We start from the raw sequence: 272,827 nt of genomic DNA on the forward strand, positions 1-272,827 counted from the left end.
TTATTGACAAGTGTCACTTTCTTTATACGTTACATAAACACAATACATATTACTTTTATCCTTAGGTATATACCTTTTCTTTTGTTTTACGAGATGAATACGAGTTCCCGTCATTTGGAGGTTGGTTAACTTCTTGAACGAGTGCCTGTGTCTGTGTCTGTGTCTGTGTTTGTGTCTGTGCTTGTGCTTGTGGTGGTTGGGGTTTTACCGCGGAGAACGTCACGTCATGCTCTGTAGGATTTGTAGACTGTGGGTTGGAACTTGGCGGAAAGAGGGCTGTCGGTCTTTGATCAGTTAGCTCCTCAGATTTTTCTGACCTTGGATCGAATTTTTCTTGTAGGTTAGGAACTCTTGACAATTTTGTGAAACGTACAGAGTTCTGGTTACAAATAGTAATTGCTGGAAAATCAAGATCACTCGAAGAATGTAAGTCAAATTTCACGCTAGTTGGATGCCCAAGGAACTTACTAAACTGGAACCCAAACTGATAGAGAAACATCCCTACAGCAACGAAGAATAAAACTCCCCAAATAAAACGTCCGAGGTTAGATTTCGCCTTCCCCATGTTTGGTATTCCATGAGCTGTGGAGTTTTCCATCATGTTTACAAATATTCTCTTGACGGTTTTCTCTTTCGACGACTTCGAACTCGCCCTGTCCGCCATGTTGTGTGTGACTTTGGTGGTGGGTGACGTCTCCTGGTCAAAAAATGTTGATTGGGGAAATATGTCCAGGAACCTGCGTGTCAACTGAATGTAAAAGTGTCAATAAGACTGTCTTGCTAATAATAATGCTTCCTTGCAACCCCGCCTGGGATTGAGTGTGATACAGCAGCACTGTCAATCTCACTCAGACTGACGAATAAAAACAAGGTGGTTCTCCGTATGGCCGACACTACTTGACATCATTAGACATATTAACTCTCATCGAAGGCTCGGTGTATGGGTCTCTTGAGACAGATGTAACAGTAAACACCTGAACAGTGACCTCACGGTCTCTTTGAGTAATTACCATATCAAACAACGTTACACCATGGAGGGTTTATGGTTACACCGACAATCGAATAGAGGTGATCATTTGTGATTGTTCGTCCCGCTGCCTAAGGTTTACTGTAAGAAACCCCTTAGCATCCTTTCAATATAGTGTTACGTCACCATGTTCGGCATTGACAAATATTGCTTTACGTACGAGTGTGTGTACAAAACAAAAAAGTGGATAATGTCACACATGACCACCAAGTAAACATGACGTATCTCTTGACCTTCTCATCGTACGGATACATACAGAGTGGATTTGTGATATATTGTGTATACATTGTGTATATACAATTTGAAATGAAGATAAAATGAATGCACAAGGTGAATATTTTGGAATGAAAAGTGAAAAGTTATGCACCTATCTCCATACATGTGTCAACTTTACCGATACCTCATATTCAGTGCACATGTGTAGTACCTGATAAAGCCTAAAAAATTATTTGGTTCCTGTTACCCGACCCCTCATAGTTTTCACTACCGGCCCTCAACTTTTTTTTGACGTATTCGAGAAAAAATATAATAAAATAGCGAAAATTGTGAAGTCTAGGGAGAAATAGTGGAAGCGAAAACTGTCATCAACTTAAAAAGACAATTTAAAACTTTCCTTCCAATCTGTAATGGTTGTATATCTGATAGGAAGAAACCAATAACACGGAGATCATTTTGAAAACAATGGACAACATAACTACCTGAACTAGACAGTCACACATGAAAAAATCTACCTACCCATCTATTATAAATTGAGCGTAATCGGAACCACGTAATTTTTTTAGGTCTACTGAATCCCCAAAGCAACTTGCAGAGATCATTTTTTTCTAAATTGGACTAGATGCAGCCAAAATATAAGTTAGTAATCATATAAACATTTAGTCTAGTTCCTATACAGTATCATTACGATTTACACCTCTACTCAATTTAGTTGGGCACCACGTTGGTATCCAGACTAATGGACATAGTCCGAGTTGATTCCTTGGTAGTGAGGGAAAGTTTTCAATAACACGTTTAAGTAGAAGGACAAGTTCCATTTAAAAAACATTTAAGAGGACAACACGTACTTCAAGAGAATAGGAAGTTAGATATTGCTAACTGTTCACATATAAAGATCACACTTTTGAAATGGGGGTGGAAGATTGTTTCATTATTTGAACATATTTGCCCATGGAAAGCACGGTGATGGTGATGTTGTTGGAAGCATGTAGTAGTTACATGTAAATGTATACAGGACTCGTTATAGCAATTGATCAACTTGTATAGTCAGGAAGAGCTTTCTCTTTTCTCTCATAAAACCGCAGAATGATCTGTTTTCAGCATCGATACACCAACGCCATGGGGCGTTGCGGGGAAATATACCCTGGCTTGCCAGAATGCATTCGTTTTTTGCTTTCAATGAAGTTTTACAATGGAATAAGTAAAAATAGATCCTGTGTTACATACAACGTTGTTGGTAACGTCTGTAAAGTGGACCGTTTGCTGCACCTGTAAAACACGTCAACTTCTATGAATGAATGAATGAATGAATGAATGAATGAATGAATGAATGAATGAATGAATGAATGAATGATACCGTATCATTACCAACCCCCTTTCAAAATATACGCCATCTTGCAATACCTAAAATGAGGAGCACCCAGTTCACGAATCTCTGTAGCCCTGAAATCCAAACAACTGTGTTTTTTTTTACAAATAACACGTATTAGGTAACATTTATCTGTAAACGCATTAATTAGGGCGTGCAATTAACTACGCAGTCTCAGACCCATTAATTAGGGCGTGCAATTAACTACGCAGTCTCAGACCCATTAATTAGGGCGTGCAATTAACTACGCAGTCTCAGACCCATTAATTAGGGCGTGCAATTAACTACGCAGTCTCAGACCCATTAATTGGGAAGTAGATGGATACACAAAAGCCTGAGATAAAACGAAAAACATCAGAGAGATCGATATATTATCAAACTAGTATTTTAATACATCTTTTGTTTAGTGTATTTCAAAGATGTCATCACTTTTTCTCATGTGTCCAGGAAACTAATCTTATTGTAATCTTATTACCTACACTGAGGCAATTATAATCGTAGTCAGAGTACTAATCATGTATTGTTATTAAACAGTAGACCCATACTGACAGCTCACTCTCAAATTAGTATTGGATTATTGAAAACAAAATTACATTCATTACCTGACCCTGGGATTCTTCTTAGTTATGAACAAGATAAAGGTTGACTTTTAAACGAAAGTATCTTTAGTCACATTTGAGATAACGCTTCACTAATGGCAGATAATTCAAACAGAAAGAGATACATGACGAAAGAGTTTCTGATAAAATCACCAGGTCACTTTATTTCGTACTTCAAGGTCATTAGTCTCTAGTCTATAGCACAATGATAATTTTTGAAGACACAAAAAATCTTTTGCTGGACACCGTGTAGTCAACATCATGTCAAATACGCTCTTGACATAATCTCTTGGTTTACCTTCATTTTCACTTCTTTTCTATAAAACCTACTTCTTCCTTTAGGGAAACGTTTTCTTGTATGCCTCTGTTAGGTTGGGTCGTGGGTTTTCACGAGTTGGTCGTGATATTTCAGGTTTCTTGGGTTGTGCCGTAGTCTAGAGACGCTGGCATTGGCCAAGGTGTCTGTACTCAATTTTATAGTGTATGTTCTGCCATACACAAGGTCAAATCGAACAGCTTGGTGTGACGGAGCGCTTATCGAAGGCTTGCTAACGCTACCACTTATTAGCTTTCGTAGGCAATCTATTCTAGTGTTTTATTAGGTGTTAAATATCAGAGTTTTTCGTTTACTTTCCACGAATTCGTCACAACTTTGATAAAACAGGTCACTAGTCCATTACGAAATATTTTTTAAATGAATAAACCAGCATGAAGTTTCATTCATTTTGTATTTATTTAAGGGGTGCGCAAAGATTGATATACATGTTCTCTCCAAGCTTTACATTTCATAATCCATCAATAGGAAATAGTCATTTTTCCATACATTGTGTGTTTTTGTCTACATAATGTGATTAAAGATTACATTGTCATTATTCACGCATAGCACGTCATATTAGTATCAATACATTTGCTATGTGTCTAGTTACAAACGTATTATGTTGCATTGACAGGGACAGGCATTAGCATATTAAAGTTTCATTTTTTCCAAAATGGTCGTTTTTCTGTTAAAGTACGTGGTGCCATTGTTAACATCCATAGAGTATATGCGGTTATTTTTGTTATCATGATTCAGGTGTTAAAGCGAACGTCTTTTAAAAGGAACATATTTTAATATATCCTTCGGGGTCAAATATTTCATTTTTTCCAAAATGGTTGTTTTTCTGTTAAATTACTGATGCCATGGTTAACATTCATATGCCGTCAGTTTTGTTATCATAAAGCGAAAGTCCTTTAAAAGGAACATATTTTTAATATATCCTCCAGGGTCAAATATTTCATTTTTTCCAAAATGGTAGTTTTTCTGTTAAAGTACGTGGTGCCATCGTTAACATTCATAGAGTATATGCGGTTATTTTTGTTATCATGATTCAGGTGTCAAGGCGAACGTCCTTTAAAAGGAACATAATTATTTTTAATTTATCCTTCAGGGTCAAATGCCATATCATATTTACTACTACAAAATAGTTCTTGAAGTTATACATACATACAGACAGACAGGCAGACAGACAGAGACAGACAGACAGACAGACAGACAGACAGACAGACAGACAGACAGACAGACAGACAGACAGACAGACAGACAGACAGACAGACAGACAGACAGACAGACCGACCGACCGACCGACCGACGCACGCACGCACGCACGCACGCACGCACGTACGCACGCACGCACGCACACACACACACACACACACACACACACACACACACACACACATACTGAGAGAGTCTGATTTATAAAAAAAACAACCACTATGACAGCTTTACAAATCACCAGCTCTGATCATGTGTCATGTAGTGTTCTGACAAATGCTTTCTGTCTTAGATGTGTGCCTTTCCGTTATTCGGTGGCTAAATTTATTAAACTCTATTCTAAACTAGAATTTATCAAAGACAGTTTAACTTTATTGGGACACAAACTATCACGTCCCTTGCATTTTGTGTCTTGTTCAATTGCATATTGTAAGCTGTTGCTATCGTGTGTAAGGTAACCAATGGAGCGGTCAGCCACAAATTTAATCACCAGTATTTGCTAGTTACTCATTAGTTAATTACTAATTAATATTGCTCTCATATTTCACCTGCGTCTTGCAAATGTCTATTCAGCTCAATTTGATTGTCCGTTTTGTGAGAACCGAGTTTCGATTCAGTTCATTGCAAGACTGGTGATAGTCACAGTCTGTTGAATGTCTTAAGTGTTTGCCTGCCCATTTCAAAATGAAAACAATGTATATTTAGATTATATGCTCTTCACTGACACCATGTTCTATCATTGTCCTGCAATGACGTGTATGTGATAGGGGCCAAAATCATTTGCACTTTCTTTTACGAATTGTGTTCTCATAAACATTCATATTACAACATACCTGACCGATCGGTGGTCCTTCAAGAGACTCGTTTGACGTCTCTCGACGTCTTCGTATGTTAGAACGTTTTTTCCGTTCCTGTCCTGTTGATACGGTCGTCGTATCGAGTCTGCCAACATCATCCGTATTATTGGCGGGGGTACTCTGTGAAGTTAGCGAGCTATGAATGTTACTATCATCGGTACTCGAGTCATTTCGATCATTTTGATTATCTGTTATATTCTGCTCACGTGGTGGTGCTTGAAGAGGTGGAGATGGCATAAAAATGTTCTTTATGTACTCGTTATCATCCAACTTACTTTTGCGTATTGCATTCTCGTTACACACCGTCACTGCTGGAAACGGCAGATACGAACCAACTTTGACATCTACGTTTACACTGACTGGAAATGTGCTATAACGTGTTATAAGAACAGAGAATTGCCCAATAAAACAACCGACAGCCACCACAAAGAGAAGGGACCATGCAAAGCGACGTGTTGATGTCGTAGACCGAGCAGCGTGAGGAATTCCGTGTGCCGAAGTGTTGTTTAGAAGTTCACGAAATAGTTTCCGGAATGCCTTCCTATTCGATTCCACCTGTCGCACGTTCTCCACATTTTCTGTCATCATATTCGATTCAAAGTAACGGTATTGATGTGAATTGACGTGAATACAGTGAATAGGGTAGGTCAGCTTGCACTAATACCGTCTTGACTACAACGTTACTGTGCATAAAGTGACACGACCCTCGGCACAATTTATTCCGTGACTGTAGATCTGCACACGAAAGCCATGTTTACTTTATACTGGAGTAACCCTTCGAGAGAATAATATTCAATGATATGATGTGACCTTTAAAAGGTCGATATTTACATAACAATAAACACATGTCAACCTTTACCTCAAACGTTTACTTCAGACGAACGACCATATGGGACGAAATCGATAGACAATAACACATACCAGCTTTTTTTTAAAAATGCAACTGGTTAATATACTCAATTGTATTAAAAGATATTTTTAGTTCGTAATTTATATTTCATTTCAGTTTTGTTTACTGCATGGTGCTTTAAACCACAGATTGTCTGCATGTGAAGATCACATTACACCGCTGTTAAAATACATGTAATATCACGTGTAATATCTACCTTTGTATTTTTCATGGCATAACAATATAGAGTTCGCCGGTTTGCATTTCAGGGAAGTGGTTACAGATAATGTGAAATATTAATTTATTTTGATTTTATTATTCCAACAGTTGCCATCGTTACAGAATGGTTTCGTCCAAAGTGAATATGCATATGCTGTGTCAAAACATAACCAAATATAGACTATAAACCCAATATTACGAAATGAAATTAACACAATATTTATTAACAAATAACAAAAAGCAAAAACATGTCTACGTTTGCTAACAGCTACTAGCTCTACATGTTTACAATGCCATATGTCATGAAAAGTTGCTCCCATATTGCACCCATAGGAGTATAAATATCCTGAGCACGAATTTGGTCTCAAAGTGGACGTCTCCGATGTCGTAAATATCCCAGATGTTACAGGTAACCTGTCCCACGGTTCGCTGCACAAATTTTCACTAAAATTTGTCGATGGGAATTATTTTTTCAGACAGCCAGTCTCTAAAATTTCTGAAACTCAACTCATGATACCTACACTTCATTTCAGTCAGATACTAAAATTGTGATATGCCCGCACTGATGACACTACTGAAGGTCATTAGTGGGAGAGCTGACTTGTATCACCTAGGAGAGCTGAGAGATTTAGGGAAGCGTGAATTTTACTTGAAAAAATTTAGCGGGTGGGGGGTGGGGTGGGGGCAAAACGCTCATGTGTTATGGGAGAGGGGGCATGAAAATACCTGGCGACCCCAATACCTTTACTTGTACTGAAATCTTAAGCTGCACATCTCAATAATGTTCACCTCGTAGTACAAAAGATTTACAGACATGTGATGCTTTCACTAAAGGTCAGGTTCTACCAGTGTCACCCCTGTCAATATAGTAATTTATATAGTCAAATATTTCTGTATATCACAATCATATAACCCCACCCCTACCCCCACCCTCCGTACAAATAGTCACGCCATTACAAATGTTGGGTATGACGTAAAAGAATGACAATTCGTATGGGTTTTTTATGAGGGTTTAAAAAAATTCTATGACAAGTAAGAAATATACAACAAACACCACATTTTATGTTTGATTCCGTTTTATTCAGAGAACATATAAAGTATTTTGAAAATGTAAATACTAATTAAAGAGGCATACTTGAAAATATAAGATACGTCATACTACTCAGATACCAACATTTCAACTTATCAACCATCCCGACCACGCGGTTCACTGCAATCAGCCTAGTGGTTGTTGTCTTTTATAATACATTAGAGAGAGAGAGAGAGAGAGAGAGAGAGAGAGAGAGAGAGAGAGAGAGAGAGAGAGAGAGAGAGAGAGAGAGACAGACAGACAGACAGACAGACAGACAGACAGACAGACAGACAGACAGTCAGAGACAGAAAGACTGTATGCCTGTCTCTGTGTGTATCGAAAGTCAAAAACCGCTGGACTGATTGCAATGAAACTTGGTGGTGATATTACCTTTTGATGTCTAGTTTGGGAAATTGGTCAAAAATTATTGCACTACATGTGGGTGATTTGGTAGAAAAATGTGATTTTTTGGTAAAAATAATTTTAAACTCAATAGCGACTTGACAGAATGGTCTGCAAGTTAGTGGAATGCTTTAAGGGATGTGTAGATGAAAAAAATATTGATGACATGATACAATCAGTGATACGCCAATTAATTCTAAAAATGTGCCTTTTGGTAAAAAAAAAAAACCTAAATAATTCCGAAAGTACTAAGTAGATCTGGCAGAAATTTTGTTGGGATATTTCTAGGAGTGTGAAAATGAAATATTATTCGTAACACAATGATTCCATCAGTGATATGCAAATTCCGTCTAAAATGTAATTTTTGGTCAAGAAACTTATATCTCAAAAAGTATTCAGTGGATAAGGCTAAGATTCAGTGGAGATATTTTGCTATTCTGTGTTATTCTGCTGTTCTTGTTCAAGACATTGACAAAACTGGCCTTAGCAAGTGTGCACATGCCCTTAGTAACAGTGAAATGTCAGTGTATATTGCGAAGATAACAGCATTATTGGATAGGCAAGTGAATAAACATTCACACCCATAGCAACAGTCACATGATGGTGTATTTCAAAGATAACAACAGGAATGGGTAGGTATTGAGAAAAACATTCAAACAAATATTTACATGACATGTATGCTTAATAGCAACAAGACTACTACCATAGCAATATGCGGATAAACATTTTTTTTAAATCGCATAAACTTTAAAGTTGTGCTACAACGCCATTGACGCTATTTTTTTAGAGTAACATAAGAAATTACAAACCCTTCGTATTTTTTTTCTTTTTGGTGCTAAAAATGAAGCCTGGGACCTCAAAATTGTGCAATTAACAATAAAAGGTTCTCCAAATAATGCAATAACGATTACTAGTATTATTAAAGACTAAAAAGTTCATTTAAACGCTAAGGGATTAATACTTAATTACATGCATAATTACACCTTTTGTCAATTAACTAGCTATTACTATCCTATAAATTGTTATTATAGAATCCATTGTTTATATTAGAAACTCATTCAGCACATTTGTACGCATGGTGTGATTTAAATTACGTACATGTTGAAAAATTAACAATTGTCTTCAATATTATCATCTCAAAGAAGTATAATTTCGAATAGAGACGTGGTGGGGGCGCTATACGGGCCGTGATTCTACATAGTAAGGCACTGGTGAAACGAATAACATTATCGAGGTGAACCGTTTGAAATGGTAATTTCACAATTCTTTTCTTTCTTTCTTTCTTTCTTTCTTTCTTTCTTTCTTCAGATTGGGGACATTTTTACATGTTTACATTTATTGACCTTTACACCAAGTTTGATATTGTGAGTTTTCACTCGCATGCTGTTTCTTTTGTCAAAACGTATGTGCTACTTCCATTCTTATATGATCCCCACCAAACACCAATCAGGAAACGACTTTGAACATTCCCTTTCAAATATTTTATGACATACAAATATCTAAAAATGACTTGTCTCAAAATTATGTATAAAAATCCGTCATTTAGAGTAGCTGATCTTTCTAGTAATAAATTACATATTAGGAATTGGGGGGGGGGACCATTCATTATTGGTCAGCCACTGATATGCTGTGTTGACTGCACTCAAGTTCTAAAAGACGGTGATGTCAAGTGGCTGTCAAATTCTCGCTGGTGTAACATGTTGTCAACATCAGTATGATGTACACTCTCCGACGATTTCTTATGTCGTAAACAGGAACGCACTAAGAGACGTAAAACTGCATAGACGAATTCTATCAGTTCGGCCAATGTGAGTATAGATAAACCAATCCATAGACCAAGTTGACCACCTATGTCACTCATCAAATCAGCTACCTGAAGAAATGAAAATGTTATTTTCATACAAATATGTTAATTTAATTATATCGCTGAATACTAATTACACATACCAATCAATTAACCAATTAAACAACAATAATAAAATTAAGACCACAGGCCCAAAGAGAAAAAAATCAGTTCATAGAGGGAGACTTTACTCTATTTTTCTGTTATTGCAAAAATAAATAAATGAAGCTAATACAAATATCGATGTTATATATTTGTAGTTATAGTTGTGATGGAGAAACGATAAAATATATTTAAAGGACCCCCCTGTTGAAGATTGCGCCTTTAATAATTCATTGAATGATATTATCGTTGTAGAGCATGGGATAATTCAAAACGTAAACGTACATTGTACATATAACACATAATTTGAACATAGTGTGATAAACATATTAATGTTCAGTGACCAATTTCCATGGATTCGAAATCAAAATTATTTAAAATCTCTAAAAAAAAATTATATTAAAGTTTGTTTCTGGTCCTTTTGAAATTAGAAATATGTTGGGGTTCACCGTCTTCGATAAATCGATAATCTTTGAATTTTCAATATCAAGTTTTGTGAGTTAACACTATACAGCAGCCACATTGGACTCTTAATTGTTATCATTTTACCTTGATCTGTATTTCAAAACTGTGAAAGGGTGACCCTGATATCATTGGGTTTGAGTTTTCTTAAAGAAAGTAAAGGCTGCAACAATTGAAGACTTTTTATTATTGAAATACAATGGGAAAACATTATGAAAGACATAATGGCAGTTCAAGATCTAAATACGCAGTACACAAAACTAACAAACATACTATCAAACACCATTCGCGATAGCTTACCCTATAGTCAGCGGAGTGTGTAACTATTTGGTAATTCAGATCTTGGTAGTATATACGCAGCTTCACCATATTGTGTCTGTATGTAGGTGTGTAAGAAATAACATCAATACAAAATATAGATATCTATAGGTTCTATTTACAGTATCGGTAGTGTCTATACATTTTTGTTGTATATAACTAACACAGGAGTCACATAGTGTTTGGAGAGCCGTAACCCTGGGGTTTTATGCTTCACAGAGATATCTATATAATATACCCCCTGTATATACTTATCCCCCTCTCGTGACGGTGTATTACCTGACTAAATCTTCTCCCGTTGCAGTCGCCATTTCAACCATTTCATGGAGTCTATAATTTCTCTTGCTCAACATTGCGTTCAAATAGTCCTGGGGAAAAAAGGAATAATTGCATTTTATAAGCTCGTGAAAGCTTGAGGTTGTGAAATCCAATTAATCTTTCTATAGTGTATCTTCTATAGTCCTACTCAAATATGTCCTTAGTACTCACATACGCAAAGTAGTTTGACGATGGTGGTGGAATGCGTACAAAACTTTGTGCATGTCTCTCTCTCTCTCTCTCTCTCTCTCTCTCTCTCTCTCTCTCTCTCTCTCTCTCTCTCTCTCTCTCTCTCTCTCTCTCTCTCTCTCTCTCTCTCTCCCTCCCTCCCTCCCTCCCTCCGTCCGTCCGTCCGTCCGTCCGTCCGTCCGTCCGTCTGTCTGTCTGACTGACTGACTGACTGACTGACTGACTGACTGACTGACTGTCTCTCTGTCTCTCTGTCTCTGTCTCTGTCTCTCTATATCTATTTATTTATCTCTCTCTATATATATCAGCATATATAACGTAAAGTTCGGCAGTATATTTCTTACGACTGTATTATCTGTAGGCCACAGTGCCGATGAATATTCAGTCCTGTAGGATACAGAGCTGAAAAGAAAAAAAATAGTTTGTGTTCAATAAATATACGCAATCAGGAATTCAACCCATTACTCTACTCCTAGCATGGCATTTATGAGTTTGTATGTGACTGGTATGTGATATCATTGGTAATTATGTAAATATGTACATTAACCATGTATACTTACTGACAAGGATGAGGACAGTCACATTTCATTGAAGGACTTTGCGTTTGATATTCCAAATCAATTCTCTCCTTGCATTTGACTGAAATGACAGAGTTCATCTTTTAATATTTTAACCTAGATCTTGGAGATGTCATTTGAAAAGATCCATGTTTCAACAAAACCTCCGGATACAATCGATGTATGTATGTATGTATGTATGTATGTATGTATGTATGTATGTATGTATGTATGTATGTATGTATGTATGTATGTATGTATGTATGTGCATTGTATGTATGTATGTATGTATGTATGTATGTATGTATGTATGTATGTATGTATGTATGTATGTACGTACGTACGTACGTACGTACGTACGTATGTATGTATGTATGTATGTATGTATGTATGTATGTATGTATGTATGTATGTATGTGGGTGGGTGGGTGGGTGGGTGGGTGGGTGGGTGGGTAGGTAGGTATGTGTGTGTGTATGTATGTGTACGTACGTGCGCATGTGTAGGTAGGTAGGTAGCCTAGGTGCGTAGGTAACTAGGTAGGTGTGCATGGTATGCATGTGTAATGCTCTATCCATTTTATGAAAGTACTTGTCTTTCTCAAACAAACCGATCATATAAAAAAAAGTTAGCATAATACTTACAATCCGTCATATTGTCATATCTACACACACTTAGATTGACGTCTTCACTAGGGGATGGGTATAATCCATCTATACAGCCGCACTCTTCTACAACACGGTTTATATAGCAGGATTTCATGCAAGACTATACACATCAAAAGTATATTAGTTGAACGACAGACTATACACATCAAAAGTATATTAGTTGAACGACAGACTATACACATCAAAAGTATATTAGTTGAACGACAGACTATACACATCAAAAGTATATTAGTTGAACGACAGACTATACACATCAAAAGTATATTAGTTGAACGACAGACTATACACATCAAAAGTATATAAGTTGAACGACAGACTATACACATCAAAAGTATATTAGTTGAACGACAGACTATACACATCAAAATTATATTAGTTGAACGACAGACTATACACATCAAAAGTATATTAAACAACAGACTATACACATCAAAAGTATATTAGTTGAACGACAGACTATACACATCAAAAGTATATTAAACAACAGACTATACACATCAAAAGTATATTATTAGTTGAACAACAAGAATGTTCAAATAGTTTAGGAATTAGCTGACTTCTTTTATCTAATGACAATTTATAGAAAATCAGAATTGTGTCAAAGTTTGGTCTGGTACTCTTCAGTTCCGATTGATGTCAGAAAATAAAAAAAAATCACAATTAAAATGAATCGAGCTGCATAAAAATAGAATTGACACAACCTTGTTTACAGAAATAGAGACTTCACGCCTCTTAAAACAATGCTGAGAACATAAAGCTCCTGACACTGTTTATTTCCCATAATGCCTCACCCAGTGTACAGAATACCTCTTCAAAGCCAGAATTGCTAATTTTTGTAACTTAGTTCGCGCGAAGAGTTGTTGAAAATGCTGGGTCCCCAAAGCATAAAAAAATACATCTAAACCTAGCCTCTATGCCCCTTCAAATGTCATACAACTTTAAAAAAGAAAGGGGTTTAATTTACTGAAGGTTTACTTCACCTCAAGGGTATAGTTGGTGCCAAAGATCTTTGTGAACACATTTGCATACGCCTCCAATGTATCACTTGAGAGCACGCAGTTTGAATAGGGCCATGGTTCTCTTGTAATCTCCTCCTGCAAGAAAGTATAACGTATAAAGGAAATCAATTAAGCTGCAAAGGGAAAAGAAAGCAGTAATGTTTTTACAGAATATATAGACATTGTTGATAAGGAATTCCTGTAAAATAGTGGCCGAGGGATTTAACTGTGCAGAATCATATCGCATAGCATGAACAATTACAAATTGTAGTGAGATCTAATATCAATGATTGATTGAACGACAAAGTTTTCGTTGACCTTGGGACTGAACGAATGTACTGCCATGATAAACAATAACTTTGTACCGCAGTGAACTTCATTTCAAAAGCTAAGTTCACGTTTTTTTTTCATAAGTTGAACCAAAAGAACTTTATACAAATCAAGCTGGAAGGGAAATGAATACCAGGAAATTGTGTCGAAAGGAACAATTATATAGTATGATTCAAATTAACGCCTGTGCAGTTCCTTCTAAATGTTTTATTTGAGGTCAATAAAATAATGAATAAAATAACGTATAGGAAAATATTTCAAGCTTAAAGGCGGTGGTATACAAGCCTATAATACAGGAGTTCTCTTAGTGACAAAGATAATTTGGTGTAATGTTTAAGTAAGTAGTAAATCATAAGTGATTTTTTTTCAAAAGTACCGACCCTTCGAACGCCAATCGAGACTGATTTGCCAGGTTCTACATCAAAACCGTTGTCTTCAGGGAAAGGAATGACGTTTTGATCATGTACTACAATACGTACACCGGCTGTGTCAGAAAACTCCTCTAAGTATTGATCCTGTTCAATAAACATGGTGAGTCCGAGTCCTGTATTAAATATAACATGGCTATATAACTAATGTGTTGATTCAAGTTCAATAATAATGAGACAGTAGATACTTTCAGCTTAGATCAGCTAACTGAGATAGACACAAACTAGATGATGGTGGTAGTGGTGGTGGTGGTGGTGGTGGTGGTGGTGGTGGTGATGGTGGTGGTGGTGGTGGTAGTGATGATGATGATGATGATGATGATGATGATGATGATGATGATGATGATGATGATGATGATGATGATGATGATGATGATGATGATGATGATATGTGTTGTCATGTTTTGTTATGTAATTCATTGTCAGTTTTAGTGATAATACTAAAGAACGACATAATACATTACTTACCGTAATGGGGTCCAGCGTAGTTAGTTGAAGAGATCTTAGAGTTATTCCTTCCAGAGTTGAATGTGAAGCAGTTACCGTACATTGAGCTCAAAAATGAAGTGAAGTTACTTTTTGAAGAAAAGAAAACATCATCATGAGAATCAAATCAAGCCTGGGGTAAATTATTTGAACGAACTATTATAGTTTATCAGTTGTTGTATCACGGCGTGCGCGTCAGATACATTTTTGTTTGTTTTTGAATATATACCATTTACTCAATGATGAAACACAGACAGGTACACACACAGAGCGAGAGAGGGGGAGAGAGAGAGAGGGGGGGGGGGCAGACATGTACATGTTCTGTAGCGAGAGACAGCAAATACACATTTGATCCAGGGTAATTTCACTTCCATTGCTATTGATGACAAATATTTGATATACACATGTATCTACGATCGCAATCATTTTACTTGCAATTGAGAGGGGTAATAATTTACTCGCAATTGAGAGGGCTAATCATTTTACTCGCAATTGAGAGGGGTAATCATTTTACTTGGAATTGAGAGGGGTAATCATTTTACTCGCAATTGAGAGGGGTAATCATTTTACTCGCAATTGAGAGGGTTAATCATTTTACTCGCAAACTAAACATGACTATGTAATATTTGTAACGTGTCTGTGCTTTTCATTAATTTGTCAAACAGAATCGTCGTGTAAAAAAACTCTCAGGATACTTACGAAGGTGAACATTTAACACCATTCCATTGGCAATTGACAAGCAGGTCCTTCAGCTGATGACCCATCTGCTCTTTATCACGTGTAGGCAGATCAGAAAAAAGTTGAATGAACTCAGCGGTCATATTCCAGTCGTAGGATTGTTCACTGTAAAGGTCTTCCAGAGATTCATCCATATCCCAATCCCAGTAAGTCTCGTCGTCTTGGGGAGGAGGCTAGTAATATAAGGGTAAATACACAGAACATATACTTCAATTCAAAATCCGTCTTTAGGTATTCAATTCCGTCTATAACAGTGCCAAGATCACATGGGGCTCAGGTTTAGTTAGTTATCTTTACGACAACAAAAACAAACAAACAAACAAACAAACAAACAAACAAACACATAAACACCGACAAACATGATCGACAGAGTAATTACGTAACTATCAATATCAACGATGTTTTTATACAAGAATCTAGGGGTATCTCCATAGCGACCGTTTCACATATAGGAAGACATGTTGTAATTCTTGTTGCATAGAAATATTGTTGGTATTGATATGAATTACTCTGTTGTTCATGTTTGTTAGAGTTTATATGTTGTTGCTGTTGTTGTTGTTGTTGTTGTTGTTGTTGTTGTTGTTGTTGTTAGCTAGTTAGGTAGTTAGTTAGTTAGTTAGTTAGTTAGTTAGTTAGTTAGTTAGCTAGTTAGTTAGTTAGTTAGTTAGTTTATTTATTTTTCGCAAATATAACTAACCTGAGCCCCTGTGCCAAGATTAGCTTATGACTCTGTTACACCCGTTCACTATCCTCCAAATGGACACATGGTATAGTGAACGAGGAGTATAGCAGAGTGTCACAGGTCCAGCTATCGAATAATGAGACACTCGGGCTATACCAAGATCAGCAAACGAATACAGCACTATAACATTTGATAAAATTATAATTTCTATAAAATACTATAAATAAGTTAATTCTGGCATTTGAAGGTAACTGGCAAAGTCAGCCTCAATCAAAGCTTTTATAGCATTGCTAACTGTACACAAAATGGTTCTGGTATTGACAAGTAGGTACAAATAAACACACCATAACACTGTTATTATAGTCTGTTTATTTGTACCTGCTTGTTAACAGGGGTGGAAACTTAACATTTCGGGACAAGCCAACTATCGTTAAACACATAAAATTATAGATAAAAAAAAATAATTATTATACATGCATATCCTTAGGTTGATGTTTCTGCAACATATCTCTAGGACCCAAAGTAGAGTTTAACTCAGTATCGTTTTTCATCATCTTCCATTTCTCTGCAGGCTCCAAAGTTGAATTTAACTCCGTTTTCCCAGTCACCGGATTCGAGGTAATGGATCGCGTGGGATAGGTTCCACGTCTATGTACAGGTCTAACCGTAGCCCTCTTTAGAGTGTTTGGTTCATTTGTTGTCATAGACTATTACATTGATGGTAAGAACGCACAAACAATTGTTAGCAATCTGATTCGATCGGATGTACTTCAAGCTAGGAACGCAGTAATAAATACATTTACTTTCGGTGGATGGGGTAAACTGAAATATTCGTCGTTGGTGGCGCCCCTGTTAATGTAAACCATAGCTAAACACGTTCCTATTAATGATGAAACTCAGTGTAATAAAAACCGCTGAATCATAAGTGTATGGATAGGGTACCGGTACAACCAACTCAAGAAGTATTTGCCGAAAGAGATCAAAATAGACAATACCGCCAAAATAAATAAACTGCCGACATTTGCAATATGTTTACTGGACAACAGTTGTAAGAATTACCGACAATTGTAATAAATTTCAACAAAAAATAAAGCATCGTTGTAAAATCTCTAGCCTCTTCGTGGCGATACTCGACAGACGTCCCCTCCCCCCCCCCCCACTCACTTATCTATTTATTCTCAAGCTATTAAAAGCATATCTCCTTGCTAATGCAACGCGGCGTGTCTTGTACAATTACCGTAAAGAGGTATGCTTGCCTTGTACAATTACCGTAAAGAGGTTTGCTTGCCTTGTACAATTACCGTAAAGAGGTCTGCTTGCCTTGTACAACTACCGTAAAGAGGTCTGCTTGCCTTGTACAACTACCGTAAAGAGGTCTGCTTGCCTTGTACAACTACCGTAAAGAGGTATGCTGTTTTACGACGATGCATCTCTGCTTAAAGGTAAACGCCACTCCAGGCAGTAAAGGTTCCGGAGATAGAGTTGCTTTTGATTTCACATCACATACATTTCGCACTGTATTTCACCTTCTATTTCACCTATATTGTTCTCATAGTGGTCTACTGTTGCATCATGGGAGTTAGCAAACATGCATATGTATTATATGAACACTGAATATTTTTGAATTATACGTTTTTATCACCTTCAGATGAATAAGATATGAATATTCAGTGTTCGTCTAATACATGTCTGCTAAATCCCATGATGCAACGGTGGAGCACTATGAGAACAAATTTGTTGACTCTCCAAAGTTACTGAAAATACCTCTATTTCCTACAGCAGGTGTTCCCCTTTAATTATTTACATCATTTGACAAGCCGAATCAATCTACCCTTGGAAGTATCATGCTATCCATGATCAATTAGATACATGTAATAGGTAGTTGATCATGATCCATGATTAATATAATGGAACACCATGTTGCCTAGGAAACAATAGTGTCAAGACCTATTTTTTTTCAATTTCATAATTACATTAATAAGTACAAGGTCATTGACAATTCATGTTTACGGTCAATAATAGATATCTGAATTTTCGGATAATTTTCTGCCATTTTTCAAGTTGAGTGAATAAACAACATTTTGGCAGCAATCATGCACAACGATTTGACAGTAAATGACCTTTATTTTGCGTTAAATTTAATGTTGTTTTCGTCTCAAAATGACCGAAACGAAATTTATAATGGTCGATTTCATTGAACTGTGACATTCCGCTACAATGAATAGGACTTTAGTAGAGTCAACATCCAGATAAGATGAAACGTACAGAAAACAGAAAGGACAAAGTAAATATTTATAATCAGAAATGTGGACTTTCATCCAAATATAAGCTTGCTTATATTAGTACTGTATCTTTCTCCTTTTTTGAGTGCGACCGATCCTCTGTTATTTTCCCTGTTCCTGTCAGTTTCCTGTTTTGGATTATTTTTTCTCGTTCGCATATTTAAAATAAAATATAAAATTTCTTCATTCTTTTAAAAAATGAATTTGACTTTAACAATTTGCTTAGTTCTGTCAGACGATGGGATAAGTCACAAATCCTGATGATGCAAAAATATTATTGTATATCTTTATATCTTTGTATCAATTTTTTCAGTCGTGTGACGTCATCAAGAGTCGCCCATTCTCGTACAACAGCATATTTTTTTAAAACTCAGTGGAAGCGTTATTTAGTTCTGCTGTAAAGGGAACAGTAATTTCAGACCAAGGAGGTATTACCGTAACGTTATCTATCATTACCAAATCGATTAGATCCCCTACACCAAGAGTCACAGTGAAAAGTACAAAATTTGATATTCGCAACGTCACATACCAGATATGACAGTATTTTTTTTCTTTCAATTCGTACAGGTAATACTTATCAAAAAAGTAGTGAAAACAAAAACAAAACGTCGTTTATCAGGAAAATTTGAAATGGAAACCATTTTGAAGAAAACTACCTTTGAGGGACATCGAATTTAACGTCAATTAATGTATTTTTAATGATTGTGTATCCTTGTATTGTTGTGCTATTTTTAGCGGGAAAAATACGACAAGTAGTTTGACCAGTACATATAAAGCTTATTGATTCCGTATATGTCAGTGAAGAACATAGCATGTATTTTATCCTTGGGGGGTCCACATATAGAATAATACCATCTGGCTACAATTTTATTTTACGTATCAACTTTTAAGAAAAAAAGGCGGGTTGTATTCTTATTCTAAGACCATGTACTGTCGTCAGTTAATCTGTGACTTTCAAATGATGGAAAAACTAACTACAAAATGTAAATGTAGCTACGATAACAAGGTTAAAAGAGTAGAGAAATAAAAGTATGAATTTTAACGGAGTTGGGAAAGGGTGTACGAATAAAGGTGATTTGTAGCAAGCAATCAGGTAAAACCACGCCTAACATCTGGCACGGTTTACAGAGTTGTCTGACATAAAAGTGGTGGCTACTCTAAAAATTCAACTTATATTTAAATATTGGTCAAATCGTAGATGCTGATGAAAAGTTCGATACGGTGGTTTTATTATAGCTGATACATATTTCGTCCGTGTATAGTATTGTCACTTGATCATGACACGCCAAATCCCCCCTCCTGCCACTATAAATGTGTGTGACTTGCAGAAATTGTCACGGTGTTCGCTGTGTGCGGACTAACAGACTGATTGTGAGGATGGGGTGAGGATTTGCTACATATTTAAATGCATGAATAGTGATATTGTAGTTCATATTTAATATACCTAGATTCTTTTAGTGCAATATCCTATCTTGAACTGGATAATATCAGCTGCATGTAATCTCTGAAGAAACATATACCAGATGTACGGTTTGTTGGGTTGCTACTTGTACAGATCATAAATTTTTTTATGTTTTAATAGAAGCACAAATGCTGTCTACAACGTGAATTTGAGGTAAAATGGTGATATGTCACAATGATCTCATATTAAATGGAAATTTTTACCTTAGTAGATGTGAAGTCATTAAAATTGCCATATTCATCAGTTTGAATTTCCGAAACATTCTCACTAATCGAATTCTGGTTAACATCTCGTCGAGCTCTGTCGTTGGCACTTGTTGTCTGTTGGTGTTGTTGTTCTCCATTCGGTGCCGACTGCATTGTCCAATTACTGGATTGTGGTGGTGCATAGTTCTTATCGAACGCTTTACGAAATTCGTCGTTTTCACTCGCCTCAAGTTTCGACTTCCTTAAAGGATTCAAGTTACATATCGTAATAGCAGGGAAAACCAAATTACGACTAAACTCTATGCTCATGTCGACTTTTACATCGTAATCCAAAAGTCGATTAACGAGGGAGGTGGAAATAATGATGAAAACTACTACGGCTGCTAAAAACAACACAAACCACACCAGACGCTGTGGGATTGTGCTTGCTCGAACGATGTTCGGCAGTCCATGAGCTGAAGAGTTTTGTAGAAGAGCAAATAAAAGGGCTCCATACGTCTCATCATTTCGGCGTTCTTTTACAGCAGAAGATCGTCGTCGAAAAAGCCGACCGACTGATGATGCTCGGTGTTCCATCTCCATGTTTAATGTGTTAAAACTTGCAACATCTTGATAGAGTTGCTTCCTTTACTTCATTTTCCTAAGAAATACTACGCAGGTCGATATTTTGCTCCCTAGTTTACTGGTAATTCCAAAGCTTACAATCGTTCTTGATAATGATAATTATTATATCTATAATTCATGATAAATGTCGATAAATTGGATTAAGAAGCCTGATTATTCGGGCATGACGTTATTTTTCTGCGTTATTTTCGTTTTTATTTCCAACCAACAAGACTTGTCTTTGAAAACTTAGTGGTGCGTTTTTATAGGAAAATAAGGATATATTTGCACGTTGGTCGTTGGTTTGCAGTGGCATAGCATGATTTTTTTATGTTGCCTAAGATTCATCGAACGAACACAAAGCAAGTCTTCGTCGAAGTTCAAACCCGCCAACATTGTTTGATGATCTGACGTCAAAGGCATAATTCCCACAATTAGTACAATATTTTTCAGACAAATATGATCGTCGTTCAGTCAAATATGTAATCATATAGAAATAGATCACAATTAAAGGCCACAGGTCATCCGATACATGTTCGGATGACGTCATTATTGTTTGTTGATAAAAACTACGCATTGCGTCACAGTCACTGTGTTGAAACTCTTACCTACCCAAAGTTCTGCATACCAGACTGAATTTAGGTTATTTGCATAACGCTAGGAGATCATTTGAGGAAAACGTCTTGTGCAACTATGTCGATTTCTGCTGAGAAACATGGTTTTGTTTGAGCATCCGTAAAATTACTTCTAGACTTTCTCACGTCGTGTCCACACTCGTATTGCACCTTTATGCCAAGTTTGAATGAGCTTGGCCTGTGCGTGCCAGCATGGCTTGCCACAGGCACTCGCATGCACTTACAGTCGGACGGACGGACGAAACCCATTCCTATATCCTCCAAACTTTCTGAGTGGTTAAAGTCCTTGGGCAAGATTTGAACCATGACTGTGCCTTAGTCAACTCAGCTGTATAACTGGGGACCTGGTAGGATAGAGGTTGCAATGTGAATGCTTTAATCACGTGCGCTTTAAAGGCTGCAATGGACTGTATGCTCTCCAGGGAGTTGAAAAAGTATAAACGGCCGTTGTGTCGCTATAGATCCGTGCCAGGGGTAATAATTGTAAAGCGCTTTGAGCACAACATTGTACATGCACGAACACCTTCGAACAGTCTTTCTACCATCCTGGTCCAGGGATCATAATAGTAGACATAATAGCTAACTCTATATTTTCAACACTTTTCAATTCAATTCAAAATTACAATTTAAAGTGCCGGTTCTTTCTACCATCCCGGCCCCTAAATCGTGACAACTATGTCCAGAATAAAGGCAAAACTGATGGCTATGCATATGAAAAATACTAATCGATCATATTTGTCAGATCATTGATTTTAAAACGCTATAAATTTAATGAATTCTCAGCAAATGAAAATGATGCAACAGAGAAAAACACGTTTTACGTTTAATTCCGTTTTATCCAGAGAACATAAATGAAGCCTTTTGAAAATGTAAATAACATATAGTTACACTTTAAAACGAGAGTTGAAGGTACATCACACAACACTGTGTTCAAATGAAAAACATTCAGATACACAGTTTCTCCATACTATCAAATCGTTAGTATAATCATTAGGGGTTTATTTAGTTTCTTTGGGGTCATAGACTCAATAGAACTATAGTAATTGGAAACCAAGTGAATGAGCATTCTAAAACTGAACACAAATATGCCTAGCAAACAAGATCACTTCCTTAGCAACAGCCAAACAGTAGCGTCGCTTTTCAAAGATAACAAACAGTAATGGGTAACCAAGTCACAAGAGTATGAATATTTCAAAATGAAAACAAATATACCTAGTAACCCTTATAACAGTAACAATAGTGTTTTTTATTCCAGTAAAGTGGGCATTCCAAAATTCAACACTATATCAACAAAAAACATATTCTTATTCTTGATATTAGTACTTTATTGGTTGGACACGGTCAGATGCCCGTGGCGCTACCTGCAATGTTTCTACGTGTCTCTGGTGTCAACGCCTCTAATGATACCATTTAAATCTCAATATGTTTTTTTTTTACAGAATAGCATTAGAAATTACAAACGGTAATAATGTGTCTTCACCTTTCCTCGATAAACAAATTATTCTAAAGAAGGTGTATGCGTGACATGTCCATGTATACATAAAACGTCCAGTACAATCCTAATGTTCTTCGTCACATTCAATTCTTAAACGATTTCTTCAAATCGACAATTTTCCTGTCCTAAATGTTAACCGAACATTCCCATCCACCGTTAATGACGTTGACAACGAATATTTAGCCAGGTTTACCAGTGAAGGCTCGACTTTGTCCTCCAAGAGTCACAGTCGGCCGATCATTAGTATAGGCTAACACACTTTCCTCTAGGCAATCTCAGAAAGTAGACATTCATTCATGTCTTGGTCACTGTCCTCTTCCTAATGGTAACACAGATCCAATTTATCAAGAAAAATTGTGTTTTCGTGTGAATTATTCCATTTTTTAAGTTTTCAAATACATAAAAACAAAATAGATTTCTGCAATGAACACTAGACGGCGCTGTGCTACATGAAATGAAAGAGACTATGAAAACTACACCTGACAAACATACCAATGATTCTGTAAGACGTTTACATTTGTCGGAGTATTATAACCATTCTTCTAGGCCCAAGATATAACGAGATCATCTTAAAATTTCAGACGTTACAGTGTCTCGTTTGTCGGTTTTCAAATTACCAAGACCGAAATCGTTTTTCTTCGAGGTACAGTATTTACACTACGCTCACGCATCACTAGGCAACGATACGACCGCCAAAAACTCATTGAGAAAATAGTTTAATTTTGCAAAATATGCTCGTTTTTTGTCTCCAAAAAGTTCTTAACATTCGTGGTTGAGTCTATCATGGTTTGGTGTATAACAACGCCCGGATGAGAAAGTTGAAGATGTAGTCTGCAATGCAGAATCATTGGTATGGGGTACGACAGGCGACGAACATGCCAAATCCGTAAACAATCAGTCCAAATGCTACAATCGAAGATGACAGTGGACTATAAAGTGATTTCTTTCCAACAGAACTAACAAAGTTGTGCCTGTGGTGGGTCTCATTCCATATCAATATCCTCGGGAAAGGTCATCGGATAGACGACTGAAGGCTAAACTGTCGGAGTCTCCGAAATGGGTCGGCAACTTTTGCGTCGAACTTATATAAATAAGTCTTTGCTTAGAGAACGTTTATATCATCATTAATCTTAGAAGTAATGTTAATATAATAGGAGGCTATTTCCATCATGTGACTTTCCTCGTTTTAGCGGGGCTAAATGTTTAGTGACACCATCTGAACTTATTTATAGTTCTTTTATCTCGCCGCACAAGCAATTTGCAAGTGTCAAAACGTCTCTTTCTTAATAGGTACTTCACATTGAAAATTGGGTCTAACTAATATGTATTGGGATATAAATACAGTGGAGTTTCTACTTTTATCTAAGAATGACTAATTGGTCAGTAACATGCCGTCTTAAAGACGACTGTATTACACTCTTGGTCTGTGAGTGTTAGCCCACAGTCTATTAGCTAATGCCGCCATCATCTATCTATATGGTGCAAAATACTATCGGCCGGCCGTCCCTGTCTGTCTGTCTGTCTGTCTGTCTGTCTGTCTGTCTGTCTGTCTGTCTGTCTGTCTGTCTGTCTGTCTGTCTGTCTGTCTGTCTGTCTGTCCGTCTGTCCATCCGTCCGTCCGTCCGTCCATCCGTCCGTCCGTCCGTCCGGTCGACTGTCTCAGTATCCCACTTTAATTATAAATTAAACTTCAGATCCTTGCATCCACACAAAAAAATGTATCATCTCTCGTAAAACAAATGATGGCGACCTGATTTCCCCTGCATTAAATGCAAATAAGATAATGCAGATAAGATGTTATACACGTGGATAATGTTCTAAAACAAATAACAATGCACATAACACCAGAATGAAAACACTACAAACCACTAAAAGGTGCCAAAATGATAACAAGTTTGAAAACTGTGAAAAATACGTGACGGCGATGCAGGCCATGAATTTATTAATGACATGTCTCGAAAACAATGCAATGTAATGAAATTACAATAAATTATTAAAAGATCTTTGTATAATCAATTGCTAAATAATTTTACATAATTGAATAATAAATTTATTTGAATACTTCTCTATTGGTGATATATTTATTAAGCGGTGATTTTGAGAAATTTTAACTACATGTGGTTATCGTTCTACCACAACCTGTACAAGTGTAATATCTGATATTATCACCATGGCAACGAATTCTTACCAAGGGTTGATCGATTTATGGAAATCAGAGCCGTGTCTCATATAACAATCACATAGTGTTTGAAGATTCAAGGTCATTATCAAGGCTTCTTTGTGAACACTCGTCGAAAAAATGTTGAAAATTGGGCTACACTGAATGCATCCATAGTTGAACTTGTCTGTTAACTTTTATCAACTGTTCCCTTATGGGTAAAATGTTTTGAGGTGACAAGCGTAGTGGAACAATGACTTTTATGTCAATACCTCACAATAATACATCCGGTGAAAAAGTGAATTCACTCATTTTGATAAACCCTGAGAAAATTGTGTTTTCTTAAAAAATACTTCAAAGTTCATGACAACCCTGCAACGCTTTATGTCACTACAAGTACGTAGATATGATACAAAATGAACAAGTACAACCGTGTTATATTAACATTTATTTATTTATTCACAATTGTTTATTTCAATAAAGCACCTTTTCTATTTTTGTATATTCGAAAGCGCTGCACGTACAATATACAAAAAGTCAAATCAAAAAAGTATTTTTAAAAAGCACACTGCTTAAAATTGTGACACAAATCATAGCTGAAATGACTGCATAGTAAAACACATTTTGTAATGAAATCAATACAGTTCATTATTGTATTATATCATTTTTCGCTACACAGGGGAAAATGAGTCTGGCTTGCGAGAGTGACGTCTTGGAGGGTGCCGTAAAGTGGCATGTGACGAGAATGACGTCTTGACGGTGCCGTAAAGTGGCATGTGACGAGAATGACGTCTTGGACGGCGCCGTAAAGTGGCATGTGACGAGAATGACGTCTTGGACGGTGCCGTAAAGTGGCATGTGACGAGAATGACGTCTTGACGGTGCCGTAAAGTGGCATATGAGTTACGACGATGATACAATTTCTAAATTGATGTTTTAACTTTAACGCTTAAAAAGTTCAAAGTCGTCAATGTACTTCTTCAGGGATAGCGTTCCAAAGTCTAGGTCTGGAGATGGTAAGGTCTCTGTCATTACTTTTGTTAAATCATAGACCCTACTAGTCTTGCTTGCAGACGTCGCACGCGTTTCGCTCAACACCAAGAAGAAGGGACGACGTACTCCGTATGCAAGCAGGACTAAGACCTTACATGAAAGTGTGGTCTATAGTTATATATGTATATATGTGGTGTAGGTCATGTACTTACAGGAGTAACACATCGGGATGATGTTTAAGTACGACACGTTGAATAAGTAATGTGAAATGGAAGTATACGGTTCTCATCATTAGATCTCATTACCACATGTTTAGTGATCTTATCAATTTGATCGTAAAGTCCATTCACTGACAGATAAGAGAGGACTAGGGTTTACTATAAAGGGGTGGGATTGACGAGGGAGTAGGTAGGACCGGGTATAATGACTTCCATTATTCAATGATCGCTTATTTGTACATGTCTTCCACACCTCCATACCCTAGCTAGGTCAATACGCACAAACTTCCTATACAAACCCACCTATTAAAGGAAATGAGAAAAGTACGTGTCAAAAACGACATTGTTGGAATTCGGAACTACTACTGGTTCTTCTGAATACGTTTGACATTGGCTAGACAGTGCAATATACAATTGTTCACTTTTACACAATAATTCAGAACTGCTGCTGGTTTCTTGGAATACGTTGGCGTTGGGTTAGACAGTGCAATAAACAACTTTCTTTATTTTTACACAATCAATTTGCAGTTGTCTACTCATTTCCTCAATTCAAGCTGTGGCACTTGTGATAGAGTATTTTGAATTCACTGAAAAATCAATCAATCAATCAATCAATCAATCAATCAATCAATCAATCAATCAATCAATCAATCAATCAACCAATCAATCAATCAATCAATCAATCAATCAATCAACCAACCAACCAACCAATCAATCAATCAATCAATCAATCAATCAATCAACTAACCAACCAACCAACCAACCTACCAACCAACCAACCAACCAACCAACCAACCAACCAAATAACCAAATAACCAACCAACCAACCAACCAACCAACCAACCAACCAACCAACCAACCAATCAATCGATCGCGCAATGAGTCATTCACTGAGGTAAGACGCAGTGCTCAGAGCTATCGATAAGTCGTATCTTAAATTAATAAAGGTGTTGAAATTTGAGCCACACTGGAAACACCGTTATCAACCAAATGTAATACAAAATAACTTCGATCATCAAATCGTAGCACCACTAGGCACCAATTAGTGTAGAATACACCCCATCCTGCCTCACGAGAATGTAAAAGACAACTATTAAAGTATCGAAGTAGTATACTGAGTATAAGAAATGACACTATGAAGGTATATAGACACAAATATCACATTATGTGAGTAGTTACATGTATATCCCAACATGATGAGATGTAAATACATGTACAAATGGAAGTGGCCGCTTTGCACTTTGCAAACATCTGAAACCGTTTCATACAAATTTATTACTAGCCACCGCGGGGAAAGTTGTTATTTATATATGCATACCCCTAGAGCGTCGTGCACCAATACACGTTAGCCACTACTGTTTTAATATGAAACCCACAACGTGTATGAAATGTATATACATCAGAACACAATATAGAGGCACTTCGGTAAGATATATATTCTCGGTCCAAGAAGGTTGCTAAAAAGCTAACTAGTCTTTCAGAACTTAAGACCCACTGTGACACTTTTGAAAGCAAGCAGTGTCGAAGGTATTGAACACGTGGGACAAAGTCAATGATCTTTAAAACGTGAAACATTCGCGCAAACAGGATTCTAAACGAACTCTAAATTTTTTTTGGGGAAAAAAAGCCTGTTTGTTGTCAAGTTACATGTGGAGCCACGATGTAGTTAGCTAGGTTAGCTTGGAAAGTGCAAGTTGCTGGTTCGAGCCTCACCGCTGCCGCTTTTCGAGAATGGTTGACATCACTGGGCAAGACTTGAACTACCACGGCGCCTCTGCAGTCAACCAAGCTGTATAAATGGAACCTGGTAGGACAGAGGACAACTTTAGTCCACTTCTAAGCACCTCATCACTGGCTACACTTGGATGGTATATTCCAGCACTGCACCGTCTACACAGTGGGTAATAAATAATGATTGTACATCTGCGCCCAGGGTTTGGCTTTGTAGATAATACGCGGATTATGAACACCATATGTATGCTGTCATTATTTTTACTCTAGCCTCATATTCATGTAAATACGTATGCCCACACGTACAGAGTCTTCGGTTGAATGAGACCATTGAATTAAAGAAATTATAACTTTTTCTCGGCAAAGTATATATGCATATCTGTCCTTTTATGTAGATCAAGCACAGGATAGGCCTTTAATTCAATAATTGTAATCTAGCAAGATGAAAACATCGCATCGTAAACTATCAGCGTACCGAAATCGCAGCTCCTGAAAACACTTGAAAAAGTACAGAAATTGTTTCACATGTCGGAATATACCACAAGAGGGCGCCCTTCCGAGTGCGTCATCATTAATTTACGTTCACTGCAGAGACCAGAATCTGTTATCAGTTTACATCATTTGTACATTGTCTCCCCCCCCCCCCCAAATAATGACAAATTTCGTTATAAATCAGGATTTGCTATAAAAAATAAATAAGAATTGAAAATATATGTATGCCAACTGAAATAAAGAAAATCATACATCGCAAGTCTGGCTGCGTGGATGGTGGGAAAGCATCGTGTTGCACACATCTGTACAATATAATAAATTAGGTGATGTATGCCAACAGCAAGTAAATCCTCACCAAATTAAGACAATATTTGCAAACAATTGCAAGAGTTTCGGCTTAATTTATTACTGGTTGGGTAGCCCTTCTTATTTATTATACAGTATGGCCCTGACGAGTTAAATGCTGCAAGCCAGCAACTTACTCCGAGTCAGTGTGAATAGTAAGTTTATGCATACACGGTGAAAACCATTTTGAAATGTCTCAAATCTTCTATGCAAAACTCAAATTCTAAATGTAGCGTGAATTCTGTTAGCCAGACAAATAATGACTCTGTGTTTCTGTTGTGATAGGAATTATATATCCATCCTTTTTATCGGTTCACTATCCCTGGATTTGTGTGGATATATTAATTGTATTTAAATATTTTTGCGCATGCGCTCAGCATTAATTTTAGCTGGTTGGGGAGAACCTTTCTTAAACGAACTGTGAATGAATATCGTGTCTGCAGATGTCTTGAATTACACGTACGTGAGATGTGTCAACTCATATTGTTTCATCTATACATGTAGGCTTAGTACGTACATTTCACTCAACCCAGAAAATATATCCCAAGCAAGGCCGTACAACTGAATCAGTTAATAATCAGTGAACGTTCGGTGATCTTTCTTATAGTGGTCCGAGTTTTTGGTAAATACAGCAAAACTGCTCTATGGTGAGTCTATCATATCCGTACTGTAACAGACATATACAGATATATCATTAGCCCAGCAAAACTCCGGACAACCAGCCCAACACTATACATCTCAGATTGTCGTCGGAGAGGAGATGGGTGGGGGGGGGGGTATTTTTTATCTTCTAAGACTTGTAAATAAAAAAGTATACATTTTATATGTTTAAAAAAGTTTTCATTGAGATGTCAACAAAATTTGTATAAAAAATGTGCGTTTTTGGTTCAAAGTATTTGAGAGTCTCAATAAACAGATCGGGACTGGTTACTGACAATGAGAGAAAGCGAACACTTCTAAGTGACTCATACACCCCACCCCACCACTATTATATCCCCAAGTCTGTCCAATCCCAAAAGAATACCTCTAACTCTCGACATGGTAGGTACAGTGTGACGATCATAGTTAAACCAGCTGAATTACTACCAAACCAGAGTGACTATAGATTTTCAATTGGACAACAGTGTTTTTGAGTGTCTCACATTTTTGTTACAAATTACCTAATTTAAAAGCAAATAGACACTCATAGCGCCCAAGAATATATGCCCTAGTATGATTATTGTGTTCACAGTGAGACAAAACGTGCCTTTTCACTGCGTGCGCAGTCAGTGCATACATTTTGTTTGTGCAATTCATATCAAAACACAGTGTGAAATATAAAAAACATCATGCCACCTAAATGAAAATCTTTCTGGTTTGGTAGTACCATGAACTAAGTCGCTAGCATTAGCCGATCACTCACATCCTATGTACAATGTAAGGGGTGTTTTTGGAATGGAGGGAGAGAACTAGGGTGGGCCACTCTTAAAGGGATTATTTACGTCGGGCTGCTACTAATTCACAAGACGGACGACCTGTAATTTCTTCAGGCCCACCCCTATTAATTACTGAAAGCTCCCCTGTGTATTGCGAAGGACTGTTGATTGTTATTCGAACGGTACTTTTTGTCGTGCAAATACATAACTAGCATAGACCGTGGGTTTACGTCGACTTGATAGGATTACATTGCCAAGGATATACCTTCATCGACAAAGTGAATCAATCGGCTTTCCACCTTTAACAAGAATGGCTTTAATCAAGATGAGATCTGAGAGACTTATCCCCCTACCTCTCACGTTTGAGTAATCCAGTGATGTAATAAAACACGGTACAGAGGGGATGAAGAAAGTGTCTTTTGAATTCAACAAATCATAAATAAAACAAATATTTTGACGAGGGCTATGCTCTTTCATCAAATTCATGAGTCACTACGGTGTATTCTTTTATCAGTGCTGTGGTGCCATGTTGTACTGTAACATGACAACGGGTGCGCGATGAGGCATCGGGTGACAGGTACGACCAACCGGGGGCCCTAGTACCCGGGCCCCGGATGACAAGCATTGCCTAGGAATACGTTTGTTAAAGGAACACATGGCAATGACAACTTCGATTTCCCTCACTGAACTGTTCGCACTAGATGTAAGAGTTACATTCAACCAAGCTAGACAGTGTTTTCTTGTGCATGTGACACCGGGATATGACATCGGCAGGCAATTTTACATGAAACGTTATCGTTGTGGTGCGTACGGAAACAAACTATGAAGAATGTCATATAAAGTAACGCTATTTAGGTACAAGGTAGTGCTGCCAACATACTTCTGTCACTTCATGTAAAATAGGTAATGTTTCAGTACAAGTAAAATGAGTATTGTTACAACGGCAATTTGAACAGAAGATCAAATTCCAAGAAATTTAAAATGGTGACTTGGAAAGGTGTGCATGAAAAACACAACCCCCCCCCCACACACACACTTCTAGTGTGAGCGAGTACGAATACTTCCTTTCGGGTATCATAAATTTGAAAATACGATCGTATAACCGGCGACCACGGGTGTTTCCGTTCGGCAGCATAAGGCCATGTTGTCGTCAAGGTAACAGTATGCATTAGAACAGGAAGTTGGTAATGGCAAGAAACCTCACCCCATCTTGGGAAAAGTCGGGTAAAGTAATTCCCTTGGGGTAAGTCGTAATGGGTAAACTTTGATTTTTATTTGCTGAACGGAATAAACTGTTGATTCGTCGTGCGATCCCATGGAATCCAATTTCCAAAATGGGCGTGGCAGTGAAAGGGACAACACAAGAACTTGAAGAGTTTCGGAAACAAATATTGAAGAAAAGTGGCTGTGAATTGTGACATTAGGATAAAGCTAAAGAATCTCTTTAAAAGTCAGGAACTGAATGACAGGGTTTTTGCAAAGGCGTGTTTCCTATAGTACAGTCTCCTGGTTTAACGCATCTATTTTTAAACCAGCCACGTGCGCACTCGAAAAGGAAAAATGTGAAATAGTTGCATTCCGAAGAGCCTGATTTCCTTCGATTGACGACAAAAAGGCATGTCTTTCAAGCAGCGGCCTGAAGAATACCGCAGCTATCACATAAACGGTACGACTAAATTTGCCATGGCAATGTTTGCGTTCTTCGCGCCTCACTGCAAAAATATTGTCACGCTTCGCACGTGTAAGGCTTTGAATTTAGTCGGGGGAACCTTTGCGGCGAGAGATACATGCAAAGAAATATGTAAAATCACTCCACTAGAACGTACCAAGAATGTATTGGAACTGAAAGGCGGATTGAAAATGAAGTTGGTAAACTAGGCGGTGAAACTCATATAAACTGTATGCATAGATATTTAGATTCAAGCAAGAACATTTGCACGAACTGAGTCTGAGTTTGGCAGAATCGGCCAGTGTTCAAGCGGATACAATAACATCAGGCGTTGAACCATCAATTAGTTGTCAACCGGCCACTCGCTCTCCCGATAACAACCACCCGAAGATTGACAATTTTTAGAGGGAGGGACAGCTAGCACTCAATTCGTGACGTCATCAGCTTTCTGAAGTTCTAATTGTCCGATTCGGACCTAACGAGATCTGATTGGACATCGACTGACAGTTAAGTTTTGCAATTAATGACCCTGATTCGTCGATATATTTTCGATTTGTTTCCCTTTGATTCTAGTCATATTTTCATCGTTCCTGACCAGTGTAACACTTTTGCTTTACTCGTGAACACGGTCCGACCGTTCAGCCTATATGCGTACATAAGCGTGCACATTCATGGAGAATTGAAGTCAGGTTGCACCGGATAACTGTTTCATATCTACTTAGTACATGGGGATAACCGTGGCTATCTTGTACACAGATAGATATTGAACTATATATATTGCAGCAGTACAAGTTAGCCGATTTATAACCGCACTGTTGAGCCTCCCACCACGTGTACGCGTAATAACGCAAAATACTCGTTTACTCATTGATAATGGATCGTACGACTCAACTAGTCACCGTCCTCTATGCGGCCATCGTACTGTTAGCACAGCTTGCAACATGTCAGGATAAGGGTAAACTTGACGATTTGAACTGCCCTCCGTGTGAACGCATACACTGCAAACCGAAAAAGGCAAATAGACTAATTCGGAATAAGGTATGTAAAGGCAGCATAACTACCGGTATTTGCGACTGCTGTCCGGTTTGCGCCAAGGTTGCAGGTGAAAGTTGCGGTGGCAAGTGGGGATCGTCGGGTAAATGTGACGCGGGACTAGAGTGCGTGAAGCCAGTGAACCCTAATATTCAGCCTGCCTACTACAATCCCCAAGTGGGAGTGTGTCGACCAAGTAAGTATAGATTACCTTCTTAGTTTATACAATATATTTACTATAACCAATTCTATATTATTTGAAATTGGATAAATATTACATGCAGTTGTATCTATTAAATTCAGTAGTGAAATAAAAAAAAATGCTACTTCTGTTTAAATGTTGTTTGCTAGTATGTACGTATTGAAGTTCAATTTACTTATCTACTTCGTCATCATGGACAAACACCGCTTCCCGGTTACACTTTAGATATCGTACGATAAAAATATGCCGACTTGCGCAACCAAAGGTGATACAGACCAAAAACAACTCAAAACACTGTCCCAGATTGAGTTACAAACGAGCGTTCGTGAAAATTGCGTAATCAAAACCAAGGCCGACTATCGTTCTGTCTTTCGCACCTATTTTCTCAGCGCAACAGGAGCCGACAAGAAAAAAGAACAATAGGTGGTGGAAAAAAATAAGAAAAAGAAAAATCTATTGTGCGCACGGCAAGTGGTCGATGTCCATAAAAACGTGCTAATTGTCCAATGATTGCTGAATGATTTTTGTTTCCTAATTATCGCCTCATTTATCGAAGCCATACGTGTTGTAGCACAGCGGTAGCCTTTGTCACGCATCGCCCCAGCTCGTTGTCAAAATACGATAGGAGATCTTTGGTAGCTTAGCAAGATTTACATAGTGATCCCATGAGAACCAAACAACGTAGCGTGTTAAAATACACTTTGCGACACGGTGTGAAGTGACATTGCTTTCTGTTTATTTAGACTGTTTGATGAGTGTTAAAGTTATTTCTGATCCTAATGCAGTCTTCTCAGCATACCTGAGCATCCCACACGACAATTTAAACAAAATTAAATTAAATTAAAAAGGTAGTTTTGTGTTCACGCATTGCCTTCTTTTTTTTTACTTCGTAGGAACGGACATCGTATCAGACGACCCCAGTTTGTGTAAACCGAAATGTACTCCGGAATTCTGCCAAAAGAACCCCCGGGCGATATGTTCAGCCATGTGAGTCAAACAATCTAATTTTGTTAATAAATAGCGATAAATAGTTCCCCTCCCTTCAACGCCCATCTCGGTTTATATGTAGTAATTGCTAGACTTGTGTAAATTGTTCTCGCAGCCAGTCACTCGGGACGCAATTTCATGGTCACTGAGAAGGCAGATGTACTGAATTCCAGCGTGTTATTTTCTCGGACGACACATTTAATAAAGTGTGCTATTCACGCGACAAGAAGACCAACATCTCTCCCAATAGGCGTAACTTGCTCTACTTTGATTTGCATCATGAACAACACGAAGAATGACAAAATATAAGGACATATCTATCTATTTATGGTTGTCTAAATATTCAACCTGTATTCAAAAAGAATGAATTCAGGTGCATGGGTGTTGGTGAGATGGGAGTGGGGATGTGGGATGGCAAAGGGTGTAATGGCAATGTTATACTTTTGTGGTTAGACGTTAGGAAAATGATTTAGTATTTTTATATTTTCAACATAAAATGACCCAATTTGTTTATTTGAGGGATTCTTTAGCTAGACTACATTTGTGTCAAGCAAGGCCACCTATTCCAAAGTACAGTCACACCAGAAGTCCTGCATATATTGAGTTAAACCTCACTTCTGAGTGGGTAAAGTTGAAGTGGTTGTGATTTATGCAACTTGTGGAAATAAAACTCACAAAACAAAGCAGTGTAGACTGTTTTAATAGCCATTGAAACGATACTTGAATTATTTACAACTATTTGAGTTCATATATTTGGCCTATTTGACAATATAACCCTCATGTTGAAGTACATAGTGTTCACTAGTAAATTTATACCTTGTCAATGACTTGGGCCTAAAGAAAAAAAATCTTTGGTTCGGTTACCCGACCTCACCTAGTTTTTCACTGCCGACCCTAAACATTTTTTTACATACTTGAGAAAAAAATGATAAATCAAGAAAATTGTGAAATCTCACCAGAAATGGTGGATGCAGAAACTTCCATTCTGTAATGGCTATACATCTGATGGGAAGAAACCAATAACACAGAGACCATATGGAAAACAATAGAAAACATAACTATCAGAACTAGACATTCACACAATGAAAAAAATGAAATAAAATAAAATAAAAAATCCACCTAACCACCCCCCACCCCCACCTATTCTAAAATTGAGCGTAATCGGAACCACACAATATTTTTTTATTAGACCTTATATATAGTGCAGTGCATTAAGTTGTAATGTGATTCAAAATGGTGTTTACTTTGTAAACTTGACTGTACACCAACTTTTTCTAATAATTGTAATGTTGTCATTAACAGATGAAAGGAGCTGGGTATATGGGATACATAAATAAAACTAATTCCTTCTCTTGACATTTCATTTATTATTGGTATACAAATAACAATAACATAACAAGTTGACACATATCACTCATTTCAATGTCACCCCTATCTTTGCCTAATATTAATTTAGTATATTCCAGGGAGCTTATAAGCAGTTCTGTATATGCATATAAGGTTAATGTTGATGCACGCCTTGATGTCATCACTTTTTGTGTTGTTAGCACAGTTGATGATATAAGAGGGGTGTCCTTGACATTTTTTTCTGCATGTACACTAATTTTATCCACATACAGGTTATAGTTCGGCCAATAGCAAGGGATGGTTAGGTATGGGCCTGTCTGTCTGTCTGTCTGTCTGTCTCTGTCTGTCTGTCTGTCTGTCTGTCTGTCTGTCTGTCTGTCTGTCTGTCTGTCTATGTATGTATGTATGTATGTATGTCTATGTATATATATATGTATGTATGTATGTATGTATGTATGTATGTATGTACGTATGTACGTATGTATGGATGCATGTATGTACATATGTATGTATGTATGTTTGTATGTATGTATGTATGTATGTATGTATGTATGTATGTATGTACGTATGTACGTATGTATGGATGCATGTATGTACATATGTATGTATGTATGTATGTATGTATGTATGTATGTATGTATGTATGTATGTATGTATGTATGTATGTATGTATGTACGTATGTACGTATGTATGGATGCATGTATGTACATATGTATGTATGTATGTTTGTATGTATGTATGTATGTATGTATGTATGTATGTATGTATGTATGTATGTATGTATGTACGTACGTACGTACATATGTATGGATGCATGTATGTACATATGTATGTACATACGTATGTGCGTATGAATGCATGTGTACATACAATACTGCATGTAATATTGAATATGCAGGAAAAAATACCCCAAAACATATAAAATCATTGTTTCCTATTTTACCAAGTATTTCAGTTAAAACCAGAATAAACATAGAAACGCTTTTAATTTTAGAATTCTAAGCATTCCAGGAATATATTTTCATAAAAATCCTATCTTCTCCTTGCTTTTTCAAAAAACAGATACTTTAATTATTTGAAATTAACAGTATCATTATTGAAATGATTGTTATTATTTTACTCAAAAAACAAATGTAAAGATGGTGGGTGTCTTTAATTAAAATAATTAAGTTTGCTATTGTGCCTGGTATGAACACTCCCATTTCCTGTATGTATGTATGTATGTATTAGTGGATGTACAAATTGAAAAAAAGTTTAAACTTACTTAAAATTAGATGAGAAGGCCATGTTTTTTTAAGGTGTCATGTAGAGCAAAACTCAAGTGTTGGTTATGATGACAACATGACGTTAGTTGTTTTTTGTTTTTTGAACTTTTCACATGGTTACTGTGTAACCAAAAACCTAAGCACCACTTGAAAAGTCAGACCCCAATTTACATTTCTTTTTTCAAAAATGTATGCCTTATTTAGGAGGGAAATAGGGTAGACTGTGCTAACATAGGGGTGTGGTACTCTTTAAGAACCTTGGTAAAAGACATGCAAGGCTGTAGGTGGACCAGTACATATCGGCATATCATAAAAGGCACAGTTTATTGGTTTGTAGTCCTATGTGTACCTAAAGCCTGTTGGTAATTAAATACCATGAAAACACTCAATTAACTAAATAATGCTTGATATAGTCAACTAAAGTGCCATGTAGTGGGTTAGCACAGTTTGCATACCACCACGACAAACACTCGATAAAGACTTCTTTTTTCTGTGATTACATGGTATGTCATCAGTTTGAAAAGAGATAAAAAATTCTAAAACCGGAAAAATATTTCAAGCAGGGTGCAGAGTTTCTTTTAAAAAAATCAAAACTTTGTAAATATTTAGCTTAGCTTGGGTAGGAATTTGATGCACTAACAATAGCTACATAGCAGTCATATGAAAGGAGCGAATGAACCGAACGGGAGTTGGGTGGAAGCTATGCTGAAAACGACCACATTTTGTTCTCGCTTTCAGCCTGTGAAATGGCGGTCACCTCATGTACACCTAAATAATGTGAAAGCATTGTAAGGGGGGATATGAAAGGCAAAGAAATTGTTAAGGTAGTCTCTCTCTAAACTACTACAAGGCTATTCAGTTAAAATACCCAAATACTAGAATCGTGTACAGTCTTTTGCCTACAGGCTCAAATTACATATAAGTATGTAATCGATTCCAGAGTCTTTCTTCAGTGTAAACCTTTTATTTGAAGTTTCCAGCCTGCCTAAAGTGTATGGAAAAGTTGAAAGACGCACTAGCACTGGCCAGTACTCAAGAATGAGTACTTTTTGGGCGAATAAGTATGTTTTGAGCATTTCATATATTATTGTAGTTTTTTTGACATTGATATAATGTTATTAGAAGAATAAAATATAATGTCATGCAGAGATCTTGGGAGACAATTGTTTTTTTTAATATGAAGTTTAACCCTTTCATGACTAGAGACGAGTTTTAAATAATATGGGGACTCAATTTATATGAATATTTTCATAATTACAATAATATTACTTTATTAGGAAGTAACATTTCTTTAATTCCAGTCTAAAATGAAGTTGATATATGCCAACAACTTACATAAAACAAGAATTTTGTCCAAACAATTTTGGCGGGAATGTTTTCAGTATTGAAGGGGTTAATGATCCATAGCGATAAACACATCAACCATTTCTCACACACGTTATATCTATAGATACTTTGCCTATCTTTCACAGTGGCCAATAGAATTCATAGGAGATATCAAAAAGTTTATGTTGAACAGATGTTCTATTCTTCTCTTCACCAAAGCATTATTTTTGGTTTTTATTCATGTTTATAGTTGTTCTGTGTGACAGCACACTGTATATAAAAGTTACCAAACTTAAGCAAGGTGTCACTCAAAAATGTGACTTTCAAATCTAAAGTACAACAAGAACTATGAAAAATATGGCCATGGTACAGTTTGTACAGGCATTTTGTGTAGAATTTGTACTCACATGTTTCATAGAACACAAACCTTTTAAAATATGGCTTCATAGAATTTGATTCTTCGTGATCATGGAGTGGTAATGCGTGTATTTCCAGGCAATTACTATTTGAAGTTAAAAGCTAAATATACAGGCGGGGAAAAAAAAGGAAAAAAGCCTTCTTGGTTTTCAGTAATTCCCTCAGAAATACAAAAGGGTAAGGGAGGGGTCCCTATATGATCAAACTGTGCAGAGAAAGCCCTTTGAGGAAAAGGACATGTGTTTAGGAGACACGCCTGGATTCTGATAAATGGTTGCCATGGAAAAAGTGAAAACACGGTTGTAATGACTTTGAGAAAAATAATTCAGGTGAAAGATATTATTACACTTAATGGTTTTGAATAAAGATAATTGTTATGGCTGTAAACTACAAAACACTGTGTATCAATTGAATTACACCCAGGAGGTTGTAGTGATAGGTCACATCAGATAGCTGTACTGCAGGAGTGGGGCAAGTGTCGATGACGTTAAAATCACCAACTGTAGTATAACTGAACAAGCAACGATGTACAACAACTAGGGAAGGGTTGCTTTGTAGGTCACATGTCAGGAGTGGGGCAAGTGTCAGTGACATTAAAGTGACCACTGTGGAAATTAAACAAGTACTGACAAACACAACTAGGGAAGAGTGTATGGTGTTTGTGGGTCTGTTCCGAAGTACGTTGTTGTAGTTGTTTGAGATGATATCACAGTAATACATGTATGTATACACTGATAAATGTCCAAACAACACAAATGTGTAACATGTGCCAACAAAGACAGTGTATGGGATAGTGTACTGGGTTGAATTGCCTGTTCTATAAGTCTAGGAATTTAGAATCTTTTTTGTGTGAATATTGTCAATCGAAATGTGGGCATGTGTGTAGACAAGGTCATTGTAGGGAATAGTGTACCACATTGAACTAGGTTTCCTTGTAAGTCCAGGAGTTCTGAATCTCCAAAGTTTTTTTTAAAAATTTTAAATATGCAAAGTATGGAATGATGTGAAATTCTGTGAGCGACTGCTTCATGAAATTGATACCAATAAGGGAAATCAAATTCGTAAACCAATTTATGCAAACAAAATTTGATCATGATTCTCAAAATATAAATACAAATATTTTTTTACTATTATGTTTGTTAAAACATGTAAAAAATCAGATTCATGTTAAACTTGGTGTGTGTCAAGTATAGCATTTGGTTGTCAGTACTTTTAACAAGTGAGTGAGCTTGAACCGAAATGATATTGGTGTGTTGTCAGTTCTGTGAACTTTTGAACTTATACCCTTGTATTGCAATATGTACTATCTGTCATCTCAGGTGACAGTGACAATGAGATGGTCCAAATGTCCTGGGTCCCATCCATCACCGACAGCAAGTTATCAAGGCTCTCTGAAGCCTGACATCGAACAAAACTTGTAGAAATGCCAGGTGGTTATACACATTCAACTTTACAATAATTTGATTATCCAGAATTAGTGGTCACATCAGTTGAAATAATAGGATTATTACTACTATAGTCAGTTTTACTACAGTACTAAACACTCACACTGTGCTTTGTGTTTCAAAAATCCTATTTTACTTTCCAAGCTTAAAGATAATGGCAAAGATAACTTTCCAATATACTGCTGTCTGTATGGGGGGGGGGGGGGGGGGGGACGACGACAGATTTACAACCTTTCTCACCGAACTGTTACAATTATTAGAAACAAATTATTGCTTGAAAGATTCAGTGTCTATTGAATCAAAGTGGAAATATATAGACTGATTAAGTCATGTTGATAATAGTTGAGAATTGCCAATGAATTTTTAATTTGATAAAAATATGTACAGGTGACATGATGTTTAGCAAAGTTTAATGTATATTAGTTGTCAGCACAGTGGCAGGTACACTGACAGGTTGAGTTGTCACAGTTCACAGAGAAAGGTTATAATTCTGCAGTTGGACTACTTGTCACAGTTCAATGAAAAGAGTTGTAATGATATGGTTGGACTTCTCACTGAGTTGTCACAGTTTTGTGAGAAAGGCTGTACTTCTGTGGGTGGGATCACTGATCGAGTTGTAACAGTTCAGAGGGAAGGGTTGTATGTCTGTGGTTAAACCATTCACCGAGTTGCAACAGTTGAGTGAAATTTTTATAATTCTGTGGTTAGACCGCCAAAGTTGTCACAGTTGAGTGAAAAGGGTTGTACTTGTGTGGTTGGCCCATTCACTGAGTTGCAACAGTTCAGTGAGAAGGGTTGTAATTCATTCTGTGGTTAGACCTCTCACTGAGTTGCAACAGTTTAGTGAAAAGGGTTGTACTGGTATGGTTGGACCATTCACTGAGTTGCATCAGTTCAGTGAATTCTGTGGTTAGACCACCAAGGTTGTCACAGTTGAGTGAAAAGGGTTGTACTTGTGTGGTTAGACCACTGAGTTGCAACAGTGTAGTGAAAAGGCTTATACTTCTGTGGTTGGCCCTTTTACTGAGTTGCAACAGTTCAGTGAAATTTTTTGAATTCTGTGGTTTGACCGCCAAGGTTGTCACAGTTGAGTGAAAAGGGTTGTACTTCTGTGATTAGACCACTCACTGAGTTGCAACAATTTAGAGAAAAGGATTGTACTTCTGTGGTTGGCCCATTCACTGAGCTGCAGTAGTTTAGTGAGAGACGAACTAATTCTGACAAAACCCTGAGTGTATTGTTACAGTTGAGTAGAGCTGTAAAAGAACATTGCCATAAAAAACTTGTATACTGAGAAAAAGTTGCTGACAGTTGCATTTATTGCTGATTAAAGTGTTTCATTGAGTTTATAAACTGTTGAAAAGTTTGAAGTACAAATCATCTCGGCAACCCTATTAACAAGAGCTGAAAAGCATAAAACATGAGTTATAGGCTAAAAATAAACACTTCTCTGAAATTTACAGAGGTGACACGTTTATTGAACGTAGTGTACAAGGACAGTGTGAACTTTACTATAAAAAGAAACAGATTGACCAAAATAAAGCCAAAAATACAATAAATCTGCTATTAGATTTTATTACATGTTACATGGTCAACAAAGGAAGCATGAGTACATGAGGTATTTAAGTGGGCAGTTCTATAAAAAGACTTTTTTAAATCATGATTTGTTGTCACAGCCTAGCGAGTGTATTATTGGATTGGTATTCCAGAGGGACATGACGTGCAGACTTTCTAATTTTGTTGTCATTATTACAGTTACTAATTCTGTACGTTGTTTGCTCTCTGGAGTATTCCCATTTTAGTAACATTCCCAAGTGTTTAGTTTGTAGTAGTTTTAGAATTTATTGGTGAAAGCCTGGACGAGGTGAAAAGTGACAGCTGTGCTCTAACCCTTGTTCATTGTGTCATTCATTTGATGTTTTTACTACTGACTTCTGAGACAAAGTGCTGACTTTTTCTTAAGAGATCTTTTCTTCGCATTGTTAATTTTGATTTAATACCGAGTGAGAACTTGAGTGAATCAATTCTGTAAGCTATAGAAACCGTTTGTCTTTATTGGAACAAGAATTTGAAGGAATAGAGAGTATGTGAAGTACATAACAAGTTAACATCATGGGGGGGGGGGGGATTTTTTGTTGACAGAACTGTTCTTTAAGGCAACAGTGTTCTACTTTTCCACCCAACTGTTTAAGTAATTTTTTCTTTAAAGCAACAGTGTTCTAAACTTTTTTCCAAAGATTTTCGAATAGTGATTCTATTTTTATTTTTTTTATTTTTTTTTTTTACAAATGTTTAAGTAATTTGTTTCTTTGTGATGGATTGCCTTTTGACTTGGTATATACAAATTATATGTCATTGCCCAGTGATTTGCCATAATCAACCTACTGATGTTAGTTTAATATGAAGATAATTTTAGGTATGTCCTTGAAATTCAACATTGATGTGGAATAAGATTAAACTGTGAACATTTCTATGCTATCCACTTTATAACCATTTCGAAGTATTAAACAGTTTTTTGTCAAGTTTTATTGCTTTTTTCCACCAGTACAAATATCTGATAGTTCTATTACAAGCTACTGTGTCCCTTTAATGATAGTTATAAAACTACTGTGTCCCTTTGAAGGCTTACTTCAGATTAGGATTAATCTATGAGTGAAAATTAGTTGTTTGCAGAGATGTAGAAAAAGCTTGACCAGAACAAAAGAGTAACCCCATGTAATCCTTATTAAGATAACACTAAAGTGATGACCTGGGATTGAAACATGGCCCTTTAATCCATACATCTGTATGTTTTTTTCAATAGAAACATTGAGTAGAATACAACAAGCAGACACGCACCTAACTTTATTTCCACTAGTAAAATTTGTTACATATATAGTGACTATATGCCTGCAGTACATAAATTTGTGGATTTTGTCAGCTTTAAATATGAATAAAATACAACAAGCAGACTTAAACCTAACTTGATATCCTACCATAAATATCTCTGTTATAGCTACAGTGACTTCTACCAAAAATAGCTCAGTTATAGCTACAGTGCCTTCTACCATAAATATCTCAGTTATAGCTACAGTGCCTTCTACCATAAATATCTCAGTTATAGCTACAGTGCCTTCTACCAAAAATAGCTCAGTTATAGCTACAGTACCTTCTACCAAAAATAGCTCAGTTATAGCTACAGTGACTTCTACCAAAAATAGCTCAGTTATAGCTACAGTACCTTCTACCATAAATATCTCAGTTATAGCTACATTGCCTTCTACCATAAATATCTCAGTTATAGCTACAGTGCCTTCTACCATAAATATCTCAGTTATAGCTACAGTGCCTTCTACCATAAATATCTCAGTTATAGCTACAGTGCCTTCTACCAAAAATAGCTCAGTTATAGCTACAGTACCTTCTACCAAAAATAGCTCAGTTATAGCTACAGTGCCTTCTACCAAAAATAGCTCAGTTATAGCTACAGTGCCTTCTACCATAAATATCTCAGTTATAGCTACAGTGCCTTCTACCATAAATATCTCAGTTATAGCTACAGTGCCTTCTACCATAAATATCTCAGTTATAGCTACAGTGCCTTCTACCATAAATATCTCAGTTATAGCTACAGTGCCTTCTACCATAAATATCTCAGTTATAGCTACAGTGCCTTCTACCATAAATATCTCAGTTATAGCTACAGTGCCTCCTACCATAAATATCTCAGTTAGCTACAGTGCCTTCTACCATAAATATCTCAGTTATATAGCTACAGTGCCTCCTACCATAAATATCTCAGTTAGCTACAGTGCCTTCTACCATAAATATCTCAGTTATATAGCTACAGTGCCTCCTACCAAAAATATCTCAGTTATAGCTACAGTACCTTCTACCAAAAATATCTCAGTTATAGCTACAGTGCCTTCTACCATAAATATCTCAGTTATAGCTACAGTGCCTTCTACCATAAATATCTCAGTTTAATATAGCTACAGTGCCTTCTACCATAAATATCTCAGTTATAGCTACATGTACAGTGCCTTCTACCATAAATAGCTCAGTTATAGCTACAGTGCCTTCTACCATAAATATCTCAGTTATAGCTACAGTGCCTTCTACCAAAAATATCTCAGTTATAGCTACAGTGCCTCCTACCATAAATATCTCAGTTATAGCTACAGTGCCTTCTACCAAAAATAGCTCAGTTATAGCTACAGTACCTTCTACCAAAAATATCTCAGTTATAGCTACAGTGCCTCCTACCATAAATATCTCAGTTATAGCTACAGTGCCTTCTACCATAAATAGCTCAGTTATAGCTACAGTGCCTTCTACCATAAATATCTCAGTTATAGCTACAGTGCCTTCTACCATAAATATCTCAGTTATAGCTACAGTGCCTTCTACCATAAATATCTCAGTTATAGCTACAGTGCCTTCTACCATAAATATCTCAGTTATAGCTACAGTGCCTTCTACCATAAATATCTCAGTTATAGCTACAGTGCCTCCTACCATAAATATCTCAGTTAGCTACAGTGCCTTCTACCATAAATATCTCAGTTATATAGCTACAGTGCCTCCTACCATAAATATCTCAGTTAGCTACAGTGCATTCTACCATAAATATCTCAGTTATATAGCTACAGTGCCTCCTACCAAAAATATCTCAGTTATAGCTACAGTACCTTCTACCAAAAATATCTCAGTTATAGCTACAGTGCCTTCTACCATAAATATCTCAGTTATAGCTACAGTGCCTTCTACCATAAATATCTCAGTTTAATATAGCTACAGTGCCTTCTACCATAAATATCTCAGTTATAGCTACATGTACAGTGCCTTCTACCATAAATAGCTCAGTTATAGCTACAGTGCCTTCTACCATAAATATCTCAGTTATAGCTACAGTGCCTTCTACCAAAAATATCTCAGTTATAGCTACAGTGCCTCCTACCATAAATATCTCAGTTATAGCTACAGTGCCTTCTACCAAAAATAGCTCAGTTATAGCTACAGTACCTTCTACCAAAAATATCTCAGTTATAGCTACAGTGCCTCCTACCATAAATATCTCAGTTATAGCTACAGTGCCTTCTACCATAAATAGCTCAGTTATAGCTACAGTGCCTTCTACCATAAATATCTCAGTTATAGCTACAGTGCCTTCTACCATAAATATCTCAGTTATAGCTACAGTGCCTTCTACCATAAATATCTCAGTTATAGCTACAGTGCCTTCTACCATAAATATCTCAGTTATAGCTACAGTGCCTTCTACCATAAATATCTCAGTTATAGCTACAGTGCCTCCTACCATAAATATCTCAGTTAGCTACAGTGCCTTCTACCATAAATATCTCAGTTATATAGCTACAGTGCCTCCTACCATAAATATCTCAGTTAGCTACAGTGCCTTCTACCATAAATATCTCAGTTATATAGCTACAGTGCCTCCTACCAAAAATATCTCAGTTATAGCTACAGTACCTTCTACCAAAAATATCTCAGTTATAGCTACAGTGCCTTCTACCATAAATATCTCAGTTATAGCTACAGTGCCTTCTACCATAAATATCTCAGTTTAATATAGCTACAGTGCCTTCTACCATAAATATCTCAGTTATAGCTACATGTACAGTGCCTTCTACCATAAATAGCTCAGTTATAGCTACAGTGCCTTCTACCATAAATATCTCAGTTATAGCTACAGTGCCTTCTACCAAAAATATCTCAGTTATAGCTACAGTGCCTCCTACCATAAATATCTCAGTTATAGCTACAGTGCCTTCTACCAAAAATAGCTCAGTTATAGCTACAGTACCTTCTACCAAAAATATCTCAGTTATAGCTACAGTGCCTCCTACCATAAATATCTCAGTTATAGCTACAGTGCCTTCTACCATAAATAGCTCAGTTATAGCTACAGTGCCTTCTACCATAAATATCTCAGTTATAGCTACAGTGCCTTCTACCAAAAATATCTCAGTTATAGCTACAGTGCCTTTAGTCTATAAATTTTCAGGCTTGTCATCTCAAAGAGTAAAATTCTTCAAGTGGGAACCTGTTACTGTTGTGCAAAGTTTATTTCTGTGGAGCTTTGTTATAGTTTACACATCAAATCATGAACATTCAATGATTACAAAGTATCTTGATACAGACAGCTATTGATAATAACATCTCTGTGAAGTTTTCTTTTTTATCAGGAAAATCTCCTGATAAGAAGTATTGTATGAAAATCAAATAGGCATCTGAACTTAGCATCAGATTCAAAGGTCATTTGGAATTTGAATATATGTCAAATGTCAAAATGTGGTTATAAAAGTTTCGTGAAAGCCCAAACCCAAACAGGCATGTCCTACAGATGGAGACTTTGACAGAGAATAAATATTTAGAAGGAAAAGTCATGACCACATGGAATTCCTTCACGGAGTCACCTCCTTCCTTGTGGGTAAGAATTTTGGGTTAAAACACCACAGCTGTGATTGGTTTAGAAAAGTTATAAAAGCACAAAAATAGAAGTTTGCATCGTAATTTTTATTTTACAGAAAACATGCTCTATACTAAATTACTTTGAGGTTTCATTCTTGAATTTAGCCTGAAAAGATTCAATTGTTGTTTCCGCATATATCATGCACTTCAACCAGCCTGGATTCCTCTGTCATACTGCTGTGATTGGTTGCAACAAGATTTTGTTGGTAAATAGAATAAGTACATATGCCATCTGAACGTGGTTAGTGAGTGGTTAAAAGTGGACTATAATGACCGGATATTTTAGAGTATTTTAAATACAGAATGTAACTTTTCACATTTTTTTAAACCGTCCTACATTTACCCTGATCCCCATCACAAACTGCTTGTTTGCTAAGTATTTCAAAGTTGGTTTTATTACCAAGTAAACCTATTCTGGCACTCAGCTTATAACAACATTATTGTTTAATTGGTGCAGACTCACGTACCAATCAAAGCCACCGTTACAAATAAGTTTGTTGAGGATTGGCAGACCAATTGGAATCACAGTTACAAATGCAGACAGAGATAACTATAAGTAGACCTATAGCATGTAGTTATTTTGCAGTGAATACTTACTGCAATATTAAAATATGGCAGTATGGAAAAAATTACAATTTATGTTGTGAAGTTTAGTTTAAGATTTCTCCACGGTAAAAATAAGTCTCGTACCTATAACTTCAATAACTCTTGAAATGGGGGATGGGGGTAGGGGTGGGGATGTTAACTTAATATGTATGTATAGCTATATAGCAGTATACAGTGAAATGATACATAATGATATTTTATCTATGCAGTTATAGATATCGAAGGTTTAATAGAAATGAAATATATAAATTGAGAAGTTCTGGCAGTAAGAATATAGCAGACTGCTATAGATTGCTTAAGTGCAAAAGATGTGACCTCTTGGATGGGGTCACCACAGTAGAGTAAGTTTGACCCATTGACCTCCAATGATTATCCCAGAATGCATTGCTCAACAGGCCAAAGTTTTGAAGCTCCTTGTACCTTTTCCACCAATGCATATGTAAAGTGCAAAGAACATACAACACCTGTTATAACATGATGTATCTTTTATTCATAATTTAAAGTTAGAGTTTAGCTTCTAAGTTATAGTTTGTCAGTCTAGCTGTCACGCTTGCTATGATGGATTTTGTTGTTTCAATATATGTACATGATAAGGAATAAAACTTGTCATGCAACCGTATCAGGTAAACATATATAGTACGTCAAAGTGAGACTAAAAAATATATAAATTCACAGTAAACATATCAACTTTTTGACAATTTTCCAAACATTTGTGATATTTCTGACTTTATTGTAGTTTTATGACATGTATTTGTGTAGGAGTCCTTGAGTTGTGGTTTTATAAAAGTATTTGTACATTCACTAGGCAATTCAGCTTGCTTTTCAGTATGATCATATTATCAAAAACAGTTCTTGGTCCAGGGTTAAAACTTTACATTGTTGAGGAGCAGCTTTTTTTCTTCTGAGGTTTCCCTAAATGTTTCTTTGGCAAATCTGGTAAAACTTGCATAGATTTCCCTACCTTGTACTTTATGTTTGATGGAATTATGCCAAATAAAACACTTCAACTTGAGTTAATCTTATCTTTTTTTACCTCCTTTTAAAAACATACTGATCTAAAGTATCGAGTGGGAATTCTAGGTGGTATACTTCTTGCATTGCATGCAGCGATGCTACTGATATTACTTTTCAAGCCATTCTGCAGTATTTTGATGCATTGAGGGTTAGAAAAAACAGTTGCAGCAAAAAGACCGGAATCGAGGGATGTTGCATGACAGGAAAATCTGGGATAGATTGATGACTAGCCACTAGACACATATAGACATAGTGAACAGATGACTTTTTATGAGTTTGCCTCGTAATTCATGCTGTAAGTGTTAAAAATTACGACTTTGTCAGGTGATATGGGATGGTAACGAGTTTACCATTTTCTTGCGATCACTAAATAGGTTACCCTGACTGTATTTTTTGTTATTTATTAAACCTAAATATAGCATAGACCCTCCATGGAGAGTCTATGGTTATAGGGGGCAATGACCATCATTTGATGGGGGTTTACACTGTCAAGGACACATCATGCTACCAGAGCTGTAATGTATGTTATCTCAATGTTACTTAAATTTCATCTTTGTAAAGCTCTTGATATCAGTAAACTATCATCAGAGAAGGGGAAATCTGGTAACAGTAACACTGGCTTTTATCATAATTCTTGCAGAAAGTCTATTCTGGAGCTACCTGGAAAGATAAATGTTTTGGATCAATGTGGGATGAGGTGGGAGAAGGGGGAAGGGGTACTGGTATCTTAGAGCCCTTTGCATCTTTTAAGTTTGTTCAAAGATATTTGTGAATCTTCTGTTTGTCTTAAATAATTGACTGTCTTCTGGAGAATCACAGGAATAACACATGTGGTATAATTACCTGTATTAAAACATATATAAAGTAGGTAAAAATATTTTGTCCCAAAAATATTTTGTCACTCTTCTTCCCCTCTAAATAAAAGATAGTTCACTTGTTGAGCTTGTGTGACATTATGCGATCCTCCCTTACATCACATAAATGTACAGTAAACTAGCATCTGATTTGGTATGCGCAGTGAATTCCATCGATTCTGAATGTCACCATGAGATATTGGTATCAACTTGTAGTCTGTCCCGACTAATTAGTCAGGGAAAATCACATAATTTAACAAATAGTTTTTGCACATGGTCAATTATTGAGTTAGTATCGAGAACTGGCACTACCCAGTACTGTGCACTTGTAGAATACTTCATAAATTACTATCTAACAAGAACCTCATCAACTCCTATCATTGTCTAATGATGGACGACAACAGCTGCTTTTGATAAAACAGGGGGAGGGCACCTATGCTGGGTTGGGGACCTATGCTGGGTTGGTATTCACATCAATTAGAACTTCTACAAAGTTACTGAGATAGGGAAATCCTCCAGATTGCTTAGTTGATAACAAAGCCTCTACATTCTGATAACGTTTTAGTTAAATAAACAAAATATAGAGAGAAAGTGGACAAAAACGTATAATCTACCGTTTTTTTGCAAGTGACATATATACAAAACAGTTTTGTTTTAATATATACCAAAGAAAGGACTGTATAACCAATAAGTTTGGATAAATAGTTCAGATACCAAGTGTTTAGATTACAAAATATCTGGATAAACAAACATTACAGATATCATTCAGATAAACAAAGTTTGCATTTCTACATGCAGTATTGCTTTTTTAGATAGATGCATGGCAGAAGTATGACAATATCTTTTTGATAATACCATGTAAATTGAACAAATGAATGTCTTTAAATATATTATCAAATATCCATCCTGTCAATCATGCAAATTACAAATTGATGACTTTGAGTTGAGCAGTGGCATCTCTTTGATAGACTATCATTTAGATCGTGGCATCTCTTCAATAGACTGTCATTTAGATCGAGTAAATTAATGTCTTAAAATCCGCCATCGGTTTCTTAGCTTAAAGTGTCACATGATATGTGAGAGATAGTATTTGCCTCTTAAACACAGCTTCATCAGTGTTTCCAGTAGCCACAAAACCACCTGTTCTGTGGCTATAAATATTCATTGGCGATCGGTACATACCGGTACCACAGACATAATCATACTTCTAGAATTTCTAGGATCAAAATCTGACCGCACAATGTGCCGTACCAGTTACTATTTTCTTTGCTAATAAAAATTATGTCTTTAACGCTAATTTGATGTGATGTATGGGTCACCCATGGTCTTTGTGACATGTGGTTCTTGTACTTACGGAATGTCTCATATATCTAATGGTTGTATTGTGGTAAATTATTCCCTCGTAATTATAACCACTTTACGATTTTATATCGTTAAAAAGTTACGCTAGTTTTGGTAAGTTTAACCGTAATTTTAGGTTATCTTGCAAACTTTTTTAGTTCTGGAAAGTATGATTAACATAAAGAGCCTTGATGATGTTGTCAATGATCAAGTCGTAACAAACCTCCAAATATCTCTCCCTTCCCCCCTCTTTCTCTTTCTACCTCTCTTCCCCCCTCTCTCTTTCACACACACACACACACACACACACACACACACACACACACACACACACACACACACAAGGTCGATAATAATTGAATGGTATCAGCTTTGATAAAATAATTTAGTTTATCAAATGATCAGAAAACATAAAATCAAGGACTCATAGTTCTGTCCAATGTGAAAAAGGCCCTTCTGTTATTCCAAGGATGTAATAATTAGTACAAATTGAGACTGAACTGAAAACAAATCACAAAAGTGGGTTACCAAGTGATGTGGTGTAGACAGTTGGCACAGGATGCAAACATCTGTTTATAGTTATACAGTACCAGTCACAAAATCTACCCAAAGTATTTTATGTTTTTATGAACTAGGAGCTCTAAAATGTAAATGCAAAGTACATTTACCAAGAAATAGCTCCATGAAATCATAATTTAAGAGGTGATAAAAAATGGAATGTTGTCGCTAACATAGCTAAGTTTTATTTCCCCACTTTGGGGATGTCTCCGCAGAACATCCCAACATCTTGGGCTTTTCCAAACCATTTGTTTTGATGGTTGATTTACTGTTTTCAAGTACTTAAACTCAAATGCGTGACATTTCTGGCGCGTTCTTCAAATTTGCAAAAAAAAGGCATTGTTTAGCATAGTATATGTTAACTATAATGACGAGTCTTAAAGTTAACTATAAAATTAAAGGCCAGGGTACAAGCTGAGTTTATATGTATTTGGGCATAGTTTTTCCTGCATATTTAAAAGATACTAGCAGTATTTTATTTACTGAAGCATACTTAACTACTACATAGAATTGACTGAACTCAAACCTGGTGTTAAGATATAACTTATAAACCATCTGATGATGAACTTTATCAAACCTATCAAAAACGTTCAAGAAATTCCTACTATATTATATATAATAATCTGTTCTAACAATGACAGGATCGACATACATTGACATTAACATTATACTGGAAAGTGGTTTTATTTAAGTATTTTCACTTGAGTACAAAGCTTATAAACACAGCTTGTGCCACTTAACTATATACATCAGTACATGTCAAGCTTTTACAACTGCCATGGCTTGCTTCCATACATTAAATTGGCAACATGGATGAGGATTGGGTATTTATTTTGGATTTTTTATTTATAAAACAATTTTATCATGGCTTTCTACTTGAGAAATCAAAGTGAAACAACGTATGCCAAGTCTGAGTTTGTAACTCGATGCATTGCAAAAAGTTACAAAATGTGTAAGAAGTTTGTGATTGTACAATACTAAACTTTTGACACATTTATTAATCTTTTGCAATTTATTGAGTTACAAACTCAGACTTAGACTATGTTGTTTCACATTGATTTTTCAAGTAGGAAGCCGTGATATATTTGTTTTATAAATTACAAATCCAAAATGGATACCCATTCCTCATCCATATGGCCAATTTAAAGGAATTTTGAGTACATATTTTCACATGACTCAAGGGTAGTTAGTACCAGGGATTGGGAAGTACTGCATACGCATAGACCGATAATAAAAAATAAAGTCACGTTTTGCTGTCAAAAGTCTACATTTATAAAAATGAAGAATACAAGTCAGCAAATGTCTGTCTTGAGCAGATGTGTAAATACACTTCTGTTTGCAGCAGTGTCTAACTGTCTGTAAAAAGTGTAAACCTGAAAAAATCACATGGCGACTGTTTGGTAAAAAAACAGAATTGATTTATTGAAGCATATTTTTAGAGGTACTAAAAGTGAAATACTGTATAATCAAAAATGTTTTATTTCTTGAGGATTTGATGACAGAGTTTCATGACATTATTTCAAAAATTTCCTCAAGGCAAGTGACTTGTGTAAACTTTAGGGCGTCCAGATTCACTTGAAAGCTACTAATTAACATTTCATTGTCCTGTTAAACTACCTGTTTATGGACCTGTGTCTGACTTCTGTGTATTTTTTCTGTTGTAAGGTCAAAACATAAACTTTAAAGACCTCTTGTATAACGTTAAACAACTTGTTTATCAGTAGTAAAAGTACCATAAATGTAGAGGTTACTCACAGAAGCTAACATCAAGAAGTGTAGAAAACACAAGAACATCAAAAGTACCAAGTATTTTGTTTCAATTAATGTACATGAATCTCACAAATATGAATGAAATGACTTTGTATGCTGAAATCTTGAGCTGTCTTCCTTTCTTCCTTTTATTCATTGTTTATTATAATCAATAAACACTTCCAGCTATGTACAAACTTGAAAATAGTCAAGAAAATGTTTTTTTTTCACATTGAATTTTACAACTCAGTAAAGGAAAAGAGAACTTAATAAATGGTTGAATTCACATATTAATTCACTTCAGTATGGAATCTTCATAAAAAATTTAGCCGAATCAATCTGGTACATTTACATTTGCTCAACAATTGCAGAGAACAAGATGTGGTCAAGTGGAGAATTTCATTTGAAGCAAAAATTAATTAGGAGCCATTGTATAAACCAAGGGAGCTCTCAAGTAGACTTTACCCCTTCAATGCTGTTGTAAATTCTTGTTGACTTTACTGAAAGAGATTTTGGCCTAAATTGAGAGTAGAGGGTAGTATTTGCACCAGTCTATTGTTCTGTTAGTTGGAGTACCAGAGTAGGGGACCACGTCACAATAAAAGTTTGCTGCATGCATAGATACAGTAACCACTACAAATGAAGTGGTCATCTTAAATCTCCTTTTGAGAAACTCAAACAAGGAAGTTGACTTTCATCAAATGCATACATCCTTTGAACTTGTCGGTGTTCTCTTTGAAAGTTAGTCTGTAGTTATAGCTACAATGCAATCAATTTGCAGAAAGCAGTGATGTGTACAATTGAGAAGCTATTAGCTGTTTAGACTAGTCTAGCCTACTGTATAGTGTGCTCTACAAGTATGAAAAGCTCTCAGGAATATAAACTATACGTTTAAATATTGATTCAATTTTTACCTCCTTAGAGGTTGAGATCAATATTTCAATGTATGCCAAAAAACTAAGTTCGTTTAGTTAGGCCTGAGACCCCCACCCTCACCCCTTCTAGCTTAATTCGTCAACATTGACAATTCATTCAGACAGCACAATCAATTTCAAATCAGTATGTAGTGAATACAAAGCCAGTATGTAGTGAGAAAAATGCTCTTTTATTGATCAGACACTTTAGTATATTTTTAGTGCCATGCATAAACTGTAGCAAAAATTCTTCCATTTCTTGATTTGACGACATTTTTTCTATATAATTGTATTTAGAGATACAAAACAGATTCCTTTAAAATTGAGATAGTTTTTGTCGGATAAGAACTAATGTGGTTCAAACAGTCGCCTACTTCCAAACTAAACTATTGATCTCACTCCTTACTGTTTGGCTCAAGATAGATCTCTCTCTTTTGAAGCGAATAAATTAGTTGAGTAGAGGATCAACTAACAAACTAACAACCACTTGTTGTGTATCAACCTTTAGTTCCAACTTTCTGCAAGCTATTAACAAACATGGAAATTATGTTTTATGACCATTTTTTCAGTTGCATCAAAAACTTGACAATAGCTAAGACCAAACTTTTGGTTCCAACACATTGTCGTTTGAAGAATATTAGAGAAAAGTGCACCAAAAAACAAACGTAAAAGTCACAAAATTTCAAAGGCTGTATTATTCTTTCTCTCAAGCGGTTGGTCATCAGATAAAACTGCCTGTATCCATGACTTCTTTGATCTGTAAATATTTACATGACATATTGACATATAAAATATCATAGACAATTGATCATATCATTTTTGGAGCCATTATTTTAACAGACTTAAGGTACAAAGTACTGACAACACAAATAGACCTAGATTGTGTAGATATGTTGTCCTGTCGTTTTGGTGGCCAAACATGGCATAATGCGTCATGTCGCTTTGGTGGCCGTATAAAGCGTATCTCACATAGAGTAAAACACGCCTAGATTATAAGATCCGTCGTCCTGTCGTTTTGGTGGCCAAACATGGCATATTGCGTCATGTCGCTTTGATGGCCGTATAAAGCATATCTCACATAGAATAAAACACGCCTAGACTATAAGATACGTCATCCTGTCGTTTTGGTGGCCAAACGTGGCGTATTGCGTCATGTCGCTTTGGTGGCCGTATAAAGCATATCTCACATAGAGTAAAACACGCCTAGACTATAAGATACGTTGTCCTGTTGTTTTGGTGGCCAAACATGGCATAATGCGTCATGTCGCTTTGGTGGCCGTATAAAGCGTATCTCACATAGAGTAAAACACGCCTAGACTGTAAGATACTTTGTCCTGTTGTTTTGGTGGCCAAACATGGCGCAATGTGTCATGTCACTGTGGTGACCGTATAAAGCGTATCTCACATAGAGTAAAACACGCCTAGACTATAAGATACGTTGTCCTGTCGTTTTGGTGGCCAAACATGGCATAATGCGCCATGTCGCTTTGGTGGCCGTATAAAGCATATCTCACATAGAGTAAAACACGCCTAGACTATAAAATACATAGTCCTGTCATTTTGGTGGCCAAACATAGCGTAATGTATCATGTCATTCCGGTGGCCCTATGTATTACATCTTACATACTAAAACAAACCTAGACTGTAAGATACATCGTGATGTTCTAGTGCCCAGTCATGCTGAAATACATATATCATATTGTGCTGAGTATTGTTTCTTTGCCAGATTTTTTATACATATATAATTTGTCATTGGGTATTAATATATATATATATATATATATATATATATATATATATATATATATATATATATATATATATATATATATATATATATATATATATATATATATATTAATACCCAATGACAAATTATATATGTATAAAAAATCTCTCATAGAAGGCACTCACTGACATTTACATTTTGACTAGAATAGTTTAATCAAGGTTTTATGTAAGTATTTCATTTGAGTAAAAAGTTTATAAACTCAGCACTTGTGCCACTGTAATTCCTGTGTTCAAAATTGATATAAGACTGTTTAAAAATAGCCTATCAAAAGTAGGTTATCTCTGCTTGGTAGATGTAACCCTCTCCATGGCTCAAATGACATGGGCTCAAAATGGTAACATTTTATATAGGAACTGACAGTTGTTTAGCCACAAGCATTTACATTCTGATTTCTGTGGCAAAATTTACACTCTGATTTGTGTGTGGCAAAGTCAAGCATTTACACTCTGATTTGTGTGTGGCAAAGTCAAGCATTTACACTCTGATTTGTGTGTGGCAAAGTCAAGTATTGACACTCTGATTTGTGTGTGGCAAAGTCAAGCATTTACACTCTTGATTTCTGTATGGCAAAGTCAAGCATTTCCACTCTGATTTCTGCATAGCAAAGTCTTAGAGATCTTGAGTGCTTTGGTTTATACATTTGTTATAATGTGACTATAGTGCAATGTTCTCACCCTCTTTCAGGTTGATATAAAAGGAATGTACTGTTAATTTTTTGTGACTATTTTTGTTCTGATAAATGCTGTGTCATATTTACAGAATAACTACTAAATCTTGTATATCATTCTCATATTTTTCTTCATTTCTAGTCTTTCGTGCACTCTTTCATATTTGCAGTGCATGAATATATGATTACAAATAATTTTCAGAAGGAAAATATGAGTGACCTGAGGGGCTTTAACCTCAAGAGCTGATGACAAGAAGTAACAAAGCCCTTTAAGTCTGGATATTTTCCAGCTGAATGATATTTTATGAATAATTAATAACTTTGACATGTAAAAATCATACTTTACTTTTTTTTAAATACTCATATACCAATTATTTCTCAAAAATCTTATTCTGTTTTCTCATTTCCGTCAAAATTTTTGTATTGATAAAAATTCATGTTTCTTTTATATTTTAATCATTCTACAAACTTGTAAAGTGTTTTTCAAACATGAGTATTATGTAAAATGATGTGTAAATATTTGTAACAACATAATTTACCTTTGTATATAGTGTTGATACGGCACAAATTTGACCCTAGTCAGATTCTGTGAGATATAAAGTCAGTGCTTTTGTTAAAGGTGGTAGCCGTAGCAACATAACATTCCCCAGGTATTTTAGCAGGGGTCCCCTCTAAAATTATAATACATGGTTTTAAATTCTATGCAAAATTTACGAGATTGCTCTTCCCTCTTATCAGACTTCTGAAAAAGACACTTACATAAAGATATTTTGTGTCTGAAATTATGATTTCTTCCTTCTCTGATCAAAGGTATTAGTTTTGTTGTCAATGGTATATTTGAATTCTCCATTGCAACATTAGTAAATTTCACATTTTGACAACGATAGAGAAAATTTCTTTTTTTAAACATTTTTCTGAAAACATTTGCTAAATTGTCAAACTATTTATGTTTGTGGGGGAGGGGTGTTATGTGTCATAATCTGTTTAAAAAATAGTTTTTACAGTGATTTCCTTTTAAATAAAATGGTGAAAGACTTAGTACTGTAATCTTGAACTTCCCATAATTTCTAATTTGTCCGTAAAAAACTTATCCATTTTATTCATTGTGTAATTTTAGTACAATTAATACTGAATTAGTATATTATATTAGTGAATAGGCCACAGAGAACTGAAATGGTAAGGTACAAGGTTTCACCTTGGTATTAATTTAAAAGGGCACTGTTCTACTAAGTTGGCTATGTCCACAATGTCTGACTAATGGTTTACAAGTATTTTGATCATGAGTGAAAGATTTGGGAGAAATGCAGTCAAATGATGTGACAATTCAAATTAAGCTATGACCTGGAAACATTTCACATACTAGATACTGTAACAACACGTAGAAAACTTATCTCCACACAAACGGTACATATTTCCCCTGTTAACTATCAAATGTGATAATGAAGAGGCTTCGTGCAAAGCTGCACACAGCTTGGTGTGTGTATGTGTGTTTCAAGTGGAAAACAAACAAAGTTTCAATGAGTAGAGGGACTGATACACACTAACATTTCCAATGATCACAGCTGATTTTGGCGTCTTTATCATATGGAAACCGAGTCAAAACATAATTATTGTGGTCGTGGGGTAATCCCTGTGTAATTAGTCAAACAAAGAAACCGCTGTCTGTTCCACTGATAAACATAAACTAATATCGCTAAATTGCAGTTAATAGCGATGCTGTACTTGTTGTGTTAAAGTTGCTGAGTAAAGTTGACTACATACATCAAATCTCACCACAAGTATGGAACCGTTGCCAAGACAGCATAGAGTGTTGATTATCTGTGTGGAGTAGGTTATCTTTGTTATCTACCGACAAAGATACAGTGAACTCGCAATGTATTCTGACATAAAATGAACATTTGAGATTTTCCCATCAGGGAGGAAGGCAGAGTGGTATACTTTTGAACTACTAACCAGTTTGATCTTGTTTGACCTCTTTGTCTCTCCTACCCCTCGACCTCATCACCCCTCTATACCCCTCAAATTTGTTTTGTTTTGTGGAGTTTGTTTAACTACTTGATATATATAGTAAAATGGGGCAATGTTAAAGAATAACATGACCAGCTATAACGGACATCTGTGATACAGTTTAGAATTGTACTGAGTGCTGTTTCAAAGGTATATGCTACAATTATATTCATAAATTAAAAGTTTGGAAGGTGAAAGCTGGTGACAAAGCTATTCTGATGATTATTATTACTAAATACTACTTAGTAGTACTACAAATACAGACAGTTATCATGTTTTACAAAAATACATCAGTGTCATGGATGTGCAAATGTCATGTGCATGATTTTGGAACAATGGTTGGTGATGTGATTGACGTTGTTTGAGATGATATACAATGCCATTTTCGAATAAAAACCAACAATATTGTTACATTTGCACCTACCATCTACATGGCGATGCCAAAAACGCACATTAAATGCAACAATTTGAAAACACTACCAAAAGTGGATTATTTGAAAAACGGAGTCTGTCTAAATAGACGCAAACGGAAAAATCTGAAAAAGGTGTCATGTGAATGACCGAAAATGCAAAAATCTGAAAATGCAGACATTTGACCACATCGATGATGTACTAACGCATTCACTTAAACCATTTTGTTATTTTCGCACATGTGCATAAGCATTATTTTTTAATTTGTCGCCGGTGTTTCCATGGAGACTGTCAACAACACTTGACGGCCTAGTGCAAATGCATGAAAACATATTAAAATGAAAATGACATTGCATTTTTATTTGAAAATGTTGTCATGGAAACACTGCCTTAATCAATATTATTAGATTTTGGTCTGTTTTTGGTGAACAATATAATAAGAACATTGGCTGTCAATTTGTGTTCTGGACATGATGTGTATAAATTTTCATTTGTTGAAAATAATACCAGATTAAGATCAACCATGTTGTGTTGAGGCAGGAGGCAAGAAAATTAATGATTGTTCTGAAAAATGAAAAATTCTGAAAAATCAATATATTACTGTATTCCAAAGTTAACAATGTTATCAATATTTTAATTATAATTCTTATTATATGAAATGTAACTTTAAAATGTAGGTACATCATAAAAATTACAATCAAGTGATTCCTTGCATGGTTCATCGACACCACCATGATGTTCCCTCTATGCGCTACACATCCATATAGGTGTGCATGAGAATAAGCTAACCTAGTTCTATTTTGACCCCCTAGCATCGTGGCATAATGGTACTATCGGTATTCAAGAATCACATTGTTCATGAGTTTATGCTGTCCTATATGATATTGTGTTAACCTTTGAAGCTGTCCGACAAATTATTTCAATGCCATTTTTTGACATCAGATTTGACTTTTTATATCAGTTCGCATTTTGGAATGTCTTGGAAATGAGCAATTGACAGAAATTATCAGTGTATGGCAGAATTCATTTATGTTTCAGAATTCATTTATGTTTCATGTACATATGATAATCATACTAAAATTCAATCTGCCTAAAAGTCTAAAACAACTTTGTTATTTAAAATAAGTTAGTGGACTTCTTTCAAAAAAAAAAGCAAATTTGTAAAGTTTGCAGAAATCTTTTAAAATGTTTTAGTCTTCAGACCTTGTTAGAAATGGTTCTAAAAAAGTTTCATCCTTCAAACTTAGGAAGAAATCGTAAGAAATGTAATTGTTTAAACTGGGTAATATACAACTTTAAGAAATGTCAAACTTTGACCTGTGAAATATTAATATGCTAGTAATGCTGTATGTATCAAGCAAGAAATCTTACCAAAAAAATGACAGGCTGTATCAAACTTTAAAAAAAACTCAGATTTTGACCTGTGAAATGTTAACATACCATGTTAACATGCTCAGATGTATCTACCCAAGGGCAATTGTCACACAAATACAGATAAGAATTGTTTTCTTCATAATTTATGGACTATTTACTTTAGAAAGGTAAATAATCTGATAGGACGACCACAATGGTGACATGATTAACATTAATTCCCAAACATACTCATTTTCAACTAAGATTTTGATAAAAAGTATGGAACAAAATGCAAAGTGAATTTTTAAGAATACTCAGAATTTTTTTTAGCAGACATATTAATTTTTGTTCCATTTTAAGAGAGGATTTGTAAATTATATTTTAAGTACATATTGAACTGTGTTGATGGCTGATACCAGTACAGTATTTATTAATATCTTAAAAATAATCAAAACTGTTCAGACCTTGCAAAAGCAATTGCGTATTATTCCATATTTTTCTGAGATTAGGAAAGCAAAATATATGTGACCTAAGGGGACTTGTCATTGTGAGTCCAAGACGAGGAACGACAAAACTTGTAAGTCACGCATATTTTATTGCTGAATAAAGAAAAATATTGGAAAATAATATAATTATACCTCCATAAGCATAATTTGTTAAAAATCAGGGAAAATAATTGCAGTTTGAACATTTTAACTCATATTTCGAGCTCAGCAGAACAAATGACATTGACATACATTGTCGAACGACCAGGATATAAAATACCATAGTTTTTGCTCGAGTGTGTTCAACTTGGCTCACACATTGAAAAAAATGGAATAATCATATATTTCACATACTAAAAAAAAGCTTATAACCACAAAATGCATTGATGTCAATTTTAAGATTATTTAAGTCATGGCTTTATGGAAGAATTTGCTGATAAAAATATAAGTTTATATTGCAATAATTACATCTAAATGTAACAAATATCTACATGTATGAAAAAAATGTACTTTATCATGCTAAAACGGAAACATTAAAGACGATTGTTTAATTTTTAGAAAAATGTTGTGTAGTGTTTTTAATCAATGATTAACTGAGGCCCCATAGTTCTTGGTGTGCAAAGTTGGTGATGGACTCAATCTAACCTGTCTGTTGTTTTGTCATATGACCTTTGCAAGACAGCCAATATCTAGACTGACTGTTACTAAACACACTATTTTTATAGACAATGTTACAATACAATGGATTGAACCGTAGACTAAGATTGAACACAAGACATCTATTTTACAACCTCCTGTTATCAGATACCACACTTGGCATTGATTGTTTGAATTGGACTTTCCAAAGAGTGTAATTGTTTATATACAGGGGTCTTATCAATTGAGTTTATCTTGAAAATCACAGTTGTGTCTATTCATTTCACACTGGTCATGTGAATTTCATTGTAGGTTCCTACAAGAGTGAAATCCTCCATCACCATCCCCATCCCCACCTACTTTCCCATAATAATAGATACCCCTTAGGCAACCTTGGATGCCAGATACTGTGACAGAACTCCACAACACCTGAGTGCAAGTGTGGTGTACTCAGCATGAGTATACAATGTACTTGCAGTGTTCTCTTCGGTTGTACTTTCATGAGCATAAACTTTTACCTTGAAAAACTGTCAAGTTCTTTACAGCTTATCTTCAACATAAACAATTTCACGACGACAGTTTTTGTATCTTCAATAAAAATTTTATAACAGTTATGTTTGCATGAGAAAATTCTATCATAAATGAGAAATTTTATTCAGGTATAATAAATTGTTTTGTTTCATTTCTCCAGAGATAATCATGACCAAAAACAAGAATGTCAAGGGCACTGTCAACACACATCATGCCGAGCTTGTCGAATCGTTGAATCAACAGCTGACTGTCCGAAGTGTGCAAAAGATGATGACGACTGCCTCGCAAAGTTTGGACGATGTGTAAAGCAAAATATTTGTGCTAGGGATAAGTTTCCCTGTATGCGAAATGAAATGGTGAGTTTTTCATAATGCTTGTTATTTTTGTTCTTTAGACTATTGAATCTGACAAAAACAGGCCTATATAAAAAGAGAGAAGTCTGTGGATTCAGTGTGATATTGCATTCTCGCAAGCCAACATATATTTTTCTGCGGACACTATGAACTTACGTGAGGTAGGAGTGTCATGAAGAGGACATGCAACGGTTTGCAATGAAATGTGATCCTAGAAAAGACTTTTAAAAAGCAGCTGTAACTTTTCACTCTGTTTTGTTAATGTTGGTCAGTTGAAAAACTATACAAGACTTTCACTGGAAACAATTCAATTCCTAAAATTAGCTGAATTTATACATCTGTATGTGTTATTGATGGTATTGTGTATACTGGGACTTCCGTCTGTGTGTAAATAGTAAAGTCTGGCTGATGTAATTAATTTGACAACAAATTGTAAATCAGTCAATACACTGATAAGAGTGTGATGACAGCCATCCTCCTTTAAGTATGACAAAGAAATACTAAAAAATAACTTGAAAAAGAACAAACAAAAAGATGTAAAAATATGTTGTAGTGATTTTGTAATACCTTTGTTGGACTTAACAGTTACATCGTGATGAAAGCAGCCATACAGAAGGTATACAGTTTGTAAGACCATTGTCCAAATCGTTGAGATGAACCATGCCAGTACAGTGCTATAAAATCATTTATTAGAATTAGAAATCTTGTAAGAGGGTATTAGGTGACTGTCTTATCTATATATGGTACTTTATTTGCTAATAGATTTAGAAGTCAGTAAATTAACTCCTAATTGAGTCATAAAATAATCCATCATTGTAGATACAGAAGGAGTGATATGTAATGAAATAAAATGTACATTTTGACAAGGATTGTCGCCATTGTGGATAATATAATGTTTTGGTAAATTATCTGGAAACCATGGTAACCATATGATATATAACTATTTAATTAATTAATTGATTAATGGCATGACTGATCAAGCCAAACACATCAAATTTGCTGAGCATTTTCTTTTTTTCAAAATCAGAAACAATTCCATGTAGCAGCAATATTCAATTTCTGTAGTCTGTCCTCCCTTTGTGTGCATTATTTGACGGCTTATTTTGTGATCAGAGATTGTTGTCAAGAAGATTACATATAGCACTGTTGATAAGATTTTTGTCAAGCCAAATGATGTTTTGTTTCAGGTTTTTTGACTTTAATTGTAAAACAAAAAGTTTGGCTTATTCTTACACAAGTCTATAGTTATGCATGTGAAGTGAATGGAGTAGAAGTCATGTTGTTTGGACCAAAAACCTAATGTTTGGTATTTCTGTGTTGTATGTAGGGAATACTATATACTATTCTATTTCAGGTAATAAAAATATGTCCATTTTCCAAATAAAAGAAGATGAAAAGAAAGTAATGTAGTAGAAAGTAAAGTTAAGTTTTCATAGGATTGAATACTGATTATTTTTAGACATTTTGCTGAAAAGAATAAAACTGGGTAGCTTTGAAATAGATGAACTCCTGTTTATTCATAATAGTGGTGTAAAGTGAAACACACAATATGAATTGCTGTGCAGTTGGTTAGAAAAACAAAATCAATTCGTAGAAGACTTGTGTGGTTATATCGAATGCATCTACTTTGGCATAAAATAATTACGGTACTTTGAAAGCTTTTTTCCTTCTCTGTGACACATAGAAAAGAAATGAATCCCTTGGGTAAAAGTCACACTCAAAGTCGACAAATCAATAATATTATCAATAATTTCAAAACTGTGAATGTTTTGATGAAATTTCCTTGTTTACTACAGAAGACTTCAAATTATTTTTAGCGATATATGGTGTGATGGCTGAAAGAATTATACAAGAGATTGGATGTTTGTGTTTAGGTTTTGGGGGTCAGTGAACGGCCGTGTACAATCAGTATAATAGTACTGACTAACCATTTAAAAGCAATAAGAATGTAATTTTGTGTAGGTATCAATACTAGTCCCCAGTCACCACTAATCTGGTGCAGTTCAATTGGAGCTTATTCACAGTAAATTGACTGCGTACCAATTTTTTAGTAAGTACAGAACTAAATACACTGACTCAACAAAAACACTTTCAGTGACAAAAATTGATTTTCATGCCATGGCAAAATAATTATGTCTTAGCTTGTAATGACTGACCTTCAGCAGTTGTCCAAGGACTTTCACATTTCCTGTAACAATCAGGAACGTGTAAAAAGTCAAGGAAAAACTAATTTCATGGAAATCTCTAAATTTTGTCTCTATTGAATCCAAAATTTTACATAAAGTTGTAAGAAGTAATTATTCCTGGAATTCTGGTCTAAAATAAAATTTTGAGATGCGCTGAAAAATAACAGAAGAGAAGAACTTTCAATAAATGCAAAATTTTGGGAGGAAAATCTGTTACCGACAGTACAGAATGGGTTTCAATTTCTCTACTGTCCATCGACTGTATCCTATTTATTTGCATATAAAATTCTAGCGATAATGAGTAATTAATACTTTTAAAATGCAATGTGTGCATCCCAAGATTTTGGGAATAGACAACAAAGGAATACTCACTGTGTTTGTGATTCTGTTGTGGAAGCCAGAAATTCTTTAGATGCATGCCGTACAATTTCTTTGTAAATATTATACATAGTGAGTTATACAAAACAGAAGTCAATTTTGTAGTGTATTTTTCCTGAGAGTTCAGGAACCTCTTTTAGATTTCACTCTTTGTCTAAATCTTACTAAATAATGTAATCATCTGCTTCTTTTGTAGGATGAACAAGAGACCGGAAACTTCCGGTGCATGGTCCCTGAATGTGTTTATCCATAAAGCTGAGGCAGGAAATTTGGTTGAAGTTTTAAGTGAAGAACCAAAATGGCATAAAATTGGCTCAGGCTAAAAAAAAGAGTACAATATTAACAACTATTGTCATTCCCATAAGCTCTTACACTGGCCTGTGAACTATAAATGCTGGCAAAGGATTGCCAAGAACTAGTTTTTACCAGTTTATGCCAGCATCAAGTGACTGAATATGAGACTGCCAAAAACTTCATGCCAGCCAGCATGACGTCATTGAACGTGAGCTTATCAAAACCAGTTGTGACTGGTTTTGTACCAGCATGAGGGGGTCCAGTATTGATGGTGCTGCAGTAAACTTGAAAGAAGTTCGCAGTGGCCAACTGAGTTAAATACTTGAAATAAAGACATTGTGTCTATTGTACATATTTTATTATCATTCTAAACTATAAAGATCGATTTATTTCATGTTTAAAAAATGTTAAATTTTAAGAACTCAAAATTCTTTTTGTATTGTAAAATTTGTTTATAGTAGGGAGGCCAGACGCTGTGTGAAATGTTGCGACATCGACACGACGCGCTGCACACTACAGATTTCTCAAAACTTTGAGAGCGTGTATCTTGATTTGTAGTTCATGTATTTTAAAACAAATTATATCACTCGACAGGGAATAAATAATTCTATAATTGTGCCAATTTTCACCAAATAAATCCGCTTGCAAATATAACTACGCTGGCAGTAAAAATGACATCTGGTGCCGAGCGCGCCTTCCCGACGAACTCACACTAAAATTCGCCCTGAGACGGCACGCACTTTGAGCAATCTGCTGGTACGTACCCTTCAATAGTATCGTTGTCCACATGTGTTCCTGTTAACGTAGGATAACCATATTTGGCAAAAGGTTTATGGACCAAACCACTTTGATGTAGGTGTTAACTATTTGTGAAACGTGGTTGCAGTTTTTGCATGAGAGAAGGGTGAGTAAAGCTGCAAAAATATTTCGGTTTTTTGTGTGTTTTCCATTTTTTTTTCAGAAAATAGTTACCACTCTTATAAATTTTAACATTCGAACTTAGTCTACATGAAATATGATGAAATTCTGATGAGAAGAACACGTGTTGCTTGAGCATAAACTTTTACATACTTTTCAGTGCACTGACTACGGAAGGCAAATATGGCGGCCGGCTGTAGTGGGTGGTACATTCAGCGAGTGGGATTGACGGAGACAAAATGCCTTCGCTTGAAGACATTATAGCGAGTCTCCCAAGCAGCAGTCGATGTAAGTACTCTTTTGAACATGTATGGTCCTTGTGAATGATTTTAAGATGTGATGTTGTGAATCTAGTCCCTTTTTGGAGACAAAATCTGCGACGTTATAGTTTATTTTGGTGAACAGCGCCCTCACACAAATTTGAAATCATTTGTCAATAGATTTTCATACACTTTTGAAGTTGTTTGTTGTGAGGACAGTTGTTTCTAATTTCCCTTTCATTGAAAAATATAAGTTCAGAGTGATGTTTTACTAAATTGTACATGTGTATAGTTACACAGTGATCGTAGTATTTGCAGTAAAGGTAGGTAAAATCTACCTGAATTCCCTGTGTATTAATTTTTACCTGCAAGTGCAAGCAAGGTGAAAATGCATTCCTTACTAAAATTATGGCACATGGTATGTTTGACTGTGTTACTGGATATCCATACTTTATTACTCGCACCTTTGTGAAAACTTTGTGACATCACTTATAATGGTATTTTTCTGTATTCTTGCAGCTAATTTGACATTGTCAAATTTGACATATAGATGATAGAGTACTCAGCAATGTTATTATTGATGGTATTCAGGCTCATGGATTGCCAGTAAAGTCAACATTGCCAGGTATCCTACAGTCCATATGCACAGATGTCATTCAACCACTTAATATTTCCAGTTTGATGAGAAAAATAAAAAGTCTAAAAGAAAAAGAAATGATGTCTGGGAAGTTTACATTGATGGACCAGCCTGCCACAGAGGTGCAACCGAAATGTGAGATAATTGGTGAAACATGGCCCGGCTCTTAATGACAGTGGATAAATTGGTTCATTTAGATTTTACCCCAGATGTCAAGCTCATTAATAAGATAATCGTGGAACTGTACAATTTTAAGTAGAAACAGAATGGACAGACATTTGTGTATGGCTGAAGTGTACTTTTGATTTGGAATAGAAATAAAGATGTTGAAACTGGGTACCTCACGTGTACGTGTAGAGTCATTTCACAGTTTTTTCTTCACTTTTTTTAATATTCAAAGTTAAGAAATATTAATTTTCCTGCTGAGTACAGCAATGTCCTCTGTTGATTTAATAGTTTACTACTGCCTTGAGAATTCCAGAAAGTTTCATAGAGCTCTTGTGTACACTTCCAGAATTATCTTCGTGTAAAAATGAGAGAAAGTCAATAATCGCAACATTTTCATATTGATCACATTTTAATATTTCATTGAAAATGCACAGGACATTAGAATACCTTCCCATTACAATATATTGTTTATTTTAACTATACAGATATCATTCTATCTGGTAAATTGCTGTAGCAAATTTCATTCAATTTAATGTTATAGAAGCAAAGTTACAGCATTTTGAAAACTAGAAAAAGTCACATATATCAGCGCAGTGCCGCGGCGGCCATTTTGAAAAATAATGATGATATTTTGGGATTTTGACCATATTATTTGTTCTAAAATTATAAGTTATTTTCTTTCAACTTAATTTCTTTCTATATACATGTTATAATTGTATGAACATATGGAATTTGGGATGTGTTGTAATAGTGAAAATGTCTCAAATATGGTCTTAAATGTCCAAGTAGACTGCTCATTTGACAACATTTTGAAATATTTGCAAAAAATGTCTCAAAAATTATGCGTTTTTGAGGTACTAAAAATGCCGTAACTTTTGAAATATTGCATCATTTTCCTCCATTTTTGTTTTATTGTGATTCCTATAAGTTTATCTTTCTTATTGAGCAATCATTTTGCCTTAGTATCATTGTTTTAAAAATGGTCTGGCCTCCCTATTTATAGATCATTCTAATCTCTGTTTAATTTCGAGAGATTGTAATGTGGCTTTCCTTCTGAACTGACATTTGCTAATTGAGAACATGTAGGAACCAGATACCTGTATTGCATACCTGTTATGCAAATACATGAAAATGGAACAAACCTATTGGTTTTCAAAGTTTATTCCACTATTAATGTAAGCCACCAGGTAACAACTGGTTCCAAAAGGTCTGGAATAATAGATAGACTTGCAAAAGTTTACGTCTGGCATGAAATGCCTTCAATTAAAAACTTTAAATCTAAGTTGAAAATCAAACACCAATTACACGTTTCAAGTTACCCTTACAAAGAATGTTGAATCGTTAAAGCTTGTTTTAAAAAAGTATCAAATTTGAGTTCCATTTACAGAAACGCAAAGTTGCTGTCAGTTCTGATCACAGAAACAAATGTTATTTTTGTACCTAGGATGTATAACTTTAACTTTAAAGACAGTGTACTTACTTAGTAGTTTTTAATTTATTTTAGATAAAAGTTCTTTCTTGCTCCACTTTTTCGGAGTTCAAGGTCCAGACAAAGATGGACTATAAAAAAGTTGACTGATACAAGTTATTATAATAATATGTTCACTGCCACCCTCTATCTAGACACTTCAAAGGGGCATTTTCATGAAGCACTCGCCCAGTCAGATTTCTCCCACACTCTCTATCACTCTCTGAAATAGGGTAAACCCTATTGTGAAAACAGAAGGGCCAGACCAAGTTTTGAAGAAAATGGGAGGTGAGCAATGACAATGAGGTGACTTGACAAAGTCAATGTAATCGTTACTCTTTGCGCTTTCACTCCCATGACTAAAGGATGACTTGAACATTGACGGATAAATTACCTTCCTGTTGTATTTTTTGCTAAAAAAGTTAGAGTATATACCATTGTCAAATAAGGGCAATGTTGTATACCATACATAGGTATGCGAAGATTGATGCATCATTTTCCATGTATGGTTATTGTATACATCTGTTTCCAAATAAGGTTATGTATTTGCATAAAGAATTGGAACATTCAAATACCTTGACTGCTTGTCAAAAATTTAGTGAATTCAATCATGAAGGAAACATGCATTTGAAAAGTTTTATAGCCTTTCTACCACTTTTTGTGCAAGAACTGTTCAACATTGTTTCAAAATTTGTCGCATCATCTGTAATTTTTCACTATTTTTCAGAAATTTTTGATCATTGAGAAGTACATCAAACCTATGCATGAAAAGATTCAATCATCCTGAGTTGTAATAACTATGTTGCCTCTCAGCTACTTATCTATGTACACTGGCTTGATGTCCATGTGTAAACAGTTATGAAGAGGTATGGCCATTTAATAATTTGTCAAAAAATTATGACTTTTTAGGATGATGCTGCTTTCAAAATAAATGGATGTATATGCTGAGACAGATATACTATAAGACATTGTATACAGCACGTTTACTGACTTGATACTGAAAATTTCCCTCAAAAGGACAAAAAAGTAGGCAAGGCTGATGGTTCAAGTGACAATGACACATGGACAGTTGTGTGCACTATTCACACTGAGTATAGCATCCAGCATCATTTTACAAGTCACTCCCTATCAAAAGAAGCCACCAGAACTCTTTTGGAACTCATTAAAAAAAGTTACCTAATCATGACCATACAATGTTTACTTTCCAAGGTTGACGTGTCAATTAGCTTCATTAACTAAATACTTCGGCATGTGAACTGAGTTCTATGCCTTTATCTGAAGTGGTGTTATTAAAGGGGTACAGTCCACAATCTTTCTGCACTTTTTTGGCAGTGTTAATTTACATGAAAACTTTACATTCTCCTTCTTACTAAATCCCAATGCTTGAATCCCACAGTATTGGATTCCTTCTTCCTCATCAATGATGCCATCAGGATTAAATAAGATCATTTTCTTGTTCACAACCAATGTTTCTGATAACTCTACCTGGCAACCAGCTGCTAGACATGATTCTATATATTTCAGTGGCTTGAATAACATCAGTATACATTCATATGAAATGAACTAACAGACCAAAAATCTGTGGACTTTGACCCTTTAATAAGATTATGGACAGTGACCCTTATAAAAATATTATCGACTGTGACCCCTTAAAAAGAATTTTATGGAGTGACCCTTTAATAAGAATATTATGGATTATGGCCCTTTAAAAAGAATATTATGGACTGTCACCCTTTATTGGGAATGTTATGGCCTGTAGCCCTTTAAAAAGAATATTATGGACTGTCACCCTTTACTAAGAATATCATGGCCTGTCGCCCTTTAATAAGAATGTTATGGACTTGGCTTTCTTTGTACAATCTCAGCAGATACCAGGTTGATGCACATAGTATCATAATTTTCACTCTAAATACTACTGTGGCAATCAAGCCTTTAAGGTCTTGGTTTTGTAATACTAATAGGATAGACACAGACTAAAACTATTGTTGCTCAATGTGTTAGATTACACAAGTGGGTAATACTGATACTGTAGCAGGTGCCTCTATTGTGTGATTCTAATCACCCTGTGATCAAGAGAGAGTTGACATTGGAATTAAGTTCCCCAAAAATTTACACTCTCATACAAAGTCATGGAAGTCATCAAATATACCACCCTACTGTGATTTGGGGATTATCGCAACAATATTTTTAGTTTGTGTCTTAGTAATCCAAGAAAGTGATTGCCAGAGTTGTATTTAAAAAATTTCCAAAATTTTCAAATTCACAGTTTTCAAATATATGTATTTATAAATGTTTTGTCCCTGATTACACCCATGTACATGTATTTTCAAAAATGTGAGATAATATTTGTGAAGTATGTAAAAAAAAAAACCCAACATTTTTCCATATTTTCAGACACTGCTATGTATCAAGTAACTTGTCAGGCTGAACTTCATTGTTTTTAAATCGATTATTAATGTTGAAGTTTGTGAAGATATACATGTCAGTATCTAAGAGATTGTATTTATATGGCAGCTAATGCTAATTATGTATATTTGGATCACTGTTTGGATATTACTAACCAAGTCAACACAACAACATGATGGTGAATTGGCTCTTATTGGAGATTGGTATTATAGGATACATACCTATGTATATAAAAACAGGTTACAGTTGATGAGTGGTTTACTCTGTACTTCTAAACGCACACAGATATGTCAAGAAATGCCTCTGCATTACAAATGTTATTATACAAATGTTATTCAAAAACAGCATTTACTGAATCAGCCAGTGATGGGAGCAGTTTTTGTCTTGAAATACTTTCATGATGTTACTTATGATTGTGAGGTGATGACCAACGCATTGTAGTTAATTCAGTGACTGGTGCCACATGTAAAGTGTACAAATTTATTGTTATTACCAGATATGTCAGGGGTGTAATACTCCCTGTATGTTGCTTCAAGAGCATAATATAAATGTATCAGTGTGTAATAAAGACTTGTATTTGTTGACAAAAAGACACATTTTCTCTTTGTGCTGTACATTCTATGGGAGTTTAAATCTAGTGTAAACTGGGTGCCAAAACATTCCTCTGTGTATGTATGTGTGTGTGTGTGTGTGTACATACATACATGTATGTATGTATGTATGTATGTATGTATGTGTGTGTGTGTATGTATGTATGTATGTATGTATGTGTGTCTGTGTGTGTATGTATGTATGTATGTATGTATGTATGTATGTATGTATGTATGTATGTATGTATGTGTGTATGTAAATTCCCATCTAGACATTCCTAGTCACAAAGTCAACAATCAAAACCAACAGTGGTGTGACTCATATATTTTGAGCATTTCCACAGTGAGATCATACATACATGGTATCATACCAGTCACAGTAGAAATGTATAAAGTTCTTAATATCAACGCCTGATCGATTATTTCCGTAACCACTAGTACTAGTCAGCCCATTTTACTTTCCAGCATACCAGTATTAAATTAAATTTCATTGTATTTGAGATGGCCTCCAAACTTTACACACTTATTTATATTGTCCAACATTAAAGTCTCTTTCTGCTCTCATATTAGACTTAGACATGAAAGCCGTCTCCACTATGTAAAAGATCTTCTAAGGTAACGTAGGTGTGGTATGAACACTTAGACTTATCTTTCAAATTCCACACCCCTACCCAGGTAACATAGGTGTGGTATGAACATACTCTTATCTTTCAAATTCCACACCTACCCATAATGAGAATATAATGACTTAGCTGATTGAATGGCTTTAGAATTCTGAAAGTGATGCCTCTTCAAGAAAAATGTAATAATGGATGTATATCAAAACACATTAAAAGCGCCATGTATATTTGTAAGATGGATGTCGTGAAAAGTTCCTCTGTTGAATATAGGTTTCTACAAGGAGAGTTCAACTGTGTTTAGAGATTGAGCAGTCTCCCAGAGATTTGCAGTTCATGGTGATTTTAATAGGGGTGTGTGAATTACCTGTTTAAAACAAAGTTGTGTGGTGGTTGGCTAAACACACAGAGACACACAGAGACACACACACACAGACAGACACATACATACATACATACATACATACATACATACATACATACATACATACACACTGCTATCAGTACATCAGATCACATATAAATCTCTCAAACCATGGAAGAAGTGACACAGAAAGTGCAGTTTCAGTACTCCCAGGGCATTTTGGTGATTATTATTTCAGTTAGATTCAATTCCAAGGCAAACAGGTTGACAAGCATCTGATGTTGTACTCAACAAGTAAAACATACTCTATGAGGAAATCTGAGACATCTAGAGTGTGGACAGTTTGTTTTCATCAAGTCCAACCCAATCGTTTTCAGTGAAAACATAGCTTCACTGGGGAAAAGTCTGTGTTTATTTTCTTTTTATGTATGCTCACCAACATGTTCACTACTGAGAGGTTATTGAGACAGCCATGGAAACATAGACCTTGGAGCGAGAAGGTCTCTCCAAACGTCTATGATGGAACTAATAGAGTTTACACATGTAATCTATGTCTTTTAGAAATTGAGCAAATCAAAGCTGGTACTGTGGTATTGTATAAGTTTACAACCCCCCCCCCCCCCCCCCCCCTTCCCCATCCCCCCACCTTGGCCACCACTAAGATCAATTAATGATTCATGTTAAAGTGAATTAGTACGTACAATTACAGTAAAATTTCTCCTGAAAATCAGTTATTCGAACTCTAAAACTTTGCCTTGCCCAAGTGTTTAGCCGTCTCTCCTAAGAAAGATTTGCAAATTGTTATAACTGTATTTTAGAGAGGATGCAGAGAGTGGTGAAAATGATTTTTCTGGGTCCCCTATACAGCATAATGAGATTCCACGTAGATAAAATCAGCCTCACTTTTGTTCCCCTTTATCAATTTAAGTGTTTGAGAAATCATCATCGTTTGCAGAGGTATGACAGACTATCTCAAGTCTCATGTACAGTTCAAATTGTACTGTTCAACAACCAATCAAGGTTTATCTGACTTCTACAGCTGAGACGTTGCAAGCTACTGTAGTACTGGTAGTTCAAGTGTTGGCATGATGCGTGTCATAGTTTTCATCTGGCTGTGTGTTTGTTTATGGCTCCACTGTATGGTGTTTACTTAGATTGGATGAGGGATGATGACAGCTATGCTATGTACTGTTCCTTGTACTTGCCTAAACTGCTGAAATGTTTTTCAGATCACATCCTCTGGTGATGGTACCCGTTTATACAGTCACTCACTCCTACAAGTGTCATATTCAAGGTTTGGGTAACCTACACCATATATTAATCATTCTATACCCACAGATCAACTTCCCTGTTTTGCTAACAAGGAAAATATTTCTTTGTAACTATGCATGCAAGGATATGCATCAGATATCAGAAAAGTGCTTTAACTTACTGCTATTGAGAGAGAGAGAGAGAGACAGACAGAGAGAGAGAGAGAGAGAGAGAGAGAGAGAGAGAGAGAGAGAGAGACAGACAGAGAGAGAGAGAGAGAGAGAGACAGACAGACAGACAGACAGACAGACAGACAGACAGACAGAATGAATTACATTATTTTACTCAAAATCGTTGTTTAAAGTTTTTATCAGTTTCTGCATACTGCCATACAAACACAAAGTCTGTGTTGACATAGGGTAGTGCAGTATGACAGGCTGTGATAAAGGTAAGTTTGCTATGTGTCAATTTTTGCACTGATACTGGGAGTATTTTTCACCAGGGCCTTCATGTATTACACACCAGTGACACTTGCTTTGTAGAAATACGACACTTCATCTCTAGATTCAAGACAAAATGCTACATACTAAGGAAGTTGTGATATTTGACAAGTTACAGTTTTAGCATTACCTGTAACTTCACTTGGATTTCTAAGACATTTCCGACTTAAAGCCCTATGTTAGAATCCCACAGTTTTGATTACCATAAATTACCATAAATTACCTTATTGGAGTTGTAGGAATTAGATAGGATCATTCTTTGGTTTTCAAAACCGACTATTTTCGATACCTCTGCCAGATAATCATTTTTCGATTAATCCAAATCCAAACTGGGTTTTTAATTCTCCTTCTTGTAAAAGTAGTGCAAATCTTGCATCAGTTATTCACTTCAAATGAAGGTGAAATGTTGTCCATACGTATAATAAGGCCCCTGGTAATCACCTACGATTGCACACTGCATTTCATACTATCACATGTAATAATCCTTTCTGGGAAGACAAATAACACAAGAAACACACAACTGAGATGTATGAAGTCTACAGAGAACTACAAATCTAAGAAAATCAGTTAGTACATCGAAACTACTTTACAAAGTCTATTTAGAGAGACTTACATGTATGTACTTTGCTTTACATGTGTATCAAATCACTGTTTTGTTTGCCAGGGATTTGATCACAGTTGCATTCTGGGAGTAAGTGGAAACTCTGGGGTTAAAGCACTGCATCTTCTAATCAGAGACGAAATGGACACACATGATGGAAACAAACATAATGATGAATGGGACTCCTTTGAAATCTATAAGGGTTTGAAATTCATGCTGGCAACATCAAAGAATTTTCGGAAAGCTATTTGTAATTGTGGAATGCTCATGGGTGACTAACTATTAATGTTTACAAAACCACTATCGGATTATTTTAATTGGGGGATTTGTTTTTGCAACCTTCGTCTAATTTCATTTGAATGGGTTTAAATTCCCCTTTCTACAGCAAAGAATTCTCAGCATGTCAACATATCCCACTATTCTACAACTCAGTTAGAGGATAGGAAAGTTTTAGTATCATTCTCTCTTCTCTACAGGTCATTCAAAAAGGAAAGTTTTTAATCACAAAAATCAAACTTTCATCCAATTTTAATTTTGTTCACAAAAAATAGAACTTGTGTATAATTTATAGCTGCAAGTACATGTGTGATATGAGGTGTTTGAGTCGGTATGTTGATGCTGGGTCAGATTTGGTGTGTACTGTAATGATGCACAGAGAAGTACAATGTAAATTAGTCAAGTTGAAAAAGGAAATAAGAACCTTGTACCAAAGCATTCCTACTATTCTGTGACAAGTATCCAGTAACAGTAATGATAGGGGAACATCACTCCAGGAAATAAAGGCATTGTCAGAAACTTTCCAGCAGTTCTGGAGTCATTTCAGGATTTAATACTGTACACAAATTTTGCATGATTGACAAAAAACATAAAATTGAACCTTAGTTCACTATACCTTAGTTCACTATCATTGTCCTAGCAATGGTTCAGTGTTCCCTCATGGGAGTTAGCAAACATGCATAGAGATTAGATGAACAATTAATATTCATGACTTCATCTGGAGGTAATAAGAACTATGGAGTAATGAATATTCATCTAAGACAAATGCATGTCTGCTGATTCCCATGAGACTATAGCACTGGATGAAAGACAGCCACAGAACAATGAATATGAAACAATATTTAATTTGGAGTTTCATGGCAATCACGCAAACTTCCTATGATGTAAAATCATGAATGACATGATACCACCCAAAGTTTATGTAAATACCTTTATTGTGGTATGAATGATCTCACTGTGGAAATGATAACAATACATTAAAAGATACCACTTTGACAATGGTTTTGATCACTGACTTTGGACTCAACATAGTGTTGGAATGTTTTGATGTGAGTGTCTAACTGTTAGTGTTTGCGTTAAGGGCAGTAAGCATGTAAAATCTGCCGGGATTTCACAGTCATTTTACTGGGTTTCCTAAACTAAATAATGGTAGATTGTATGCGAAACTATGCAACTTTTACCACTTTCCCTCTTTCTGTTACCAGGGATTCCCAACCTTAGCAAAAACACTGACTCTACAAAACACAGTTATAGACATTCTCTGTTTGTAGCTAGGTTGATTGTCATTGTAACTGGTGGGAAAACTTTGTTGTTGTTCTGGTTTTGGGAGATTTCTAGGAACTTACTTTTATATGGTAAAAGTTGGAGAAAGGTTAAGAGTGTTTGTTTCATAAATAACAATGGATGTGACCATATACTTAAACCAATCAGAGGAGACTATGGCACGTAAAATGAAAAATCACGTTTTTGAACATCAGACTTTTAAACATGTGGTTTTGCTTGGTTGATTAAAAAAGGGAGAAAACTGCCAGAGTATTTGAATTGTTAGATCCAAACACAGTCTGGCAACATGTCATTGAAAGTCACCATTTCAAAAAAAAAAACATTTCTTGGCCAATGATCAAAAAATAAAATGTTGGAGCCAAAAACCAGCATGTGAGGTGATGAGAAGCATAGATTATAAATTGCGTTCCTCTTATCATCAAAATTATATTTTATTATCTATCTCATGATCAGTAGTAGATAAATGTTTGACATTTTGCAGATTTAGGCTAAAAATAGAAAAATCTGGTTCACTGCTAAAAATAACTAAATGGCACTCGGAATGCAGTATAACATGGTACAATAAGAATGGTATGCCATCAAGTAAGCAGAAAAAGAAATATTTCATGCATTCAGAAACAAGTACTGTGTTTTCACGGGTGGTTTTTATCATGATTTCATACTGTGTCATTGTATTTTTCTTTCTCTTTCCCTATCCTGCCCTCCCCTTGGTCTGTTTCACTGTTTTGTTCCTTCTTCATCCCTCTCTACACTTGTCTCCCTTCCTTACTTTCCCCATCTCTCTTCCTCCTTTCTGTCTCTCCCAGTTTCTCTCTCCCACCTCACCCCATCCTCTCACTCCTCTCCCACCTTCCCTCTCCCATATCCCTTTCTGTCTGTCTGTCTGTCTGTCTGTCTGTCTGTCTGTCTGTCTGTCTGTCTGTCTGTCTTTCTGTCTGTCTTTCTCTTTGTCACTGTATCACACTTTTTTCTGTTTTGCTTGGTATGCAGGACTCCTAACAACCAAGCCAAATACTTTGTGTATTGCCAAGTGAGTCAACGAACTTTGGATTTTCATACCATTATTAGGATAATGTTGTGGGACTAGTTAGCCTGTAAAGTACACCACGAAAAGGAGCCCTAATGCTTTGGTCACTAGCTGATAGGCATGACATGACATCTTGCATCTTACATACTAAGAACTACTATATTCCAAGTCAAAGGAGAACTTACTTGTACCATAGAAACTACCAGAATAACATCATCTTAATACAGCTAATACCAGTTATTCCACTAATTTGAAAAATAACTGGTAAAAGTGAAATGGAGGCAGTGATATCTATGAATGAGACCTGTGAACCTACCAAAACTGGAAATTATACTGGTTGAAACAAAGATTTTTTTTTAAGTTACTATTATTAAAAAACTAAAATTCCTGAAAAAGCACCCAACAAAGCATTGGAGAGTAGTCAGTTGTTTTTGCCAGCTATCGACTCTTGTCAACATCCCTGATTACTAGAATGTGATACTTGAGATTTTCCAAGCAAAATTTTTAAAAGAAATCTGTGCTACACTTGATCCAGACATAAATCCTTTTAAAATGAACCTGAACTTGGATGTATACATAGCTAAACTTGTCTTAAAATGGTATGAAAGAGAACCAAACAAAGGAATTCATGAAATATTTTGGGGGAAATCTGGCTATGGAAGACAGGATTAATAGAGTATGCACTATAGTTATTTCCCTTTACAGTGATGTATGTTAACTAGGCTTTTTTACCTTTCAGCCGATGACAATACAGATGAAATTCAAGCTATTCGATACAAAAATATCCTGGCCATTAATGCAGCTCCACCCTAGAATTGTCCATTCAATGAGTTAAGCCATCAATATTTACAAAGTATTTCAGGTTATACAAAGTTGGAGACCTCAGTTGACATTTTAATCAGGTAAGAATCTGAGATGAAAGGAAGGACTGGAATGTGAAATATTCCCGTTCCATTTACTGTACTAGTGGTGCTTAGTCCAGTCATTATCTTGTAAAATCTTACAAAATGCACTTGAAATCAGGAACACTGTAAAAAGACCTGTGTTTAAGTGCAAATTTTAAATAACTGGTTCAACCAAAATGCTGTCTATAGATTGTGCATGGCTCAAATTTAACTTCTATGCTTGGTAGTCAGCCATGTGAAATGTTTCAGCTTACAATTTCCTATTGATTTCCATTGAAAATGTTTAGTAGTCTATGTATCCTGGACTACTGCTAATTTGGTAGTCTACATGCAATGTTTAGCAGTCTATATGCCCTGGACGTACTACTGCTAATTTGGTAGTCTAGATACAATGTTTAGTAGTCTATCTACCCTGGACTACGGCTAATTTGGTAGTCTATATACAATGTTTAGTAGTCTATGTACCCTGGACTACTGCTAATTCGGTAGTCTAGATACAATATTTAGTAGTCTATGTACCCTGGACTACTGAGCACTGTCTTACTCATATTTCATATACACACACTACGTGCATGTATCTTCAACCTTTAAAATACAGTTAGCCCTAACTCTATGCTATGTTGCCATCGAAAAACAGTACAGTTCTAGCAACTGCACTGCTGAACTTCAATAATTATACAGTGCAAACATCACACCAACAGACACACAGAAAGATACAAATACAATGAATAAGTCACAGACTCATTTATAAAGAATATTTTTCCAAGGAGTGAATGCTTCACAAGTGAAATTTTCAGTGTCAATGGGTAACTTTGTCAGTGGAGTGGATAAGATCACACAGGTCCTGGTGCTCTTAATGTAAGTCCACATATGATACCATCATAACATAACTTTGTAGTTCTCTCTCCGCTCACTGTCACTCTTTATCTCTCTCCAAAAATGTATGTTTCTGCACACATGTCAATCTCTGCTTTCTGCTGTGATGGGTACAAATGGCCTGAATCTTTGACAAGTTTGGCACATCAGTAGACTTTTTCAAGTTTGACCTCACTCTACATGTCTTCAGACTGGAAATTATTTTTTTAAAGCAAAACTTAAAAAAAGAACATTTTCAAACCCAACTCACCTATCACATTTATTTGAACAATTTCCCATCTACATCATGCCCCAAGTAATGTTCTTACCAAATACCATTTTTTTACTTTAAGTTGTTCAGATGTTTACTAAAAATAACATTTTTACACCTAATTTGCATATCACTGATGGAATCATCATGTGAAGACCAATTTTTATCTACACAGCAGGCCCTAGGACACCCCCATCAAATTTCAGGCTAATCTGCTGTGTAGTTCTTTATGAATGTTTTTTTTTTTTTTTTTACCAAAAATCCTTTTTTTTTTATCCAAATCACACACGTATCTGGCAATTATTGTCATTTGAAGAATTTCCCAACTATCCACCCGAAGTAATATCATTCCCAAATACCAAGGTAATCTGTCCTGTGTGTTTTGATTTGAATGTCATTTACACGCACACGCACACACACACGCACACACACACGCACACACACACACTCACACATGCACACACACATACATACATGCATGCATGCATACATACATACATACATACATACATACATAGACATCCACACACACACACACACACACACACACACACACACACACACACACATGCCTATTGCACTACTGAACCTCAGTTCAGTTGTGCTAATCATAGGAAAGCATTTGAATATATTTGTAAGTTTATGTTTAGTTAATACACACATAAATACAAAAATCCACTTCACAGTCACATATAAATATTCATTTTTATTGTGAATTTACTCACGATGCATGGCCTAGTGTACATAAATAGTTTTTTCTCAAACAAGTCTTTTTTCTTCAATACACACAAAAATATACAATAATAATAAACTTTAAATCAATCTTCCAGAAAACTTATCACTACATTTTTTAAAGCAAAAAAAGGCTAATATTCTGTGCAAGGCTTGGCAGTGGAGTCAGAAATCAAACTTGTGCAAGTTTCCTGCCTTCCTGCCAAGTGTATTTGGAGTTGGCACACTTTGACTGGATTAACTAGATTGACATAAACAGCTTTAACAGACTGTGTTTTGATTCTTGAACAGATTCAATTCTAAAATGATGTTTTGCATGTGTATGTTTATGTGTGTATCTGTGTATGTGTATGTGTATGTGTGTGTGTGTGTATGTGTGTGTGTTTGTGTGTGTGTGTGTGTGTGTATGTATGTGTGTGTGTGTGTGTGTGCGTGCGCGTGTATGAGCATGTAGTTACATAATTGCTAGCTGAAGACTATAGTATAAGTATGAGTAATGGAGTGGACCACATGAAGTTCAAATAAGTGTAGAGACTGACTGATAATAAAGGCGCCTTCACTGAAAATTTTTCCAGTCCAACCACGATGCTGCCTGACAGTGATGCAAACAAACACACAAACATTGCGAAAGTCTGTCAACATTGGCAGACAACACATCACTCATACTTAACACAATTCTAGGTGGTGTTAGCATACTGTTATTATTCATGCTATGTATGTATTTGTTAAACAACGTGTCATATGTACAACTTCCATGTGTGTATTTGTCTACATAGAATTAAACAAGATAACATAACAAGGTTTGTGACCATGCCCCCCCCCCCCCCCTTCAATGCATACATGTCATTTCAGTACTGTGTTTGTTCCTGTTTATGGCTATATCATATATGCATTCCATTGTTCAATGTGTTGGCACAATCAAATTTGTACATTCTAAGTTTTAAGTCTATTATAAACATTCAGTAATGTACTCTGTATAAATTGAAATTATTACTTTATCCCAACTCTAGGACATTTTGTGTAACCTTAGTGACCCTGAATATACTGAATCAACCCTGACAACACTGTACAATATAAGTTTTTCTCGCAAAGTTCTTTTTGCATTGCATGTACTTTGTCAATATAATACATTTCACTTGCATTGCGATGTGTTTCTAGTATATATACTGCTAAAAGTGTTCCACACACTCAGCATAAAAATATCATCTTTCACATACACATGTTAAGATGTGTAGAGGTAATGTGATAAAAACAAAGTAATAGTTATGACAACCTGTTGAGGGCGCTCCATATGAAGACTTCAGATTATGGCAGTTCAATGGCCGACATGTAGAGATGGACAATGTTGTGTGGTCAAAAAACTAACTTCTTTGCAAGACCAGCTGGAAAAGAAACAGATATCAAACATAAAATGAATAAATTTATACATAGTACAATGTTAAAGTAACAAAATCTCATGAGATCGGGCAGTGTATACCTCATTTATCACCTGTCTCTATTATTAGATTGTTAGAAAAACAAACTGTTTATAAAAGTGTCATGTCAAGCAATGACAGATTTGTAGAACACGACACATATTTCAGTGTGGACATGTTCCACATGCTGTGTTATCCATCAAATTGGTTGTAATGGGTCAGATCAGTGAAGATTGATTACACAAACATGTCAAAATTAAAACAATTGTGCAGATTTCATACATTTTTAGAATTCCACACCTGAAGTGGCTTACAGGCAAAACAATTAATTGATTCCAAGTTTCAAAGTAAACATGAGAACTATTAATTTTTTAGTCTACTCAGCAAAAATATATACCTTTCATTGTAATCAGCTAAAATTTGAACATATGTGCTCCGGTAAATGACCTTACTCCATTGATCTTGCTTGCCTCTTATATGGTCTGTCATAAAAAATAATACTTCCTCATATCTCACACTCTAAATGTCAAAACACCCTGATGCCATAGCCAAAATCCACCTACTAATGGTCTGCAACCATAGGAAGTGCACAGAGAACACAACATTGATATGACAACAAATGCCAGTTATCATATACCAAATGCTACTAATTGGTCCAACATGGCTTGTCCATGGAAGGGACCAATTCACAGTGGGCATTTTATATACAGGATATACAGGAAAAATTCCGATACTATAGGCTTTTCAGCCTCTAAATCAGATCGTTGTCAGCCATATACAGTGCTGATTGTGTATTAATGTCTAAAGTTGAAGGTTGAGAGTCAATGTCAAATTTGTATGGTAAGTTTTTCCAAAGTTTATCAAGTCGTCACTCAAAGGACTGGACACTTGGTGCAGAGACCACTGACTGCTTTTTATGCTTATTTACATTTATTTACATTTATTTTGGAATGCTCATTCACTTACAAACTGCCCCTTACTATTGTATCTGCAAAAGACATTGACATTTGACTGCCACCATGGGTGTGGCCATAATAAGGAGTGATGACTGTTATGCATGGGTGTGTCCACGATAAGGGACGATAGATGTTACGCACATTTGTGTTTATTTTGAAAATCTCATCTTCATTGGTTGGGGCTGAAACTGTGTCTAGATTATCTGATTAGGTTATCTAAAATAGCCATACACTCAGTGTTACTCTTATCCTCATCTATAGGTATCATGCAAACAAAGTGACAATAATATGTACATACTTTCAACAACCTTTCATTCACACTAGTGTTGTCCTTACCAGCTTCTTTCTCTAGCAATTTTCTCTTCATTCCAACTTTGGGCTGCTGTGGTTCTTTTAAAATTTCTGCTGAGACATTACTTGGTCTTGGTAGCTGAGCTGGTGGTGTTGGTGCTGGCTTATTACTAAAATATGCCATTTTAAGTGCCTAGTATACAAACAACATATCAAAATGATACACACATCAAAATGCATAAAAGATACTGAAATTGATAATTACAAAGGTATACGATAAAAAGAACTGAATGAGAAATTCACATGCAACACAATTATTTGTCAATATATGTGTGTGTGTGTGTGTGTGTGTGTGTGTGTGTGTGTATGTATGTGTGTATGTATGTATGTATGTATGTATGTATGTATGTAGTATGTATGTATGTATGTATGTATGTATGTATGTATGTACGTACATATGTACGATGTACATACGGGTATGTGGGAGTGTGTCATCGCAATTGTATAAATTTCAAAGGAGAATGCTACATCAAGTCTGTGTAAGTGTACATAAGTATGTTTACTGTACTCAAATGAGTATACAAAGTGTATTTTTATTTACTTACTAGCTTTGATATTAAGTTACACTGGTGATAAACACCGATAGACCTAGCCCTGCAAGGGATATAATTACATGACTACAATGTACAGTAACCATGAATGCTGACTTACCTGTGAACATGTACACCTTGTTGATGGGTCATACTTCAATAAACACTCTATCAAGTCTAACAAGTCATCCGGTACTGCTGTAAATATATGCCTGAGAGGTGTTCCTGGAAATTTCTTGAATTCTATGTAATCTGGTAGGGACATCATACTCTGTGGATAGATAAGATATCATTCATCAGGGTTCGACACTGGAGTAAAAAACTCACTATCCCACAGGACTAGTAAAATTGATAGTAGTCCTGCAAAAAATTTGGTGGTCCTGTCTTTGAGTGCTTTCACTTGTTCACTTGGACTCTTCATCTCTCTTAGTTTTTGCTCTACTTCTAATTCACTTTTCCAAACCCCATATTTATTTCAAACCCTGTGTTCTAATTGAACTGTCTATTTCTTTGTAGTTGTTTGTGCATCACCAGCTCCTTACTGTAAATTTGTTTGCATTTTTATGTTTTGGAGCTTCTTCTTTTTTTGTTGCTTTCTGTGAGTAGTTTGTCTTATTTTTTGGGGAAGGGTAATAAGATATGATGTCTTATTTCTAGCTTAAATACTACATTACATTTCTGGTACACATTGATCTAACTATTGCATTTTTAAAAGACAAAAAATTACCTTCCCATAGAGCGTCTTTATAGTGTTGTCCTTAGTGCATATTAGAATGTATTTACAACATAAAAATAAATAAATTTGAAGGTTACCAGCAGTTAAAGTAAAATTTCGTTACTAATTACATGTACAAGTTACTTCGTCTATTTTCGTGTCTATTTACTTCCGGGTTGACATAAAAGTTAAACGTGATATAGTCGGCCCTATAATTACTAAGAAATGACAAAACCGTTCGCAAAATGAAGTTCAGAATTTTAATTTTTCAAACTGAATATCAATATCCACTACACAATAACTGGTTTCGTGTATTAAGAAATGTCCCCCAAAACACGACCTCGCAACACGGAACACGGAATCGTGTCACTGTTTACTCGCTAAGTTAGCAGTACTACTACCATGGTTTCATTGGAGGCTGTAAGTTATACCGGTAAAAATTACGATCATCACATCATGTAGGAAGTACAAAAACATAGAACACGTTGTTTTCTTGCTGATTAAACTCACTGAAATAACAACACGGCCAAATTGCGTCTTAGATTTTGACAGCCACCATTGTTATGATTGAGCTTCACTTAGTTCCGTTGAACGCGGCCGGGCGAACGCTGCATTCAATTTGTACAGTGTTTTAACAAAGGGAGCTCGTCAATAACCTACCGAATAATTAACTCAGAAACGTAGTTTAAATACTAACTGATCTAAAAATTACTGTTCGGAAAGACTACGTGTCGGTACATTAAATACGAAATCACGCGACAAAGATTTCAACCTTACTAATTTACTTGTTACAGTGTAGATGCCAGACTTATCCGTATTATACACCTATCATCGTACAACTAATTTTATTGGCTATAATATTAGCTACATTTGAAAGGTCTCACTTGATTGGCTCACCCTTCGCTATTCCCGTTTTCAAGAGACACCCCGCCAGAATCAAGGGCCACGTTGTACAACAATGGCGTGAGATCGCCTGTTGGGCGAAAGCTACACAACATAAGCTTTTATGACTCGAAATCATAGAAAATCTACCCCGTTTCCAAACTTATCGTAATTTTATCGTGAATAGACATCCGGAGTTGGTCAAAATAGCAAATTAAAAATCAAATGAATTTTACTATGACCGTGAATTCATATAGCCGGTAGTTAGTATTCTGAGCTCCCTAATATACCTATCGAAAAGTCACTATCCCGTCGGACTACCTGCAATGGGCATTTCAGTAACTTTTACTGGTCCTTACAGAAAGTTACTAGACTCGGGATAGCGGGCCAGCGTGTATGTCGAACCCTGTTCATACATTAAACATGGTTTTAGTAAGTTTGCTACAACTATATTTTGTTCAGTTGAGAAATAAAGTGCAGTTTTGGTAAACAATAAAAACAAACTGTGGAAATGAAAGCAAATGTCTTGAATGAAGACAAAGTGTTCAACATATTTTACAGTACATTGTGTATATGGAACTTGTATCTATCTCCTCAAGTTCTGCCCCCTCCCCCCCCCCCCCCCCCCCCCCCCCCCCATGAAGTGTGCATTCTCTGTAGTTGGACTGATCTACGGTTATTCAACAAACACATACTTTATACAATGCACAAGCCAAATATACTATAAATATAAGATGACAATGACTGAAATAATACACTTGGTGTGCATTCAAGAACCAAACACCCTGCAGATATTTTGGAATGTTTTGCTCTTTTACATTTGTCATTGTATTTCCTGAGCTGCCTGGGACAGTGGCAGGCAGAAGAGTGAGATAACTCATGAGATATCAAAGATGGCAGCCATGAAATCTGACTTTATTGACTAATGTAATGTTTAGTCTAAGTTTACTTAGTGCACACAGAGAGCCTCCACCAACACTGATGGAGGGTCTATGGTGCACAACAGTTTTAGTTAATCTCGTGCACCTCGGTTTTTAAATCTATCTGCACTGGGCAAAATCAACATGCATACTGTGAAGCCCTGTCTGCACAAAAAATCATGGAATTGACCCTTTACACTTATTGTATTTAAAAATACACATTACACATTGACATAACAGTGAATAAATCTTTCAACTGAACAACAAAGTTGTCAAAACTCACAGGCCAAACTTCTTCTGTTGGTGTTCCTAAAGTTTGAAAAATCCTACTGAGTTGATCTAGATCTGAGTCACCTGGTAGGAATGGTACTCGTAGTAGTAATTCTGCCAGTATACAACCAACAGCCCATAAATCTACACCAGTACCATATATCCTAGCACCGTATAGTAACTCAGGACATCTATACCACCTGAAAAGGAAGATATTATTTGACTTCAAATTATTACAGGAAAAGTCCAGCCAGACTTATTTTATATCTTTATTGATTGCTATCAACTTTTGATTTTGGGTGAAGCATCTTTTTAACTTATTCAACCTTGAAAGCCCTACTGCACTTGACATGTAGTCAGCCATTTTGTAAATTTCCTGCAAGGGTTTATGGGAAAACCTCCAGCGATGATATCAGATTTAAAACAATCTCTTTGTCTTGACAAATGCTTGAAGATACCATCAAGAACATAGTAAATAGTATTTCGACATTTATTTATGCTGCTCAATAAACAAAGAATGCACAAAACAAGTCACTGCGTCTCAGTTCACTAGACCTCTGGTTGTCTGAGATTCGCAATACAGGTATTGCAGCATTGCAGGGGAGCTAGTTTTATAAAATTACACATGGAGATTTAGGACTTTAAAACTGTGATAGGAGAACCGGTACTATAAAACTATGATATACTAGTATGATACAAGAATCGGTACTATAAAACAATGACAGTTACTAACCTGGTGACAACCTGATGTGTGTATACTCTGTTAGGACTTCCAAAATACTTTGCCAGACCAAAATCACCCAGTTTTAATATTCCTTTCTCATTAATCAGTAAATTATTTGGTTTTAAATCCTGTAAACATAAACAAACATATAGGAAATTGTCTTCAACTAGTTTATAAATACTGATTTTTGCAAACTGCTGAGCCTGGTGTTTATATAGTAGACATTTTTGTATGTACTTACAATTTGGATTTTCCAGTGAAATACCGGTAAGTGAAAACTCTTCAGTGAAAATGTTCATATTTATAGTAATGTTGTATTCATATTCATATTCACATTCATATTCATTTATTGACGAATTCTTCAAACAGAGAACATTGTCAAGTTAAAACAGCAAAAACAAATAACAGAGTGGGACAACAAATTTGTTATCACAGACACAGACACAGACACACACAGACACACACATCAATAAGATCTCATCAATCATAAGAACTGGATATTGATGATCACTGTACATCATGAAACTCTGAATATCAAATTGTGATTCCTTATTACCATCCTTGTACTTTTTTTCCCATACCAAATATTTTGGTGCACTTTTACTGACTCACCCTGTGAAGAATCCAGTTCTTGTGTAGGTATTCTAGGCCATGCAATGTCATCAAAAGGTATGACTTGACATGAGCTGGGGTCAGAAATATATTACCAGTATCTTTAATAATAATCTGTATAAAGGAATGTGGAAATGAAATTAGGATGGAAGATTAATTCAAACACAGAAAATATGAAACCCCTGACACCATCCATATGTCCCCTAAGCAAAATTGACTCACCATGATACAGCAAAATATGGCAAATATGATTACCTATCCCTTACTATGAGATCAGTCCCAAGAAAGGGCAATTTTTACATACTGAATTCATGAATGAAGAGACCATCCCATCTGACTATCATAGGTTTTATTTTGCCACATGTATATCAGCAAATGACTGAATATGCGCAGGCAGGCATGCACACACACACATGGGTGTATGGAACTCATTATAGTAGCCCCTGTAGATATTCCATGTTGAAGGCTAGTAAGTACCACTAGTCAGAACTGGCTGTTTATCTGAACTGAATTGATAGTCAAGTCTGCTTTGTTGTAATAAAATCTGTCAGTTTCTAAAGTCTATAAATTCATATACATGTATTTGATTATCTGAACAGATACAATGAAAATCAATTGTGGTACAAAACAAGGAATGGACACTATAGTGTTTACAGAAATATTATCAAACTATCCCCCTGTGATTTCAGTGGCAGCCCATTCTCTTTTTGTAGTTTGATTGATTTTCATAGTATCCGATTTGTTCAATGATTGACATACCTCAAGATCTGTTTCCATAAAGTCAAACACAAGACTAATGTTAGATTTATGGCCAAACACATCTAAGAGCTGAAACACAAGAAGGTGGTCATTAAATTACTTCAACAAATCAAAGTACAGCATGAAATACTCAAAGGGTAACCCTATTCAGTCCTATATTTGTCATCATTGCACCTCAAAATATTATGGGTCGACTGTCTGTCTGTCACTCAGTCAGTCTGTCTGTCTGTAAGGTATGCTATGATGGTCGCCCTCATGCATTGGTCAACCTCTTTCACAGCTAGTGCTAGCTGATAGGCCTGGCATGACATGTTGTATCTTAAAGACTATCAGTCCGGTCCGTGCAAAAATATAAATAAATAAAAGTGTATGTACAATTCAATTCATAATCAAACATTTACAAATTTAGATCTACGCCTTCAAAATGACAATTAAAGTCTGACGGAAACTATTACTATAACTACATTTGTTTTACATATCATGCAAATGTATTTATATGATAATTTTGTCCAGATATATGTTTGTGAGGTCAACACCTTGAAGTTATCAAGAGACATTGATTTTTTTTCCTCTCTCTAATCCACCTGTAGAGGGCATCAATGTCTTTTAGTACTTTTTTGGATTCAATACAATATCGGATATCATCTCACACACATGATGTTATGTTTGTTTGACTCACCCCTATAATATTTTCATGTTGTAATTCTTGGAGTAGCTTGATCTCCCTTAATGCTGTTCTGTTGACACCATCTTTAGCTTCTGCTCTTTGACCTAGTTTTATCTGAAAGCCAATATGATTGATTTGTGGAGTCATGATGGCAGAATGGTTAGAGTGGCTTGCCTGGAATCCATGAGATTGCAGGTTTGAGCCTCACTGTTGCCATTTGTTTCTGAATGGCTAAAGTCCTTGGACAAAATTTGAACCATGATTGTGCCTTAGTCAACCTGAATGTATAATTGGGGACCTGGTAGGATAGAGGTTGCAATGTGAATGCTTTAATCCTATGTGCTTACTGTGGCTTTGATGGATTGTATGCTCCCCAGGGAGTTGAGAAAGTATAAAGAGCTGTTGTGCCGCTATTATATTGAACCCTTCCAGGAGTAATCTTGCCAATGATTTTTTGCCATTCAGAAGCAAATGGCAATGACGAGGCTCAAACCTGCAACCTGCAGATTCCAAATTGGCCACTCTAAACATTCAACCATCACTACCAAATATATTCTATACAAGATAATCGGAACTCGAAACATTAAACCATCACTCCCAAATATATTCTGTACAAGATAATCGGAACTCTAAACATTCAACCATCACTACCAAATATATTCTGTACAAGATAATCGGAACTACTACATAATTTATGATTCAGAGCTTGGAAATAACTCGTTTGGTTGTAACCAATTATTGTCATTTTCAACTTTTCAGCATAATCACTGTAAGTACCAATGAGGTGTATTATTATTTGATGTTACACTAGCTAGTATGTCAAAGAAAGTGTGAAATTCCTACAAATTTGCATTAACTTTACCTTCTTTACAGCTACAATTCTATCATTCCTGGCAATATCTTTGGCTTTATAAACTGTTGCAAACTGTAAAAAAGAAAAAAGAACTAAATATTTTGAAAAGATTAATGTATAAAAACATAATCATACTAATTTATTAAAGAGAACGTGAAAAAAAAGACATAATCCCCAACTGGTGTGTTATATGGCAAAATTATTGTGCACATTTGAATGGTGTCTCTAGATACAAAACTTCATAATTTATCGACCAATTTGTTGTATGACCTTGAATATGGAGGTCAAAGTCAAAGGTCAAATGATATTCAGCAGGGATCAGCATTCATAAATGGTGCATACCAATGATAATTGGTAATTGTGGTGATAAACCGAAATTGTATCAAAAACACTTGCTGAAATCGAATATCTATACTAAAAACATGGCGGCCATAACATTGAATGTCATTTGACATGTGGGTATATGTCAAAGGTTACTGCTTGCGAAGTGACAAGGTGGTTACTGGGGCAATTCATAAAGCAACTCGAGAAGCAATTTACGGTGAGTTGCAGAAAATCTGACATGTCAGATTCCTTGTGACACACGTAGCAAAGTTGCAAGGCCTGCGATTATGTAATAAACGAAGCAATTCATCGCATGCGATGGATTGCTTAGTACATTGCTCATTGAGTTGACTCGTATAACTGGGCCATATGACATTACTGCTACACTAGCTAAGCTGTACCTGGAGTATAATGTTTCGTTGACAAAACCAACAATATATTCACTAAAAATTGCTAAAATACCAATAATTTAATATTATCATCTTCGTTGATTTGTCCATAATTAGGACAGTAACAGGTTGAAATAGTAATCGCTTTGGGGCTGTTGATTTTAGGGTGCGGACCCAAAAATCAATTTTACATGTAGTTGATTTATTGTACCATATCATGTGTACAGCTGTGAATTCCTTATCACCCACAGGTGATTCAATACTATTCAGGGGTGTACAATATTACAAATAAGTCAATTATATCTAACAAAAGTGTTAAGGCTGGAAAGGATTGATGTGATAGTGACTTGCTCAATGCAGTGAGTTTTCAGACATTTCTGCTGTGGAGATGGCTCCACCTTCATTAAATAACTGTTTAATTTGCTCTTGACTACAAGTTTAGGTGGTCTTTCAACTGAGGAATTCATTATATTTTCAAGTATCTACCTCCTATCCTAATCAAAGTTTAGTTTTTCAGGTACCCTCCCGACATATGCTTACATTTTTCATGTACCCCCCCCCCCCCCCCCCCCCGTGTATGTGAATGCAGCCTGTTAAAATGTTATATTGAGTCCCCTCCCTCTTGTTTACAAATATGTCCCCTCCACAGGCATTTGTTTCCCGAGTTATGGCTCAGAATATTTCTATCAGAATACAATAAAATGACGATAATATCGTTAATATTGACGTATTAAACCAACACTATATGAAAGGGGTAAAATTACACATGTTTCTGTGATCGCGCAGTTTCACTAAATGCGAAGGAAGACGTGTCTTCCTTCGCATTTAGTGAAACTGCGCGATCACAGAAACATGTGTAATTTTACCCCTTTCATATAGTGTTGGTTTAATACGTCAATATTAACGATATTATCGTCATTTTATTGTATTCTGATAGAAATATTCTGAGCCATAACTCGGGAAACAAATGCCTGTGGTCCCCTCTCCCTTATACCACCATGCGTGTACAAACTGAACACCTCCCGATCCCGTGTCAAACACAGTAAAAAAAATGACATAACAAAAGCAGACACATATGATTTCCCGGTTATACATGTAATGCATGTTTCAAGGCAAACTTCTCAGATTGCCAATTTGAAGCATGCGCCATCATGCATTCATTTACTTAGGACGGTAACGTACAGGTACACATTTAAGTGTAGCATTCGTTGTTCACAGTTGTGGCAGTGGTGAACAGGTTTTTTTCGAGGCCCGATCATCAAAGGGCTTTATAGTTCTTTAGGATCTGCAACTTACTTGACCTTCACCAAGAAAATCTATTTTTTCGTATCGTCTCGATCTGTCTTCTGTACCAATGTGTGTCGCCATTTTGAATTACCCATAGTTCCCTTTGATAGTGACATTTCGACCGGAATCATCAAAGCCTATGGACTCAGGTAGTTTTGTTTACGAAAGCAAACAAATAAATAAAAAAATAAATAAATACTGACAAACATCATAATCACAAATCAGCATCATTAATGAATGATTGGCAGTATCAAGAATTAGTAATAGTATGTTTTCCTGTATGCAAATAGTCACAATGCCACATTTTAATATAAACCCCATTGGGGGTTGTTTGTTTTCGTAAACAAAGAAAATGAGCCTGAGTGCCCTGTGGTTGAACGACATTGATAATAAAGAGATAGAGTAAATGTACATAACATAATCACAAGACCCATGTTGGGTAGTGGTTATGTACTTTCAGTACACAAGAAAAAAGAAGAAAACAAGCAGTTAAAGTGGTGGACTTCAAAGTCTAAGCCTATATCATGGTTTCAGGTTCGATCCCATTAGAATTGTAGAATTTGGTTGTTGTTGTTGTTGTTGTTGAGAGTATTGATTATAAATAGATAAAGAGTTAATGTAAGATATATAATCACAAGATGCGTACTAGTATGGAGTAAGCTTAAAGTTCTGGACTTCCACCTATTAAAGCCTATATCATGGCTTCAGGTTCGATTCCCATTAGAATTGTAGAATTTGGTTGTTGTTGTTGTTGTTGTTGTTGAGAGTATTGATTATAAATAGATAAAGAGTTAATGTAAGATATATAATCACAAGATGCGTACTAGTATGGAGTAAGGTTAAAGTTCTGGACTTCCACCTATTAAAGCCTATATCATGGCTTCAGGTTCGATTCCCATTAGAACTGAAGAAGACAGGCATTGATTATACAGGGTTAATATAACATATGTAATAATAAGATTTATGTGGTGTAAATTAAATCCTACGCATTCAGGTTCAATTCCAAGAATGACAGCAAATACACATACAACAACAACAACAACAACAACAACAACAACAACAACAACAACAACAACTACCTCACAGAGTAGAGTAGAGCAGAGAAGAGCAGTGAAGAGTTGTATGTGCCAAATTATATTGAATTTGATAAGTGCATTCTACAGATATGGCTTAATAGTAGATGGGCGAGAGAATTACATGAGAATAACGTATTCTGAACACTTACAAATGTGTAGTTTTCAGGATTACTTTATTGTAATTACGGTTATGTAAAAATACCAATGCTTCAAAGTTTCTTGATCACTGCTCTTGATCCACAGCAGTGCAATGACTGTCTGACTGACTGACTGACTGACTTACTGACTGTACTTCTTGTACAGCTACAAGTTGCCTTCATCTCATGACAGACATTTCTGTCTCTATTCTAGAATCTACAATATCTTATAACTATTGATATCTATTACTATTTTAACTCAATATTCAACAAAAATAACCTCCATAAAACTACCAAGTTAAATGTTTCTATAAAGCAAAGAAAATTGTGGCACTGTTTACAGTGCTACAGAGCTGAGATATGGTATTTGAATAGTTACTGAGTATGTCGACCAATTAGCCACAACAAATTGGTTAGTTCTTGTATTTAACTTATATACATTTGTATAGCGCCGTTTTTTGTGCAAAATCCTTTTTCCTCCTTGAGCTTTGCATGTCTGTTAGTCTATCAGTCAGTCAGTTTGTCAGTCTGCCTGCTTGTCAGCAGGTCAGTCAGAAAGTTTGTCACTCACTCAGTCACTGTATGTCTGTCTGTCTGTCTGTCTGTCTGTCTGTCTGTCTGTCTGTCTGTCTGTCTGTCTGTCTGTCTGTCTGTCTGTCTGTCGATCTGTCTGTCATCAGTCAGTCAGTCAGTCTGGCTTTGAATTTATTCTGTTTGCTCATCTCTCGGTCAGTTATCCAGTCTGTTTCATACCAATTTCTCCAGTTCATTGTTGTTGTTTATACAAAAACATCACATAACGATTCTCAAAGAAGGCACAACTTCAAAATACATATAGCATATGTGATCTATATATCAGATCACAGAAACAGTTGTTCAGACATCGCAAACTTTGATTTTTTTACCGAGCAACAGACAAAGTTTCAGTGGCCATATTGAATGTTGTATTCTGGATATTTTGAACACAAAGTTTACAGTACATAGCAAAGGAACTGTGCTGACAGAGTTTTTCAAATGAGAAGAAATGTTGAATATTAAACAAAAGACATAAAAAATGAATAAACTGTTTACAGGTTTTGTACCATCAAAGATAATTTTAAAATGATGAATAATTGAGTTCTATGAATTCTTGATATAACAATGAATACAATCTGGTCAGTTAGAGCCAGCTAACCAATCATTTGGACTAACTATCTAACTCAAAGAAAAGCTGCCTTGAAAACAGTTCAAATATTTAGTTTCCAACATGGCTTCCTTAAAATTGAATAGAAAATGTACCACTTTAGACAAAAAATGTCAAAGAAAATCATAATTCAAAACTTCAATTGTTAGTCTAACATTCTATTTTCTATGTATTTTCTAAATTATGTAAACTTTGTCAAGAAATTGACACATTGTGTGAAGTCTTACTGCATCCGAGTTCGACTGTTGGCTGTTGATATTCTGCTGATAGAGGGCGCACTATGGATCGCTTATCTGCAAACTGAACAGCTAAAACATGACATCAAAATGTAACAAATAAAAAAAACAGTATGCAGAATAAATTCATTGCAAAAAATGACAACACAGCCTCAAGTTACAAGATACACAATACATTGTACACTAATATTGGTAATGAAAATTTGCATTGGGGAAATTCAGAGGTTTTTTTAAACAGACAAATAAATCTGATACAGTGATAGTACACATGTTGTGGGTCTGAAATCTATAGAAGTTTGTCATTATCATTCATAAATACAACCATTGTCAATGAAGTGTTACAAATCAGTGAACAATCTCATAAATACAACCATTGTCAATGAAGTGTTACAAATCAGTGAACAATGTTATAAATAGAACCATTGTCAATGAAGTGTTACAAATCAGTGAACAATGTTATAAATACAACCATTGTCAATGAAGTGTTACAAATCAGTGAACAATGTTATAAATAGAACCATTGTCAATGAAGTGTTACAAACCAGTGAACAATTTGATGACACTCGGAACATTGATTTGAGCAGTTATACAATGTTTTAATGACAGTTATCAGCTTATTATCAAATGTACAAAAAATGTATTCAGTAAATTTTCATAAAACTATCAAAAACTTGTATCATGCTTGTAAGATTTTGTGTGGCCTCAAGAATAGTATATATTTTGAAATTGGATGCAACAAAAGAGCAGACTGCAAAATTTTATATATGCTATAAAGTATAGAGGTCAATAAACTTTTGCTGGTTAACTGAGAAATGTTGATACAGCGTTTTCACAAACCTGGTACATATTGACTCTGCTATGTTGACAATTGTTGTACAGCAGAGTCAGGCTTAAAAATAAATTAACAGTTATCTTCATGGGGGTGATAACACTGAAACTATTCACACCTGGTCACAAATACAATAATTTGATTGGCTGACAGACAGGTGGTTTCATTTCTGCAATCTAACAAATTTACATAACACTCAAAATGTAAAGTAATCTAAATACATAAATGAATACTGAAATGAAATTGTGATCTAGTCACGATATGATTATGTCAAAAATTTACAACGTTGATTGTATGTAGTGTACACTCTAATCAAAATGAAGAAATAACCTCGCTATAAAAATAAGAAACCAAGAATCCCAACAAATATCTCTGATGACTAAATCCTCTACAGTTTGTACCTGTTTTGTTTTGTACTTTAGAATAAACACTACAGGTAGCTTAATACATGATAAAAATTAACTACACTTCTTGAGACATACAAAATTATTGTCAAATTTATTGTACAAAAATATGCATTGGCTTCAAGTATTTGAGCACCTTATAATTACTCAGCTGACTCTCGTTTCCATCATTTTTGTGAAAAATTACATCTGTTTTCCTATCCTATCTACTTCCCAAAGTGTTCCTACAATCTATCATTTCTATTGGGAGGTTTCTTCTCAGGTGGATTTTGCTGGAAGTTTTTGTTTGTTGCCAATACCAACATACAGGTTGCACCAAATTCTCTTTGTACATGATATCATAGCCGCTGCATCTTGATTTTATTTATTTATTTATTGTTTATCTTTTTTTTGGAATATGTACAAACTAAACAATGTCTTATTGATTGCTATAGGAATCATACAAAAGACGCTGGCTAATTCTAAAACTATAGCTTGTCTACATTTGCTTGGCTTATGCTTTTTTCCTTCATGTGCCTATTTTGTTAGGATAATTTGTTTTCAACAAGGGATGTTCACATTTCCACATACCTTCATACCTTAAATTCCAACAAAGCAAGAATCCAGACAATAAAAATTTTGATTCCAGCTGATTCGTAACAAGGAAAAGTTTTAAAGACGTGACAGGCAGTACACTTTTTGCAGCAAGATTACATATACACTCTAAATCTAGCTATAAGGAAATATTTGTCTCAAATTCACTCTTTTCTCTCTGATAATTTCATCATCATCATCTCTCTCCCCCCCCCCCCCCCCCCCCATATGATCAAATGGTTCAATCCCAGTGGTCACATTCTGAATGGAACAGTGAGAGCACTTACTCAGAGGGGAGGAACAAACAAAATGTAGTGATTTTGTTAGAGTTGAGAATAGTTTTGTTTTTTACAGTCTATACATAGCCCTGCCTCCTACCTTTTAATACCTTCTTATTACAGTAACACTAGAGGGCGCTATTTACTGGAAAGATGAATCACTAATATTTTTCTACCCTGTTAACTTTCACTCTATGGCAAGCATATCTCAATGGTATGATGATTTATGACTGCTCTGTCATCTTCAACATGTGAGACATTGCTTTGTATTCTCATTACAATTTTCCTTTATGCATACACATTCAAATACAAAATATATCTTTTCATGTCTGGTGATTTTCATGTATTCAAAACTTTTTCCTGTTACTTGAGTAAGTCGTAAATTAAAGTAATCTTTTCTACATTCATGGAAGAAAGTTGACCACAATAAAAAGGCATTTAAGGTGGTGCATAATGAAATAATTTCTGAATGTACGAGTTCTAAGACTTCACAGACATCGTAGCTGTAATGTCTGTGTGCATTCACTAGCACCCACATTTTGCATATTTTAGACTGTAACAGCACCTATGGTCTGTAATTCTTTAGATAGCTCCTTGAAGGTTGGTCTCAGGTTGGGATCTAAGTCCCAGCATTTTAACATAATCCTGTGGATCTGGTTAGGACATCCTTCAGGGGGCTCCATCCTATAACCTCTTTCTATGTGAGCTGTGACTTCAGTGAGAGGCTGTTGGTAGAAAGTTATCATTTGTTAAAATTGTCTTGTTGCTCTCTGAATAATGTGTGTGTACATGTCAACGTGTATCAGTTTGTATTTGTCTACTTGAATCTGCTGACTGACTAAAGCAATATCTATCTGCCTGTCTGCCTGCCTGTCTGCCTGTCTGTCTGTCTGTCTGTCTGTCTGTCTATCTGTCTGTCTCTGTCTGTGTGTGTGTGTCTGTCTGTGTGTCTGTCTGTCTGTCTGTCTGTCTGACTGACTGTCTGTCTGTCTGGTAATATGCCGGTATTATAATATCGCAATTCTAGGTATTACAATATGAAATTTTGAAGTGTACAGGATAGGTTCTAATACTTAGAATCCTTATCTTGCATCGTAATTTCAACAAAGATCAAACAAATGTACAAAAAGAGAAAATGATATCACAGTTTGAACAATAGCTGAGAAAACATGAAAACTTACCACTCTTGGATAAGGAACTCTACCAAATGAATACAATTCCCACAGAAGGATCCCATAACTCCAAACATCAGATTTGGTGGAAAATTTCTGTAAAACAACAACGGTGTGGAATTATGAAAATTTGCTATTCCATCTACAATTTTAAACAACTTAAAGTGGCCATATGGATTAGAATTGGGTATTTATTTTGAATTATAAATTAACTTTCCTATGTTTTTCTATTCAAAAAACAATATGAAATAACATGTACCAAGTCCATGTTTGTAACTCAATAAATTGCAAAATAGTGTAAAAAGTTTGTTATTTTATGTACCACAAAAAACATTTTACACATTTTTAATGTTTTGCAATTGATTGAGTTACAAACAAGGACTTGGTATATGTTGCTTCACATTGGTTTTTTTTCAAATTGAAGAACATAGTAAAGTTGTTTGATGAATTAAAAATCCAAACGAAATGCCCAATTCTCACCCATATGGCCATACATGAAATTTATATTGGTCACAATAATTACTTTAATAAACACAATTTTATGAGTTTTTACTACCTCTTTAAATGAATTACCATGGAAACAAGTGCAATGACCCCATTGTCAACCTATTATTACTAAGTGCAATTGTTACAGAACATTTTTGCAATATTTGGTGAAACTGACATGACATTCAAAAAAGTGACATATTGTAGTAGTTCTCCTTAAAGTCTACAATATATGAATTCTTACATTGTTAATGTTGATCATTCCATTAATGCAAGGGTCACAATAAAGTTTGTCTGGCCAAGAAATCACATGTAACAATTTTTGTGAGATACACGATGTTTGTTTCATGTTAAAGGGGCACAAGCTGAGCTTATTCTTCTTGGGGGGGAGGGGGGGGGGGAGGTAGAGATTTATGCTATGTATTTGAAAGTCACTCATAGTATTCTACTTACTGAAGATTACTTAACCACCACTTATAATTAACTGAACTCAAACCTGGTATTAAGATGTAACATATAAACGATCCAATGATGCAATTTAACATACATCAAAAAATGTAGAGGAATCCATACCAGGCAGTCTACTGTTCAAACAATGACAGAAGACAATTGTAATGTCACAGAAGACATGCATCAACATTAATGATATACTGGAATAGTTTAATCAAGATTTCATGTTAGTATTTACACTTGAGTAAAAAGTTTATAAACACAGCTTGTGCCACTTTAAGTACATGTGGACTGAACCATTCTCATACGCTATCTCTTACCGCTTGTCTGAGTGCTTCAGGTGCCGTCCACTTGATAGGAACCTTGCCTCCTTCTACAATAAAAGACTCTTCCCTTGCTAAACCAAAATCAGAAACTTTCGCAACACCGTCATCCGAAATGAGGACATTTCTTGCAGCTAGATCTCTGTGAACCAGGTTTTTGTTTTCTAGGTATGTCATTCCTGCACACACATGACTATAACAGATTACAGAAAAGTAGTTTAACATATTTGTCATCATTAAAGACTAGGTTGGATAGAATTCACACACACACAAATGAACAAGTGTATGGATAGGGGTCATGAGTGATTTGGGGTGGCTTCAGTTGATCAATTTTGTTCACTAGAATATGAACTTTGCAATGGTACTAGCATGCAAAGCCATCTCTGTTGTAATGTTTGAAACCAATGGAGTTGCATGCGAACATTTATCTGGCATTCTATAAGCTGGGCTTTGCTTATGTTATTGTAGGTGGGGAAGTCATTGATAGAGGGCGCTGTGCACAACCAACATCAGCTCATTCTATAAACTTTGTATTTACCTTGCAAAGAGTAGTTGATCTTTTTTGGTGATAACGGCTCTTCCTCTTGTCCTTAGGTAATCAACCATACAACCCTGTTGACAAAAATCATTGTCCTCATTATTAAGACTGAACAATTCACTATCACTAACCTTCTCTTATCAAAGTTTTGAGTTACTTGTGAAATGTTGAAGTTTATCAAACAGATGATGTCGAAACATCAGGAATTTGAAAATAATGAAATTATAACAAATTCACTACATTAATATACTAATTCAGAGCAATGAGTTTCAGATTCTGTTGTCAGACCATCGACTGAGTTCTAATAGTGCAAAGGAGAGAGTTGTAAAAGTCTATTACCTTTCCTAAAAATTCTAGTACAATATAAATAGGATCTCCTAAAACCACTCCCAGTAACTGAACTAGATTGGGATGCTTGAAGGACCTGTAAATAAATCATAAAATCAAGGTCACATTAACATCTAGTGCTTCTTTGAAACTAGAAAACAGTCTAGAGATGACTCTCCATTATCACCATTTCCATGTAAGACCAACATTTCCATATAAGGCATTTATCACCATTTCCATGTAAGGCCAACATATCCATATAAGGCCAACACTGCCATAAGGCCAACATTTCCATATAAGGCATTTATCACCATTTCCATGTAAGGCCAACATATCCATATAAGGCCAACATTTCCATATAAGGCATTTATCACCATTTCCATGTAAGGCCAATATTTCCATACAAGGCAAATATAATACAACAATTGTGCTGTGTTTGGCGAATATTTAGTATTTACACGAAAGTGTCAGTATATTATCACCACTTCCATATAAGGCCATATATCAGTCATAATGTGATAGGCTAGTAAAACTACGTTGATGAATATCCAGATATTCACAAGAAAGTGTAAATGTGTATGTGGCTATAAAAAATAGACACTGTGGGATAATCAAATTGACTTACGTCATGACTTGTGCTTCTGCTAAAAACTTCTGTGCTGTACTGATGTTTTCTTTGAGTGACTTGACAGCCACTTTAGTACCACGATAGTCAGCTTCTAATACATCTATAAATAAGGTGTGAAACGAATGAAAAAATGTTGATAAAATGACATTTGTTTAGCATACAATTTTAAAAAGTGTCATCATATCACATCTATGTGCAGTGTAGTAAATAGTAAATATCACATTTTGGTAGAATTTTAAAATCATCTGATAATCAAGGTAAAATCACAAATTTATAAAATTTTGTATTGGCTTTTAAAGCGTATACCTTCAACTCAGATGTATGCTTACATACTGTTTCCTTGGAATTATGACAGCAATTACGAATGATTATGATTATGAATGTGTGACATTCAAAAATTCAAATGTAAAATTTACTCACCTCCAAAGTTTCCTCGGCCTATAGTCCGACCTAAATTTAGTTCTGCTTTGTTAATAGACCATCCCGCTGAAAGTAATCAAAGTCAACAATCAAAGTCAATAAACTTCTATTTTTCTATTAAATCTTGGTTTTAAACCATTTTAGAATCACTCATGTACATAAAAAAACTCCCTCTGACAATTCGTAGAGTTTACTAAAACTTGACACGACTCAACATTTAGAGTAGACACAAAGTGAACTACAAGTAGTAAACATCACAACTTGGACGAGTGCCAACTGTTCATTACCACTATTTTAGACCACTTATTTTGATGTCTAGACCAATCAGATCTCTTGATTTGCACCATCAATATACTGGTACATGTATAATATACTAAAGAATATAGGTAAGAAACAGGGACAAACACAAATAGCACAATTCAGACAAGGTCATCCCTTTGTAAAGATGAATTTTGCTTCCATCACAATCCAAAACACAATGACCCCATTGTCCAAAATTATCAAAACAGGGTGACCATCCACCCCCCCCCCCATCCCCCCCCCCCCCCCCCCCCATCAATCAATTGGAATATATATGAAAGATAAATCAGTAGCCATACTCACCATCTTCAAAAGCTCTAGCTGCAACACTGTATTCAAGTCCACCTTGTTTTGGCAAGGCTTTCTCTAATTTTGTAACAAGTCCATCAGCATCATTTTCATAATGCTGCAAAAATAGCAAAAAACGGAAGAGTGAAAATGCATAAATGTCAACAATGTATATTAGTTTTATTAACTTAGTCAAGTATAGCTCAAATGGTCATTAGCTACAACTAGTATATGCAAACACTGCCTGTGTTCCTGCATTCAAACTGGAACTGTTATTTCTTCCACAACACTGCAAAATAATGTGCCTATTGACAGTGTATTTTGGACGATGCCATAAAAGGGGCTGTGGTTTGCAATGACGGTGTTCCTGTCACATTTTATTTCAATTTGCTACCAAAATACCTATACATGTACTTGCCAAGTCTTCAAACTTGCATAAAAGTACACATTAGGTTTCAAATTACATGTATCAAACCTGATACATTTTGTACACTATATGTAGACAATCTTTGGTATATGTATAAAATACACAATACAAATTCAACATGATGATTTGAACTAGTTGCAAAGCAAGTGTCAAATTTTCAACAATTTTTCTTTATCATCATCATTACCACTTATAAGTTGATAAAAGTGAACTGAAACCTTAAGTTATACAGACATTATAGTTTTTAGAACACCTGGAGAACTCTTGATGGATTTTATCTGATTCAATGATATATTTTTTATTCCTTAAAACTATTATAGGTAATGAGTAATTGTGTAAGAATCAATGATCTGTTTGCTTTTAGCTTGAAAGAGTTTCGTACATTTTGGTAAGTGGGGGCATGTACGATACTTTTCATCACAAAAAAAATGATAAAATAAAGTAAAATTCTGATAAAATTTCAAATCCTTCCCCTTCAGTCAAGAGAAACAGAATTAGAAGAATGAAACCTCCAAAATGCAAAATCAAACCAACAACATTAAGATATTTTGTGATAAAAAAAAAGCAAATAACAATATCAACTTACTTCAACTAATTGTGTTAACGTTTCAAAAAATTCCTCCTCGTCAATAGTCATCTTGTTATGTTTATAAATGATTCTGTAATGTTCCACTTTGTTCCCAAAACAAACACATAATGTATAATCTCCTTTGAAATTTGTACTTTCTCGAACTAAAAATAAACCATCTTCCTTAGGAGTCAGTAACTTTTCTGCTTGATCTCTTGTAATATTACCATGGAACCATCTAAAAAAAACACACACATAAAAACATAGAATGTTAAAGTTGAAACAGTCTAGTTAAATGACAGGGCAAGGCAAGACAAGGCAAGGCAAGGCAAGACAATAATATCCAAATAGGAAATTTGACATGTTTGCACTATAACATATACTTCAAATAATTATGACAAATACAATATACATGGCATGCAACAGACAACAAACACAGCGCTAATGACATTGTAGCACAACTGTATAGTTTATGTTATTTTAAAAATGATCATCCACTTGCCTAACCATTGATGTTGTTATTTTTGCAATATATGTATCATCAATTTGCTGTTGCTATGAGCATAGTCAAGTTACTAGGCATGTGTATGTTCATTTGTATGTTCTTCCATTTGCCTATCCAACACTGTTGTTACCTTTGCTATATACATCATCATTTGGTGGCTGCTATGGGTGTGGTCTTGTTGCTAGGCATGTGTGTTCACTTTTAGATGTTAATCCACGTGCATAACCATTCCTTTCAAGCTTGAAAGTGTTATTCACCAGAATATTATCAAGCCAGTCTGTCAAGTCAGATATCTGTAGACTAGACGGAGCACACACAGACAAACACCAACAAGCTTAAAAGTTGCTATAGAGCATAAGTACTTACGGCATGGCACTAATTTTCACATTTTCTCTTTTCTGAACATAATTTTTTGGTATCAGGCCTTCTTTCCTGGCTCTGTTTCTTGCTTTGTACCAATTGGGATCCTACAAGGAAGACAAGATGAGATATAAACATTTTAATATGGAAAATATCACATTATGGAGTCTTGTTTTTACTGGAACAGTGGAATCCTTCACCAGCACTTTGGTATCTTAGCACTATCTACACCTACAGTATACCTATACATGTATGGAGAATATATTGTTCATAGTTCCAAGAATCACTACGATAGTACAATAGATTTACTTTGGAATGATAAATTGAAAATGGATGCGACTTTTCGATCCGTCTACTACAGACCTTGATTACATAATGATTATACATGTAGACTTAGTTTAGTGTTAAGGCAGCAAGAAACCAGAGTGCTGGTGTTATTAGTCCTAGCTACATGTATCTATAGTATTCAGAAGTTAATGTTTTGTCAGATTTACATGCACAAAAACACTTTTTGTAAGGTATACTCTCCAAGTTTATACAGACATTGAGAACTAAATTGCACTTGTACTCATAATTATTTCTGTGACACTCATTTGTTATTATTTCTTTGGCGTTGGATTTTTTATATTTCTTTGTATATATTGTTGTGTCAGTGCAGTAAGGTCATTTCTGCCTATACTATTGCAAAGCAGATATGACCTTACTGCACTGACGTGACAATATTTATATTTAAATATATAACTTTCAACAATTCTTCCAGTAATCATTCAAAATAAATCACTCTTATCCATGTACAATAGGATTAAAACTTTGACCTCTACATGACCTATGTCAGGTGACTGCTGCATGTCCATGTGATGTGGTACATAGTGAATTTATAGCAAATACTAGTATAACCAAGAGTGTTGAGAATGTTTAAACATTCCAACATACTACAATAGCAACTATTGTTTTGGTAGGCCCTAAGGGGTAACACAGGTATGTATGTTGGGCAGTATTGGGTTGTAAGATACTAATACTGTCAATGGCAAAAAATAACTTAATGTTTAATGTTCAAAACATATTTATCTAGCAATAAATCTGCCTCATGTCTTATGCATAATTGTATACTGTATAATAATACTATTATGTCCCATGGAGAAGGAATATCTTCAGCAATATGCCAAGAATGTATGGCTTGACTTTTGACCTGATTTTCTACCATGTAAGTTGTTGAAAAGCAGCAATGAATTTTTGACCTTGAAGAGACATAATGGGCAGGTGGTACTATTTTACTTTTAAATGACCTTGACATTCAGGGTATTGGTAATTTGCTTTAAATGCCATTCCAGATCTTCAAGATTGCATTGTCTATCAAAAATTTACTGTACAAAGCCATTCCATCACTTTCTACTCTTATTTCCCCATTTCTGCTTCTGGGCTTCCTTAACCTTAACAAAGACACTATACATACATATACATAGTTTACCACACCTTGCATGGTTCAATGCACGACACAAGATATCATCACGTACTGTTATTCCAAATTACTGAACATACGACTTTACACAACATACAAAAATTACAAAAGAATAAAATTCTGTCTTTTAATTCTCACCTTATGTACTCGTACATAAAACTTAATTTTCTGAGTTTTGTGAGGGTGACAAATAGATAAAACGTATCTAAGTTCCAAGGGCTTCAAGTAGGGGTTCTTTTCTTAAGATAAATATTTGTAAAGGACACTATATTTTACATAATGCCATATGTTGTCCTTGTTTTGTGTTACGTTGTATTGATTGTAAAACCTGCTATTACTAGCTAAATATTTAGGTTACTTGTCTTGTTCAAACTGAAGTCAATCGATTTTAAAGGCTATTCATCCTGACTAAATCTCATCCTGTTTATTTGAACCCTGCCTGAATAATATCATTGAAGCGTGACATCATACGACTGGAATATAACGATTTCCTTCTTTCAGGGATATAAATCCTGCCTTTCAAAGCAGAAATAGGAGGAAATGTAGAAATGAACAGAAAGCAGCAGCGTGTCAAAACACTTTCCATACTTCTATTTTTAAACTAAAATTCATTTCCTGGTAGAAGTATGTCTGGGATACTTATGAGTTATTTATGTTTTCAAAGAGGAAGCAACACCACTGAATTATGTGTATGAAAGCATAATTAGACAACTATTCTAATTCTTGAATTTTCTTCAAGTGATATGCAGATGAACACACAGATTGTCCATCTTAACTGAACATGGTCATCTGCGTATCATTTCATTCACTTGATGATATGCGTCTACATGCTGGCTGAAGAACAAGCTGATTGGGCAACTGTGCCTGGAGATTTTCAAACCGAATTATCAGTTTTTAGCAATTCTAGTTACAAGCAGAAGTATGGGAGTTTAACAGAATATATCGTAGGCACCGTAAACAGACCATCTAATACGAGAAACTTACAATTCTTTAGATTTTCAATTCTTTAGATTTTGATTCTAAGAGGGTTATAAAACTTTAGATGGTAAAAAGTGTAGAAACTTTACCCTTGTTGGTTTAAGAATAGTTAACACATCTCCTTTTTTAAATGGCAAGTCTTGGGGTGTGCTTCCCTTGAAGTCATACTTGGCGATACATTCGGTACCATCTGGCCATACATCGTCAAGTGAGTTGTTCTGAAATAAAATACAGGGTATGGATGCATTAGTAGATACTTACATGCTGATGGTGGAACAACTCATTAGTACCAAATCATGTAAAGTGTATAAAATATTATCTTTAGGAACGCAAACTGTCATTTGATCAATTCACACACAAATAAAAATAGCACCAATGGTATTGTAGCACAACTGTACAGTTTTTAAAAATTTTACCCTCATGCTGATCCATGCTAGGTATAGGTGTTCATTTTCTGAAGGATTATCCAGTAGCCTATCCAACCCTGTTGTTACCTTTGCAATATATATGATCATTTGGCTGTTGCTATGGGCGTGGTCATGTTGCTAGATATTTGCATACATATTTTGAATGTTCATTCTTATCAGAACCTTGTCAGTTCAGTTGTGCTAAAAATCGTTTTAATTATGCAAGAGAAATTCTGGAAATTCATTTACCTTTCTTCTCTCATATTTTTTATAAAAAACAAAATTATTTGTTTACAATTTGAACTTTTTGGCAATTGATACACAATGTAGTTGATGACTGACACACACACACACACACACACACACACACACACACACACACACACACACACACACACACACACACACACACACACACACACGAACAAGCTAATGTAGAACTATGGACCACCTGTGTATGACATTACAAGTCTAGTACTTGTTAGTCTAACACTCTTCCAGGCCAAATATATTAATTTCCAGTTAAAAATATAAATTAAACCAGTCCATAATCAAACTCCCTAACTTGAATATAATTGTGTATTTATTATACATTTGGTCCACTGTTCTACGGTTTTAAGCTTGTCAACCAGGTTTATACTAGGGAGTGTACCCGTACCTACACCTATCCCTAACCTAACCCTAACTTGAATGCAATTTATTGTGTATTTATTGTATGGCTGGTCCAATGTCCTACTTTCTTTAACAGGAGCACTGTAGGCAGTGTACAACTGTATGTAAATCGTGATTTGGTGCTAAGCCTCCTGGTAACAATAGATAGAGATTTATTTACTTGACAGGTGAACAAAGAATATGTCACATACATTACAATGACAGTGTTTTTGTTCAAGGCTGTAAGTAGATAAATCCTACCCAACTTCCTCCTACTCTCTACAAGAGCTCCTTCACAAAATTAACTTTTCATTTACAGGCAAAATTTTAAATTTCACCAAATTTCGTTCTATGGACTATTACAACCCTATGAATAACACCATCTAACCCTGCACAATGGATATATGGGTTTATACTAACCCATACTATTACACAGATTGCAAGTCTGGAATTTTGGTATGCAAATACTGATCCATTGAAGAACAAACACTGTTATAACCTTGCATATAAAAAAGTTTGCATAATCAATCACTTGGCTGATATACTGGTCCTATAATACTACTGCAACAATTTGGACAGCTTTTATGTTTGTAGATGATATTGGCAACATGTCAATACTAAAACAATCTATCGAGACAGAAGTAAGGTGGATGTTACATACATGTATCATATATGTCAACCTACCTGTAGATGTGAGGAAGCCAGTGTTATTTCAGCACTGGTATTTCAATTTTTTAATTTCACTCACTCTCACCATGAAGGTGAAAGGCTAGAGTGATCGAAGAAGGTGCAAGTGAACAAAATTCAAAATTTTGAAATGTCAGCACTGAAATATCGTCAGCCACCTTCACATCTACAGGTACCGTAGGCTACACAGTAGTCTGGGTGCCAACGTGGTCTCTAATAAACCACTAATATTTGGTCTCTAAGTGGAGGTGTAAATCGTAACGATTCCTATAGGGACTAGACTAGCTACATTGGAGTTTACCTAAGCGGGTTTAACCATGAGACTGTGTACTAATGCAGAAACTCGACTATCTGGCTATAAGTGTTATTCTGACAAAATGAGCCAGAGAGTTAATATGTCTGGGCTGTGTGTGTACAATAATGTTATGTGTATGCCAGATGTAATACAACTTCGTGAGAGGGAAGTATTTCATTGCTTTTGAAACAGAAACACATATCATAAATATTCTACCATAAATATTATGTAAGTGTTGACTTATTAAGTTATTTTAGGTTAAACTTTAATTTAAGAAGCAGCAAAGAGTTGGTAATAAATTTGGAAAACTGGTAGGTGTACAATAAATGTCTACCCTGGCTGTCCTAACTCAATAAAACATTGTTTAGTCTATTCTCAATCCGTATAGCAAAATACACATTTTCAAAATTCTCTTAAAACAAAATAAATAAAAGAATACTTCCTCCTACAGAGGGACATCTTATAAAACTTTCTTATATTTCTTAAGTACATTATTGTGTGTATATTTTATAATTACAGATGTATATATTTTTCTAGTCTAGTCCCAATATGGTACCATTTATTTACACCTGCATGTTGGCATCCAGACTAAGATTTTTCTATAGTTTTGCTCTTTTAGCTTTTGATAAAATGAGTGACATAAGGGGCCTCATCAGTGTGAGTCACGACAAATAGTGAAAGTCCTTATGTCTCAAGTAGTTTCTGAATGAGGAAGAAAAATATAATTATACCTGCCTAGACTGAAGGGAAAACATTTTGGAAGTTTTAACTCATATGAAGGAGGCTTATCCCAGCCTCTCTATCATTCAATAATTATCTCTACTGCTGAACAAGTGATATAAACACAGTCATGATGTAGATCAACAAAAATAAATCCTATAGTAGTATTTTCTGTTTGAATGTATACAATTTGGTTTGTGCATGGTGTAAGATAATAAATCCTATATTTTCTGTTTGAATGTATACAACCTGGCTTGTCCATGGTTTGGGGAAATAAATCCTTTATTTTCTGTTACAACTTGGCTCACAAATCATCAATATAGTTATGTATGATTGTAACAAGTTAATGACAATCATATAAAATATGACAACCACATAAAAAAAAACCACATCATAACAGTTACATAAAATTGGCAATAAAAATTTGATGTGAGCCTCATGACATATGTAGTTGTAAGGTTACATGACTTGGTACTATAAAGGCCAGACTTTAATTTCTATTCAGCAACAGGAAAAACATTGGCAGGTAATCATCATAAAATGTTGAATAAATAACATGTAGTTATAAATGAAATTAGCACTTCAAAGAATTGTGATAAATTTTATCTATTCCCTCACAGTCTGCATTGACCTGACCTCGTAAGAGGTCAAACACTTCAGAAGATGTCAAAGATCAAAGGTCAGACACTGAAATTTAGTTTTCTGATAGAAATGGTAATTAATGAATTCAGAAGTGAAACCTGACAAAGCTGTGCAAATACCTTCGGCTACTGTATTGTAATAACATGCATAATGGAATATAGTAATTTGCACTAGTACATGCAATTCATTTTCAGATATTTTTTTGTCGGATCAATTTTATTTTAAGTGAACACACAATGTTTTATGTATTTTTGTCTTCCTACATATTAATTCATGCATCAAATCAATTTGTTATGTTTTTTCAGCATTCAGAATCACTAGTCATTCCACTAGAGGAAATTACACAAAGTTATTACATACACGGTCTTAAAATGTTTGCATTCTCACGATGTTTCAATAAAAAGAGAAATGCAATAAAACTTAAACATCTTTCAGTTTCCAATGACCTCGATGAACAATCAGATTTGTGAAATTTATTTCAACAGTGAAAAATTTTTTAGCTAATTTATTGTCAAAACATTCACCATCTGAATAATGAGTCAATAGTATCATGTGATTTATTTCAGTAAGTGCAGTGAAATTTTTTATCTCAAAAATTATGGCTGGCTTGACAAATTCTCAGTCTTCCTGCTATCAAGTTGCTCTCTAATTCTCAGTTTTAACATTTCTAAAGTTTCTACTTAGTCAAGATGTCCTGTAAAATTCTGCTCTATTTTTTAGTGAACACACAATGATCAACTCAAGCTACATTAAAAGTAACTGCAACAGTAATATTAATTTTTAATGTAACAAGTGATAACATCTCCAAATAACATTAAGTGTTCTTTCAAAATTAGAGTGAAAACATTATATAACATGAGCTGTATTACAGCTGTTTAGTTTGTATGTGATATGTCTAATTATTAGTTTAGAATTTAAATATATACTAATTAGTTTCTAATTGATATGATTTCATAAAATTAATCATTCATATATATATATATATTATATATATTATATATATAATACACACACACACACACACACACACACACACACACACACACACACACACACACACACACACACACACATCTTCCTAATGCTGTCTCATTAGCATAATAGAACTGTCATTATTTGCAGTCTACACACACTAGATTTGTGAAGTGATATGGTTCTTTTAAAATCTAAAAACTATATGAGTATTTTTTAAATAGGGGAAATGAACTGACTGGTCAATTATATCTATTCATAAAAAGTACACAAATAAACTAATAAATCAATGAGAAAACATAAATACACAAAGCTGTCAAAATTCTTCCAAAGAAAAAAACAACATAAAATTCTGGAATCATTCTGAAAGTGTAAAGCAAGCGATTGAAATCACGCATAGAAATTGATATGACAAGAGGAAATAGAACAAGGATTTAACAAAACTTACCGTAGTCATTTTATATCGTTTTGTTAGACACTGACAAGATTATAGGAGACACTACTAATCTCACAAGATATTACAAACACCTGTGAATATATAAAGAGATTTGATCAAACAATTATTTATGATGTCACTAGAAGATACTTGTTTCCATAGCAACAGGAAGAGATGGATTAATCATTAGGTTCTCTTAGTCACTAATTTATGGATAAAGTACATCAGCGATATCTTATGTATTAATAATTTACTGTGGAGTATAACTTCCTATGTTGCCATGACAATAAAATGAGGATACATCTCATGAAATTGATAACTCTTGCCATAATCTATTTATTATTTTACACTTATGGTCTTTAATAAAATCAAAGTAATGTTCAGTTTATATGCTTCATGTATGAAGAGTTTATGCAATTTTTGTGTATTGTACCACATGCACAATGTTGCATTGTATAATTGACAAGTGTATTGCATTGTACATTACTGGTATAACATGTACAAGATGTATCATACAATGCTTGAGTGACAACTGTATTGTACTGTAGTGTACTATATGTACAAGTTGCATTGTACAAATTACAATGCTTGAATGACAACTGTATTGTAGTGTACTATACATACAAGTTGCATTGTACAAATTACAATGCTTGAGTAACAACTGTATTGTAGTGTACTATATGTACAAGTTGCATTGTACAAATCACAATGCTTGAGTGACAACTGTATAGAGTTAAAACTGTTAAACACATGACAAAAAGTATTGGTTATTATGGTATTTTAATCACTGTTACAATAACAGTAGTTGTTTTTGCAAAGAAACTATCATGAACACTGTCCTATTTCCAAATTCAATCCCACGATCACAGTTCATGGTGCTGCTTGGCAGTCTGTGCCTGAACACGTAATGATAAGCGCTGTCCAACATCCGAGACACTTCTTTTCTCCAGATACATTTCATATTTTTGTTTTTAAAATCATCCAAATTTCATGGAAAATGTCATCTAGCTTGAACTGAGCACTGGGCGAAAACTTGTTCTAATGAGATATTTATAGATTTAAGTGACAGTCAGATGATATCTTTAGTGATTTTGTAGCATTTGCTTGTACTTCGCTTAGATGACAACACTGACAACTGCAGCAGTGCTGTGAGATGCGCAACTTTGTGGTCATCGATATCAGTGCTCTCAAAACCAACACAACAAAACAAATGTTAAATCGAAGCTTTAGTATCACTTCATCATTCATGTGAATGCTTGAGCTTGACAATATCACAAGTCTTGAGAAGAAAGTGTTGATGCTCGTGAACGAGTTGATATTTGTCCAAAACTGTCCGAAATCTGTAACAGTGATGGAATTGTATTACATGTACAAAATTGTACCATATCATACTTGAATGAAGTTGGTATAGTTCACTGATGAATGTTACATGTGCATCATGTCTACAGGCATTACACACACAGTGCATACAATACATTGCTAGTAATAATATCACATGATAGAACTTAGAAGTCATTTCATATAACACCTTGAAATAAAATGAACACACTATGTGAATTTAGTTGTAATTGAATATGAAAGTCCTTGTCTAGACGGAGAGGAGATTGTGTGATTGCGAAAAAACACATGCATAAACACACTAACGGAAAATTGGGAAGTGCTACGGACGTGATAGAAAGCAAACAGGCGAGTTGCTGGCATGTATACCCGGAAGTAACACGTTCTTTTTTATCGTCTAACACAGGTATCAGGAATGGTTCACCAAATCAAATAACCTACCCTTGGTATTTTAGTAGCATTTGAGCAAATATCAATAAGTGTAATACATGCAATTACCAGTCCCGAATGTTGCGACGTACACCCACCTCGACAGGTATAAACACTCAGTGACGACGCCCCAGCAGTGTCTTGTACGAAACCGGAAGTTATGGGGTTTTCCAGAAGGAGCGCTGCGCTGCACTGATCCGCAAGGGCTTCTTTCAATCTTTGTGCTTTAACCCTGTCTGAAAATAAAGGGTCTCCACTTTAAGACCAAACTAGGAATTACTTACCAAAACTGCAAGTTTACTCTTGTATATCACCCGAATTTCACGAATGAACAGATATAAATCACAGCCTTGCTAATTTCTACGAAGCCACCTGCGGTTCCGCGACACCGTGTTCATCAACCAGGAAGTGAACACATGAAAAAAACAGAAGCGATGCTTTCGACCACCACACACCTTGAGATTATTGTTTACCGGTCAAACTCGTCATAAATGTCGTAGCGATCGTAGAGCAATGAACGGAGCACTTGGAGTTACTATAAACGTTGCTTTATGGTATAAAGGCATATATGTATCACGGGGGCCGACTGCCAGCAGCGAGCGATGCTACTACAATCACAGGTCAGCCATCTTATATTAGGGGTATGACTAATTGCCGCGATATAGTTCAACACGTTAACCCTCTAGGAAGCATTGTGGTAAACTAACTGGAGGAAATAAATCTCAACAACAAACCGAGACGAGGAAGTGTCTGCTTTAGCCTAAATATCAAGTATAAATAAATAAATACCCAAATTTATCAATTCGTCCGTAGGTTACCAATCTTTTTTATGCGGTTTTATACTTAAATCAAACTGTGAGTGAACAAGACTGACTGTGCAGTCGAAAGCTCTACAGCTTTCAAAGTACTGTGTGTATATTGTTAACTTTGTAATAGAAACAAAAGTTCTTCAAGCCATATGTGTTAAACGGTGAAGACATGCAACATATTACACGTTTATTAGTCGTACTCGAGGCAGTCAATCTTAAGAAATAAATTTATGTGAAAAGAATAATTAATTAAATACATCGGAGGATTGAAAAGAAAAAAAGGCAAGTACAGAAAACATACATGTTTATTATGTAATGAACTTATAATATAAACAGTCCGTGTCTCTTTTGAGTTCATGTTTAATTGACTTGGCATACCCTGTTTTTGTTTTTTGCAAAAAATCTATTTAGCCATATTCCATAAAATATTAACACTTCGGGTTTGCAAAAGGGACACAAATTTATGATAAGAAGGTATTGTATAAAAGTAACAAGGTAAATATTTAACACTAAGGTCATGAAAGGATGGAGAAATTAAATTTTGAACCATAACGATATTCATCCTCTACAAAACAGCGAAGTGCATCTTTGTATATCTAATACCATTAAATGTAATTCTGGTTTTAAAATAATTTTGAAGTCTTTTAATATAATTAAATTTTGGTAAAAGGTTCAAAAGCGTTGTTTAAAAAAATCTAGAAATAATTCTGAACTCGCAACCCCCTGGTTGAACCAAGTGCACCCTCCATCCCCGGAGATAAAATAACAACATTTTGACATAGTAGGCCCAGCACAGTTTACCTTGTTCGCACTTGTGTACCAGACGATGTGTTGGTAAAGAGAGAGTACACGAAGCCAATATTTGATAATCCGGTTTAGTTTAAAAGAGCGACTAGTGAACCGGCCAAGTTCATCTCTGACTACAAGCTTTGGAGAATCATACTATTTGAGAATGAAACGACAAAACGTATTCCGAACAACTTCAACTCACTCAATCCTCAAGAGATGAACCCTCCAAATTCCACTTCCCATACATCAATGTGATCCCAAGTATTACTGCTATACACTGTTACTTCACTAAAAAAATTATGACAGTTACATTGAAAAACTAATCACATATGTTAACTTTACGGATTATGTCTGCAATAGTTGTGAGCTCTAGTTTTTCATTTTGAGCATGTCATTTTTGAGTTTTATTCTTTCTGAGGTTTGCACTGAAAACTGAATTTACAATCTAAAAAACTAAAATCAACGCTCCAATGATTGCAACTTTTATTCAAAATTAGATTCCAATGCCCACACATCGCTTACATCAGAGTTACAAAGAATATATGCTGATCAAACTCGAGATCTTTTTGTAGGTCGAAAATATAACTTCAACACCCGTACCAATGCAATGTTAGGGTCAAATTTGAATCGATTTGTGAATCATAAGGATGGCTGTGCGCCCAAACAGCAGTGTCAGAATAATGGTAAACGATGTCACTAACTTACAGGTACATGTACTTGCAATATTGACAGTTTGAGAAGCGGATAGATTGGGAGAACGTTTTATTTTGGGCTAATATTGGTAAAAGAGTGTCAACCACATAGTGCACTGTGAAATAAATAGTACGTATATACAAAAATTGTTGTCTAATTCAAAACGTCAATGCTATAGATATTCGTGTAGGGTCTATGACATAAAGAGGATGATTAGTGTTCCCTTTTTACTTGTCTGATTATTTTAAACCGTTTCCAGTTTTTATCATGTTTTATTGCTATGCATAAAAAGGAAACGCAACAAATGGAACAGATGTAATCATTCATATAAAACTTCCAACTTTAATTTTTTATGTCTCGACACCTTTTAAAATCAAGTTTACGATTGTTTGGTCTATAACATGTAAATCTGCGAACGAGTTCGTCAATCAATGGTCAGCAGCATTTAAATTATTCTAGATAATAGAAAGGTTGAGATGCGCGTCTTTAAGTATTGTGTTCAATGTAGTTAGTTCAACATAACGTCTTCCAAAGTGTTAATGAGTCCGGTCAACTTACACAATGTTCGATGATTGATGATGAAACCCAGTCATTCATCTGAAAGGTGTATGTGATTTGCATATATGGCAACTTTCAACTCCGTTTTGTCATTCAAATTGGATCGTATTGCATAAGTGACATTCTCTGCCGTCACTTAATAATCATGGTAGTTGTCTTTTACTCAACTTAAGGCTGGCCAAGTTGCTAGTAAAAATTTCGACTATTTTAAATTGATATGGAGACGTGGCGTACATACCTCTGATACACATACCGGTGAAGAACTTTCGCTGACCACAGAGCGAGTAAAGCCTAGCAATATCTACGTCCATTTTCAAATATTCATTATGGTGGAAATCACTTGTGCGTGTCTTCTTCTACTAGTAGTGACATTTGTCGGTACGAATGTCGTCGACGATTTGGGTGTCGACATCGATGCAATCCATTTAACTTCTGTACTTGATCTGCATATGCCAAACGTGGCACCGCAACAGGTAAGCAACCATCTACTACTAAAGTAGTTTTGGTTTGTTTTCATTGTTATGGATTGTGTATACCCCATGACTATAGGGGTGAAACAAGTGTGTGTGTGTGTGTGCATGGATGTATCTCCCCCAATATATTCATGGCGTGTGTGTGTGTGTGTGTGTGTGTGTGTGTGTGTGTGTGTGTGTGTGTGTGTATGTATGTATGTATGTATGTATGTATGTATGTATGTATGTATGTATGTATGTATGTATGTATGTATGTATGTATGAAAAGTGTGAAGCCACAGTTGTTTGTGAGAGACTGAGAATCAGATAAATCTACTTTAAAATTTACTGTAACAATTTTAGTTTTGCAATAACACCAAACATTATTTTTATTCTGCAGCATGATACATATTACTGTGTTTCTACAGACAAGATCAATGACATAGATTCGGAACTTTACATAAGTAAGTGTTTTGAATCGAGTAGGTAAATGTGAATAAAGGGATCTAAATGTTTATTTTCATTTAACGATTTTAAAGTGGCACAGTAACTTTATAGTAATTATTTTGATATGCCCTATATTTCGTATTGTAATGTCGTCAACAAGTATTATAAAAGTATGTCGAGTAGTGTCTAGCAATTGCAACTGATTGAACTTTCACTTTTAAATTGACAGTGAAACAAAAATAATATTATGACATGGTTTTTGTGGCACCAACGATCGGAAAACGAAAGTCTACGTTACCGTATTCACATTGTGTCGGTCCTATTATGAAATATAGTTTAAAGTACGTGTATGCACTGACAGCATTTGGTACACTGGCTTCAGTAGAAAGTTGGGCCTCGGTTGCAAAGTGTGCCATTTATATAGAAAACTGACAACCAACCATCGAAGTGGTTTTTGATGCGTTCTTACTATTTTTGTCTTACAGCTAAATTCGAACCCCATGCTGAGGCAGAAACTGCTCACCACATGCTGTTATTTGGATGTTATGAATCTGGACATGAAGAAGGTCACGTCTGGTACGTCAATTATGAGAACTGATACGTCAAATACTTACATGTATATGCAAAACATTGACAAAATCATGGTTTATCATGTATTTGAATCCGTGTGTTTTCAGTGAAGGTAGTAATGTTATTATATGTATATGACACTTCATATGAGGAAGAATAATGACCTGCCGGGGTTGGATAAAGCCAGGTAAATACACAGGGCGTGTAATATTTCATAGATTGTTGTTTTTCAGGTCTACAGACTAAATATAACAACCTTTTGATTATATATTCCTACATGCAAGGGGAAGAGACTTAATATTTCTTCGTAGTATAGAGATTGATACATTTGTAGCAGCAAGATTCGTACGATATTTTCCTAAGAAAACAATAAGAAAACAACAATCCGTATGAAATATTACACGCCCCTGTGGGTAAATAGGGTATAATGCATCATCGCGTCTGAATATTTGTCTGAAATATCTGCATAATATTACTGTGAGTTTTATTTTACTAGAAGTTTTCTAGAAGTTCGCTAAGAAGGATTTTGAGATTGTAACATAAACACAGACAGACAGACAGACAGACAGACAGACAGACAGACACACACACACACACACACACACACATACACACACACACATCAGTGTACACAGGGAAAACGTTTATTTTGAGGACAAACAAATCAAAATGAGAAGGGTACATGTATTAGATAGAAAAATGACATTAGAAACGTAACATTACATACTGTTTCTAAACTGATTTTTTAATGCACGAATAGTTTATGTGTTATTTTATATCTACTGGCAATTTGTACAAGGAATTGTGATTGTGGTTTTCTAGGAACTGTGGCGACGCGCATATGTCCTCAGACGCTGACTTGGATGTGACGGAATCTCCGGAATCAACGGATGTGTGTTCGAATGGAGATGGTCGATTACTGTACGCATGGGCATTAAATGCACCATCACTGACTTTACCAAAAGGTACACTATTTAATAATATAATTATCGTCAAATTACGTGAATTATATAGCTGAGAAACTCATGCTCATGAACGTGTAAAAAAAGAACCATGATAGTTCATGATGCACCTTTGGGCCAAGTATCGTGTATTTTATATCACTATAACACACACACACACACACACACACTCTCTCTCTCTCTCTCTCTCTCTCTCTCTCTCTCTCTCTCTCTCTCTCTCTCTCTCTCTCTCTCTCTCTCTCTCTCTCTCTCTCTCTCTCGCTCGCTATCTCTCTCTCTCTCTCTCTCTCTCTCTCTCTCGCTCGCTCGCTATCTCTCTCTCTGATTCTGTTTGTTTGTTTGTTTGTCTGTCTGTCTGTCTGTCTCTCCCCTCTCTCTCTTTCTCTCTCTCTCTCGCTCGCTCGCTATCTCTCTCTCTGATTCTGTTTGTTTGTTTGTCTGTCTGTCTGTCTGTCTGTCTCCCCCCTCCCTCCCTCCCTCCCTCCCCCCCCCCCCCTCTCTCTCTCTCTCTCTCTCTCTCTCTCTCTCTCTCTCTCTCTCTCTCTCTCTCTCTCTCTCTCTCTCTCTCTCTCTCTCTCTCTGTGCATAATTGTCTCTTTTTTACCCCTCTTCTTTTTGTTCCACATTAGATGTTGGATTTGCCATCGGAGGTCAAACAGACATCCAGTACCTTGTACTGCAAGTACACTATGGTCACGTTGATAAGTTTCTAGATGGAAAAACCGTTGACGACTCCGGGGTAAAATTACACATGACATCTCAGAAGTTAGTATCATGTTGATGTAAAGTCATCACCAATTACTACTAACATCAGCCCCACTATAGCCCTCCTAGCCGATTTGTTTCCTAGCTTTTTATCGTTCAAATGTTTGTACTCAAAAATAGTTATTTGAGTGCAAACCCCGGAAAGATCAAAAGCTAGGAAACAAAAATTCTTGTGGCTATGACCCTCCCTACCACTACCATCGCCACTAGTTCACAATAGTATCAATAGAACAACCAATATAAGACATCTCAATCACCATAGCAAATTTTGCCACCGTTGATTTACCACCACCACCACCACCACCACAGATACGACCAGCTTCACTCTATACTGACATCACGGTCACCAAACAAAGGTATTTTAACCCATTTTTCACGTATAAACACAATATGGAGGAAAGTACGGAGAAGTTATACACAGGGGAGGGGGGGCATCAAACCAGTCTCTTCTGACAACGCCGGTGAAAGTGGCATGTATGGGGTTCACACAGGGCCTAATATTCATACCTCATCACATTAGATATTCTGCGAAAAGGAATTTGTTTTTAAACACTCTTTTAATGTATACACGATACTGTGTGTAACGATAAAATAATTAATTGTACTCATCCCTACAGACAAACATACCATGCTGGAGTATATGAAATGGTAACTGAAGGAGTTGTTCCTGGACATGGCGTCGGTAAGATTTTTTCAGAAGTTACTTTGTGATGTGGTGTGATTTGATGTGATGTGATGTGATGTAATGTAACGTAATGTAATGTATTGTATTGTATTGTAATGTAATGCATTCTAATGTAAAAGTAATGCAATGCAATGATATGTACTCGATTCCAATCTTTACAACATTAAGCCTATGGCGTCATATCCAACAAAAAGCTTTTCATGTGACAAGTCGTGCTAAGAAGTATATATTCATTACTTTACCATTTATTAACTTATCTTACTATTTCATTTTGATAGTTCATATGGAGACTGCTTGCCGTTATCATGAAGAACAGGTTTTACATCCCTTTGCTTTCAGGACTCACACTCACTCACATGGTAAGTAGGAAAACCCACCCTAATAATTAACACCAACCTTTGGTGTTCAATGTCTGTACATGTGTTATTCATGTACCGATAATGGACATTAAAGTCCAGAAGACAACCAGAAGCCCATGCGTATTCGTCCATCATGACGGAGACGTTGGCTCATTATCTTCTATATTTGCGTTCCATAGGGTTAGTGGTCTCTGGGTTTCGTATTAGAGGTGACGAATGGTTAGAGATCGGTCGTAAAAATCCACACTTGCCTCAGGTACGTTCACCGATTCAAAATTCGGATAATTCTTAAGACAATGACACGGAAAGAATGTGAGTTATTTCTGGATATTCCTTAATCTAGAAAATATCACCTTTTATCTACTCTGCAAACAATGAAAGTATATATAACAGGATATTACTAGTACAGGACGGAGCTATTCACCTACAACTCAGAAAAGTATACATACTGTCATAGTGTATTGTCTTCCAACATCTCTTACAAATTAATTTAATGAGAACTAAATTTTTAAACAAATTGAATATTTTTCATTCTAGATGTTTTATCCTGTTGAAAACCAAGATTTAACCATCAGACAAGACGATATTCTGGTATGCTATCTGTTCTCTCCTTTCGCTCCATGAAGTAAATCTCTTTAGAATGTAATTCTCAGTATACCCTCATTCAATTCAGCCATATACAGCAGAGGGAGACATTCAATTCAACCATAGACAGTAGAGGGAGACATTCAATTTAACCATAGAGAGTACAGGGAGACATTCAATTTAACCATAAACAGTAGAGGGAGACATTCAATTTAACCATAGAGAGTACAGGGAGACATTCAATTTAACCATAGGAGTACAGGGAGACATTCATTTCAACCATAGACAGTAGAGGGAGACATTCAATTTAACCATAGACAGTAGAGGGAGACATTCAATTTAACCATAGAGATAGAGGGAGACTATTCAATTTAACCATAGACAGTAGAGGGAGACATTCAATTTAACCATAGAGAGTACAGGGAGACATTCAATTTAACCATAGCCAGTAGAGGGAGACATTCAATTTAAACATAGAGAGTACAGGGAGACATTCAATTTAACCATAGGAGTACAGGGAGACATTCATTTCAACCATAGACAGTAGAGGGGGACATTCAATTTAACCATGGACAGTAGAGGGAGACATTCAATTCAACCATAGAGAGTAGAGGGAGACATCCAATTCGGCCATAGTCAGCAGAGGGAGACATTCACAGCAGAGGGAGACATTCAATTCAACCATAGAGAGTAGAGGGAGATATTCATTTCAGCCAAAGACAGCAAATGGTGACAATTTTTTTTCTGGCCCGACCAATGTAATACAACAAGATGTTCGACCAATCGGACCTCAAGATGTGCTAAAACTTTGTTACTTGGATTAATAAGAAGTGTCACTATGACGTCATCTAAATGGCTGTGATGTCATATGATGAAGTAGAATCATTTTATGATAAGCAGTGTGAATTTTGACACGGTAAACAAGTGTACTTTACATATTCAAATTGACTACATTGTTATAAACTTTACTCACGTGTATCTTACAGGCCGCAAGATGTACTATGGAGAATAAATCAGATCAGAATGTTTTCACTGGGTAAGTTTACATTTATATAACTATAAGCATTTTTCAGTTTATAAGAATTTTGGACTTTATTTTCCAGTATCTCTCTCTACTAAATACATGTACATAACAGAATTGTTTGGTTTTGGTTTCAGGTCCACCATGGCAGACGAGATGTGTAACTTCTATTTTATGTTTTACACTCTGAGTCAAAAACCGCTTAAATTGTCCGAGTGTTACAAACCATCCCGATATAAATGGGCTGATCATCTAAATGTACCTAGCTACATCGACACACTAGCGAGTACGGTCCCAATGGAATAATTAAAAAGGGACAAGTCCTCTCTTTAGGATGTACATGTGATACTAAGTACCGTTGTCAATTAATGTACCAAGTTACCTTGCCTTGTACCCTACACAAGCAAAGATTTCGCGATCGAACAGAAAATATGGGGTGTACACTGTGGTCGTTTTACGTTATGGCAACGCGAGTCAACATCAATGGTCCTACGGAGTTTCATAACTGACATTACTTTCTCAATTTTCTTAATAGTGAATAATTAAGCTGATTTCATACGATTTGGCAGGGGAGGGGGGTAATACTGACTGCATTTATGTTGTTCTTGTTCTATTCTACTTGCATGATTATTTATAATTTTTAAAGTTTTTATTACTTATCTCCATAGTGTTTCTATTGATGATAAGATGCAAAACGCATCAAACAATATCAGACTTATATTTGTTGATGTTCCTGCATACTAATTAGACTACTTAATATAATTTTGAAATGTATATCATATCAATTTTTACCCAAGTCAAACGAATCTTCCAGCTTTGTGATCACTTTGGAATAAAAAACGGTGTGTACTAATTTGCCTCATTAGCATAATTTTGCTAATTTTGAATAATTATATTATGCATCTCAATTATCGTTTGAGTGAACATGAATAACGTTGGATATGAATATTTCATCTATGTTCTGGTTGAAGAGCGCCCCCATCGACTAAATACTAGTATGTGAGTCACACACTGGCAGAAAACTAGAAGAAATATGAAATTACTGGATTTTTAATCTTTTTACATCAGACCAACATGAAGTACATATGTAATCTTATCATATTTTATCACAAATATGGTAATTACAGAGTTAAAATATGGTATTTATAGAGTTAAAATATGGTAATTAAAGAGTTAAAATATGGCAATTACAGAGTTAAATCGATTTCAGAATGCACCATGATTTGTCTTTTTTTTCGAAATCTTACGCGTAACTCTCGCAAATAATCCCAAGATATAAATATTGTCAACAAAACACCACCCACTGTGTATAAAAACAATAAACATATAACCTGACACTACTATCTGAAATTTGTCAGTAAATACTAAAGTTACGATTTTACTGAATAATCATGTTCATATTCAATTTCACTTATGTCCATCATATACACGATTGCATGCACATTGACATAGTGTATTTAAAGCTTTTTATCAGAAAAATGCGAGTACGATACGTATTTTGAATACACGTACTCGGCACATGCACTGTAAATACAATGATCACCTTGGCCTAGTATTCGTAAAGAGTGTCAACCATTGTGTGCATTGTGAAATAAATAATACGCATATACAACGACTCTAGTCTAATTCAAAACGTTAGTGCATCGTCTCGCATTGACCCTATTCGTGTAGGGTCTATGGTATATGAAGAAGGATAATTAGTGTTCCCTTTTTACTTGTCTGATTAATTGTCATCGAACCATTTCCAATGTTCACTGATTGATAATGAAACCCAGTCATTCATTTGGAGGATATGGATATATGTGATTTGCATACTAATAAATGACAACTTTCAAATCCGTTTTGTCATTCAAATTGGACCATATAATAAGTGACATTTTTTATCGTCACTTAAGAATGGTAGCTGTCTTTTACTCAACTTCAGGCTGGCCAAGTTGCTAGTTAAAATTTCGACTATTTTAAATTGATATGGAGACCTGAGGTACATAACTCTGATACACATACCGGTGAAGAACTTTCGCTGACCACAGAGAGAGTATAGCCTAGCCATATCTACAGTACAGACGTACATTTTCAAATATTCATTATGGTGGAAATCACTTGTGTGTGTCTTCTACTAGTAGTGATATTTGTTGGTACGAGTGTCGATACAGTCCATTCATCAGTGGCTTCTGAATTTGATCTGTATATGCCAAACGTGGCACCTCAGCAGGTAAGCAAAACATCTACTACTACTACTGGAGTATGTTTGATTTGTTAAAATGGTTATGATTTGTGTACCCCATGACTATAGGGGAGGTCGAGTAACGACAGTTAGAAGCGAGTCACACACCATGAAAGCAGGGCTAGATCAGGACTGAGTGTTCGTTGTTTATTATTTTCAAATGTAGAATACAAGATCGGCAAACTACACATGATTAAATTAGCAAGTCAATGCTTTAGTTGTCATAACGAACCTTTCACCGGAGAAAACTGCACCCTCTGAAACATGTGTGTGTGTGTGTGTGTGTGTGTGTGTGTGTGTGTGTGTGTGTGTGTGTGTGTGTGTGTGTGTGCATGGATGTATCTCTCATAATACATCCATGGTGTGTGTGTTTGTGTGTGTGTGTGTGTATGTATGTATGTATGTATGTGTACGTGTGTATGAAAAGTGTGAAGCCACAGTCGTTTAGGAGAGACTGAGAATCAAATAAAACCACTTTAAAATTTACTATAAAATTTTGCAATAACCCCAAACATTATTTTTATTCTGCAGCAAGATACATATTACTGTGTTTCAGTCACGCTAGACATAGATCCGGAACTTTACATAAGTAAGTGAATAAAGGGATCTTAATTTAATGTCTATTTTGAGTTAACGATTTTAAAGGGGCACAGTCGATAGTCGATATTGTAACTATTTTGATGTTCCATATAATTTCGTTTTGTATTGTATTGTCGTCAATAATTATAAGTACTATAAAAGCATGTCGAGTAGTGTCTAGCAATTGCAACCGATTGAACTTTCACTTTTAAATTGACAGTGAAACAAAAATAATATTATGACATGGTTTTTGTGGCACCGACGATCGGAAAACGAAAGTCTATGTTACCGTATTCACATCAAGTTGTGTCGGTCTTATTATAAAATAGAATTTAAAGTCTGCACCGACAGTATTTGGTACACTGGATTCAGTAGAAAGTTGAGCCTCGGTTGCAAAGTGTGCCATTTATATAGAAAACTGACAATCAACCCTCGAAGTATTTTTTTTTAGTGCGTGCTTACTATTTTTGTCTGCAGCTAAATTCGAACCCCATGCTGAGGCAGAAACTGCTCACCACATGCTGTTATTTGGATGTAATGAATGTGGACATGAAGAAGGTCACGTCTGGTACGTCAAGTATGAGAATTGATACGTCAAATACTTACATGTAAATGCAAAACATTGACAAAATCATGGTTTATCGTGTATTTGAATCCGTGTTATTTTATATCTACTCGCAATTTATATAAGGAATTTTGATTGCGGTTTTCTAGGAACTGTGGTGACACGCACATGTCCTCAGACGCCGACTTGGATGTGACGGAATCTCCGGAATCAACGGATGTGTGTTCGAATGGAGATGGTCGATTACTGTACGCATGGGCATTAAATGCACCATCACTGATTTTACCAAAAGGTACACTACAAAATGATATAATTATCGTCAAATTACGTGAATTGTATAGCTGAGGAACTCATGCTCATGAACGTGTAAAAAAGGAACGTACATGCGAGACCATGGCAGCTCATGATGCACCTTTGGGCCAAGTACAAAATGTATCGTATATTTTATATCACTGTGACATCTCTCTCTCTCTCTCTCTCTCTCTCTCTCTGTCTCTCTCTCTCTCTCTCTCTCTCTCTCTGTCTCTCTCTCTCTCTCTCTCTCTCTCTCTCTCTCTCTCTCCCTCTCTCTCTCTCTCTCTCTCCCTCTCTCTCCCTCTCTCTCTCCCTCTCTCCCCCATCTCTCTCTCTCTCTCTCTCCCTCTCTCTCTCCCCTCCCCCCCTCCCCCCCCCCTCTCTCTCTCTCTCTCTCTCTCTCTCTCTCTCTCTCTCTCTCTCTCTCTCTCTCTCTCTCTCTCTCTCTCTCTCTCTCTCTCTCTCTCTCTCTCTCTCTCTCTCTCTCTCTCTCTCTCTCTCTCTCTCTCTCTAGATATTGGATTTGCCATCGGAGGTCAAACAGACATCCAGTACCTTGTACTGCAAGTACACTATGGTCACGTTGATAAGTTTCTAGATGGAAAAACCGTTGACGACTCCGGAGTAAAATTACACATGACATCTCAGAAGTTAGTATCATGTTGATGTAAAGTCATAACCCATTACTACTAACATCAGCACCACTATAGCACTCCTAGCCGATTTTGTTTCCTAGCTTTTTATCGTTCAAGTGTTTGTACTCATAAAATTAGTTATTTGAAATTATTGTTTTGAGTGCAAACCCCGGAAAGATAAAACGCTAGGAAACAAAAATTTAACCACGCTATTAATATTCTTGTGGCTATGACCCTCACTACCACTACCATCACCACTAGTTCACAATATTAGGGACCGGTCAGTTTCTTCGGCCGGAGGGGGGGATCCTGTGGATTAGTAGGGGGTCACCCTGTTTTTGAAATTGGCAGGGGGAGGGGCCATCGTCCTGCTTTGAAAATTTTGGATGGGGGGGGGGGGGTCATTGTGTTTTGGATTTTGATGGAAGAAAAAAATCAATGAATCTACTGTGGAATTTTTTCTTGTCCCCATTTTTTAAATGTTACTTCACCTTTAGTAACGCTCAAACATAACTTTAAATAGACATGTACATGTACAATGTATTACCTACCACACTAGTTACAGAACATTTACCATGTAAATACTTGGGTATTTCACAATCAATGGCGAATATGCTTCACACTTTGGGGCAAAAGATGAAATACCGTAATGGTATAGATAGTATACATTTAAAGTAGACTGTCGACAGTCGTTCGTGCCTTTTTTACTACGTTTTATCTAAAACTAATTAAAAGTCGTCACCTCGCTCCGATCGGGAGCAATACTGACATCACGGTCACCAAACAAATGTATTGTAGTCCATATTTCACATATAAACACAAGATGGAGGAAAGTACAGAGAAGTTATACACGGGGGAGATGGGGGGGGGGCATTAAACCAGACTCTTCTGACCAACATGAAAGTGGCATGTATGGAGTTCACACAATGCCTGCTGTAATATTCATACCTCATCACATGAGATATCCTGTAATGACAAAAATGAATACGTTTAAACGCTCTTTACACGATACTATGTGTAACGATAATTGTGTCTTTTACTTGTACTCATTATCCCTATAGACAAACATACCATGCTGGAATATATGAAATGGTAACTGAAGTAGTTGTTACTGGACACGGCATCGGTAAGATTGATTTCAGTAGTTACTTTGTGATGTGATGTGATGTGATGTGATGTGATGTGATGTGATGTAGTATAATGCAATGCAGTGAAATGCACTCGATTCCAATCTTCACAACATTAAGCCTATGGCGTTGAGGGCACCATATCCAACAAAAAGCTTTCCATGTGACAAGTCATGCTAAAATGTACATCTTCATTACTTTACCATATATTAACTTGTCTTTTATTTCATGTTGATAGTTCATATGGAGACTGCTTGCTGTTATCATGAAGAACAGGTTTTACATCCCTTTGCTATCATGACTCGCACTCACTCACGTGGTAAGTAGGAAAACCCACCCTAACAATTAACACCATCCTTGGGTGTTCAAGGTCTGTACATGTGTTGTTATTCATGTACCAATAATGGACATTAAAGTCCAGAAGACAACCAGAAGCCCATGTGTATTTGTCCATCATGACGGAGACATTGGCTCATTATCTTCTCACTTTGCGTTCCATAGGGTTAGCGGTCTCTGGGTTTCGTATTAGAAGTGGCGAATGGTTAAAGATCGGTCGTAAAAATCCACACTTGCCTCTGGTAGGTGCACTGATTCAAAATTCGGATAATTCTAAAGACAGTAACATGGAAAGAATGTGGGTAATTGCTGGATATTCCTTATTCTAGAAAATATCACCTTTTATCTACTCTGCAAACAATGAAAGTACATATAACAGGATATTACTGATACAGGACGGAGCTTTTCACCTACAACTCAGAAAATTACACATACTGTCAGAGTATATCGTCTTCCAGCATCTCATACAAATTAATTTAATGAGAACTAAATTTTTAACCAAATCGAATACTTTTTATTCTAGACGTTTTATCCTTTTCAAAACCAAGATTTCACCATCAGACAAGACGATATTCTGGTATGTTATTTGTTCTCTCCTTCCGTTTCATGAAGTAGATCTCTTTAGAATGCAATTCTCAGTTGACCCCCATTCAATTCAGCCATAGACAGCAGAGGGAGAAATTCAATTAAGCAATAGAGTACAGGGAGATATTCAGTTCAGCCATAGACAGCAGAGGGGGACATTCAATTCAGCCATAGACAGCAGAGAGAGACATTCAATTCAGCCATCGGCAGCAGATGGAGACATTCAATTCAGCCATAGACAGTAGAGGGAGACATTCAATTCAACCATAGAGAGTACAGGGAGACATTCAAGTCAGCCATAGTATAGGCAGCAGAGGGAGACATTCAATTCAGCCATAGAGAGTACAGGGAGACATTCAATTCAACCATAGACAGCAGAGGGAGACATTCAATTCAACCATAGAGAGAAGAGGGAGACATTCAATTCAACCATAGAGAGTACAGGGAGACATTCAATTCAGCCATCGGCAGCAGAGGGAGACATTCAATTCAGCCATAGACAGTAGAGGGGGATATTCAATTCAAACATAGAGAGTACAGGGAGACATTCAATTCAGCCATAGTATAGGCAGCAGAGGGAGACAATCAATTCAAACGTAGACAGTAGAGGGAGACATTCAATTCAATCATAGACAGCTAAGAGAGACACTCAATCCAACCATAGAGATAAGAGGGAGGCATTCAATTCAGCCATAGAGAGTACAGGGAGACATTCAATTCAGCCATCGGCAGCAGAGGGAGACATTCAATTCAGCCATAGAGAGTACAGGGAGACATTCAATTCAGCCATAGAGAGTACAGGGAGACATTCAATTCAGCCATAGTATAGGCAGCAGAGGGAGACATTCAATTCAACCGTAGACTGTAGAGGGAGACATTCAATTCAACCATAGACAGCAGAGGGAGACATTCAATTAGCCATATACAGCAGCGGGAGACATTCAATTCAACCATATACAGTAGAGGGAGATATTCAATTCAACCATAGAGAGTAGCGGGAGACATTCAATTCAGCCATAGTATAGGCAGCAGAGGGAGACATTCAATTCAACCGTAGACTGTAGAGGGAGACATTCAATTCAACCATAGGCAGCAGAGGGAGACATTCAATTAGCCATAGACAGCAGAGGGAGACATTCAATTCAACCATAGACAGTAGATGGAGACATTCAATTCAACCATAGAGAGTACAAGGAGACAGTCTATTTAACCATAAACAGTACATGGAGACATTGAATTCAACCATAGACAGTAGAGGGGGACATTGAATTCAACCATAAACAGCAGAGGGAGACATTCAATTCAAGCATAGACAGCAGATGGAGACATTCAATTTAACCATAGAGAGTAGAGTGAGACACTTAATTCAACCATAGACAGTAGAGGGAGACATTCAATTCAACCATAGACAGCAGAGGGACCTCCGAGACATTCAATTCAATCATAGAGAGTAGAGGGAGATATTCAATTCAGCTATAGACAGTGGAGGGTGACTTTTTTTTTCTCTGGCCAGACCAATGTAGTACAACAAGATGTTCGACCAATCGGACCTGTCAGCTTGTCTCAAGATGTGCTAAAACTTTGCTACTGGGATTAATAAGAAGTGTCAGTATGACGTCATCTAAATACCTGTAATGTCATATGATGAAGTAGAACCATTTTATGATAAGCAGTGTGAATTTTGATATAAAGTGTACACTTATTTACTTGAAATATTCAAATTGACTACATTGTTATAAACTTTACTCACGTGTATCTTACAGGCCGCGAAATGTACTACGGTGACTACATCAGATCAGAATGTTTTCACGGGGTAAGTTCAGTAAGTTTAACAATAGATCCATAGTTTAACATTCATATAACTATAAGCATTTTTATTTTATATGATTTTTGGACTTTATTTTCCAGGATCTCTCGCTACTAAATACATGTGCATAACAGAATTGTTTGGTTTTGATTTCAGGTCCACCATGGCAGGCGAGACGTGTAACTTCTATTTTATGTTTTACACTTTAAGTCAAAATCCGCTTGAATCTTCTAAGTGTTACAAACCACCCGGGTATAAATGGGCTGATGATCCAAATGTACCTAGCCACATCGACACAGAAATCACGGTCCCGACGGAAAAATACCAGATGTAAACTGGGAAATTTTAGATTGTTTTTCCTTCATCCCTTGTCGAAAAGAAAAATTCTTCACTACCAGACATGACATTGTATATTCATTAGTTACTACATCAATAAATAAAACATAGCTTCGGAACTCCGGCTGGCATGTTGTACATATCCACTTCTGCAAAAGTTTTTTGGGCGTATTTTCAACTCGTCGTAACTTTTAGTAGAGTCCACCATTTTAGATATTGTGAAATGTAAACCTCAACTGACATCTCAAATTTCCCCAAAAGGTGAATTCTTATGTGCTTTAAATGACCAGAGTACAAAAATGGCAAAGTCGTTGTGTAACAGTCCGTTCCAGAATTTTCGGTAAAAAGAGTACTTTCGGTTACCCAGCCTCTTGCCGTTGAGGGCATAGCCCCCAGCAGAGTCTTGGAAAATACAACGTCGCTCGGATGTTAACAAGATTGCTGCAGGGGGAGCTGACCCATAGCATGACCTCTGTAATAAAATCATATGATGGCAACTCTTGTTACGGGTTGTTTTGATTGATCTCCTGACAAAGATGGGTTTCAAAAGTTTATACTATGATTTCTGTTAAATATACACAGAGTTTGTGAAAATGAAACTTCAGAATCATTTTGGGGGCTATGCCCTATAGAGGTGTAATTTGACCCGGAAGTTAAAGCCAACCTGATTTGACCGAAAATCATTAATTACTGAAATTGCTTTTTAATATCCATAGTATGTTTACCAAAACCTAAACAGTTCTTTCCATTACCCAACAAAACATGTGCACCAAATTTCGTTTGAATTGAGCCAGCCGTTTTTGAGAAAATGGGGATACAGACAGACAGACAGACAGACAGACAGACAGACAGACACACAGACACAGACACAGACACACAGACAGACACAGACACAGACTTTTGATCCCCACTATGTAACCTTCCTTACGGAAGGTAAAAATGGGACGCATCAAACAATATCAGACTTATTGATGTTCCTGCATACTAATTAGAATAATTTATATAATTTTGAACATTTCCATGTATATCATGTCAAATTTTACCTAAGTCAAATGAATAAAAAATAGTGTGTACTAATTTACCTCATTAGCACATTTTTGCTAATTTTGAATATTTTTTTATACATCTCTATTGTTTGAGTGAATAAAAGAAAAGAAAATGTGTGCATGTTCTGGCTGAAGAGCGCCCTCATCGACTAAATATGTGAGTCACACACTGGCAGAAAACGAGAAGAAATATGAAATTACTGGATTTTTAATCTTTTTACATCAGACCAACAGGAAGTACATATGTAATCTTATCATATTTTATCACAAATATGGTAATTACAGAGTTAAAATCAATTTCAGAACGAACCACGATTTGTCTTTTTTCGAAATCTTAATTACGCGTAACTCTCGCTGGCCAGTGATCTCGTCAGATCAGGAATAACATTTTCCAGATAGCGATGTTAACGCAGTCTACCCATTAAAACTTTTGGGTGCAAAAAATCCCAAGATATGAAGATTGTCAAAAATAGTAGTTGAAACAAAACACCACAGTGTATAAAAACAATTTTCGTATAACCGGACAAGTAAGTATCTGAAATTTGTCAGTAAAATACTAGAGTTACAATTTTATTGAATAATCATGTTGATATTCGACATTCAATCAAACATAATATTTCCAAGACTATAAACCAAATGTAACTTCGGGATGTGATTGACGCCACTCATACAACTGAAATCGGCACGTATTTTACGTACCTGTTTTAAGCCACTGACACGGTATGATTCAATCACAGCTTTAAGACTTCAAATTTATATTATACACATAGTCTTTCTGAACTTATTAAACAGTCATTTGAAACGTACAGTAGTGCTGTAAGAATCCATACATATTGGTATATACATCGTACTAACTGCAGTAATATTGACATTAAAATTGAATGCTGTTTTCCAGGGCGATTATATGAGCAATCACTCGCTCGCGCTCACTCACTCACTCACTCACTCACTCACTCACTCACTCACTCACTCACTCACTCACTCACTCACTCACTCACTCACTCACTCACTCACTCACTCACTCACTCACTCACTCACTCACTCACTCACTCACTCACTCACTCACTCACTCACTCACTCACTCACTCACTCACTCACTCACTCACTCACTCACTCACTCACTCACTCACTCACTCACTCACTCGAATAAAACTGCAACCTTTTTATCCCCACTGCGCTGTAGAAAAATCAATAATCTCTTACAAAGTCAATATCAATACACGGTATCCACAAATCACTCACCCATCTGTCAATCAAATTACACCATGACTAGATATATGCTAAATTAAATATCACCATGTACGGCATCATATTTGACATTATAAGCTTTTACCCTATTTTTTACTTTATCAGTATCATCACCCTGGTTGTGTAGTTGCCAGAATATAAAAGAAACATTCAATTTAAGTAGTACTGAGACATTTTGACGTAATGAATACCATAGTACGTGTGTACACAATATACTTCATTATAAGGCCCCGTCGACTAGCATCAGAGATTACCCAGTGACGTCACTAATGTGTTCCAGCCATTACTACGTATTTTCTCTCGGGGTAAAATAGCTTTTTAATCAAAATGGTTTGCCCTCTTGCATTATTTTCTCAATTATTTGCCCCGGTTTATTGATAGTAATTCTAAATATTTTTAGGAAACGACTCGCGTATATTCCAATTTTCCTCAAGTGTTACAGTTTAAGAGTATTAGAATTGGAATCAGTTCTACCCATTGTAAAAATGGTACGATCCGATCGAATAGTCATTTTTGAATCTCGGGGGAGTGAGAAATGTCAGAGCATTTGGAAGAGACCGTGAAACAATAAGGACTTACTAAATTCGTGTTCGTACTATAAGTTTAAAAAAAACCACACGTATTGATACACAAGAAAAATAGCATTTTGAGTAACTGCAAGGACAATTAGTTGGATCATAATAGTTATTATTTAGTGGAGGTCTGCACACACCGCTTCCATTCATTTGATAAGCTATTGAGGAGCTTTAACTATCTGTGCTCCGTCTCACACACGACGATTAAGATGAAAAACAATATGGCGGACGTCGTCACAGGAGTTGTGACTTTTCTACTAGCGATGTGTATAGTGACAGCTGAACTCGCCATTGAAAAATATAATCTTCAAATGCCCGACGTATCTCCTCAAACGGTAAGAAATTATATTTCTAATTCCAGATATTGTCCAGAAATATATTTGAAATTTATTGTTTCGATCGTCATTTTAAAAATAATTTCTAAAATGGTCAAATATTATTTCAGGTGTGATTGTCAAACCGCTATAATGATATTGCGTAATTTCTAAAAAGGTTCAAATATATATTATTTGAAGTGTTACATAACGTAGAAATTATTTCATGTGATAATGTCTGTTTATACAAATCACCAGTGGTACTTTTGATATCAAAAACTGTCTAAAATTGTACTTATTAGTTAATACACAGACAGACAGACAGACAGACAGACAGACAGACAGACAGACAGATAGACAGACAGACAGACAGACAGACAGACAATCAATCAGTCAGTCGCATGTGATAGAATATACCTAGTCACAGCAGAATTGACTGTAAATTCTAAGAACTGTATGAGAAATGAGAACATTTTCTATTTCCTTCACTAATGTGTCAGCAGAAATGATGGCAAATTTAGACCCATTTAGATCTTTTTCATTACTAGCGGTTTAATTTCCGTTGAACACTGCATTTGAAAACCTTTGTCAGGGCAACACGGAATTACTCATTATTCATCCTGCTTTCTCTTATTACTAAGATGAATAAAACACAACTAGAGATGTCAGACTATACAGGGACACACGCACACTGGAAATATATCTTTAGACTTCCATATTTTAAATTATTGACATCAACAGAGATATAGCTGAAATTGTCATCTGAGTAACAGACATCCAGATAAAGCCATTGTTTTCAATACTTGAATTTAAATACTCTAACATCAGTATGTTTTTATAAACCGGTGTGTGAAATCAGGCAGCTGTGTTGATTCGAATTCTACACATATGTTGAAGGAAGACCAATACAATAGTCTTTACTTTCAAAAAATAAAAGGCTACATTAGCTACGTAGTATATACATTTTCTGTTCATACCAAAGACTGTATACATTAGCTAAATACTTCGTACTAAAGCTGTCAATGAAGAAAAACAATGATTTGTCCCCAAATTATAATTTTTAATCAGTGATTCCTAAAATCTACTCACCTATCTGCTCGGTTCAAATTTTCTTCTTTTATCTTCTCAAAATGTGAATGGACACGAAAAGATATAACACCCGTCCCTCTTCCCCGTGAAAAAAAAACTAATCAAAATAATGTACTTGTAATGAGAACGCAAAACTATTAAGATTTCACCACGATTTGAAGTTATGTTTTTTTTTATCCCGACATGGTATAATTGATGTAAAGTACATCTTGACATTTCTCTCACAGCATGACACCTATTACTGCTTTTCCTCTCCTGAATTGGTGGACCTCAATTATATAGGTGAGTAAACTCATTTTGTGACGTCATAGTTTTAACTACACCACCACACATTTGAAAATTTAAAGCATGAAACTGAAAACTAACGAATAGTCGTCCACTCCGACCATTTCATAATAATGTTGACCTTTGAACTCCAACACTGATGGACGAAATAGATTCTCTCGTTTCTGACAAAATTAAAGAAACTGTGCAAGACGTTACGGATTATGTTTATTTATCAAAAAATACAACTTGAACTCGTAAGGCAAGTCTGTAATATAGCCGATTAAAAGAAAGATGTCGTTTGCATTCTCAAACTGGCACAAGTTCCGTTTGTACTTTTGGGGTGTAATTTTTAATTTGGGTTAAAAAAAAAAATACCCGTTGTATTCTAATTACAGAGACACCACGTGTTATTGGTAGAACGAAACTTGTATTTAGGAATAATTACGTAGATTATTTAATGACATAATTTATTATACGTAGCATAAGATGTAGAGGAAACCGCTATTGTATATCAAGTGTACAAACACCAGAATAACGATTTCAGTTCCCATCGAAGACATGCAATGACATTAATATTATGCTAGTTTAATCATTGTTTAAGTGTGTATTTTCATTAGAGTCAAAAAGAACATATACGATCACGGGGTACCATCACTTATATCCACATGGCTGACAAAATACATGTACGTTGTTTTTAGACCAGGTCAGCTCAGCACAAATTTACACTATTTTATTTTGCTATTTCTTTTTAAGGAGTTATATGTACATATAACCTCTTTACACATATATATTCTCTCATCATTTTCATACTGTGGACTCTGCGCAATTTAAGAATCACCACATTTCTTACACATCATGTAACATCATACTCGAGTCATTATCAAGTGAACCCAATGCTCCGAGTTTTGTTCTCTCTCAACTATAACAGCACTGATTATTATCGTTTGACGTAGAACTACGAGTTGTACTGCAATTGTTTCAACGTGTGTAACATGTAGGTTTGACGTAAAATAAATCAACGAGTAATTTTCTTGACATCCATGATTTATTACTGAAATTATTAACTGGTTAGACAGTAGCAATCTATTTCCTTCGATCTTTTACCTATAGACACACCCCTTCACGCTTCGTAGTTCCTAAAAATACTCTACCTACATCAGTAATGCGTATGCTTTGATACATTGAAACTTAACATTTCATGTGCATGTATATGACAAGAACCATTGAAGTGTCACATGTAGACCTACTGATCTGACTCTGATACTAACATCGTGCTGTCATTCACAAAGTCCTCAGATCTGTAGAACACTGTCAGAAATTCAATGCATCCTGACTATGTATCGGAAATTGCAGTGATTCGTTCAGACTTATTACAGCACCGCATCTGAATATGATTTTTAAAGATTTTAATTGGGTTACCTTCTCCTTGGCCTCGTTCATATTTTTTTAACAAATTGGTTATCATTAATTATATGTGGCATGTGTGTGTGTGTGTGTGTAATCCGTACCCTTCCCAAAAATATATCGACGGCAGTCAAGGCAAAAGAAATCGTATCATAACACAAGATTTCATTCAAAATGCGCCATTTCATCCACCAACATGAATGGCGCTGAACCAGACCTCTTTTTAATTCCGCCGATATAAGTAAAACATTTTCAATAAAAATTATGTCACCAAATTATTTACTGCATTCAATGTAAATGTTTTCAATGATGGGTAGTGATATGGAGAAAAATGCCGCCTTTTCTTGATTCTATTCACTACTGTACGTGTAGGTTATAACGGGGGCAAATGCAGGGTATTTGAATATGACGGTTGTCATGGGAATACGAGTGAAAGTCTTCGACGTCATCAGATTTGACTTGAAAGGATATGCCTATTGCGATTACTGGCAACGCTTCTCTTCAGCTATTAATATAGAATAAAAGCTACAGCTCGTCTCATTGTCATCGTTTTGAAAAGTGAATCAGCCATACAACAAATAAAATCTCATCGAAATTCGCTATAGGGATTTGTATGTAAAAAGACAACCCGAAGCTATGGTGTGTTTCCTACAGACAGACCGTTATTACTATTGCCCAAGGGTCTATGATTCTCTCCTCGATGCCTGATAGTATTCCAAGTGAAACGAATCATTTATTAATTCAAACATTCGGGAACAAATTTGTTTCTCGAGTGATTTTCTTGATAGAAGTAGATATTTTCCCATGACCAGATGAATGAGTTGATGTGGATAATATAAAGTCGATATTTTCCTACGACCAGGCGAGTATGTTAGATATGGGTTTGTGATGTGAAGTGAGGACTTGAAAATCCTAAAACCAGAGAGACAAATGTTGAAAAAGCTGGGAAAAAATCTTGTCTACGCTAGTTTTTCGGTGTATTAAAATCACAATTTGATTTTATACACATGAGAATAGAAAATGGTCGACGTCATAAAGTCAGACGTATGAATGTCATTAATTATGATCTTTTATAACAGTCATTACACAGTCATAATCTAACAACTAGAATAACAATACCTTCTTATGTCTCAGAAATTGCAAATATCAAAGTGTTATTTTTTACATTTTCAAAACTAACCATTCTTTCTGTTTGTTCAAATAACAAACCAAAGTTGTGGAAGCGTTTCGTTCAGAATAATTATCAAATGCATGAGGCCATCCTTGTTGAAATACGTGGTTTCCTCTGTATAGGTGTTACAATTATAGTAACTGTTGTATTGAAACCAGATATACAGGCCGACTAATATCCGGAACAGCAAATTATAAACCCACTGATTTCTAACAATTGCAACTTACAACATCGTGCCGCACATAATTATGTTAACTTCTTTAGACCGACCAGTAGGTATTTTAGGCAATCTACTATTATTATTACATATAAAGGTTGTTTGCAAATTATGAGGACACGAACGTTTCAGCACGTAATCACACTTTGCCGTATTTGCGTTCTCCCATCTCAATATTCTCAACATGGCTATTGAGAACCGCCTACACGACACTATATTAAGTTCAGAGGGAAAAGACAGCTAGTGTGATAATGTACTATGTCAGTAAATTGGAAAATATATCTAATAGTGTGTACGTCGATAGTGTACTTGTAAAACTCGGGAAATATCACGCTAAATTGAAATATGTACGACCTCGTTGAAATTACAAGGTTACCATGGCAACAACTTGAGTCGACAAGTTTGCCTGGTGAGGTGAGCGATGTGCAGCCGAACGAAACCCGTCAACTAATTTATAATTAAAAACACGTTATGAAGAACACACAATAAGAATGAACGCACCACATCACAATACGAGCAGCACAGCTTTTATACAACATAACACAACATCAATGACAGCAATGCAACATAACATCACACAGCACGTAAGAAAACCATTCGAAGGGATAAATCACGACACACCAACTTTTATACCATCGTCGCAAACTACAGCCTGTTTTACGGCAACGTTCTTAACGATATACAAGCTATGTACAAACGTATCACATTATGACACATGTAAAATCAACACAACACAATCTGAAATAACGAAATTTAACAACTTTTGTATGTTTCAATAATTAATAATTCTTCTAACAGATATTCTAACTACACAGTCACACACTAAATAATTAAATTACAATATTGAATATCTCACGCAAAAGTTTACTAAAATATGTTTTTGCTTATCTTCCTCGATGTATGTAGTTGGTTTCAAACCTCTTGCAAAGAAAGACACAGCCCATCATATGCTGTTATTTGGATGTAAGGAACCTGCCTACCAAGGCAAAGTCTGGTAAGCTGACAATTCAATTGTATTGTTATTTCTACCTTGTTCAGTCTATAACAGTGTTACTATGACAATAAAATATTGATAGAGATACATTCTAACCTCAGATAATGACATGTCATACCAATAATCTGATGCTTTAAGTAAGCTAACTGTAACCATGGTCATGTGACATAACGGTCGTATTTGAGTTGATGGATGAGTTGATAAACATAGAAACTAAGTGACTGAATAACTTGTAATAAAAATTGAAATATACTAAAGGGAGGAGGCTGAAAAACGGGTACAAGAATTTATCGTTCAATGTGGAGGGGGGGGGGCTAAATGAACGAGTACAATGATGTATCATGGTTCAAAGTGGTGGTGGTTGTGGCTAAAGAAACGGGTACAAGAATTTATGGTTCAATGCGGGGGCCTAAAGGAACGGGTATAATGATGTATTTTTTGAATAAATGACCAAAGCAGGTGGAATCCAGTAATTTAATAATGTATTGGTTGTGTCCAATATAGGAACTGTGGTGAGATGGAATCCGACGGTACTGAAGACACTGCACCACCATGTCTGGGAGAACAAAAAATATTGTACGCCTGGGGAATGGATGCGCCAAAATTGGAATTACCTGAAGGTATTAACACTAAATGTCATTATTAAATGTGAATGGTTGCTGCTATGCAATATATACCTCATAATGCACATAAGACTGATGATCATTGATGAGCCGAATATGCGTACCTGTGTCGCATAAATAACAGAATTTTCAACATCCTTATAAAATAATACGTATATAGTTGTCAACAGTGGTGATACGAAATTAGGATTTTAGAATATTTAACCTGTGAAATAACTTAGCCCGTAATACAATAACTGTATTTATACGATAATATTATGTTTGATAACTTGGTTCTTAACTAAATATTCTTCTCATGCTGACAAAAATACCTTTTGTTTGTGTAAATAAGGTAATATATGTATAAGTTGCTAAGTATGGTGATATGGTCGTCTATACTAAACGAAAACCGAACTGATTTCCAAAACCTCAGAATCTTAATCCATTGTGAATATACTCAAGTAATAATGTTATCATTGACAATTCGTCCAGTCCACGATTTTAATATTTAATAATGTTTCCTGAAAATATATGTATACAATAGACACGTCTATTTTGTGATTCTAGACACCAAACAAATTCCATGGAAAACTGTTGAATTTGTCTTAAATCGATAACTGACTGACCTTGTCTTGTTGATATTTACATAGCAATATTAAGCAGACATATGGTATACAAATAACTGCCAACAATACCAGAAATTAAGACTTATTTCCGAAATATTATGAATCTAAGATCATGTCACATTTCTACTTTTTTGCTAGTAGTTTTAGCATTGCCTGAACAGTGAAATCATTGTATATCACACCACTGTGTTGACAGACTCAGTGCCTACGTGCATGTACAGCAGTATTCGAAGTGTCAGTAATATCTTCGATGGCACCAGTGGGAAATCGTTACATGTTATATTAATCTCTCAATGCTCACAACCCACGTCATCAATCTCTCTTAGAGTGAATAATTCATGGAGATCGTCCGTTGCCATGAATACCATCATTATCAATATTTTGTCAATTTCAGTGCTGTATTAATGATTCAAATGTTGTTTGAGTTAGGTGAAATACTATCTGAAGGTTCGTTCGGTTAATCTTGTGAAACACGTGACCAAACACACATGGCATGCATGTTGAGATAATTATCTTGTTATAATCCTAGGCCAATCTAAATCACCAGCTTTCACAATTACAAGTGTTGATGGGTAACATTCCTTCTAATTTTCAAAAACAACAATAAAATGATACGACTAGACTGACACCAGTCCCTCGGGAGATTTCTTTTAGTCTCATATACTTCAAATGTTTTGAGTTTGTTAGTCACTTTTAGTTTTGTAAAAAGGAAATATCCTAAACTTTTGTATTATTCATTTAATATCCCAAGGGCTCTACGCTTTCACCCGATTGTTTCGCAATCACTCACTCAGATGACCCATTTCGCACTTACATGTAAGAACACTGTTGTGTGTTCTTTTTTTTTATTATATTTTATTCAAATACTGAATTTAAAAAGCCTGGAGACTTGAGCAAGTCTACGATGTGCCATAAATAAAACTTTTGAGAAGGACTCGACTCGACTCGACTCGACGACGACGACGACGACGACGAAGACGATATCTGAGTATAATTGTAAACTATTGCATAGTTTTTAGACTATATAGCATCTTATATGTAAATTAGGTCGCTCTTGTGGTTAACATGTGATATATTACATATTGACTTCATTTGAATATTGTAAATTAGCCTGACGTACGTTATCATTCCACATTGCGACCAATCAGATCGCAATGTGAACAGGCTACTTCTACAGACGAATTGTTTATATATGTATGAAATGGAATTAAATTAAATTAAATTAAATTGAAATGTACATGTGGGAGACATAGAAAACAAATGCTATTATTCGGTACTAAATCCACTTTAGCTTAATATTTAAATTCTTCCACCAAAAATGATTGTTTAATGAGCTATGAAATCAACACACGCATGACCCAACGACAATACGATTATCCCGGCAAGGTACTAGTATGTCGATTCATAGATGGTTTATGCGATCACATTTATTGAATAAATTTTTATTTTATTCTAGGTGTTGGCTTTGCTGTTGGTGCTGACGCAGGTATCAATTATTTGACCCTTCAAGTTCACTACGGTCATGTCGATAAATTCCTTGATGGTAAAACCACAGATAGCTCCGGGGTTTCATTAGAAGTGACACCCGGACCGTAAGTGATATGCTTTGTTCTCATAAGAATGAAGTCTGTGTGTTTCAAGAGAATACTTCACTCAGTGTCACAAAAAACACTCACTCGCAATACACTATTTTCTTTGCAGACTATAAAAATCAGCATTTTGTAAGATAACCGACAACTGTACAAGCCTTTCCCACACAGAGGCCTGATAATGTTCACCATAACATATAATTTGATATCTCTTAGTCTGTGTATATCTATATCTAGCGCTCATCCTGTGTTCGTCTTTACTTTTGGTATATTTCTATGAAACCACTATCTAATTGTTTGCAGGATAGATAAACTTGCCGGTGTATATCTAATGGCGACTGATGGAGAAATTCCAGCACACACAGAAAGTAAGATAATGTATTTCTATAGTATTGCAGAGAATTTGATGTAATGATTGTAAATAAATAAATGTCATGAAATATACATATTATGAAAAGTATTTACGTCGTGATCAGTAAATACACATAATTGTTAAATAATTTTGATTTCGTCTGAATTCATGTACTATCCGTTTTGTATGGTTCTAGTTTAATATAGACTATAGTTTACAGAAGATTTTGTGAACATGTTCTGACTATTTTCACAAATTTGCATGTTAATCCTCAGCACACCTGGAAGCTGCTTGTCTATATGAAGATCTTGCGCCCATGCATCCATTTGCTGTCAGAGTTCATGCCCACAAACTTGGTAAGTGACTTCACTCTTTAACCTCTAACCTTTAACCTATGGCCCTACAGTAACCGTGTGATAGAAGTAAGTTTGTGGTGAGAGACAGTCAAAATACCTGTAACTGTCTAATGAATTCACGTCAAAGTACATGTAAAAGTATTTTTTTGGCATTTCTATGTTATTTTAAGTTAGCAACTTAAACTTGAATCTAGAACCAGGTGACTGAAGATAAGAGAGTTACCAGAAACTCTACGAGACGTTACCAATTATTATGTAAACTTTATGGAGTGGTATAATGTACTTTTCCTTTTAAATTAGTCTGCAATGAACAAAATTCTACTACATCGTGTAGATATAGTATAAATCATAGTGCGAATGACAAATACATTCGTTAAGTTTCTTGAATGAGTTTTTTCCCGCTAGTCATAAGTACACCAATGTGAACTGTAGGTCACCATCTTTGTGTCTTATGTACATGTCTTCAACCACTTTTTTAAGACTGGATACGAATGATTATCTTTACTAGGTAAAGTTATATCTGGATATCGTGTACGTGATGACAAGTGGACGGAGATTGCCAAAGGAAACCCACAAAAACCACAGGTAAAATTATAGCTACTTGTATAGCGTTTCTTTTTGTGGTGTTTTAATTTTGACTTGTGTTTAAATCACCTGAAAACCTATCCGTTGCGTATTTGGTCAATTTTCACGAGCACAGTTAATGTTGTATTATAGTTTTTAACAGGTTTAAATCAAGCGATTCGACAAAACGTACAATTATGTAAAATAATGTACACTGCAAGTCCCACTGCATCGACAATTTAATTTAAGTAGTTGATTATTTTAACTTGACGTAACGTTGTCTTTTCCAGGCATTTTATACTCTTGATGACACTGACTTGACTATCAAACCTGGTGATGTCTTGGTAAGTACAACTATCACATAGTTTAAGTGTTAACATTGAGGAGAAAACTAAGATTAGTATAATATGGTACCGGTTTGGTACTCATGTTCTATTGAAAGGTCTTGAATTCTTGAAAATTTTATGTATACGGTTATAATCCATAGAAAAATCCGAGGTGTCTAGATATGAATAAAGTTCCACGGAAAACCTTGATTTGTTATGAATTATTCACAATTCTATAGATAGATGCACCGACCCGAAATGGACATAGTTCCAAGGAATAATCTAAATTGTCTTGAAATGGACACGGTTTCAGGCTATTAGTCAAAATGTTCTCCAATTGAATCTTACTAACATAACAGTGCCGGCCATTTTGACCTCAAGTGAATCATATTTGCCCTTCCTATCAAATCGTTAACATTCACAGTGAATGGCATTTCATTTCTCATTTGTAATTAACGTTCTCTAATGTAACTTTTCTCGTTTTCTTCAAGGCTTCAAGATGTACATTTGACAACCAGTTGGATAGAGATGTATACATTGGGTAAGTTGATTTTATCGCGTTCGTAGTCAAAGCTAACGCCAGACCAACTACAATGTTGATGCACAAGATAGCAGACATGGACTCGATAGAAAAGATGTGGGGCTTGAAAAGTAAACAAGTTCATTTACCTTCCGTTAAATATTCACCAGCTGTCAAAATGATTTACATATTAATTAAAATATCCATAAAACTCTTTAGATATTGCAACTTTGAACTTTTCAAATAAGGCCATATTAAAACCCGCAGTAGTGACAACTGTTCGTGCTTTAAATTGACTGACAGTAATTTCTTTTTTAATATTCTACTGGTAAATTGATTGAACTCTTTAATATGATAAAAACTAAAAAAATTGTCATTGGTTTTGTAAAAGTGGTTTCAGCCTGGGACATATCTCAAATGGGAATTTGTAAAAAAAAAAGGTTGTTTTGAGAAATGGATAAAAGTAGGAGTGGCGAGGGGCTGGGAAAATCAAATTTTGTCGAAGTAAGTATGGGAAATCGTTAGTTACTAATTCCAGTTACTATTTACGATTTTTTTCCTACCAAATATATTGACTATTCACATAACTATATCAACTGCACCTCTAAGAATTCGACTACTTTCTGTTCACAGTGCTACCATGAAGGATGAGATGTGTAATTTCTACATTATGTATTACACAACAAGTCACAAACCTTTAGAAAGTGGCTGCTTTAAGTATCGTTATCACTGGACCAATGACCTTGAAGTACCTGAAAGTATCAACCAAGATGCAAGCACTCTACCCGATAGTCCTGTCGACGATGATGAGGTCATGGACATGTAATACGCTGCCGCACAATATAGTTACTAACCTTTATTATTATAACATTATGTAAAAACTGCACAATACCACATTACACCGATTGGTCTTGTGTTTCTCTCTAAATTTATATGCTTCAATTACATTGAAAATTCAAATGCCATACTCGTGCCCGATTTCACACCCAATTTAACTAGTTGTAAATTGACTGTCTCCCGTAAGGGACCTTACATCACCTTTCCTCACCTCACCTCACCTCTCCTCACCTCACCTCACCTCACCTCACCTTACCTTACCTTACCTTACCTTACCTTACCTTACCTTACCTTACCTTACCTTACCTTACCTTACCTTACCTTGAGAATTGTTACTTCATGTACTTAATATCAGGAAATATTCATATATGTACAACATGTTAACACAAGACCACTCGGTGTTCATCAATAATTAGTTAATTGGAGAATTCTTACAAGAGTCCAGATTGCTTGCCATGTATCATTTCTTCGAATTTCACCATTTAATACAATGTTATATTCGTTTTCACGTGATTATCTTACTTATAGTTTACATTTGTAATTTTTCATAACAAAGAAACACGCAGCGTACGTGAAACTAAATTTCACCAATTTGCCCTCGTTTCCGAATACATGTAGATCGAAATGAACACCCTGGTTACCGTGAATATCTTTGTCGGAATTCTCCATTACTTTCAGTAAATTAACTTAATTAGTTCTACCTACGAAGTCGACTCCTACCTAATTTTACTTTTTCAAATGCAAAAACCCATACGGGCTTTGAACTCGTTACCACGTTTTCTTGTTGGTTGCAACTTTATTAGCCAATGGATCCCTCAATCTGAGTAGAAAGTGCTCACATTATCGTTATACTAACTGCAGTGCAATTCTTATAAATACGGTATCTCAATGATTTGTTTTCTTGCATTTGAAATTATACACTTATTGATACTTGTTGTCATTCCACGTCGACCCCTTACCCAATCGGTGATGACGGGGAAAAGCTAGCGTCCAATCTTCTAATATAATAAACTAGGTAATTATATTGTTTCATGTATGGACACCAAAATCTTAGCCTTGTACAATGACACGCCTATCTTTCTCTCATTGGCATTGTTTATTGCAGAAAGTATTCCAAAACTGAGATTTGTCATATTTTCTTTAGCAGATATTTTATCAAATTTCACTTCAACGATTCTCAAGAAATCCCTGAATTTCACTCTGGCTATAAAATATATGTGGAATTATTTTTAAAAAAAAAAAGATATCGTAAAGAAATTTAATTGATTAATTTTGAGATAGTGTGATTATTATTATCAAACGTTCAAACAAGAAATATATTTGATTCGAAACAAGATGTATGTGTTGGGAAGATTACACGTCAATGAGTACGAGGCTAATTAGCATTCATGTATGTAAATTAGGAAATGTGTCAAAATCATATGAAAACCGTTTATTATTGATGGATGATATTCAAATTAATATACACTGTATACAAAACAAACCATCCCTCAATCCTACATATCTGTTATTTCGAGAAATTGAACAGGTTGTAGTACTAATAGGGAACCTGCAAACCCGCCATGTTGAATGTTGCATCATGGGAAATGTGATAATAAATACTAATCAATTAGCATTGTAAACAGTAATGTTACATTGTTTGTAACCACAAATAGTCAATTCATAGTTACCCTGACAATTGTGGGAGGTTTATTTTATCAGTAGCTCCAGATTAGGTATTACGATAACCACAGATAATCCCATAGTCCTTTGTGTCTGAGCATGCTCAGTCTGGATTGCAAGTTCCCTATTGAAGGTTATTTAACATTGCAGTGAATCCATTATGAAAGTGCAGAGTTTATACGATGGATAAACCACAGACTATTGATAGCATATGTATGTAGATACAACCAATGCTTCATTTACCATTCTCTAGTATCTAATCTAAAACATATCAAGTGTTTCTAATTTAGACAACCGTCATTATATGTATGATATACAGTCAGATTGTTAAACTGTAAATCGACGTCTAGAGTAAAGAACACACTTTTAACGACAAAGGTAGAACCCCCACCCCTCCCCAAAGACTACTTCTCGTTACACAGGATGGGAAAAAAATCTCTGGCTCAAAATAATGTACTTACAATCAATCTAATGATTCAGGAGCTGATATTGGAACATTTAATCTCATGTTCTATCACCAGGCGGAAAAAGGGGGAGGTGATGGTGGTGGGGGCGGGGCGGGGTAAAATGTGCCTCGTGAACAACTTGAGTAGAACTGTAATTGTAGAGAATATCGTATTGTGAAGTTTTGGGTAGATTTTCAGTAGTATACATTTATGATTATAGCTAGTCATTATTTCGGAGATTATTTTATGTAATTATAATATAATATGTGGGCTTACCAACGCTGTGAATTATTGCACCTGTAGGCCCCTACCTGGAATATAATCGACTCCTGAAATATATAAATGTATGTACATAGCTAATTGTACAAACAAAGTTGATATAATTACTGTGTGATTTACTCGTGATAGATGTCAAGTAATGCTTCACATGTCAAGAGTTTCTGGTTACTTATTATTTATGGTATGCAAATTGTGCGTAATTAGGATATTAATTGCATTTCACATCAGGTGTGCTACTGTTAAAATTTATAGCACTGTGTTAAAATAATTGTAAAAAATTGTGATCAATTTTCCTCAACAACTCCCATGGTTATTGCACTCAACCTAACTCCAGTATTACCTACTGCTGTTGTTACTACTTCGTTGCACTGTAATTTTTCCCTTTCTCAAAAATACCCTTGTGAATCACATGAATTAATATAATTATTATGGTAATGTATGGAACCCACATTAAAAGTCTGTTTATAGGCAAATACGAGCAACTACTCGACGTCAAGGTCTCAAAGAAAGGTCTATTTACTCTGGCCTCTGTGGAAGTAAATTGCAAACTTGAAAATATATGTGGTGTGTTCTTAGATAAAATACTGCTAGAGTAATTTGAATACATGTACAGTGTGCATTGTTTAGTCTCTCTATAACACCATCTTCAATTCTTAGAGGTATAATTCAGATATATTTACAATGGTTGAACTATGAAACATTATATTTTTCTGTCAATAAACAATGTTGTTCATCTCAAAAAAAAAAATTTCAGTTGGAAATAATTGTGGTGTATGTACACAAGTGTGTGTAGAGGACGTGACTACATGACACTAACATGACTGTATAGATGCGTGTACCTACGAGTTTTTATAAATGACGTGGAGTGTAGATGTGCCCACACAAGTGTTTGTTTGGGACGTGACGACACTTACAGGGGGTGTAGATGTGTGTACATACAAGTTTTTGTAGACGCTGTGGGGTCTAGATTTTCATACACAAGTGTTTGTTTGGGACGTGATGACACTTACAGGGGATGTAGATGTGTGTACATACAAGTTTTTGTAGAGGACATCACCTCACTTACAGGGGATGTAAATGTGTATATCAGATATTCCCATACGAGTCAAATTTGCTCCTAGTGTTTCTTAATTATTTCAGGACTAAAATGAATTGTATTTCTACTCAATATACCAACGATAATGGGCATCTATAATTGCCATCATTTTTTAAATGATAAGTGAAAGATAAATATGTTTTAGATCTCACAAACAGAAACAGACAGATGGATTGACAAACAAAACAGATATATACATGTACAAGGAAAATGTGGTCATTTTATTTATTTATTCATTTTTTATTTTATTTAATGAATTTATTTATTTATGAATACATCAGACTTGATACAGCACCACATAGTTTAAAGTTGTACAAATAGTTTACTCGAAAAACAGTAAATAAAAGTAAAAAAATTGTATTTTCAAACCACGACACTCCTCAAAAATATAATATCAATAGCAATAATTATAATAATATTCTTTACATTGGACCAAATACATTCAGAAATTAGTAGAACGGTTCTCATGCTCTCAGTATCTGCTGTCAGTTTTATATTTGTGAAGTGGGATTAATTTTGAACAATTCAGGCATTCTACTTTCAAGGGATAGGGTTTCCAATGAATACAAAATGTAGTGTCAATAACTTTTCTGTTTATAATTTATTTTTCCAATGTTTAGGTGAGATAAATGCAAATCACACAACAAAATTGAAAAAAAGGCAGAAATTAATTTAGAACAAAATATGAGCAGGTGGTATATACCATAATACTCAAAAGAATTTACTGTTATTGCATTAATAAGAAATACTGATTTTTCCAAACATTATTCATATTTCATATTTTATACAGAAATTAGCCGTAATTAGATAGCTCTAGTAAACCTCATTTACTGCTTACATACATACATACATACATACATACATACATACACATACATACATACATACATACATACATACATACATACATACATACATACATACATACATACATACATACATACATACATACATACATACATACATACATACACACATGACTTCAATCTCAGTAAATGCATACACACGACTTCAGTCTCATTTACTGCTTCCACACATGACTGATTTAGTGACAAACATGCTATCTGGCAGCCATCTTACTTAAATAACGCATCATCAATTCGACATGCATGGACGGACACAAACACAAAGATGATCTGTTCGATATTATCATCATAGATGGACACACGCACACACATAAGCTTTGATTTATAGTCAGCATGGATGGACACACACACACACACACACACACACACACACGCACAAACACACACATACATGGAATCTTTCATACCTTTTTAGCATGGATGGACACACAGAGACAGAATCTTTCTTTTATAGTCAGCATGGATGGACACACACACAGACTCTTTCATACCTTGTCAGCATGGACGGACACACACACAGACAGAATCATTCCTATTTTGTCAGCTAGATTCTTCTTGTTCTTCTTCTGTACCCTGAATTATCTTCCTTATCCTTTCAGCATCTGTTGTAAGTTTTTCATTTCCCGGATCAATTTTCAAAGCGGCTTCATAGTCCTGAAGACCTGGGGATGAAGTTGTTATTATTCAATATGCAAATTTAGACCATAACATACTATATATTACTTTCTCAATATGGGCATTTGTACCTAAAAATCACATGTGTAATCTGTCCAATCTACGGAGGGTGGACAACATTAACATTCTGATAGGAAATAGGAAGGCAAAACTGCCAATATTGAGGGTGTGTCATCTTGGTTTACATGCCAAGTGAGTGTTAGTCTGTAAGATATGATGCATTGTGCCATCATATCATTTAGATTTGGGAAGCCTGATAGGGCTGAACAACACGCTGTATCTTACAGTCCCTCCAAAACGGTCCATGTAACAGCAATGGTAGCTTTAAAATCTACTAACTACAACAAATTAGGCCTGTATATTTAATTGCTACCTTTAATCAACACTGAAATCCAACCAAAGTGATTATACATATAGCTTTAAAATAATGAAACCTAAACCGTGAAAAAATGTATCCATCTTGCAAGAATTTACAAAAATATAATGAAATAAAATAATACAAAATAAGTAACATATGGCGTGTAAAGCCCAAACAGTTCTCTTGGGATTATTAATAATTAATTATTGTGATTGAGTTGGTTTGGATTAATCTTGTCATTAGTTCAACAAGGATACAATTACCATACACTAATTATAACATAACACAAATTTTAGGATCTAATTTCAACCAATTACGATAAATTGCATTCAGCATGATTGAAATATCAAAACCTGTTGTTGCCCCTAACAACAGAGGTTAATGACCTTTGGTGTTGTATTGTTGAAATGAAACATAACAATTAAAAAATTACTACAACTGGTTTTATTGTGTGTGTGTGTATGTGTGTGTGTGTGTGTGTGTGTGTGCATGTGCATGTGTGTGTGTGTGTGTGTGTGTGTGTGTGTGTGTGTGTGTGTGTGTGTGTGTGTGTGTGTGTGTGTGTGTGTGTGTGTGTGATGAGATATATTGCGACTACCTTCAACATAGAGTTCAAATTCACAAAACGCCGTTCCTCTTCTGATGTGTACTTTGAGTCTGGAACTAGCGTTAGCCTGAACTGGTGGTTGTAGCAGATCTAAAGCCTTTAATATGGAAGAAAAACGTGATGATAATGGCCATTAGTTGAAAAATCTTGTTTAATTTGGCGATATGACACACAAAATATAATACAACTCTATGAAGTGTGAGTGCCATGTGGTGTACTCATTGCATTTATATGAATGTTCTCTGTGGCAGTACCTTCATGAGTGGCACTCAGCAGAAAAGTTGCTAAGCATGTCTGTAACTGTGTGTATCTTTGTGTACAAGTAGCTCTCATAGGCCCATTTACATACAGGTATTCATTATATATTATCAGTATTGCATTTCAGGGCAAACAACTGTAATGATAATATATGCACTCAGATGCAAGTAATCATTAGTACATTTGAACAGATAGTAATTACTGTAAACCTAGATATTTTCACTACTAAATTTTTTTTTGCAATTTTAGTCTTCAGCTTGTTCCCAACCAAGACTAATTTTTGCTAATTACCAGACTTGTTCATTGTGTGCTTTGTACAGGAGGACATGATAGTCACTACCTATTTTTATGCATTTTTGTTTTCAAGTGAAATAAGCGAAAATAAGTCTTTAGCAAAAATGTGCAGGTTTACAGAATTAGTATTAACAATGCACTAGTATTTCTGTCTCCATTCAGTGCATGTCTTCTCTACAAGAAAGATATGTGTACAACAAAGAAAGTATGAATTTATCATAATTATAAATGTGATTGGTTTCAGGTTTGCATCAGGTGTGAGTCTAATAATACCGGTGAACCTTTATCCAGTTTTCTCTTCGAACACACATAAGTGCAAATACATATTTCAAAATACTTTGTCGTACATTTTTTGACAGATTTACCTACCGTAGAACAGTCCTCAATACACTTCATTAGATTTCGGAGTTGAAGATGACAAGCAGCTCTGTTTGAATACAAACTGTTATTTTCAGATTTAAGGAAAACTGATAAAATAAAATTAGCTGTGATCATTAAAAAATAGATGAACCATATATCAAATCATTTTTCTCTGATGTTAGACTTTTGACTTATATAATTTGACGTCGAATAAACCACACTACTTTATTGTCTCCCTCATTTTTTAAGATTTTGCTTTTTACTGAAGAATGCAGTAAACGCTTTGCAAACAAAGCCTATCTGCATCTAACAAATTTATTATTTGTTGACAAATGGCTAAACAGCCCAGACCATTTAATTTTACTGTTTACACATTTACATCAACCCAGTGTACACAATACCATCAATGACTTGTCGAAAAAAACAATTTAGCTCATTAGGATTGAACTGTTTACACATGGACATCAAGCCAGTGTACACAATACTATCAGTGACTTGTAGAAAAGTATTTCAGCTAATTAGGATTGAACTGTTTACACATGGACATCAACCCAGTGTACACAATACTATCAGTGACTTGTAGAAAAGTATTTCAGCTAATTAGGATCGAACTGTTCACACATGGACATCAAGCCAGTGTACACAATACTATCAGTAACTTGTAGAAAAGTATTTCAGCTAATTAGGATTGAACTGTTTACACATGGACATCAAGCCAGTGTACACAATACTATCAGTGACTTGTAGAAAAGTATTTCAGCTAATTCGGACTGAACTGTTTTAATACGGGAAAGGTAAGAAAAATATGGTAAAGACTACTTGGGCTTTATAATTAATTATTTATCCTATAAAGGGGAACAATGCTCCAGTTAAAAAATAAAGCCATTTTTAAACTTGGGTCCTAGAGAAGAATTTCATAATTTTACATCACTTGAATTACGCAGGATTGGCGAGTACAACAGCATTAAATTTGTTGTTCATTCATTGTTCAAATTAGCACACACTGCCTTGTGGGAGTCAGCAGATATGTATGCATGCAATAGGTGAACATATCAAAATATTCATGACTACACTACGGTACTTATCACCTTAAAAAAAAGACAGTAACACAAAGGATACGATGGTAGTTTTGGATTCAGACGTATAGCTTGATTGTATGCATTGACAGCAGCCAGGTAATTACCATTCTTGTAGAATTTGCTGAAAGGAAAGAATATATAAAATAACAATCAAAATGGTAAATATATTGCAACACTAGTAATAAGTATATAACTTGATATGTTACGCCTACATTACAAGTTAAATAATTCACAGTGGGCATCCCTAAATAGAACTCTTGATGAGAATTGTGTATTATCAATGGGTCTAGAGTGAATATAAAATAGGCCTAACAGCTAAATTCTGGTGTTTTTCTCATTAAATACCTTTTATAGGTTAACACGGTGCACCTTACACCATCACTGTGTAAGAAAAATCTCCTTAATATTAATCACAAGGGATTTGGAATTGCGTTGACTTACGAACACATACTTCATGTCTAGGAACATAAAAATACATTTTGTATATGTTGGCATAGATAAATTAAAGATTGAATATTGAATACCATCTTATGATACGATAATTCATACCATGTTTGATGACAGAATTTTATCTCTAATAGTATTTATAGGACCACAAGGAGATTTTTACTATTTCACTGTAGCTAAAAACTACCTCAAGTGTATTGAATGACTACTGGTAACACAGTTTTGATATTCTGTGGAAATTTAATGTTTTCTCAACTACAAAAAAGGATAAATTTTATTTACACATTTCTTGATCATGACAACAAAAATCTAACACATGGCATAAAAAATTATGATTTCTCATTAAATGAATCAAGTCTCCTAATTAGTAAATTATTCATTTCTGTAGAAAAAGGTATCTAGCACATGTAACATTTTTTTGTTTGATTTTTAAGTTTTCTTTGTAATTCATGTCTGCAGCTTAATTACATTTAAATAAATAGACCCCATATAGGCAAAGCATGCATTATAGCTTGTGAGATGTCTTTAAAGCCAGTATGTGACCCTGGAGTGTACACAATGACTACCTGTTATAAAAGCTAAGTACCCTAAATGTACCAGTAATGAGATGGAGAATGCACTGAATCTCATAAATGTAAATTAATCACTTTTAACTACAAATATGGCTGCCATTTGGATAAATTCGAATATGTCGCAAAACACAATGACATGTATATCTCCCATATGACATGGCAGCTTGGTGCCAGGTTTGAAAGAAATTGGATACTACATATCTGAGAAATGACATATACAATGTATTGATTGTAAACGCTTGTGCACTATCAGTGTCTGTATTTTGTTTCATGTAATTCATAACACAAAACCATGCATGACACATGAAAAACATTATGCAACAAAATTGAAATTCTATTATCTCTCTGGCTTGGTAATATCAGCAAAAATGATATTTTGCAGTAATTGTATGCAAGGAAGAATTATCAGTCAGTAATTTTAATAGCCAATAATGCTTTAGGCATTTATGGTAAACCATTGTAAAATACATGTAGCTGAAAGGACAGTTGTATCTCCTTTTATGAATATGCTGGGAATGGATGAATAACCCTGAAAGAAATACTCAAGCAAATATAAAATACCTACTGGCAGATATTTAGAATTTATTTTATCACTTACTCTCCTTTATCCTTCAACCAATCAGGGTTCTTCTCTTCCTCTGTTAAATCTGGGTCATCCAGGATGTCGACCTTCCTTGCCTCAGCTTGTTTTTTCAACCACTTTCAGGTAAATAAAAATGTATGATTCAATTAGAATTAGACATTATTCACCAATATTTGTCTTTGTTCTGCCAAGGAAAATATGAGTACCCTAAAGTGTCTTGTCACTACGAGTTGAAAGACAAGTAGTGACAAACACCTGACAGACACATGCAGCCCATCGTGATATCCCCCTCCTTCAGGCTAAAAATTGATATAAAGATAGTCAGACTTAAAGAAATAATAATTAAACAAGGGCAATTACATCAATACTATCATATAGCTTTGCATGTTTATCAACTTGATAAGTACTGAGGGAGCACTAGGTAATTTTTGGTCAAAACGGCATCCCATATTTGGATATTTGAATATATTACTGGGACAGATATTACATGATAAGAACTGATATATATGCCAGAAAAACAACAACATTCTTTTCTCATACATATATCACAAGTTATACAAATAGAGTAAACTCACTTCTTCCTCTTCGGTGTGGTGAGATTCTCTCTGTGGTGTTGGAAACACACGGGGAGTGAATTTAATCTCAATAGAGCCTTGTGATCTGGGTGCCGGTACTGGTACTTGTAAAGATTTTTTATCATCTGTAACTGACAAATCACATCAAATGGTTCATTCAAAAAATCACTGTCACGGTTGCTTTTCAAACACACACACACACACACACACACACACACACACACACACATTGACTGACAGACAGACAGGCAGAGACAGATAGACAGACAAATCCCATGTAAGTTCATCTACAAAGGAGTTCAAATATGGCATAGTGGAAACATGACTTCCGAATGTCCTTTATATTTATAAGCATAAGAATTATCTTTCATTTCAATGAAACTACAACAAGAACCACGACAATAAAATAGTTGTCCATACCTTCTTTTGACATGATGGTTGGCTGCTCATTGTTTTGAATATTGACTTCATTGTCAAGAAGATCTTGCTCTTCAAATATATCTTTATCGTCATCATCATCATCATCATCATCATTATCATCATCGTTATCATTATCATCTTCATCACCATAACCATCATCATTATCTGTGAAGCATACATAATAAGTATTGAAAACCTAATTCAAAATATGATAGGAGTGCTGTAGGACCCCCCCCCCCCCAGAAATCTGCACAAGGGTAGTCTAATATTCAATACAAACAGATGTTTTGACAACACAGTGATCAGCATACATATGAATATTACTACATGATGTATACACATGCACTTGAAAAGTTACAGTTTTACAAAAATTGCCTTTCAAGAGAATAATTTTGAAATGCTGTGCAGTTTAAAACTGAATAACTGATTTTGTGAAATAATGAGGATTGAAGTAATCAGTCTCATACTATGACACAGTGTATTTGATGTCTGGATTCACACCAAACTTTTTAAAAGTAATGTGTGCATTTTACACAGAAGTGTGAATGATATGCTACAACACAAAAATACAGAAATTGTCTTTCAAATATCTGAAGACTAGAAACTTTACCAGTGCTTTTGTTGAGGGTAGTACCCGGTAAGTAGGTAAAATGTACACGAATTCCAAAGTCATATGACCAGGGTCTCTTACCAATACTTCATGGGTATGGGAGTCTATGAAAATGTCACCAGATTTCCCCTTTTGATACCAAAGATTCAAAGATTCCCAAACCAAAAAACACAAAACTACTATTTACATTGAGTAAAGTTTTAAAAAACACCTGTAAGATTTTCATATATTTACCATAACGTAATATCACAATCACAAATCATCATACCTTTCCTTTCTTTTGCCATCAGAATTTCTTGTCTCTCCTCCTGCCTTTTCTTATCTTTCCACTCTTCAAGATCTTCCATGGCTTTATTTCTCTCTTCATCTTTAGTTTCTTGTATCCTTGTCCTTTCTTGTTCTTCTAACTATTGAAAAAATATGATGAAATACTTGCAGTAAGTTAGGAAAATGTACATCAGCACAGGTGGGATATAAAAACAAACAGATTTTAAAATCTTAACACTAGATGGCGCTCTTCACTCACCTCCATTTGTTGTTTCAAAGCATATTTTTCAGCCTCTCTTTTCTTTACTGCTTTTTCTTCTTTTTCCTTTTCTGCTCTTTTGTGTGCTGCTTCGATGGCAGCTTCTCTTTTACTCTTCATCACTTCTTTATCCCCTGTTTAATAAAACACAGCACTAGTCAAAGATTTACCTGGTATCTCTTCTACATGTAGAAATGACAGATATTAGAGAATCCATTCCCTTGTAAAACAATGTAAAAGATTGTCCTTGCTTGAGATCCAAAATCTATACATACGAAGGACTGATAATTTCTTTTATCTTAATTAATCAAGAAATAAAAGATCATTAAAACTATTTCCACTATAAAGATTTATTCTTTGAATATCTGTAAGAGTCCCCTGCTTGCTTCCCCTTCAATGCAAGGATAACTATCTTGAGCATTTGAGTAATTATACCTGACTGTAGTGATGTCAGCCTGGACCAGATTCCAGGTTCTTGTTTGACCAAATTAAAGATGATAGCTCCATTGCCAACTTGTGCAGACCCCTTACTGTCATCAACAGGTTGAAACAGGGCCACTTCAAATATATAGGGTGGAAAGCTAACCTGAAATAATAAATAATAAATAATATTCAAGATAAACAATAGCAAATTACAATATACATCTTATTCTGTCTACCATAGCAGTTTGTTGGATTGATGAATGCCCAATATACCTGCCCATGCAACAATATAGTACACTGTACAATGTTTGGAAACTGTAGTAATTATTAATGGTGACCTAAGGGAAGCAGCTTATTAACATTGTGATTTTACAATAAATTAGCATAATCACCAACAGCAATTCACCACTGGCAATGTATATGCTGCAGGTGAGAGCTGGAAAAGACAACCTAGCTGGGGGGGGGGGGGGGGGGTGTTTTGCAAATATTTTGCAATCATGCAGTTACAAGGTCACTCAAGGATTTGCTCTTTATTTTGAATGCAGTTATACGTCTTTACATATTCACTAAAGACAAGTTCTCAGCTATTTGACAACTTTGTGTATTACAATAACTTTATAATCAATATTTATTGCATAACAACACGCCATAGCAAGCATGGTAAAGCATACAAAAATAACACACAGAAATAAAGTGAACACAGACAATGAGATCTCAGCATGATAATGATATTGAACTTCCTGCAGTGAGCATAGAACACCTGTCACAGTGGACTAACTAATACTATGTACATGTACCATAAAATTGTCTGACATTACCTATCTTGTAAGTTAATAGTAATCGTACAACGTACATGGTACAAACATGTAGGGAACAACTTCAATAGCATCAAACAACAGGTGGGGGCCAAAGGAAAATCAACACTTTGGAGGTTTTCCTCTGGCTATGGCTGTAGGTTCTTCGATCAATGGAGATGTTGTATGTGAAAAAGATGGTACATTTCACTGATTCCGATTGAAGTTTAACAATAATATAATAATAATTTGATTAACAATATCAAATCGTTTGAGTAGTCACCATGTACACAGTGACATTTACCCTGCTAGGAAACGCCGAAACTATATGGGACTCTGACATATTTTAAGTACGAAACACACCTTTATATACTCGTCAGTAGAGAATATATCAGCCTTGGTTGCCTTTACACCTTTCAACGGGACGGTTATATGGACAGTAGTCTCCGCTTCGTCCCATGAGTAATCTTTGATCGCAATAGGCATGTTGACGGCTCAAAATGATGAAAGCCCTACGTGAAACCCAGTACAACAGTTACATCACAACAAACTATGCTAGACGCCATGTGTAGAATCTAATATGGCGATACATCACGTGGTCAAAAGAAGCCAATGACACAATCGTTTATGAAAACGCTATCCAATGGAATAGCTTGTTTTAGTCATATTTTGGTTGCTCGTCCATAGTAGCAGAACGTGACGCTTTTGTATAGTTTTGTAGCTCTTCGTACACGTAAAGATGAACCAAGCTGTCAGAACTACGAGAATCTTTCAGGTAAGTATTCGTGATTTCGGTGATCGTGAGACAATGACAGTTGTATCTTATGAAACAAATGCAGGGAACGACTTTTACATGACGACCATTCGTGTTTCGAAACATTATTTCCATCCATGAGACTTGAGAGGACGACGAAAGGTGAACATAAAGTTATATATGATCATGGACGTAGAAGCTAGAAGGATAGCAACCAAACATTTTAATTAATGTAAAAGTTGATTATAATTATATTTTGCTATTATGGTTTGTTTGGGGTGAAACTCTTGGCACACATGATGTAACAGTGTCCACATATTGCAGGAGATACAACTCAGGTATGCTAGGGAGTCTCTCCCTAGTTCTATCCCTAACCCAATATAACCCGAACTCCCTAGCTGAGTACAAATGTGTATTCAATGTAAGTCAGGCCACTATTCTACATGCATTCTTACCGAAGTCTTTTCAACTCAAAGCTTGAAAAGGGCACATTTTGGAATGTACTTGATTGAGACTGCTAGTACATTTCACTTGACTATGTAACCAGGTGACACAACAAATACCTTCAACTTGGTTGTCACTGGTGGTACATTAATAGACTGATGCCATCTCCTCATTGGCAATAATGATAACAGTGGGAGGGAAGGGATGCTAGTGATCACAATCAAGCCAACAGTGAAGTTGAAACTATTGAACACTACACACAGTTGAAATTTTGTGAAAGTGAAATGAAACTGTTCAAAGGTTTTGTCCACACCTGTGGACTTGTTCACCAGTCTGATTACTTGGTCAGTAACATCCATCACCTGACCTGACTTTTATCGAGTTGATCAACAAGGTCGAACATGTCAATTCAAGAGGGTAGGCCATAATAGTATGTCAGCCACATTGCACCCTCTCTCCCTTAACCATGGCAATTGTAGGCTGAGGTGTTGCCGGATTGTTTTTGGTTTCTTTTTCTGCTTCTTAAAAAGGTTATGTGTGTTCCCCATACCCACTATATGAATGATTAATGTCTATTTTATTATTGCAGAGGCTGTTGCCAAGGTTACAGTTGAACCAGATGAGATATGTATCCAGTCGACCAATGAACACTATTATCAAGTTTGTACCCCAACAAGAGGCATGGATTGTAGAGAGGATGGGTAAATTTCACAGGGAACTGAAACCAGTAAGTTAATTGCTATAAAACTAAGCAGTTGTATTGGTGTAATGGAGATGTTGGGTGGTTGATTGCACTGTAGGTGTGGTTGCACTACTGAGTGTTCAGTTTGTAAGCGAATAGGTGACAAGTCAAATGGGAGATGTTGAATGGTTGATTGTACCATAGGTGTGGTTGCACTACAGGGTGTTCAGTTTGTTAGGGAATAGGAGATGTTGGGTGGGTGATTGTACCGTAGGTGTGGTTGAACTACTGGGTGTTCAGTTTGTAAGGGAATAGGTGACAAGTCAAATTGGAGGTGTTTGGTGTTGTAAGTTGAGAAGTGACACATGCTTCTCTATGTTGTAACAGGTTGTACAGAAAAAGATACCAAGTGTATTTTTGGTGAGCTTCTTACTGTAACATTCTAAAGTTTGTCAATATAGAATACTGTCTTAGCATCACAATGTTTGATCCAGTACAATAGATGAAACATGTCAATCAAATGTCTACTATAAAACTTGTTGATCTTTTTTCCATTTCAGGGTCTCAATTTCCTAATGCCATTTCTTGATAAAGTAAAATATGTACAAAGTCTAAAAGAAATTGCCATCGATATTCCATCACAGACAGCCATCTCCATAGGTAAGACATATCTTTTTTGTCTTTGTTGTTTATGGATTGCAATAAACTTACTTACTGTTAGATGATATATGTGGTACAACAGTTACAGTAGTTTCTTGTAGATTGCAGTGTCCACCACTCATAAATAAAGAACCAAATTAACATACGCAAGTATACAATTTGGCAGAGTAATTCTTTTAGTCTTATTTCAACACATGGTAACAAGGGGTGGCTCTGTGGAGATGAAATTTTTATATAACAAAACCCTTTAGTGCAAGTGTGGCATACTTGTCAGTATTTGCACTCTTGGTTGCAGTGTTTGCTGCAGCTATACTTTCACATGCATATGGCGAGTGAAATCGCAGCAAAAACACCTCAAGCATGAGTGCAAATACCACAATGGCAAACATCCAGCATGGAGCTCTGTTAGTATTATATGTTTGCCTGAAATAGCAAATTTCAGTTATGATCATACTGTGTGATCACACAATGGCATGGTTATGCACTCATTTGCTTGAAGGTATGCAATAATGTTTTTGGTATTGCACTGCAGTGCAAATACCACTAGTATGTGTGTGCACCACTGGTGCAAGTAATCACTGGAACATTAGGTAATAATATTGTACAATTTGTTCATTCTTTTCACAGACAATGTAACATTAGGTATTGATGGCGTTTTGTATCTACGAGTTATTGATCCATTCAAAGTAAGTTATTTATAATTTATTCAAATTAAGTTAGGAGTGTATATTTCAAACGTTGTTTATGGGAAATATCAGCTGAGGGCTTCTTCAGCCATAAAGTATGTAAAAAAAAATCTTTTAAAAATTTGCATGATGTATATTTCATTTGCAGGCCAGCTATGGTGTTGAAGACCCAGAGTATGCTGTCACACAAATAGCACAAACAACTATGAGATCTGAAATTGGTAAAATATCACTTGATGGTGTTTTCAAGGAAAGGGAGTCTCTCAATCAACACATTGTTGGTAAGTTGTAAAAGCTGATTATGTATCGTGGAGTAGGAACAGAGACTAGATATGAAGGTTTATTTGCCTGTGTACTATTATGTTGTATATAAAGAATTGCATATGTTATATCCTACTTTAAACAAGTAAGTTAGTCAGTGTCAACATGTGTATTATTATAACAGGTTACATGTATGCAGTTTCTCTTCGATAGTTTGCTAAATCTTATGCTGCCTGGCAGAGCATAGACCCTCCACCTTGGTGAAGGATCTATGGGCAGAGCTATCAAAACAGTTCATCCTAAAGAAAAGAGGATCCCTATTTAACCATGACTGTACTGATAGTATTTATAAGTAGCAGTAATCCAATATTATGGAATTCAAACATTGGGGGTTTAACCAGACACAATTTCAACCCCCCCCCCCCCCCCCCCCCCCACCTCCCATTGTTGCTTGGGTTCCTAAAGTGAACCTAAAAACACAGTTTATATGTGTCAAATGTATCACCATCGTCATCATCTTGTTATGTTCTTGTGTTTTTATAGAGGCCATCAACAATGCTGCCAATGCGTGGGGAATAACTTGTCTAAGGTACGAGATTAAAGACATAGCACTACCATCTAAAGTCAAAGAAGCCATGCAAATGCAAGTTGAAGCAGAGAGAAAGAAGAGAGCAAACATTCTACAGTCTGAAGGTAGTTATAGTTCTCTTCATGGTCTCTATAACAGCCCTTGGAGTAAGACTTCTACTAGTGCCCTCAAAGTCAGGCAATAAGTGTATAACAGCCCTTGGAGTAAGACTTCTACTAGTGCCCTCAAAGCCAGGCAATAAGTGTATAACAGCCCTTGGAGTAAGACTTCTACTAGTGCCCTCAAAGCCAGGCAATAAGTGTATAACAGCCCTTGGAGTAAGACTTCTACTAGTGCCCTCAAAGCCAGGCAATAAGTGTATAACAGCCCTTGGAGTAAGACCTCTACTAGTACCCTCAAAGCCAGGCAATAAGTGTATAACAGCCCTTGGAGTAAGACTTCTACTAGTGCCCTCAAAGCCAGGCAATAAGTGTATAACAGCCCTTGGAGTAAGACCTCTACTAGTACCCTCAAAGCCAGGCAATAAGTGTATAACAGCCCTTGGAGTAAGACCTCTACTAGTACCCTCAAAGCCAGGCAATAAGTGTATAACAGCCCTTGGAGTAAGACCTCTACTAGTACCCTCAAAGCCAGGCAATAAGTGTATAACAGCCCTTGGAGTAAGACTTCTACTAGTACCCTCAAAGCCAGGCAATAAGTGTATAACAGCCCTTGGAGTAAGACTTCTACTAGTGCCCTCAAAGCCAGGCAATAAGTGTATAACAGCCCTTGGAGTAAGACCTCTACTAGTACCCTCAAAGCCAGGCAATAAGTGTATAACAGCCCTTGGAGTAAGACTTCTACTAGTGCCCTCAAAGCCAGGCAATAAGTGTATCATATAGCCCTTGGAGTAAGACTTCTACTAGTGCCCTCAAAGCCAGGCAATAAGTGTATCATATAGCCCTTGGAGTAAGACTTCTACTAGTGTCATCAAAGCCAGGCAATAAGTGTATCATATAGCCCTTGTTCCTATATTTCCTTTCTAGGTATTAGAGAGTCTGACATTAATGTAGCCGAGGGTAAGAAAAGAGCACAGATCTTGAACTCAGAAGCTATCAAGACAGAAGCTATCAACAAAGCAGCTGGTGAAGCTGCAGCTATCCTAGCCAAAGCTGAGGCAAGAGCTAAGGGGTTGAATATTGTAGCAGGAGCTTTGGGACAGGAGGTTAGTGATATGTTGTGTGCAGAAAAATACAATACAGTTCAGTACAGTACAGTACAGTACAGTACAGTACAGTACAGTACAGTACAGTACAGTACAGTACAGTACAATACAATACTATACAATACAATACAACACAATGTAATACAATACAATACATTTTATTCCTCTCACAGGAAGAAACTGAAATGTCTGCTTAGAAACATACAAAATCGATTAACATTATATAAAAAACAAAGCGCTAAAACAATACTCAGATAAAATGTAAAATAATGAAGAAATTAAAATAATACATACCAGTACATAGACTTTGACCAAAAGAATAAAACATTAAAGTAAAAACAAGACACTTGGTCTGCCTAATTGTCCATTAAAACTGGTTACAGCTCTTGGGATAAAAGAATGTTTAAAACATTGTGTATGACACATTGGAAGATGAAACCTTCCACCTCTCACCTTACTTTGTCTGTCGAGGCCATGGAGTAAAAGACCAGGGGAGCAACTTACCTACAACTTTTCTATACATGCAGAGTTCACAGAAACTATCCAGGATTTTATGACGACTTACTATTTGTTACCACTGTATGTACCTGTGTATTCGTTTATCTTACAGTATGGCAACCATGCAGCATCTTTCAATGTAGCAGAACAGTACGTAGCTGCTTTTGGTAACTTAGCTAAAACTGGAAATACTATTTTACTACCCACCAACACAGGAGATATTAGTTCTATGGTTGGTCAGGTAAGTCCTGCCTCGTGTATTATGTACTATTACAGTGTTTACATACTTATCAGTATTCAAGAAAGACACAATTTGGTATCATGGAATGAAGGGTTTTCTTTTTGAAAGTTTGAGAGAAGCAGAAAGACTTGTCTTAAGCTTATAATAAATATTGTAATTTGGTGACAGAGATTCCCTATTGTGGACAACAAATAAAGAGGAATCAATGGCTTTACTATTGACCATGTCTTTACAATGTGATAATTTGACAAAACTCGTCCATGATTTGATGTACCAGTAGTACTTTGACGGTGCCTATTATCCGTTTCTATCTGTAACCAATAGTTTTACTGTATCCAAATGCTACCCATGTCAAACCCCATTCCCCATTTTTGACCTAATTCGAAGCAAACTCTATTTCCCATTTTAGACCTTATATTGTTTGGTAGGACCAGTCTAGAACAATAGTACACACACAAAACTAATAATACTATGTATGATGGGGTAAACTCCACAGCTGGTTGTACAATTACAATAGGACTTTGTTCGACCAACTGAGGAACTGTTTTGTAAATAGGAATTCGAAAAATAAGGCGTAGCCCATTTTAGATCAACATAACTGAGAATGCAGTATAGTGGAGCCGATAAGAAGCTCTTTCACCTAAAATATTCATACCCTAGTTTAGACCACCCTGCTGAAAAACATACCTCAAGATTATGAACATATACTTAAACATGGGAAATACAATGTACTCACCACCCCACCCCACCCCACCCCCCACTCCATGTCTGTACATTCACCAGTCTTTTATAACCATGTTAACTTCACTTTCCTTCTTTCTCTGCTTCAGGCATTGGCAATATACAACAATCTCAGTGACAGCACTCCTCAGAGAAGGACAACACCAGAACAGCTTACTTTACCCCAAATCAGTTCTTCTGATAATGTAGATATAGATGAACTTAGAAAAGATATGGCAGAAAATCTTCGCAAAGATCTCCATATTTTAGAGGCTGATCCAGATTACAAGAATTGATTATAAACATTTCGTTAAATCTTAACATTATTTTTTATAAATCTGAGATCATGATAAACAGTTTGAAGAAATTTGTGGGCCTATATCAGTGACATTTATATTATATCATGAATAGCATATAAGGACAAAGCAAAACAGATGGCATTGTCATTATACATCTACAGGCTACAGTGTGGCATTATCCAAAAACCTTTACTGGTTGCTGACAACTGAGTGGTCGGTGTAATAGATAGGCCACTGGCATGACCTCATGTGAAGTTCCAAATAGGCCACTTGCATGACATCATATGAAGTCCCCCAAATAGGCCACTTGCATGACCTCATGTGAAGTCCCCCAAATAGGCCACTTGCATGACCTCATATGAAGTCCCAAATAGGCCACTTGCATGACCTCATATGAAGTCCCAAATAGGCCACTTGCATGACCTCATGTGAAGACCCAAATAGGCCACTTGCATGACCTCATATGAAGTCCCAAATAGGCCACTTGCATGACCTCATGTGAAGTCCCAAATAGGCCACTGCAGCATGACCTCATATGAAGTCCCAAATGGGCCACTTGCATGACCTCATGTGAAGTCCCAAATAGGCCACTGCGGCATGACCTCATATGAAGTCCCAAATAGGCCACTTGCATGACCTCATGTGAAGTCCCAAATAGGCCACTGCGGCATGACCTCATATGAAGTCCCAAATAGGCCACTTGCATGACCTCATGTGAAGTCCCAAATAGGCCACTGCGGCATGACCTCATATGAAGTCCCAAATAGGCCACTTGCATGACCTCTTTTGTGACATGTGTAGTCCCAAACAGGCCACTTGTATGACTTCTCATTTGATCCCCCAAATAGACCATTTGCATGATCCTCTTGTGTGAACCCAGCATTTTGTTTTTGTTTGTGTTAGTGTAGTCTGAATGAGAATTTACAGAATCCCTAAACCTTAGCTTATACCAGATAATGAAAATGTAGCTTTGTATTCTTGTTTAATATTGTACTCAGAACAGTGAAGTCAGACAGAATGGTGGACACATAGCAATGAAATTTGGTTTATAGTGTACTGTCTGCATGGCATTCTCACAAGCATGTTAGAATTAGCAATGCCATGCCATAAAAAGGCTAGTGGTTGGTGATGCTGCTGTCAACAGAGAAAACTGGTTTGACCACTTTGTAGTGTTTATGGTCGGTCAGTGAAAGTTTGCTGAATAATCCAAGTCTTGTCGTAGAGGTAATCACGAAATAGGTCAGTCTAGTTGACTGAGGTATCATGTCCAGTTTGACCAGTTTGTGGTGTTTATGACCAGTCAGTGAAAGTTTGCAAAATGATCCAGATCAAAGGTCAAGTTCATTGCGAGTAGAAATGATCCTAAATAGCAACATATCAATTTAATCAAACGTCAATGATTTAAGAACTATACTTTGTTTTGTGTCTTCCCTTTGTCTTATTGTAAAGAGAGCTCACTAAGTTCTGTGTGTAGCATTTGTGAGAATATTGTGAAGAATTAATTACCATTATGATCAACGACGTTAATTTTCAGTCAGAAATGGAAATTTTACATTTTTCTATGAGAAAGGAAGACATGTGAAAATACTGCAATTCTTGATGAACAATGTAGAAAGTTTGTAATAAATCATGTTAAATTATATATGACCAAAAGTCTGTTGTGTCTCCATTATATTATTTTTCATATCTCACTTTTCATTCTCAAATTAACTTTGAAATGAATGTAGTAGTCCATTCAAGGTGTGCTATGCTGGTACCTGTATCAAAGTAGTCTGTCTACCCACTGGACCTGTGACTCCACAATACTCCTTCACTAACCTAGTGAATGAATGAATGCAGCGGGGTCACAGATCCACTGAGTAGACAGACTAACCTGCAAGTAACTTAAGTGTGAACAATCCCATTTCTAACAAGTTATGAATGCTACACCAACTTCAATGGAGATGGGTTTGGAGGGTGGTGACATGATATGAGAACACAAAGTGAACATATAACTAATGAAGCCAGTTACAATCTACATTTTGTAGTAATTGTGTTATTTCAACTATCTATGAAGCAATTTTAGTTTTTAGAATGAAATGGTTTTGAAAGAAGACTACAGCAGTATCTGATATGCACAGGTTCTTTTTGGCCTGATAATTAATATGCACTGATTGGGACAGGGAGTAATATCAAGTCTTACATGGTAAAATGTGATGTTTGTTTGCAAGTAGATATACTGTACATATATTTATACTCTACTCTGATTAGGACAGTTGTAAAGAAATTTACATACGTACAACATACACAGATACCAATTGGTTTTAATATTAAGAAACTGACAATTATTGACGAACTGCAATTTTTTTGAATTTTTTAATTGTATAAAAAGGACTCCTTATTTTAAAATACATAAAATACAGCTGCAAAAATATACGCACAATTATTCAACAATTTTCTATATTTGAGAATAGACAACGAAACACCTTTTCAATAGTCTGAAAATCACACTAAACTTTATGGAATCTCTTGATTCAGAGCATTAAACATCAAGATAAGATGTTCAGAAACTGCATCTACAGAATCTGTTGATTTTTGCACATAATATGTAGCAAGTATAACATGGCAGTGTGGCAGTATTTCAATCTAGATTTATATAATTTTTAAAAATACATATTGCATAACTTTGTTATCTTCTACATAAAATTTCACTTGACACTGTAAATTTCTCTAAGTGCCATGATTAATTTGACCACTGGTGTACAAATAGCTGTGATCACTGGTAAACTGTAGTACTGTAAATAATACATGACATCCCGTACTTGAAGTATACCCATGATACTTAGAGTTCCTAGTGTGGTGGGTGGAAGACATCGTGTACGCCAGTATAACAACACATTGTTGAAATGACTCAGATCTAACTGTAAATAAACCAAATCTCCCTGTAAACAAAAAAAACACACAAAAAAACATGTTTGTGAATTGTTTTTTCGATAACTATGAAAAAAATTTAAATTGTGTAAACCTTAATTGTTGTTGTCCCGTACATGTCAAACATCAATAATAACATACACACAGTTTAGTAAGAGCATGTATTAATGTAAAATGGCAATTTGGGCGTATTGCTGGGTTGATAGCACAAAGCTGTGTTCTATATTCTGCATAGAACATTGCTTACAGCTGTAAAGATCACAGTTAACATCTTGGAATATGTGAAAACTTACCAGAGAGCCACTCAATCTGTGAACATTATTCTCTATAGCAAATTCTACACTCTGGGCTTGAGATAAAAGAGAAATCATCAAACAGCTCCAGCAAGCCATCACCACTAATAAAGAGACCCTACAAGTATATAACATAATACCATTCACAATAAGTGAGAAAGGGCAACAAATGTAAGGTACGGGCCAAGGAAGTGTTCATTATGAGTGGATTTGGATTTGTGGAGAGATTACTACAAGACAAAGACCAGTTATTTCAATGGTGGTAGTAATGTTACATGCTCGAAAACAACAAAGAAGTCAAAGAGTCTGAAGAACTTACCATGTTTTGATGCGTCTTGGTGTTAATTTACTCTTAGAGAACATATTATCAGCCAAGTAGTAGAGTAGGGTAATAATACCACCAATGTATAGAAAGACACTACAGTAATACATGTATGTCATTGGTGTCTTGGACCAACTACCATCAAAGTCATTGTGAATATCATCCTGGAATGAAGTAATAAACAGTTACACACATGTCTGTGTAATAGCTAATGGAGCAATATTGCTATTCTGTCTACTGTACATAAATTAGGTAATACTGAAGAACACTAAACCTTAATTGTGATACATTTATTCTGTAACCCTGTTGGTTTTTCATCCCAAACAAATTGAGGAGACAAGTAATATTAGGGTTAGGTATGTTAGAGTACCCACCATGGCAAGACATGGTAACGAACACAGGGCCCATTATCTACATTGTATACCCTAGTCTGTTTTGGAACTCGAACAAATGAAGGAGACAAGCAGTATTATACTATAGTTAGGGATGTTTGACTACAAGCTGTTTTGATTAGAATGATTGTTAGATGCTTTATTCAATGCAGAACTGATATCAAATGGGAAGTCAGGCCAAACATCCTTACTGTGTGTCATAGTCTTGATGCAGGTTTACCCGACTAAATAACAAAATACAATGTTCATACCATAAGATTGGTGAAGTGTGCATGCCATTTTAACACAGAGTTGTTGAAAGCTTCTTGATTAGGAGTTTCAAGATAATGATCATCCCAAAATCTGGTCAGTCTTACAACATACATCTGTAGTTTTTCTTTTAACTCCCCTGAGGCCAAATGAAAATTAAACAAGTATTAGTCATTGAGTGGCGTTTCTAATATTGATAAAATATTTGAAATCAGATATTTAGTGGAAGCACTGAAGATATATTAAATATTCAAACAGTCCCTAAAATGACGTCTGAGTGATTCGGACAAAAGCTACACAGTCACTCCAAAAAGTAGATTCCAATAAAGTAACTTCAGTATTACTACTACATAAAATGGGGCCAAATATCAGTTTCTATTCTACTATGTTACATCAACACAGCCGAGAAGCACTCGGAGCCTTCCATGCCATAACATCATTACACTGATGACAGACATCTGAGAGATTCAGACGAAAGCTACGTAGTCGCTTCAAAAACTAGATTCTAATAAAGTAACTTCACTATTATTAGTCCCTAAAGTATTACATGTAATTAAAACATATGTTTCAAGTCAGGACTCATTGTCAATGTTTACATGACTGTATCAGCATTTGAAATTGCCAAACCTAGAACCACACAATCAATGATTCTAAACTCAATGTTATCAGTCATTATTGATATTTTTAAATGACAATGTTCTGCTTCTTTCATATTCTTTTGAAACATTGATGTACTTCTAAAACAAGTCTTCATATTTTTTTGTTACCGGGGTATATATTTATTGGAGTAGGAAGCAATAGTTACCATAACTTGAACTCACTTTATTTCACTCTTTTAACAGAAAAAAACTAAATTGCTAGATTCATTTTTTTTTCAAGTTAGACTCACCATGTAGGAGTTGAAATAATCCACACACAGACATAACAAGACCAAGACAGACACCAGCTAATAAGTAAACCTCCAACTTTCTGAGTCGCATGTTCTCCATTTCAGGCCATAGACATACTCCACCTCCAACATTCAAATTTTCCACTTTCGATTTAGCTTCATGATGTTTACGTTCTAATATCCGCTGTTTCTGCTTAGCTCTACCTATTCCAATATTGAAGAAACCAAATCCAGCTATTAATCAATCTTCCAAATAGGGAACTTGCAATCCAGACTGAGCATGCTCTGATACAAAGGACTATGGGATTATCTGTGGTTATCGTAATACCCAATCTGGAGCTACTGATAAAATTAACCTCCCACAATTGTCAGGGTAAATATGAATTGATTATTTGTGGTTACAAATAATGTATCAACACTGTTTACAATACTAATATATTAGTATTTATTATCGCATTTCCCATGATGCAACATTCAACATGGCGGGTTTGCAAGATCCCTATTGGGAGTCAGTTTTTGTTCTCGTATGGTAAATATTAATACTAAGGATCAAAAAGAAATGCAACTGATAGCATCTGAAAAATAAGAATGTCATCACATTTGTTAAATTGAGTCACTCTTTGACATTTGTTATGTGCTATGATGTAGTTCCTAATTATTTGATTCATTGAAAATAAAGGTCTCACCTGGTGTCATCCTCAGCTTAGCTAGACTGGGACTAATTTTTTTGACATTTTCTTCTTCCTCATCATCACCTACATCGATTCGTTTCCTGATATTTTCAAGTGCAGGTTTCAATTCAGCATTTACATCATTGAATACACATCTAGGTGTCAGCACTGGTCTCCTTGCTGGTGTTTTGTTAACAGCTGATTTCCTCTTTATACTCCTAGACTCAATTATGCTGTTTTCATTGCCATTACTGAAGCGTGTTTGACGAAGTGTTCGTGCTGGAGTTTGGCAATTCACCAGTGGAGTTGCTTGGAAGACCTGTGCCATGGCTGTCTTTCACAAGAACTGCTGTCAATTTCTATCACAAAATTGGTACAAGTACATATTGTGAGACTGAGAGGTACAAGTCACACTTTACTTACATTATAGATATTATTATCTCTTACACAAAAATGGCTAGAATTGTTGAATTATTTCACACCTCCAAAGGCTTTTTTCAAGAACTTTGAATTGAATTGACAGGACCCCTAAAAATTCTATGGAATATAAGAATGCACAGAAAAGCAAACACATGTGAATTAGTATTACAACATAATATAAATATAATATGTGCCCTGGATTGACTTACACTTACAGAAATAAAAGGAAATATATATATAATTAATATAGTAATACATTTTTAAAAATTTCGTCTGATAGCTAACTGCAGTAACTGTAGGTTTCGCTCCGTCGCTCACGCTAGTAGAACCTTTTTTTTTTGCAAACGCCGTAAGGAAATAAAAAGTAAAACGAAAAATATTTAGTGTCTAGTGACACAATGTACAGTGCAGTGCAGTATAGCTGCAATAATTATAGCGTCTTGTTGCGGTTTTGTGGGTTTTTTCGCCTGTTTTGGTGACTTTTTAAGTTTTTGTGTTTAACCCGCACCTAAAGCGGGTTAAACACAAAAACTTAAAAAGTCACCAAAACAGACGAAAAACCCCACAAAACCGCAACAAGACGCTACAATTATTGCAGCTAAGTGCAGTACTGCATCCATCTCACTGTCAGCAGGACTAACGTCAGAGATATTGACGTTCATACTTACAAAACGTGCTTATGTTACAAGAATGAGTGTGTGTAACTGTTCATGCTTCTTTATCCTCCGACACAGCTCGATTTTTCGATTTTGGCAGTGACCTACTTCGAGCTTCTCGGGACCTCGACTTCTTGACCACTTCAAATTTGCCGCAAAACGGTGAGCAACCCTCTCGCGGCGAGAACACGCGAGAGGTTACAAGAAGTAAGGCTGTTCAGTCCGGTTGCCGGGCGTAAGTATCTTTTTTGCAATCGAAAACGCTGTTGTGTCACCCAAAAGAGCAAAACGTTGATATCTCCGACGTCTATGATTAAAGACGTTATTTTTGCTACAAAAACTCGAAATGAACTTCCAAACGAGATTTGGTGCACCCTGGGATATTGATCGCGCGGAATATTCAAAATGGCGGAACGCAGTTAATAAAAGCACTTACGAAAACACAGCTTTGGAAATACTTTGCAGATGCATTTTTAAAGAATCAACCGTAGATTATAGAACAACGGATGTAAGGTTAGTAGTACTGGTCAGCTGTCATCCAGATGCATAAACGACTAGTACGTACCAGGTAGTGTACCCTTTGTAGTATACTGACTAGTGACTAAACTATTTGTATGTAATGTAAATACGATTTGTTTTGATCATATTTTATTATTGACGTATGGATATAGCCATGTTTTGATGTAGTTAGTTGTAGCATGGTGGTTACTAGTGGTTGTAGTGGGTACCAGTGATAAGACTATTGATAAATATTAACACTGAACACCATAAATTGTTTGTTTACACACACATTGACGTACAGTATGAGTGTCATATAATTTTTTTTATAAACGAATTGTTTTGATCATTTGATGTGGGTGTGTGGTAACATTGATAAATTGATTACCAAGTAATACAATGATAAAATGCAACTTATGTTTTGAATTAATTTATCATATTTTGTTGAACATTCCTTTATATTAGTTGCTATATATTCTTGTGATTTTGAAGACAGGAAGATATTTTGCATAAGATGAAAAATGAGTCAGCAATTACCAAGAAAAGTACTCCAGGAAGTCGATACTCAGCTTGAAAAGAATCCAGATACTGATTTGTCTGTGAATGTTCAGAGTAATACAGCATCAAACACAAATAGTCATGAAGATGTAATACTGGATTTGAAAAGGTAAGACCACCCAGACAAAACAAGTGTACTAATGTACATGATATAACCATGGAAGTATAACCCACAGGATGTGGGTTATACTTCCATGACAACAGTTCAATCGGCCTTATTTCTGCTTTTAGGACACTTGATTACTGCTAAAAGTCCAGTCAGACTTATTTCTACCTTATTAGTACACTTGTATTGGTTATTACTATCAACTTACACCTGACTTTGGGTTATAAAATAGCACCTCAACAATTTATTCAGCTTGGAAATCTTACAAAAAAACCTACTGCACTTGACATATGTTTGACCATTTTGCAGATTTCCTACAAGGATTTATAGATAGATAGACAGACAGACAGACACAGATAGATAGATAGATAGATAGATAGATATTATTTTATTATAGTGACACAGTTTCACATACAGTTTCACATAAGTACAGAAGACTTTGTGATGACATGTTTACCCCAGACAATGTTGTTGTCTTGACATACAAAGATTATTATTTGATTACCCAGAATCATGTAAAAGTTTATAGCAATAAGCAGTACAAGTGAACAGAACAGCAGAAATATATCTAAGAGGTCTTTTTCTTCAAGATCGATGAAAAGTAACAAAAATGGGGAGTTTGGTTAAACTTGATGGAATTTATGTACCTACATGAGTATACAATTACTTGGGTTCCCTTGGAAGCCCTTATGAAATAACTGCAGATCTCTCTATGTGAGAATGGATTGTATGTTAAAATGGTTGTGAATGAAATCATGATATTGAGACTAATGCAATTATTGTAGTTAATGAGAAAATGTGGACTGATATGAATTCCTCAGAAAAATCAGTTGATTGGATTCATGTGCCGTCACACCTTGTTATGATCAATAATAGTAAAGGTAACCCTCAGAGTAAACCTTTTTAACTTGTTATACCAAAAGAGTTACATAGATATGACCTATAATATAGTCTTGTTTAGATTAGAATTCTGCTGGACTTACATCCATGAAAGTTCCAGTGTCTAAAAAAGATAATTCAATCATAGGCTATTTATTTTATTCATGTTTTAACACGCAGGAAAAAGGATTGGCTAGAAAATCAGAAATTAGATCATTTGGCTGCCCTCAGTGCAACTGAAACACTAGAATGGTCAAAAGATCAAGACACATTAAATGACAGGTAAGTAAAAGTGTTATTAATATTCTGCCTAGTAAAGTAAATTATCATAACACATTTTGTGATTATACAAACTGGAGATACTAGTGGTACAAGCACACACACAAATATGTCTAAATTTAGTACAGTTTAGATCAAGTAATCATTTTGTAAACTCACACACACACACACACACACACACACACACACACACAAACACACACATACACATTACAAACACAACTTACACACTCCCAATATGACACACTCATCCTCACACACACACACACATATATACATGTATATCTTGTATTATTACATATAATGACTGGATCAAGTCATCTTGAAAACACATGTGCACACACAGTCACACTCTATATTTATTATTTACATTTAAACCATAGATATTGTTTGCATTGAAAACATTGCATATAATAATTTGAATTGATTTCCTTGATTTCAGGATATCCAGTCTGGAAAGTCAATTATTAGATCATTCTATTAGTCATGCAATTAATGAAAGAGAAATAAACTGGTAAGAACAAACACTGATGAAGGGTATATTTTATGTCTGACCGTGGTTTTTTAAATCCTGCCATATCGTGTTTTGTATGGATAGATGGATGGATGGATACATACATACATACATACATACATACATACATACATACATACATACATACATACATACATACATACATACATACATACACACACACACACACACACACACATACATACATACATACATACATACATACATACATACATACATACATACATACATACATACATACATACATACATACATACATACATAGAACAATAGTCAAACAACTATACATAAGCCTTGCCACATTAGTTCTCTACCAGTCAGAAAGTTATCACAATCACATACTTTGTATTACACTTCAACAGTACCCTATATGGATCTATGCTACAAAATCTATTACAAAAAGACAGCCAGAGAATGGAGGATGGAGTCATCAGTGAGAAGGAGAAACAGCAGTTAGCAGAGATGTGTAAAAGGAAAGCAGAATTAGAAAGCCAAATCTTGCAAGAAAATCAAGAGACCATTGAAATCCACAATAAACTAGAAGAAATCAAGAAACAGTGTTTAGGTAAGGTTTTCAGTTCTTTCACCTTACCTTATCATGGTTATTGTGAACTGTGTACATTGAATTTGTAGTTGTGCTATGGTTTCCTACTTGTATTCATAAAGTTGCTACTTTGATAATTATCATTTTATATATCATATTCAAATGATTTGAAAGAAAGTTGTAGACTGATATTAATACTATCTATTACATGTTCCAATATACACACACTACATTGCTATTGAGATAGGAACATTACAAATAGGTACATGCAAATGAAGCTTACTTTGCCCCTAGGCAATAGACATGAAAAAGTAATATATTGTCAAATATGCACTTTTTGCAAAATACTTGTAACTGGACGAAAATCACTATTTTGAATTTAATATAAGATATGTTAATACAAAAATGTGTGTCTCTGTATCTGTGTGTGTTTATTGATATATTGTGATATGAAAGAGAATGTCAGTAATAGCTCTGAAATTATTTTACAAATACATCATCTGTCTTGTCAAAAATATACCAATAATGGCAGATACACATTAACCTGAAGTGTTACTTCACATCAGAGTCTCTGATAGAGGGACTGTGGTCATATGTTGTCTTATGTCTTTCTGTAATTCCTCGTTTGTCATTTCCAGAGATGAAAAAGTCTAACAGAGATTTGATGTTAAACATGCAAGAAGAACAAAAAGCTAAGAGTAAATTCCAAGAAGGAACAACAGAGTGTGAGGAATATCAGAGGTAGGTAGGATATATATATGTGACAATATTTATCCAAAACATTGATAGGAATTGATGATGGAATGGCTGTAGAATATTGCCTTCAAAAGTGTTGTGTTTTCTATCCTTCTGAAATAAAACAAATAGTGGAAGCATCTTGTGAGATCGAAAATGAATGTTCATGGACTCAAGGTTAATAGTTAAACAGTTCATAGTTAGTGTCACTCCAACTCACTTCACATGTCTCAAGTGAGCTACATGATGAAAGCCCATTATAACACCCCTGAATATGCTGACAAGATGTTGATGAAAATGTGGGATTCATAAATTCAAAAAAGATGTTGATGAAAATGTGGGATTCATAAATTCAAAAAAATGGTTGACTATGTTAGTATAAATTTTCTTTTGCATACTTCTTATCTGTGTCTTCAAAAATATTGAAAACACTAAACAGAAAAATAATGTTTTGTAAATGATTCCTTTGACAGTATAAAGGAGGATTTTGAAGATGAAACCAAGAAGGCTACTTTACTGAGAGGCGTACTAAATGGTCTGATAGTGGGTAGTGGCATTAATTGGGCTGATGAACCTGAACTTGTAGAGACAGTGATTGACCTTGGACAGCCATTGGATACATTGTAATATCATAATGGTGTATGACAGGAAATTGGACAATTGGACAATCAGTCTTTATACATGTGTAGTCATGAACTTTGGTAGCTTATTGTATCGGAAGAAAGCCTGAAGGTCTAGCAGCAAGACTAGTCTTTTTGAGACCAGACCTGTTTTCATTTGTGTTTTTATTACTATAATATAATGATCACTTTGTCTTGTGTGACATACAATGTACAGAGTAGTAAAGTTATAGTATAGTAAGTACGTAAGTAGTTTACTTCAAAATATTTCTGTTGTGCTGTATCACGTAACAGTGATTCACTACTCACACATCCAACCAATTATTTTTGTGTGTATATAGTAATAATACTGTAGTATCGAATAAAACAGCACTCTATAGGCCAGCACCTTAGAGTATATTTACAAGTTTTTGGGAGTAATGATTTTAATCTAGTTGCGAGAATGATGTCCATTTTGAGTGAAATAAATCTTCAACTGGACACTTCAAAAATAATAGGCTGAGTGACAGTGATCTAATCCTTTCTCAACCAGCGCCCTCTATGGTACAAATGGGTTAGGGATGGGAATTTTCCATTTGGATTTCAGTAGCCAAGACTTAGCTGGGACCATCTTCCAATCCCAAGGAAACAGACTTCCGTATACATTCTCTCACCACTCTGTTAGCACTTAGGTGAGTTGCTAGTTGTTGGTAATATCCCAAATCAACTACATGCCTTGGCTAGAAAGAAACTGAAAATTACACAATTCAAAGATTCAAAATCTGATGTGCCTATAACATAACATTCATGGATATTGTTATTGTTGTTGAACAGTATACTGATGCCATGCCTGCTTTATTACACATACGCTTCAATTACCATAATAGTCTGAAATATTCTACAAAGATATTCATGGCCCGAGTAGCCTGTAACCATCATGGCAATATAAAGGAGCACAAGCCGAGTGTTAGGCATAGTTTTTACTGCATATTTAAAGGACAGTCATTATTTTACCTCCTGAACCACTTACAATTGACTGAGCTCAAACCTGGTATTAGGATATTATAAGTCAAACTTATTTGAATGACGTCATTTATGATACATACATACAAAAATGTTCAGGAAATTCCTACCATGAAGTCAAATGTTCTAACAATGACAGAAGACAATTGTAATGTTATAGAAGACTTGCATCGACATTAACATTATATTGGAATGTGGAAGGTTTTTTCACTTGAGTAAAACTTCTAAACCCATCTTGCGGAACTTTAAGTACTCGGTCTTCCTAATTATGGCAGATTATGTCCACCAAGTCAATTCATTAGGTATTAACTTATCACATGTATGTATGTATGTGTGTATGTATGTATGTATGTATGTATGTATGTATGTATGTATGTATGTATGTATGTATGTATATATATGTATGTATGTATGTGTGTGTGTATGTATGTATGTATGTATGTATGTATGAAATGTTCTATTTTTTATATCAAATTAAGCTGTGAAGATCAACTATTCTGTCGTTGAAGCCATACACACCTGATGAAGGACAGCTTATTTACATACGATAACAAATTTGAATTAGATGAAGCTTCTAACATTCATCAGTACTATAACATCCATGTGTTAAACAAATATAAACTGAACCTCTAATCAAAGGTTTACTTCCACAAATAATCATTTTACATTACCCGTTATCTTAAATCGAGTTGGTAGGTATACTGTTACACGAGTGGTACAGTAACTGTGATTAATTATTTGTAATTATTTAGTGAATTTTTAATTTATGAACTGACTATAAACGTTATTGGTACTCCGTTGAAATCATCATATGATAATGAATATTTCGCAATCGAGGACAATAAATTAGTGTGCCATTTACTATCTGTGGCTTTTTATAGTGTCATTTCCACCAATGTTCATGTCAACCCCAAAGTTTTGTCTTACCATGAGAAAGTTTTCGATGATTTTCCAGGTGTTCAAAACATTTATTGTATGTATGTATTAATTGTTCAACCTACCGCAGTGAACACCATTCACTCCGAGGGACATGTGCGTGCGCAGGTGGCGTGTGCTGCCACGGCAACGACGATGCATGAACGAATCCTCAGCTGTGTGTTTACAACACAGATCCGTTTGTTCTCTATCTTAGTCCGCATCGCTTGATGAGACGGATAAGCCTATTGGCTAGGCTTCATTTAAATTATTCTTTATCAAAATTCAGCGATTATTTCACATTTTGAAAAGGATTACCTTAAAAGAAAGGATTTGATTGTGAGATTGTGAATTTTAATAACCATCTAGACCCATCTACATTGTGTATATGTAACACTTATTGAAATAACTAGTTTAGCAAATTACTAATATTCAAAATAATATCCTGCCATATTACCCTCGGTACATTCGAACCCAATGTGATGACCATACCTTGGTCGAACCTGACGTTATTTCAACCTTCTTTCATTTCAATTAGTAGTATGGACCTCACGAGTATCACGATGTTCTGATTAGAGTTATATAGTCATTTGTAATAAAATTTGCGATAATTTGAAATTGCACAAATTATAATTCTTTTTTTTTATCGCGGAATGGCTTTTTGAAAAAAGTCTGACGTAATTCAAGTTGGAATCTGTATGACATCGTATGTATGTATATGTATGTATGTATGTATGTATGTATGTATGTATGTATGTATGTATGTATGTATGTATGTATGTATGTATGTATGTATGTATGTCTCCTCTCCTATCTTTCCCATCTGTGTCTCTGATTTTCTCTGTTTATTTGTTTGTATATGTCTCTCTGTTTCTGTATGCCTGTCTCCTTCCCTCCTCTTCCCTCCCTCCCCCCTTCATGTCAATGACTCGTTCCTTATCAAACAGGTGTTTCTTCGGAAGATTTGCAGTGAGTAACTTAACAGACGACAAGAGTACATTGTCATGCCCCGGCAAGACACGCTTTATCCCTGTGTCGTTACGCCGTTGCTATCAACTCTTCATGGTGTTGACTCTCTAATGTATTTCATACAGGTCATGACTGTACAAAGAATATGCGATTTGGTCATACTTTTCACTCAAACGCACTGGACTAATTTCAGATGTATTTTTAGTGTCAGGCTTGTTTTCTTGTTGCCAAAAACATCCAAATTAAAATCTTTATTATCAACAGGTGAAATTTTTTAATGTAATTCTTAAATGATGAAAAATGGTTCAAAACATACTCTGGCGATAATAAGAACGGGGGTCGGGATTATACGCTTACTTGAGTATTGAAGCAGGTGCGACAAGTCAAACCTTTTAAGTGGCACAACCAAACTATCGTAACGGCGACATGGTCACATGCTGTTATACACCGGTTCTTTTCAATTTGGCAACACTGCTTGGACTTGTTTGGCAGCCAACTTTGTCAAATGGAGACCCAACTTTTATATTTCCCAGTTTGAATCACCGATATAGTGAGTGAAACCTCGTAAAACAAGTCACTGTCTTTATAAATCTTCAATTCTATATACTACGAACAGTTACCATACGGAATGTACAAATAAAGTAAAATTTATCAAATTTAGTGACATAATTATTATCACTTAATATAATCCGAATGCGGTGATGTGCCAGTGAACACCGGGTAACAAAATCTTAAGGTCGAACTGACCAGATCGACGGTGCAGACCTATACAAAATATCATTGATATTCAAGTTTTCATCTCAACAATGTATTTTTATAACATACTAACTACACAAGTTAAACAACTTAGTTCGAATGTTTAATTTATACCTAACACATAGACTGTACATGTAAAGCTAAAATGTGGATTTTCAAACCAGAAAAAACGCTTTTCTCATATTAAGGTTCTTGTGATTTTAATTCTACAATATAAAACTTAACACAGTAAGTAATATTTGTAGCAGCCAGAGTTAGATGTCATTGTAGAATTTGTCATTGTGACGAGTATTTTCGACAGGACAGATCGAAGCTCGATTCTGAAAGAGACTGAACTGCTTGAAATGCAATAATTTATAACACTGGTAATATATCATCTTCAAAGCTGGTGGATAATTTTGATCAACAATCAGAGTTCTAACTAGTTTTACTTAACTCACAAAAATCACATGACTTTATCCAAAAACGAGGCCATGATAATGGGATACGACGCATATCAAAGTGTTAAGTTGGCTATAATGGAAAACTCGTAAACTTTTAGCGATATAAAGAGCTCCACTACCATGAATTAGTAATAATTTAAAATCGGAAGTCGGGCCTTTGTTAGATTTGACTGAATGATTGATTGTACCTTCTATGTTGTTTGTAACTCAGACAAGAACAAAATGTATCAGCGAAAATAGAAAAACGTAAAAATATCGTTTGAATTTAAATTCCTGTATTTTGTTTCTTATACACCAGATGAAATGTACATCATACAGAACATTAATTTCAAGTTCTGGTGTTGAGTTGTTTTAGAAAATGGAGTTATGTTCATTTCATCACACCTGGAGCGCAGCTGACCCATTTTTTTCCATCTCTGACCAACACCCAAACATCTGGACTTTTATATTGCGTTTAAATTAATACCAAGTGAGCGACATTTATTAAAATACTTGTCGAATTATTAATGAGAAGGTTTCGACCTTAGTTACAAACAGCTGATTAATCCTACAGTGTTTTGATGGTGTACATGCACGTACACTGCGTTTGGACCACATATATATATATATATATATTTATGGTTTATTCGGTACTTTGGCCACTGGCCTTAGGTACAAAATTTATAAAGATACAGCAAATGGGCACTATAGGAGTTACAGAAAATAGATAAATAAATAAATAATTAAAAAAAGAACATATCAAGACAAAATAACGAAACAAATCAATGTGATAGTAATAGCCTTATCGAACATGGTACTGCACACTACTATTCATTACTGACTCTGATTTTGAATGCCGAGTGTAAAAAACGTGCAATATTTCTCAAAGTCTGAATTGAGTGGTTTTCATAATTCTTGTAAACTTATCAAGGTGTGGCTGGTTATGGTAATACAATGGAATGAATTTTTGTCTAATGTCTGAATAAAGTGGGCATCAGAGTAAAAAGTGAAAGTCATCTTCAACTGATGTTTTACAGTAATTAAAAGATCTTCTCTCTCTTTGGGTGTTATTGTGTCTACCTGATTCAATCTGCAAGTTATCGGGACTACTTCTTTGTAGTAAAAGTATAGGATTAATTGTTTGATATTAGAAATACATGTGCTATATAGGCCTAAACGATTTTCAAGAAAGATATAATGGAAATATTGCCTTAAACAATGACCTAACTGATCATTAAAAACTATCAACATTGATATAAACTGGAAAATTGTCGACGTTTTTGGCAAGAAGGTTGCGACGGGTGGGGAGGGGGCTCATCGACCCAACTTTCAGCATGATGGGGATAGACGTTGAGTTTCACGTGTCACACGGGTTTGTCTCAACCCTCCGTTATTGAAAATATTTCATTCTGAGAGCTTTCCTGCCTGTTTCGTAAATAGAGCAAGTCACAGTATACAAGTTAACATATGTTGTGGTGGTTTCCTTGTAAGAATAAAATCTATCAAGTAGTTAACATTCAATTTTCATGTGTTTTTAATGAATCATATCAAGAACTAATCATTACTGTCTTGTTTATTGGGAATCAATAGTCGATCGTCCAATTCAGGATGAATTTGTCACTAGTAGTACTTTCAACATTCCGCGATAGTAACTGTCCGTAACCGTTCATGCACCACGGGTAACTAACACAGCAGGCATACTAATCCAAAGTCAAGCTCTCAGCACTGTGTTGTCAACTCTCAACGAAAACATTTCACGTGATCTTTTCCTTCAAAGTCCCTTCCTTATACAAGTTAATTCCTTTAATCTCTTACACTATGACAATAGGGTTACATTTGGAATTTTCGTTGACCTTGTATTTGAATTTTGTAAATGAGAGAAATTAGATACATCCCCTTTATGCTTCAACCAATGTTGTTCACGTCATTATAAGGAGGGCGTTTATGGTTGTTAAGTTAACAATGAAACCCGAGGATGTCCTGACGACAGCAGCTAGCAACCCGTCACAAACAGATTGACCACTAAAACAGCATAGTCTTACTAATATGTAGTTTATCACACTTCTACACTCAGCATGAACGGAAAATGAATTAGAGCGATTTAAACAATTCGGCAATTATCATGGAACCAAGACAGGGCCCGGGAGGGGAAGGTGAAGAGTGTCATTGATGTGGAAATAGTCGATTGTTGGTGAAAGTGATAATTAATTTAGAGCACATAAACCAAAACACATCGTGTCGTTGTGATAGGGTAAAATGGAATGTTTTAAATATTTGTTATATTTTCATATGTTTGTAAAAAAAAATTAAGAATTGTAAATGTTGCTTTTAAGTGAGTGGTTCATTTCCTTTACTTAAAATCTAATATCGCCATATTTGTATACTTAGATACTGGTCAATGAATTATCACGGGGAAGTATTACTGATTACGGTTAAGATTTTAATAGTATTATTTTTCAGTGTTGTAGCTATATTGACACATCAAACTTGAAAACAGTTTTAGAGTACTACATGCTATTCAATTTGGCATCTCAAAGAGTAGCTCTGAACGGTTACTGAAAAGAAAACGAAATAGGATCACATGCACTGTTGATGTAAGGCTAGCATAGGCCACCAAGTGAGAAATACGTTGTGTGAGTGGATATAGTTAGATATCAACGCTAACTTACAGTTTTCAGACTAAATCCCCCCACCACCACCACCCACAGTAGTTCTAAAATTTAACACAGCTTCGAAGTCAAGTATTTTGAATCGTATTATTTGCGGTCACTTTTCAGCTTGAACGATGTAGGAACGTTAACCATAGCAAAGTACTAGGCCCTGTTCAAAAACAAGAAGGCGGGAGAAACTCGTTAAAACGTGTATTTTGAGTCGCCTTTGATGGTCAAGATTGGCAGGGAACGAAATCATAGCCACAGTAACAGAGAGAAAACGGAATATGATACAACGGTATGGGTGGGTAAATAATAGAACACGAAAAAGAAAACGGTTAAAAGTAGCCAAGCGAGTGTGACATGGTTGGTAGTCTCGACCCATATTTACTTCCCTTTGTTTTGAAATATCCAGAAGTGAAATTTTAACATTAATTTCCGAGATCAATATATTAAAAAATCACTAAAATGTGATTGAAAAGTATGAAACACAGCCAACAGGAATTTATTGTTCGTGGACCATGACACCAATCAGATTCCGTGCACGCATTGGCCCTTTTGTTTACTCAATTAGTCACCATGGCGACAGCCTTCTATTTAAGGGTCTTCACGCTAGGTATATCGCAGTTTCTGCACTCACATCTGACTCGTCGCAGTCCACAGTGAGCGCCTGGTTGGCAACCGATATTTTTTATACAGAGATTCTACTAACATCTTTCAAGGTTTTTCATTCGAAGATTACTCCGCATTTACTGGTATAACAACTCAATAGCAAAAATGGTAAGTGTTTGTGAATGGGGGATTTAGGATTTGAATAGCCCTTGAAGCCGGCATTTTTCCGGGGATTAAGCTTCAATTGTCTGTTTAGACTTTCAGACAAACTTGAAGAATGCCTTTTTTGTGGGGTGTAAGGATAAAAAATGTACGGGAGCTTTAATATCGTAAACCATTTCAACGGATGCACATCGCTGAGTTTTTAAACTTTTTTTTTCTCGGTAGCGAAAAAAAATGTGTGATGACTGACGATCTCAGGTCAAACATGTCTATAACCATGATCACAAAGTAGCAATCGCACAAAACGATGCAAATGGGAATCGTGCAACAACGGATTAACGTAAAAACTGTCATTTTAATTGTTGTTTGATAGATTTTGATTCAACCCTAAATGACTCCTAATTTATCCAGATATCAGAATAGGTTTAATTTTGATCACACTGGTCAATCCCAACTCATGTCTTCATTATATTGATGGCATTCCATGCAATACCTGACTAAACTCTGTACCGGCTTTCAACTGAGATAAACCTACACCTTCAGAATTTCGCCACAACTTGGAGAGAAACATTATTGTCTGATATTCGATACTCTGTCAAATATATCTATACATGTATCTTCTAGAGGCGGCTTTTAAAATTTAACATAAATTTAATGATTTGTGATAACGGCAGGACAAAAGAAAATAAAAAGGTCCCAAGTAACGTTATATTCAGCTGTATCTTCAGCCAAGGGAAACACTTTCCACTATTTCTACTTACGGTGTAGCCGGTCGTCGTTTGTTCCAAATTGCCGTTCATTTGCTAAAAGGCAGACTGTTTCATTAAATTTTCAATACACATTCTCGTTCTACTCTATATGTGGCGGCGACCGGGAGTTTTGAGATCTGCTCGTGTTTTATTAATACAATAACATTGAGGTCAGTACATACTCTATCGCGATGGTGAATAAACCCACTTTAGGTATACTTAGTATATCTGATTTTGATGACGACTTTGTCACGGCATGGATACTAGCTAACTTTATAGATCCAAAGCACACAAATTAGATATATGTAGAAACTAAGACATTTTGTTCAGTTTTACTTTTGTTCACTACACCTGAATGAATCCCGTTAACCCCGGGGTATATTCTAAACAGTTGAAGTATTAGTTTTGTGAATGTGAACATTTTCTTGACATTCAAAACTTCAATTATTTTTAACTTTTAGAATTGCACCATTAAGCCTACACCAAATCCATCGCCATTTACTTGACACTGGTTTGAACACATACAGATGAACACATTGTCAACTGAATCCGTTGAAATGGTGGACTCGTATATTGTTTCTCATCACTTGTCACGGCGAAAGCATACTGAAACAGTATGACTAAACGTTCAAACTTCTTCTATTGTTTGAGTATTTGAGTATTTGATTTAAAATTTACTTCGGACATCACTGAAAACACTACGAATCGTGGTTTTTACTTAAATGTTGTGTGTCTATTAATAGAACATATATATTTTTACTGACATACAGATACCCTTTAACATCCCGGCCCAGTCTCCGGGATTTACTAGAATGGTCAATATATCTCCCTGACCGCATCTCGGAGTCACGTGAAAATTCAAACTGTTACAGTTGTGGATACCTGCTAAACAAAGCGTTGTTATTGAAAGCATCGACCGTGAAGGAAGCCTTAGTAACCTAAAGTTGAATGATATCTGAAATCTAGCGCGAAGTCGAACAGAAAGGGCACAGAGAAAAATGATCCTGAGTCATAGGACTGAATTTCAACACGGTGTATCAACATGTACAAAACAAAAATCTACTTAATTATTAAACAGACAGAGGGCGTCTGTTATGGATGTATAAAAACACCTTATCATTTATTTAGTAGATCTAAAACAGTATCTAATTAGCCGATAGGAGATTTTGTTGGAATTAAGTTGGTCTATCCGTAGTAATTTGACAACAATAGGTATGATTTGTGCAATTGGCAAGCCGTTGACGTTACTAGTATTATTTGAAACTACAACTCACAAAGTTTAACGGGGATAATATTCATACTTTGTTCATTTATTAAAACAGTTTAATCATAATAGTCATTATTTCTACATTAGGATGACCCATGACCTCTGTCATGGCAACAACACATCTAGAGTTAATCACATCATCATCATACCAAAATGTATTACTGTCTTTTCATTGGTATCGGTAACATTGGTAACTAGGAGCTTTTTGTATGAGTAGCATGGAGTAGCAATGGGGTGGAGGGGGATGGGGTATTCATGTGTACTACAATATCTTTGAAAGCCCCTTCCCCCATGCTGTATATACTTTTATGTGGAAAAGATGTAATGCTCGACAATAATAAATCTGAGTTAGAAATGTTTCATGAGGGAGCGAGAAATGGTCGTTGTAAAGATCTTTAAAGTGTTTCTATACCTGTTTATCAGCTTGACCAATTAAAGCCTGGCTCATTCCTCCATCGCTTGGCTCCAAAATAATCAAATCTTTGGACCATCGTCCCTTGTTGCAGAATTGTCCGGGTTTTTTTTATGTTTCACATTATTCCTTTTATGTTATTATTCACAATCCATTACACCATCGACACCAATCATAGACATAAAGCAAAGCATTGTGCACTGGAGTAATTCTTATCTATAGAAATTATATTTATGCGATAATGTATTTCCTCAAAGTCCTACATGCAGTTGAATATTCTGTTCTATTCTCATATTTTCAGCTGTTCTTCTATATAAATATATAAATTATGTACTCAGTCATTACGTATAGACCTGGTCCAATAATTTTGCTTCAATTTCCTTTAATTGGCCACTTAATATATTCATTGACATGTTCACTCATGGCTCGACCACACAATGATTGTAGTAAACCGTATTCGATATTCTCAGTGTTTAAATAGTTCAGACATAAGCATAGTTCGATTGAAATAAAACTATTATGTGTAATATTGGGTTTGCTTAATTTAGATAATGGGAGTATATTTGTAGTGACAAAATCGTTAATTTTAAGCTCCGTATTCCGAAGTAGATTAATGGACAAAGGTATTACCCGCTATTTCATTTGAAAGACAATTATAAAACTATATTGAGTTAACATAAATAATTCACCGAAGTGGTATTGTTTGAAAGGGTTTATAAGGACTTGCATTTAAGCCTTCTTTAGGTCTTTTAAGAAAGAATTACAAAGCGGGTAGGCTTACGTTGTTTGTATAGCTGTATTATTTAGACATCTACTATGAAAGGGGAAGGGTTGGTAGTACGAGTAAAGTTAATCCGGGTTTTTGACAAGTAAAAGGTAAATCAAATAACTAACAGTGGCAACCAACTTGTCACATTCTGTTTACTTTTGTCCACCGTGTGTTTGTTCGGTTCTTCTCGCTTCGTTGCACCCTTGAAGTTTTGAAATGAGTCCTCGCATGTGAAAGTCCCTGAAACGACTTTCTTGTGCGGGATGACATTGAAATAAATCCGTTGGTAAACTTGTTGAAGCAAGTCTCGTCGTGGGTACTAGAACTCAAACAACAACTGGTTAAATACGTCGAAACGCCCACTTCAACGTCAGAGCGTGCTGAAACATTTGCTTGTTTTACCCTCAGACAACTTTTCTCTATAGTGGTCTGAGGTTTTACACACAGCATTCAGAGAACAACAGGTCTACTCAACGAATTAATTCCTTGTGACTTTTTGTTGTCAGTTACTTAAAGGACGTTCATCGACGTTGGATAAACGCTCTACAAAAGTGTCTGGGTATATTATTTCGATGTGTACAGTAAACATAAAGACATAATGCCCTATGTTGTCAATAATATTATTATACATAGTAGAACAAACAGAGTCAACGTTGCTGTTAAAATATCATTCTTATCTAAAGAGATTGAGTACAAACCGCTATTACAAGTACAAGCTGCTGTTTGAGTTTTAAAAAATCGAAATAATAAATATCGTATGCAGTGTTAATATATTTTAAACTTTTAAAAATGATGTGGTTGGGTGTGTCCATCGGTTTGTGTCTGTGCCTCTGTGTAGCTGCATAAGCCAGCAATTTTCAGATTTTGAGATACAACAAAAAAAGTGCGTCCCAAAAGAAATGTAAAACTATAACCCCTTCTTAACTGGTAACTTTAAAATCACTGTCCTAATTGTTTGCCGACACACAGACAGTTTTTAATTATTCCTTCTACACACTATTTACTCTCTCCAAAATGAAATAATACCGTTTATTCAAAAACTACATGTGAATTGGAAAAAATCAGAACTTTTGTGTGTCACATTTCTTACACTGCAGCCAACAAGCGGAACCTGCATTAATATAAAATGTCTTCAGATGATAATTTCTATAGAAGATTACGATAACTTATTGAAATTCCTTATTACATTATCATCCAACTCTCTACATTATAATATGTCTTTTTAACATCTTATATGTTTTTTCTTCTATTATAGCGTGAATGTATTTCAGTACACATTGGTCAGGCCGGCGTTCAAATCGGCAATGCATGCTGGGAGCTGTACTGCCTTGAACATGGTATCCAACCCGATGGTCAGATGCCAAGTGATAAAACTATAGGCGGAGGTGATGATTCCTTTAACACTTTCTTTAGTGAGACTGGAGCTGGCAAACACGTACCACGTGCCGTGTTCGTGGACTTGGAACCAACAGTAGTAGGTAAGACGAATGAAATATGTAAATAGAGATTCGAGAAAACTAATCAAAATTGAAATTAAAAATGAAGTAGTATGGATCTTTTGAATATCCCTTTGAGTGAATGTTTCTTATTCGTCTAAAGAACATGCATGGTTCACATTTGAAGCAAAAACGACAACAGAAATGTGCCCTAAATTCTGTACAAAGTTCACTAGGTATTCAAATTATTCAAATCTTACAAGGTATTTGCGTTCATTGATGTCATAACAAACCCCCTATTTTACTCTGTAACATTTTTATTTTTCAGATGAAGTGCGCACTGGCACGTATCGTCAACTTTTCCACCCAGAAGAGTTGATCACCGGTAAGGAAGATGCTGCCAACAACTACGCACGCGGTCACTACACTATTGGTAAAGAGATAGTCGACTTAGTCTTAGACAGAATCCGTAAATTAGCTGATCAATGTACTGGTCTGCAAGGTTTCCTTATCTTCCACAGCTTCGGCGGTGGCACTGGTTCTGGTTTCACTTCTTTGCTGATGGAGAGGCTCTCCGTCGATTACGGCAAGAAGTCCAAGCTGGAATTTGCCGTCTACCCAGCACCACAAGTTGCAACTGCTGTGGTTGAGCCGTACAATTCCATCTTGACCACCCATACCACCTTGGAGCACTCTGACTGCGCTTTTATGGTAGACAATGAAGCCATCTACGATATCTGTCGTCGTAACCTCGACATTGAACGTCCAACCTACACCAACTTGAATCGTCTGATTGGTCAAATCGTTTCCTCCATCACTGCATCCCTTCGTTTCGATGGTGCCCTGAATGTGGACTTGACAGAGTTCCAGACCAACTTGGTGCCTTACCCACGTATCCACTTCCCACTGGCAACCTATGCCCCAGTCATCTCCGCTGAGAAGGCCTATCATGAACAACTCACAGTTGCTGAAATCACCAATGCTTGCTTCGAACCAGCCAACCAAATGGTAAAATGTGACCCACGTCATGGCAAATACATGGCCTGCTGTATGCTGTACCGTGGTGATGTGGTGCCCAAAGACGTCAACGCTGCAATTGCTACCATCAAGACCAAGCGTACCATCCAGTTCGTCGACTGGTGTCCAACTGGTTTTAAAGTTGGTATCAACTACCAACCACCGACAGTTGTACCAGGTGGTGACTTGGCTAAAGTACAGCGTGCAGTATGTCTGTTGAGCAACACAACCGCTATTGCAGAAGCTTGGGCTCGTCTTGACCACAAGTTTGATTTGATGTATGCCAAGCGTGCTTTCGTCCATTGGTACGTCGGTGAGGGTATGGAGGAAGGTGAATTCTCTGAGGCGCGTGAAGATTTGGCAGCTTTGGAGAAAGACTACGAAGAAGTAGGAGTTGATTCCGTGGAAGGAGAAGGGGAGGAAGAGGGCGAAGAGTACTAAAAAGGAACAAAAGAACTGCCTTGTTTTGGTACAAAATAAATTTGTTATATACATATCGGACGAGCAAAGCTTTCAAGCATCAAGATATCTTTTATTTGTTATACTGAGTACATTCTCTCTATATAAACACGCCCTTATTCATCCACCCATTGCAAATACACAATGTAGACTTCGTTTACCCTAGAATTCACCATAGTAGTGAAATTATTTAATATTGAATCATAACTGTTATAATATTTTTTATTGATAAAGTAGTCTAGACTATGCAAAAAGTAAATAAAACATTTCATGTTGTAGTTTATGTAAAATGTATGTAGAAATTTTATTTTATTTTATTTTATTTTTTTTACTTCATACTTTGAGAGTTATCAACTCAAATCTGTTAAGACTATCCAATAAAGTGCACATATTTTATCTTAAGGTGCCTCTTATTTGTTCTATATTGCACATCCACACTGGACAAAAGAATGATTGCTTGGGTTTCCACCGTAGTAAGTCTATGGATACAGTGCGTGCGTATGTATGTATGTATGTATGTATGTATGTATGTATGTATGTATGTATGTATGTGTGTGTATGTATGTATGTATGTATGTATGTATGTATGTATGTGTGCGTGCGTGCGTGCGTGCGTGCGTGCGTGCGTGCGTGCGTGCGTATGTATGTATGTATGTATGTATGTATGTATGTATGTATGTATGTATGTATGTATGTATCTCTATATGTATGTATGTATGTATGTATGTATGTATGTATGTATGTATGTATGTATGTATGTATGTATGTATGTATCTCTATATGTATGTATGTATGTATGTATGTATGTATGTATGTATGTATGTATGTATGCACATGTATCCGGCTTCTTACAAGCACATAGCATTAAGTCCTTCACATAGCAACCTCTATCCTACCAGGTCACTACATTAATGTGTGAAGATAATGTAATGTAAATCGGAACATGGTCGTCAGGAACTAGACTAAGGTTTGCTGTGATTGATCAGAAGTATGCAAATCAGTGTTGATAACAAAGTCGTTTCTATCTTTTAAGATAGTTTGGTGAACAAAGCTATGTAGACCATATACCATCCTTGTCATGGCGGAGGAACCTGCCTCGCTTGAAATTCAAGAAGAGACGTTGGGGGCGTGGTATACAGTTTGTCTCTGTACATTGCACTCATACTTATATCTTTGTACGTCACCATGGTCACGTACCCAACTTTCCGTATTATGACGTCATTCGCCTGTAGAGAGAGTGAACACCTCTTGTAACTAGAAATATATAGAGATTGTCATTTAACTGCCTAAGGCAAATACCCACTTCAACAATTAACTATCGTTACTGATGACTAATGTGTATCATGAATATCAATGAAACTACCATTCATTCTCGTCTAGACACCAATTTACAACATAAACCCTGGAGTAAACCCTTGGCGTAAATTGCTCCAGGGTCTAGTATTGAGACACAGTAATGATGTATGACTATCGATTTTAAAACGGGGAGCAAAACAATCTCACGGAAATATACGATTTACTAACCGTTTCCCCTGAAAATTGTGGAGGAAAAATACATAATTTGAGACACAAAGATACATTTATATATTTTACATATCAGAATACTTAAAAAATGTCTTAAATGTTAATTAATTAAAATGTTATTAATTAGAGGCATGCAATTTTATCAATACATTCTAGCATACACAATATCTAATATTAATGCGCCCTATAAGCTGTGTGTGTGTATGTATGTATGTATGTATGTATGTGTGTGTGTGTGTGTGTGTGTGTGTGTGTGATTCAAATGTAATTAACAGTTACCATGGTTACTAGTGATAACTAAACATGTTTCATTAAGTATAGATTAATATGTAATCATAGCAATACTTCGGATGAAATGAAGCAGAAAAAATGTTCAGACCTGGCACATGTCCTTTAACTGTAAAAGGAACATAGCAGTCTGTATCGAACTTTTATAAATATATATGCATGTACTATTTTGCAGAACACAATATATGGATAAATAAGCATTTGTGGTTCATCATAACCTAATCCTCTATTTCGAATTTTCATAACGTGCAACGTTGCCACACAATTTCACCGAAGTTGAATTTGAATAATAACAATAATGCTAATGATATCGTGTATGAGTCACCAAGAGTTGAATGACGTAATCCATCTCGTTTATTGATTGGGTGTGATGACAATCAGGTGAAACGAGAATGGGTTAGACTCATTTTCGCCATGAGCTCTTTTACCCAGACTGGGGTCGTTATCATTACATTTCCACTGATTGTGACGTATGAGACCGCGAAGGAAAGCCAATCAGATCATTCCACATTTATCATCGTACGACTAAAGGACTGCCATATCAGAAAAGACGTTCAAAACATAACTGTCGACATCCATATTTCTTGGCTAATACCATGCATGATTTTCTGTGCCTCTGTATATCTGTCTCTGTCTTTGTCTGCATCTGTTGGCCCTTTCTGTATCTCGGCTTTTGTCTGTCCGTCTGTCTGTCTATCTATCTGTCTATCTGTCCGTCTGTCTGTCTGTCTGCCTCTCTCTCTCTCTCTCTCTCTCTCTCTAATTAAAAAAAAAAGAATCTAAAATTGCAGTGAATTCGTCCACCTCTTTCCCCATTAATTTCACATCTCCCTGTTGCACGTTCTGCACTCGCCACGCCACGCCGTCTTCATCTTTTGATTCTTTCTAGAAATGGCAAACTAACCCGTACATGTTAAATCTAAATGTTGCCAAACTACCGATCTATGATTATATTACACATTCGATACTGGATTATTGTTCATGTGTTTACTTGTAATTAGTATTTGTAATTAGTATGCATGAAAACCACGTCGAAGGGTAAGTTGCACGCTTTAAACCTGCACTTATGTAACTGAGGTATCTTTTTTCGCCCAATCAACAATATATGCAATGAAAATTGTTCAAAATTACATTGTGCATGTTAATTAGAGGTTTATTTTATCTAATAATAGTTTAATAATAATTTGAAATCATGATTCATTCAGAGTGCTGACTTTTGGGTGCGGACCCAAAAATCAAATTGATTGATATATTGTACCACACTATGTGTACTGCAACACAAATATGATTCAATACTGTGTCAGGAGTACAATATCACAAGTAAGTCATTATATCTAACAAAAACAGTTTTAAAAAGTTCCGGTTGCAGTTATTGCAGCCTTAACGATACTCAGTACGTTCTGACACAATCTCCACAAGTGTGCTACTATAGTTTTCACCTATATCGGATTCTGTGTTTTTTTCGGCCTTAAATCAACTTTCTATCTCTTTTAACGTTAAAAAAAAAAATTATATAAACTCTCTGCAACTATTTCATTCTGGTCTACGGTATTTAATTGAAAAATAAATTATTAAGAAATTTAATATGTAAAAAAAACCCAGGAATTATCACATCAAGTTTTGTCAAATATCATCTGCTCACAATGCCAACACAAGAAAATTTGATTTTGATAAGCAGCTTTTTATTACGATGATTAACACACACACACATAGAAATGACGATGGAGATAAATACTGAAATTCAACTTGAAACATATGATAATGTAGTATCCTGGACACAGTTACAATGGTTACAAAAACTAGTTTCTGATGAAGCTTAACACCAATTTAAAAAGGCAATGCGGAGTTTTTCGGATTTAAATTTGTTCGATGGTAACTGATATATATGGTAAATATCGTAAACAGACTTAAAATGCTCTCCTTGGTTTAGAACTCTTCGCCCTCTTCCTCCCCTTCTCCTTCGGTCGAGTCGACACCTACTTCTTCGTAGTCTTTCTCCAAAGCTGCTAAATCTTCACGAGCTTCAGAGAATTCACCTTCCTCCATACCTTCACCGACGTACCAGTGGACGAAAGCACGCTTGGCGTACATCAAGTCAAACTTGTGATCCAAACGAGCCCAGGCCTCAGCGATGGCGGTGGTGTTGCTTAACATGCAGACAGCACGTTGTACTTTAGCCAAATCTCCACCTGGTACAACGGTTGGTGGTTGGTAGTTGATACCGACTTTGAAACCGGTTGGACACCAGTCTACGAACTGGATGGTGCGTTTGGTCTTGATGGTGGCAATAGCAGCGTTAACATCTTTCGGCACCACATCACCACGGTAGAGAAGGCAACAAGCCATGTATTTGCCATGACGTGGGTCACATTTTACCATTTGGTTGGCTGGCTCAAAGCAGGCATTTGTGATTTCGGCAACTGTAAGTTGTTCATGATAGGCCTTTTCGGCAGAGATGACTGGAGCATAAGTTGCCAGTGGGAAGTGGATACGTGGGTAGGGCACCAAGTTGGTCTGGAACTCTGTCAAGTCGACATTGAGGGCACCGTCGAAACGAAGGGATGCAGTGATGGAGGAAACGATTTGACCAATCAGACGATTCAGGTTGGTGTAGGTTGGACGTTCAATGTCGAGGTTACGACGACAGATATCGTAGATGGCTTCATTGTCTACCATGAAAGCACAATCAGAGTGCTCCAGAGTGGTGTGGGTGGTCAAGATGGAATTGTAGGGTTCGACTACAGCTGTGGAGACCTGTGGTGCTGGGTAGACTGCAAACTCAAGCTTGGACTTCTTACCATAGTCGACAGACAGGCGTTCCATCAAAAGGGAAGTGAAACCAGAGCCAGTGCCGCCACCAAAACTGTGAAAGACCAAAAACCCTTGCAAACCAGTACATTGGTCAGCTAGTTTACGGACTCTGTCGAGCACCAAGTCAATAAGTTCTTTACCAATAGTGTAGTGACCACGTGCGTAGTTGTTTGCAGCATCTTCCTTACCAGTGATCAGCTGTTCTGGGTGAAATAATTGACGGTAGGTGCCTGTACGGACCTCATCTGAGAAAACAAGTGAAAACCATCATAAGTGAATGGTATTCTTGTGTTCTGGTGTCCATATAATGGATTTAAGTTGGTTGACAAACAAGATAGAACTGTATGACTCTATATATGTATGGAATTATAGACTGTGGAGGTCCTCCAGTATCTGTGATGGAATTAACTACTCACCTACAACTGTTGGTTCTAGATCAACGAATACAGCACGTGGTACGTGTTTACCAGCACCAGTTTCACTGAAGAAAGTGTTGAAGGAGTCATCCCCACCGCCAATAGTTTTATCACTTGGCATCTGACCATCGGGTTGGATACCATGTTCAAGGCAGTACAACTCCCAGCATCCATTGCCGATTTGCACTCCTGCTTGACCAATATGGATTGAAATACATTCACGCTGAAGCAAAGAAAAAGTAGGCAGGTAATTGTTGGCGATTCGAAATTGATGTTGTAAGCATGCTTATATAGAGAATATTCCATACGGTTCTCTAATTGGAATTATGATGACCGTGAATCTTTTATATTGTTCCCTTCTTTAGGCATTGGATAAATGAACGGATACACTACACGAAAACGTGTTTACAGGCACAATGTAACTGTGTCCCTTTTAACCCTATACCGTACGTAAGCCAACGATTCATTGGTGTGGTTATTAACGTTTCGAATTGAGGTAAAACTTTTAACAATTTACAAAGACATTTCAAACTGTGGCGTAGTGACTAATGTGGTGATAGTTATAACAACGTATCGATGAAGGTTGTGATGTCTTTAATAGGTTAACTTCTTCGTTATATTCTTAGTTGTGGTGTTATACCAGAAATTTGCTTAAATGACCACTCGTCGAATAAAATTGTTTTGAATACTGGTTTATTTATTTATCAATATCAATAATGAACCACTCACTCGCTCGCTCGCTCACTCACTCACTCACTCACTCACTCACTCACTCACTCACTCACTCACTCACTCACTCACTCATCCTATCTATCTATCAATACATAACAATATATATATCCATCCATCCTGCCACCTATCCATCATAAACCCTATCCATCATAAACCCACCTATCCAGCCATCCTCAATCCATCCATCCACCCACCCACCCATCCATCCATCAACTCTCCCATCCATCCATCCATCCTTCCAACCAACCAACCAACCAACCAACCATCCATCCATCCACCCACCAACCCACCCACTCACTCACCTATACTCTTCTATCTGTCTGTCTGTCTGTCTGTCTGCCTGCCCGCCCGCCCGCCCGCCCGTCCGTCCGTCCGTCCGTCTGTCTGTCTGTCTGTCTGTCTGTATGTCTGTCTGTATGTCTGTCTGTCTGTCTGTCTGTCTGTCTGTCTGTCTATGTATCGTACACATCATGTGCCGCCAACTTGGAAGGATTGTGATAAAGTACAATAATAATTTGTCATGTACATGTCTGTCCAGATGTTTGCTAAGTGGTTGAAGGAAATCCGAACACTCTTTCCAATAGGATATTTGAATAATTTAGTCAGTTCAGCATAATTTCTATATGACATGTTACATGATACTGTTTATTCCTGAGTTGATTCTCTGTATGCAATCCCTCTTGAGAGGATAAGGTTATTTGAGAATGTCAGAGTAACAAAAAGACAAAGTGAACATTGAAAATCGTGAAATATTGACAACACGCCTACATTTCATTTTCATATTTGAGAATATCAATGAATTAAGAGCAGGGAAAGTACATCAGTCGTCTGACCTCTCCACTCCTATAATGGCCATCGGAAGCTTTTTGTTTGTAGACGATTGAGGTGAAACGTACTGCATAATAAATGAGGTTGCAATAGCTCCTGGCTTACGATTACTTTATTGGAGAACATGACTGATTTTAGTTGAATATGCTAGACATTGACGTTGCATAATTCACATTGTCCAAGAGCGACCTACAGAAACACAATATCTGGAGTTTTGATTTACTTGTGTACAATATGTTTGTTTTATTATGCAGGTAGTCCTTGCTACCCCCATGGTTTTAGTATACAAACCTATTGACAGACATTACGTGTAGGTACAGAGAGGTTCAAGTTGTCTACCTACGTAGAACAAGGAAACGGTATAGAACCTGGAGAAATCATGGTGAGTAATTACGTCATAATGATTGAAATCGCCGTTTGCCATCTGTCAACACAAACTACATGTACATTATTGATGACTCCATGTATCTCATTACAACAATTTTTCACGTTTTTTTTATTTCGTTCGAGGCCATAACGAGGTAATTGTGTCACTGGCTTCCACGCAGATAAACTGATATGTACAAAAGTTATGCAATAGCAAGGATCGCGTTATTTATTCTAAGACTTTTATTGCTAAGTTTGAAAAAAAAATAAAAAATAAAAAAAAATTATTTCGCTTGACATACAGTCCTCTTTCACGAAAAATTGAAGAGATGTTTTTCTTTGAAAATAAAACGTACATAATTCCATTAATTGATTGATTACGTAATAATAGATTTTTCACTAATTAAGTAATAACTAATGCACTAATACATTGTTTTATTCCTGTTTGCGAAACATAATTTTCAAAATGCTGTAATTGGATAATTTGTATGCAGTTGGCGAAACGTATAAGCAGAGTCCAGATCTATGTGCATTCCGACAATTCGAATTATATGCATTGCTCTCAGTATTTGTGATTTAGCTTCTATGCCTAGAGAGAATAAGTCATCTAGAGTTCATTCAGGGATCACGAGACACTATCTAGTGATGAAGTACTACATACATGTATATAAAATGGCTGGGATGAACATTGCCAATTAACATACATCAACACATGCACGTGGTTTACTTGAAATGTACTTCTCATGAGAGTTACCACAATTTTGAAATTTGCATTTGGATCAAAACAAAAAACAAAATTCTTCATGTACGTCAAAGCTCACATTCAATCACACGTACGCGAATCTATGCAATAAAACGATTGCTACCCTATACAGCTCAGCTCAGAAAACAAGAAAACATACTAGAATGTCAGAATTTATCAGGTTTCTATATTCTACACTGTATAGATGCATAAATTGAAAATTGTGGGTATTTTACTTACCATCTTGACCCAGGTTGGAATTAGTTTTGTCGCGTATTAACAGCTCACCAAGGACTTAGTCGAGTCGACTGTGAGGCACAATGTGCTTGTTCTGGGTGTTGTTTTCAAGAATATATATCCCTGATTGATATTACAGGAGTTCAAATGAGATGAAAATTTATTGTAAACACATTTGCCGCTATTTGATTGGTCTCAGAAAGCACGAGAAACTGTCGTCATGTCTTTGCCGCTGATTGGTTGCATTTAACCTAGTAACTAGATTATGTAAGTGGACGTGATGCAAACAACACACATGAGGGACGTACAACCCAAAACGCTATTTCCTCGTTCTGGAATCAGATTTTGTATTAGTTCCGAACTCAGAGCGTGAATAATTTATTTAGCATATTTTGGGTAAATCACCAAGCCTTCTTCAGTTTTATCGTATAAAATAACAACTGAAGAAGACTGAGCGATTTGCCCGAAACATACTTAAATTATTTACTTACACAAAAAACGAAGCTACGTAATATTGGTAGTTCATTTGTGTTTCCAGGCCCCCGACCCATTTGCAACGTTGTATTGACTGTAACATCAACACTGTGTCATTTTACTGTGAAAACATTGTGCGTTATTTGTTTACTCCAAAAAGTTTTGTTATATGTTACTCCAGTTGTCGCGTTAATGTTCGTTTGGTTGTACATTTCTAATTCTTAGCAATGTGATTTTGATGTCATAGTTCATGTACGGGTTCATAGGTCAACTAGATTGTCTTACTGATACAGTATTATGTCATCAACTTCAAATACAACTTTCTGTGATTGTGTAAATACTCGGCTTCAAAACCTAATGACGTCAACCTACTATCAATTAATTTCGACTTTAGTGAGATAACAGCAATAATTCATTAATAACAACTGATTTGATAGGAAACATATTTATCCTGATTTCACTGAATATTTCATAAGTAAAATCTAAACAAAAATATTGATAATGCGTCAGTAAAAATTGTACCTACAGCTATGATATTGGCCGGTCGATATCAACTTCTTTTATTTGAATGTGTGTGGTGAAACGAGATAGTAATATTCTACTATAAAGACACACATACAATTTAGTAGGGGCATATGGCAGATCTTCGGGTCTCGTGTAAAATTCATGCTAATTATTGCCAACATGTCTCATTGTGTTCCCCATCATCTGAGCTATCAAAACATACGGTAGGCATAGAAACGTCCAGTCTTCGTAAGAATTATTAAGTCGTAGGATTTCAATTTCTACATGGTACGTATTGTACAATCATGTACGTAAATCAAATGTACACCTCTATTTGCCATTTTAGTGTCAATCTATACGTTTTCCGCATCATATAACAAATTACACAACGTAAATCGGATATCTTATCGTTGAAGACGGAGCAGGTCAAACTTGTGTACTGTTTGTGACGCGGTTACCATAGAAATGCATTAATAATAAAAATAATAGCTCGTAAATATAGAAAATTGTCATGGCAATTCATTATTTATTCATTTAAAGTGTCCAATAAATAAAACAATGATCTAGCATGACACTTTCATCAAATAGATTCATTTCCTGCACTAAATCATGTCATTTGCATTATACACGTATTTTACATAATGACGTTATATAATGTAGATACAACTGTCGTTACCGCTTTACTTAAAACATATGTATTTAGAAGATAAGTGGTTTAAGTGATGGAAACTGACACATATAATACTCCACTGATACTAACTCACTATACAAGTAGTGGCACATACTCTTAGATAACATCGTGTGTTGTTGTTGTTGTTGTTGTTGTTGTTGGTGGTGGTGGTGGTGGTGGTGGTGGTGGTGGTGGTGGCGGTGGCGGTGGCGGCGGCGGCGGCGGCGGCGAGCGAGCGAGCGAGCGAGCGTGTGTGTGTGTGTGTGGGGGGGGGGGGTGAACCTCAGAATGCCCTTCAATTCCATCACACTATACATGCCGTAGATTTCTGTCGAAATTACATCTGGACAAGGCAATATGAGAGAGAGAGAGAGAGAGAGAGAGAGAGAGAGAGAGAGAGAGAGAGAGAGAGAGAGAGAGAGAGAGAGAGAGAGAGAGAGAGAGAGAGAGAGAGAGAGAGAGAGAGAGCTAAAACGCATGTATGCGCATGTGCAAATTATGACTCATCTTGTCTTGGTTTAGATTTTGGAGTATTGCATGAAGCCATAGACGTTACTTGGGGACTTCCACAAAAATCAATGACGTTTCTAGGTATTAGAAGTTTGTATGTCAACAACTAACATCTCAAAATGGTGACCTTTTCATATCTCATAACAGACAATATTTCACTATTTTTCTCAAAAGGCTGTGTATTGCATTACGACATAGGGAAGCGATAACGATATTTTACACCACGTATTTGCATTGCCAGCCTGACTATAATTACATCCTATATTAGAAGCGATTACTCTTTGCTATTTACACATACTAGTATTACAAAATGACTTGTCGAACCTATTGAAATGGACGAGTGAGTTTTGTGAGTTTGTTCATGACAACCTAATGTTGATGGAATGCTGAACAATGACAAGGATAACGTCACGTGACAGTTTGTTAGCTGGTTTCGTTTGCGACGATGTCAACACATAGTTCAAGTGTCGGTCCCGAAGGCCGCAGGTGCAGATATCGGTGTTACATATGCATGATGGAGTGTTTTGGATCGTTGATAGTCTAGTCGACTCCACAACCATTTCCTTGTATTTCAATGAGGGTTATGGAATGTCTCGACTTTGTATAGTGCAAGTATCCGAAGGAAATAATATACATCTCAGACAAATACTTTTGTGTAGAGTTTTACAGAAATATTCTAATATGATATATATAAATTGAGGCAATTTTTTCTAATCGTATATTTCTTCCGCTTGTATTTTGCATTTCTATAGAGAAAAAGGAATATTGTTACTGTTACTGTTACGAATGTACCCAGAGAGTAATAATCTTGCTAATGGTATGGTACCCGTCCTCTCTGTGCTCTTCTACCCGGACTATTCTCACATATTTTAATTTCACGAAGGAAATCTAGCAAAATCCTCGAAATAATAAATCAATACATCTATTTCGAATGCATACTATTGTTTGGATTTATCCATCGCTTCAACACAAACGTTCCCAAGCCAATATCAAATTTGTACATTTTTTGTTACTTTTCACTTTATTTCTGCATCCCACTCGAACTACACTATTTTGTGTTGATCAAATTTAAGCAAGGTCGTAAAAAATAATTGTTGAACGGACAAGAATAGTCAACAAATTAGAGAGTTGATTCTTTGTAGGATGTGAAAATAGCCTAAGTGAAGCAACCTACTAGGCCGTTACACGATACCATATAGCCCATAATATATAGTGTCGTGTTGGACTCATTTGAAGGTTTATTGTAGACATTCGATACTGAAATGTGTGTTTTATTGGAATCATATTAAAGTTTATATACTAAGCAGTTGTGAAAGCAGCTTCCTTGTAAAAACTAAATTGTTATTAACTTTCGATTTGTTATCATAGTAATGTCTTATACCGTGTTTATAAACCATTATGGCGTTTCTGGGGTGGCCGTATACAGAGATTTAGACGAGACTATACAATCGTGAATAAGTATAAAGTCCTGTATGGAAGGGGTGCATGTAAAGGTCAAATAAAACAGAGGTATCGAGGGTAACTGAATATAGATTGAATGATTTTATTTACATTGCACTAATTGCTCATTGACATGTATGTGCAATAATGTGTATTATGGTTTCGTTCCAAAAAGACTTAGTGTACTTTGTCTAGCCATGTTAAGGCTTCAAATGTGTCTGCTTTAACAATACTCATGGTAACAACCCATTTATCTTCATTCTACGTTATAACTCACCAGTCGACTAATCCCAAGTTCAACTTTGAAAATCTGGTATTTCAAAGATAATAAAACGCGCGAAAAAACCAAGACCGGTGGAAGAAGTGGCGCAAAAAACTTATAGAAGGCTTGGAAAAGAAATGTTACAGTAGTCATTTCACCCTTTCGGTTGATATATCAAAAGAACAGTGGAAATTGAACGTGGTTTGAAGACTTGATTCAATATAACGTATTATTACAACGTACTTTGCATTTAGACGTCAAATTGTGATGGAAATCTTACAGTGTTGCCTATCATAATGGCAGAATAAAGCATACGAACATGAAAAGCGTGACTCAATTACCAACTTGAGTCACCAGACATTTAAATCTGAGAGTGAAGCAGACGGTATGACGTCACTCTGAGCTCATCCTACGTGATCTGTCTGCATCTTTCGATTGAATAGACATTAACATAGACAGAAAGGTGGCATCGATGATATTTTACGTCTGGGACAGAAGACAGATCAATTTGAGAGAGAGAAATAATTTTGGCATCGAATTTTAAAATTGCCAAGTTTGATCATCCAATGGACAATAGACGGTGCATAAAGCAGATAAACCGTGACACACTGAGAATTTTAGAGGTAATTTCGAAATTCCCTCAAATGAGTAAGGTTTAGTGTGTTTGTTTTTCTCCATATTACGTATGTCATCCGAGGGTAAGCCGCACAGGTGTTTATTATGATCCAAATAAATTATGCACCCCGATTCAAATCTCAGTTTTCTGCAGGACATGATTAATCTGTCGTCAGGTCACTGGGGCTAAGCGCACACTGAGAAAGAGGAAGTGTTTTATGTGAGATTAATTCTATGTAGAATGTGATTGATACACTGCTATTTATGTCATACAATGTTGTAGCATATCGCTTCACTGATATTGAATGGCAATTATTGACTTATCAATGGTCTCACTTTATGGTTAATGAAATCATCTGATATCGTTGTATGTCCATAAAATAACGCAGCCAAACCGGACATAGATATGATGCCATATTAAGACTCAATATATTCAAAAAATAGGCTGCACTTTCTATCGTGGTACGCATATGTTATCTACACATTTAAATTTCACCTCATGTGTTTAGTTTATTTTGTCTAATGAATTATACACGACCGTATAATTCACTCAATGTGATTTTTTTTAAAACAACAATAAATACATATTTCGGTATTTACCACCTTCCCTCTCACCTTCTTCCTGATTAGTCGTCTGATGATGGCCTAATGCCAGACGTCTGTACGATATTTAATATCATAAATGATAGTATTCTGACATATCACAGTTTATGCAAAGACTGTCTGTCGCCTTGGGTTATACAAAATGTGTTTCATAGTTGCAACCAGAGCTCCATAATTAGAATACAGAAATGAAAATAGATATATAATATATGATTCAGAAGCTTTGAACAGCCTAGCCGCAACTTATCGAGGAACAGAACACGTGCGGCAGCTGACCTTTAAACATACATTATGCAAAAAACTTCTCCTTCAACAACCAATCAGATGCGAGAATTTGATTCAAGGCAGTTATGACGGAACCGAAATCTTTGAGGAGAGCAAGGATATAAATTTGACACGAGTCGCAAGGATATACAGATAGTGCGCTCACAATAGACTCGACTACGTCCTCCGTGAGCTCTAGTTTTCAGAATATTCCTACACATTTGCATCTTCTTTCCTTGATAAAATGGTAAGTGTATAATCATTTATCTTCATCCAAGCACGCAATTACTAGGTTAGCAGTCATGTCTTGTATTCGACTTTATATATGATGAAAGCATGTTTCAATCTATGGAAATTCTTCATTGTCGAATGTTCTAGAAACAAGGGGCAAGTGTCAATACATGGCGAAGCACTAGGAATCACATCTCTTAACAGCACATTTTGTGCAAGATTAAAAAAATTGACGCACATAAATTTGCATTTGATCTTAAAATCGCGATCAATAATAATCGTATAAGCTTATGTTACTGTTATATATAATAGTTGCATTTTCGAAGATCATAAACATAAACTTACATAATGGATCCTGTCATTTTAAAGTGATGGAGACAAATTTTATTCTTAATACCTATGTCTAGCATCAGAATTAAGATTAAACGTATCTGTACAATTACATGTAATCACCAACATAACCTTGAATAATATGCAGTTACATTTAACAAACTGCACACACAGATAACAGAATTTCCTATAGGAAATACTATATTACAAGGGCGTGGCAGTGTTATAGCTAAGGTTGTCGGTCGAGGCAGACAACGAAATGTATGTATTATGCAAAGAAGATGAAATGAACATCTAACGAGTTGATATCCGATCACAATGCGGTGAACTGAATCAATCATTTAAACACACGGTCGGGGGTCGTGGCATGTCATACCATCTTACATCTATAAACAACAGCCATCATTTCATAGCTTTCAGTACGTCTCTGTTTGCTCAAGTTCACAAGGAACAGAACGAGTTCCTCTTTCGTCGGCTGAACCGGGGGGCAGCTGTACACAACCTCACCGGAAGTGAATTCATGGAATTGTAATACGTCATTTAATGCTAATAAGTATAGTGTGACTAAGCGTATTACGTGAATGAATACGTACTGAATCACTCTTCACTTCAAAGTAGTGTAGTGAATCACAGGTAACGAACTGACATGACAGAACGCTTAATATTGAATCACACAGTGGAATCCTGACGGACCGCCTATCTACTTGAACCAAGACAATAGGCCTACGACACATAAAGCTTACAAATATAAATTATAGTATTGGGTGTAATTTTTCATTCTTTAATCAATATCCCCGGTCTATCCATAATTTTTGTTTTGACTGTTATTGAATGGAGTGAACGATTACGGAGCTTTTGGTGGATTATATGCCAGCGTGTATGAAATATATATATTAATGAACGAGAAAAACCCAGATTGCTGTTTTTATTACTCCGTTCCAGTTAACTTAACGACTGCATTTATAAAACGAATACTTATATAACAAATTTAATGCTAGTCTAATAGATCACAATTCGGTCAGTCATTGTTGGCACATGATAAATAACATGACCTCTGACATTATAGCATTCACCAAAGTAATAGGATCAACGAAGCGAAATCTTATCAAAATGTAGCTTTCGCTTGTAAGTAGAACATTGTAGTATGCACAAATGTTAGAAAAACTGTAACGAGTGATCACTCATACCCTACCTATCTTATAGTCATGGGAGATATCGTGGTTCTCCAAGAATTTAGATAATATTATTATCATACAGACTTCCTGGCTTTCCCTGGATTCAGATTATAATATTATACCACCGTGGCTATAATATTTTATGGTGGCCTGAGTTGTCAAAGACGCTGTCTCACTTCACTATATCTAATTACCATAAAATATTTCTGATTTCACCAGAATGCACTTCATCTAATTACCATAGAATCTTTCTGATTTTCACGGAATTCGGATTCTCCTGCTGTCATCCCAAACCACTACGTTTTTCTCTGGCGGACTGAGTTGTCATTGTCATTGAGATATGCTGGTTCTACAACAATGCTGATTATCTTATTGTCATACAGACATTCTGACTCTTATTACAGAATGGTGTTTTCATTTTGTTAATATTAAGTCTATCCACTATGGGGGTGGGTGGAGCTGTAGTATTAAGTCTATTCATTGTGGAGGCTATAGTGTTGTAATAAAAAATGCAAATTGTAATTACAATTCTATTTGCATAAAAATATTATGGGCTATTCACGTAAAAAATGAATCAAGGATGACAGATACAAGAAAAACGAAACGAGATCTGTGCAAACCTAAAAACACTTCAAAAACATATCTTAGGATATATAGAACCAATATAAAGAATTGTAACGATGGAAACGATACCAAAAAGTCCATTGCTTACATACTTACATGTCATTATCTGAAGTTATCGAAAGTTATGTATGTGTGTATGTATGTATGTATGTATGTATGTATGTATGTATGTATGTATGTATGTATGTATGTATGTATGTAAGCATCATCTTAGATCAATAGGTTACCATGGTTACACAACCATTAATACAACTTTATTCATATCACAAGGAACTAAGACAACTTTTTTTCTTTTTTGTAGCGTGAGTGTATCTCAGTCCACGTTGGCCAGGCCGGTGTACAGATTGGCAATGCATGCTGGGAGCTATATTGCCTTGAACATGGTATCCAACCCGATGGTCAGATGCCAAGTGATAAAACTATAGGCGGAAGTGATGATTCCTTCAACACTTTCTTCAGTGAGACTGGAGCTGGCAAACACGTACCACGTGCCGTGTTCGTGGACTTGGAACCAACAGTAGTAGGTGAGTGTATATGAGACAAAAAAAAAAAGACAAACAGATGCACAACTTTGAATCGTTACTTGCATATTCTGGGAGATAAACATTTTCTTAGGTATACCAATGGTATAGTTTAGATGCCAGACCGTCGGGCTTTGTTTTTCTTCCGAGGGCGGATCCGAGGTCTTAGTACAAGACAAGTATACCGAGAGAATGCATTTAACAATCCATTATTTTAATTTCAGATGAAGTCCGCACTGGTTCATATCGTCAGCTGTTTCACCCAGAACAGTTGATAACTGGTAAGGAAGATGCTGCAAACAACTACGCACGTGGTCACTACACTATTGGAAAAGAACTTATCGACTTGGTGCTCGACAGAGTCCGTAAACTAGCTGACCAATGTACTGGTTTGCAAGGGTTTTTGGTCTTCCACAGTTTTGGTGGCGGTACTGGCTCTGGATTCGCGTCACTTTTGATGGAACGCCTGTCTGTCGACTACGGCAAGAAGTCTAAACTCGAGTTTGCTGTCTACCCAGCACCCCAAATATCAACTGCTGTAGTCGAACCCTACAACTCTATCCTGACCACCCATACCACCCTGGAGCACTCCGACTGCGCTTTCATGGTCGACAACGAAGCCATCTATGATATCTGTCGTCGTAACCTCGACATTGAACGTCCAACCTACACCAACTTGAATCGTCTGATTGGCCAAATCGTCTCCTCCATCACCGCATCCCTTCGTTTCGATGGCGCCCTCAATGTCGACTTGACTGAGTTTCAGACCAACTTGGTGCCCTACCCACGTATTCACTTCCCCTTGGCTACTTATGCTCCCGTCATCTCTGCTGAGAAGGCCTATCATGAGCAACTGACTGTTTCAGAAATCACCAACGCATGTTTCGAGCCAGCTAACCAAATGGTAAAATGTGACCCACGTCATGGCAAATATATGGCTTGCTGTTTATTGTTCCGTGGTGACGTTGTGCCAAAAGATGTCAACGCTGCTATTGCCACTATTAAGACCAAACGTACCATCCAGTTCGTTGACTGGTGTCCAACCGGTTTCAAGGTCGGAATCAACTACCAACCACCAACAGTTGTACCAGGTGGTGACTTGGCTAAAGTACAACGTGCTGTCTGCATGTTGAGCAACACCACAGCTATTGCTGAAGCCTGGGCTCGTTTGGATCACAAGTTCGACTTGATGTATGCCAAGCGTGCCTTTGTCCACTGGTACGTCGGTGAAGGTATGGAAGAAGGTGAATTCTCCGAGGCTCGTGAAGATTTAGCAGCTCTAGAAAAAGACTACGAAGAAGTAGGAGTTGATTCCATTGACCAAGAAGGGGCTGGAGAAGAAGAAGACGAATATTAAGCTTGCTGATATCACGTGATACTTCAACAACAAATCACATTAGTCTACCATCCGGGAACTTGCAATTCATAAATTCTGTTTCATTGCTGAGATAAAAATATATTTGACATCTGACTTGAATGGGTGGTTGGATGGGAGGGTGGATGGGAGGGTGGATGGGAGGGTGGATGGGTGGATGGGTGGGTGGGTGGTACTGATACAAAAGGACTCGTATATGATTGTGCATGGATGAGAACATATGTTTTTTCCATGTCTAGTTACTAGATAAAGTTTATCGAAATGATCGTAATGGCGTGTTTCAGTTGCATTTTTTTACCGACAATAATGGTCATTCATTCCTTCAAGTGTTGCCAAAGTGCCTGCTGTATGTTAGGTTTGCATGATCATAATTAAAATATAATCTATAATAACAAGAAAATATACCGTGTCTGTGTTCACTGTGTCAATTGTCTAGATCATAATATCAAAGTTACAGAAGTGACTTGTAAGCTCGATTCAGCGTTCTCTTGTTGTGGCCTAGCCTACCTCAGTATCAATCTTGCTATTCTTCACTAATTAAAGGTAAAGATGTGTGTTTGAACTACCAAGGCCAATCAAAATATGTAAATCTGCTAGAGAGCTACATTTTAACATAGGAAGATATAAGGAAAGTTTTTCTTCTGCTACACCGAGAATTGAAAAAAAATTGAACTAATCTGCTATGATATATTCACCAACCGCCAAGCTGTATAACACTCAATTTGGCTTTCTAGATATTTAACCAGTCTACCGGCATGTTAAAAACTGCATGACGCTGAATAAAATTGTAATTTACATCTGTAATGGTTGCTGTGCCGCACAAGGGACTAAGCTAACAATAAAGCTGTAATGATGAATTTCGTAAACAAGTAGTCACGGTTGTGTTTGATGCGTTATTCTCCTTACAGAGCTGGACCGATGTACTATCATTGATTAGCAATACAGTATATCCGTACTCTATTTTCAGAAATCAGAATTGGGCCCTAACAGGAACATGACAACATAATAAGTTCTTGCAAGATCAAGACAAAAAATCATTAAGTAAATTACTAACACGTATCAAAACTATAATTACATGACTAGGTAATGTTGAGACCCTCAGAATCATCCATCACGACGGTACAATACCTTCGTACAAAAATAACAATATTTGCATTCAGACATACGAAAACATAACTTAAGGCAAATATCGCACACTTTTGAAAAAAAAATATGTCCGATGATTCAAAATCAGGCTAGTTAGCACATCAACCATGTGCACGATGGGAAAATTCGGTTTACGCATATTCAACAGTCGTGTAGAACAAAACGTGGGCGACATTTTCGAGTTTATTGATGTGTTTTTATTGGTGTGTTATTCCAAGTCAAGTCGTCTGAAATGTTTCAAAATTGAAGGATAAAAAATGTTTGCATCCGAAATGGCGCCAAATATCCAACTGCTAGGTTATATGTCTCTGGCCATTTTCCTTTTAGTATTGTATGCAACGGAGAACAAAATTAATCAAAATCAGTCATTAATTTGACTTTCTGTATAACTAATTACTGGAGAAGAAGGATGCCTGTCAGAATATGAGCTTTGTCAGTACTTCTGTTGTATAATAGCCGACAATTTCCCCTTGGGATATTATGAACGATTGATCAAACCACTGCTTAAATATTCGCACAGTTAAAGTGGAATTGATTTGGCTATTTGCCAACTAAGTGACATCGGCCAATGCGCAGCAACAATGACGTTTTTTTACACGCACAACGCATCATTTTCCCAGCACACGAAAATTACTTCATCACATTTTAATACATCAACTTATAAGGAATATTTGTCAATTTTAACATCATACTTGTGAATGTTGGCTGCCGAAAATAGTACACAGACTTCTAGAGGCGGAAATATTCATGCCACGTGTCATTTATTTGTAAATATAATCACAGTGTGTTCGCCGTCCCCTAAATTAAGATTGGTCATTTCAAAATCACTTAAGCTTCAACAACAACATGTTATTCATTTCTAAAACGTGTATCCACGCCACGTTATTAGCAAGGTTCAAATTGCTCTCTTTGTTATTGCATACTATATAAAAGAGAAGATAATAAAATCATTTGGACATGTGCATTCTTTGATTCACCTACATCTTGTAATTACTTGCTGGTTTACATGTCATGTGTACCTCTTAGAGAGAAAAAGTAGCTACATATGTTGAGAATAAAATGGTTGATAATGTATGAAAAATTAAACTTTTGAACATTCTCCAAGGTTATGTGTTTGCTTAAAGTTGACAACCAGAAAAGAACGACACAAATTTAAGTTATTAATTTTAGTAGCACAATGTAATTTGTAAACCTAGGCAGTCCGCAAATGTTCATTTTTGGCGAGAAATGGCACGATCCAGCAAAACCTGAAACAACCAGTTCGATGAGACGAATATTGTATGAGTTCAAGACTGTAAAACTATCAACCTACCAGTATTTCCTTTCAAGCAGATCAAATGCGCATGCCCATATATGCCTATACATTAAGTCATTAATCTTGATAGGACTTCGAAGAAGATTACGAGTTTTTGGCATTTATCGATACAAAATGTATCACCCTGCAATATACTGTATATACAGCATCAACCCTAGAAATATCCCGCCAGGTATTTCTTGAGATAGCCACTGGGTAGAAAGTTATGCCAAGTATAGATGTCGTTCTTTGTTTTCTTTCAGCTTTTATATTCAAAAGGTAATTAGAGCAAACAACATACGAACAAACAAATAATAACAGAAACAAACAGGTGCAATATTGTTGTAGCAATCATCACCAGATTGCACGAGGAACCTGGGTCTATATATGGTACATGCACAAAGTAGGGATATCCGAACTATTCACTCTTCAAATTCTTTATCCATACCACATTCTAACACCGTGACGGATGCTTGTTGAAAAGTATATTATTTCTGCCATAAACTATTTATAGCAGCTATACATGAACACAGCTTGTATTGCCAACTGTTTCGCGACATTTCATGGGGATGGACAATTTTCACATGACTGTTGGGTGTGGCAGTGACGGCTGTGTGCTCACAACTGCACAACATGCGCCATCTACGTTCGGTGGCCAGCCAATCAGTTATGGGTATATGTTTACTTCATCATATGCAAATTAATTACAAACGTCGACAATCAATATTTAACTTTTTCGAATGATATCATCATTATTTATCTCATAGTCGACCCGTCAGCGTCGTTCGGTGAGAGTGTCTCCCAACAGTATCAAATCTCTACCACAGTATCATATTTAACTAAAGAAAAATGGTAAGTGTGCGAGATGTTTAAAGTTGTAGATATATATTTCAGATTATAGCAACACTATATATTTTTAGACCTGCTCAATTAGCCAATTACATATATTTCTGTTCACATGTCAGCTCATATCGATCTGTCGATTAAGTCGTCACGTAACACTCATATTCAGTTTAATATCATCGTATATCTGGTCTCAGTAATCGGTGGCTGGGGTGTTTTGTTATACTAAACTAACTCATTAGATGATAATATGGACCCTTGGTACGAGTATACAGAGTGACCCCCTGTTACACGTGTTACAACGATGTGTCTATTTCCTAAAATAGTATATAGTTACAATAAAACTGGTAGTGGGTTTTATGAATAACAATTGATAAATGCAATGATATCTCACACACAAAGGACATTCGATGCACTGTCCCAGCCACAGTGACAAAGCAATAATAATTTTCAGTCTATCGCACATCCCCTTTGCTAGATCAAGTAACTCCAAATTGTCAATTTTTCCGTTTTGATTTTGTGTTGTTAATAGTGTTATAATTACTACAAAGGGGGTAATTTCAATTGATGCATTATTTTCTATATAATATACACCTGATGGAATTTGCCATCTACTAAGAGTATGACATCACAACCTTCATCGATACGTTGTTATCATCACATTATTCACTACGGCCTAGTTTGAAATGTCTCTATAAGTTGTTAAAAGTTTTACCTCAATTCGAAACGTTAATAAAAAGATTTCAAAAAAGACACGTATTAATCGTTGGCTTACGGTAAAGGGTTAAAAGGGACACAGTTACATTGTGCCTGTGAACACATTTTCGTGCAGTGTATCCGTTCATTTATCCAATGCCTAGAGAAGGGAACAACATAAAAGATTCACGGTCATCATAATTCCAATTAGAGAACCGTATGGAATATTCTCTATATAAGCATGCTTACATTATCAATTTAGAATTGCCAACAACCTGCCTACTTTTTCTTTCCTTCAGCGTGAATGTATTTCAGTCCATATTGGTCAAGCCGGAGTGCAAATCGGCAATGCATGCTGGGAGTTGTACTGCCTTGAACATGGCATCCAACCCGATGGTCAGATGCCAAGTGATAAAACTATTGGCGGTGGGGATGACTCCTTCAATACTTTCTTCAGTGAAACTGGTGCTGGTAAACACGTACCACGTGCTGTATTCGTTGATCTAGAACCAACAGTTGTAGGTGAGTAGTTAATTCCATCCCATATACTGGAGGGCCTCCACAGTCTATGATTCCATACATATATAGAGTCATACAGTTCTATCTTGTTTGTCAACCAACTTAAATCCATTATATGGACACCCAATCTGATTAAAGTCCGATGTAGATGTCGGCTAATCGTTCATTGCTATTTTACCTTCGTTATTTTACCTGAATTGACCTTCTTGGTACACGTTTACATTTTTTAGCCTGATCGCCTCCTCTACAGTAGAGTATCAGTATCAGTATCAGGCTAAAAATGTAAACATGTACCAAGAAGGTCAATTCAGGCAAAATAACGAAGGTAAAATAGCAATGAACGATTAGCCGACATCTACATCGGATTTTAATCAGATTGATGGACACCAGAACACAAGAATACCATTCACTTATGATGGTTTTCACTTGTTTTCTCAGATGAGGTCCGTACAGGCACCTACCGTCAACTATTTCACCCAGAACAGCTGATCACTGGTAAGGAAGATGCTGCAAACAACTACGCACGTGGTCACTACACTGTTGGCAAAGAACATATTGACAATGTGCTAGACAGACTCCGTAAACTAGCTGACCAATGTACGAGTTTGCAAGGGTTTCTGATCTTCCACAGTTTTGGTGGCGGCACTGGCTCTGGTTTCACTTCCCTTTTGATGGAACGCCTGTCTGTCGACTATGGTAAGAAGTCCAAGCTTGAGTTTGCAGTCTACCCAGCACCACAGGTCTCCACAGCTGTAGTCGAACCCTACAATTCCATCTTGACCACCCACACCACTCTGGAGCACTCTGATTGTGCTTTCATGGTAGACAATGAAGCAATCTATGATATATGTCATCGTAACCTTGACATTGAACGTCCAACCTACACCAACCTGAATCGTCTGATTAGTCAAATCGTTTCCTCCATTACTGCATCCCTTCGTTTCGATGGTGCCCTGAATGTCGACTTGACAGAGTTCCAGACCAACTTGGTGCCCTACCCACGTATCCACTTCCCACTGGCAACTTATGCTCCGGTCATCTCTACCGAAAAGGCCTACCATGAACAACTTACAGTTGCCGATATCACAAATGCCTGCTTTGAGCCAGCCAACCAGATGGTAAAATGTGACCCACGTCATGGCAAATACATGGCTTGTTGCCTTCTCTACCGTGGTGACGTTGTGCCCAAAGATGTTAACGCTGCTATTGCCACCATCAAGACCAAACGCACCATCCAGTTCGTAGACTGGTGTCCAACTGGTTTCAAGGTCGGTATCAACTACCAGCCACCAACAATTGTACCAGGTGGAGATTTGGCTAAGGTTCAACGCGCTGTCTGCATGTTGAGCAACACCACCGCCATCGCTGAGGCCTGGGCCCGTTTGGATCACAAGTTTGACTTGATGTATGCCAAGCGTGCTTTCGTCCACTGGTATGTCGGTGAAGGTATGGAGGAAGGTGAATTTGCAGAGGCTCGTGAAGATTTAGCAGCTTTGGAGAAAGACTACGAAGAAGTAGGCCTCGACACTACAGAGGAAGGTGAGCCTGAGGAAGGCGAAGACTACTAAACGAAATCTAGCAGAGCACAAACCTAGCCTAATTATTAAAACTCATTTTCATTAACACTTTAGTATTGCGCGTGGTATGTAACCAGTAACAGTAGTTTGAAGAAGGCCGCTTTGACTCAAGGCCCCCTAGTTGAACATGTTTGCACTAAACTAATGCAGATTATCAGTAGCCATCATATGTATAATCAGTACAATCATACGTATTTCGTCATGGATTTTGATATCACATAAGGATCATGGGTACATTTTAGTATTAACAGATCGCACTGCCAAATAAACTAAGATTACAATGCATTGAAAAGGGGTTTTAGTGTAGGCCAACATATGAACATATTTCAGCATGTTGTTGTCACTAGGCTTTCAATGTAGACCAAAATATACAGCTACAATGATGTAGGCTTGGTGTTTCACTCATGTGACATGACATTTAATACACCCCCTTAGACAACTTCTAATGCAAAAGAAACAAATTACATAGGTGCCGTGCACAGTGGGGATGTAGAAGTAGTCAAGTTGATATGTTGGTTATCAAATAGAAAATAAACAATTGCAGCCATTTAAAATTATCAAGTCCATGTGTAATGTTTTCATTAGAAGCCTGTTTTACTGCAGTGTGAAAGAATAGCAATGGTTATCAGTGTTCAATGTGATTGGGCAAAGGATCCTGCTGTGTTTATTGCGTCTCTGTTATTGTTAGTTTTGAGTTGAAATATGTCTAGCTATGTGTCAAAACCGTAATGTCACATGAGTAAAACACCAAGCCAACATCATTTTAGCTGTTAGTCGAGTTGAAATATATATATAGTTCTGTGTCCCATGAGTGAAACACCAAGCCCACATCATTTCATATTTCAGCATGTTGTTGTGACTGGAACCGCTCAGATAATCAAAAATAAAGTACAAATCTTATGAAGCCCGTGTTTCCGCATTTTTTTTTCATTGTGACACTAACACAGACACTCACGTGTTGTGTTTGCAGTAAACCACGAGGTACTGAAATCACTGTGATGAATGTTCTTCCATATGTCTGCAGTGACAGTTGCATTGATTCGATAAAAGTAGCACTGATGATGGATCGTTGTCCAATGTGAAATACATGTTGGTGCTCTCCAATGCTTCAGTCACCAAGTTTATCTTTCCAATGCGTCTGATCAACTTGGGGAAAAAGTAAGGGAGCCTTCAGGATTCACAAGGGGGAGGTCTGGGGAATTAGGAGGGGTCTCTTTTTTACAATTCCCTGTTGTCGTATGATATCGTTATTATTCATCTCACTGTCGACTCTACAACGTCGTTGGGTGAGAGTGCAACAAGGCAAAAAAACCTAGTCTTAGTCGATTTGTATTTCTACGTACGACAGGTATTTCTTGAGATAGCCACTGGGTAGAAAGTTATGCCAAGTATAGACGTCGTTCTTTGTTTTCTTACAGCTGTTATATTCAAAAGGTAATTAGAGAAAACATACCAACAAACAAATAATAACAGAAACAAACAGGTGCAATATTGTTGTAGCAATCATCACCAGATTGCACGAGGAACCTGTGTCTATATATGGTATATGCACAAAGTAGGGATATCCGAACTGTTCACTTTTCAAATTCTTTATCCATACCACATTCTAACACGGATGCTTGTTGAAAAGTATATTATTGCTGCAATAAACTATTTATACCAGCTATACATGAACACAACTTCTATTGCCAACTGTTTCGCGAGATTTCATGGGGATGGACAACTTTCACATGACTGCGTTGGGTGTGGCAGTGAACAACATGCGCCATCTACGTTCGGTGACCAGCCAATCCGTTAAGGTTATATGTTTACTTCAACATATGCAAATTAATTACAAACGTCGACAATAAATATTCAATTTTTTCGAATGATATCACCATTATTTATCTCATAGTCGACCCGTCAGCGTCGTTCGGTGAGAGTGCAACTATAGGCTAATATTCCAGTCTTCCAACAGAGTCACATCTCTACCACAGTATCATATACCAAGAGTAAAATGGTAAGTATGCTAGGATTATCCAGTAACGTTCCTAGGTCTCTGACCTATATTTTTCGTCTTTTTCTCATAATAACGTATTCGTCCAGGCTCCCATATTTGAAGGCATTAGTATGTTTAAAAGGGTACCAAGCTATTTTGAATCGAAAGACTAAAAAATCACACAGGTACGGTATCTTAACAACCATTTTGAACATCATTCTTGATAATGGCATGTACTACGTCATCAATATTCAAATGTGGGATACAAATTCGGAACTATCTACAATGGCACATTATTGTGGTTATTCCATATTAAATTGTACGCTAGAAAGTGGCCTGTGTATCAGTTGACGTGCATGTAACACGTTTTATACACAACAAACAGATGGTACATAAATTTACTGAGTTTCATGATCAACGCGGTTATCAATATCTTTTAAAAATTATTGATTATTCAGTATTCTTATCATATCTAATAAAATTTAGTCTAAATAGGTGTTATATCTCTTCACAGTTGTTTTAAGTTGTAGATTTCAGTTTATACCAACACTACATATATTTAGACCTGCTCAATTAGCCAAATACATATATTTCTGTTCACATATCAGCTCATATCGATCTGTCGATAAGTCGTCATGTAACACTCATATTCAGTTTATTATCATCGTATATCTGGTCTCAGTAGTCGATGACTAGGGTGTTGTTTAACTAGACTAACTCATTAGATGATAACAGTAAACGGACCCTTGATACGAGTATACAGAGTGACCCCCTGTTAAACGTGTTACAACGATGTGTCTATTTCCTAAAATAGTATACAGTTACAATAAAACTGGTAGTGGATTTTATGCATAACAATTGATAAATGCAATGGTATCTCACACACAAAGGACATTCGATGCACTGTCCCAGCCACAGTGACAAAGCAATAATAATTTTCAGTCTATCGCACATCCCCTTTGCTAGATCAAGTAACTCCAAATTGCCAATTTTTCCGTTTTGATTTTGTGTTGTTAATAGTGTTATAATTACTACAAAGGGGGTAATTTCAATTGATGCATTATTTTCTCATCATGTTTCTTTGCCGCAAACATCCTAAAATTACTCGATTAAATAACTTCAACACTGAAAAAGACCACAACTATTATTCTTTGAAAGGAATAGAATTGGAGTAGGTAAATATTTAATACCCGGAGACGGTATTATCTAGTATCCTAATTACCAGCACGAAGTGAGTAGTTGTTTCAACCCCATCGACGTTAGACTCTACTCTATTTACGGCCACGAAATAATCGTCGACATGTCCATACAGGAACAGGCAAGTCAGAGGAAACCAGTCTGTATCTTTGCAGAATTGTATACTAAGGCAGTTTTGAAATAACTTGATATGTAGTTAATGTGACACTACCCAAAGAATACAAAAAAGAGGGGTGTTGAAATTGAGAACCGATGTGGTCGAGGGAACATGTCTGAAAAAGGAGGTATACCATTCTCGCAAAGCAGGGAACATTTTTCAACGTGTATGTACTGACAAGGGTATGACTTGAGTCGTTGTAAAGAGGACAGTAACTCATGATGACGATTTACTCCTGTCTAAATGAATTTATTCTCAGACTATTTTGCTGTATTTTCACCAACTGAAATACAAACTTGCAATACAAATTCACTGTATCATCATCTCAATATGTACATCTTGAAGTTCTCTTTTAGGTACGATTTCACGAGTAAGTAAATTTACTCCAAAAAGTCATATAAGTGACAGAAACAGCAAAAAAGTCGTTGGGGGGAATTATACGATAACACCGTGAATCTGATATAATAAGAAGGCTGTATTGAAACTGTGTTAGTCAGTAGGATTTACGGGCTGAATTCTCAACAAGTGCTAAAAAACTATCATATGAATAATTCCTCACTTAGAAATTACCAATCATCTAGTTTCTCATTTAAAAGTCGAAATTTGGCATAACTACTTATGATCAAGTATGCTTTATTAAGCAGAACACTGTAATTAATTTATTAATTGATATTTTGGATAGCCTTAGCAACATAAAAAAATTCCTTCCTTACAAAAATGTATATTTTAAACATGCGTATGCAGTGTCGACCTGCGAGATGCAAATGCTTACCCATCGAGTTGATAAAACTACGTATACGGTATACACAGATGGACGTAACTGGGGTACACGCATGTAGCTACAAGACTGTGCTGGCTTCAAGTCAACCTTGCCACAACAATTGAGAATTCTCACCCGTTTTTCCGACGCTTTCTCTTGCTTCGGACATTAGTGCGATTGCAACTTTTCAACTGAATATATTTTGACTACGTCCAAATGGTATTAGGTGCTATTCAATATTGCGACCACTCTTAAAAAAATAAGTTTAAAATGTTCATATATCACCTACATGTACCGTAAGTAACCTTTCAACGTATAGTTGGGGCTATAAATGCTATCTATTGATGAACTATAACATGTATCACTGAGTCAATGTACGATAGCACGAAAACATTGAGGGCGCCCTCGTAGATTCAAAGAGGACAGACTATATTAAAATCAACATTATTTGACTATCAAAAAGAACTAAAATTTTCTAATTAATTTCTTTTATAGCGTGAGTGTATCTCAGTCCACGTTGGCCAGGCCGGTGTACAGATTGGCAATGCATGCTGGGAGTTGTACTGCCTTGAACATGGTATCCAGCCCGACGGTCAGATGCCAAGTGATACTACCTTAGGTGGTGGTGATGACTCCTTCAACACTTTCTTCAGTGAAACTGGTTCTGGTAAACACGTACCACGTGCTGTATTTGTTGATCTAGAACCAACAGTTATTGGTAAGCACGTGTATTATTTATACGTGGGTCCTTAAATGTGGCCTTCTTGGTGAAGGAAGTATTTTAAACTGTTCATTGACGTGTGTATTATAATGGGTACATTGACACAACCCCACCCCAATAGATAAAACACAGACAGGGCATTTCCATCCATATATCTATCCAACCAACCAACCAACCAAACAGTCAACAAACCTCCCACCCGCCCACCCATTCGTCCCGCCACCTATCCAACCAACAAACCAATCCATCCATCCATCCATCCATGTATCTATTCATCCATCCATCCATCCATCCATCCATCCATCTCAGTCATCATGATCTATTATATACACTAGGATGACTGAAATACATCTATCATTAATTATGATCGATGGTATTGGTGTTATGAACGCTGACATTACCTATTTGAACACTAAAATTTAAACAATAATGGTTGCCATATTGCCTTTTTTCAGACGAAGTCCGCCAGGGAACTTATCGTCAGTTATTTCACCCAGAACAACTCATCAGTGGTAAGGAAGATGCAGCCAATAACTACGCCCGTGGTCACTACACTGTTGGAAAAGAACATATTGACATGGTGCTAGACAAAGTTCGTAAACTGTCTGATCAATGTACTGGTCTGCAAGGTTTTCTTATCTTCCACAGCTTCGGCGGTGGCACTGGTTCTGGTTTCACATCTTTGCTGATGGAGAGGTTGTCAGTCGACTACGGTAAGAAGTCCAAGCTGGAATTTGCCGTCTACCCAGCACCACAAGTTGCAACTGCTGTTGTTGAGCCATACAACTCCATCTTGACCACCCACACCACTCTGGAGCACTCTGATTGTGCTTTCATGGTTGACAATGAAGCCATCTACGATATCTGTCGTCGTAACCTCGACATTGAACGCCCAACCTACACCAACCTGAATCGTCTGATTGGTCAAATCGTCTCCTCCATCACTGCATCCCTTCGTTTCGATGGCGCCCTGAATGTCGACTTGACAGAGTTCCAGACCAACTTGGTGCCTTACCCACGTATCCACTTCCCCTTGGCTACCTATGCCCCAGTCATTTCTGCTGAGAAGGCCTATCATGAGCAAATGACAGTTTCCGAAATCACAAATTCCTGCTTCGAACCAGCCAACCAGATGGTAAAATGTGACCCACGTCATGGCAAATACATGGCTTGTTGCCTTCTCTACCGTGGTGACGTTGTGCCGAAAGATGTCAACGCTGCTATTGCCACCATCAAGACCAAGCGTTCCATCCAGTTCGTAGACTGGTGTCCAACCGGTTTCAAGGTCGGTATCAACTACCAACCACCAACCGTTGTACCAGGTGGTGATTTGGCTAAGGTTCAGCGTGCTGTCTGCATGTTGAGCAACACCACCGCCATCGCTGAGGCCTGGGCCCGTTTGGATCACAAGTTTGACTTGATGTATGCCAAGCGTGCTTTCGTCCACTGGTATGTCGGTGAAGGTATGGAGGAAGGTGAATTTGCAGAGGCTCGTGAAGATTTAGCAGCTTTAGAGAAAGACTACGAAGAAGTAGGCCTCGACACTACAGAGGAAGGTGAGCCTGAGGAAGGCGAAGAATACTAAACGAAATCTGGCAGAGCACAAACCTAGCTTAGTTATTAAAACTCATTTTCATTACACTTTAGTATTGCGCGTATTATGTAATCAGTAACAGTAGTTTGAAGAAGGCCGCTTTGGCTCAAGACTAGTTGAACATGTTTGCACTAAAATAATGAACAGATTATCAGTAGCCATCACTATGTATAATCAGTATAACCATTTCGTCACGGATGTTGATAATGATATCACATAATGATCATGGGTACATTTTAGTATTAACAGATTTCACTGCCAATAAAACCGTAGGACAGTATATGAACTTCATATTTCAGCATGTTGTCACTAGGCTTTCAGTATATTGGCCAATATATATATAAAGTATTAACAAATCGCACTGCCAAAACTAAGAATACAATGCATTGAAAAGGTTTTTCAAGTAGTATAGGCCAATATGTGCATGTAGAACTTCATATTTTAGCACGTTGCTGTTACTGGGCTTTCAGTGTAGGCCAATATATACGTATCTAGTGTTAACAAATCGCACTGCCAGTAAAACTAAGAATACAATGCATTGAAAAGGGTTTTTAGTATAAGCCAATATGTAGAACTTCATATTTCAGCATGTTGCTGGCCCTAGGCTTTCAATGTAGACCAAAATATACATCTAATTTCAGCATGTTGTCACTGGAACCGCACAGACAGTCAAAAATAAAGTATAAATCACATGAAGCTCGTGTTTCCGCAGTGTTTTTTTTCATTGTGACACTAACACAGACACTCACGTGTTGTGTTTGCAGTAAACCACGAGGTACTGAAATCACTGTGATGAATGTTCTTCCATATGTCTGCAGTGACAGTTGCATTGATTCCATAAAAGTTGCACTGATGGATCGTTGTCCAATGTGAAATACAGGTTGGTGCTTTCCAATGCTCCAGTCACCAAGTTTATCTTTCCAATGCGTCTGATAGGCATTCAACTTGGGGAAAAGTAAGGGAGCCTTCAGTAGTCACAAAGGGGAGGTCCATGAATTAGGAGGGCTAGTGCACCAAATAAAACATTTCCGTCATGTTTCCATCATAGTTTTTTTTACCACAACATACTCATTACCATTACACACAGACATGGGTCAAAAATCTCAAAGATTACATTGGCACACTCCCACAACATTATCCTCAGTATCTTACCCAGTGTTCCCATTTTACTCCTGTGAGACCCATTTCTCTCCTCACATCACAACCGGACTACAAGGTTGTCAGCAGCGATTTGATTGATATGGGCTGATGGTACCTCTAACTCTAAGCCTAATCCTAACCCTTACTCTTAACCTAACCGAAATGACAACATGGGATTTGAAACCGGTGGTACCAATAGTATGGGAATAAATAAATAAATGATTAATTGAATAATTAAATAAATGAAAAATAGATAGATAGATAAATAAATAAATAGATAGATAGATAGATAGATAGATAGATAGATAGATAGATAGATAGATAGATAGATAGATAGATAGATAGATAGATAGATAGAGAGGGAGGGAGGGAGGGAGGGAGGGAGGGAGGGAGGGAGGGAGGGAGGGAGGGAGGGAGGGAGGGAGGGAGGGAGGGAGGGAGGGAGGGAGGGATAGATAGATAGATAGATAGATAGATAGATAGATAGATAGATAGATAGATAGATAGATAGATAGATAGATAGATAGATAGATAAATAAATAATGCAAAATTAGACAGTACAATGAGTTAAAGTAAAATGTGATAGGCATTTTACCAACTCAGATCAATCTAAATCTATTACGTTCAAGTAAAATGTGACCCTCCTCTAATCACATTTTCTAAAATATGGTCCTCTCCCACTAGCCGTTTTGACTCCCTAATTCCCCGGCCCTCTTCCTTGTAAATATTGAAGACTCCCATACCCAAGTGTTCTTATTTTACTGATGAGAAACCCTGTCAGGAGCGATTTGGTAGATATGGACTGGTATTATGGTACCTAACTCTAACTCTAATCCTAACTCTAACTCAAGTGGCAGCAATGGGACTTGGAACCCCAAAATAATTCAAAGTTACCCAATACAACGAGTCAAAGTAAAATACGACCCACCCCATATCCCATTTTCTAAAATATTGCCCTCTCCCGCGAGCCGATTTGTGAAAAAAGACACAAACACGCCCATTTATTGAAGCATTACGACAGTACTAATTCTCCTACATGTACTCCAACCGAAAACCACGGGGTGACACTCTCAGATTAGAAGTCATACTGAAAAACTGCTATTAATTTAATTTTGCATATTATGATTTGTTACAATAATATTAATACGTTGTGAAGCCTTCTTATGCCATTTACACCTTCCACACATACCAATTTTTTTTTTATCTTGTCTGAGCAACTTCAATGGTCCCTGTGATGGATTGTACGCCAACAGCCCATGTATACATTTGTATGTACACACGCGGATAGAAAGTCTAAGTAATAACACACTGCTGTCTTCTAATTTGATATTTTGAAACAACCAATCACCGCGTAGCAGTCTGTTGTTATCCATTGACAATGGCACATTGTTAATAATATCATCATGAATATTCCCTGTTGTCGTATGATATCGTTATTATTCATCTCACTGTCGACTCTACAACGTCGTTGGGTGAGAGTGCAACAAGGCAAAAAAACCTAGTCTTAGTCGATTTGTATTTCTACGTACGACAGCTTCGATAAAAGATAAAAATGGTAAGTAGAGTGTACCTTTATCTTCGTTTCTACCGATTAATATTATATCTATTGTTTTCCAATGCAGTTTGATTACAGAAATAATGTCACCAATCTTCCACACCCTAGATGTTGCTTGTAAACGTAAAATAGTTAAAAGTGTTGAAAAGCGTGTGTATGCGAATAGCTCAACCCTAATTATTACAATTTGACATGTATATAATCATGTAAATATACACTTGCCAGGTAAAATTGTTCAGGGAGAGGGGAAAGATATACAACGACGAAACTTGTCACATAACAACCAAGTAAACCAACAACTTTTACTGTTTTTATTTGTTTGTTTGTTGTTTTAACTTGTTATTGCAAATCTTAATTTAGCCACATTTCTTTAAATCATCATTTATTTTGAAAGCACATGTGCATTTCACTTAAATGTCCAACGCCACTTTATCTATAAGACCACACCCTACTGTTGTAAAGCATCACTAAAACGACAAGTTTTCTATGTTTTCATGAAATCTTAAAATAAGAAAACCTTATTCAGAAACAATTTTGAAGGCCTTTATCGAAAATTTTAAGTCGGCATTCCACGATAGCAAAAGTTTTTTCGACGTTGAAAGTTTTTATTTTGAATTTAAAGGTGACAAACACCAAAAATGAAAATGATAAATTTAGATATAACAAAGTTATGTAGATACGTGCGTGTACATGTTGCAAAAATACCAACATTCACATCATGACATTCTTGTACTTGTACGTGGAAAATTAAAGGTTTGTGTTGTATATATCAAACGCAAATTCCATCCAAATGCATTATTTTCATCCTTGGTATTTCCATTGTGATTTAAATTAGCATTCAACATGTTTCCACATGTGTCAAAATTCAATTATACCTAAAGGCATCGAATTTCCACCAACTCAGATCAATCTAATCTATTACGTAACATTGAATACAGTTGGTCACAACGCCGTTAAGCAGCTTGTTGTGTTGTCCTATTCTATTGTATTCATATTCATATTCATATTCATATTCATATTCATATTCATATTCATATTCATATTCATATTTCATTTGCATTTACGAATTCTTTAAAGAGAGAACATAAGTTAAAACAACAGAATAAAAAAAAGTGGGACAACAAATTAAATTATTTTATTAAATAAGTGTATGTACAAAGGTACCATGTTACCCATCAACTTGAATAATTATGCTCTTACGAATGTTGAAACCATTGAACAAAGTAAAGCAGTTATTGACATTGGTGCTTTGTTTATACATTAGTTGTATCTACGACGTAAATTTCTACTGACTTACAAATTTTTTTGAAAGCGAATCCCAAATTCTCGCTGATGTCTCGCCCAGGATGTCTCGTCAGTATCGTCAAGGTTATACTACGATGGACTGTTTATCACGTGTCTCAGGAAAAACCATGTGCAAAGAGCTTAAGTGATAACGCTGGGATCTAAATCGCGATGGCGGCATCGCAATCATAACTGTCTCATCACACAAGTTAGTTTCACACGTCTCTTCTTAGTACCTCTGAGACACGTAAGCGTACGTACGTGAGAACAGCCCATTGACAGTTTTGACGAGACGTCTGCGAAAATATAGGCTTTGCGCTCTTTCAAACAATGTTCTGAATTGGTGAGTTAAAATGACCATTTGCATCTATGAACCCAGAATAAATGACCATCCACGTTTGAGGCATCTATTCATTACCTGTATTTGGAGACGTTGCAATATCACTGGGCTTCCTCGGTTTTATTCTTCTTTCCTCCGCTGTAGTCATGTGAGCATTATCAGTTTGCATTGTAAGATTAATATGTGATTTTGGTATGATTTTGTCTATTTACAGCGTGAGGTAATTTCAGTACATATTGGTCAGGCCGGTGTGCAGATCGGAAATGCATGCTGGGAATTATATTGTCTGGAACACGGTATCCAGCCCGATGGTATGATGCCCAGCGACACAACTCTAGGGGGCGGTGACGACTCTTTCAACACTTTCTTTAGTGAGACTGATATTGGTAAACACGTACCACGTGCTGTGTTTGTTGACTTAGAACCAACGGTCATTGGTCAGTATGCCTATGTGTACTCTGTATTTTCATTCTGTACTTTAACTGCTATATCGGATCTATCTTGCCTGTCTCTCTGTCTGTCTGCTGTCTGTTTGTTTGCTCGCCCACCCGTTCGCATGCATGCATGCAATAAGTATTAGCATATGTATGTATGTATGTATGTATGTATGTATGTATGTATGTATGTATGTATGTATACACATGCACACACACACACACACACATATATGTACATGTATATACAATCACACAAACACGTATATATATATATATATATATATATATATATATATATATATATATGTATATACAATCACACACACACATACATACACACACACACAGACAGACAGACAGACAGACAGACAGACAGACAGACAGACAGACAGACACAAATATATACAATAATATCTCAACTGCTGTGGTTGAGCCATCTTGTCCAGTCATACCACTCTGGAGCACTCTGACTGCGCTTTTGTGGTAGATAATGAAGTAATCTACGATATCTGTCGTCTTAACCTCGACATACAATCATGTATATACAATCAAATATTGTCAAGTTACAGATGAAAGTAGTGGATATAAGTCATTGCCGTTCATCATAGTGATTGGAGATAAGTTTATTTCACTTTGTAGGTGGTGTACATGAGTTTGAATTGGAAGACAGTCCTTGTACATGATATGATAAAGTATTTGTAATTCTCTCCCTTGCTATTTCCAGATGAAGTACGCACTGGTACATATCGCCAGTTATTTCACCCAGAACAACTCATCAGTGGTATGGAAGATGCAGCCAATAACTACGCCCGTGGTCACTACACCGTTGGTAAGGAACAAATTGACACAGTATTGGATAAAGTCCGTAAACTGTCTGATCAATGCAGTGGTCTGCAAGGCTTCCTTGTCTTTCATAGCTTCGGCGGTGGGACTGGTTCTGGTTTCACATCCCTGTTGATGGAGCGTCTTTCTGTCGACTATGGTAAAAAGTCCAAACTGGAATTCGCCATCTACCCGGCTCCCCAGATCTCAACTGCTGTGGTTGAGCCGTACAATGCCATCTTGTCCACTCATACCACCCTGGAACACTCTGACTGCGCTTTTATGGTAGACAATGAAGCCATCTATGATATCTGTCGTCGTAACCTCGACATTGAACGTCCAACCTACACCAACTTGAACCGTCTGATGAGCCAAATTGTCTCCTCCATCACTGCATCCCTTCGTTTCGATGGCTCTCTTAATGTCGACTTGACTGAGTTTCAGACCAACTTGGTGCCTTATCCGCGTATCCACTTCCCATTGGCAACCTATGCCCCAATCATCTCTCCGGAGAAATCATACCACGAGCAACACACGATTGCCGATCTTACAAATTCCTGCTTCGAACCAACCAGCCAGATGGTAAAATGTGACCCGCGCCATGGCAAATACATGGCTTGCTGCTTACTATTCCGTGGTGACGTTGTGCCAAAAGACGTCAACAGTGCTATTTCAGCCATCAAGACCAAACGTACTATCCAGTTCGTAGACTGGTGTCCAACAGGTTTTAAAGTCGGTATCAACTACCAACCACCAACCATAGTACCAGGCGGTGACCTAGCTAAGACTTCGCGTGCGGTCTGTATGTTGAGCAATACCACTGCTATTGGTGAGGCCTGGGCTCGTCTTGACCACAAGTTCGACTTGATGTATGCCAAGCGTGCTTTCGTCCACTGGTACGTCGGTGAAGGTATGGAGGAAGGTGAATTTGCAGAGGCTCGCGAAGACATAGCGGCTTTGGAGAAGGACTATGAAGAAGTGGGCCGAGACACAGCTGATGCCGATGAGGAGGAAGAAGGCGAAGAATATTAGAGTAGAAATCAAACCTTTCCAGTCAAAATCCTTTCCCTTTTATACTTTATTATTATTTTATTATCATTTCAATCAATTGGTTAATTACAATATTAAATATCAAACAGTATTATTTAGTGGACTGTCTGCAAATAGTCACATAGTCAGTGATTACATGGCAACGGTCAGTCCCCGGATAGCAGATGCGATTTTAGTGGTAGAATAGACTTAATGAAGGTAAATGAAAAGACTAGCTTTAATAAACTACTAACTTGTTATGGCATTACGTAAAATAAAAAAAAAGTCGTAACGAGATTTGTCTGACTTGCGATGCAAGAAAAACAAGAAGAAGGTCCGTTGTACAAATTTGCTGATTGGTATAACAGAGAAAGAGTAAGGTGGAAAAATGTAAACTAAGGGATTCGTCGTTGGTGGCGCTTCTCTGTGTTTACTTCAATGATGGGTTATTTAGCTTGGGACCAAGATTTAGAAACTTTCAAGAACTCTGCAATAGCTCCATAACTTTGTTTGTTTCCAAGATGGCCTCCTCACCCTAGTGTACAGCTGGCCGCTGATAAACCAGATTTTTTCTAGTATTTTTATCTCTATTTTAAAGCAGTAGTACGATGTAGACTCTCGTGAAAATGACTTTTTTGGTTTCCCAAGGTAGATGGTGAATTCCATTTAGATAAGAACTGTAAACTCGACAAGGATTTGGAACATATATACATGATATGGCATGACCTGACATGACACGACACGACACAACACGATACGCTATACGATATGACATGACACGACGTGATGTGATATGTCATGACATGACATGACATGACATGGTAACATAATATAAAATGATATCATGTCATGTCATGTGATATAATGTGATGTGATGTGATATGATACGATACGACATGATGTGATGTGATGTGATGTGATGTGATGTGATGTGATGTGATATGATGTGATATATGATATGATATGATAAGATATAATACGATATAATGCGGTGCGGGTGCTGTGTGGTGTGATATGATGTGATGTGATGTGATGTGATGTGATGTGATGTGATATGATGTGTGATGTGATGTGATATATGATATGGTATGGTATAATATGATATGATATGATATGATATGATATGGTATGATATGATATGACAAGATAGTATGATATGATGTGATGTGATGTGATGTGATGTGATGTGATATATGATATGATATGATATGATATGGTATGATATGATATGATATGATATGATATGATATGATATGATATGATATGATATGATATATGAGCAATTAATCTATTTGAACTAACGTACGTGATAACATTTAAACGAGAATGTTTTCAAATGACGTAAATGATCAAACCATCAAACCAAACTCAGAACTCAAGATTCATTGTATATTGTATTTTCTTCTTTTTTGAGTCGAAATCTTTATGTATTCAGTTTATTCTGATTATTATCATATGTATTGATTGGGTTGGACTAGATTAGTTGGCAGACAACTAGTTTTTGTTCCCCTTTCCCATTTATTTATTTATGTTAACATACTCTTCACAGACCTGTATTATTATTATTTTGTATCTGGGAATAAAGTCAAGTCATAACTATTCATTCAATCAAAGAGATTAAAATCCATTCTTTCACACTGAAATGTCCGTTTACTAGTAATATGAGATGTAATCTAAAATAAGGAATGCTTTCAATGTGACAGACTACCTAGAGAAGCCTTACAGTCAAATATCACAAGTTTTGCCTCTGCCAATTGGAAACGAGGAAGTAAAACAATGGCTGATTTCGAACATATATACATCTACTGAATTGACGTAGTTTGATACACGCCCAAGACACACCGCCAAAAGGCCGTGGTTCCCAATTAGTCACCCAACCTCTTGCCGTTGAGGGGGCTACATCCCCCGGTAGATGTAGCCCCCCTCAATAGGGAACTTGCAATCCAGACTGAGCATGCTCAGACGCAAAGGACTGTGGGATTATCTGTGGTCATTGTAATACCTAATCTGGTGTGATAAAATAAACCTCCCACACTGGTCAGGGTAACTATGAATTGATCATTCGTGATTACAAACAATGGAACAATATTGTTTACAATACTAATCGATTAGTATTTATTATCACATTTCCCATAATGCAACATTCAACATGGCGGGTTTGCAAGTTCCCTATTAACGACTCTCGTTATAATATCACCCAGTGACACATCACGTGATCTCAATTTACAGCTCGCACGTGAGAAAATCAAACTCAATAATCAGTGCTGAATATCACCCAACAACACAAATAGAGCCATATGAATCAAGATCAAAATAACTCATTTACAAGTAAATCTATATAGTGATTATCTCCTGGTTACTAGGTGTGTGGCTAACGATATCCTTGCTAGCCTAAAATGATTGTAGTCCAAATTCGTGCTAATCCTCGAGGCCTACGGTATACGGCTTATTTTAGAGTCAATCACATTTTTTATTCCAAAATAATATATTAATATACAGGTCCTGAGGCGACATGAGTCACCCCAAGATACATACTTCACATAGAGGTCAACACCTTATTATATTATATATATATTGATATCGCACTTGCGAACGTTCATTAAGATGGAGGGGGAAGGTATTTCTGTTTTGGCCTAAACCAACGAATTAGCTTGTTTGTGACATTGTGCGATTGTACTTGATAGCACTGACTTCTAATTCTCTTGTTCTACAATTCCTTTGTCTTCTAATCTCTAGGGAAGTATTCAACAAAGGACAATTCAGTTATTATAAAGTACAATAGTTATAATCACGTCAATATCTAATGTGTCTAGTGTCAAACAATAATTGACATTGTACTGGCGATGGTACCGTGTTGAGATAATGGTTGCAATTAGATGGTACAAATGATGGATACTGGTAATGAGTGATTATTGGCAATGAATACGATATAAACAGTAGAACTGTCATATATATGAGGGGAAAAAATGTGTTTTATTTCTTAGAAAAATTTCATTGTACTTGTGATATGAATATAAAACTGTGAGTCTTCCGTCGCGGCGCGGCCGTCGAGATTTTAAACTCTATCTTTTAAGCTTGTGTGTTTTGAATTTGTTTAAAGGCGATGTTTTCTTGATGCAATATCCGCAATATATCACGAGAGGAAATCAGCAGACGGAAATTGAATGATATTTTTATTTTAGTCATTGTATATCATAACACGCATTTTCGTCGTTTTGGAAGTCTTTAGGATATCATGGTTGCCATGGTTGTCATGGTTACTAACTGACAGGGTTCAAGGTTCACGAAGTACTACCCGAGCTAATTAGCGTTCACTATCCGTATCAGGGTAGACTCTCCAAATGCCATACTATTGATCTAGAGGTGTGTTACTAGTATTACTTTCTAGTTTTTGTCAATGATTAGAAAAACGTGTTGTTGTTTTTATCATACTCACAAAAATAATGTCCTTGTCAACGGTGATGGTCAAATTTGTATCAATTGGTTTAACTGTCAAGTTCAACGCATGTTCAGTAACGCTAGAACGAGTTTAATATGTTCAATGACAGGACGACAGAACTGCGAAATTTCATCTTTCTTCTCGTAACCGACCCGTGACTGTTTCAACCATAAATGTATGAGTACTCGTGGCTTTGCCTAAGTCCGATGTGTTATTCTCGATGTCTATTCCTTTCAGTTACTGAGCAAAAGCACCGCAACGCCGTACAAACCCAGTGAGCTTACGCTGAATCAAGTTTCCAGGTAAGACAATCGTAGTGATATTTGAATTTTGACTCGAGAGCAGAGAACGTCTCCGTTCTCAGCGTTGAATCAGGGATGTTACCATGGACACCCAGTTATTCTATGTGAATTTTAGTGAAACCGAAGGCTTCCAAGATGGCTGCTGTGGATCAGTGTTGGCGACGTGTATCTTTCAGAAAGTCATCATTTTCGGTCGAGTATCTCTTGATCTCATACTCAGCTATTCATTACACATATACATAGCTTGTAATTTGCACACTATACTCCAATGTACAGTTTGACAATGAGATTTCCTCGCTGTAAAAGTGTCTTTCGTACAGTGGTAATTTTTTTCTAATTTAGTGACTGGAAGGTGAACACGTTAAACTACTTTCCAACGAGAAAATCACTGATTATATACCAAATCCTATTGTACAATATTGATCTTTCCTTCTTTTTATGAAAAAAATCCTGTTTTCTGTCAATGATTCTAGTACTATACTGAATTGTCACCTACAGACAGTTTTCTGTACCTTGCATTGTTGATTGTAAGATTCTAGCATTGATGACAAATGAACGATAACTGAGACAATAGGAGCGCTAGCTACATAAACAGATGGTCGTATGAGATATATAGCGACGTCTTGTCACTTGAAACGCGAGTCGCCTTTACGCCTGCGTGAAAGCGATCGACGATGCGTGTTCAACAAAAATATTGCATCAATGGCGAGAATAAATGGTACGTTTTGTTTCATATTTATTAGGTAAAGTGTCGATATTTATTTCTAAATGTCACTATTATATTTTGTTAACGAAGCTAGTGTATAATTAAAAATATAACGCAATGTACATCCATATTACTGTATATCCATATTACGTAGACGTGAGTGACAACGTGATTTCAGCTCTTCGGTATTACGAGTATATTGTCCTAAAGGACCGTGTTTTTACTCAGTCTGTTTTCTAATGTTAGAATGTTAGCTGAAATATGGTTGTTATACGGCATACCCCTACTGATTTTCAAATACTGTAGTACCGTGCATATTTGATTAAATGTGTCTCCATTTTTATCTTGACGTTCGAATTATATTACACCTCAATTACCAAGGTCAATTTGGATTGTACGCTACGATATAAACAACCCCCGGGGCCCCATGCCAGCTAGACTTTATAAATCTGCCATCCAAAAATATTCAGAGATAATACATCAAGAGTACACACTAAACACATTAAAATATCAGTATTGATAGACTTACACAAAGTCAAAATATAGTTGTATATATATACATGTGTATGATTTTTCAAAAATAAATTAAAATAACAAGTGACATGAATACATGTGGTTGCCATAGTTAAGAGATATTACAGGGGAATTGAAAATAGACCCGTCCAATTCAGATGAAATTAAAGCTATCGTTAGGGAAAGTAAATGTTACAATATATCACTGTGTAAGGTGGCGGTGTTAGGAACAAGCTTCCGCTCTATCAATACTAGGACAAAAGACATTTCTGTATTGTTTGTTAACTTGAGATTTTGAAGGATGTGCTCTAGATGTGTAGTTGATTTGGACTAATACGTACAACTCACAGACTGATTTTGGCAATAGCCCACATCAAGTACAAGACTTGAGTATAGAATCTAGGTGTGGGTAATAGCCCTAATCAGCTAAAGCCTAGAGTCGAGGCTATGCTAGCAAAATTACAACATGGATAACAACTCATTCTGTTTGTAAACACTGTATTGCCACTTTCTGACTCGGAGGATAAACTTAACGCATGCATGCATGTCAACTATCATGACTATACGCAATCTCATTCACCCCACTCGCGCGCGCACACGCACACACACACGCACACACACACACACACACACACACACACACACACACGCACACGCACGCACGCACACACACACACACACACACACACACACACACACACACACACACGACACAAGTGTAGACACAGCCCAGTGCTCAAAAATGCACTGAATTGTCGGTAAAAATGCATGCATGGCTAGAATGTGATAGATCCGTATACTTTTACATACTGTCTGTCTATCTGTCTGTCTGTCTGTCTGTCTGTCTGTCTGTCTGTCTGTCTGTCTGTCTGTCTGTCTGTCTGTCTGTATGTATGTATGTATGTCTGTCTGTGTCACATTGTTCACTGTACCACGAAGAGTACGTATTTGACATGTAATGGAGAGAGGGTTGGTAATTTGCTTTCATTACAATGATTGTATATAATTATCTCTACTTTACATAGCACGCTCTAAGAATGTTTAATTCTAAAACAAAAATTCAGTTTCAAAGCTAACACAATTTTGATGTGTATAAGAGTGATGTCTTAGTAATTTTGTCCCACGTTTTACAAAAAAACAAATTCCATCAACATGTACAAAACAACAAGGTTTACAAATGACAGGTTCTAGTGTATTAGCTTATTTGGTTCAAGTTGTTGTATACTAGCGACGTCTACAAGTTACGAAGTACCCGTGTACATGACCAATCTGATCAAATGTAGGAATACGGCTCCATGTCGGTTCCTCTATTTAGATACCTTATTTCCTTCTTTTAGAGTAGTATATGTTTTCATTTGTCTTTCTGTGAGTACAAGTGGAAGACACCAATCACTCTCACAACTATAAAATCAAAAACAAACGACATTAGTTATATAGTCTTAATAAGTCAACTAATGAATAACACAATTGTCTGATGATGGTATTTCGAATACTCCGTGATAACAATATAAATAACCAGCCTTTTTAACATTCAGTGAATGTCTTTCAAACTGATACGGGTTCAAACTTTATAAGTGACATTGTGTGACTTGGGTGGACAAACTTACTCTAATAATGTACAATCATGGAGGACCTTATTTTTTATGTAAATTGATATCAACCCAGGTGTATCTACAAGGATGAACGGAAATATACATGTATCACGAAGGATTAATTTAGCGGAAATATACCTGTATCACGAGGAAGTATTTCTTGACTGATATCGATATTCATAACTTTAATTTCGAATGGGGAAAAATCAATACTCTCTAGCCTGGCTAACAATAAGCTAATATTAGCAATCCAATACAAACTATAGGCTTATGTCGTGACTGTCCGTTAGTCAAATGCTATCTAAGAGAGATATGTGTAAGGTAATCCCACACGCTATTTCAATATCATTCCCGAAGTCATTAGACAGTACATGTATTTCCAGTCTTTCGTGCTAGCAGAAAAGCGCGCGGTGCATCCTGGGACAAATAAGAAGCAATCTCATTCTAAGATTAGACATAGACTATGCATGGTAACATTGACTGTAGTTTACACATCTCAGTTTACGCGCCAGCTTTATTCGGAAAATGTAAGTTTTTAATGACAAGCTAGGCTACTTTTGACACGCTAAAATGCTTTAATATCAATACAAACCTGAAGATTGAGTTAAGATTGGCGAAGTTCCGAAGACACATACAGATATGAACAGGTATGAGATATATATTAGATATAACATTACCATGTGTCTGTTCTGTGCCAATGTTCACTGAGACAAATCTATGCTGGAAACACTTGAGCATGTGTGTAAACACCTTTTGTAATTTGCGGTTGGATATCGTGCCAGTAATATCTCAACCTGGAGCTCTATGTTCAATTCAGTTTCATGTTCAGTTTTCATAGCCGGGAGTCATGGTTGGTCGGTGTGCCATTTGTGAATTATATAGTTCACAGAATCAGATTCACAACCATATCTGTTTCACACACTCAGGTTGTTGTTTTAGTGTCGTAACTTATGATTAGGGATTGTAACTAGTTAGTAAAATAGCACATATCTGTTGGTGATAACGTCGTCGAACCACCTTCGTCTTCGATCCGTTCGTGAATTATCCATTGCTCAGTGTTATGTCACTACATAAAGTTCAACTGGGTGGTAGTATTGGTGTAACTGCATTGTTTAACTATTGATTTATCTTGGTGTTTTATCCGACCGAGTCGGCCATACTGTGAACATCCATAGACCCTCCACACCTGAGTACCGGTACGCTGTCAACATGATACTCATTCTGGAGGAAGATTACGTAATCTTGTCTAACATCCATATTTGTGGTATGTATAGTAGGGCTGATATCAGGTTCCTTTTGTATTTACAATTCAATATTGCATGACGGTAATATATATGTTGTTATTTCATTATGCTGTGATGACATCACTAATTAATGCGTCAACATTTCATAATATTGACAGAGCTTCGAGTTGAGGTGAATCTGAAAGAACCATGCTGTCCTTAGACTAATATCTCCAAGCTATTATTTGGTCTGCAACTAGTATCTTGAGACTGAAATCTGCACATTAGCGTATGTTGTACATGTATATGTGTTACAAAACACACGACTCAAACGACTACACATCTTCGCGCTTTGTGTTTCTCTCTGAGATAGGCGTAATAAAAATTTTCCTGCCTGGGGGATTGAATCCATTTGTGTTCATCATTGTTATCACAAACGTCATCGGCTGGGAACGGTCTTATCGGTTGGCGTGGTGGCAAGCCAGATCTGCTAATATAAGTGTGGTACCGGACGTTATTCGTTGTTATGGTTACAGGCCTGCTAGAACATTTTTGTTTACGATTAGGGAGGGGTGCTCATGTGACAATCCAAAGCGTCTGGGACAAAAACAATCGGGTCAACTCAAAGACCTCCTTTACATCATAACTACTGTTGAATCTAAAGCATAAAATACAACAAACAATTCACACTGTGTTGTGAATGGAAAGGAGTACTGTAGTATGTAAAGTACAGACATTCGTGCCATGATGTTAAAAAGCCTGATAGAGCTGAACAACACGACCTCGTTTACAATCTAGGAGTACTGTTGACTTTCAACCTGGCTGTTTGAAACGCCAGTTCAGGAATGTTAGTAAGAACTGTTAAATCATGGATATATTACTAAGTTCTCCCTCATACATCCATGTTTTTATATAAACATATCTAATATTACAAAACACTATAATGAAATTCATACAATTGAACGCTGACAACCAAATCTTAGTTATCATATCTGTCATTGAAGCTGGCAAGTTGCCGACGAATTACGCTGTATTATGTAGAAAGGTTAACAAGAATGAAGAATGCGTAATAAGCCATTGTGTAAGATTACTTTAGCTATAAATAGACCCGTTCATTACAGCACTATTGCCATTGGCAATCAAGTAGATATTTAACAAGTTATTTAGAAAAAGAAGACGAAGACGAAAAAGAAGAAGAAGTAATATCTGTAAATGGCATGCAAGGACAGACTTGACCATCTTCTGTACAGTAACCACCTGTTAATCTTACGGTAGCTTGTACCTTGTAGTTTTCATTTCCAAAATGGATCCACTACGGACTATATATGGAAGGATCTGACGAGAGTGGTAGTCACGATAGACCTCACGGAGTGCTGGTTACTTCATATGTAAGTTTTGCAAGTCTCGCAAAATTGAATATAAGGGAAGCTATTTATGGTAGGTCGTTCCATGATGTTGTGGCGTCCTAACACTTTTTTGATAACTCAAATTCACTCGAGGTCAAGGCAGGGGGCCGGACTGAGGGGTGTTAAGTCTTACTGAGTTTGTTGTATGATTTATTATGTCATCAAGGTATGCAAGTATGAATCGACCATTGGTTGAATAATATATGCTTAGTCCAACATTGTCCGTGGTCCATTGGAAAGTTATTAACGTTACAAGTGAATAATTTGTATTTGCAGTAGCTATAATTCAAATAATTACCAGCATACAACACCAAAGCCGTGTACGACCTCGGACCTGCTTTAGAATAGCTGAGGCCGTACCTGGAGGGCGTTAGATACAGACAATGAAACAATACATGTTGCTAATCTGCCTTCTCTCTGTTTGCTACTTTGTGAGTAAATATTACTTACTATAGATCAGGTCATGTGACCATCAGACATAAAGGACTAAAATCATCATAGCCATTCAAATTGAAAAACAAGTGCAGGGTACTACACTGGGTAGGTAAGTGCAGGGGGAGGGCCGGGAGGGGGAATGGGGTCACTTAGTACAATCGGTTCTCGTCGGAGGGCCATATTTTAGATAAAGGGAATTAGAGGAGGGTCACATTTTACATTGACTCATCGTATTTTTTAAGATTAAACTATTTTCTGTTTTGACATCTAATCCGAACCCTGTCATTTGTTCCACGTTCATTTTCTGTTTTGGCATCTAATCCGAACCCTGTCATTTGTTCCACGTCCCACACAACATCCCACCACGTGACTACCACTACCGTACTGTAATATCAGAACATATCAGTCACATCGATCGCTGCTGACATCCATGCAGTAAAGCAGTTATTAGTTGTGGTGTGAGGAGAGGAGAGGAGTGGGTCTCAGAATTGGTGAAGAGGAAACAGTGTGTTATAAGATATTGGGATAATGGATTATGTGGTGGAGTGGGAATGTTGACCTCAGTCCAGACGATGTCGGTAGTGCGAACATCTAGGTTTTGGGAGTCCTGAACTTCATCTGCACAAATCCAAATACACCCTACAGGAATTAATTACGTAATACAGTGTAGGGCTTTCACGCAATTTCACGACATGATGTATGATGGTAGTTGTAGGAAACAGCCAACGCCTTTAAACGTATCAATATGGTGGCAGCGGTGGGATCGACTCCTTAGCATTGATTCTGGGACTCATGTTCCTTTTCACGTCTGACAGCATTTTATCCCATGTTATTACCTATTTGAAATTGAGGGAGGGCGACTCTTTCGAAAACGGCATCGAGAAGGGTCCCGCCTAGCCTATACATAAATGCTACGTTCGTGGTGATTAATCAAGTGATAGGTTATATGGTACGTGCTTTGTGGGAGTTTGTAAAACAGTTTGGTTGGGAAAAGTTAGTATTCTCGATAAATGTCAACAAGATGGTAAAATACTAAAATTAAAATAGGAATAAAATGCAGAAGCGATCGCATAGACCTGTTGCCGGTTCCAAGATGCATTACGCGTCTCTCCATACAATGTAAACAAATATATAGAAATCAGTGACAAATGTGACTTGATTGCTGAGCTGTCCCAAGCACACCACCAGTAGCACGGCGCTGCTTTTACACAGGTATTTCAAATGTAATTTCTTACTAAATTGCAATGTTACATATTTGTACGATTGCAGTGGTGGCATCTGACACGACAATGCTGAATTATTTCTCAGTGAATTTAACTGCAAACCAGAAGAAAAGTACACGTCTGTCCTTACTACTAGTGAAACTAACGAAGGTTATTCGAATTGATTGCGAGTTTCTGTAAAAGAGTCCATGTCATAGGTAGATGTCCGGTCAGTAAGGTTACACGTCATTGTTCTCTGTTGACAAAGGTTGACGTAAGAAGTCGAACATTTCAGCTCAGACCACTAACGAACTGGAAACACCTATTGCATTAGGTGTGAATGGGCTCTGAATCCCTCTTCCCACTGTCACGCTCACCCTTCAAGCATGCCTTTTGTTTTAAACTCTCTCCGAAAACTGTCGAACCTTGTGCAAAACGATACTTCGGGTCTTTATTTACGTTTTTTTTGCAAATGACTTGAACAGTTTCTATCAGAAATGGCCACGGGTTAGTAAGTGTACTGTCTGAGTATGACCGGAAACGAAGACCGTAACGCAGTCAGAATATAATCACTAGTGCTCTGAGATTTCAGGTAACAATTTTGAAGTTTGTGTTTGGATCAAAACCTTTTATGGAACACTGCACTCTGTCACTGAATTATCAGCAGATGAATTTTCATTTGAGGAGACGGTCATCACCTTGCCTGTATGTACCATTGAGGATGAAAACCAACCCATTGCAGTATGCTGGGTAATTTTGCAACCACAGTCCTAAAAACTGTTGTTATTCCCATGTTTAATATGTCTTCTTTGGGCTTGAAACTTTTGTGTGTCTAACAAAAGATAACAATCGTCGTCATCATTGGTATTTGTACTTAAGTTATAGTATTCTAGTCATTGATGATTCATAATTGTAATTCAACAATCTCGTCAAAATTTTCTGTTTATTCATTGTCCGTCGATCGTATATAGTCACTGTGGTAAAATGGTCGGTGTACATGTATGTCAATCTGCAACATTTTATCCACTTGTCATTCTGCAACATTTTATCCACTTGTCAATCTGCAACATTGTATCCACTTCCTCCTTTGGTTGTCTTATCGAGATAGCACACGAAAATAAATCGCCATGCATGTACATTTTAATAAGGAATATTTAAAGCAGAATTCACAACCGGGAAGGGGGGGGGGGGCTAAGGATATTTTAGGGAGCCACGGACGGAAAAAAACTAGGGGTGCAAAGAGGGGGAGGAGGCGTGAAAACTCTGATGTCGTCTGCAAGGTGGTCACGAAATATTTTGTCCACGATTGGAATCAAATTAAGCTTCAGAGGCGGTCGTTTACTGAGTACATTTACAAAATGTCTTCCTCTACAAATTTCTTCGATTATTAGGCGGGTGACTGCGATTAGACGTGTGTTTTAGACGGATTGGGGTATTGAATTAAGACAATATTTAATGACTCCATGGCATTCAATAATGTGTATGGTTTGAAGGTTATCAATGGCCTCCTACATGTCCTTCTTTTCAAAAAATGCCCACCGTGGGAGGGGACACCCTCTCACACACCCTCCCCACTAGCGATCATGGTAATCCAACTATTTTCTCCTCAGCCCCTCCCCACCGTAAACTTCAGCTCGTTCCTTAAAACGCAGTCACAACTGATTAAATATACTAAACTCTAATCCATAACTAGCTAGTATACAAATTACATTCGACAAGTGACAGAAGGAAGGTAATACAATGTGAAATTATTAATTTCCTGTTCTTTGTGTGTAAAATATTGATCCAGACTGGACCAGAGAGTTCATGCTTGGATTATTTTGTCGATTCTTCACAACTCGAACAATGACCGCACGGTAGTTAATAAATCATAATTAAATTACCGCTAATCACAACATTGTACACGGTACTACGTAGAACGAGTATGGACCAATGTATATAGTTGAATTGTCAATATGGTTTTTTTACCAAAAATATTATATTCTGGACACCTATTTGTTGCTGTGTACTTAGTTAGTTTTTTATCACTATACCAAAGAACGCATTCTTGTTCATGCTACATACTCTTACATTGTAAGAATTGTTAAAGTTGTATGGAAGTGAAAAGTTATGATTGTGTGTCATTTAGTAACTAAAGGAATAACGTGACTGATACAAGTCAAAGCACCCCCTCCCCCACCCCCACCCCCCTTCAATGATCTCAACTGCCCTATCAAGCGACCATGTATGATCAAGTCATTTTTACATCATTATGGAATATGCTATGTCACATTTTAGGCGTGCAGTCTGTGGCATAATAATGACAGCCGTTTAATTCTATGACATTATGAAAGATAATGCCATATCAATAATTAGAAAAGAGAGATAATTTCGTGTCCTGTCAAGATGTTTTGTTGCTAGTGTGTTTTTGATTCAAATCGTCGTGGTGTGTGTAGCGTAATAAAAATTGAATTGAATTCAAATGTCTCTGTTTACTTAGGCTCAACTCAAGTCGTGTGGGATTCCCAGTAGGGGACGTGTGGGATTCTCTGTAGGAGATTGACGTGTGGGAGAATGACGAGAGCAAAAATCTCCATCCAACAGGACTCAAGGCTACAGTTTTTGTGGTCAGAGTATTCAGGTATAAGAAAACGATGATACATTAATAGATCCATATGGAATCTATAGTGAAATTCACTTGACGGTTACTAGTATATAACTTTAGCAATATATCAACGGTTTGCTGTTCATCTTTGTTTTTTTTTCTCTCTTTCTGTGTCTTCTAGGACTTAAAGCATCCACAATCAACATAACGAAACGAAGGTTGACTGTAATGAATCAAAAGTGATATCTTATACCACAAGGCACGTTGTTACGATGTTAATTAAACGTCGTGGGAGGTAACCATATAATATTATAAAATACTAGGATAAAGCGTTGTTCACTATATATATTAAATCCAATGGTCGTAGAAACGGAAAACGCTGTGTCGCGCCTCCCTACCATTTAAGCGAAGAGAAACATTTATCAGCGACATGGCATTGTTTCATCTCCGAGGAATAACTGGTTGTCGTCGTCGGACTCGTCATCTACTGTGCACCGTTGTATTTGTCGTCGTAGTATACTCCGTTGTCTCAACTGTCGTATTCATTCCAACCGTCGACAATAATCGGTATGTTATCGTTTTATATTCAATTCTTTCCCTTGGGCTTGATGAAATGTGGAGAGAGAGAGAGAGAGTGAGAGAGAGGGGAGAGAGAGAGAGAGAGAGAGAGAGAGAGAGAGAGAGAGAGAGAGAGAGAGAGAGAGAGAGAGAGAGAGAGGGAGAGAGAGAGAGAGAGGGAGAGAGAGAGGGAGGGAGGGAGAGAGGGGGGAGGGAGAGAGAGGGGGGATAGAAAGACAGAGACAGAGGGAGAGGGGCAGACAGACAGAGACTAGAGAGAGAGAGATACTGACAGACAGACAGACAGACAGACAGACAGACAGAAATAGACACACACCCACAAATATTTACAAATGTACACACTGGGGTATTTTCCAATTCAGCCAAATGATAAATTATCAATGATGAGCTTTCTAATGAGACTATCACCTTTGACCTTGACAAAGATTTTCAAGGTAAAGAGAGATGAAGGGTTATATTCCCGCTGTACACTGAAGACGGCAAAATATTATTGCTAATTATAGTGAAAACCCAACACTACAAACATTTACATCGTTGGAAAGTCAAATAAAATATTTCCATGTTAAAATTACTAACCCTCTTACGCAATACAAGACACAAGTCTTTGATTATAGGCTAATTGCAGGTAAGGTGGGTGAGTGGTAAAACGGCAGCTTATAGCAAAGGACAAAACTATATTTAAACACGTAATATTTCAAGTCATGTAAACTGCAAACCTACGACATACATAGAATGCAAACGCTATACTTGCACAGTACTTGAAACTATTGACGGGTATCAAATATAGTGATTTTATAGTCATGTAGGGCATGTTTTCAAGTTACATTATACAATGTAATTCTTTTCACCATAAAAATGGACGTGTACATACATTGCGACAAATACAAGTTTGAAATTTAGTTTGGCATGATGGTGAACAATTGAGCACACAGAGTAGCTATTTATTAACACCAATGGATATACAAATGTCGGAAAATTGCTTTAATTTAATGCTATAAAACAATCTTTCTGAGACCATATTGCACCTTTGTCTGAATGAACAGGAACGTGCCCCTCTTGAACATGTCAAAATTATCACCATTTATAAGTCTTATTGAGTCAGACATTATTGACATTTTTTCTCATCAATAAAACTCTATAGTAAGAGTATTTATACAAACTTATGGACTGGGTGAATTGATTTGATAGAAAGGAACCAGATGGAAATCAAGTTATGTTGCTCTGTGTTTGTCCTCTCAGGATGTCACTTTATTAAACTGTAGTAGTGAACTGTGATATTATAATTGGCGCGTGGTGGGTCCGTGAGGTGATTCTGACTGTCACTCAACGTACACTACAGCACAGACAATGAAAAGAGTGACTACAGCCACACAAGTAGGGCTATGACGTAGTATATTTTGTCCAAGAAAATCAAAATTAAAGGGTCATGTTTCAATCCTAGGTCATCGCATTACATAAGCTCTATGGATTACACGGGATTATTATTTTGTTCTAGATCAACATTTTCAAACTTTTATCTTTTGAATGTTAATAATAATATAAAATTATAATTCATTTCAACAAGCCCACTTTGCATTCACACTATGAAACTAAAGTGTGACACACGTCCTGATTGGCATATTGCAACTATTAAATACTTCTAGATTGCCTTTGCTGATTAGTGGAACTAGTATTTTTTCTCTATGAACTCTCGAAATATGGTGATGACATTAGCGAGTATCATCTACTTTACGACAATGAATTGGAAAGATGACAACCGTATGTATGAGTATATAGATATTGTTATGTGACATGACATGACGTGAATAACGTGACGTGCTTGTGAATACTCTACACACCAAGCTTGAACAATTCAGGTATCATGATGTCACTCCTGATTTTTCTTACAAGAATATAGACACCCGTGTTCAACAGTTACATTATTTGTGTTTCATGTACATCGAGTGATGTGTAGAGATTTATTTCTTGCCCTTATACCAGAGGACAGTATCATACCACATTGTACTCGTCTACTCATTAATTTCCCCCCGTTAAATACCGCAGCACACATTTTCGTTATGTTTGCATTTATAACAATTGTGAGCTGCGAATTTTGGTACATGTCCTGATATATATTACGACCCTCTTATGTTAGAGACAACGTGTGTTGTAAACATTATCCTTTTAAAACAACGACTAAGCCACTATAAAGTCAAGTTATGAGTCAGACTAGCATTAGATAGTCTCATCTTTACTCGCCTGTAGATTTCCAATGAGCTCCCCCCCCCCATAAAGATCATAAGCACCCACACCCATAAAGATCAACACGAGTGATATCTTTCCATTTCCATTTTATTTATTTCTATTCTTATAGACTTTACGAACACATGCCTCATATTGAGACCGGATTGACTACAGCGAAGAGAGACCACAAGAATCCGATCGAAGTCGAATCGCTCAAACTAAGTAGGGGGAAGGGTGAAGACAACAACTCTGACGGGAGAGAGGAATATTCAAGACAAAAAGATTATCTTAGATTAACGGATACATTTCCATGGATAGTTCGTCACAAATATTTAAAGAACTTCTATACTAGAACAGACAATGACACCGCTGATGAACAGTACAGAGACAGTAGACTGGTATTTCTGCATCACAATAAAGCGGCTGGTACAACTGTGAAGACATGTCTAACCAGTGTAGCCGCCAAACAAGCTTTGCGCATCGGACCTGTTATGGCTAGTAACACTCGCGTTGGATTCCAGTCATCAGTAGCCAGTAAGAAAGGCCGTTATCAAACTACTCGTATTTTCATGGGTGGATATTCTTTCGGAGTTTGCGATGATTTAGAATCGGACAAACCGTGTTCTTATTTTACATTTTTACGCAATCCATATGAGAGAGTTATATCGTCATTCGAATACTGCAAGCGTGCAAGAAGTGACCAATTGTGTTCAGTATTAAATGCGAATGAGGTTACGATTAACGAATGGGCAAGACACCAAGGTAGTTTTTTCTTCCGACAAGTACTATTCAAACCTGAATTTTGCAAGAAGAACTATGACCACAATATGGATTTGGACTCAGAACCACACGACAGTAAATGGTCCATTAGGAACAAGTTATCTGTGTCGTGTTGGTTCCGAGAAAAGTTGATACTAAAAAACATCACAAGTCAGACAGAACGAGATTTAATATCGGAGTATATCCTCAAGAATTTAGAGAACTGGTTTGCTGTCATAGGCATTGCGGAGGAATACGAATTTTCAATGCAATTATTGGAACATACATTTGGCCTCCCTTTCATTCAACACTGTGGTGGAATGAAAAAGAACTACCATGAGTACCAACAAACAAACAAGACTGATTCCAAATCCTCCACAGTAGTTGATAAACTGAAAGAACAACTTATGGAAGATGACACTGTTAATGAAGCCCTTCGCTATGATTTACAGATTTACAAAAAGGCGACTGAAATATTTGAGAAACAGAAACAAGTGTATTTCCAAACAATGAAGAGAAATTGATTTGTGATTTAACAGGGTGTTCTTATAAGACCATGGTCGTGGCGTCCTAATTTACAAACTATACACGATGGCAATAATTTGTCGTTAGAGGATGAGGGCTTTACCTGCTTCTACAGGGATTTGATGATTATTAAATAATTACTGTAAAGTTGGCGAAATTATATTCACATAGTATTGTCAGAAATGTTCATAGTATTCATGAATATTCTGAGTTCAACACAGTTATAGAATTATCTATTCATAAGCTATTTAAGTTTTGCGCCCCCCCCCCCCTTCTTCCAGTTGAAATCAAGGGATGTTGCGTCGACCACCACACGTGCTTGTCAAGTACTTATTTCACTTACTCAAGGAGACAAGGTAAAATTTACATCTTTACATAGCAAGACAAGGACAGATATGAATGAATCACCTAATATCACTGTTTTAGCTTATAATGAAACACTAGTACACCTGCCTTCATTCCTCCGACATAGCGACATGTTTTTGGGTTTATCCAGATGTTTTCCTGTTCACATGGTTTATTGTTACTTATACAACACGAGTATTTACTACAAAGGATTAATCTGACAAGACTAGTACTGTTATTGTTAAACTTGAATGACTTGTCACTTGACAAAATATTGCTATTGTTATCAACTTGTTGACTTGCTTCATTCATAATTCGCCCGAGTTCCAACACCTTCAAACCAGACTGTTAAACCGGAACAAATTGCATGGTATTGTGACTGATATTGTATTAAATTTTATTTTATGAAATTTGCAGTTCTGTGAACTATGTCAGTAATGTTTTATCAATTATCGTTCAGAAGTACCAGAGGAGAATATTCTTTAGCCGGACAGACTCTTTTTGGTCGTTGAGGGCGCTGTTTTTAATAGTCTATCACTGTTGCTTCGGCCGTCAATATATACTTGGTACATGAATATGGACAGTAATAAAAAGAGCGCCAATAACGATCATTTTTTTCTGTCTAGATATTCTTTAAGTTCAGTTTTGTTGTTGAGGTGGTTTTTCATTACATGAAGGTGTACTTAGGGATACGAGAGTCAGGGGCCGGTCAATTTTGAAGTATACATACTATTAGGCAGACAGTTAAGGGATGTAAACATTTTTTTATGACAAACTTAAGTACTTGAAAAAATAAGATTTACAAATATGGAATTTTACCATATATATGCTGGTTGAAGCCAAATTAACGTACATGTAAACCTTTTAAAGGTCAAAGGTCAAAGATACATATAAAAAGATTGAAAGAACGACAGACATTCCTTTCAGTATTAATAGTGCTTGAAAGCAATAAGATATCTACAATATTCCGAAGGTATTAGTAGATTTTATCTATTTAAATCAAAGTTCTTTCATGAATGAATTTGTTGATCAATGCCATCATTCTTGTCTAAAATCAAAGAGAAAATAGCCGAAAAGTTGCAGAAATAAAAATGTGTTTGCACAATTTTTTTTGTAAGAAAGAATTCTACTTTAATGATGTGAAATGAGTGACCGAATGACTGTGAACGTGTATTAACTGTATCTTTTAACTGGAAAGTATTTTGAGTGTGTGTCATGTTATCGATTTCCCTTCTATCGATTTGGAATGTTTACTAATATTTCGGTCCTATTCACATACTTGGTTTTGTGTACTTGCACACTCACTTGTGAGCTAATATTCTATTCCAGGATGATAATATTCAATTCTTGGATGATCATACTACAAAATAATGACGTTATTAGGTATTTACGATATTCAAAAAAATACCGTCGCCGATGATTGCTCCGGAAAATACTATTATCGTCCTGGAATAGAATATTAAGCTCACAAGTGACTGTGTATACGAATGAATCTCATGTCCGAGAGTTGACTATGATCTAACTAACTGTGTTTCAAATTGGGAGTCTAAAGCCATAGCAGCGCCTACAGCTACGCCCATAGTAACTACATAGTAGTCATTGTGAGCCAAATTAAGTGAGCCAAATTAATTGGATAATACTATCGTATCAAATTCTCTCGGGTCAAGCACTGATGTTTTAAGACTGAAATATTTGTCGTTGGTGGCGCTTTCTATAAATCGCTGCCCTTATATGTATCCACTTTACGTATGTGTGAGGAGCGATAAATTAAAATATCACTCACTTTTACCTATTTTTTTTTTTTTTAAAGAATTCTTTTTATAATGGTGAAAGAGATAGTGACTAATTTCTTACAAAAGTTTGGCAAGAATACTTTTAAACGATGTTTACTTGCGACTGATTTAGGAATATTTGATGTGACCATAACACACGTCTTTCGTTCAAAAAGTCTGTCAACCATCATAATATACTATGATAAATATGAAATTAATAAAAACATTTCGACAAGATTCATGACATACCTATAGAAACAACGACAATGACTATAGTAACTGTAACTAATGTAATATCTATATTAAAAACAATCAATCAATCAATCAGTCAGTCAGTCAGTCAGTCAGTCAGTCAGTCAGTCAGTCAGTCAGTAAGTCAGTGAGTCAGTCAATCAATCAGTCAGTCAGTCAGTCAGTCAGTCAGTCAGTCAATCAATCAATCAATCAATTAATTAAAAAAAGAATGTACATGTATATGCGCTAGACTCCAAAATCATAATTCTGTTGAATTGCGCCAAATGGTTAATCCCGACACTAGCTTATTTCGCATTCACCTCCTTCGTTGTTATATATAACATATATATTATTTCATTTATTAAGACTCAAACTATCTAATAGGCTATGTTAATCTAAGGCTATTAATTATTAGGTTTTGGGTAGGTGTATACGGATGTTCATAAGTTTATCCAGCAATGAAATGATGTAGGAATGATGAAAATAAACAACACACACACACACACACACACACACACACACACACACACACACACACACACACACACACACACACGCATATATATATATATAATATATAATACACACACGCACTTCCAACATACAGAAATACTACACGCACTTCCAACATACAGAAATACTATAAAATACCATGGCAACTAAATGACGCAATTATATGAGCTACTCGGTTTTTGTGAACATTTTGACATATTGTAGGGTCACTAAACTCTCTATATACTAGAAGTAGTCCTCTTTGCAAGCACAGAAGAGAGAGGGGAGAGAGACACAAATACAGAAGTAGCGCACGTGCGTGCGTGTGTGTGTGTTTGTGTGTGTGTGTGTGTGTGTGTGTGTGTTGTGTGTGTGTGTGTGTGTGTGTGTGTGTGTGTGTGTGTGTGTGTGTGTGTGTGTGTAGTTGGAACAGTTAGATAAATACCATACAACGGTATATATGCATTTAGCAAGCCGTATTTGATCTAGTAAACTAGCGGATGAACATGGTTATAGCGAGGCATATTGCTGAGGAGGGGAAGAAGGCACACGATCAGGAGCGAGCTATGGACACATGTTAAATTGTTTATCATACTGAAACTGAGTAGGCGGTGTCATGTAATACATGTAATCCTTTCCATGGACCATGCATGGTGACACGTGATGTAAAACACATAATTTCCTCAGCGTCTTTATAATAATCACGATAAGTGGTGTGTTGCTAACACGTCAGATGAGATTTCAGCAAGCACTTGAGAAAGGGTATTGAATTCTCAACAACGGCATGAATAGGTTGGACTTGTACGTGAGAAGGTATGTGCTGAACAACTAAACCTGGAACTCATATGAAACATTGCCCTTTAACAGTAGAACATGTTGTTATGGATCCCCCTCTTTGTCTCTGTCCGCCACCGGGGGGAGGGGGGCTAGGATGACTCCCCCTATCATTTTTAACATTATACCCCCCCCCCCCCCGGTCAAGATATTTTACGGGTGGGGTAAACCATGTTAGTAGACTAGCTGTTTGACTTACATGTCATATGTAAAATACTTTAAGTCAGCATCATCATATATATTGATGGATGTATCATTATGATTGTCTTCTGGCATTTTTTGTTGCGTATCATAAATTACGTCATCGGATCATTTATGGGTTATATCTTAATACCAGGTTTGAGTTCAGTCAATTGCAAATGGTGGTTAGGTGTGCTTCAGTAAGTACAATACTACGAGTGCGTTTTAATTTTGCAGGAAAAACTATGCCTAATAAATACGTATAAACTCAGCTTGAACCTCTTTAAGGTAGTATCCACATATCAAACTATATTCTGCCTCTAAGTCACTGGTTATTTAAAAAACCGGAAAAAGTCGCCATACATGTCATTGCTCACATTCATATCAAACACTGGGGTTTAACTTGATATAATAAAATGGACAAAATTTATATTAAATAACCATTGCATACTTTCATCTGTTCATGAGACCAAAATCGTTCTTCGAAGTGAAATATAATTTTCTTTGAAAGAGAAAGCGCCTTTTAGTAATTAAGGAAATGACTTGAAATGAAATGTCAAGAGTAGACGGTGTATGATCTATCGTTTGGATATTGATAGCGTGGGTGGTTGGCATTCAACGGGTGGGAGAAGATAGTAATTACTATATTTGATGAATTTATAGGGTAACAAATCCTATATGTTAGATTTATAGAGGTTCCATTGTTAGTCTTGATCAGGCTATTTAATAATGATTTCCATCGATTTAAACAGGTCTTGGTGCTGAAAGACTTTGATTCATCAGAATTTAATCTGTCATGTCATACATTGACGACTTCCTTATAACCTTTGCCAAACGCTGTGAAATCTATCCCCCCAGCCATATGTCAGAAATATATCCCCCTCCAGCCATATGTCAGAAATCTATCCCCTTCAAGCCATGCCAGAAATCTACCCCCTTCCGGCCATATGCCAGAAATCTATCCCCTTCAAGCCATGTCAGAAATATACCCCCTTCCAGCCATACATTGTATGTCAGAAATCTATCCCCTTCCAGAAATATGTCAGAAATATATTTCATCCCCCCCCCCTCCAGCCATGTCAGAAATATATCCCCTTCCAGCCATGTCAGAAATATATCCCCTTCCAGCCATGTCAGAAATATATCCCCTTCCAGCCATGTCAGAAATCTATCCCCTCCAGCCATGTCAGAAATATATCCCCTTCCAGCCATGTCAGAAATCTATCCCCTTCCAGCCCTTCGAGCCATGCCAGGTAAACAAGATATGACTACAATAGCCCTGAATGGGTTTCTATTTATTGACTTTTATTCATGATTGAAAGAGTTATAGCTGTGGTATATTTCCAAATCTAGGTTATTCTTTATTCGCACAAATTTATCCAGGTTTATCTATATACATTGCATTTTACTGGTCTCTTTTTTATATATCGATCATAGTTTTGTCTACATGACAGCAGCTCACGTGCACCGTATGTTGTGTCCATGTTTAGTGTTTAGTTTGACTCTACCGAACAACGCAGGTTTTCCCCCTCTTGTTATTGGGCAGTGCCTGTTGGATGGTTAATAAATAAATAAATAAATAAATAAATAAATAAATAAATAAATAAATAAATATTAAATAAATAAATGTGTCATGTGATGTATTGGTTTTAAAGGAACTGGGCACAAATTACAGGGGGTGTGTTTTGGGCTAGTAGTGGTCTGAGGTTCTGGGGTAGGGTCACTATTTTTTGTACAACCGGACATTTTTATCACAGATATTCTAATGACAGACGGGGGGGGGGGGGTAAAGCACGGTAAAAGAATTTCACCCACCTGATGTTCATTTATAGGTCACATGATAATAAAAGTAAAAGAAAACGTTTGTCGACCTGACACCACTTATCGAGCAGTTGTGAAGTGTTTGTTTCGGAATTCCCTTGATGGTCTGAGTTTTATAGTAAACATACTGTATTGAGTAACGTGCTCACGGGGTTGTGTTGCTAAAGCAACCATTGCGATAAATGTGACCAAGAACACCTCACTTAAGCGCCAGATGTCATTGGTGTCAAAGCGATTTTTGCAAGAGCACAATCAAGATAAACTTTTTAGTGTTTGTTTGTAGTACTGGGAATGTATGGCGATCGAATTAACTGTTGCGTCTACCGACAAATTGTATGATATGCACGGTATGTATGTTCATTATTTATATCTTACAATTTCTTTCGAATTTCCTTTTCTTGTAATTCGAAAACGTGGCGTTTTAACATCAGCCGAAATGAGGTGTAATCGTAGCGTGGCTCTGGGCCATATTGTGATACTTGTAAGCACCACGTGTTTTGGGTCAAAAAGTAAGGCTTTTTCAACAAAACTTGTTGAAACTAATGTTACAGTAACTAAAATGGGGATATTCTTTCGGGAGATCGCGACGTATTTTCTCTGGAAAGCAACTCACTAAGTCTACAGCTGTATTGACCCTGTCTCATATTATCTCGTATTGTGTCCATGGTGTCTGTCTAGTTGGTTGGTTGACTATCTATGTGTCAATACTTAAGTGTTTGAAACAGCAAAGCAAAATCGTCGTCGTAAACCATAGCATCTTTTACGTCACGATGTATCACAGAAGAAAAATAAGCCTTGCTTTGCGAGAGTGAGCGATATGACAGATCGCGATGTAAACAGGCTGGTCCGTGTCATCAAGAGCCACGCATGTATTTGATTGTTAGGTACTTTGCAACATATATTGTATAAGGTGACTGACAAAACTCATTCATTTTGGCGAAGATCATGCATACAAATTATCCTCATTTGCATATTAATGAGATTTAAGATACATTTTTTCCTAATGTTTATATTTTGTTTAATATAGGTTGAAAGAGCGCCCTATCCACTCTTTCTGGAATATTCAGTGTCACTTCAACATTTCAATTAAGGAGAATAAAGACTATTTTTATTAGACTAGTTTACCTGTACCTTATTCTCCCAACTATTCTTGGCATGGTCGTCCAAATCATTAATTACCTAATGATATCATATCCACGGGTCCTTATTATACTCTTAAAGTATATCCTGTGTTTTAATGGGATGTAATTTACAGGCTTTGGTGAAACCATACCCTTTACTCACATAAAATTCCAATTAACGTTTCCTTCACTGTAAAGCTTTTAAAGCACACGAAGCACACACTATTCTTAGACTACCCAACAGAGACACCTTTCTTTCAAATATTGTTTATTCTGTATAACAAATGTATTCTGTGTTACACGTGTATTATGTACTGCTACACGTACACATGCAGCAAGTATTAGATTGGCGGTAACGTGGTGTGTAGAGTGTGTAGAGTTTTGACACCACTATACACGTGTAGCTGAGAGTTGCAATGTACAATTGATATTAAAACAAAAGAGTTGTATTAGTCTGCACATTTTTTGTCACATCATGTTATACTGCAGTGTATAATACCACAAACAAGTATACCATAGGTTGCCATTATCAGAAATGTGTTATGTTGCTTGTCAACATTTGTTACATTTGTAAAGACTAATTTTAATAGAAAGAGTTGTATTAACTGCAAATAATTATAGTCTCCCATGGATTTATGCGGTGTGCTGAGATACCCTGACGAAATTACATATTTCATAGATTATAAATAAACATGTAAAAAGAAAACAAAAATTGTACCAAAAGTAATGTGTTCAGTGATTTTTTGATAAAAAGCAATATTCAGTTATCTTTTAATAAAAAGCAATATTCAGTTAGAATCATATAGTGTTCTTGTAGCATCTCATAGTAAGGCCTATCAAATGATGTTAAATTATACAGGTGTGTGTGTGTGGGGGGGGGGTCATTTTGGAAAATGTGTTTTTACTAGGGGTCACTTTTGGCTTTGGTCATCGGAGTTGGGGTGGTCAGTTTGAGAAAACCCATGTTCAAGTCCAAAACACCCCCCCCCCCCAGTGGGTTGAAAATACCAGGCTCCTTATGATGTGGACATTGGTTTGTTCCCACATATATTAAAGTTTTAATGTTCATTCACGCGCGCGCGCGTGTATGTGTGTGTGTGTGTGTGTGTGTGTGTGTGTGTGTGTGTGTGTATGTATGTATGTATGTATGTATGTATGTATGTATGTATGTATGTATGTATGTATGTATGTATGTATGTATGTATGTATGTATGTATGTATGTATGTATGTATGTGTATGTGTGCGTGTGCGTGTGTTTGTCTGTCTGTCTGTCTGTCTGTCTGTCTGTCTGTCTGTCTGTCTGTACATGTGCATTGCGTATAACAAATGGCAACTCGGTTATAGAGCATGGTACTTTAAGGAGATTGGTCTATACAGTCAACGTGATGAATGTTAAGATTCTATCCGGTTTAATTTGTACTCAGATTTGACCATGACTGTTTACCAATCTACGATAATGTAGGTAATCTTTTGCCACTAACACTGAAGGTTGTTAATTTCAAAAACACATCATTGGATTATAGATCATGGCAGTTGATATCGCAAAGCGTCAACCCCAGGCTAGATTCAAAATGCAATTTAATTAAATTTGGCCATATCGATGAGAAGCATGTATTTATTTTGGATTTTGAATTAATGAATTCGAACAACGTGACGGTATTTTTCTATTTGAAAAATGATGCGAAACAGCATGTCTCAAGTCCCTCTTAGTAACTTTAATTTTCGAAAAGTGACAGACTTGAACGTGACTTAGTGATCACTTTTTTACATTTTATAATTTTTTTTACAATTTATTGAGTTACAAACACTGACTTAGTCTATGTTGTTTCACATTATTTATTCACATCAAAAATGCAAAAAAAAAATGTTTCACTCATTAATAAAATAAATATGTAATAACACAAATATAAATATAAATATAAATATAAATATAAATATAAATATAAATATAAATATAAATATAAATATAAATATGATATATGATCCATGTAGCCGTGTTGCACTATTGGGTGTTCAGTCGGCGATTTCCTCTACTGAATTTAAAAATACCGAATATCACGCCTGACCCCTATACAATATTTTCATTCAATAGCGCCAAAAAGTGTCAATCCCCACCGAATGCGCTTGTTAAGAAATAAAATGTCTTGTTCTTGAATTCTGTTGAAAGCAGGAGACTCTTGTTAGTTGAATGAAGGAAACGCGTTGGTGTGTAAATTGGAGTAGGTCGTCTAATAAGGCTGGAGGTTTGTTATCGAGGACTTGAAGGACAGGGGAAACATGGGTGAACTAGCTTGAGCGAGGTCTTCAAAAACCATAAGCAAAAATCCAAGGCATCGATGTAATTAAAATGCAATCTACAATACAATATTGACCACTTCAAAATTTATTTACATGCAATAATTATAGATTACACACAATACAATTTTCATATTACTGCAGCTTCACTCATAATTGGATCGTCTTCAAAATCAAATAATTGGTACTTAAGCAATATTTTCATAAGCTTTCATCTTAATCCATTCAGGGTACTGTACATTATCTTGCTAATTAACAATTAACGGGCAAACAAACAGACAGACAGACAGACAGACAGACAGACAGACAGACAGACAGACAGACAGACAGACAGACAGACAGACAGACAGACAGACAGACAACAAAAACAAATTTTTAAATATAAAATCCGTTGAGGTAATGAACAGCATGAAAGGGGAGGTAAATATTTTACATCGATCAAAGATTCAGAGGTTTACAGAATTCACAAGTTTATTCGCCCACGTTGCGGGTTTTACTGAAGTACGAGTAGGCAGAAAGGTGTCCAAATCTGATCTCTGGGGAATTATATCTTCTGAACAAGATTTGTTACCTTTGTGTGACTAGATGCTTTCAACAATGCTTTACAAATAAATATGGCAGTTCTTTGACCATGGTATTTCACCACCTACACCAATTATATTTATTATGTTAGGCCTAAGCACGAGTCGTTCATGTCGACACCGTGCTTGTAGGATAAACGACTGGCTGAGAGTTACTAGTAAGTGATCAATGACTTAGATGTAAAGGTCAAAAATGATTTATTTTACATGATTTATTTCTAATAGTGATGTCAAGTTGATATTCTCTCATTTTGTGGGGGTTTTCTTGACGTTTTTTAGCTGTCTTACATTCTCATGACGTCTATCTCATTTCATGTACAGAACACTGAAATAGTGTTACTGTAAAGTAAAGTATTCTAGCGTTCATCGCTTACATCAGATTTTAACAAATACAAAACAAAGAACGGTCGACAAGAATATAGGACGAAAATGCGTCATCAAAAAAAACACGTGAGAAATATTATATGCTAAGATATATTGGATACACTTATGGTGATAACCGTGAAGTGTTGTTACAGTTGCAAAAGTATGAAGGCGACCTTTGACCTTTATTCTGAGAGAATTTGAAGAGTTTGAAATATTGATGTATTTAGAGTAACGCTCAGCACTTACAGTTTCACTTAATCAGTGATTCCTGCATTGGTTCTTTAGACAGGGTTACAGCTGGAATTCAAGATTAGTAAGATTCCTAGACTAGGTTCAATATCTACTAGAGTGCACACAGATTCCTAGACCAGGTGCAATATCTGGTAGAGTGCACACAGATTCCTAGACCAGGTGCAATATCTGGTAGAGTGCACACAGATTCCTAGACCAGGTGCAATATTTGGTAGAGTACACACAGATTCCTAGACCAGGTGCAATGTCTGGTAGAGTGCACACAGATTCCTAGACCAGGTGCAATGTCTGGTAGAGTGCACACAGATTCCTAGACTATGTTCAATATCTGGAAGAGTGCACGCAGATTCCTAGACCAGGTGCAATGTCTGGTAGAGTGCACACAGATTCCTAGACCAGGTGCAATGTCTGGTAGAGTGCACACAGATTCCTAGACCAGGTGCAATGTCTGGTAGAGTGCACACAGATTCCTAGACCAGGTGCAATGTCTGGTAGAGTGCACGCAGATTCCTAGACCAGGTGCAATGTCTGGTAGAGTGCACACAGATTCCTAGACCAGGTGCAATGTCTGGTAGAGTGCACACAGATTCCTAGACCAGGTGCAATGTCTGGTAGAGTGCACACAGATTCCTAGACCAGGTGCAATGTCTGGTAGAGTGCACACATATTCCTAGACTATGTTCAATATCTGGTAGAGTGCACACAGATTCCTAGATCAGGTGCAATATGTGGTAGAGTGCCTACAGATTCCTAGACTATGTTCAATATCTGGGAGAGTGCACACAGATTCCTAGACTATGTTCAATATTTGGTAGAGTGCACACAGATTCCTAGACCAGGTGCAATATCTGGTAGAGTGCCCACAGATTCCTAGACTATGTTCAATATCTGGTAGAGTGCACACAGATTCCTAGACTATGTTCAATATCTGGTAGAGTGCACACAGATTTCTCCAGTTTCTTCTTTTCTTCAACTCCAAATCAAATCGTTGCCTTCGATATGATAACTCTTATGTCACAATACGTGATTGAAACAGTTCAAATGACCCCCACAATCGAGTTCTCAATTGTGGAACAGTAAGCAATGTGCTTGAGGTTAATGTGTTCAGTTCATATTAAAGTGTGTCATTTTCAGAATTATGTGTCTTTGCGAAACCTGCATTTAATTGTATTCTGTCCTTGGACCACAATGCAAGTTTGTCTTTATATATAAAGCAACTTATATATCTAAATTGCTGTTATTTTGTTTGTGAAAGAGTTGGAAAGTAGCATATATATATATATATATATATATATATATATATATATATATATATATATATATATATATATATATATATATATATATATATATATATATATATATATATATATATATATATAGTTTTGGTAGTTCAGATGACTGATGATCGCACTATGCGTGAAACTCCGAGTTACAACTAAGAAAGAGTTCCATAACTATCAAAACTATATATATATATATATATATATATATATATATATATATATATATATATATATATATATATATATATATATATAGTTTTGCGCTCTGCCACTGTGGTATAGAGCACTGTCTTATCAGATTGATACTCACCGAGTTATATATATATATATATATATATATATATATATATATATATATATATATATATATATATATATATATATATATATATATATATATATATATATATAGTGGAGTCATGATTGGCGAATTGTTAGCGAGGTTGGCTTGGAATCTACAGGTTGCAGGTTCAAGCCCCATCGCTGCCGTTTGTGTCTGAGTAGCTAAAGTCCTTGGGCAATATTTGAACCATGATTGTGTCTCAGTCAGCCCAGCTGTATAATTGGGGACCTGGTAGGATAGAGGTTGCAATATGAATGCTTTAATCCTATGCGCTTATAGAGGCTGCAATGGATTGTATGCTCCCCGGGGAGTTGAGGAAGCATAAAGAGCCGTTGTGTTGCCATTGATCCGTGCCAGGGGTAATAATTGTGAGCGCCTTCAACTCTCAGGAGGAAAGCGCGTTATAAATTCGACGTCTGTTCACTACACAACTATCACTATCGAATGAGTTCACTGACTCCTAAAACACAAAACCATTCGGCAATCTGACCACGTTACGTCAGAACAATGAAGTCGCTATTAAGTTCCTACGAAATACTCCACTGTTTTCAATCTCATTTTTAAAAAAAACGTTCAAATATAAATCCTCTTTCAGTTGCTGTTACCATGGCAATATTTTCCATACTTAAGATGAAAAAGGTGTTTAGAATAATTGCTGTAGGTGCTTGATATATGTGTTTATGATATCGTTGTTATCCGAACTGTGTCCGCTGAAAATCAATGCAAGACCTTCTGCTAGGACTGGTTTAGAACTGGTTTCCGAAAGCCTATTAACAATCATCAGAAATTTAGATTAACAATAACACTGCAGATGTAACTCTAACTGTTCTATGCTTTTTTGCACTTGTGCAATCAGATAGTCTACAGTCTAAGCTTTTTGTTATTGTGCAATCAGTCTGTCTGCTGCGATCGTTGTCGAGATTATCATACAAAAAGATTCCAAAACGTATGACATTTATCTAAACTGGGTACTAGGAGGTAAAACGGGACATTTTTCTGTCTTGTCACTATGTAGCAACATCTATCATCTCAACGTGTATGATTCTATATTTACCTCCATACAAGTTCAAGTTCACGACTGTAAATCTTGATTTTAATTATCTTGAACCAATCGCACATCAATGTTCATCCCAAGTATAGCTAAACAGAATTAATTGGATTGGTAATACAATGTATGTTAAGATAAGCATCAAAACAATTTCCTGGCATAAAAATTGTTTTGAGGTTTAACGCTAGTTCTGTCTTGTATGTGAGTTTGCGGCCCTTGCAACACATCAAGGATCATTGTCTTCTGATTACGTCCACATCAAAATTACTGCTAAATGTCAACCAACTAAAATCAAATATCACATAAAAAAGAAACATGATTATACACTTACAGCAAAAGATTGCACTTTTTAATAATCCAATCTGTTTGCATATTCAATACGGAATGAATTAAGAGATTCACAACCAATTTAATACTGTATTATGACATTTTAGTTTATACTGTTTAAGTTTACACTGGGGACTTGGGTATCAGACTAGTTTCATGACGTGAGATTGAGGGGAGGGGTACTCCCATAAAAGACGGGTCTGCCACCCTTATTAGTCAATTTTTGCGTTTGTATATTAAAACACACTGACATTGGATTGATCAAACTTTATCTTTCAATGTATATGTGTAAACATTTTTTTCAGTACAGTCTCGTCACAAAACATTGAACTGCATTCCGCCCACATTTCATAACACCATGCCACACTACACTGCATCACATCACTATGCATCACCTCACGCCATGTCTCATAACACCATTATATCACACTACATCACATGAAAACACAACTCACTGTGCCAAACGTTATTTAACCTAACTGCATCACATAACATTACACGGTATCACACGATGTTAACAGTTCAACTCATTACATCACACCGAGCCACATTGCATCATATTAATACTGTATCGCCTCACACTATATCTCAACAGTGCATCACCACATCACACCACTACACACCACTACACTACACTACACTACACTACACTACACTACACTACACTACACTACACAACACAACACAACACAACACAACACAACACAACACAACATATCACAACAAACGTCAGAAATTGTTTAATGTATTCCATGTGTAAAGAAGCCGTGAAAAAGCAGTACATCCAATCAAATGCCTCCCTTTAGTCCTACTACATTCATTCTTTGGCATGTTACATTAATGTGGCACTTTTGTATACACCCATTTCATCCTTCGCTATTATTGTCTGTCTGTCTGTCTGTCTGTCTGTCTGTCTGTCTGTCTGTCTGTCTGTCTGTCTGTCTGTCTGTCTGCCTGTGTGTATGTCTGTCTGTCTGTCTGTCTGTCTGTCTGTCTGTCTGTCTGTCTGTCTGTCTGTCTCTCGATCCGTATGTGTGTGTATGTATGTATGTATGTATGTATGTATGTATGTATGTATGTATGTATGTATGTATGTATGTATGTATGTATGTCCCATCTTTATTTTCTGTCTATCTGTCTCAGTGTTTGTCTGTGTCTCAGACTCTGGTCCTGTTGCTGTCTCCCTCTCTGCCCCCCTCTCTCTGTCCCTCTCTATAATATTCTAAGCAAAATTCAGTGACGGATACTTTACAGGGTTTGGTTGACGTCTTTCTTGGCCATGGCCAATCGACATTTCTATACACGTAATTGGCTATCACAAATAGAACTCTACACCGTCATTCTGTTGATCTGACAAGGAAATCATGAGAGAAAGCCGCCTGTTAGTGGAATTCTCCATTCACAAAGTAGGGTGCGTTTAGCAAAGTATGGTTGTTCATACGTCAAATAATTGTTATTCCTTTTATGCTAATTCGATCATGATTCTCGTATTTGTGTGACTTTGTTAGAATTTGCTGTTGCGTTCACAATTTGATGATTTGATCGACTATTCAAGTATACACTTAATACATAATGGGCCACCCCTGTGATCGTTGATGGTTTCGCCCTCCAAAGAAAACGCATATGAAAAAGATTGCATGCACGTTATGAACCACACGGTTGAGTTATAGCGTTAACTTGAAGAGTTACCTGGTTCACTCCGTAGGTGTTAGTATAAACAAATGCACAGTGTCTGTGTATTGTGTGAAGTAGTTGAGCTTGATCCATTTTGTGTATTGTGAAGACTGTTAACAGCCAGGAGCAGCAATATGGAAGGTAAATTAATCTATTTTGTATCAACTCTGAGTGTGTTTACCTGCTTGTCACGTCCGAAACATTCTTGCGTTGACTTTACAAATACGTGTGCTTTAAAGGCACGATTGCCACCTGCCAAACTAACCATGAACGATATAGCAATAAAACAATTTAAGTCTGGTCAATCGAAGATATTAGACTTCAGTCACTCTTCGCTTTTGATCCAATTAAAGTCAGTAATATTAAGTACACGAAGTCTATCATCTTCCCGGATGTAGCAATCTGTATCTAATCACATGGACACGTCAGTAACAGATATGATTGGGAGTATAACAAAGCGTCAGCTTCATTACTCATCTAATACATTACTTTAGAAACAATAGCATGTTGCAGGTCACCTGGAGTGAAGATGTCAATATTAAAAGCTCAGTCCACCAAACAATTGGTGGTCTGAAATAAAAGTAAATGCACTTTCCAACTTCCTTTTATTTGACATAATAAGCGTCAAATTCGATTTGATTTATCAACGGCAGCTAAATTCTGTTTTTTGTATACATGAATTTTTTTTTAAAAGACCACATATTTCACATATATGCGCCTCCCACTCTTACGCAGCCACCCAGACAGACGAAAGGATTATGGAAAAAAAACGAACAGTGCAGTACCACTGTCAACTCACATCCCTACACTATTTCGTGTTCCTCAAGTGTTCTGGGATTATTGTTAAAATGTCGACTTTATGTAATACAATATAATTGAAGACTTGCGGATTAAAACATCAATTGGCGTGGCAAGTCAGCAAGTGACATTTATGAAATATTTCACTCGTCTTAAATTTTACATCACTTTTAGCATTGAGCCTATCTGTCTAACTGATCTGTATATGTGGAATTTATAATTAAGGAAAACGAGCTTATCCAAATACACTAAGGTTTATTATCCACGCGGGAAAAATGTGCCAGAACGTGAAAAATGCTTTTATTTCACGGCTGATTACCTTACTTCAATTGGTGTTATCGGTTGTGAAGTAGAATACTTAGTTAGGTTTTCTGAATACATCATGCCACAATTGCCCACGGGAATGAATGAATATTTTGTCAAAGGTGGGGGTGGGGGTATCTTTACAATATCAAATTTCTCTTCAAGAAAGAAGATTGTACGTAAGTCAAACGGAAAGGAGGAGTGAAATAAATAGCTTGACATTAATTACTGTATAACACAATATTCATAATTCAATATATAGGTTAAGTCAATGAACTAATCAAAGCTAACGTAAAGGTTGATTGAATCTTATTGTTAGCTTTATCTTAAGTCAAGTCTCGGTAAAAAGTAGTGCTCACAAATTCATATATACTTATAGACTAATACTTAATGTAAGCATTTCTGCTGTTTAGTATTTCCCTTCAGTTGTCGTCATGGTAATAGGAGACTTCTTATTCGGTTATAGTGGTTATTACTGTACCCATATTTATCACGATCAGAAGGGTTTAGACAGTTAGGTCGAGGATCAGAAGAGTTTTTAGTACTTAAGGTTGAAGTTTAGATTTAATCCCCGTGAAAATTATTGAACCGACCTAATATCATAGTTAGTGTGGCTCCATTTATCATATGAGGTCTTCAATCAAGGTGTACGATGTGCGAGTCGAGTATGTTCAAAAGTTGGGCATGAATCATTGATGTGCTGTACGTTTTCATAGGGATCATTCTTGGTGACTGTGTGATAGACACAGTATCTACAAATCCATTACAATATGAAAAAAAAGTGTGTCTTTGATTACATTGATGCTACCTTTGGCAGTTGTGTGTTAATTTTTTTATTGAAATATTGCGTTTATAATAAATGTTGGGATATGTATACGACTTCCAATTCAACAGAAAGGGGTCATGGAAAAATATCTTTGAAGTATAATTTACTATAAACTGTGTATAAACTCAATGTTAGCTCTTAAAAAGCAACTTTTGACATTTTGAGTATCAGAGTCGGTGAGTGGCTTTCTTCAACTCACCATGTTTCTCCATCTAGCCATGTGGGTTTGTTTGGCGCACTTACACAGTGGACATGTTACAAAAGTGTAAATATCATCTTACAGTAAAGTGGAAAAGGTCTAGAGCGACATATACTTACACCTTCCAGCAATATTCAGAGATTTTTTTCGCTTTTCGGAAATTAAGGAAAAACGAGAATGATTTGAGACGCTGGCATTGTATAGCCCACGCCCACACATTGACATTTACACAAAACGCCAAAATGATTGTACATGTATTCTATATAGTTACATAGACTCTTGTGCATTCAGTGTATATACCACTGAGTTCAAACTTCATTCGTAATATCCGATGATATGTGATTAAATCGGCAGTATTAAACTAAAGATCGCTTTTCTTAATTACCTAATTGTGTACCTCGTTCTGAGTGCGGGTTCAACAATTTAAAGTAAATGCTAACCTATATTAATCAACATAAACCGAGTATCAGTTAAAAGCCTAATTTCACAAGATATGAAAAATGCTTCCGCTTTACATATTGATATGTAACACTCACGGCGACGTTGTGACTTTTCTATTTGAACCTTCTTTCTAAAATTAAAATGACACTTGAAAAGTTCAGTTACATTATGTATTGATATATATCATATTATTGCAAACTGTACTCAACTTCAATATTTTTGACAGTGATATCCTATAAATATAAAACATAAATACAGCAACCACTCCCACAGAGACAAGCAATTATAATAACCCATTATTTCATAACCTAGGGTTGAAATCATCCACTTTTGAAAATGTATTCTTTGAAACGTGTAGACTTGCAGTAAAGATCATCGTAATTCTGGCTTACTTTTAGCATGTGTTGATCACACATTACTGCAAGCAAGTACATAAGTACATTATGTATTTGGGGACCCCAGAGGAAACTGATTCACTCGTCGTCCGTGTGGGTGGATATTATGAACTGCAATAAAACATTAAGAAGAGACATCAGAGTTTGATACAACGACTAGATGGGCTGAACTTTCATTTTTTTTTCAACTTCTTTATTAGCCGGAGACCCACCCGTTTCAGACTGGATACCATAAATATATGTCAATGCGTTTTGAACATCACGAGTTTTACTGTGGCACCATTCTCGTGAGAATATTATCACCGCTTTCGAAATTTCACAAACTCTCGCAAATACTCCTGGGAAAGCGTTTTCCATTATTGACGCCTTATAGAATTGTACAACGATGCGTTGACACATTGCTAACTTTATAGATGAAAAATTGTCGTTTAGGCCGATTATGGCAGTCAGTCCCCTTCAGACGTTTCGATTTTCTACAATACGCTTTTACTTCTTAATGATAACTCGTAACTATAAATTATACAAGATGATCGCCTTTATTGCTATAACTTATAGGGATGAACTAGAAACAATGTTAGAAAAAGTGGAACCTAAGGGTTTTGCTGGCGTTATTTTACATTTTCAATTCTCGCTTTCATTGTTAATTCTTCCGTGACACTGCGAAATATTGGCGGTGCGTCGTGGACGATGCCGTAAAAGAGGCTGTGGTTTACGACGATGACATTTTCAGTCTGAACAAACATTAAGAAACTGTTCTACAATAACTATCTATTCTTCATGCATCTGAAAACACCACTTTCAACTACAGATTGTATATTTCATTGATGAGACTCAGAAGGAAAACACATAAAGTTATCTCTGCCTCTCAAACAATGCCTATATTTTATTTTCATGATTATACATTTTTGTCTCAGTTTGTAATCAGATACTTGTTTTCTGGTTATACTCCGTATTTCCGATTTATATAATAAATGAACATATCACAGGTAACCTGAGGCACTGTATGATGATATTTTACAACTCTACAGATAATTGCGCATACCCATACTTACACTCATACCCATACTCACACCCATACCCATACCCATACCCATACACACACCCACTCATATCCACATCCATACCCACACTCATACCCATATATATATATACTCATACCCATACTCACATCCATACTCATATCCGTTTCCATACACACACCCACTCATACCCACATCCACACTCATACCCATATCTATACTCATACTCATACTCACATTTATACACATATCCATTTCCATACACACACACACTCATACCCACATCCATACTCACACTCATACCCATATATATACTCATACCCATACTCATACCCACACCTAACACCTATACTCATACCCATACTGACATCCATACTCATACCCAAACCCATACCCACACCCACTCATATCCACATCCATACCCACACTCATACCCATATATATATACTCATACTCATACTCACATTTATATACATATCCATTTCCATACCCATACCCACACTCACACCCATATCCATATCTATACCCATACCCATATATATACTCATAATCATACTCATACCCATACACATACTCATACTCATACCCTCATCCATATCTATACCCATACCCACACTCATACCCATATATATATATACTCATACTCATACTCACATTTATATACATATCCATTTCCATACACACACACACACACACACTCATACCCATATATATGCTCATACTCATACTCACATCCATACTCATATCCGTTTCCATAGACACACCCACCCATACCCACATCCATACTCACACTCATACCCATATCTATACTCATACCCATACTCATACCCACACCTATACTCATACCCATACTGACATCCATACTCATACCCAAATCCATACACACACCCACTCATACCACATCCATACCCACACTCATATCCATATCTATACTCATACTCATACTCATACTCATACTCATACTCATACTCATACTCATACTCATACTCACATTTATACACATATCCATTCCCATACTCACACCCATATCCATATCTATACCCATATATATACCCATATATATATACTCATAATCATACTCATACTCATACACATACTCATACTCATACCCACATCCATATCTATACCCATAATCATACTCATACCCACACCTAACACCCATACTCATGCCATATTGATACCCACATCTATACTCATACCCATACCCACACTCACACTCACAGCCATACCCATACCCATACCCATACACATACTCATACTCATACTCATACCCACACCTAAAACCCATACCCATATCTATACCCATACATATACCTATATCTATGCCCATATCCATACCCATACACATACACATACACATACACATACCCATACCCATACCCATACCCATACCAATACACATACACATACCCATACCCATACCCATACCCATACCCATACCCATACCCATACGCATACCCATGCCCATGCCCATGCCCACGCCCATACCCATGCCGATCCAGGTACATTCAACACAGCCATCCTTCAGAAATTACGCAACTGAAATTTTGAGAGTTTATCTTTTACAACCCGTAACACCAAAGTTAAGCGTTTTCTGTATGTACCACAATCATTTATAGCATACATATCAAGTGTAAAAGTATACTGTTTCATGTACTGATTGACCACACTAGAAAGGCCACATGCTAGGCTTGTAAATAAACCAATTGGAGTGTTACTCGTTGTATACTGAGTTCAAACAAGCTTTGCTTGTGAGTGGGACAATGAGTGGGTGGTTGCTCGAAACCCGATCGTGTGTCTGTTTTAGTATCTTTTCAATATAATGAGGTGTTATAACGAAAGAATATTCACAAGTTGGCCAAGTTGGATCATGAATTGGCGATATATGGAACTTGCTACGACCAGTAAAACCGCTGCAGGCGAGGTGATATACAACGACAAAAAGAAAAAAAGTGAGGGAGTGGGTGGATGGATGAACACACTCTCTTAACAATTTTCACCGCCCACATATTTTGTAGACAAGGGTCGAATTGTGAAAAAAGTGGTATACTATAATATTTGTAAAATATGATTTATTGTGTTCGAAGAATGATGTATTAAAAGAGCTCAGACTTGTGGCTAGCATATTTGCATACACTAAGGATTTGCGATTCATAAAGGACAACACATTTGTATGGCATTCAATTTGATGTCATTAAAGGTGTACGAACATGTTCAAAACCTCCCTTCAGCACCAAAACCTGCCTGTTTACAAGAACGCAAACTGTGCTATCGTTGACAAGCACGCTTATCACTAGTTATTGATTGATTCTGCTTCAGTGATCGTCAATTTATCAATAAGAATCGGTTTCGACGTCACTTCTAATAATGGTTGCTATAGCGATAAAGTTGTGTAAAGACCCGTAGAAGGAAAACAAGTTATTTTGACATCCATTATAATCGAGTTCAACCTACGTCAACGGAGATCGGTACTTAACATATAATACCTTACACAACAGTCTATTTAGAATGAACTATATCACGTGTATGACACGTGTAACTGTATCAAAAATAAAACATTGAGCAGACAACTTTAGTTCGTAATATTATCATCCGTATTAAAGTAAGGCACCCATAAGTCACCATTGATATCAGGTATAATGACACGAAAGAGTGAACATTGTTATTTGTATGTGAAGCCAAGCGTAAACCATCTGTAAAGCTATAATTTGGTATGATGTCGCTCGTTGTCTTATGATCAATAGTAACTGTGTTTAAACGTCTTGATATTTTTAATCTTGCCATGGCCAGTTTTACACATTTTTAATCTGAAGCAAATATTCCGTCGTTAAAGTGTTCTGAAACCAATAGGGAAATGAAATGTCTTTATGGACAACGATTGAACAGTACACATTGGTTTAGGTTTTTAATGGCACGTCGCGTAAAGGGTTATGCTGAGTTCAGTCCCTGCAGACAGATATCAATACTGACGCCGACCATTATTTCATCATTTATAGTGTAAGTCGTGACTCGTCACCTCAAAACCCAAGTTCACTGCCTGTCAGTCACATGAAATATACATGCGTTTTGTGAAGTTAAATTATAAATCGTTGTGGAAAATCTGCATGACCCATATTTTATAAAAGACAAGAGTGAGAATTTCATGATCGCATTCTTTTGTGGTGACATTGTACGGCTCAATTAATCGCAGTATTCTGAGTTCTGTCTCCGATTGTAGCAATTTAGCAGATATACATCAAAGACGTTCGCCCTCGGCATGTGTTTCATAACAGTCGTTTTGATGACAATTTAATATTTAATCAAATCCTAGACCGTACGTGTGTGGTCTATGGTTAAATATGTATTATTACAGTAATGCTTTCATTGTAAAAGGTAACAACATTGTATTATCACACGTACGATTAAACCATTACGTCATCAGTCGAATAATGCTAGTAGTTTAAAATTTCTCTAGAAATAGTAGTCAATAATATTTGAGTATTGGTTTAGCTTGCATTCCCCCAGAAACAATGGCCAATGAGGATTAAGTTTCAGTTTAGCTTGGAATTCTGCCAGAAATATTAGCCAATGATAATCATTGATCAGTCAACCCAGCTGTATAAATGGGGACTTGGTAGGACAGAGGTTGCAATGTGAATTCTGTAATGATCCTATGTGCTAATAGAGACAGGCTGCAATGGAGTGCATGCTTTCCCAGGGAGCTGGGGAAGTATAAAGGGCCGTTGTGTCGTTATATGTCCGTATCCTGCGGTAATAATTGTAAAGTGTTTTGAGCACAATGTGAGAAAACACTGTATAAATAAATAACAAACAAACTAACATGGTTAAGTTTCAGATTTCATATTAGTTTGGAATTCTGCCAGCATTATTAGCAAAATCATAATCATGATCAAACTTTAATGGGCAAAGCAATACTAGTTAATCTGCATTTTTGGTGTCAATAGTTTATTCGTGTTTTCAGTTTCTTTCAGTATATATTTACACTTTAGTGTAGCACATAGAGAAAGTGCTTTACTTCAGTGTTACTGGTTGTAATATGTATGCTATAAATGAGTGTAGCACATAGAGAAAGTGCTTTACTTCAGTGTTACTGGTTGTATGCTATAAATGAGTGTAGCACATAGAGAAAGGGCTTTACTTCAGTGTTACTGGTTGTAATATGTATGCTATAAATGAGTGTAGCACATAGATAAAGTACTTTACTTCAGTGTTACTGGTTGTAATATGTATGCTATAAATGAGTGTAGCACATAGAGAAAGTGCTTTACTTCAGTGCTACTCGTAATATGAATGCTATAAACGTGTGTAGCACATAGAGAAAGTGCTTTACTTCAGTGTTACTTGTTGTAAAGTGTATGCTATAAACGTGTGTAGCACATAGAAAAAGTGTTTTACTTCAGTGCTACTCGTAATATGAATGCTATAAACGTGTGTAGCACATAGAGAAAGTGCTTTACTTCAGTGCTACTCGTAATATGAATGCTATAAACGTGTGTAGCACATAAAGAAAGTGCTTTACTTCAGTGCTACTCGTAATATGAATGCTATAAACGTGTGTAGTACATAGAGAAAGTGCTTTACTTCAGTGTTACTGGTTGTAAATGTTATCCTGACTTTGCTATCTCAGAAATCTTGAAGAAGATAGAGATATTAGATACAATACCGATAACCATATTTAATTCTAGTGTTACAATATTCTCCCTCTTTTGTATCAGTGGTATGGGGAAGATTTGTGAATTTCAACTTGAAGTCATAATTGATTAATGAGATACATGTGTAACAGGATGTCAAGAAGGATATCAGGGTTGGTGACGTGTTAATCCGTACGAGATACTCTGATTACAAACACTTCACGACTTGTTTGATCATTGATATTGCGTGGTTGGACCGAAGCTGTTTCTGTGTCAAATTACGAGATCACGATTAATGTGAATGTTACAAATGTACCTGACGTACTTGAAAGCCTAGTCTGGATGTCAACGTGATTTCTAACTAAACCACGTCTAGTCAAAGTCCCTCAATCAGCACAAAATGTTGTTCATCCAATCAGTGAACCACAACTGTTATAGTGACGTAACAGTGTATAAGTAGCATCCTGAGCTGAAAAATATACCACATTTAGACATTACATATCTGTCCCAATAAACACTAACTTTATGAGGGACTGTGTTATTGGTTAGAATTGTGTGATAGATTAACAAAGACATGATGTTAATGACTGTGGGTGACTTTGAATGAATTTTAAATTGCATCTCATGCATCTCAAGACTTCTAGAGTATCGACTTTGACTAGACTTTGAGTGGAGGTGGAAATGGTAACGATACTGTAAAAGGACTATAGACTATTGATAGCCTCAATTTAATCATTCCCTTTATTAATGTTCGTCGTATTCATGTCTTCCGACCACCTCCTGCTTGAATAACTATCTTTAAATGTTCTTTTTTTAACCAAGACTCGGTCATTTTTTTTTAACTCTATGAGCAATGTTCACAATTGTGACGTGTTTGGTGAGTTTTAATGTTTTTAGTAATGTTTTTAGTAATGTTTTATATAATAGTTATTAAGATCATTTTAGCAGTTTGAAAAAATGTATCTCTGTTCTGTTTATATGTTGTATATATTTCTTAGATTTGTCTTTTTATGAACCTGTAATTGGGGCAACTTGTTGGTTGATAAATAAGTCACATTAAGAAAAAGGGGATAGAAAGTGAGATGATATGGAATAAATGGAAATACACGAATACATGAACTATATCATTTGAGATTTTTATGTCGACGTCTAATTCATCAATCTATCCACCATTGCATGCAAGTATCCATACGTACATATATACATACATACATATATACATACATACATACATACATACATACATACATACATACATACATACATACATACTTACTTACTTACTTACTTACTTACTTACTTACTTACTTACTTACTTACTTACTTACTTACAAGCATGCATGCATGCATGCACGCACGCACGCACGCACACACATATACATACATACATACATACATACATACATACATACATACATACATACATACATACATACATACATACATACATACATACATACATACATACATACATACCAGAAATTGGAAAGAGACTAGTTGGACTGGACTACCTTACTTAGTATGACTTGTGGCCACGTAGGACAGAATATAATTCTTTCATTTTGAAGAGTCAGCTTAATTTACGTGGATAAATGAATACACTGTATTGACGGTTAGTGATCATATAGCGATTAGGAGTTATTGACATAAACCATCAGAGTGTCGGCTAATGGCTATAATTGCAGGCAACAAAGAGACAAATTTTGAATGAGTTACTGTTATCGGAAGTATTGCCAGTCATCTCAACGCCCAAAGTTATACATGACACTCGAAGTTATCAGCAATATATCTTAGTTGTATTGGAGTGTTTGCTTGTAATGAATGTAAACTAACACAGCAGTCGGATCGGAACTGTTGGAACGTGCTGGTAAGGCGTGATATGTGTTCGTTGTTCTTACAGCGTGACCAATTTCGAATCGACTCGTTTTCTAAGTTTTCTTCCGAAGCTATCAATTTTATGAAAGGCTCTTGTCTTCATTGCACATTTGTCGTATTTATGTCGAGTAATCAACGTAGGTTTCGGAGAGGTGAATTTGTACATTTAATGGTACCTTTTCAAAGTTGTCTAAGGGAGCCTTCGGTAATTACAGGGGGGAGGGTAGTCTTGCTGCTAGACGTTCGGGCTTTCTTTCGATACTATAAGAAGCGAACGAAGTTCGCAGTGAGGGCTTGCCCTCGGATGTTCCATCCTCGATAACGATGTTCGGGCGTGTGTCGTATTCTATCGGAAGAACATCCGAGGTCTAGCAGATAGACTAGGGGAGGGGAACATGCCCGGTCTATTGCATAACACGTGATCCTCACCCGATTTCGTCGAGCTAAAAAGTGGCCCTCCTTCGACGTTCCCCTTGTTGAAATATTTTTAAATGACGCTAGTCCCAGAATCAATGGTAAGGACTTGATCCCACCGCTGCCACCACATTGATAGTTTTAAAGGTATTTGACTGATCCTCTGGCGTTATTTATCCCAGTTGAATGAATTTACCATGCCAATATCAAGAAAGCTTCAGTAAGTAGAACATTGTAGGTACCTTTTAGTATGCTGTTTGATTTACTCCCTAGAAAGGTCCAAATTCAACCTGTACGTACACCTTGAAAACAAATAATTACTCACAGTGTACTTCTAGGCCAATACTGTAACAGTACACTCAGGTAAAGCCGACATTTCCCGCCACCAGATTTGACATGTAACCGACCTATCACGAAAAAAGTTTAATGCATACAATCTAAAAGTATTTACACGTACTTATAGGTCCTCTTCTGACTGTAGGCCTTCCAGGGCCTCTAATGTCAGCTCTATTTGATTCTGTCTAGGAGTAGGTTTATCTCCGTAAAAGGCAAATCTAAAGGGTTGTCAATCAAAGTGTATGAGTAAATGTGTTCACGATTGATTGGAATGACTTTAATACATTAGTCATAAAAAACAGCAGTAGGTGTGTGATGTTTTGTGTACATGTATGTGAGACATATTTGGACAATAAAACAGTATCTAGTAATAAATGTGTAAATCTATTTTCGCGCAGAGTCATACAACTTTGTGTCGTACACGAGATCATTTTGTATGGGCGTTTACAGTTGTCAAAGTTAAGGAGACACGGCCTGGCCATTGCTTAAAATCGATGACGTGGCAGCTAAACAAAATACATTACACTTCAAACTAACATTAATGGATGAAATATTGACACAGTTGTCAATTTATAAGTATAACATAAAGAATCATAATTGTTCACTATTATTCATAATTAAGAAGCATATTCCCAAACTAATATGACACAATGTATTAGACTGAATATTATAGAAATGCGACGATGCCATTGGCGGGAAAGTCCGAATACTAGCTTGATAATTCTACGTAATCAATGCTGATTCAGAAGAAAGGTGACACAATATGTTTCGGATCATCTTTACATGTAAATGTGACGTACATATTATAAAGTACAAAGAATGCATATTTTGAACCATGTTCGTACCTTGTAACTTGTCATGGTCCTACTAAAGGACATGTTACATAAATTATTAATTATTTCTCATTATAAATTCTTGACGAGAAACGATCATGCCGATAATAAAAACGGCGATAGTACCTAAACAACTGTTCACGACTTTAATATTTTCATAACATTGGCGGCCAAGGTGATGACGTAATTGAACTCTTTACCTTGTCCATCCATCATTCTATAGTATATGAAAACTGTCATTTCTTTTTTCTTTTATCATTATAACCTGTGAGATTGTTTTTCATTTTTTACTGACGTCAGTACAGCTAAGACTGATGATCGAGCTAAGAAGGTTAAACAGGCCTGGCATTTTGCACAGAAGTTCTGTTACTTAGCAACAACGCAATAAGGTCTCAGTCCACTGGTTTGATGTTTTATTGTCGAATGTTAGTCTTGATCTAAATATAAATAAAACTTAGGTCGTCAGCAAGCCTTGGATTTCTAATATCACCTGATCAATTGCGATTTTAACAATTAAATTGATTTTAACTTTCACGACGCGTAGGGAATTGTCTGGATTTTGTCTCATTTCCCCATCAATATCTTAATTGGTCTGTATCCAAGGAGATGACGTATCGTTCGTAACCATGGTGATCTCTGTACGGCAACGGAAGAGAATGTGTGTTGTCACGAGAAATTCATATCAGGTTCTAGTAAGAAGTAATGTAAAGTTCAACATGATGTCTTTTTTGCCACGTGAGCTGAACATTAATTGAGTACTCCTCAATCACCTCGGTTTAGTGACTGGTTGTATGGAATGGCACTTCTTGGTATGCATAACATGTTTCTGCTAATAATCTAATTTATTCATATATTAGTCGTCAATTAATTTGTCTTCCCAGGTTGTCCTTTCATATACCTTTCTAGTATGTACATGGAGGTTTATATATATATAGATGTGTGTGTTCGTGTGTGTGTGTGTGTGTGTGTATGTGTGTGTGTGTGTGTGTGTGTGTGTGTGTGTGTGTGTGTATTTATTTACGGGATTTTACTTATCAAATGTCAAATTGGCAATTTTTGAACAACTTTGGAAAATATAACTAGTACTCGCAGTTGGCTACTACTTCTATTTATTTCACCAGAAATTGTACAAAAGGTACATAACAGAAAAAAAAGAGGAGGAAACGCAAATAAGTCAATAAGCTACAATTTCTGACAAAATTACTTGCAGTTGGTAGAAATCAGTCGCAGTACATAGTGACCATTTCGCATACGGGAAAACCGTCATATTGTAATTCTTGCTGCATAGAAACAAATTATAAATTGATTTATAATCACCCTGTCGTTCATGTTTGTCGGAATTTATGTGTTTATGTTTGTTTGTTCGTTCGTTCATTCATTCATTCATTGTTGTTTGTTTGTTTGTTTGTTTGTTTGTTTGTTTGTTTGTTTGTTTGTTTGTTTGTTTGTTTTGTTTTGTTTTGTTTGTTTGTTTGTTTGTTTGTTTTCGTACGCGTAACTTACTAAGCCTGAACCCCCAGTAGCGTGATGGCGGGATGTGTGACTGCGATGCTGGCGTGATGTTGTGACTTCACGATACTGCTGGTGTGATGTGTGACTCCGTAGACCCTATAGTGTAGGGTCTATGATATGCTCCACAATATCATTGGCACGATGTGTGACTTCACGATACTTGCATGGGGACATGGCAAGCATGGCGAGTGACTTTCCATGATTATGGAATTACTCAACACACCAGTATACACAAGTTTGTCTAAACAAACAAACAAACAAACAAACAAACAATATCACAATTGCAGCAACCATGTCGTAGAGAATTGTTGGCTCTCAGATCTAGCGATCCTAAAGCTAAACATTTCACAAGGCAGACAATTATAACTGTCAACTATGAAATAATCGTCATCTGAGCTCTGGTTCTTATCTGGCTTGTTTACGGTGCTGAATCAGTCGGACTGACTCCGATAAATACTCGTCTCGTGAATAAGTCATTCAGCGCTGTAAACAAGCCATATCTGGCCAGAGATGCTTTCAACGATTCGATGGCTCAGATCGGGAGATGTAAAACTACATACATCTGACATTTAACTGGGTGGAAAATTAAAAAACATGTAACATAATCAAATACAATGAAATAATTCATTATGTATTATTAAAATACGTTGACCCAATTTTGTGACATTTGAAGTTATTTTCCAATCTTTCCTCCGTAGAATCATTGATAGTCGTATCACAGCATTTAGGCGAATACATATAATCTCCCTCGGGGATATTTGATAGATAAAATCAACAGAGAGTTGCTATCGAACCTACCTTAAATGCCACGATAAAAGTTGAAATGATAATTTATTATCACTTTATCGTTAGCAACACGTGTTGATACCCACATTGTTCACACTGTCGTACCTGTATACGCGTCAACACCCGAGTTGAGTGCATTGGAAATTGGGTCGAGCACTCATACCGATATATGATACAACGTCACTTGTACGTTTTCACATAATTTACAGGTAAACAATGATACAATTCAACGACTGAATTTAAAATGTTACCTTCCTGACGACTCGAAATGTTGCTGAGTTTACATTTTTAGCAGGACTATTAACACTGCTTTCGATATATGTTGTGTACTCTAGTCTCGGTGTTTTGTAAGGCGACAAGTAATATTAGAGTTAGGGATGTTAAAGTACACATCATGGCAAAACTGGATAACTCTGGGCCCACTATGTATACTGTGTACCCTAACCTGTTTTGTAACATACTATGTGGGACATATGCGCGTCATTTGTTTTGCAACTGAATCAAATGTGGCCGAATGACAGTCATATTTGTTGTAAAATTTCACAATTTGCTTCATAACTTTGGAGGGGTAATCCATAATGACACAGTTCAATGCCTACAGTTATATCATCAATGGTGAATTTTCTTCTTGAAACCTTTGACCTTTGACTTTGAAAATCCTCTTCTAGGTCAAATAGCCCAATCTGGTCTATCTTCATGTTTTTTTTAGTCAAACACTAAATGATATTTAAATATGCTCATGGCTTGGATTTTCCCTAGTATGTGAAGCGCATATTGTATTAAAGTGTTTCTGACCGAGATGTTTCGCTCAGATTTTGCTGAGCTGCCTCAGTAGCTCCATTTTGAAACTATTGAAGACTGATTGGTCTCAACAAAAAACACAACTCCAAGGAGTTTCCGACAACGCCATATTAACAATCATACTAAATATCATATATTCATTGTTCTTTTGTCCACAGTATACTTTCAATGCACACTAGGAATATGTGCAGCCGTCCTTTCGTTTATCCTCGTCATCGGATGTATTCTA

At 36.2% G+C, this 272,827-nt stretch overlaps 17 protein-coding genes across 24 annotated transcripts in view; 11 read left to right on the forward strand and 6 right to left on the reverse strand.

Moving 5' to 3' along the window:
* Positions 1-6,190, reverse strand: part of LOC144443052 (epithelial sodium channel subunit beta-like) — a 17,163-nt gene extending 10,973 nt beyond the window's left edge. Inside the window, exon 1 of the mRNA XM_078132425.1 lies at positions 5,579-6,190. Coding sequence (XP_077988551.1) covers positions 5,579-6,190 — 612 coding nt within the window. The remainder of the gene's footprint in view (positions 1-5,578) is intronic.
* Positions 6,191-9,826: 3,636 nt separating this feature from the next.
* LOC144443053 (epithelial sodium channel subunit alpha-like) lies at positions 9,827-20,833 on the reverse strand. Its single transcript, XM_078132426.1, has 11 exons — positions 20,249-20,833; positions 15,581-15,792; positions 14,864-14,970; positions 14,348-14,511; positions 13,620-13,733; positions 12,616-12,739; positions 11,977-12,055; positions 11,761-11,818; positions 11,189-11,277; positions 10,892-10,967; positions 9,827-10,057 (listed from the first exon to the last, which is right to left on the reverse strand). The coding sequence occupies exons 1-11, from the start codon at positions 20,831-20,833 to the stop codon at positions 9,827-9,829; spliced, it is 1,839 nt and encodes a 612-aa protein (XP_077988552.1).
* Positions 20,834-32,878: 12,045 nt separating this feature from the next.
* On the forward strand, positions 32,879-64,589 carry LOC144443054 (cysteine-rich motor neuron 1 protein-like). Its single transcript, XM_078132427.1, has 4 exons — positions 32,879-33,233; positions 34,133-34,226; positions 61,580-61,779; positions 64,543-64,589. Exons 1-4 carry the CDS (start codon positions 32,879-32,881, stop codon positions 64,587-64,589), a joined length of 696 nt encoding a protein of 231 aa, XP_077988553.1.
* A 16,437-nt stretch (positions 64,590-81,026) lies between these two features.
* On the reverse strand, positions 81,027-91,495 carry LOC144443496 (cyclin-dependent kinase 7-like). The gene is made up of 10 exons (XM_078132988.1): positions 91,424-91,495; positions 89,424-89,486; positions 88,574-88,675; positions 87,895-87,963; positions 87,136-87,249; positions 86,533-86,651; positions 85,813-85,999; positions 83,134-83,283; positions 82,468-82,615; positions 81,027-81,142 (listed from the first exon to the last, which is right to left on the reverse strand). The coding sequence occupies exons 1-10, from the start codon at positions 91,493-91,495 to the stop codon at positions 81,114-81,116; spliced, it is 1,053 nt and encodes a 350-aa protein (XP_077989114.1). The 3' UTR covers positions 81,027-81,113.
* Positions 91,496-92,658: 1,163 nt separating this feature from the next.
* Positions 92,659-112,565, reverse strand: LOC144443163 (tyrosine-protein kinase CSK-like). Of its 4 annotated transcripts, none has more exons than XM_078132531.1 (13): positions 112,221-112,565; positions 110,182-110,261; positions 105,449-105,577; positions 102,929-103,029; positions 102,076-102,295; positions 101,078-101,180; positions 100,475-100,540; positions 100,052-100,154; positions 99,439-99,523; positions 99,100-99,173; positions 98,559-98,754; positions 97,312-97,398; positions 92,659-96,855 (listed from the first exon to the last, which is right to left on the reverse strand). In XM_078132531.1, the coding sequence occupies exons 2-13, from the start codon at positions 110,188-110,190 to the stop codon at positions 96,679-96,681; spliced, it is 1,350 nt and encodes a 449-aa protein (XP_077988657.1). In that variant the 5' UTR covers positions 110,191-110,261; positions 112,221-112,565; the 3' UTR covers positions 92,659-96,678. The 4 variants fall into 4 exon arrangements, with proteins under 4 accessions (XP_077988657.1, XP_077988658.1, XP_077988659.1 ...); XM_078132532.1 differs by lacking the exon at positions 112,221-112,565 and adding an exon at positions 112,035-112,176; XM_078132533.1 differs by lacking the exon at positions 112,221-112,565 and adding an exon at positions 111,996-112,176.
* Positions 112,566-114,911: 2,346 nt separating this feature from the next.
* LOC144443637 (putative peptidylglycine alpha-hydroxylating monooxygenase 1) lies at positions 114,912-121,466 on the forward strand. The gene is made up of 11 exons (XM_078133179.1): positions 114,912-115,258; positions 115,638-115,701; positions 116,170-116,260; positions 117,077-117,219; positions 117,846-117,981; positions 118,599-118,663; positions 118,945-119,025; positions 119,205-119,281; positions 119,563-119,616; positions 120,597-120,646; positions 120,769-121,466. The coding sequence occupies exons 1-11, from the start codon at positions 115,112-115,114 to the stop codon at positions 120,935-120,937; spliced, it is 1,077 nt and encodes a 358-aa protein (XP_077989305.1). The 5' UTR covers positions 114,912-115,111; the 3' UTR covers positions 120,938-121,466.
* A 1,251-nt stretch (positions 121,467-122,717) lies between these two features.
* On the forward strand, positions 122,718-129,117 carry LOC144443055 (putative peptidylglycine alpha-hydroxylating monooxygenase 1). The gene is made up of 9 exons (XM_078132428.1): positions 122,718-122,843; positions 123,387-123,444; positions 123,912-124,002; positions 124,149-124,291; positions 126,294-126,374; positions 126,557-126,633; positions 126,915-126,968; positions 128,740-128,789; positions 128,940-129,117. Exons 1-9 carry the CDS (start codon positions 122,718-122,720, stop codon positions 129,115-129,117), a joined length of 858 nt encoding a protein of 285 aa, XP_077988554.1.
* An 8,229-nt stretch (positions 129,118-137,346) lies between these two features.
* On the forward strand, positions 137,347-145,406 carry LOC144443057 (peptidylglycine alpha-hydroxylating monooxygenase-like). The gene is made up of 9 exons (XM_078132429.1): positions 137,347-137,444; positions 137,949-138,064; positions 140,129-140,264; positions 140,565-140,629; positions 140,889-140,969; positions 141,478-141,554; positions 141,824-141,877; positions 142,351-142,400; positions 143,013-145,406. Exons 1-9 carry the CDS (start codon positions 137,347-137,349, stop codon positions 143,203-143,205), a joined length of 870 nt encoding a protein of 289 aa, XP_077988555.1. The 3' UTR covers positions 143,206-145,406.
* A 2,533-nt stretch (positions 145,407-147,939) lies between these two features.
* LOC144443568 (dynein axonemal assembly factor 4-like) lies at positions 147,940-156,705 on the reverse strand. The gene is made up of 11 exons (XM_078133101.1): positions 156,510-156,705; positions 155,365-155,515; positions 154,930-155,063; positions 154,672-154,810; positions 153,794-153,958; positions 153,374-153,504; positions 152,814-152,914; positions 151,237-151,317; positions 150,127-150,199; positions 149,197-149,302; positions 147,940-148,227 (listed from the first exon to the last, which is right to left on the reverse strand). The coding sequence occupies exons 1-11, from the start codon at positions 156,630-156,632 to the stop codon at positions 148,106-148,108; spliced, it is 1,326 nt and encodes a 441-aa protein (XP_077989227.1). The 5' UTR covers positions 156,633-156,705; the 3' UTR covers positions 147,940-148,105.
* Positions 156,706-156,832: 127 nt separating this feature from the next.
* LOC144443442 (stomatin-like protein stl-1) lies at positions 156,833-164,781 on the forward strand. Its single transcript, XM_078132919.1, has 9 exons — positions 156,833-156,921; positions 157,934-158,071; positions 158,587-158,686; positions 159,314-159,372; positions 159,521-159,653; positions 160,177-160,326; positions 161,248-161,426; positions 162,037-162,165; positions 162,996-164,781. The coding sequence occupies exons 1-9, from the start codon at positions 156,886-156,888 to the stop codon at positions 163,179-163,181; spliced, it is 1,110 nt and encodes a 369-aa protein (XP_077989045.1). The 5' UTR covers positions 156,833-156,885; the 3' UTR covers positions 163,182-164,781.
* A 5,617-nt stretch (positions 164,782-170,398) lies between these two features.
* On the forward strand, positions 170,399-175,118 carry LOC144443832 (centromere protein H-like). 3 transcript variants are annotated; one of them, XM_078133394.1, is made up of 7 exons: positions 170,399-170,499; positions 170,977-171,151; positions 172,208-172,309; positions 172,749-172,820; positions 173,204-173,406; positions 174,024-174,126; positions 174,594-175,118. In XM_078133394.1, exons 2-7 carry the CDS (start codon positions 171,006-171,008, stop codon positions 174,745-174,747), a joined length of 780 nt encoding a protein of 259 aa, XP_077989520.1. In that variant the 5' UTR covers positions 170,399-170,499; positions 170,977-171,005; the 3' UTR covers positions 174,748-175,118. The 3 variants fall into 3 exon arrangements, with proteins under 3 accessions (XP_077989520.1, XP_077989522.1, XP_077989521.1); XM_078133396.1 differs by having other exon boundaries at positions 174,024-174,130; positions 174,594-174,674; XM_078133395.1 differs by having other exon boundaries at positions 170,428-170,543.
* A 6,976-nt stretch (positions 175,119-182,094) lies between these two features.
* Positions 182,095-188,721, forward strand: LOC144443171 (tubulin alpha-1A chain-like). The gene is made up of 3 exons (XM_078132548.1): positions 182,095-182,235; positions 186,682-186,904; positions 187,191-188,721. The coding sequence occupies exons 1-3, from the start codon at positions 182,233-182,235 to the stop codon at positions 188,318-188,320; spliced, it is 1,356 nt and encodes a 451-aa protein (XP_077988674.1). The 5' UTR covers positions 182,095-182,232; the 3' UTR covers positions 188,321-188,721.
* A 3,109-nt stretch (positions 188,722-191,830) lies between these two features.
* On the reverse strand, positions 191,831-196,410 carry LOC144443170 (tubulin alpha-1A chain-like). The gene is made up of 3 exons (XM_078132547.1): positions 196,286-196,410; positions 193,378-193,600; positions 191,831-193,206 (listed from the first exon to the last, which is right to left on the reverse strand). The coding sequence occupies exons 1-3, from the start codon at positions 196,286-196,288 to the stop codon at positions 192,077-192,079; spliced, it is 1,356 nt and encodes a 451-aa protein (XP_077988673.1). The 5' UTR covers positions 196,289-196,410; the 3' UTR covers positions 191,831-192,076.
* A 5,308-nt stretch (positions 196,411-201,718) lies between these two features.
* Positions 201,719-206,000, forward strand: LOC144443305 (tubulin alpha-1 chain-like). Its single transcript, XM_078132743.1, has 3 exons — positions 201,719-201,871; positions 204,286-204,508; positions 204,730-206,000. The coding sequence occupies exons 1-3, from the start codon at positions 201,869-201,871 to the stop codon at positions 205,860-205,862; spliced, it is 1,359 nt and encodes a 452-aa protein (XP_077988869.1). The 5' UTR covers positions 201,719-201,868; the 3' UTR covers positions 205,863-206,000.
* Positions 206,001-208,998: 2,998 nt separating this feature from the next.
* LOC144443870 (tubulin alpha chain-like) lies at positions 208,999-225,751 on the forward strand. Of its 2 annotated transcripts, none has more exons than XM_078133458.1 (3): positions 208,999-209,172; positions 222,896-223,118; positions 223,843-225,751. In XM_078133458.1, the coding sequence occupies exons 1-3, from the start codon at positions 209,170-209,172 to the stop codon at positions 224,970-224,972; spliced, it is 1,356 nt and encodes a 451-aa protein (XP_077989584.1). In that variant the 5' UTR covers positions 208,999-209,169; the 3' UTR covers positions 224,973-225,751. The 2 variants fall into 2 exon arrangements, with proteins under 2 accessions (XP_077989584.1, XP_077989583.1); XM_078133457.1 differs by lacking the exons at positions 222,896-223,118; positions 223,843-225,751 and adding exons at positions 210,159-210,381; positions 210,817-212,509.
* LOC144443173 (tubulin alpha-1 chain-like) lies at positions 213,822-219,049 on the forward strand. 2 transcript variants are annotated; one of them, XM_078132552.1, is made up of 3 exons: positions 213,822-213,954; positions 216,543-216,765; positions 217,224-219,049. In XM_078132552.1, the coding sequence occupies exons 1-3, from the start codon at positions 213,952-213,954 to the stop codon at positions 218,351-218,353; spliced, it is 1,356 nt and encodes a 451-aa protein (XP_077988678.1). In that variant the 5' UTR covers positions 213,822-213,951; the 3' UTR covers positions 218,354-219,049. The 2 variants fall into 2 exon arrangements, with proteins under 2 accessions (XP_077988678.1, XP_077988677.1); XM_078132551.1 differs by lacking the exon at positions 213,822-213,954 and adding an exon at positions 215,131-215,251.
* A 6,250-nt stretch (positions 225,752-232,001) lies between the features above and the next one.
* On the forward strand, positions 232,002-242,456 carry LOC144443058 (uncharacterized). Its single transcript, XM_078132430.1, has 3 exons — positions 232,002-232,168; positions 238,553-238,938; positions 241,304-242,456. Exons 2-3 carry the CDS (start codon positions 238,802-238,804, stop codon positions 242,454-242,456), a joined length of 1,290 nt encoding a protein of 429 aa, XP_077988556.1. The 5' UTR covers positions 232,002-232,168; positions 238,553-238,801.
* Positions 242,457-272,827: the final 30,371 nt, after the last annotated feature.

Source organism: Glandiceps talaboti, chromosome 12, assembly GCF_964340395.1.
Source record: "Glandiceps talaboti chromosome 12, keGlaTala1.1, whole genome shotgun sequence".
NCBI lineage: Eukaryota > Metazoa > Hemichordata > Enteropneusta > Spengelidae > Glandiceps > Glandiceps talaboti.

What these genes read in the sequence shown, in the direction of transcription:
- LOC144443170 (XM_078132547.1), bottom strand. An exon ending in TCTAGAACCAACAGTTGTAG is followed by an intron (nt 193,207 to 193,377) that starts GTGAGTAGTTAA and finishes TTGTTTTCTCAG; the next exon opens with ATGAGGTCCGTACAGGCACC.
- LOC144443058 (XM_078132430.1), top strand. Translation starts at nt 238,802, where the DNA reads ATGGCATTGTTTCATCTCCGAGGAATAACTGGTTGTCGTCGTCGGACT. An exon ending in CCAACCGTCGACAATAATCG is followed by an intron (nt 238,939 to 241,303) that starts GTATGTTATCGT and finishes CTATTCTTATAG; the next exon opens with ACTTTACGAACACATGCCTC.
- LOC144443832 (XM_078133394.1), top strand. Translation starts at nt 171,006, where the DNA reads ATGAGTCAGCAATTACCAAGAAAAGTACTCCAGGAAGTCGATACTCAG. An exon ending in GTAATACTGGATTTGAAAAG is followed by an intron (nt 171,152 to 172,207) that starts GTAAGACCACCC and finishes TTTAACACGCAG; the next exon opens with GAAAAAGGATTGGCTAGAAA. An exon ending in GAGTGTGAGGAATATCAGAG is followed by an intron (nt 174,127 to 174,593) that starts GTAGGTAGGATA and finishes TTCCTTTGACAG; the next exon opens with TATAAAGGAGGATTTTGAAG.
- LOC144443055 (XM_078132428.1), top strand. Translation starts at nt 122,718, where the DNA reads ATGGTGGAAATCACTTGTGTGTGTCTTCTACTAGTAGTGATATTTGTT. An exon ending in CAAACGTGGCACCTCAGCAG is followed by an intron (nt 122,844 to 123,386) that starts GTAAGCAAAACA and finishes TTTATTCTGCAG; the next exon opens with CAAGATACATATTACTGTGT. An exon ending in CATGAAGAAGGTCACGTCTG is followed by an intron (nt 124,003 to 124,148) that starts GTACGTCAAGTA and finishes GCGGTTTTCTAG; the next exon opens with GAACTGTGGTGACACGCACA.
- LOC144443637 (XM_078133179.1), top strand. Translation starts at nt 115,112, where the DNA reads ATGGTGGAAATCACTTGTGCGTGTCTTCTTCTACTAGTAGTGACATTT. An exon ending in TTACACATGACATCTCAGAA is followed by an intron (nt 117,982 to 118,598) that starts GTTAGTATCATG and finishes TCATCCCTACAG; the next exon opens with ACAAACATACCATGCTGGAG. An exon ending in TGTTCCTGGACATGGCGTCG is followed by an intron (nt 118,664 to 118,944) that starts GTAAGATTTTTT and finishes TCATTTTGATAG; the next exon opens with TTCATATGGAGACTGCTTGC.
- LOC144443442 (XM_078132919.1), top strand. Translation starts at nt 156,886, where the DNA reads ATGAACCAAGCTGTCAGAACTACGAGAATCTTTCAG. An exon ending in TTCACAGGGAACTGAAACCA is followed by an intron (nt 158,072 to 158,586) that starts GTAAGTTAATTG and finishes TTTCCATTTCAG; the next exon opens with GGTCTCAATTTCCTAATGCC. An exon ending in ACAGACAGCCATCTCCATAG is followed by an intron (nt 158,687 to 159,313) that starts GTAAGACATATC and finishes TTCTTTTCACAG; the next exon opens with ACAATGTAACATTAGGTATT.
- LOC144443870 (XM_078133458.1), top strand. An exon ending in CTTAGAACCAACGGTCATTG is followed by an intron (nt 223,119 to 223,842) that starts GTCAGTATGCCT and finishes TGCTATTTCCAG; the next exon opens with ATGAAGTACGCACTGGTACA.
- LOC144443171 (XM_078132548.1), top strand. An exon ending in CTTGGAACCAACAGTAGTAG is followed by an intron (nt 186,905 to 187,190) that starts GTAAGACGAATG and finishes TTTATTTTTCAG; the next exon opens with ATGAAGTGCGCACTGGCACG.
- LOC144443054 (XM_078132427.1), top strand. Translation starts at nt 32,879, where the DNA reads ATGGATCGTACGACTCAACTAGTCACCGTCCTCTATGCGGCCATCGTA. An exon ending in AGTGGGAGTGTGTCGACCAA is followed by an intron (nt 33,234 to 34,132) that starts GTAAGTATAGAT and finishes TTTACTTCGTAG; the next exon opens with GAACGGACATCGTATCAGAC. An exon ending in CGGGCGATATGTTCAGCCAT is followed by an intron (nt 34,227 to 61,579) that starts GTGAGTCAAACA and finishes TCATTTCTCCAG; the next exon opens with AGATAATCATGACCAAAAAC.
- LOC144443496 (XM_078132988.1), bottom strand. Translation starts at nt 91,495, where the DNA reads ATGGCGACACACATTGGTACAGAAGACAGATCGAGACGATACGAAAAA. An exon ending in CAAGGTGTACATGTTCACAG is followed by an intron (nt 82,616 to 83,133) that starts GTAAGTCAGCAT and finishes TTTGTATACTAG; the next exon opens with GCACTTAAAATGGCATATTT. An exon ending in ATTGCTAGAGAAAGAAGCTG is followed by an intron (nt 81,143 to 82,467) that starts GTAAGGACAACA and finishes TTTCTTTTCCAG; the next exon opens with CTGGTCTTGCAAAGAAGTTA.
- LOC144443305 (XM_078132743.1), top strand. An exon ending in CTTGGAACCAACAGTAGTAG is followed by an intron (nt 204,509 to 204,729) that starts GTGAGTGTATAT and finishes TTTTAATTTCAG; the next exon opens with ATGAAGTCCGCACTGGTTCA.
- LOC144443163 (XM_078132531.1), bottom strand. An exon ending in GCAGAAGCACAAGTCATGAC is followed by an intron (nt 99,524 to 100,051) that starts GTAAGTCAATTT and finishes ATTTATTTACAG; the next exon opens with GTCCTTCAAGCATCCCAATC. An exon ending in CTGAAGCACTCAGACAAGCG is followed by an intron (nt 97,399 to 98,558) that starts GTAAGAGATAGC and finishes GTTGTTTTACAG; the next exon opens with AAATTTTCCACCAAATCTGA.
- LOC144443057 (XM_078132429.1), top strand. Translation starts at nt 137,347, where the DNA reads ATGTATGTAGTTGGTTTCAAACCTCTTGCAAAGAAAGACACAGCCCAT. An exon ending in GAAACCCACAAAAACCACAG is followed by an intron (nt 141,555 to 141,823) that starts GTAAAATTATAG and finishes TGTCTTTTCCAG; the next exon opens with GCATTTTATACTCTTGATGA. An exon ending in GATAGAGATGTATACATTGG is followed by an intron (nt 142,401 to 143,012) that starts GTAAGTTGATTT and finishes TTCTGTTCACAG; the next exon opens with TGCTACCATGAAGGATGAGA.
- LOC144443173 (XM_078132551.1), top strand. An exon ending in TCTAGAACCAACAGTTATTG is followed by an intron (nt 216,766 to 217,223) that starts GTAAGCACGTGT and finishes GCCTTTTTTCAG; the next exon opens with ACGAAGTCCGCCAGGGAACT.
- LOC144443568 (XM_078133101.1), bottom strand. Translation starts at nt 156,632, where the DNA reads ATGCCTATTGCGATCAAAGATTACTCATGGGACGAAGCGGAGACTACT. An exon ending in GATGGCAAAAGAAAGGAAAG is followed by an intron (nt 153,959 to 154,671) that starts GTATGATGATTT and finishes TATGCTTCACAG; the next exon opens with ATAATGATGATGGTTATGGT. An exon ending in CTGAATCCAAAACTACCATC is followed by an intron (nt 150,200 to 151,236) that starts GTATCCTTTGTG and finishes TGAAAATAACAG; the next exon opens with TTTGTATTCAAACAGAGCTG.
- LOC144443053 (XM_078132426.1), bottom strand. Translation starts at nt 20,833, where the DNA reads ATGGAGATGGAACACCGAGCATCATCAGTCGGTCGGCTTTTTCGACGA. An exon ending in ATGACTTCACATCTACTAAG is followed by an intron (nt 15,793 to 20,248) that starts GTAAAAATTTCC and finishes TTATATTACTAG; the next exon opens with CCTCCTCCCCAAGACGACGA. An exon ending in GCACCAACTATACCCTTGAG is followed by an intron (nt 12,740 to 13,619) that starts GTGAAGTAAACC and finishes TGATGTGTATAG; the next exon opens with TCTTGCATGAAATCCTGCTA.